This window comes from Mauremys mutica, chromosome 2, assembly GCF_020497125.1.
Source record: "Mauremys mutica isolate MM-2020 ecotype Southern chromosome 2, ASM2049712v1, whole genome shotgun sequence".
NCBI lineage: Eukaryota > Metazoa > Chordata > Testudines > Geoemydidae > Mauremys > Mauremys mutica.
In genome coordinates this window covers 16,802,238-17,090,595 of record NC_059073.1, presented here as the reverse complement: position 1 = coordinate 17,090,595, position 288,358 = coordinate 16,802,238, and the positions used below count along the sequence as shown (strand labels likewise).

General features: G+C 41.1%; 1 protein-coding gene across 2 annotated transcripts; it reads left to right on the top strand.

Moving 5' to 3' along the window:
• Nucleotides 1–72,118: 72,118 nt before the first annotated feature.
• On the top strand, nt 72,119–275,701 carry KHDRBS3 (KH RNA binding domain containing, signal transduction associated 3). 2 transcript variants are annotated; one of them, XR_006577443.1, is made up of 11 exons: nt 72,119–72,596; nt 131,183–131,301; nt 156,506–156,622; nt 161,377–161,523; nt 183,355–183,494; nt 212,194–212,386; nt 235,252–235,334; nt 268,522–268,580; nt 270,817–270,966; nt 272,360–272,418; nt 274,592–275,701. XR_006577443.1 is itself a non-coding variant. In XM_045007790.1 (9 exons), the coding sequence occupies exons 1-9, from the start codon at nt 72,509–72,511 to the stop codon at nt 270,906–270,908; spliced, it is 1,038 nt and encodes a 345-aa protein (XP_044863725.1). In that variant the 5' UTR covers nt 72,120–72,508; the 3' UTR covers nt 270,909–271,803. The 2 variants fall into 2 exon arrangements, 1 of the variants encoding a protein (XP_044863725.1); XM_045007790.1 differs by lacking the exons at nt 272,360–272,418; nt 274,592–275,701 and having other exon boundaries at nt 72,120–72,596; nt 270,817–271,803.
• Nucleotides 275,702–288,358: the final 12,657 nt, after the last annotated feature.

Below are 288,358 nucleotides of genomic sequence, written 5' to 3'. Positions count from 1 at the left end.
TTGGCCCCTAATCTACACTTTTCTTCTGGGGCTGTGAGCAATGGATACCAGATAGCTTCTTCAAATCAGATTGCATGTGTACATATAATTCCTTAAATAAAACACAGTATATACCTCATAAAATATAATTATATGTAAATATGAGAGAGATGGTTCTCGGGGTACCTAGGACTGAAAGTCACCCCTCCAGCATGAGGACTCTTGCCTGTGCCTGGCTGGGTGTCAGCTCCCTATTACCCCAAACCTTCCAGCCACTCAAACATTGTCCTCTGAGCTATGCCAGTGCTGTTTTCGCCTTGCAAGTTACCAATAGGTGCACCCCAGTCCCTGAGTCCCTTTGAATTGTTCCCCTGCCATGTCCAGCCCCTGACACTAGCTACTCACAGAAATCCTCTGCCCCCAAAAGAGCAGTGTGCCCCAGTTCACTAGTGTTACGTTAAATCCCTACTCCTGTAAACCACACAGCACTCGAGAGCACTTGTAATAAAACAAAAGGAAGAATAAAGATTTAACTAAAAACGAGAATATGATGGAAACAAGTTACAAGTTATAATACAAAAGGAAATCATAAAATGCAAACTTGGGTCTATACATATTAACAGTTACCTTTCCTGTCTAATGAAAGAAGTTTTCCCCACAAATTTCAGTCTCTTACAGAGCTGGCAGCCTTCACAGGAACCAGGATCCAATTTTTCATGAGAACATCTTGCTCCTCAACATGGCTCCTCAAGATGACTCCTCAGAGAAAGGATTCAAAGGCCCTCTCCCTCCTCTGTGTTATACTGAAACAGTCTTTTGTTTCTATTCATAAAGAGGACAAACCCTTGTCTTTTACTTTCAAATGGTTTTGACTGTTTGCAGTTGCTTCTGCTGGTTTTCCATTGAAAGCCTTGGGACTGAGCAAGACTAAATAATCAAGCCTTGCACTGCAACACCGACCAACAGGGCAGGGTGACAACTCCCTCCTACCTGACTGGCCCATCACTGAGACATACTGTCCCCTGGTGAATAATTTTTACTCCGCGTCCATAAAGAATACTTTCAATATAAATACATTAGTCCCTAAGTGTTTTCTGTCTACATCTCACAATGATTATCAATCTTGACAAATTACAAACTTTCTGTAGATACCTTACAGGTTACTCTTTATGGATAAATATCCTATAAAACATGTTTTGTGTGAATTTGCACTGAGGTGAGAGTTGTTTGCAAAGAACAGGGGACACTTTGCTTAGCAGCTTTAGTGTCAAAAAGGGTCATACTCAAATGACTAAAATAAAAAACTCAAAAGAAGCTACATTATAACAGTCACATTTAGAAATCATTTATAGCAAATGTAAGATGAACTTTGGATACCGTATCAACTTAAATGTCTCTAGATGTCTTCTGAGTTGATAAGTAATATATTTGAGTGGGATACATGCAGTCAGATCCTTCATCCATTCTGACACTGAAAGCACAGATTCCTTTGTCCAATGTCTCATTATACATGTTCTTGCTACACATTATGCTAGTCCCATAAGTTTTCTTTGATAGCTATTTATAATGTAGTTCTACTCTGAAAAGTGACTGTGACGATGGCATCGTGGGGTGCCAGGCATCTTCCATCTCAGTGATTTCCATATCAGATGTGCTCATCTTAAAAGTTAAATGATATTTTTTTCCTAGCTGCCAGCCCTGCAAACTCAGACTCTCAGTCAAGATGTGTTCTTTCCTTCTTCTATACCACCACTGCAAAGAGTGACTCTGGAGCTCAAAATCTACCCTCATTTCAATCTGTGCCACCTTCCCATTTTCAGATTTTGTCCTCAATTACACTTGTGTATCCCCATTATCTTCAAAATTGTGCTCATTTACACAAGTTAAACCCTATTATCAACAATACACCATTTGCTCACATGTAATGAGGAGGATAAGCATAAGACAATATGGTTGCACAGGTGTCCCAGAGGGTATAACTTGTCTCGCAAAATTGTTGTTACTGGCAATGAAGTGCAAGTAGGACAGAGCACAGCTTGATTGTCAGAGACGAGGTTGTGTTTGCAGGGCTGGTTGTTAGGAAAAAAAGAAACAGCTTTTTACTTGTAAAGTAAGTGCATTTGACTAGAAGCCACTGAAGCCCAAAGATAAGGAATCCCATGATAAAGCTTTTACAGCCACCATTCAGAACAGAAGTGCACTTTAATATAACTTAATTATTTAAAATGCCAATGTCTGCATGAAATAAACTAATTGTGCCCACAAATTCTTGCATTCACTCAATTGCTGCCCAAAATTTAGCAGTATTTAACATTCCTAAGCCACTTGCATTAACTCCCTCATCTCTATTGTTCATTTAATATACTGCTGTGATTTGGCATTATACGTTATATTTATTTGATCTGCTGTGCTGAAAAATTAAATTCAACCTCTCTTTAGATTTGATGTAAATTTAACCTGTTTATACATCAGCCTCCAATCTTCCCCTGGATAATTCTGCATTCCATTTCTCTCTTGACCTTTGTAAATATCCCTCATGACTACCAATCAAAACACTGTATAAAATTAGAAATTCTTTAAGATCTTGTTGGAGGACTAATCATTCTAGGTTTCAAAATATTCAGCTGAGGCTCTTTCAGTTAGTTAATTTCCCAAAATCACATTGAATTAGGGCTTGAGCAATAAAATTCAGCAGAAATGATTGGTTGGAATATCCTACATTTGCCATTGAAAAAGATGTTAATATTCCCTCTCTTAATGGAAAGAGAGCCATTCACTTTATGGTGCCTTTTTCTTCCCAAAGTTTAAAAAAGGAAAACCTAAATATGCTAAGCAATCTAGCATTATTATTCAATGGCCATAAGGGAGATACTTCAAAATGTATTTTTTATATGTTAACACATTTTCATGCCTAGAATAAAGTTTTATGACTGGATCATTTGTGAAGGTCTTAATTTCAAATAAATTAAACAAACCAATTATAAGGTGCGGTTTGAATATGCCCAAGGCTGGGGAAGAAATTGAGTGGTAGCATCTCCCAAACAACATCTACTTATGCCACCAAAATGAGAGGTCACTCCCTATAAATAGTGCAGATCTGTGACCCCCCTTTTTTTTTATTTACAGGATGAATGAAATTGTTTACAGTGTTGACATTTAAATTATCACAGGGCTAGTGCTATGCCCAGGGTTTCCAGGCCCGGCTTTAAGACTCAAATCTGGGGCCCCCTATCTCCCTATCACAAAAAACTGCAATCATCACTAAGTACTTTTACAAAAGAACTTTCCCTTCTTAGGCCTGGTCTACACAAGGACTTTAATTCGAATTTAGCAGCGTTAATTCGAATGAACCGCGCACCCGTCCACACCAGGAAGCCATTTAATTCGACATAGAGGGCTCTTTAGTTCGAATTCTGTACTCCTCCCCGACGAGGGGAGTAGCGCTGAATTCGACATGGCTATGTCGAATTAGGCTAGGTGTAGATGCAAATCGAACTTAGTAGCTCCGGGAGCTATCCCACAGTGCACCACTCTGTTGATGCTCTGGACAGCAGTCCAAGCTTCGATGTTCTGACCAGCCACACAGGAAAAGCCCCGGGAAAATTTGAATTCCTTTTCCTGTCTGGACAGTTTGAATCTCATTTCGTGGTTGGACATCGGGGCGAACTCAGCAGCACCGGCAGCAATGCAGAGCTCTACAGCAGAGGAGTTCATGTAATCTCTGAATAGAAAGAGGGACCCAGCATAGACTGACCGGGAAGTCTTGGATCTGATCGGTGTGTGGGGCGAGGAGTCTGTGCTTTCGGAGCTGCGCTCCAAAAAACGGAATGCAAAGACCTACGAGAAGGTCTCCAAAGCCATGAGAGACAGAGGATACAGGCGGGATGCAACGCAGCGCTGCGTGAAAATCAAGGACCCCAGACAAGGCTACCAAAAAATCAAAGCGGCAAACGGACGCTACGGAGCCTGCCACCACTGCCCCACCAGTGACCATGGACTCTGACGATGGGACAGTGTCGACGGCCAGTTCCTCGGCGATGTTCGCGGACGGGGAAGATGAGGAAGGGTTTGTGGTGGACGAGGCAGGCGACAGCGCTTACAACGCTGGTTTCCCTGACAGCCAGGATCTCTTCATCACCGTCACGGAGAACCCCTACCAACCCTCCCCGGCCGTTAACCCGGACCCTGAATCAGGGGAAGGATCACTCGGTAAGTGCTTTAAACATGTAAACTTTTATTCTTAATATAACAGGAATCTGAAGTATGTGAAAAGGAGGTCTCTATATATATGGGGATAAAACAGAAATCCTCCTGGGAGATCTCCACGAAGCTCTCCTGGAGGTAATCAAAAAGCCTCCACAGGAGGTTCCTGGGGAGAGCTGCCTTATTGGGTGCTCCGTGGGAGCACACTTTTCCACGCCAGGCTTTCATGAGGTACTCAGGGAGCATTGCCTCCCCGAGCACGGCTGCATAGGCCCCTGGTTTGTGCTAGCTTTCACGCAGCATGCGCTCTCTATCTCCTTCAGTGACCCTCCTCAGGGCGATCTCGCTCGGCGACTCCTGCATCTAATTAGGAAAATTACCATAATGTTACGCCTGGTCCAAAGTATTTAAAAAAATTCTCCGGACAGACAGCGTAGCAGAGAGTCAGCACGCTGCTGCGTGACAAGCGTAACGGGAAGCCAAAGAATCAAATGGACGCTCATGGAGGGAAGGGGGGGGGCTGAGGACGCAAGCTATCCCACAGTTCCCGCTGTGTCCGAAAATCATTTGCATTCTTGGCTGAGCTCCAAATGCTTCTAGGGTCAAACACAGGGTCCGCGGTGGTTCAGGGCATAGCTCGTCAATGTACAGCCACCCCCCACCCCCAGAAGGAAAAGGGAAAAATCGTCTCTTGACTCTTGTAAATGTCACCCTATGTGTACTGAATGCTGCTGGTAGACGCGATGCTGCGGCACGCTACGGTAGCATCCTCGCCCCCCTCCCCTGCCTCATGGGTGACTGATGGTGCAAAATGACTGGTACCCGTCCTCATCATCAGCCTTGTGGTAGATGGTGTAGTGCAATAGGACTGCTACCTGTACTCATCATCAGCCCATAAGTAGATGGCCTGCTAACCGTCTTCATCATAGCAACAGGGGGCTGAGCTCCATCAGCCCCCACCCTTCATGTGTAAAGAAAAGATTCTGTACTGCCTGGACTATCATAGCAGCTGGAGGCTGCCTTACCCTCATTTCATTTCCCTAACAAGTCACTGTTTCTTATTCGTGCATTCCTTATTACTTCAGCATACAAATGGGGGGACACTACAACGGTAGCCCAGGAAGGCTGGAGGAGGAGGGAAGCAACAGGTAGGGTTGTTGCAGGGGCACCCCCTGTGAATGGCACGCAGCTCGTCATTCCTGTGGGAATGTGCTCTGTAGTTCTCTGATACACTAAAACCCTAGTACAGTTGCCCCATATTCTAGGCGGGACTGTTTCTATTTTTAGATACCATAAAGGAGGGATTGACTCGGGGAGTCATTCCCAGTTTTGTCTTTTGCACCCCCGGCCGATCTCGGCCAGGGGCACCTATGACAGCAGCAGAAGGTGTAGTGCAATAGGACAGCTACCCGTCATCACCTTGCCAATTTACATTGGCGTGGTTGATGGTGCAATATGGCTGATAACCATCTCTGCTGTCATGCAAAAGCAAATGAATGCTGCTGTGTAGCGCTGCTGAATCGCCTCTGTCCGCAGCATCTAGTACACATACGGTGACAGTGACAAAAGGCAAAACAGGCTCCTTGGTTGCCACGCTATGGCGTATGCCAGGGCAATCCAGGGAAAATGGGCTCGAAATGATTGTCTGGCATTGCTTTCCCAGAGGAAGGAATGACTGACTACATTTACCCAGAACCACCCGCGACAATGAAATTTGCACCATCAGGCACTGGGATCTCAACCTGGAATTCCAAGGGTCGGGGGACACTGCGATGGGGTGGAACAGGGGCAGAGTTTATGCTTTCCAGATTGCCTGCTGCAGGAGTGCGGACGAGATAGGTGCTGTGCATGGTGTTGTTCACAGACACAGACTAGACTGTGTTCATTGTTCGCAGAAATGTATCTTTGCAAGGAATTCACTCCCTCTTTCCCATCACACAGCTTCGACTGTCTCCAGACCTGCCACAGCATCCCCCTCACAGAGGCTGGCAAAGATTAAGCAGCGAAAGAGAAAGACATGGGACGAGATGATCGCTGAAGTTATGGGGTGCTCCCGAGCCGAGGCGGACCAGCAGAGCCAGTGGAGGGAGACCCTCTCTCTGTACCAGCGCTCACACAGCGAACGGGAGGAGAGGTGGCGTGAGGAAGACAAGCAGGCGACTCAAACGCTGCTTGGACTAATGAGGGAGCAAACGGACACGCTCCGGCGCCTTGTGGATGTTCTGCAGGACCGCAGCCAGGAGGACAGAGCCCCCCCGCAGTGTATCTGCAACCGCCCTCCCCCGCCACAAAGTCCCATACCTCCCGTCACCCAAAGTAACCAGAAGGAGTGGCGCCAGGGGCCGTGAAAACTGTCACTGCACCCCAGCAGAGTGCTCAAGTACACAAAAGCTCTCATACCCTAATTTTTGAGAATTCCTTCCCTTCCTGACTCACCCTAGCCCCAATCCCAGTTTCATCCCCTGACTGTCTGGTTAATTATTAAAAATAGTTTGCTGTTACTGTTTCCGTCATACTTTTTTACACAACGCTGCGTTTGAAAGGGTGGGTGGGGAAGGGGGTAGGGTATTGCATAGGACAGTCACCTTTAGCAGGGTACAGAGACGGGGGCAGGATCAGCAGCAGGTCACACACACAGTGCAGTCAGTAGGCACCCTGGTCGGTATGGGAGGTGGTTTGCAGGTTCTGTGTGGGTGGGGGGGTACGTGACTTTGTAGCGGGGGAGGGGAGTTACAGATCTCATGCAACGGTCCCTGTCCTGGACCACAGAGCCACGCAGCAGAGGAATCTGTATCCGTCCTCCCCCGCCACAAGGCCACACAGCCCCCGCACACAGAGTCCCAAAAAGGAGGGATGGCAGGCTCCATTGAAACAACCAGTCCGGCACTGCAGACCACTCTGGGAGCAGGAGCCTGTCATTCCTCGAGTTTAGAGGTGGTCTTTACATCACCACACACCCTACCCAGCACAGTCTGCGTCCCAGTTTCAACCCTTTAATGCAAAGTCATCAATAAAGAAACCTTTGTAAAGTTACAGTGGAACATGTATTTTATTTTTAAACGTGTGTTGGAAGTGGGGGAAGTGGGGTGGACGGGGTATGTAACTGCAGATGCTAGTCAACAGTAACTTGGTAAAGAAACAGGGGCAGGTTCAGCTTCTCTGTAAAGAAACTGAACAGTCACAGGTCACGCTGCTCGCTGGTACTTGAAGAGTTCCTTGTCGCTGTGCAAGGTGCCTGCATAGGGCTTCATGAGGCAGGGCATTAGCGGGTAGGCTGGGTCCCCAAGGATCACTATAGGCATCTGCACATCCCCAAGAGTTATTTTGTGGTCCGGGAAGAAACTACCTTCCTGCAGGCGTCTAAACAGAGCAGAGTTCCTGAAAACATGCGCGTCATGAACTTTGCCTGGCCACCCGACGTTGATGTTGGTAAAACGTCCCCCATGGTCCACCAGTGCTCGCAGCACCATTGAAAAGTAGCCCGATTTCTCAGCAGCTGACTGTGGAAGAGGTGGACGATAAAGTGCGAGGAGTTGACAACGGCCATAACTGCCGCGGGCTCCGTGCTCGCAGTGCTGTGGTGCCTGTGCTGTCACTGAGCAGAAAAGTGCATGAACAGATTGCCCACAGGCGCTTTCGGGGAGGGAGGGAGGGCGTGATTGACGGTTCAATGATGACAGTTACCCAAAACCACCCTCGACACATTTTTTCCCCCAGCAGGCATTGGGGGGAAATCCCAGAATTCCAATGGGCAGCGGGGAGTGCGGGAACTGTGGGATAGCTTCCCACAGTGCACCGCTTCCAAATTCGACGCTAGCCCCGTTACTGTGGACTCACAGAGTCGAATTAGTGTTTTTAGTGTGGATACACAAATTTGACTTCATAAGGTCGATTCCACAAATTCGACTTAACTTGATTCGAAATAGTCTTGTAGTGTAGACATACCCTTAGTCTCCTCTGAAGAAATTTCATTAATTAGCTCACCCCAGTCCATTCACCTTGGTTCTGAATCCTCTTTCTTGCCCCATGGATATTCCTATATAGGTCTTGATTCATTTTAGCTTGCTGAAACTCCTTTCATTAGTGGCCACAGTTACAGGAAGACAGCAAAAAATACACTGATTTTAGGTAAACTTGCATCTAAAGACTTATCGTGAATGTAAATCAATAGGCACCTTTGTTGCCAAAGTCATGCTTAAAGATTCACTTGTAAAAACTGGCAAAGAGCTCAATCTTGTTCTCAAAACTCCAAGTTTAAAACCTCAGGGTAGGTGCTTGCTAAGTTTCGAGCGTGCCTCTTTAGATCCTTGCTACTGATACTTTTCAGTTTCCAGCCCATCAGAAAAGAAAACCTTTGTCTGACTCTATTGTATTTACACATCCTGTCATCCAATTGTGTTAATGTTGTGTCTAAGATGGGATTAAAAACGTCACGTTCAAAAACTTATAGTATCTGATGACTTTTCATCCTTTGCAAGTTTTACTGGCATTACTTTCCTCCTTTGACATCATTCGTCTTTGAGCTGTGTGGATATTTCTAACATTTCAGCCCGTGAAGCAGCAATTTCCTTAGATGTAGTGAACCCAGAAGACCATAATACCATTAAAGCATCTCAAAAGCCATGCAGTAAACTGTGAGCCATTTGAACATCAAGATCCGAACTCTAATTTTTTGCTCACAACTTTAATTTTTGATAAGATAGTATATCACATCTCGGCCAAAACAAGAAACAAAAAATCGGAAGTGTTCCTTTGCAAGCTATCACCTTCTGAACTAAGTTCTGGTGTAAGATTGTGTGAAGCCTTGATCTCATCTAAAGCAGCAAGAACATTCTCAACCTGATTTTGTAGTGGACAGATTGCCTCTACCTTTGCTGACCATCCTGCGGTGCTCTGACATTTTAATATAATGCTAATATGCTTTTTCAACACATCCCAACAACTAGCAAAAGCAGAAAAATGGGATATACAATCTCTCAACAATTCCAAAAAACAGCACGACTTGAACGATTGCCGGAGTTTCTCCAACGTGATTCAGTGAATGGGCAGCACATGGGACAAAAGACACATACTGACTTAACTGCTGAATTTGATTATGAACATCTTTGTCTGATGCAGCCATGTTAGCTCCATTGTCATAGCTTTGTCCCCTTCAGTCGGCCGTATCTAAACTGTCTTTTTTCAGCTTCTCTAACATAACCTCCACCATACCGCCTCTGTTTTGGTGTGCATATCAATGAAATCTACAAGGTATGAAATGGGGCCCTGAATGGTCCATCTGGGGCCATAAGCAGAGAAGACTAAGACCTCCACAATGGTAGAAAACAATAAGAAATAAAAAACTCACAGCCCTTTACATAACCCTGATGGGCCCAGGCCCAGTGCCACTGGACCCCCTTTGCACCGTCTTGCATTGGGGAACTGAGTGAACACTTCATTGAGAGAGCTGGGCAGTTCAGTTAGCAGTGACTCTCTGCTAACTCTCATCTATGCATCGGTTACAGCAGGGATGGGCAACCTTTGGCACATGGCCCATCAGGGAAATCCACTTGCAGGCTAGGATGGTTTGTTTACCTGCAGCGTCTGCAGGTTTGGCCGATCGCAGCTCCCACTGGCCGCGGTTCGCCATTCCAGGCCAATGGGGCTGTGGGAAGTGGCGGCCAGCACATCTCTTGGCCCATGCTGCTTCCCACAGCCCCGTTGGCCTGGAATGGCGAACCACGGCCAGTGGGAGCTGTGATCAGCCAAACCTGAGGATGCTGCAGGTAAACAAACCGTCCCGGCCCACCAGCAAATTTCCATGACTGGCTGCATGTCAAAGGTTGCCAATCCCTGGGTTACAGTGTTAACATTTTCTCCACAGCCATAACAGCTAGAAACTTTTTTTTTTACAGAAATAAAATCTAAGATTCTGGAAAACAAAATAGCAGCTAAAAAGAAGTGCTGGTATGTCATCCCCACACATCCTGCTGTCAAAGGGCAGCCCGCCCTGTAGCATTCCCTTCTGGCCAAAAGTGGCTCTGCTGATGCCAGCTTCAGTTTCTCTTTAACTCAGGCTCCCTTAAAAAGTTCACACACTTCCGATATTCAAAACATCTCCCCCCTTCTGTAGTCCAGTTTACTGAGCCCTGCAGAAAGTCTTTCAAAATACAACTCAAACTTACAATAATCTTCCTCCCTCTTTCATCTGGGCTCAGCCCACCCTCTCTGAGGGTCTGTTTGCCCCTCACAATTCAAACACTCTTCTGCTCCAGCTCCAAGCTGGACCCAGCCCATCCTCCCTGAGGGTCTGTCTTCCTGGTCTCTCAGCACCTCTTGCCATTCCCTGCTGCTGTCTTCTTTCTGCTAACTCAGGGCTCTACAGGAGCCTTCTTACCCCCTGCTATGTCTGCAGGCATCTAGCACCTCACTTATAGCTGTCTCCCCCACAGTAAGGCCCATCTGCCTGCCATTAAGACCAGCTAGACAGCAGGCAATCAGTCCATGTGCACTGGACCCTGCTCCCTTTCTTGCAAGGCCAGTCTCCCTGTGACACATGCCTAAACCCAAGCCCTGTCATAACCAGGATGACTGAATGAGGGATGTGCTTGTTTTTGTGGAGAGTTGCAGTATCTACATTAGCCTACAAAAAGCTAAACAGGTAAGTAAGCAGGCATGCCATGGAGCAGATGTCAAATCCTGCTGCAGGAGCTCAGCAAACGTGGGCATCCTTCCAGAGGAAACAGTCATCCAGACTTCCCCTTCCACCTGATGTATACATTGAGATGCACAAGAGTCCAGAAGGAAGGAAAGATCATCAGTATTTAAGTCTTTCACTTATTTGAAAGGCAGCACACCTTTGTACCTATTACTTGCTAATTTGCCCATAAAGTTCTACTTTTTATGGCTGTGTAAGTCAAAGACCCATCGTTCAATTATATTTACAAGTCAGCCTGACAAAGTGCTAAGGGGACTGTAAGATAAAAGGCACTTTATAAACATACAAGTTATTGCTGCTGTAACTAGTTTTATCATCATTTGTAAACTGTACAAAGAACATCACCTTTGCAACTATTCATTAATTTATGTTTGTGCTACCACTAATTGGTGTCCCCCTAGGGATTTTTCAAAACCAGCTGGGTGACCATATGGATAGGTATGCTTGTTTACAAATCCTATTATTTATGCACATACAGACCTGCCTGGGGAAATAACATTTTGACTGGATTCTGTTAGGGAAAACAAACAAGAAATGTATTGTCACTGCAAATGCAGGATTATGTTTTCCCATGCCCTTTTGAAAGGAAGTTATAGGAAACCCCAATACTTATGTAGTTCCTTAAGAAAACCCATGATGTAAGTCACAGGCAGGGTTAAAAAATAACTGGAAAATTACATTGGGATCACCAGTCTTTTCTCTGAGGAAAAAATAAAGAAATGCAAAACAAAGCACATTTATTATATAGATCATATTTATGAAAGAATTGGTGGGTTTTGCTATTGTTGAATAGTCTAAAATTGCCTATGGGAGAGCTAATAAATGGAAGTGAAATGAAAACTGCAGTTTAGATGCTAATAAGTGGAGTAATGGTAATGGACCCATATTTTAATGTGAGTTATACCAGTAGAGTTCATTGTAATTCCAATGACTTAAATCAATGGAGTTACTCTGGATTTACATCAGTGTAACCAAGATCAGAACCTGGCCCAATGTATATAGTTAAACTAATAGCAGTTAAGTAAAGTGGCATTTTAATGATAACTTACATTTATGTACTGAGTTTTAACCAAAAGTACTTAATCTACCTCAAAAATGCATTTACTATTTAAAGGGCTAACATATTCCATTGACTTCTATGGACTTTGGATAAAGCTCCCAAGTGGTCACAGCATCCTTACTCAGCAGGTTTGGACAGGAAATTAAGAATAGTGAGCAGATTTAATAGTGAATCACTGAGACACAATAAGTAAGATATCTTATGATACCATTTGTATACTATAGAGTATCAGAGGGGTAGCCGTGTTAGTCTGGATCTGTAAAAGCAGCAAAGAATCCTGTAGCACCTTATAGACTAACAGACGTTTGGGAGCATGAGCTTTCGTGGGTAAATATCCCAGGTATCCATCATCTCAGGATTAAACAAAAACTGTGAATGGCTTGCCAACTACAAAACCAGTTTCTCCTCCCTTGGTTTTCACACCTCAACTGCTAGAACAGGGCCTCATCCTCCCTGATGGAACTAACCTCGTTATCTCTAGCTTGCTTCTTGCTTGCATATATAAACCTGCCCCTGGAAATTTCCACTACTTGCATCCGACGAAGTGGGTATTCACCCACGAAAGCTCATGCTCCCAAACGTCTGTTAGTCTATAAGGTGCCACAGGATTCTTTGCTGCATTTGTATAGAGTCAGTTATATATCTCATCTAAAAGACAGCATTTCCACCACAGTATTTTCTGGGAAATATGTTAATAATAAATAAATACTATTCCATCAGATGGCACCTTGTATCTGGAAGAATTCCAAAAAGTTGTACATGCTGCATATTATATTGGTTCGTTACTAGCAGACCATGAAGAGTGCATCTTACATAGTCGCCAGCACCTGCAACACCATTTCTATTAGTATTTCAACATATATGTCAGAAATTAAATATAAATAAATATCTTAAAACAAACAGCCTCAAAACTGAACTGGCTGAAACACAGTTAAATGTGGTAAAGAATTAAACATAGCCTCTATCCATTCAAAAAAAAAGTAAGGCTGTGGTGAAACAAGTCCATTGCATCTCGTTCCAGCATCAGACCAAGAGGCTAAACAAATATCAAGTGGTCTACAGAGCCATTTAAAATACATGATATTTTTCAGATTCTTGGTTTCAGCTCCAGAGCACTGCAGGGAGATTACCCAAAAGCAGCTTCTCTGCTAAACTTAATTCACATGAATATTTTCCCCTCTTCGGTAAGCCATGGGAAGAAAATAACTAAACTCTGACTTAGAGGTACTCCAGTGTGGGTGGACGAGCTACTTCACACAACTGTTAGCTGGAAGTATAAAACTTCACATGTTATAATTTAAATAAAACTAGCCTCCTACCATGAGGGATTTTTTTTTTATACATCTAGTGCTAAAGGCTGTAATTCTGGACTACATTTCTACCTCTTGGCTCATCTGGGCCTGTGCATCTTACAACTAATACGATAGTAAATATTTACATATGTCATAGGGTCAAATTCTGCTAGGTGCATTGCATGGGCAGCTGCTAGGAAAAAAAACACCCAGCAGCAGGTGTGTAAGGCATATGCTGACCACTCCATCACTCACTTCCCACAGCTCCATGGAGAGACAACACAGTAGGCCTCCAATGATGGAGCTGCACAGCAGGGGAACAAGAGTCAAGGGGCCTTGCTCCTCATGTTTATATACATACACACCCTGACCTGACCCTGTGCATCATACAACTGTGCAGATTATTTATGCTTTTACCAGGCGTAATCTGCATGAGGGACTGGTGCCAGCAACATTACAAGCACATATTAATGCTGCTTTTGCAAAGTATCTGCATCTGTTTAGTGGGCAATTGCATGTTGATCAAGAAGTTAGAGCTAAGCATTCATGAGCCAATAGAGAAGTGTGTGTGTGTGTGTGTGTGTGTGTGTGTGTGTGTGTGTGTGTGTGTGTGTGTGTGTGTGTGTGTGTGTGTGTGTGTGTGTGTGAAGAGGCATGCCTACAGCAATCATTGTATTTTCATTTTGGTAGCCATTAGTACAAGATATGAAGGACGCCATTGAAAGCAGTTGACCATGCACAGAGGAACACAGTCTAAAGTCCTGACACTAAATCTCATCTGATCAAGCAGACCCTTCTGCCCACACAAAATCCCATTGAATTTTATGAAGCTGTATGTGAGCATAGTGGTTCACCTGCATGAATCAGATGGCAGGACTGTAGCTGGTAGTCACCTGTGACCCCTGAGACTACCCATGTATGCAAACCTACCCATCTTTACTGTGAACTTATTCACTCACTTGACCCATTTTTCTCTCCAATAGTGGGACTGCATAAAGCCAGACCAGTATGTGGCCATTGAATTGAACAACTACAATTATTTTTACTTCTTAAAAGTTAGGAGGAACTCCATTGAGTTCAGTAGCATAATACCAGTGCAAAGGTGGGAAAATATCAAAATTGAGCCCTTAATACATTTCCACTAAAATAGGTATATTTAAAAAAGCTAAATAAAAATTTTTGAAACATCCTATACATAAAAAGGTGAAACAAATTGAGTACCCAAATCCTGGACTAATTTGTATGCCATGTCATTTGGTTCCCTTAGTGGGGTTTCAGGGGGTTTGAGCTAGCATAGAATCTGATCCAGTAAGGGTGCAGTGCTATTGAAAATGTAGTTGTACTATTGCATATAGAGGGAATGGGAAGTAAGATGACTAAAGGGATGGAGGAAGAGAAAGTCTAAAATGTTTCAAAAATACTCAAGGATAAAAACCAGTAGAACAAACCAGTAGAACAGCAGAACATTTCTTCTCCTGTTCCCCTTCTGTTGATTAAAATGCCAGATGCTGTCATTGAATAACTAAGGCCATATTATAACTTTTTAAAAAACTGAATTTATTTCTCTTGAAAGGTGCTGGCTTGGCATTCCTGGAAATTGAAGTCCACAGTTTATCCACAGATCAGACAAAGCACAGGTATAGTCAATGCAAACGACTTCACACTGCTCTGTAAATATGCCTCCACCTTTTAAGGTTAGAGAGATTAATTCCTTCTCCTTGCCAAGTCAATCCTTGCCTTGTCTGCTGAAACTGAGCCAAGGAGAGGGGCAATTAGGACCAACCGTTGTAGTTACTTTTTATAAGTGGACACTTGTCCACTAGAAACTGGTCTGAGACTACCAAACTCATCTCTGACCGGAGCAGTGTTATAACCACTGACTGTAAGGTGAAAGGCTCCATATACTATCACTTGCCCCTTAACTCATCAGGTCCTTCAAGCCATATATGCTTAATATGACCCATTTACTGTATAAGACTGAGCATTAAACGGATGATGGGTCAACCTTTAGGTAAAGTCAACATGAGAAATTTGACTTGTTCCTTTAAGATTTCTCAACTTGAAGAATATTAGTGCTGCTCTGTTGCTCCATAACCTCTCCCTTCACTGAGTGTTGAGAAATTTGAAGTCTATACATACTACCTCCTCCTCATGTTAACTGCACCACGTTATTCCCCTCTAAATAACTCACACGCTGTATTAGATCTACAACATTGTATTAATAAGGTAAGAAGGAAAATTTCAAACATATTAGTATAACAAAAGCTATGGACAAGACAGGGGTCAAAGTGTCCACAAAATACCAAGTTTACAGAGCTGTTGTGTGGCCTTTTCTTCTCACTCATTAGGGACATGTCCCCTTTATTGTTGCCATATTCAAAAACTTTATTGTCTGATATAACGCCACCTACCTGCACAGCATAATGAGAATCAAATGGTCTGACAAAATCACCAACAATGGAATACTACAGCTGGCAGCCATGCTGAGACAGGAAGCCATGTTAGTGCAGAGGCAAATGACCTGGATCAGCCATGTTATATATATGGATAACAATCGACTGCCTAAGTGAACTTGAAAAAGGCAGTAGGAAGGTTGGCCATCCCAAACTCCATTACGAGGATTGCATCAAGCGGCATATACAGTCTGGTGGGCTGGACTTAATGACCTGGGAGGATAGAGCCCATGACTGGTGAGCTTGGCACTCTGCTATGAAGGAAGCAGAACAAGCAAAACAGAACATTGTTGTGCCACCTTGGCCTACAGTAGGAAGAAATGTAGAAACCAACTTGCCCTGGCACATCTCCTGAACCCTACAGGTGGAAACTTATTTCCAGTCATAATCTAAGTACCCTCTAAGCTGCAAAGCCATGCAGCAGGCTATCAAGGACTGCGCAGATGGGGAGAGGCACCCCTCCCACAGCTCCGGCCTCAGAGCTGTGGCAGCCAGAGAGAGGGGCCCCTCCCTTGGCTCCAGCCCCGCCCCAGAGCCTGCACCCCCAGCCAGAGCCATCACCCCACCACACCTCAACCCTCTGGCCCTTAGCCCCCTTCCATACAGCAAACCCCTCATCAGGGGCGGCTCTAGTAATTTCACCGCCCCAAGCAGGGCGGCGCACCGCGCGGGGAGCTCTGGCGGTCGCCGGTCCCGCGGCTCCAGTGGACCTCCTGCAGACGTGTCTGCGGAGGGTCCGCTGGTCCCGCGGCTCTGGTAGACCTCCCGCAGGCATGACTGCGGAAGGTCCGCCGGAGCCCCCTGCCGCCCTGCCGGCAAAATGCCGCCCCAAGCGTGCGCTTGGCACGCTGGGGTCTGGAGCCGGCCCTGCCCCTCATCCACAGCTCCACCTCAGGGCCTGCATCCCCAGCCAGAGCCATCAGCCCCCCGTACCTCAACCCTCTGGCCCTTAGCCCCCTTCCATACAGCAAACCCCTCATCTCCAGCCCCACCTCAGAGCCTGCACCCCCAGCCAAAGTCCTCACCTCCTCTTCCGCAACTCAACCCTCTGCCCCAGCCCTGAGCCCCCTCCCACACTCCAAACCCCTCAGTCTCACCCCGCCACACATCACCTCCATATTGGTGCATATAACAAAATTCATTCACACATGGATGGAAAAGATTAGAGGGAACATTGACCCGTAGTCATATTTGAATATGAGTGACAGTCATTATAATAAAAGGTATATTTCATCATTCTGATGTAAGCAGAGTCAGGATGAGCCCCACCCTGACATCTGGTGGTAAATTATGGGGAGTGCGGAAAGAAGTTTCGGTTATTTGCATTGGCACTCCCACCCCACTTAGCATACCGCAAAGCAGCATGGGATGATTATTTTCACAGCTGTGGGACCCCCAATTTCATTGTTATTGGGGCAGGAGCAATGAAATGTTGTCACCCTGATTGGGTAAATGGGGAACTACAAAATTGTCTTGTGATGGGGGGTTTCATTGTCAGCAGGATAGCGCTTGCTAGACGGGGGACATGGGTTCCAAAACCCATTGGAGAGAGAGGCTGGGGACAGGTATCTGTACTTGGTGGTGCAGGCTCCTTGTGTGAGCCAGAAGCACCAGTTCCACCCATGCTTCTCTCCACTGTGGAATGTCAGAGTTAATTTTTGATTCCCTTAAGAATCTAGATGCAGGTTACTGAGCTGAATTCACTGGTATTGGGGCTCCCCTACTATGAGCTGAAATCACTGAAGAGCTGGACTTGCTGAGCTGGACTTGCTGAGCTGAGAGCACTGTGCTAATGAGTGGAGCTGAAATCACTGAAGAGCTGGACTTGCTGAGCTGAGAGCACTGTGCTGATGAGTGGGGGAGCCTGAAGCAATACTGGCAGAGCGGAGTGGAGCAGTTTGTGCAGCCCTGGGTGAGTGGAGCCAAGCAGCTCGCGAGGACGGCTGGAGCGGATCACAGGGCAGCTGGTGGACCAGAGCAGCTGGCAGAGCGGAGCAGCCCACAGAGTAAGCGGAGCTGAGCTGTTTGCGGGGACGACTAGTGGGAGCAGAACCCCACGAAGAGGCAGGGCAGTTGGCCCCGAACCACGTAAGGTGCCCCTTTCTACCTAGGCTGGGGAGGGGGACCTCTGCAAAGAGACTCTTGAACTCTGGGCTGCCTGACCCGGGACAGAGACTTTTGAATTGTGGGACTTTTGGGACTGTGGGTGATTTGGGGGGTTGCTGGACTCAAGGGCCCAGAGAGAAGGACACGGCCCAAGTTGCTGGGGTGGGTCTTTGCTCACGGTTTGACCTATGAACTCCAGTTGAGGTATTTTCCAAATTTCATGCTTGTTGTTGTTTATCTTATGTAATTAAACCTTTTCTGCTACACCAAGACTCTGTGCTTGCGAGAGGGGAAGTATTGCCTCCTTGAGGCGCCCAGGGGTGTGTGTAAGATTTTCCCAGGTCACTGGGTGGGGGCTCGAGCTGGTTTGCATTACGTTGTGGGGAAGGGACCCCTAGGTATTGAACCTGGCTCTTGCTGCTATCGTTTCAGCCTGGCAGAGGGGTTACACTAAGTAATCCACGTGAATAGGATTTAAGTAAATGGTTGGACATCTATCATTGTGTCACCCCCACCCTGAACTTTAGAGTACAGATGTGGGAACCTGCATGAGATAACCCCTAAGCTTATTTACTAGCTTAGATTTAGTAGCTGCCACCACTAAATAGTTTAAACAAACATTTATGGGAGAGTTATTTGGAAACTCTGTCTTCCCCCCAAATATTTCCCCTGTCTTTATCCCCCTTTTTCTGGCAGGATTGAGACTGATTCACCTCCCACCAATTCCTGGTGAGCCCAGATCCAAAAACCCTTGGATTTTAAAACAAGGAAAAATTAATTAGGTTTTTAAAAGAAGACTTTTAATTAAAGAAAAAGGGTGAAAGGAATACCTCTGTGAGATTAGCATGCAAGCTACTCTCACAGACAACAGATTTAAAACACAGGGGATGTCCCTCTGGGCAAAAACCTTAGTTACACAAAGATACCCAATTTGATTTTTTTCTCTATGCAAAATGAAGTTACAAAAGAAAATAAACATAATCTAATACATTTATTTTTTAAACACTTACTACTTTTAAGAAATGTTAGATGGTGATTTTTGGATTCTTTCCTTCGGCACAAACTTTTTTGAACAGACAAAGATTGATTTCCCTCCTCCTTTTTGAAAACATCTTGTCCCCCCATTGGTTTCTTTGGTCAGGTGTTAGCTAGGCTATGTGAACTTTTTAACCCTTTACAGGTAAAAGAGGAATTAACCCTGCACTGTTTGTTTATAACAACATCAGTGATATCTCAGGGTAAAAGTGATTATTTGTTGAAAAGTGACAATGAGCTTGGTGATATACAGTATTAGATAGTTCCCAATGTGTTTACAGTCTAAGGCCCCCAATCCTGCAAAGACTACTCACATGCTTACCTTTAAGCACCATGAGTAGTCCCACTGAAATAAATGGACTACTCACAGTACATAAAGTTAAGCATATGCTTAAGTCTTAGCAAGATCCAGGCCTTATTCAGACACAAATGGTCTTAAAGGTACAAATGGAATTAGATACTTAACCATAGTGATTTGTGGTTTGCCAGGTGTTAATTGGATAACCAGTTTGGGACTGGGAAGGAAATTTTATATACGTCATATTGTCAAGGATTTGGATTTTTTCCTTTGTCTCTAGTAGACTGAATGTGGGAGTTTGTCTGTTAAAATCAGATCCAACACAATGAATTTCCTGTGATTACAAGGTGGGCATCAGAAGATTCCAGTCTTTCCCTTTAAAGTCAATAGAGTTACGCTGGCATCACTGAAAGCAGAATCTGGCCCAAATGCACCCACAATAAACTTAATACTGTTGGATTTTCTTGCCTGTAACATGTATTATAGGTTACATTGACCTGGGAAACCCACTATAATTTGCTGTTCTTGTAAAAGGAGGCTTTGAAGGATGCATTCATGCAGCTAATTATTTGGCTTTCAGAGGGTAAATCCAAGGTGAATGCCATATCAGGTAAAAAAAAAGTGTGATGCTGTTTTCCATCCTGTCGCTTGGAGTAATACAAAAGGTTCCCTCCTCATAGGCCTATGATCTATTGCAAAATAAGACTAGTAATATGAAGACAAGGACTCCTACTAACATCCTGACATAAAGAAATTAGCATAGTAACATTTGACTGGCCTGATATTTCAAAAGTGACATTGCTTGATGGTATGTAAGAGATTGTCAGTCAAGGGACCTGGGATCTTTTCTCCACTCTGTCAATTACTTATTGTATGACTTCAGGCAAGCCACTTCAACTGTCTATATTTCCATTTCCTAGTCTGTAATGTGGAGAGAATGATACTTACTGGCCTTTGTACAGTGCTTCAAGAACCTTGGATGAAAGGTGCTGTGTAAGTAAAAGGTATTATTGTCATCAGCTTAAAAACAGGAGCTTGCAAGGTTTGGAATAAATAAACAGTGCCAGAACCTGCAAAGGTAAACCTTGGAATCAATGATTAAATGTGCGGCTTGCTTTTTAGAGCACTTCACATTTTTACCATTGGTATTTCAAATTAACAACACCAATATAGTGCAAAATTACTTATTGACGTTTTATATTCTGAAAGTGCACAGAGGTCTCAGGGCAATTGGAATCCCATTGTGCTAAGTGCTATATAAATATATAGTAAAGGAGAGTCCCTGGTCTCACAAACTTACAGTGTAAATGACAAGACATAACAGCTGGATGAGGCAAACAAGTGGGTAGCAAAAACAATAGAGTATTTTAGTACAAATGAGTTGAGTGTACAATTTTTAGCTAGTCAATAGATAGAATTACAACTCCTTACCTGCCTAACCATATTTTTGCAATGGATTTTCATTCTTATTCAGAACTGTAGTAACTTTTATATGGAGGTAATAGGCAAAACAGTCAACACCCCAGTATGCTACATTAAAAATATAGAGTGTACAAAAGAGATCTTGCTTCATCAGTCTTAGCTCAGTTGAACTGCTAATTGATTTTTTGAGCATTTGATCCTACAGCAATATTTTTGCTGAACTACCATTTGCTCTCCATACAGGACACAAGTTCACACCTCAGGATGATATTTCACGATATTGGGACACTCCTGAGAGGTTCTGAGCATTTATAATTCCCATGGAATTCAATAGAAGTTGCAGGCACTCAACACATTTCAGGTCTTGACCCAAAGTTCACATCTCCAGCTACTGATGATGGCTGACATAACTACTGATTGGTGAGAACTATGAACTTGACCCTGCAGCACTGAGGTTAATGGGAGTTTGGCCACCTGTCAGCAACTGGCTCATGGGTGGTCTTACCTAATGGTTGGTACAAGAGTCCACACTACCAGTTAGGGCTGGATCCAGACCAGGTGGGTCTGAGAGCAAAGCCAGGAAGAAGCTGGAAGAATGGGAATGAGTACAGACTGGGGCAAGGCTAGAGACAGCAGCAGCAAGGACAGGACCCAAGCACAGCTGCAGGCTAAAAATGCATTGAACATCCACAGGACTGTTGCTGCTACTGAGCTTACGTATCAGCCTGCTGACTCCTGCAACCAATCAGGTGGTGCAGTGAAACAGACAGTTTCTATGAGGACCAGCCACGCTCATTAGGTTGCCAGGAGACTGGCACTACTGCAAGTGGGCCCCTGACCCCACTGAACTCAATGGGAGCAAGAATGGATCACAAATAAGAAATAATGGAGAGAGAGTTATTTTTCAAAATTGCATTGAATATGTGACCTTCTTATACTAAAGGGAATTTAATAATACATAATAATAACAATACAGCATTTATATAGGATTTTATTCAGAGGTCTTAAAATATTATACAGACATCAATGGAGCATCACAATATTCTTGTGAAATAAGTATTATACCAACTTTACAGGAGGAAATGGAGTCACAGAGGGATTACATGAATAACCAGCTGCACACACAGTTCTAAAAATTCAGCCTAAATTTCTTGGCCAAGATTTGACAAGTCAGGGACAGATTTGGGAAAATGGCTTGTTAACCTTGACTCCCAGATGAATGCCCGAAACACTGGACCACATTTGCTTCTCTTATTGGTTCTTTCTAAAAGTATTCACTGAAATAACTACTATATTTATCTATTTATAGAAAAAATATCTTGTAAATATCAAATTGTGCTTTTATTTACCATACATATTTGATCAAATTTCACTATATATTAAAATACATGGGTAGGATTAAAATTTGAAAGTAGATATATTGTATAACAAATAGGAAGGCTATTTATTCATTAAAATTTGTAAACTGAATTTGTAGACATTATTTATGTGCATGCTTTGGGATTTGATGGGAGTTCTGGAGAGATTCACAGCTGTTTGAAACATGTACCACCTTGTATTGGTAGGTTGATATGTGAAGCATAAGAAGAAGAAAACAAAATGTTTAGAGGAAAAAAAAACCAACATGAAAACTTATCTTCTTGATAAATCCATCCTTTCAGAAGTCACACTAACTAGGTGACAATTATATTGCACCACTGTCCAGATCTCAGCAAATTTCAAAATTCCCCCTATTTATTGTACTTTTTGAAGTACTTTGATGTTGAGAGATCTTTATAATTTATAAATGAACCAGTCATTAATGGTCTCTTATGAATCTCCAGAGAGCTATCACAGTTCTCATTAATCACTAAGCCTAAACGACTGAAGCAAACCTCTTGTTCCAAATCTATGTATTTTTAGCTCTGTTACCATGGCCTTGGTGTCTTAAATAGCCAGAAAGATACCACAGTACAAGCCACAAAACATCTGCCAAAAGACTGCCTCAGTTGCTGTCTATGATCCATATGAAAAAGAAAACCATACTGAACTTCACATTTCCAATTGCCGATCAGATATCTGCACTGCAGCCTCAAAACCACCCACTATAATTTTCTCAGAAGAGATAAAAAGGAAGTTTATTGTTGCAAAGCCCTTTCTTGTGTAATTCTACAGTCTTGTAACATGCTGACAATCCACTGCATTCATTTATCAGTTCTGAATAAATCCATTTAGGCCAGAAGGGAAACCTGGAACCATTCAAGTTCCCAAAGGATTGGACATTAAAAATCTGTGTGCAATTAACGAATCCCATTGAGAAGAGTAATTGATTACAATCCCTTGCCTCTTCCATCACAGCTTTCCAGAGAAGAAATCTGACACAGTTCTCTTCTCTTCCTAAGCATCTACTTTGCCCTGTCTGTTGTTCTTGATCTAGAATGACATGTAGAAGCCCCTTATGTATTGGAATAATGAGATTGTTTTGCTGTTTTCGATCCTGCTAGTCACCTTTATTTTAGCTAACATAATGTAGGTTGCTTTGTACCAGTCTTGTGACCTAATTTCCTTCCCTCCATCTAACTTGAAGGATTTTATGAAGGACTGTAACTACACAATCACCATCCTCTTTTATGAGCATAGACAACATACCCCCTCTGCTCCCCGTCCTTTTATTACATTTGCAGTCTGCCTGCCAAGGTACTTTTATGACTGTGAAAATGATTGCCTCACCCTTGATAAAGTCTGGAATATCCCTTGGTGCTTCATATAACTTGTCACAATATTCTTAACAGCAGTTCTTCATGTATTCCTGTGCGAGTGGCACTTGCTCCCTACTCCCCTGATGATGCTTTAAAAAGGCAGCAAGCATTCTGACATTGGTAAAGGGGAAAAAAAAGTCCTTCTTTGTAAGATCTCTCACACAGTGCCGTGTGCTAATTCTTCCAAGTTTCTGCTCTGGGTTTCTTCACTTCTCATAACTCACTGACTTTCCCCTTTGGAGACAATAAAAATGTATGCCTTTGTTTTGTACAGTAAAGTGAACAAAATTTGGAAGTGACACATTTGCTTCTTTCTAGAATGCTTCTGTACAGAGTGTGTGTGTTATTCTAAGGTGTACATTCCCCGCCCCCCCCGCCCCCCCACACACATCCCCAACACATTTCAATGTGACTGGAAGCCAGACACATTTACCTCAAATAATCTCATATTAAAGAAAGCTTACTGGAAATTTATGTTGCTACAGAATATCAGCATTCCATTCAGCTCTGCTTCACTAGCTTGTCTGCATTTCTGGTTTACAACAGATTACATTATTTCTTACTTCACTGAAATGTGTGACCTAAACGGAATACAAGACCAGGCTACAGTGTAGATCTGGGTTCTCCTTCAGAGAACTTAATGGAGAAAGGAATTACTGAAGATCCTGTTAGAACTCCTATCTGCTGAATCATCAAATTTATTTGCAATGGTAATTGAGACAGCATATAAATATTGCATGGAGATCTCTTTGCGCTCTATTCATAAAACAGTTATGTTCCATTAAAGTGCTTTTCTTGTACAAGATAATCTCTCTCTCTTAAAAAAAAAATGGAAAAGACAGCAACCAATCAAGACCATATTTTCACTGCTCGATAAACCTCTCTTCACTTGTCTGCAAATAAATGTTTCACTGTAGGCATTCTCTTCAGACGCCCTGTCGACTAAAAAGGGCAGAGAAAGGAATTCAAAATTGCCATTGCCTTCTCAGATGCATGAATAATAAAAACATGGTATTAAAACAAGTAAACAATGGACCAAATGCTGTCCTGATTTACACTCCAAGAGATCCTATTGATTTGAACAGAGTGCAAGTCTGATGAGATTTTGGCCCAATATGTTTAAAACAGAAACACCTTCTTACTGTCTGATTGTTTTGCATTTTTATCTCTCACACTAAATTCCTAGTTTATGAAGTAAGTTAGGAAGGGGGCTTACTGCAACTGAGAATCGCACATGGGGGAGCAACTAGTTTGGAATAGCAGAACACATGCAAAGCATGAAGGAAGGAGGAGGTACTGGACAGAAAACACTGTCAAATCCACTTCTGGTTACTGCCATAAAAGCACATCAAATAGTTTTCCTTGTGCATCCATCCTATTCCCATGGCTTTTGTTGTGTCTGTTTAGACTGTGAATTCCTTGGGGCCAAGAGAGTGCCTCCCTGTAGAGTCTGTACAGCACCTCGTATTTTGGGTGATTCTGGAATATAAGTGATAAAAACTTATATTCCTTTCACCCACATGCACACACTTAAATATTTCCAAGGAAACTGAAACCACAGCAATCCTCTCCTGACCACATTCAACCCTTCTTCGTGACATTGTTTTTGGATAGGAGACCTCTCAGGAAACCCCAAGGTGCAGTAAGAAGTGGTATTGTATGCTTCTCTCCAATGTCTCGATTCTTCAAGCTGTTCTACACGGACGGAGTCCTGTACTCATGAAGAGCACCACTGCAGTAGGGCTGCATGCAGACACAAAGGTCCACCCACACAAAACAGCTTGCAGGATAAGGGGCTAAGACAGCATTGAAACTATGTTCCAATGAAGTAGTGAGGGACACTCTGCTCATTTCAAATGAGACTTTAAAAAAAAAAAGATTTTTTTGCTAGTGGAGATGTATTGTATGCTGTACACTGGCCACATTCCAACTCCAGTAGTTAGATTTAATTATATTCTATCTAACCAAATTCCACCTACAATTTTAATTTGATATACTTTCTTTCTTCACTTCCTGTCCTAAACTGTTGTGTAGTGATATTAAGCAACTGTTGCTTTTTGCCCCAGAAGTGGTTGCATTTTCTTCATGAGTCAAGCATTTCCTTTATGTACACAGTAGTTGGTTGAGTTAATAAAATGCTTCAGGATCTTTGGGGATGAAAGACACTCCATATATCTAAGTTATTACTATTAAGAGAACACTGAATGTGTTGTCCCTGCCTAGAGGCAATTCCAATATGTGGTCTGGTTGTTTATCTATAAATCATAGAAACCTAAATTACTGGTTTACTTTACTGTCTATGAAACAGGTGCTTGGATGTCATCCTCTGCATCACTGAATGCTTCCCCACAGTTTCACAAAGATAGGCAATATATTGTGTGACTATCTATTGTGAGAACACTGGAAATTCCAGGAAAGGGGAAAGGTGTTTGAGCACACTTACTTTCTTAACTTCCTTCGCTGATTTGTTCTATATTTTCTATACTTTCTTTAGAAAAGTCATCCAATTGTGCACTGAACACAACTGTTCTTGCTTTACCACCCATTTGTTGTACCCATATATTTGCTAAGAAAAATAGGTTTTGCCTTAACTCCCTGTTTCATGCCATACATGTTTAACTTAGGTCTCCTTATTGGCTCAATCAGTCCATTATCACCAGTAAGCACAAATGTAGCTCTCCTAATGAGCCTAAGGAAAGAGTTAATCTTGCATCCCTTATTCATGCAACTAGTCCCATAGACATTTGTGGAACTTATGAGAGTAGAGGGATGAAGGACTGGACTCTAAAGCAGAGATTTTCAAAGGCATTTAAGTGTTCCTTCACTCGGCTGACCTGGCTTATTGGCCTAACTCCCAGAGAGGGTTCATGGCTGAAGATCCTCAGTGGAGGGAAGTGACTATTTCTGGCCTCTCAGCCAGGAGCATGAAGTCAGTTTCTTATGGTATGTCTAAACTGCAATGGAAATCTACACACAAATTGGGCTAACTCAGGGCTTGGACCCACAGTCCCAGGATCCCACAAGAGTGGAGGGTCCAGCTTGAGTCAAGCTGTGACCTACTGTTCAAGCCCTGTTGCTTTGCAGCATAGGATGCAGCACCACTGGGATCTAGCAAAGGTATTCCACACTCCGATGGGCCGACTTTCTTTGTTCTCTGGACAGTCAAATTTGGTGGGAAATCAAGTTTTCCCACACTGCACCATGAATAAAGGCCTAGCATGGCCAGCTAGGAAGTCTGGGATATGGGTGGCTGGTCTGAGACCTGCATAATGCAGTGTAGGCAGTGGAACCCAGCATTCAACAATCCTAACCTGAACTGTAGACAAGTGACTGTAGACATTCAAACCCTAGATTAACAAATCCGGGGTCTGTTAACTCAAGTGCTACTAACCCTGGGCTTACATTGAAGTGTAGACAGACCATTAGGTGCCTAAGCAATGCTCCTCTCCCCACCCTTCTCCTCGACATTTCAGTCCTGGCTTGCTCAGGTAGCTCCCTGCTCAGCTGGCCAGCTTCTGGAAATCCCTTTCTTAGGTGCTTAACTATCCCCACACCTTCCACAGGGAGCCTGGGCAGCACAGAGACACCTAACTCAGGGCTGAACGTTCCATTTTGAGGCAAGTTGCCTAAGGGTTAGACGTCGCTCTGCTCACTTAAATCCCTTTAAAAATCTGGGCCGTAGAAAGAAAAATCCCACCAGGTTACATTAACATGAATTAGGTGTCTTTTAGTTTGTGACAGCATTGTCCACACAGGGCAATCAGATCACAACATTTTGGTGCACTCTGCAATTCACTTCTCCCCTCCGCCACACCATAATCTGCACTGTAGAGCAACATAGACAAGACCTTAGACTCCTCAGTGGTTTGAGCATTGGCCTACTAAACCCAGGGTTGTGAGATCAATCCTTGAGGGGGGTGAAAATCTGTCTGGGGATTGGCCCTGCTTTAAGCAGGAGGTTGGACTAAATGATCTCCTGAGGTCCCTTCCAACCCTGACATTCTATGATTCTAAGTCAGTTAGGCATTGCAATGCAGCAGTGCCTAAATACCTATACAAATCTGGGCCTAACAGTATATGCTGCTGCCTTCTAATAAGTTATACTTTTCTTCACAATATTATACATATAGAATTCAATTTTGCACCTTATGCAGTACCACTTTTCCTAAAAGTATCTCAGAGAGATTTATAAATATTAATAAATTCTCACAACATCCTTGAGGGGTATTATAACTAGGGCTCCGTGTCTGTTCCACAGGTCACAGGAGTCATGGATTCTGTGACTTTCCGTGACCTCTCTGACTTCTGCAGGGGTCAGTGTGGCAGCAGTCCCTGAATGGATGGAGCAGCTGCAGTCCACAGCCCTGGGCAGTGGTCCCTAGCTGGCTGGCCGGCTGGAGAAGCCACAGTACACGGCCCCGGTAGCAGTCCCTAGACAGCTGGAGCAGCCATAGGCTGCTGGCCCCGCAGCAGTCCCTGGCCGGCCAGAGCTGTTGTGGTCTGCGGCGGTGGTGGCCAGCCAGCCAGAGCAGCCGCAGTCTGTGGCCCCTGACAGCTGGTGCACAGGCACCCCCCCACAGTAGCAGCCACCCCAGTGTGCCCCCCCAGCAGCCTGTTGCCCCCCACCCCCGACCCAAGATTTAATCACAGGTATTTTTAGTATAAGTCAGGGACAGGTCACGAGACATGAATTTTTGTTTATTGACCGTAACCTGTCCATAACTTTTACAAAAAATACCCATGACTAAATCGTAGCCTTAGTTATAACTGTAACAGGTAAACTGAGGCAGAACATAGTTAATTTTTCTAAGGACATATATGAAATAAGTAGCAGAGCCAGGAAAAAAAAACCAGGAGTTCCTGTTGCCCATTTCCTGCTGTAATCATTAGACTACACTCCCTTCCTGACATAAGTACTACATTGTACAACCACAGAGCCACCCCTTTTGATTTATATTGTAATCGTCTAGAACTGTAAGTCAGCAACTAACAGGTGCATCATGGAATGAGAGCTTTAGGAATGGGTCTGTAGTGACTTTGGAAACACGTTCTTGGGTAGTGCGGTGCAGCACTGTTCTATTTATCCAAGATTGTTTGTTGTAATTATTAAGAGCTATTATGCTAACTATGTACTATATTCCAGTGGTCCCCAGTGGTCCCCAACACGGTGCCCGTGGCACCATGGCACCCGTGGGGGCATCTTAATGCGCCTGCGTCCTGGCCCCTGGGAGAGCACCCGCCGAAATGCCGCAGCGGGGACACCTCTCGATGACGTCGCTTGTTGGCGACAAGCGTTGTCATCGAGAGGCATCGCCCTCGAATTTCGGCGGGGACGCCTCTCAATGATGCCGCTTGCCGTCGACAAGTGACGTCATCGAGAGGCGTCACCGCTGCAGCATTTCGGCAGGTGCTGCACCGCCGCTGTGGTCCTTCGGCTGGCGCCCGCCAGCCAAAAAGGTTGGAGACCACTGCTATATTCTAACTGCCATTTATCAAATCCCATACTTGAATGATCCAAGGCTGTATACCCAACTTCAAAGAATTACAGAAATACTGGAATTCAACAATAATATCAAGATGCTTCAGAGTTTTTATTCTGCTCAGAAGTGAATGAAGCCTTCTACATCCTATAATTAAGGGATTCACAAAATGGTTTTCAGAGAGCACACCACATTTCAGACATTCTCACAGACCACCCCCTAGGGCACCTTCAGCAATTGCTCACATGGAAAATATTGCAAAAAGATTTGTATGTATTTAATTGTCTTTAATGCAATAAGAGTACAACCACTTTGTCCATTTTTGTTTAGTACATTATCTCTTTCTTCTAATTCTCCCTCCCCCTGAACATACATCTCTACTACCTGATCCTTTTTTCCTCCCCAAGTCCTGCACATGCTTGCCTGTTGCCTGGTTCTCCTTTCCCCTGCACATGCTTCAATGCCCTTTGGTTTCTTTCTCATTGGACACACTGTCCATCCACCTGGATCTCTTCTCCCCCTGCTCCTCTAGACATACTGCCTGGCTGCTTTGTTCCATTCCCTGCAGTGACTGACCGCTCCAGTTCCTGAGAGTAACTTCTCTTGTTCCTATGTAGTAGCTGTTCATAGCAGAGGCAGCTAGTTTGGCTTCTCTTCCTTCTATCCAAGTGCTTTTACAGGCCTCCATGCTCTCATTTGTGATGAAAACAGAGACACATAAAAGCAGATGAAAACCCTTCAGATGCAGCACCATGTGACCAGCCGGCTCTTTACAAACCACTAGTAAGTTTCCACAGACCAACAGTAGTCTATGAGTTACCCTGTGGGAACTGCTAACCTGGTGGAATTCTTTAGTGTTCAGTTGGTAACTAATTACTCAGTGTGTCCCTTCAGTACACTATAGCTTGCTTTTATATAAGTATTTTCTTACAAACAGCATTTCAATATGCTTAACAGAATTACAAATGACAAGCCCCTCCAGACAACATATAAGCTTGTTATGGGTTGGGTTAACCCACATTTAAGCTGGTGGGTGTAACAGCTGCCTCTCATTTAGGATAAATGTAAGAAGCAGTTAAGGTCTGTAATACAGCCAGCTGCTTTCTGAACACTCCCTGATGGCCAGCAGCAGCTCTGCAGCACCCTGTTTTTGTGTTCTCTCCTCAGGGTTCTGTAATGAGCCCCACAACACCCTGGTTCTTATGGTCTAGGAACCTCTTGCTCACTGTTGCTGTTCTGCAGTCTCTGCCACAGCTTTTTCTCTATTTCTTCTTTTCTTCTGGCTTTTTTATTTTAAGAAACCAGCTGCCCTCTACCAGGCCCCATAGCAAGGCAGTTAACAAGGCACAAGTAGGCTGGACCAGCTCTGTGTAAAAGAGTCCAGTCCACTCTGTAACAAGCTCATTTATGGAACAGATAGTTAATACAATAGGGGCCTCTGCCCAAAACACAAGCATATGCAAAGCTGGAATATGAGTTGGGCCATACAGCCTGAGGGGTTCCACTATGATCTGGTAACATACTCAGGGGCAGGGGATGCATTTCCTTATACGTGTGTGTATGTGAGAGAGAAACTCAGAAGCAGCAGAAATCCAAGGAGACAGCTAGAATGAGCACTGGGTGCAGGGAGCTGTGAAAAAACCCCAAGAGAGCCTTTTTTTTTTCAGAATACTGGCTGGAAAGAGGCTTGGAATTGTGAGCAAAGAAAAACAGTCTTATTTGATTCTACTGTGTTCAGGGAAACAAGACTTTGTGCATTCTTTGTAAATAGTATATGCTGCGAACAATGATCATATAATGACACTGTATGGTGAAAAACTTTTAGCAACTCTGGAGTGCAATATAGAAGTTGTTTTTTCTTCCTTTAAAAAAATAAATAAGAACAGATGACCATGAAAATTCTATATAACTACTGAGAGCAGGAATTGAATAAGGAGTTCTCCTCCTATAACCCTCTTGGAAACAGGATTCAGGTGCTATGGAGCACAAACCAGAGAGATTCATACCTTACATGGACTTCTCACTCTTGCCACTGCTGTTGAACACACTGAGGTCATTTGCTCTGATCTATAGGCTTACCTTTATAAGCTAATAGAATGGAGTTGGAGTACTAGGTGACACTGAATAAATTCCTAAATCTGTAAGTGGCACTTTGTAATTACATCTGTGCAATGTCCTCCTTAGAGTGAGCTGTTGCCTGCCAGCAAAACACAAAGCCAGCTTTGTCCTTCAAGTAGCACTGGAGGTGCTATAACATATTAAGTCTTCATAACATGTCTGTAATTGAAGGCTTTTGATTTCCCCCCCAAAAGCTAAGTTAGCAGGAGTGTACAAAAAAGCAGCACTTACCAAAGAGAGCTGTCTTGTTAGGAAATATGTACTTACCTGCAGGGGACTAGCGAATTGAATGTGTGAGAGATGATCTCCAGGGTAAGGAAAAAGAAGTGGTTACATAAAAGGGATCACTTGTCCTCTCCCTACATATTTGAGAATTATAAGGGAGCTTCTCGTATGAGGCAGACGATAAACAAAATAAACTCTATGACATAAGAATCTAGCGTTAGAAAACAGTGAGTAGACCGATGATGTTCAAAGAGAGACCAGTCAACATGACAACTTATCTCTTTATTAAGTCTTGTCTTAATAGTGACCTGAAGACACAGGGCCTGACTCTCAACGGCCTCACACACTGTGTACTTATGTCCCTTTGTGCAAAGGGAGTATGAAATGCTAACGTGGGTTTAAAGGAAAGGGGACTTCTGACATACATATTTTACACCCAGCTTTGCACTCACTTTGCACAGATGTAAATGAGTGAACAAGGCTGTGGAGAATCAGGACCACTAACTGCACTCCTGTGTTTGTGGTACTTACATACCTATATATGTAATTAATAAATATAGGTATTACATGCAAATATGTTAATACAGCATAAAAATTAAAGGTAGAAATCACAATTCCAGGAACAGGAAAAAAATAATTTTCCTATAGCATTAACTCATCTTTGTTACATACATGTTTCACATTCTTTTCCTGCTTTTCCATGTTATTGTAAATCTTTAGCTATTGCTTAATATATCATAATCAAAGGCCTACATTTTCAGAAGTCACTACTGATTATGGGTGACTCACTTTTGGGTGCCCAACATGAGACACCCGACAGACTTGATTTGCAGAAAGTGCCTCTGCCCTTGACAATCATAGCTCTTTTAGATGCCTAAAGTTGGATACTCAAAAATCACTAGCTAACTTTTGAAAATGTAAACCTAAATGTTTACAGGTTCTAGAGTTTATAGGGCCTGGATAATGTGGACAGTTTAACACTGTGGTAAGAAAAATTTAGGCCAAATCCTGTTATGAAAGAAATCAAGAAAAAAAGACAGACATTGGCTTCAATGGGAACGTTAACTTTTGCATTTCTCAAGGGATATTTAACTGTGCAACATAAATATGACATTAGTATAGTTTCTGCATCTAGTTTCCTTGTTAGTTTTATTTTTTAAGAAAAAGTGAAAATATAAATTATTTTTTTAATAATGTTGACATTTAATTGATCCCAATGAGGCTTTGAAGTTCAGAAGCCATTGAAGAAAAATAGGTGGAAGAGAGGTAAATTTCTCCCTCTACAAGCTTTTGGCAAAGTTGTGTTAATTAATAAAGCAGAAGCACATCTGTTTATCTATATAATAGGATTCCAGGATTGTCACAGTGTCAATTTGAAGCCTAGAATGTCTGTTGAGTCAGTGTGGAGTGATGAAAACAGCTACAACTATGGTTGACATCTCTTATTGTTCAGAATATCACCAGATTGAATCATCCCTGGGATTCAAGGTCTGATACTGTCCAATGTTTAAGTTCTCAGCCATTTTGCCTTTACGAATTATACCCATGAGGTCTAAAAATTCAGTAAAGCATGTATTTATGCCAGGCCAAGAATCCTAAATCATTGTGAGATCAGATGTAACTGTCAGTCAACACCCTTACTCTACAGCTAGTTTGCATGCAACACTTTCATTGGTTGTATGAAGCAGACTGCACAGAAGATTAATTACTTGGTCCAACTGCCACCATTCTTCAAAACCAGTCACACAACACAACCAACATACATCATAATCCTAAACATACATAGTCCCCTCATTTGCCACCTACACAAATCAACACAACATTCCCAGTCCAAAATAACAAGCACACAAAACAAACCCAGCACCATCCTGAAGCCTAGAGTATCTGTTGAGTCCATGTGAAGTGATGGAAATAACTGCAAGCATGGTTGAGAGCTTAGAATATCAGCAGGTTCAACCATCACTAGGATTTGCAGTCTGTTACCATCCAGTTTTTAAGTACTCAATCATTTTTGGCTTTTTTTATACACAATTTTACAAATTACACCAGTGCGACAGTATGGCCCTTCAGCTACTACTATTGTAATACTGTCTGTACCTTGACAAAATATAGAAACTTATTTTAAAATGAAATCTTAAAAACATAAAGTCTACTATGCATTATTACAAATTTAATTTTTTCTCCATGTTCTTGATATTAAGAGTATTTTGGACAGATTTCAGTGTGTGTGCCAAAGAGACATTCTTGCCTATGTTGTCCAAGGTGTAGCTCCTATTCTTTCCTAAGCTCTCTCAATCAAGTTTCTGGGAGGCCCACTTGAAACACCGTGAGTGAGTTTTAGATTGCAAGATCTCACTGTATGCTAGCCTCTATGTTTTATTGTACAAACTAACAGTTTCAGCTCCATTCATGTTGTGCCACCTGTATATTCACAGATACAGATAACACCCCCATGCCAGCACACATTCACTTTTAATGACAGATTTTAAAGCGCTTGTCACCTCAATCAGGGTCAAATTTTTAAAAGTGTTCAGAACATTGAGTGCTCTTTGAAAATCTGGCCATAAACACCCCAGGGGGAGCTTCTAGGTGCCAAACACTTTTGACAAGCTGGCCTTGCTTTTGGTGTCTTAATGAGAGCTGACCTGTTTTGAAAATTTGGTCTCATTTGTGGGTGTCAAGTGCTTAAAATTCTAGCCCTCAACCTCCCTTATGCATATATCCCAAATGGATCCAGGTGTTCAGATATAGCCTTAAAGAATGCAGACAGACACTGATAGCACATAACTGATCAGTAGAAGGTTGCTGACGTCCTACCTGAACACCAGGTAGTGTTTGCATTCTTCAAAATAGCAGACAAATTTTTAAGGCGGTCAATTAATTGCAATTAATTCGCGCAATTAATACAAAACAAATTAACTAGATTAAATTAATTAGTCACAATTAATTGCAGCTTTAATGGCACTATTAAACAATAATAGAATACCAATTTTAATTTATTATAAATATTTTGGATGTTTTTCTACATTTTCAGATACAAGCTCTGGGAGGGATTTTGGGTGCAGGAGGAGGCTCTGCACGTTGCCCCCGCCCTGCCCCGAGTGCTAGCTCCACAGCTCCCATTGGCTGGGAACCGTAGCCAATGGGAGCTGCAGGGGTGGTGCCTGCTGTGCCTCCACCGAACAGCCAGGACAGGTTGCACTTTCAGGGAACCGCACGAAGTGAGCATCCCCCAGATCCGGTACTCCGCACTCCCTCCCATGCCCTAATCCACTGCCCCGAGCCCCTTCCCACACCCAAACTCTCTCCCAGAGCCTAGGTCCTGCCCCCGCTCCTTCACCCAAACTCCCTCCCTCTTAGTTCACTGGCATTTTTCACTTACCAGCATTCCCCATTCCCTCAACATGCCAGATAAAACAGCTTTTACTGTATATTGATTTCAATTACAATACAGAATACAAAGTGTACAGTGCTCACTTTATATTATTGTTATTACAAATATTTGCACTGTAAAAAAGAAACAAAATAAATAGTATATTTCAATTCACCTCATATAAGAACTGTGGTAAAATCTCCTTATTGAGACTTACAAATATAGAGATATTTTTAACATAACTTCATGCTTCGATCACCATTCCAGAGGACAAAGTTCTGCTCTATAATGTTCCAAAGCAGTGTGGACCAATGCTCATTCATTTTCATCATCTGAGTCAGATGCCACCAACAGAAGGTTCATTTTCTTTTTTGGTGTTTAAGTTCTGTAGTTTCTGCATTGGAGTATTGCTCTTTTAAGACTATTGACAGCATGTTCCACACCTTGTCCTTCCCAGATTTTGGAAGGCACTTCAGATTCTTAAACCTTGGATTGAGTGCTGTCACTATCTTTAGAAATCTCATATTTAGCTATCTCGTATTGATACCTTTTGTGTTTTGTCAAATCTGCAGTGAAACTGTTCTTAAATTGAACAACATTTCCTGGGTCATCAGAGACTCAGATAACATAAAATATATGGCAGAATATGAGTATAACCAAGGAGCAGGAGACATACAATTTTCTCCTAGGACATGGGTTCTAAAGTGGGGGTTGTGCCCCCTCAGAGGGTTGTGAGGTTATTACATGGGGGTTGTGAGCTGTCAGCCTCCATCCCCAAACCCTCCTTTGCCTCCAGCATTTATAATACTGTTAAATATAAAAAATGTGTTTTCAATTTATAAGAGGGGTTGCTCTCAGAGGCTTGCTGTGTGAAAGGGGTCATCAATGCAAAAGTTTGAAAACTATTGCCCTAGGACTTCAGTTACAAATGTAATTAACATGTTATTTTAATGAGTCTCATCAGCATGGAAGCATGTCCTCTGGAATAGTGTTCAAAGCATGAAGGGTCATAAAAATGTTTAACATATCTGGCATGTAAATACCTTGCAATGCCAGCTACAACAGTGCCATGCGAATGCATCTTCTCATTTCCGGGTGACATTGTAAATAAGAAGCAGGCAGCATTATCTCCCATGAATGTAAACAAACTTGTTTAGCCAATTGCTAAGACAAACAAGAAGTAGAACTGAGTGGACTTGTAGGCCCTAAACTTTTACATTGTTTTGCTTTTGAGTACAATTATGTAAAAAAATAATTCTACATTTGCAAGCTGCACTTTCACAATAAAGAGATTGCATTAGAGTACTTGTATGAGGCAAAATGAAAAATACTATTTCTTTTGTTTATCTTTTTACAGTGAACATATTTGTAATAAAAAATAATATAAAGTGAGCACTGTACACTTTGTATTCTGTATTGTAATTGAAATCAATATATTTGAAAATGTAGAAAACATCCAAAAATATTGAAATAAATGGGATTCTATTGTTTAACTGTGCCATTAAAACCACAATTAATTGTGAATTAATATTTTTTAATCATTTGACACCCCTACAAATTTTGCACTACATATTGGCAAGGGAATTATTTTGTGCCCACATTTGACTGCTTAAAGACATATTTATGTGCTCTCTTCAAATGTTTCCAGCTCAACAGGCAGAAAAAATCATGTAGCAAGAGTTTCTGTGTGAGAATTCTGTGATTTAAAGACATAACAACATTAATGTATAAAAATACTTACTATTTTTCCTATGGGTTGTCTACGCCAGGCCAGTTCACTTAAATAATTTAAAATCTCCATTACTTTATTATTATACAAATCAAAGAATGCGGCTGAAAATATATTTGTATTTATTTAGCTCTTAAAGAAAAAGGAAAAATGATTCAGTACAGTCAAAGTTTTAAATTTCAATAAGTCAGTAATGAAGGACACACGAAGCCACTGGGAGGCAGTATTGTCACTTTACAAGTAGGGCTGTCAGAGCTCCAATCTCCTTCTGTCCTATGTCCTCAGAACACTGAAAAGCAGCGTGTAGTAGTACTGTATGCAGCTCAACTTCCAAATAAGCACATCAAAGTGCAGAAAATATATCACATACAGATCTTTAGAGGCTGATGTATTTGAACCTATCTTGAATGGTATTGAAAACATTGTCCAATAAAAGTGATGAACCACTTCTGCAAGTGACCCAAGACTAAAACTTCTTTTTTTTCTTTTTGGTACAGCATCCCCTTCATCTGTCTTATATCTAATCAGATACAACCTTGATATAATGAAAGCAGAGGTCATACTGTACAAACTGGCACTTTACGTGCTCAGAAAAGGACTCCTCTGTAAGGGAGAAATTATGGCGTTTCTATAGAGTGATTATTCTTCCTCTAAGAGCACAAACTGCTGTGTAAAAAATAAACTGAGTTAAGTGATTTAATGTGATTCTTCTTTTGGATGACCTAACTATTTAAATTTGTGTTTTCTTATGGTTTCAAGGCTTTACCCATCATCCCTGTTGACTACTGGCTCCTATTAAACGATAAAGAGATGTGTGCGGTGAATTTTTTAAAGACCAAAGTCAGAAGTCCAAAATGCATTGTCTAGCTAATAGAACATGCCTTTATTATCAAACATTTCATTAGTATTCTAAGTCTTGTATAAATAAGGGGAAATTGTAGCAGACATACAGAGCTAGATTCAGTTTTGGAGCACAGTAAATAATCCTTCACGGGCAGGAAGATGGATTAGATGATCTCACAGGTCTTTTCCATCTCTAACATCTATAATTCTGAAGCCATTCACTCAAAATAATTGTGACCCTCAATCTCAGTGCAGCACTCAGAGCAGGCTCCCATTTACCAGTGAAATTTTACATCTTTCTGCCAAGGTTTACCCAGTCACTGTGAATTTGGTAAAATGCAGGAACAGCTGATACACGTAAAAATGGCAAAATGCTTTTCTAATGATGGCTTCAAATCTCTATTAACCCATATGGTCACATGAACATTTTGCTCCTCAAATTGGCCATGCCAACAGCACTTTTCCTTTTCCTCTGTTGCCCACATGACAGCCTGCATTCAGACCCTTCTGCCAGTTGGAGTCAGCAGCTACAAGGGCAGAGTTCAATATCTAGGGGTTCCTTTAAACAATACAAAACAGAACTCACTCCAGCCACCACCCCATAATCTGGGAAAATTAAACACTACCCCAGGTGCCTTTAAGAGGGAATACTTCCCCACTCACAATCACTGAGTCTGTGTATAACAGAAGAAAACTTTTATTAGAAGGGAAAGGGAAACCAGCACTAATTTGGGAAAACATCATTACCATGATTCAAAAGTATGTAACCATAAGCAAACACCCACCCAACAGCATATTGGGCAGTGTCCTTTGCCTCAGTTTCACACCTTGCAGTGTGAAAGTCCAATGAAGGAATGGCCCTTTAACATGCAACTCCCCTCTCCTGCTGCTGCATCCCACTCACAGTGGTTATTGCTGGTTAGCAAAAACCCAGAATTCAGAGGTTCATTCATGCAGGTTCACCAACCATCCCTGAAAATGGGGCTGGGGGGTTGGGAGAGTCCTGAGCAATGTCTCTGCTGCTGCCTCTGTGACTGGCTCTCTGCCACCATTACCTCTGCTGCCACTGGCCACTTGCAGCCACCTGGGCCACAGCTGCTTGCCACTCACTGCCACTTCTGCAATGCTGTATTCTGAGGTTCCACCACTTAGCCCCGCTCATAATGATTTCAGTTCTCACTGACTTCACTAGGTAGTGGGGAACCTCACTGCTGCTCCCTCTTTATGTCACTGCACACTGTCTCTCTCCCAGTCTAAGGCTTATCCTATAGACCTGCTCATCAGAGATTTTAGCTCTAGTAATCCCTGAACAGAAACAAGGACTTTCAAGTGAGTCCAATCAGCTCTGTCTGGAGAGGGGAGGGTTAAATGGTGTCTAGGGCTTTTTAGGCAGAATCCACACCATACAGTAAAGACATCTTTTCCCACCCCCTCTCATTTACAGTGGGATTTGGCATCCCTACCACCTGCTTAGCAAGTGAGACTCAGTTTAGGGTGACCCCCTCAGTCAGGGTGTGCTAAGTTCTGCTACCCCTTACTCATACTCAAGATAACATTTCATTACCCTTGCATTCAATACGAATGTAAATTGTAACTCAAAACCAGCCCAAACTGATCATTCTGGCATAGCTGCTTTGTCTGCTGAACACCTAGAAAGAGTCGGTGCCATGCAAATACTGTCTGCTCCTGAAGTCTTTTCCCCCAGGTCATCAATAGATGTCAGGGGACAGCTCATTCAGACTCTGCTTATATCCACATAATGCATGCCTTCGTCACATAGAGAAAGGTTCATGCACCTCCAATTATTGTTACTGGAACTTGTGCATGCAACTCCCCACAGCACTCAAAGAAAATTAACCCATCCAGTTTTGCTGATATTATGAGAAATCAGTAAAGAACCATAATTGGACTATTTAAGGCACATCCTAGTTTTTGTATTATTTTATTTCTACATTCAGTAGAATAATTGGGGGGAGGAACACGGCACACACCCCAAAACAAATATCCCTTTAGAGTTTTTAAAGTTAAAGCAATTTGATGTATACAAAAGGTTAGTTCTTTGGTGACATGTGGAAGATGGTTGGCACTGGAATCATCCAGCGAGACTCATTAGTGCTGGAACAAGTAGTGCTGGGGGTGCTGCTTCACCCCCTGACTTCAAGTGGTTTCCATAAAGGGTTGACAGTTTGGTTCAATGGCTCTCAGTACCCCCACTATACATATTGTTCCAGCACCCCGGGCGAGACTACCAGAGAAGTATGGTCCAGTGGTTAGGGAGACCTAGATTCAATTGCTCGCTCTATAACGGACTGTCTGTGTGACCTTGGGCGAGTCATTCTGTGTTTCTGAGCCAAAGTCCCACATTTGGAAAAGTACTTCTCTACTCTCCAGGGGAGTTATAAGGCTATATACTTTAAAGGGTGTGAGGTGCTCAGATACTATGGTAATGGGGTACATACAATTACCTAAGAGGGGTCTTAAAAAATCAGCTGAATGATCAGAATAAAAGAAGGCCATTCAAAGCTCTAGGTCAGTGTTTTCCAAACTTGGGACGCTGCATGTGTAGGGACAGCCCCTGGTGGGCCGGGCCAGTTTGTTTACCTGCCGCGTCCACAGGTCCGGCTGATCGCGGCTCCCACAGGCCACGGTTCGCTGCTCTGTGCCAATGGGAGTTGCTGGAAGCGGCAGCCAGTACGTCCCTCAGCCCGCACCGCTTCCAGCAGCTCCTATTGGCCTGGAGCAGTGAACCGCAGCCAGTGGGAGCCGCGATCGGTCAGACCTGCGGACGCGGCAGGTAAACAAACTGGCCCAGCCCGCCAGGGGCTTTTCCTACACAAGCGGCATCCAAAGTTTGGGAAACACTGCTCTAGGTCCTTTAGTGGCCTTTTGTATCCTTAAATGCAACCCACAGCTTCAGGGAGAGGGGAAAAAGCAGATTACTTGCTTTATTTGTTTATGACAGCTGGTAAACACAAACAAGGAATAATCATTTAGTTCTATACCAGAGAGACAATATGCAATAAAAGGTACAAGCAAATATTGTGGTTGTTTGCATTTATCTGTATTAAACATAATTTGTGTAAATGTGAATCCTAGTTACATGTGCCATTCAAAACTTGCTATAGGCAAGTCATGTGGTCAGCACTTACAAGACACGTCTACAGACTGTCCCTGCCCCAAGGAGCTTATGATCTAAAAGACTAACACAGATAAGACAAGATGGACTGAAAGGTTCTCTTAGAAAGTTGTGATAGTGCATGCATGTTTTCATTCCTTAATGTATGAGCCTTGTGGAAGAAGTCCGTTGTTAGGAGGGAAAAGAATGAGGAAAAAGTGGGGTCCTCCTGAAAAGTTCCCAAAGCAGTCCTTGATGTCACAAAGTTTAAGTAGCCTTGAGGTGCATTAGTTACAAGTGCATTATAAAACTTTTTTTTTCCTTTACTGCCTGACATTTGTGATCAAAGACAGGTTCTTGGTCCAGCTCCACCAAGTACATCTATCTGCAGCTTATCAGACTGAGGTGGGAGGACATTTTTTTCTAAGTGTATCTTTCTGTAGCTGAAACCACTGATAGAGACAATCTGTGTCAATTCTTGGGAACTGCCAGGTTTGACCAAATGAAACTAATCTATTATCAGCACTGGGAACCTGGAATAGCTCAAGTCTGGAGTACCGATGACTCTTCCTCTACACCAAGCCTGATCCTGTTTCCACTGAAGTCAATGGGAGTGGGATACAGCTTTTAATGAGCTACAGCTCAGTCTGGAGTAGATAAACTAGACTTGTATCAGTCATTGAGAACAGTACTTCACCATGGCATTAGGGGGCACTGTGCTGCTGCAAGCCCCATCTTTCAAGTGTACCCATCATACACTTCACCTGTTGATTTACCAGACGTAATTCCATTGCAGTTCTGAAAGGCCAGAAAGGGTGCTCTGACCTCTTGGCAGCTTTCCCCTATTAATTATTATTATTATTATACTTCATACTAAGTATCTGGATAAAGTATTTCAAGAAAAAAAGCAGATTGATCCTTGTCCTCATCTACTTTATTTACACCAATGAAATGTTATTCATTGAAATAAAGTTGCTTCTGATTCACACCAGTGTGACAGCACAATCACATGCACCATTTCTAACTACCATGTTCAGTTAGCTAAAGTTCCTTGCATTCTTATAAAAGTACAGAACCACAATTGTTTTTGTATTAAATAAGAAAGAGGGGAAAATGGGCATTTACCATTATTGTTTGGGGGCCTCATTTTGTTTAAAACAGAACTTAGGGTACTGCTGTGTGTAGTCAGTCTCTCTTTCTCATATTCACACCTTCAAATAAAAGAAATTATAATACAGAGATTGTGCACAGCATGCAAACTGGAAAATATACAAACATACAAATATACAAACAAGCTAAGGGGACTTCCTGTAAGGTTCATTTTTTTTGTACAAATATATATCTAAGCCCCACCATTTTAATTATCCTTTGTTCCCAAGAAGTGTTGTCTGGTGGCAAGATATGTGGACTCACTGTGTGTATCACTTAATCTCTTTGGGCCTCAATTTACTCATCTGTAAAGTGGGTCTGACAGTATTAGCTTAGATTCAGAGGGGGTTGCAAAAATTGCTATTTGTAAAGTACTTTACATTCTAGTACAGAAAATGCTATATAATTGTTATGGCTTTTAATATTATTAGTTCCTAGTTTTAGGAATGAGCATACCATTATTTTCCTATAGCAACATCTTATTGGAAAATAATTTGAGAGCATAAGTGTTATGTCAACTCTTTTCTCTAAACTAAGCAACTTACTTTGGATGCAGGCTGCTTTGTTGTCAAAAATATGGCCACAAGTATCTTCCCAACTAGATCCAATTTCAGGATTGGGACCTACAATTATAATACACTGTATTTAAAAAAACAGTAGTAATGGGAGGACACTGGGGGGTACTCATGTGAGTAAAGGCCATAAAATCAGACCCAATATTTTCAGTAATACTGATGTGGGCGGATGAAATTATTTTAGTCAAAATAAACATACACCTCTTAAATCCAGTTCACTCAGCGCCTCAGACTTTCAGGCATTGTTACAAGCATTCTCCTGCTTCCTCATCATACTCTGTCATTTCCTACAATGTGCTCTACTACCCAGGAGACCTGGGCTTAGTGAATATATGAGTTTATTCTTCCTGCCCCTTCCTACTTTACATACTGAAAAAAAATGTCTATGGCTCAGTAGTGAACTAGATCAAGTATTCTGATGGCCAGATGTGGACTAAGGGTATATTTGTCCCTAGTGTTGTCACAATTGGTAGAGTCATATTTGATAGTTTTGCCAATTAAGTGCCGCAAAGGACAGGTGAAGAAGCTGGATTTGCAATAAATAAAATAAATAAATAATGGAGTGGATTAAAGTACTCTCCACACTGCAATATAGGAATCAAGAAGTGGTACTGGACAGAGAGCTAATTTAGGCTAACACTGAACACTCTGTCTTTGAATCCATTATAAATGAGAGGATTAGAGGCCATCATAATGGGACTCCATATGTCTCATATTAAGCACCTGCATAAATCTTTGCAGGATGGGGATCATAGCAATCAGTTTCATTCGTGGAAATTTTTTTTTCAAGTGACTACATGAAAACTTGTTTTTCCACACTCCAAGGCAATACAATCCCACTAAATATCTCTGGGAGATCAGAACTTTGTCTGAAAAACTATAGAACCTCAGAGTACTGAACATGTATGAATGTATTCTTATTTTAACATTTCTATAAACACTAGCCCTATAAAGTGGACATTTTGTGATAGAAATAACCTAACCTAAAGATATTCTTCTTTAGGAGATAATGTCAATGGAACAGAATGTTTTCACTGGATAGTTGTGTCTGCTGCTAGATTAATAACAAGGCAAACATGAGGCATTTCTCAAAAATAAATACTGAGGTGAAACCAAGACATTCATTTTCCAAGGGGGCTATATTTATATTATGACAACACATTGTTCCAATAACTTTGTTTCTCTCATAGAACAGCATGTTTTCATATAGCCACTTTACATACTCAGGTTATGCCAAAGAACCCCCACCACGTCCCTCTCCCCAGTGAGATGCAGTAGCACAGTTACTTTGTAAGAGAGCGGATCAATCACTCCACAGTTATCATTAACTCACAGAGAGCAGCATTACTACAATACTAGCAATCAGATTTTAAACTCTGAAGCCTAAAAATTCAAGTTACGGTTGAACAGCAATTATAACTGTTCCCCCTGGCATCTAGAACTGGTATTATTAAAGTCTTGTTATTTATTCATTGTGAGTATTTGATATACAACTAATAAACTATACTAGTTAGTTTGGCATAGACACAGGTTACCTAGCATGTTTCCTTCCACAGACTGAATGAGCATAACCCTTGAAATGATGGTTTTGGTATGTATTTCCATTCACAATTTCAAATTTAACTTTGTACCAATGTCTTCCCAAATCATATAAAATGTGCTGCCTTTGTGAATATTTCAGCCAGTAACAAGAATAGTCATATAAAGCAAAAACAAAAGGGATGACCACAAAGTCAAAATGAATTTGCTAAAAGATTCTATAATTGGAGATATACCAATCTCCTAGAACTAGAAGGGACCTTGAAAGGTCATTAAGTCCAGCCCCCTGCCTTCACTAGCAGGACCAATTTTTGCCCCAGATCCCTAAGTGGCCCCCTCAAGGATGGAACTCACAACCCTGGGTTTAGCAGGCCAATGCTCAAACCACTGAGCTCTCTTGTTTCATAGTATCTGACCAGCCCTAATAGCTCCATTTAATGGACGAGAGTACCTCTGAGCACTTTTCTGAAAGAGCCTTAGGATCATTCACTCTTACAGGCACACGATGGGGTAAAGGGTCCTCCACCAGTGCAGTAACTCCTAGTGCACTACGATGTCCATGTGCATGTTTCGGATGAAGACAACTCAACCTGCTATTGCAGAGGTCAAAGAGCTACCAGCTAAGCTATACTGATTTAAAAAAAAGGAGCCACAGTATAAACAGACACCACTCATCACTTTGTCAGGATGTTGCTGAGTGCAGCATCATTCACTCATTCAATTACTGTTAGCAAATTGTATCCTGACAGTTTTAGACAGATTCTGTGCTCTGTGCTCTTCAAAGAGCCCCTTTATTACAACAAATGGCATTTAAAAAAAAAATCACCTCTGTACTATACTCAAACAGCAAGCCTCTCTGCCCCTAAATAAAACACTTGTAAATCCTACAAACCCTAAACAGAGCTAAAAGGAATATTAACATACATTATTTCATCAGCCTCACTCATTCTTGGTAACACATCCTCTTTTTTGCTGTTAAGAGGTCCTTTTTATAAAGGGCCCCAGGTTCCTCCCCATTTCCCAGGATGCTACTGCAGAATGGTCAGTCTTCCAAAATTGCCACCTATTGGAGGAACTACATTTCCCAGTCTGCTTCACAAAACCTCATTGTTAAATAGAGGCAGTGGGAAACCACTAGCTTCCCCCATTTCCAATTGACTATCATCAAGCCCCATGCAGTAGTATTTTAATTACAAGTGAATTCTTTTGGTTAATTTGATTTACTCTTTTCCTTAACCTTTCTGGGGAACTGGATTCTAGGATTGAATAGAGCCAACTACAACACAAACAGATACTGTTTAACTGTTCCCAACTCCTGGTTATGCGCCAACAGATAAATAAAGAGAAATTGTTACGGTGGTGCTTTGTTTATAGATAACTGTCTACCATAGTGGCACAGATGCCTTTACGTGCATTTATGTACTCCAACAATAGCTTCTTTTAACTATGAAGAAAAGCAGAAGACTTTGGAAAGTCCACTAGGGACCTCTTGTAAAGACCTAATTTGCGTGGGAAATGTTTAGATAGCTAAATGATAAGTGTTATAAGAAATCCTAAAATACACTGATGGAGCTCCAATTTCAGGGCTTGGGAAAAATATATCTGAGAAAACAAATGGGCTTGTTAATGAGTGACTCTGTTTCCCTAAAACTATTTTTCTTCCCTATCCTTTCCTTCTATCCCTATTAGTCTTCCCTATTGTGTTAATACATATGCAAATGAACTGCTATTTTTAAATGTTTGGCTAAGTTTAACACATCTACTAAAGCTTGTAGTTTAGCATCTAAAATTTTAGATCCATTCTGAACTGTCTAAAAATCAAGCTAGAAATCTCACTAGACTAGTATGTTTTTCGTGGTTTGAGTTAGACTTGAACTGACTCCAGAGTAGGCTGTTGTGGTGTCATCACTTTAGCTTGTGGATGAAAGTGGGCCATGCAGAATTGTGTGGAAATGTAAAACAAACAAACAAAAAACTTGAATAGTTTAGGGCCCTGTTCAAGTTTTAAATGAGAAGAAGATGGCTCATAAACAGGTTAGTTAAATACCAAATTAGTATACAATTTAGTTCATCTCTTTTCCTCTCTCTCACAGGGTTGCTGTGAAACTTCACAATTTTAAAGTGATTTTGTATCCTTGGTGTTATTGCCCCAAACGGCCCAAGGTACTTTGCAAGGACGAGACCGACTTTACACTGAGAGTAATTGGTTTTTAATGAAGGATACCATGACACACCCGCAACGGGGACTCCGCTCGTTGCTGTCACTAAAACGGGGAACCCAGCGCCTTACAAGTCGGCCTGGGTCGAAGTCCTAAAGCTAATATAAAACAAGCTTTTATTTATTTCACTAGCAGCAAAACAGCATAGACATAATAAAGGCAAAACTATTCACCCTCTACATTTGGTTCCCATGGCCCACCGCCAGGGACTCTCCACATAGCGGTCTAGACCGGTCATATTTGGCTAAGATTAATACATTGTGACCGATAATAACCGGAGCTGAGAAAGCGAAAACAAAAACATGCCTAGCTAATCCGTAACAATTTCTTTCGCAGCTCCCTGCTCTCCTACACTTGGGTAAGGCACTATATAAATGCATCTTATTGTTCCTGAAAAAGTTGAGATGATATTTTCCTTCCAGAAAAAAACCACCACTTTTTTTTTCTTTTGTCAGCAAAATAATCTTGGAAAGAAAGTGCCTGGGGTCAAGATCTTGTACACTGTTCCATATGGACAAACCAGCTTGCAAGATCAGGGCCAAAGATAGTGGATAGATTTGATTTTCTCACTATTAAAAAGAAAACAAATGCTTGTTCCTCAAATTATAGCTTTCTCTTTTCTCCCATGGCACCAACTTCTATAAAGCTTACAAAGGGCGCTTTTGTTTTTAAAAATCTATCTTTCAATGAATGAGCCTCTTGTTTTCATTTATTATTACCACTTTATGCATCTAATTTTGGATTATATATTTTTGCAAACAGATTTCCTAAACTCTGTCCAGCTGAGGGACTTTGAGAGCAAATACCCTTTTACCTCAATATAACGCTGTCCTTGGGAGTCAAAGAATCTTACCGCGTTATAGGTGAAACCGTGTTATATTGAACTTGCTTTGATCCACTGGCGTATGCAGCCCCGCCTCCCCCCGGAGCACTGCTTTACCGCGTTATATCCAAAATCGTGTTATATTGGGTGGCATTATATTGAGGTAGCGGTGTATTATTTCTGAACCTCTTGTGTCCCATAATGCAGTGCACAGGAATATGATGAGATTGACATAAACATGATGGTCTTAATTATAAAGAATGTAACAATGCTTATCTCAGAGCATTTGCTTGACTCAGCTTTCTCCGAAAGCCCATAATTTTTATGGTAACTTTTCCAAAAATACCTTCATTTGACCTTGACATTTACCCAGAAGTAGAAAAGACCATTAGTCTGCAACAACATTGTTACAGTGGCTCTTAAGTAAGAAATCAGATATCTACCAATCACATAGGCTGAAACCAATTTAATTGGGTGATAGTGGTGCTATTAGCACCATCATAACTGATACTGTTTCAGTGTTTATATTATAGTGCCTTATAAAATTCAGCTGCAAAAATTAGGTTTGGGGTAAAACTTGCCATATTACAAGGTCAAGGCCTGAAAGTTTTTTCTGAAAAAGGTTTAGTCAATTTTAAGTGAATGTGAGAAGTGTTTTTAGAGTTTCCTTGTTTTCCATTCTTATAACATTTGACTCAAGCTACTTCTATAGTTCACTAATCAGAAGGCGGCACCAAGTTGTAGAAAACGGGGAGCACAAAGCTCTAATATTACAGCCTGGGCTCCCTGATCTTAAAAAGATACACCATGCTAGCACCACTGATTTGAACACCACATATGGAAAACCAAACCAAACCAAACAAACAAAAAGCCTAAACCAGAACTCTGTTAAAGATCATGCTCCTTTTTGGGTTTTCCAGTTTAGTTTGAACTAATATTTTTCTGATCCCGATTGAAAACATCTTTATGGATTTCAGTGTAAAAAAAAATTCTTTCACATCTCATTCTGGGACAAGACTCTTAAAAGCTGCTTCTAGAAAGTTACCTCTTAATACCTGCCCCTCTTTGTGGAATAAATGAACTTATATGTTTTAAGTGGTGAAGTGGGGGTTTTCCTGCAAAAATAAGTCAAAATGGAGATGAAGCTTTTAACAGAGGTCAACAATTTTCCTATAATTTTAGGTGGAACCATTTCCAGCACTTTAGTTAGGCTTCTTTGGTTAAAGGCTGGTCACCATGCTAGAACCATCCCTCTTTGAGTCTTCCCCACTCCCAGGTGTTTACCCCACCTAAGTAGAAATTGTTTAACATGGAAAGGGAACCACAACTGATGGCTCCCCCTTGTCTAAGAGAGAAGAAAGTGCAAAAGGAACAGGAGGACTTTATTGACTAGCAAGAAATAATGGAAGAGGGGCCATTTGCAACCAAGCAGGTCTGCACATGACTCTTATTTACCTCTGCTCTTTTGGGGGCATAATGCTGTGTCTGTTACTATAACTTGTCACCTTTCTGCAGGTGACTCTCTCAGTGGCCCCGAACAATAAAATAAATACCTTTTCAAGCATGCACCCTGCACAGGGAATGACTGGCAATTGCCTTGCATTCTCTGTAAACATTTTTCCTATCCTTCTTTTCTCAGCTAATATCAATTAAAATATAGTTTGTGAATGGCCAAGCCTACCTGATGCATCATTTATTATTTGTATTTATTTCTGGTAGTGCTTGTGCCAGACTTTTTCCAAACATAGAAGAAACACTATCCCCACTCCAAGGAACTTGCAATCTAGAGACAGATAAATAAGCAATAGGTAGGGAGAAGTGGAGGAACACTATTGTGTTATATATATTTATATAACTATATGTGTGTGTGTGTGCGTGTGTGTGTCTAAGACATTAACTTAGGTATGGTTAACTCAAGTGTGAATGTAAGTTTCATATAAATACTCAGATTCTCATAGGTTAAAGTAACACAAAATATTAAAATAAATGAAACTGCAAAGCCTTCTGTTCAAGTACCATTAAGGTTTTGATTTAGAAACAAAAAGAAAGAGAAAGTTCATAGATGAAGCTCTGTCCTTAATGTGTCTCATAATTACACCTAAGAATTGTGCTGTATAGTGTATGCAAAATTACACTATTACCAGGTTTGTGCAGTAGCTTGGCTGCATAGTATATGTAAAATCACACTGTTAAAAGGTTCCTGCAGTACTTTAGCTGAGTGGTATAAAATTAAGGTATATTGTCATCCTGTATTGTTAGCCACAATTTTGAATTTTCCTACTCTAGCTGGTTTAGACCAAAGCTTTAGTTGTATATAGGGGAATGGATTGATCAGATCATGCAATCTTAGAACTCAATGGAGAATTTAGGGATGAATTTATCCTGTTGAGTGTTGAGGAATGGCATTGCAGGGGCTTTCATTTCTAGCATCCTACTCCAACAAACAACACTGTGGATAGACCTCTGTGCCTATATGCCATTCCAATAAACTCAGTGGGGCTCCCTGTGGGTATAGGGCTCTACCCACATGGAGCATATTGCAGTCTGTGACTGAAATGAAAATCAGCGGACAGTGAAAACTCCTGTGATCTTATAGACAGATACATTTGTTTCCTATGCAACACTATCTTATTTTTAATTCTATAGACACCCCTCCTCCCCCCAAAAAAGTGCTTATCCAAAAAGCTCTGGTATTCTCATACCCTTTTCTACTGGGACAGGTGTGCATATCACGACTTGCATTCTTGTGGGCAGTCTGAGTGCAACAATTAAATGGACTTGAACATAGATCTTCCCCTACTGATGGTGGTTCCATTTCAGGGTTGAAGCATATTGAAGGATCAGCATGAGACAATCATGTACTTTTTCTGCCTGTGGTGTATATGTTCTGTGGATAGATAGAACTTCAATTTAGTGATGGCATTAAATTAGCCTTAAAAAGGTTTTTAACTTGCTCTGTTGTAAACAGATTTGTGTTTAATTAATGGAAGGCAAAGTTGAGGCACACAATTAACTTGCTCAATTTAAAAAATAATAATAATTAGCACTTTTATAGAGCCTTACATGTTCAAAGCACTTTACAAACTTTACCTAATCCTTAACACTCCTCTGGGGATAGATAAATATTAATAAGGATCAGACACTACATTAATAAGAATAGCCTCTGTAATTAAAACAGCCAGGATAAAAAATTACAAGGATTATCAATCCTCATGCTTTAGGGTAAGAACTGATCATGCTAGACATCAATCCTGAAGTGAGCTCCAGGCAGACCTCTTCTTCCCACCACCGCTGCCCCCTTGGGGCTCTTTTTGGGTCCTGGAGTCTGCTGATGTGGAGTTAATTTGCAGGATTGGGGCCTAAATGAAGTCAAGAAATTTCACTCTGTGGTGTATTTCTGCATAAAGTGAGACTTATGCCTTCTACTTAAACTTTCATTTATAGGGGTACAGTTGACCACTGGAGCCTTATAAATATCTTCTGATACAGAAACTTTCATGTTCTTATTTGTCACTATATGAAAAACAGCATGGTTTTAGTGTTGCAATATTTAGATACTGCAAAATGAAATCAGCACATTTGTTTCACACTTTGCCACCTTTATTCTTAGCTCTTAGATGTTTGTTACTACAGTTGAACCCGGTTATGTTGCCGGCCTAGGGGTTTGCCAAAAAGCGTCGAGATAACCGATGATCGAGATAAACGAAAACCAATATGGCGGCAATATATTAACATGTGCTTGAAATTTCTTTATGTACATGATGTGCGTTAATAAATGAGATGAAGCGATCGGCATGCTATAAAAATGTACATACATGTTTGCTAACAACAAAAGGCATATGTGCACCAACTAACAGCAGAGATTTACCAGTATACAATACAAACCACCGTCGATTCTCGATACAAACCTTTATTATATTCTCCAACATTGCAAACACAAAGATCGCTCACAAAATCACAAAAAACGTGCGGGGTGTAGTTCGTTTTTACAAAAAGCTAACCAGTGTCAAAATTAAATTCGCGAGTCATTTCACTCTGACACAGCTCTGAAAAGTATCGTACACGCGGTTACTATGGTTTCTTTACAAAGTCTAAAATGCTTTGTTGCTTTTTGCCTTTAACAGTCTGCTTGAAAACAAATGCTTCAATATTATTTATGCTGTCTAAAACAGTTTCATCTCCTACAAAAGAACCATACCGTCGAATTTTCTGTAGCATTTCTACCACCTCACCAGCTGAGGGAATTGGTTCCAAATCTTCGTCCGCATCTTCTTCATCTTCTTTGTCATTGCCGCATGCAGATGTGCTGACTGCACACTTGATACAATGTCTTCATCGGTGATCACGCCATCAGTAACGACGTCTTTGTCGATTTCTATGTAATCTCGGAATTCCTGGACAGTGATGGCTAACTCCTGTGCCTCCTCTTCCAAGATAGCATCTGTAAGGCTTGATTTTCCCGCCACTTCCGCGAGTTCTTCTGCGACTGCACGGCACTGTGCCTGAAACTCATCATCGGAAATATCCTGAATGACGCAGTGCATCCAGCAGTTTGAGATTGTTTCCTTCTTCACGTCATTCCAGGCTGATCTCAGGAAGTTCATTGCATCCAGAAGGGAAGGGGTGTACTGTGCCTTCTTTTCATCATGGAGCAGGTATTGGCGCATCAACATTTTCCTGTAGTACACCTTAAGCACTTGGATTATCCCCTGGTCCATTGGTTGGAGCTTACTCGTTGTGTTAGGTGGGAGGTAAAAGATCTTAATGGCCTTGAGACCAGGAACATCCGGATGAGCTCTACAGTTGTCCACGATCAGTGCCACCTTCCTTTTCTCTGCTTGGAACTTCCTGTCCCACTTTTTCACCCATGCACTGAATAGATCTCCTGTGATCCAGGCGCTTGGCTGGCCATCGTAATCACATTGGAGAACTTTGGTCTGCTTAAAGCATCTGGGATTCTTGGACTTTCCTATAACGTAGAGCGGGAGTTTTTGGCTTCCATCCATGTTAGCAGCAACTAGCACTGTAAGTCGGTCCTTCGACTTTTTTCCACCGTGACAAGCCTCCCCACGAAATGCCATAGTCTTGTCTGGAAGGCATTTCCAAAACACCCCAGTTTCATCAGCATTAAAAATGTTCCGAGTCTCATAGGTATCCAAAATTGTGCGCATTTGAGTCTTCAGCCATGAATCCACTTGTTCCTGTTGAACCGCAGCGCTCTCTCCACAAATTGCTTTGAAGACAATGTTGTGCCTCTTTTTGAAACGATCCAGCCACCCCTGACTTGCTTTAAAGTCAGGGTGTCCTAGCTTTGCAGCAAGGATGTCCGCCTTCTCCATCAGCAAGGGACCATTGACGGGAAGGTTTGTTGCTCGCGTATTTGTGAACCATTGAAACAGTGCATTGTCGACATCTTTGTGCTCAGCCACTCTAAGTTTTTTTCTTGCTGGATCAAAGACAGACTTCTCATACATTTGCTTTATCACGTCGGCCTTCTTTTTCCATCCTGAAATGGTGTTTGCTGGAATGCCATGCTGACGACTAAGGTCTGCCGGTTTTGTTCCTTTTTCTAGCTGCAGTATGATTTCATACTTTTTCTCTATTGACTGATTGTCCAGTTTTCTCTTAAAACCTCCAGACATTTTTAGAAGGGAAAAAATAAACAGAATAGCTACAGCATGTTATCCTTCAGACAAGATCAACAAGAGTGAGTGAACTGGCATGGGAGTGAACGACCATACGGACCATGATCATGTGCTACGTGAACTCAGCACATGCGCAGTGAACCAAGTACGATCATTTTTATTTATATACTAATATATAAGACGCACGATTGGTCATGGGGATCGAGATAACGGACGTTAAGTGGCAAATTTGGCCCTCTTTCGTGCTCGAAATATTAGGGTACAACGACATAAAAGAACCGACATAACCGATGAGAAAATGCTAAGACAAAGAGAGAATTTGGCGGTTCCACTTCTAAAACGTCGACTTAATACGATTGGCAAGTTAACCGAGGTCGAGATAAATGGGTTCGACTGTACTATAAAATTATGTTTGTGCTATTTATACAGTGTAAAAATAAAGCAGAAATGTATTTAGATATTTTTAGAATTGTGTTTCACAAGCTGCTGTGGAAATTTTTATCATACAGTGTAGAAGAAAATAGAACATAAAATTGTTATTCTTGCAACCATAATGCAGGGTCTCAAGAAGTAAAATAAGAATTTAAAAATATCATTAAAAAAGCCTAATGAGAGGTGTCATTTATAGCATTTTTATTAGTTTTACATTAGTGCTACACATTCAATTGCTAGAAAAACAAGTATAAAATAAGAGAATTCTAAATGTGTATTGTCATGCGAAAAAAATATCTGTGGCGAAACACCAGACAAAAGTCACAGTAATGAATGAAAAAATAAAAAGCAGAGAAACTTGCAACTAGGGACCCATTTGTTCTTGGGATTGTTATGCTAATTTTTGGGACTTGCTGCAACAGCAAAGCCGGAAATCAGGATGAATGCCTCAATTACTAACTACTAATGCTATAAAGATATCTGTAGTGTCTCAAGATAATTTAAAAGGCTCACTTTTTTCCACTATTTTTCAAGCGTTGCACTTCTGCTTGAACTTCATAAGGGGTAAACTATTCGAAAGTCTATAAAATTTAACAGCTTCTTTAAGAAAACTGCAGTTATTTCATGGGGAAGTATTATGTTCTAATTATCTGACAACTGGCTAGTCAGATTTTTTTTTTAAACGATTGCAAAGAGAATGGGATTTAAGATATTAGCCAATTATTTTACAATTTTTAGGGAAGCTTCTTTATTTAGTGGTACTTGTTGCATACATACAAAAATATTGCTTGGAAGTACTTCAGTAAAACTCAATGTATTGGTTTCAGTAGGTTATTTTTTCTTGTAACACACTAATACTTTTCGTAACTCATTTTACAGGTTTATACTCAGGTGATAGAAAATAAGCTTAGAAATGGTCACTGACTTAATAAAACTTCAGTTAGGACAACAGAAATTTGATTTATTCACAACTAAAAAATAAAAAGGAGACGATCTCATCACCCAACCATAACTATAGTTTGGGCATCTTGTAATTTCATTAAGACAAGCACCAGAATGTTTCTTAAAGCAGTTTCATGATAGTGGGGAAAATTCTCTCGTATGGTATTCAGTGTTAATTTTATCAATATGTAGACAAAAAATTCAACTGCTCCACTTAGGAACAGTATGATAAATTATTTTTAAAAAGACAATACAATGATAAAGTTGCAGAGTTAAAATCATAAAGTCAGGAGCAAAAGGAAAGGTTCCAGCAGCAATGTTAACTTGACCATATTGCATATCATGTATATTACAATACACAATTTAACATTAATACAGTAAATTACACATTCTAATGAGGTAAACAGGAATAAAAAATTCTCCATATGTGCATGTGGATAGGGGAAATAGCTGTTGAAAACTTAGGCTCTGATCTTGAAATTATATCAACAGAGGCAGATCCTTGTGTAATAGATTCCAAGGCCAGAAGAGACCATTGCTATCATCTAATCCAATCTCCTGTATAACACAGCCATAGAACTTCGCCAAAATGATTTGTCTTCAAGGTGCCACACTGAAATTAATGCAGGAGTGCACCTGTGTGCATCTAGTTTCAGGATTGGGGTGTTAACTCTTGCATTTCCTGATCTATTATGATTTTTAATTGCATAACTTTGTCATTCTGTTACCAATTTTTTTGCATTTGCTTTGTTAAACTTTTATTTTTAAATATATTACAGTAGACAAAATACTATATAGAATTTTATCAGCAGTGTGTAGAGCATTTTTCTAGCAATATTACATAGATATGTACCAAAAAAGGTTTATTTTTGTTTAATCTACAGTAGCCCTTAGGCACCATTACATTTTTTTTGCTCCTTTTTGTTTTCTTTTGTATTACCAAACTCTCTCAATCTTGAGTAGACTACATTCACTTTATCTTCAACATTGCACTAATGGGACTTTTCATGTGTATCAATGTTTCCAGGTTTTGGGACAAAGACAGTACTAACTTTCCCACAATCATGTCAACATATATATAAGGCCATGCCCATATTCTCTATATTTTGGACAGTATCAAAAACCATTAATCCATAATCTTAAATTTGGTACAAGGTCAGTGAAGGCTTTACTCATCTCCATATATCCTTATGTTGTGTCTGTTAATAAATGTTTAATTGTTTATTCCAACATTCCATATACATGTGTATTACATGTGATAAGTTAAAACGTTATAACTGGAGTGAGGACCAGATTAAATTTAAACACAGATACTGTTATGTATTACAGTAATGCCTATTGGCCCCAGCCAAAATTAGGGCCTCATTGTCCTAGGTGTTATACAAACACATAGTGGGAGACAATCCCTGACCCAAATTAATTCTGCTGTGAATAGACCATTAAAAATTAATTGATTAATCACAAGATAAAAAATAGTCATGATCAACTGCAGTTTTAATCACACTGTTGAACAATAATAGAATACTATTTAAATATTTTTGGATGTTTTCTACATTTTAAAATTATTTCAATCACAACACAGAATACAAAGTGTACAGTGTTCACTTTATATTATTATTTTTTATTACAAATATTTGCACTGTAAAAAGATAAAAGAAACAGTATTTTTCAATTCACCTCATACAAGCACTATAGTGCTTTGGTGATCCAGATAAACTGATATAGAGCCTCCTAATGCAGATGCAGCATATGCTAACAGGAGGAGTTTTTCTGGGATCGGCAACGTTTGGCATGCAGCCTGCCAGGGTAAGCCCCCTGGTGGGCCTGGCTGGTTTGTTTACTTGCTGCATCCGCAGGTTCGGCCAATTGAGGCTCCCACTGGCCGCGGTTTGCCGCTCCAGGCCAATGGAGGCTGCGGGAAGCGGCGCGGGACGAGGGATGTGCTGGCTGCGGTTTCCCGCAGCCCTCATTGGTCTGCAGCGGTGAACTGCAGCCAGTGGGAGCTGCGATCGGCCGAACCCGCAGACGCAGCAGTTAAACAAACTGGCCCGGCCCGCCAGGGTCTTACCCTGGAGGGCCGCGTGCCAACCGTTGCCGATCCCTGATATAAGATATGCCGATATAATCATTCTTCTGTTGGCATAGCTGCATCCATGCTGGCGGTTTTGCTGGCAATCCTGACTGATATAGCTATGCTGAAAAAACTTTGTAGTGTTGACCTTGTCTTAGCTTGTGGATGCCCCCTGGACTGACAGCTGTGTTTGAACTCGGGACCTTCAGTGCTAAAAGCATGAAAGACAGTTCTTTCAGCTGGCAACAGTAGCAGTCCTAAACCTCCTATGCATTGGTCACTGGAGGGGAACAAAGACTCATACTTTCCTAATGTGGGTTACAGATGCACATATATTTTAAAAATACCAGAATAAATCCTTCAATTATATCATTAATGGTTATATCATAACTATACATTTATATAGCATAAATGATAGTCAATTGTTAATTACAACAATTACAAGAAAATATATCAAAGGTCTTCAGATGAAATTATAAACCATTTTGTTTATAATACCGGTAAAAATGTACTAAACACCATATAGATCTGTAAGAAGAAAAATGTTCCTGCCTTGAAGAGTTTATACAGTAACGCCTCACTTAAAGTCATCCCGGTTAATGTTGTTACGTTGCTGATCAATTAGGGGAACATGCTTGTTTAAAGTTGTGCAATATTCCCTTATAACGTTGTTTGGCAGCTGCCTGCTTTGTTCACTGCTTGCAGGAACAGCAGCCCGTTGGAGCTAGCTGGTGGGGGCTTGGAACCAGGGTGGACTGGCAGTCCCCCATCAGCTCCCCGCTCCACTAAGTTCCCTGTGCGGCAGCCACCCAGCAGGCTATCAATTGCTGGGGAGTTCAGCTGTCCCTCCCCACACTGCCCTGTGCTGCTCCTGCCCTCTGCCTTGGAGTTGCTATGCAACATGGGGGGGGGAGGAGGAAGAAAGGGGCTAACATCAGGGTGCCCCCCTCCCCCCTGCTCCTGCCCCCCTGCTTACCCATCTCCAAAGAGCAGGGTGGGGGGAGGGAAATGGACATGGCAGGGCTCAGGACGGAGGGAGCTTGCTGCCAGCAGCTGCTGTCTCAACTTGCTGATCTACTTAAAAGGCAATGTACTTAGAATGGGGTCAGTGTACTTAAAGGAGGAATGCACATCTCTCTCTCACACACACGGGGTGTGTGTCTCTGTCTGTCATGCTGTCTCCCCTCCCTCCATTTCTGCTGCCTTGTAGAATGTGAGGCTACATTAACAACAATGTGTTAACCCTTGAGGGCTTAGCTGTTCAAGTTCATCATTTAGCAGTAAGGCATTCCCTGAGAAATATCCCACCCTCTGACTTCACCACCTCAACCTAGCTTCACAATCATCATTGCTGTGTACAGTATTAAATTTGTTTAAAACTTATACTCTGTGTGTGTGTGTGCGTGTGTATATATACACATATAGTCTTTTGTCTGGTGAAAAAAAAATTCCCTGGAACCTAACCCCCACTAGTTACATTAATTCTTATGGGGAAATTGGATTCACTTAACATCGTTTTGCTTGAAGTCGCATTTTTCAGGAACAGAACTACAACGTTAAGTGAGGAGTTACTGTAATCTAAAAAGACAGAAAATATGCAAAGAGTGGTGGGAAAGGGAGAGAGAGTAACAATGAGAGCAGAGGACAATCAGATTAATGTTAGAACTGTCCTATTCATTGTATCAAACTTTGGTTGAACGATAACTGCACAAACCTATAATTAAGAAGTAGTATTTGGCTTTGAAAGTGACTTAAAATATGCTGTATATAGAGTAGTTGTAGCTGTGTTGGACACAGGATGTTAGAGAGACAAAGTGGTGAGGTAGTTTGTTTTTTTTTACTGGACCAACTCCTGTTGGTGAGAGAGACAAGCTTTCGAGCTCTTCTTCAGGTCTGGGAAAGGTACTTTGAGCATCACAGCTAAAAGCAAGGTGGAACAGATTGTTTAGCATAAGTAGTTAGCACATATTCTAAGGGACCATTCAAGGTAGAGTGGCCTGCTAATACTTCTGCAGTCATAGGACAAAAAAGAGGGGTTTAGTAGGTTACAGATTGTTGTATAAGCCATAACAACATGTAGCCCTCTAACTCTTTCTTGCACATATTATCATGACTGCTTTAAATCAGTTGAGATTACTTTAAAATATGGACTGGGAGGACAGTCTGCACTATTGCTACATTAATTGGTAACTAGAGGAAAACAGACAGAAATCTCTAACTGCTGTTTTTTAGTATGCCACTAAAACAATTAATTCTTTCTCTTCAACTTTAAGATAACATCTTTGTTTGAATTGTGAATTAATCCATGTTTTCCAGAAATGTTTGGCATTGTCTTTGCATGGGAAATGGAGTTAGAAGAATTGCTTCCTGTTCTGGACTTTTACCATTTCTTTGAAAGGTTGTCTCCAACCATGTCAGTTGTCTGGAAGAGGGGAACCTACTTCTAAGACCCAACCTCAGAAATAGGTAAGTAAAGCAACTGGACTACATTAAAGGATCCTAAATTGGAAGGGAAAAGGTATAAGCCTTATTTTTATTAAAGTTTTGTGCTTGGGTAGCATAAAGGATTATTTGTGCAGGTCTACACTAGAAGCGCTACATCAGCACAGCTGTACCGCTGTAGCACATTTGGCGAAGACACTCTATGCCAATGGGAAAACGCTCTCCTGTTGGCGAGAGACGGAAGCTATGTCGGAGGGAGAGCATATCCTGTTGATATAGCGCCAGTGTGAACAGCGCTTAAGTCACTCTAACTTGCATCATTCGGGGATGTCTTTTTCATACCCCTGAGTGACGTAAGTTACATCAATTTAAATGGTAGTGTAGATCTGCCCTTTGATATCAGTTTGAAATGTCTGGGAGATAACAGTAAAGAAGTTATAATGCACCTCTTCTGCCAGGTGTTGTCAGCATCAACAAGGCCCAGATTCAAACTGGGGGTCCCTTTTAAACACTAACAAACACCATGAGCTCAAGTCCCTATCCAGAATTTCTGAGATCACTGAATATTTTTCTGGGCACTCTTAATAGGCAATACTTTCGCACTCACAAGCACTGAGTCTGTATATGAAACAAGGAAAACTTTAATGAGGGAAAGGGAAAACAGAATTCTATTCAGTTCTATTGGTTCTTATACTATGCTTAGGGTTCTTTGTTTTGATATATAAATATACTTGCTCCTGTGTGTTTCTATTAGAGAAGGCAAGACCAAATAAATGTGCCTTAGACTTGAAGCAGAAATTTGTAAGGTTTGTTATGACCTTGGTTCTTGGAACAGTTCATTCTATAGTCTTTGACTGCCACCAGAGAAAGTTCTATCTCCTGTACACACAAGAAATTCTATGGGAAACACGCGTAGAGAGCAGAGGACAGGTTTGATATGTTCATGGTAGCCCATATTTCTAAGATGATGTATTGTAGTGTTCTGTATTAGTTGGAGTTTCCTAAATGCTGAAGCATTCATACCCAGGTATATTGCATTGCTGTAGTCAAGCTGAAAAGTTTCAAAGACATGAATAACTGAGTCCAGGTCTTTGTCCACTAGGATGGGACAGAATCTGTTAGCTAGTCAGAGATGGTAGAAAGTGTTACTTACAAATGCTGCTATGTGACGGCTTAGTGTCAGTGAGAAATCAAAGAGTATTCCTAGACTACAGACTGAATTGACCAACTGTGGGTGTGTATCTTCAACCAATAGACACTACACCATGTCAGTAAGCTCTTCAGATTACTTTATGTCCACTAACATCAACTCTGTTTTGCTGTGGTTCAGCTTCAGCAGCTATTCATCCAAGCATTGGGCCATCTTGGTGATGGTGGTGTGGTCGTATGTGGCTGCATGTGTATCATCTGCATATTGCTGGCACTTGAGTCCATGTTGTCTGACCAGTTTACCTAGTGTTTGCATGTAGATGTTGAAAAGCACCAGAGAGACATCTGATACTTGTGGAACTCCACAAGTGAGAAGTCTAGTGGTGGACGTGCAATTTCCCCTCACTACTCATTGGGAACATCCTCCCAGGAAGGACTAAAACCATTTTAGTGCATTACCCTGGACTCCTGCCACCTCTCCCAGGTGAGGCAGCAGAATCTCATGGTCAACAGTGGTTGAACATGGCTCTGCAGAGAAGTCCAAGATGATAAAAATGGATATCTATCCTCTATCCATTGACAGGAAGAGATCATCCATCAGTACCACTAAGGCAGTTTTGATTCTGCGTCCAGGCCTGAAACCAAATTGTCCTGGGTCTAAAATTTTATCTTAATTTAGATGACCTTGCTATTGGCTTTTTACTGACTTCTCTAAGAACTTGCTCAGGAATGGGACCTTTGACACAAGGTGATAGTTGGCTGGAACTGAAGAATCCTGTGTTTCTTTAGTGTTGGTCAGACTACAGTATTTTGAAAGAGAGTGGAAAGATTCCTTCTCTGAATCAAACTGGGAAACACAGCAACAATGTAGCTAAATGAATAAGTAAATCACTTCTATTTCTTCCTTCCCTCCTTGATGGTAACTATGGCAATAATCTGTTTACTCTGTTCCCAACTGCTAGTGAGAATGTCCTGTTTGTCAGTGGGTAGTGTAGTCCAGAGTCCTGAGATGCACTCTGGCAGACCTGTCCCAGTATCTTCGGAAGTGCTGCCTGGTCTCATTGGGAGTCTCCACCACATAATCCAGCCAGCTATAGTGATTTCAGCTTTATTCAGTGGTTGGGTGCGAAGGGCCTCACTGAACTTCATTCAAGTCTGTAAGTGTCTTCTGTGGCTTCATTGAAGAGTTCTGTCTGCTTTGCACCCCATCAATGAACTGCCTCTGTGTCTTCTCATGTCAAGGAGTCACTTCTGCAACAGCTCTTGCAGTGAAATTCTCAGTCTGCATCAACTCTTTCCACAGGATCCTCAGGGGAGGGGTATGAAAGGCATATGGGATTTTTGAGCAGAGTCCTTGAGATACAGTAGTACTACCCAACCAAATCTGAGTTGTTGTACAGTTAGGGTGGTTCCCACAATGTCACTGAAGGAATTCTAGGTAAAAAGGTTATGTAAATAAAACTTCCTCTGTAGCTGTACTTCCCTCTGTTAACCCATACATGGGGCAGAGAGCTTCTTCACATCTAGAGCTTCAGGATGCAGGGCTTACAAAAATAATGAATTCAATGGAAATAATCTTAAAAAGATCTGTCTTATAGATATACTTCTAATTGTCACAAGAAAAAAAAACTTTAACAGAATACTACTCAGATTTTAACAGCTCTGTTTGCTGCTTTCATGGAAAAGACACAAACTTAAACTTTACTTGACTGAAATTCTTCTAGGAGAAAAACAGATATTTTTGTTTTAACATTTTTCAGTTTATACAATTCTATATGATTACTACTTTGCTCTTTTTATATCTTCTATCATTTTAAGCAACAAAGAATCCTGTGGCACCTTATAGACTAACAGACGTTTTGCAGCATGAGCTTTCGTGGGTGAATACTATCATTTTAATAAAACTATATGGAGATAAATGCTGTTATGTTTGTGATGATATGGCTAGGACAGAGGAAATGAATGTTGGTTCCTAGTTAAGATCTGAGTCTTAAATTAAAAATTGAAATCAGGTCATCAGTACATACATACAAAACCCAGGTAACAAGTTACCTATCTTAGTTTTTATTTTATATAAGTAGCTGTTGACTCTCATTTCTTCTCTCATAACCAACACTTCCCAACTACAAATTACCAGTTCTCCTCACTCTTCTTACATTGTTCTGACCCTCCTTTGTGTTTTTTTCATCATAGAAAATTAGGGTTGGAAAAGACCTCAGGAGGTCATCTAGTTCAACCCTGTGCTCAAAGCAGGACCAACCCCAATTAAATCATTCCAGCCAGGGCTTTGTCAAGCCATGCCTTAAAAACCTTTAAGGATGGAGATTCCACCACCTCCCTAGATAACCTATTCCAGTGCTTCCCCACCCTCCTATTGAAATAGTTTTTTTCTAATATCCAACCTAGACCTCCCCCACTGCAACTTGAGACCATTGCTCCTTGTTGTGTCATCTGTCACCACTGAGAACAGCACCTAGCTCCATCCTCTTTGGAACCTGCTGCCCCCTTCAGGTAGATGAAGGCTGCTATCAAATCCCCCCTCACTCTTCTCTTCTGTATAACTCCAGTTCCCTCAGCCTCGCCTCGTAAGTCATGTGCCCCAGCCCTCAAATCATTTTTATTGCCCTCCGCTGGCCTCTCTCCAATTTGTCCACATCTTTTTTGTAGTGGGAGGCCCAAAACTTGATAAACTACTTCAGATTTGGCCTCACCAGTGCCGAATAATGGGGAATAATCACTTCCCTTAATCTGCTGGCAATGCTCCTACTAATGCAGCCCAATATGTCGTTAGTCTTCCTGGCAAAAAGGGCACACTGTGATTCATATTCAGCTTCTCGTCCACCATAAACCCCAGGTTTTTTTTCTGCAGAACTGCTGCTTAGCCAGTCAGTATCCAGCCTGTAGTAGTGCATGGGATTCTTTTGTCTTAAGTGCAGGACTCTGCACTTGTCCTTGTTTAACCTCATCAGATTTCTTTTGGCCCAATCCTCCAACTTGTCTAGGTCACTCTGGACCCTATCCCTACCCTCCAGCACATCTACCTCTCCCCCCAGCTTAGTGTCATCCATGAAATTGCTGAGGGTGCAATCCATCCTATCATTCAGAAAATTAATGAAAAAGTTGAACAAAACCGGCCCCAGGACTGACCTCTGGGGCACTCCACTTGATACCGGCTGCCAACTAGACATCGAGCCATTGATCACTACCCATTGAGCCCGACGACCTTGCCAGTTTTTTATCCACCTTATAGTCCATTCATCCAATCCATACCTTTTAAATTTGCTGGCAAGAATACTGTGGGAGACCATATCAAAAACTTTGCTAAAGTCAAGGTATATCATGTCCACTGCTTTCCTCATATTCACAGAGCCAGTTATCTTATCATAGAAGGCAATCAGGTTGGTCAGCCATGATTTGCCCTTGGTGAATCCATGTTGACTGTTCTTGATCACCATCCTCTCCTCCAAGTGCTTCAGAATGGATTCCTTGAGGACCTGCTCAATGATTTTTCCAGGGACTGAGGTGACTGGTTTGTAGTTCCCCGGATTCTTCTTCTTCCCTTTTTTTAAAGATGGGCATTATATTTGCCTTTTCCAGTCATCCAGGACCTCCCCCGATCACCAACAGTTTTCAAAGATAATGGCCAATGGCTCTGCAATCACATCAACAAACTCCCTCAGCATCCTCAGATGCATTACATCTAGACCCATGGACTTGTGCATGTCCAGCTTTTCTAACTAGTCCTTAACCTGTTCTTTCACCACTGAGGGCTGCTCACCTCCTCCTCATACTGTGCTGCCCAGTGCAGCAGTCTGGGAGCTACCCTTGTCTGTGAAGACCGAGGCAAAAAAACCATTGAGTACTTCTGCTTTTTCCACATCATCTGTCACTAGGTTGCCTCCCCCATTCAGTAAGGGTTCCACACTTTCCCTGACCACCTTCTTATTGCTAACACACCTGTAGAAACCCTTCTTGTTACCCTTCATATCCCTTGCTAGCTGCAACACCAATTGTGTTTTGGCCTTCCTGATTACACCTCTGCATGCTCAAGCAACAGTTTTTATACTCCTCCCTAGTCATCTGTCCAAGTTTCCTCTTCTTGTAAGCTTCCTTTTTGTGTTTAAGCTCACCGACGATTTCTTTGTTAAGCTAAGCTGGTTGCCTGCCATATTTACTATTCTTTCTGACATCGGGACGGTTTGTTCCTGCACCCTCAATAAGGCTTCTTTAAAATACAGCCAGCTCCCCTGGACTCTTTTCCCCCTTATATTATCCTCCTAGGGGATCCTGCCCATCCGTTCCCTGAGGGAGTCAAAATCTGCTTTTCTGTATTCTGCTGCTCTCCTTTCTTCCTTTTGTCAGGATCCTGAACTTGATCATGTCATGGTCACTGCTGCCCAGGTTGACACCCACTTCTACTTCCCCTACCAATTCTTCTCTGTTTGTGAGGAACAGGTCAAGAGGAGCATGGCCCCTAGTTGGTTCCTCCAGCACTTGCACCAGGAATTTGTCCTGAATGCTCTCCTGGATTGTCTGTGCACTGCTGTATTGCTCTCCCAGCAGATATCAGGATGACTGAAGTCCCCCATCAGAACGAGGGCCTGTGATCTGGAAACTTTTGTTAATTGTCTGAAGAAAGCCTCGTCTATCTCATCCTCCTGGTCTGGTGGTCTATAGCAGACATCCACCACGACATCACCCTTGTTGCTCTCACCTCTAAACTTAACCCAAAGACTCTCAACAAGCTTTTCTCCAGTTTCATACTGGAGCTCTGAGCAATCATTTTGCTCTCTTACATACAGTGCAACTCCTCCACCTTTTCTCCCTTGCCTGTCCTTCCTGAACAGTTTATACCCATCCATGACAGTGCTCCAGTCATGTGAGTATCCCACCAAGGCCTGGTCCACACTGGGGGGCAGTGTCGAGGTAAGATACGCAACTTCAGCTACGGGAATACTGTAGCTGAAGTCGAAGTATCTTATCCCGACTTACCTCCCGTCCTCACCGCTCGGGATCGACGTCCGCGGCTCCCCCGTCGACTCCGCTACCGCCACTCGCTCCGGTGGAGTTCCGGAGTCGATGGGAGCACATTCGGGGATCGCTATATCGCGTCTAGATGAGACGCGATATAGCGATCCCTGCAAAATCGATGGCTACCCGCCGATTCGGTGGGTAGTCTGGACGTACACCAAGTCTCTGTTATTCTAATCACATCATAGTTCCTTGACTATGCCAGGACTTCCAATTCTTCCTGCTTGTTTCTCAGGCTTCTTGTGCTCGTGTACAGGCACCTAAGATAACTAGCCGATTGCCCTACTTTTTTTCAGTATGAATCAGGAAGCCTTCCCTGTTGCACCCTCCTTCCTGTATTTCCTCCCAGCATCCCAATTCCCCACTTTCCTCCGGGCTTAGGTCATCATCCCCCGGCTAACATAGTTTAAAGCCCTCGTCACTAGTTTAGCAAGCGTGCCTGCAAAGATGCTCTTCCCTTTCTTCATTAGGTGGATCCCATCTCTTCCTAGCAATCCTTCTTCCTGGAACAACATCCCATGGTTAAAGAATCCAAAGCCCTCTCTCCGACACCACCTGCATAACCACACATTTACCTCCACAATTCGATGGTCCCTACCTGGGCCTTTTCCTTCAACAAGGAAGAAGGACGAGAACACAACTTGCACCTCAAACTCCTTTATCTTTCTTCCCAGAGCCATGTAGTCTGCAGTGACCTGCTCAAGATCGTTGTTAGCAGTATCATTGGTGTCCACATGGAGAAGTAGGAAGGGGTAGCGGTCTGAGGGCTTGATCAGTCTCGGCAGACACTCCGTCACATTCTGAATTCTAGCTCCAGGCAAGCAGCACACTTCTCGAGTCTCCTGGTCTGGACGGCAGATGGATGACTCTATCCTCCTTAGGAGGGAGTCCCCGACCACCACCATCCATCTCCTTTTCTTGGGAGTGGTGGTTGTGGAACCCCCATCCCTAGGATAATGCATCATATGCTTTCTGGTCGATGGGATCTCCTTCTGATCTCTTCCCTCAACTGACTCTTCCAAACCATTCTCTGACGTAGTACTGTGCAGAGCGCCTGAAAACCGTTTCTTACCTCTATCTGCATTGGGGATACATGAGTTTTCCTCTTTCTTCTTCTGGAGGTCGCATGCTGCAATTTTCTTCCCCATTCTGCACTGCCCTCTCTGTTTCTTCAGCATGCTGTGCCTATCTAGTTCTTTGGTAGGCTTCATGCGGCACTGCTGTGGGTCCTTGTTATAACCTCTGTCCTTCATGCCCTTGGAGATTTTTTCAAATATTCCAGCATTTCGTCTTTTGGAACGGAGTTCAGATAGCACGGATTCGTCTCCTCATACAGCGATCAGATTCAGTACCTCCCGTTCGGTCCATGATGAAGCTCTTTTGCGATTCTGGGACTCCATGGTCACCTGTGCTGATGAGCTCTGCATGGTCACCTCTGCTGATCAGCTTGCTACGCTGGCCAAACAGGAAATGAAATTCAAAAGTTTGCGGGGCTTTTCCTGTCTACTTGGCCAGTGCATCTGAGTTGAGAGTGCTGTCCAGAGCAGTCACAATGGAGCACTCTGGGATAGCTCCCAGAGGCCAATACCGTCGAATTGCATCCACACTACCCCAAATTCGACCACGCAGGGTCGATTTCAGCGCTAATCCCCTCGTAGGGGAGGAGTACAGAAATTGATTTTAAGAGCCCTTTAAATCGACAAAAATGGCTTCGTCGTGTGGATGGGTGCAGGGTTAAATCGATCTAACGCTGCTAAATTTGACCTAAACTTGTAGTGTAGACCAGGACTAAGACTCAAATCAGAAGGCAGAAGAAAATTAATGATTTTTTTTTTAATCTGACTCGTTTTCTCTGAAGTCTTGGGGACAGTAATACTAATATCTACTGGGCTGCTCTTCCTTTCTCAGCTCTGCTTCTAGAACAGACACTTTCCCATGTCTTCTCTGGACCCCAAGAACACTTTTAGGGGTTGATCTCTTGGCTTTAGCTATCCCAGGTACTATCTGTGTTTGCCTCTCAAACCTTGCTATTTGGTCTTCCTCGACAGCTAGAAACTTCGAACAACTTAAATGTATATGTATTAGAATTTTTCTCGTTCTATTAAAGTATTTTGTTCTAAATCCATTTGCTGACTTCAAATGGTCATAACTATAAAAATGTTATCTTTATAAAACAAGCCATATACGAATAGATCTCATTAAAAGATCTGCCTATTAAGCAAAGTTTAAATAAAACCAGTCTGGTAAACTTAGGTATACATATGGGGACAACTGTCCCAAACTGGAACTACCTTAACAGTATGTTCATAATTTCTCTTTGGCTGGATCAGAGTCCTTACTTAATGATGGATTGCTTTTGGAACTGGTTAGCCAAATATAGATTGGTTCTGGAGTTATTGAACTAAATAGCTTTGAATTGGGATTATTCTGTAAATCATATAAGGAATCTAATCAAGTCAAGTTTGATGATTTTATTATTTATATACAGTAACAGACTGTGAAAAGGTTCATAAGAAATTCCAGTTTGTATTATATGTTGTAATATTTGATGCATATGCTTTAAAACATAATCTCTTTATATTTAGTACAAAAAAGAGCATATGAAATGCTCAGAGCTCAGTCTTAACTCTGTACTTCCTAACTTTTGAGTGCATGGTTTCTCAGCCATAATATTAATATTAGTCTCTCTCTCTTTTTGTATTAATATTATACACACATGTCTGATGTATTTATTTTGCAAAACACTTTTGGATGAAATATACTATATAAATATAAAGTTATCTGATTATCACCATATATTTTGTATTTTCCCACAGATCTTTTAACTGTTGTTGATCACTTGTTAGCCTCTGTATTGATTTTGTTCCAATAAACATAAAATTTGAAATTAAAATATTCCTCTAGCATTATGGCAGTTTCCTGTTAAGGCTTTAGCAAAATGGGTTGTCCGTGTTTCTCATGCCCACTGGGGAGCAGATTTTTTTCTCTCTCCTCTTGGGTTATCAACAAAGATTCATTGGTGAAATTCCTGAAGGCCAAGCAGGAAGCCATACAAAGTCACAAAAAGTCCTGTGACACCTTATAGACTAACAGAAGTATTGGAGCATAAGCTTTCGTGAGTGAATATCCACTTCGTCAGACTCATGACGAAGTGGGTATTCACCCACGAAAGCTTATGCTCCAATACTTCTGTTAGTCTATAAGGTGCCACAGGACTCTTTGTCGCTTTTTACAGATTCAGACTAACACAGCTACCCCTCTGATACTTGAGAACCTCACAAAGTTACACAGATCAAGATAAACAATCTTCTAATATGTTTACCAACAGAAAAAAACGTGGAACATAAGAACATAAGAAAGGCCGTACCGGGTCAGACCAAAGGTCCATCTAGCCCAGTATCTGTCTACCGACAGTGGCCAATGCCAGGTGCCCCTGAGGGAGTGAACCTAACAGGCAATGATCAAGTGATCTCTCTCCTGCCATCCATCTCCATCCTCTGATGAACAGAGGCTAGGGACACCATTCTTACCCATCCTGGCTAATAGCCATTTATGGACTTAGCCACCATGAATTTATCCAGTCCCCTTTTAAACATTGTTATAGTCCTAGCCTTCACAACCTCCTCAGGTAAGGAGTTCCACAAGTTGACTGTGCGCTGCGTGAAGAAGAACTTCCTTTTATTTGTTTTAAACCCGCTGCCTATTAATTTCATTTGGTGACCCCTAGTTCTTGTATTATGGGAATAAGTAAATAACTTTTCCTTATCCACTTTCTCAACATCACTCATGATTTTATATACCTCTATCATGTCCCCCTTAGTCTTCTCTTTTCCAAACTGAAGAGTCCTAGCCTCTTTAATCTTTCCTCATATGGGACCCTCTCTAAACCCCTAATCATTTTAGTTGCTCTTTTCTGAACCTTTTCTAGTGCTAGAATATCTTTTTTGAGGTGAGGAGACCACATCTGTACACAGTATTTGAGATGTGGGCGTACCATGGATTTATATAAGGGCAATAACATATTCTCAGTCTTATTCTCTATCCCCTTTTTAATGATTCCTAACATCCTGTTTGGTTTTTGACCACCTCTGCACACTGCGTGGACATCTTCAGAGAACTATCCACGATAACTCCAAGATCTTTTTCCTGACTCGTTGTAGCTAAATTAGCCCCCATCATGTTGTATGTATAGTTGGGGTTATTTTTTCCAATGTGCATTACTTTACATTTATCCACATTAAATTTCATTTGCCATTTTGTTGCCCAATCACTTAGTTTTGTGAGATCTTTTTGAAGTTCTTCACAATCTGCTTTGGTCTTAACTATCTTGAGTAGTTTAGTATCATCTGCAAACTTTGCCACCTCGCTGTTTACCCCTTTCTCCAGATTATTTATGAATAAATTGAATAGGATTGGTCCTAGGACTGACCCTTGGGGAACACCACTAGTTACCCCTCTCCATTCTGAGAATTTACCATTAATTCCTACCCTTTGTTCCCTGTCCTTTAACCAGTTCTCAATCCATGAAAGGACCTTTCCTTTTATCCCATGACAGCTTAATTTACGTAAGAGCCTTTGGTGAGGGACCTTGTCAAAGGCTTTCTGGAAATCTAAGTACACTATGTCCACCGGATCCCCCTTGTCCACATGTTTGTTGACCCCTTCAAAGAACTCTAATAGATTAGTAAGACATGATTTCCCTTTACAGAAACCATGTTGACTATTGCTCAAGAGTTTATGTTTTTCTATGTGTCTGACAATTTTATTCTTTACTATTGTTTCAACTAATTTGCCCGGTACCGACGTTTGACTTACCGGTCTGTAATTGCCGGGATCACCCCTAGAGCCCTTTTTAAATATTGGCGTTACATTAGCTAACTTCCAGTCATTGGGTACCGAAGCCGATTTAAAGGACAGGTTACAAACCTTAGTTAATAGTTCCGCAACTTCACATTTGAGTTCTTTCAGAACTCTTGGGTGAATGCCATCTGGTCCCGGTGACTTGTTAATGTTGAGTTTATCAATTAATTCCAAAACCTCCTCTAGTGATACTTCAATCTGTGACAGTTCCTCAGATTTGTCACCTACAAAACCAGCTCAGGTTTGGGAATCTCCCTAACATCCTCAGCCGTGAAGACTGAAGCAAAGAATCCATTTAGTTTCTCCGCAATGACTTTATCATCTTTAAGCGCTCCTTTTGTATTTTCATCGTCAAGGGGCCCCACTGGTTGTTTAGCAGGCTTCCTGCTTCTGATGTACTTAAAAAACATTTTGTTATTACCTTTGGAGTTTTTGGCTAGCCGTTCTTCAAACTCCTCTTTGGCTTTTCTTATTACACGCTTGCATTTAAGTTGGCAGTGTTTGTGCTCCTTTCTATTTGCCTCACTAGGATTTGACTTCCACTTTTTAAAGGAAGTCTTTTTATCTCTCACTGCTTCTTTTACATGGTTGTTAAGCCACGGTGGCTCTTTTTTAGTTCTTTTACTGTTTTTCTTAATTTGGGGTATACATTGAAGTTGGGCCTCTATTATGGTGTCTTTAAAAAGGGCCCACGCAACTTGCAGGGATTTCACTTTAGTCTCTGTACCTTTTAACTTTTGTCTAACTAACCCCCTCATTTTTGTATAGTTCCCCCTTTTGAAATTAAAGGCCACAGTGTTGGGCAGTTGAGATGTTCTTCCCACCACAGGGATGTTGAATGCTATTGTATTATGGTCACTATTTCCAAGCGGTCCTGCTATAGTTACCTCTTGGACCAGCTCCTGAGCTCCACTCAGGATTAAATCTAGAGTCGCCTCTCCCCTTGTGGGTTCCCGTACCAGCTGCTCCATGAAGCAGTCATTTAAAGTATCGAGAAATTTTATCTCTGCATTTCGTCCTGAAGTGAAATGTTCCCAGTCAATATGGGGATAATTGAAATCCCCCACTATTATTGGGTTCTTAATTTTGATAGCCTCTCTAATTTCCCTTAGCATTTCATCATCACTATTACTGTCCTGGTCAGGTGGTCGATAATAGATCCCTAATGTTATATTTTTACTAGAGCATGAAATTTCTATCCATAGAGACTCTATGGAACCTGTGGATTCGCTTAAGATTTTTACTTCATTTGAATCTACACTTTCTTTAACATATAGTGCCACTCCTCCCCCTGCACGGCCTGTTCTGTCCTTCCGATATATTTTGTACCCCGGAATGATTGTGTCCCATTGATTGCTCTCAGTCCACCAGGTTTCTGTGATGCCTATTATATCTATATCCTCCTTTATCACAAGGCACTCTAGTTCACCCATCTTATTATTTAGACTTCTGGCATTTGTGTACAAGCACTTTAAAAACTTGTCCCTGTTTATTAGCCTGCCTTTTTCTGATGTGCCAGATTCTTTTTTATGTGACTGTTTATCATCTGATCCGGCCCTTACATTATACTTCTCATTCCTCTGCTCCTGACTATAACCTGGAGATTCTCTATCATCAGACTCTCCCTGAAGAGAAGTCTGTGTCCGATCCACACGCTCCTCTGCAGCAGTCGGCTTTCCCCCATCTCCTAGTTTAAAAACTGCTCTACCTTTTTAATGTTTAGTGCCAGCAGTCTGGTTCCACTTTGGTTTAGGTGTAGCCCATCTCTCCTGTATAGGCTCCTCCCATCCCAGAAGTTTCCCCAGTTCCTAATGAACGTGAACCCCTCCTCTCTACACCATCGTCTCATCCACGCATTGAGACTCTGAAGCTCTGCCTGCCTACCTGGAAAGTGTAACAGGCTTGCTAGGTGATCTTGAACAACTTATTTATCCTATGTTTTCCCATCTGTACAATGATACTAAGCTATCTCCCTACATCATAGGTCCGCTGTGAGAATTATTTAGCAAACCTTTGTAAAGAGCTTTAAATCTCAGTCTGGAGAGACATGTGAGTGCTCAGTATTAAGTACAGCAAGAAAGCAGAATTTTAGTGGGGCATTTCACTATAGCCAACCACAAGTGTTTAAAAAAATATCATAAGTACCCAAAAAATCATGAGATTTTTTTAAAAATTGCTTTTTTAATTGGCATTCTCATTTCTGAGCTTTTAGGGTGCACTCAGGTCATATGTTGAATCTTTTCTTTGCAACCACGAAAGCTAGAAGCATTTTCTAATGGAAAGCTGTGATTCCCACAATTACTTGTCTTCAGCAGCTGGGACTTTAAATGAAATCTCAAATATTATGAGACTCCTGATACCATCAGGATGGTTGGTAACAAGACTGTCCACAGGTGGGGAGGGATGAGTAAGTGGGGATAGCTACAGCTCCCCATTTTTTTTTAAATAATGGGATTTTGGGAAATGTCAGGTGGTGACATTGTGAGGTATAAGTGATGCCATTTCCATATTGGGCTGGGACTTCTGCATCTGGGAGGGAGGGTTAGCTGGAGCCCACCCTCCTAGAGTGGGGTGCGTGCATATGGAGGTGACAGGGGGTGGGGTGGGGGGGAGCTGACGGGTGAAGAAGGATTTTGCTGTGTGTTTCGATGAGGCACTTAAACCCGCCCTCATTTACTCTTTCCCCTCACACTCACCCAGCCCCTGCCTGGAGCCCTGGGTACGGAGGACAGGCTGAGATGCTGTTGCCACCAGCACCGCCTCAGGTGCTCTCAGGGGGCAGGAGAGGCGCCTCTAACGGTTACTCCCGCCCGCCCGCCGGCCGCCTAGAGATCCAACCCAAACAAACCGGCGCTGAAGATAATCGGCCAATCAGAAACCGCAGAATGTAGCTGACTGACAGGCGAGCCTACCCAATGGGAGGCATCTTAAGAGAAGGGCAGGACCATCGTTGAAGAGGCTGAACGGCACCGCCCGCTGGGAGGATCGCGGGGGCGCGGCTAAACCGCACGAGGGCGTGGTTTGAAAGGACGTGGGCGTGGCCTTTGCTTGGCGATGGGCGTGGCCTAGTGGTCGCTATTTAAACCTGCTGCTCCCAGTTTCAGCCGCTGAGTCGGCGCGGAGCCGCTGCAGGTGTTGTGGCTCTGGCGGAGGCCGCTTTGGATAACGGTTGTGCGCGCGGGTTGCTCATCCCGTGGCTGACCCCTTCCCCCGCAGCAGGGGCGGGCTTCTGCGGTTCGGCGGGTGGGGAAGGAGGAGGAGGGGTCCCCCTCTTGCAGGGCGGGCGTGAGGGTCTGTGGTACCCGTTGGATGCGCTCCCGGCGCCCGGGGCAGAAGGGGGCCGGAGGGAAGCGTTGCCTCGCCGCTGCCTAAGAGGATTTACTACGTCTCGGACTCCGCCTGGCGCCGGTGCCGCCGCCGCCCGCTGCCGTGTGTGCAGGTCCCCCCGGCGCGCGGGAAGCGGAGATGGACGAGAAGTACCTGCCCGAGCTGATGGCGGAGAAGGACTCGCTGGACCCCTCCTTCACCCATGCGCTGCGGCTGGTGAACCAAGGTGGGCGACCCCGGGGCACGAGCGCTGGAGGAGGGGGGGACCCCCGAGGCGTGGGACGGGGACCGGGGCTCGCCGGGTCCGTGAGGCGCGGGCCGGGTTCCGGCGGGGCTGCCTGTTCCTGCTCCCGCTGGCTCCTCTCGGCGGCTGGCAGCCAGGTGCGGAGCCTGGCGTCTCCGGCTCCTTCGCTCCCCGCACGGGCCGCCTGCCAGGGGCACCGGCTGCTGCTCCGCGGCTGCCAGGGGAAAGTTACTCCGGGGGCCAAGCGCCCCTCGCTCTCCGGGGTTTGGCGGCTGGGTCGCTGTCGCCCGGCGAGACGCGATCCCCAGCGGGCGTGGCGTGCACCGGAGAGAGGGTGGCTGGTGCCTTGGCACATCGCACCCCGGGGGACGCGCTGGGAGGAGACGTACCTGCCAGGGATGTAAAATCTCCCTCCAGACGCTGCCCAGGCGGGCGGGGGTTGACTTCAGCTTTGGAGCCTTTTGTGATCTCTCTCAATAGGATGCGTCTAGTACTAGGGGTGGGGAGGAAGCCGGGTCTTGTCTCTGCCCGGTGTGCTTGGAAGGTGAAGCGTTGTCCCGGTCTGTGGACACTTGTGGGTTTGCTATTGTCGCTTTCAATTGATCTTAATAGTGATGTACATTTCTGCTAGGAGGGGGAAGCCTGACGACTTTGTGTAAAGTAACCACAAAAAATTGGCCCCAGAGAACAGTGCATATTGTAATTCCTCGCTTTGCATCTGATGCAGTGAAGTTCCCTTAAATACCCAAATTATTTAAAGAGTAGGCTTTTTAGAAGGAAGACGTAACCCTTTTAGTGAGCAGATAATACAGGATTGTCAAACGCACCCACTTTAATTTTAGTTCAAATAAAAGCTATCACCACATTTTCCTGTTTTTACTAATATTGGATTAATGATACAGATAAAGATGTTCATTTAAATTAATTACTGCAGTTTCTATTCTTGATCCATTTCTAATACGTTGTTCTTTTTTTCTGTTTACATTCCTGATTGGGCTTGCTCTTGTGTCTAATGAACTATGTTTTCCATTGTTACCTATTGTGCCGCCTGCTGTGTGAGGATCTGAATTATACAGTGTGATCAGTGGAGTTAAGGAAGACTGGGGTTACAAAGTCAAATAATAATAAAACAAGGTGTAATCTTCTTTTCTCAGCAAAACGAAATCCCATTTAACTAGACGAATGAGAAGAATTGTTTTAAGTTTGTATGCATAAGACAGGTAGTCTTGATTTCAGATTTTTCATGTTGCCACTGCTATGTGAAGTGTTGCTTTGGGATTTTTGGGCATACATGTCTGTCAGTTTATGCTACGAACAGTCCATAGTTAGGTTATATATTCATATATAGTAAGAATAGATTCAACTGCATGTACATTTATCTAAAATAGCCTTAGTTATTCCACAAATAATGGTTCTCCTGTTGAGAATGTTTGTTAATATCTAGGAGCTGTCCAGTATGCCAGCAAAGCTAAAAATTATGTTTATTTGTTCGTTCTTCAAGAAGTGGTCTTCAAACTAAGTTTTCCCACAGGAAGTCATGTACACCTTTGCAAGTAACTTCAGAAATTGAAAATAGCTCTTAAAGTCAATTTTATGCAAAATTATAATTGCATAAGTCTGCTTTAGGCAATCTGTGGTAATTGAAAAAAGTGATTTCTAAGCATCAAATAAAGTCAATTAGCAACAGTAAATTGAAAAATAACTTGTTTAGAATGGTCACTAGTGTTTTCAGAAATGTCTATTGCCTGAATATTAAAGAAGAAAGTAAAGTGTAAACTATGCAGTGTATGTTCAGCTATAATTCTGGGGGAATGTCTGAATGGTAAATTGCTTTATTATGGATAGATGACTTTAAAATATTCATAAAATATGCTGAGGTAATATGGTACAAAATTCATGAATTGTAGTAGTCCAGATTTTATTGCTAAATCAATTCACTAGTTAACTTTTAAAAATGAAAATAGAGTATGCACCTTGACTTCATTGCTGAAATTATTGGAAGGCTATACTGGTATTTGCTTCATTACATTCATTGATATATATCCAAGTTACAAATGTTAGATTGGCATACTTTGATTTGCAGTGTGCTAGGAAATAATTTCTGGTTTTAAATGTAAGTACTAACAAAGTGTTGCTAAAATGGTCTGTATTATAGTTGACTAATGCACATAATCTCAGTTGCAAAATGCACATACCATGGCACTTTCAGTTTGATACTCTAAAACAATGGAAAGTTTTTGTGCCAAAAAAAAGTACGGAATACCAGGCGGTCTTATTTGAAGGAATTTTTTTGTAAAATTTCCTATTAAGGTAAAAATCATTTGAGAAGGAAAATCTTAGTGTAAATCAAGTTTTCTGATCTTGTCAATAAGTATCTTTGTTAAATATGTGCTTAAATTTTATTGTAATGACTGATAGAAGTTGATAAAGCTTCTAACTGTATACTGTCCTCCAACATCATGACAGTTGTTCACTTTTCAGTTAGAGTTCTGAGCAAAGATTGAGAATAGAATATCTTCCAGATTTTATAAGTCTGCATGTGTATATACCTGATCACTTTTCATGAAGTTAAGGATCTTTAACTAATGTTCTTAACTGTGGGTCTGAAGTTTGATGACAAAGTAAATTAACTAGAATTAATACCTAGGGCTTGCCCCTTACATGTTTTTATTGATGACCAGGGTCACATCTACTTCTAATCATGTTTCCTGGTACAGTAGTTTTAGTATCTATATATACCTGGTTCTCTTCTAGCTCATACCAGTAAAACATGGATGGTGTTCTCAGTAGGACGTTTGTTAGTAATGTCTCTTGTATTTATGTAGATTTTGTTTGGGTTCAGATTTAATTTCTGTGCTGTTAAAGTCACAAAGACTTAAAGATAGTTCACCCATTTATCTTTTGAAATGTAAGCTCCTAAAATAAAAGCATAGTAACTACCAATTTAAAATCAGTTTTATGTAACCTTAACTATTTAAAATTACCGAGTTGATGGCCGGCCTTACAGACAGTTGTATAATCTAGTGTTTTGAAGCTGCTGCTGACTAAAAGAAACAGACAAGCAGATACTTTAATAATATGTAGAGTAATAGGATTTTTATATTGCAGTGACTTCAGAAGTTAATAGGTCTTAACTCAGATTCTTAACATAAGTAGTACAAACCACCAAAATTACAAGTTCAGGTAGACAAAAGAAAACATTTAAAAAACCCAAAAATAATATATTCCATTTTGCCAAGGAGATCATAGCCTGGTATGATTGAGAAGAATCGGTTAACTGCCCTTTCTTACAGTTGTTCAGGAATCATAAAATCTAAACATGTCACTATTTTTGCTTATTTGAAAGTAATAGAAGTTTAATTCTTACCCCTTCAGTAACACTGATTTTATTTTTTTTCCAATGGTGCAATCAAAATTGGGATTTGAGTTGCAAAAACGAACAAGGAAATACTTTACAAATAACCAGTTTAATTATTGTAAGTTTTGCCAAATCAACATAAAAGATTGTGTCGTCTTATGAATACGCTCCACATAGTGAAGCGGCAAACATATTTTGATGAATAAAACCAATTTGCCTAAAACTTTTTTGGGATCACTTCTTGAGACTTAGTGAGCAGCATCATTCAATCAGTATTGGGGGAAAATCACCAAACAAAACTCAGAAGGGTTGAAATGGTGCATTTTTTTAGTACATGAGAGCACAATAATCTTCACAAATGTCTTGCCATGTTGAAATTGAGTATTAAGAGGGAATTGAGAAGCTGCCCTATGCCTGTACTTTCAATATCTGCCAATTATGGTCTCCGCATGGTAATGCACAATAGTATACTGAAATTTTTCTAATGGCAGATGAAAAATCATAAACCAAACGTAACATGTATGCTTTCTTGGTCTGAAGGTTTATTTACAGAATTTGATAAACTACAGAACATAATGAACATCAGGAATGGGGTTGGGCGGAGGAAGGAAACTCCTTTACCAGATACTACAGAGAAACAAAGTTTTTAGTATTTCAGAATTAATATGTTTGCTTGGCAAATAGCATTTGCTGGCATTGAGCAAACTGATGGAATTGAAATGAACACCTACATATTTGTTGCCTACCTACATACTCATTAACTTCATTGCTTGCTACTTTCAATTGCTGTAAAGCAGTAATCTTCTCAAATTGTTCCCCCAAAATGTGAGGCCTCCAATGGCTTTAACAAAATTTTCACAAATATAAATGTGGGGCGGGGGGGGGTGGTGGCTGTTGTTGAAGTGCTGTGTTAAACAAGTATTGGAGCAATCCACTACTGCTTAAATTTGGTAGAACAGTAGGGGTCCTTCTCCAGGAGGTAATGAGAATATATTGTCACAGTTCTGCTCTGAATCAGACGTGTATTTACTTTTCTACTTGAGCAAAACACATTAAGCCTGTTTACTGTAAAACAATTAGCTTTCTTACTATAAACGTAGTTAGATTTGTGACAAAAGAAAGCCAGACACATAGGTGAAGTTTTCATATACTTAATAAATTGGCAGCTCTGAAACGATTAATATGTAGCTGTTAAATACCAGGAATAAAATATTCTGGCTAGTTCTAACCTACATATGGTAGCTCTTATTCTCAAGGAAGGCCTCTGGTGCCATTCCCATGGAGGTTAGATCACATGGGGGCAGGGGGAAATCAAGGTGGTGGGCACCCCCACCCCCATGTAAGAGCATGCAATTCAGTTATGCATTTTTTTCCCATGTTTGCAGTGTTTGGGAACTGCTATTTTGGTAGAGAAATAAAATACATTTTTGGATTTAGAAGCTGAAATTTTTTTTAGACGTTTCCTAGTGATTGTTTTTTACAATTGCCATAATCAAAGGCATTAGATAAGCTATGCCATGATAAGGTTAAAGATGAAAGCTATATCACGAAGAGGGAAGTATTATGCTACAGAGATTTTAAATAAGTGAGTTGTCAGTCACTGTACTAAAACTTAGCAGGTAGAACAACTTTAATATGCAATGGTTGCATCTGCTCCTTATCACATATGGAAACAGATTGAGTTGAAGACAGCAGCAGTAATTTGTTCCTGGTTAAAATAAAATCTCTCTATAGCAAAGCAATGCACTTGAAAGTGTGAAGATTTATAGCAATTATTTTCTGAAGTGAGGGTGAACTTTCATAGGCTTCATAGCTTGAATTTATCCCCAGGTTTTTGGAATTAATTTTACATCTGCTACTAGAAATACTTTCTTAAAGCTGAAGCAAATACTCACCAGCAACCGCACACCATACAACATAAACACTAACCCAGGAACCTATCCTTGCAATAAAGCCCGATGCCAGCTCTGTCCACATATCCATTCAAGTGACACCATCACAGGACCTAATCACATCAGACACACCATCAGGGGCTCGTACACCTGCACATCTACCAACGTGATATATGCCATCATGTGCCAGCAATGCCCCTCTGCCATGTACATTGGCCAAACCGGACAGTCTCTACGCAAAAGAATAAATGGACACAAATCTGACATCAGGAATCATAACATTCAAAAACCAGTGGGAGAACACTTCAACCTTCCTAACCACTCAGTGACAGACTTGAAGGTGGCAATTTTGCAACAAAAAAACTTCAAAAACAGACTCCAAAGAGAGACTGCTGAACTTGAATTAATATGCAAACTAGATACCATTAACTGTGGTCTAAATAAAGACTGGGAATGGTTGGGTCATTACACCAATTGAATCTATTTCCCTATGTTAAGTTCTCCTCACACCTTCTATGGGCCATCTTAATTATCACTTCAAAAAGTTTTTTTTCCTCCTGCTAACGATAGCTCAGCTCAATTGATTAGACTCTGCCTGTTGGTATGCATACTTCCACCTTTTCATGTTCTCTGTATGTATAAATATCTCCTGTCTGTGTGTTCCATTCTATGCATCCGAAGAAGTGAGCTTTAGCTCACGAAAGCGCATGCTACAATAAATTTGTTAGTCTTTAAGGTGCCACAAGTACTCCTGTTTTTTTTTCTTAAAGCTGTACAACTTGAATCTAGTGCTTTTGAGATTAGGTTGCTTAACTTGTTTTCTACCTCTGGACATGTCACTGTCAAAAGTTCAACTACTTTCTTGATGTACAATCCAGTGCCCTTTATCGAGCAGAGTATTGTGTTTGCAAGGCTGACTGTTTGTCTTTCAGATTATACATTTTGTGAATGTAAATACTAGAGGGGCTGACATAATACTTATTAAACTGTTTGGTAGTTCAGTAACTAGGGCTTGTCTAAACTACAAAACAAAGCTGACTTTTTATCTAATTCGACCTCAAGCCCCTGAATTAATGAAGTCGATTGTGCGTGGTCACACCATGCTCATTGTCTTGTTGGAGTCCGTCCTCACTATCGGCACCTGCATTGATGCACAAAGCAGTGCATCGTGGGTAGCTATCCCAAAGTGCGACATGCTGCAGTGTGTTTTGGGAAGTTTGTGCAATGCCTCATGGGACCAAAACATTGTCGCAGAGGAGAGTGGGAACATTGCATCAGCATCCCATGATGCACTGTGCTCCCTCCTTCATATCAATGGCAAACAACCCAGTGGTTTTAGTGCTTTAAAACTGCTGCACGTACGCCATAACCCCAGAAGCATGGAGCCTGCTCAGTTGTGTACTCTTACTGTGAGCATCTCAAACACACTGCAGGAGAAGGTGCAAGATTTCCAAAGCTGAAGTAGGGCCCTCCACATGGAACACAGTGATGTCCTGCAAGTAGCGCTGCCTCAAGCCATTTGGAAAAAAAAATTCCCAGTTGCTGCTGGCAGTCCCAGAGCAGCTGCACTCTGAGCACCGTTTCTGGTTCTGTGAAACAAGCACTGACTGCTGGTAGGACTGCATCTTTTGCAGTTATGGTATGACGAGCAGTGGTTGCAGAACTTTTGAATGCAGAAGGTCACCTTCCAGGAACTTTGTGCAGAGTTTTCCCCTGCCCTGCAGCTCAACACAAATGAGCTGCTCTGACAGTGGAGAAATGAGTGGTGATCGCCATTTGGAAGCTTGCAACACCAGACAGTTACCGGTCAGTGAGGAATCAGTTTGGAGTAGGTAAATCCACCGTGGGAGCTACTGTGCTCCAAGTGTGCAGGGCCACTAATCAATTTCTGCTACGAAGGGTAGTGAGTCTGGGAAATGTGAAGGACATAGTGGATGGTTTTGCCACGATGGGGTTCCCTAATTGTGGTGGTCATAAATGGCATGCATATCCCCATATTGGCACCAGACCACCTTGCCAAAGAGTACATAAACCAAAAGGGATACTCTTCAATGGTGTTGCAAGCACTGGTGGATCACAGAGGGTATTTCACCAACCTCTTTAGGAACTTGGGTCTGTTCAAAAAGCTGCAATCCAGGACTTTCTTTCCAAGACCACAGAATTAACATTGATGGCGTTGAGCTGCTTAGTTATCCTGGGAGACCCAGCCTACCCTATGCTCCCATGGCTCATGAAGCCATACACTTACTGTCTGGACAGCAGTAAGCAACAGTTCAACTATAGGCTCAGCAAGTGCAGAATGGTGGCTGAATGTGCCTTTGGTCGTTTGAAAGAGCACTGGAGAAGATCATCAAGGTCCACCCTTGTTAGTAAGGAGAACATCCCCATGGTTATAGCTGCCTGCTGTGTGCTCCATAATATCTGTGGGGGTGGGGGAAAATTTTCTGCAGGGATGGGCAGTTCAGACAGATGGCATGGCAGCCATTTTTGAGCAGCCAGACACCAGCGCAATAAGAGCGCAGCAAGGGGTGCTGCATATCTGAGGCTTTGAAAAGCCGTTTCAGTAATGAGTCAGAGTAATGTGAGCTGCATTGTGCTTTCCCAAACTTTCACTTGGCTTGTATCACTGTACCTGTAAAGCCAACCCCCTACCCAAGCCCACTGCTTCTACTCAATAAAGAACATTTTATTTCTCTAATCCATTTACTTTATTTAACTACCATAAGTAAGGAGGGAGAGAAGCTAACCTGGGGGGGGGGGGAGAAAGAAGGAGTTGCAAAGTTTTCATAGAATAGGAACCTCAGGAGATCATCTAGTCCAACCTCTTGCTCAAAGCAGGACCAATCCCTAAATGGCCCCCTCATGGATTGAACTCACAACTCTGGGTTTAGCAGGCCAATGCTCAAACCCCTGAGCTATCCCTCCTGGAACAGCAAAAACATTTTCAGCTGTGTAACATACCACCACATTCACAGACCTTTGGTCTGGAATGTGCACCTTCTGTTCCTTGTACTCTTCTCTTCCCCATCCCTCCTCCCCCAAGTTAAGTGAAAGGGATAATGGACATTTTGCCTATGCCTCATAGAAAGCTTGGGGAGGGTGATTCTGCATCAGGCAATGCTGCCTGTCCATCAGGGTGTGCAGAGGGACTGTACCCTCCTGCTTCTGTTCCTGGATGCCTCAATGTGTCTGGTCCCTTATAATTCAAAGCATCTTATCCTGCGCGCGCCACACTCTCGCTCATTGGACGCTTTCCTACTCTCCACGTTTAACTTCTCAGACAATGAAATCCTCTATGCTCTCAGCTCAGTTCATTCTCAATGAACGTGTCCTCCTTCCAAAAGCAGACTTTCAGTGATTAGGTGGTGTTATGCCAAAGGACACATTTCCAGGTGTGTTGGGGGGAGGAAGAAATAAAGGAGCCATTGTACATGAATAAAATGTTTCCATAGTAAGGCCATTTTCATTTAAAAAAAAAAAAACCTTATTACATTTGGTGCAAGCCATAATATAATCAGAATCCATAACGGTTCATTGTACTGTTTTTCCCCAGCCATAGGGAATATGGCCCCCTCTTCTCCCCGCCCCCCCCCAGGTCATTCGTGACTGCACTTTTAATGAAGGCAGGCTCATGTCAGGAGCACAGGTAGCTAGTCAAACAATGGTTCTTTCCCATAGAACCATGAGCAGCTGTTTTCAAATGAGGCAGGGACAAACATTTTCACTTCCAAATGGTGGAATCTCTCATGTGGGGCCCTAGTCCTCTATCAGCCACTTTAAATTATTTGCTAATCCATGTCAAGCACAGTAAAGGCACATTAGCGGCTGTGTGGTTTGGTGATCCAGAATGTGGGGGGTGGGGTGGGTCTACATGCCCTTTTTTTCCTGTGTAAGAGCACTTTTGATGAAGATCTCCACTGGTTTCCCCTAGGCAACCTTATGTGATATCAGTCTCCTGAGGGTAACAGAGGCAGAAAGGAAGGAGACGCTACATGCGTCTGTGTATAAACCCGGTCGTTATGCAGTGTACTGCAATGATGCCAGCAGAATTAATTCAGGAGTTGTATCAGAAAGTGTTCTACCATGGTGGAAGAAATGAGACTACTCTGCCCAGAAACCTTCTGCAAAGGATTGCAGAATACCTCCATAAAAAATTTCCTAGAGAGAGCCTGGGAATTCTCCATGGATATCTCAGTTCACATAAGCAGTAGCTGGAGCAGCCTCTTGTAAGCAGAGAACCACAGCACCTCGCTTTTTCTTCACAGTAAACGCACAATACCATCAAATGTGTGCGTCCACTAAAGTTTAATCGGACTTTGAGTATACAATTACAATGAGAGGTGCCTTCCCCAGCATCACGGTCCACCACCGTGACGTCCTGCAACCCACAGGGCTCCTGGGTTAAATATTTTCTGGCTCTCTGGGAGAATGGATCCACCACTCACCTGTCTCCCATTCCCCTCCTCCTCCTCCACCACCATGTCATTCTCCTTGTTATCCCTAGACTCACACCTGTGAGGTGTCCCCATTGCTTGTGGGGGTGCTTGTAGGGTCACTCCTGCCCCCAAGAATTGCATGCAGCTCATTGTAGAACTGGCATGTGTGAGGTTCAGCACAAGAACAACTGTTCACCTCCCTTGCCTTTTGGTATGCCTGGTGAAGTTTTTATTATCATATGGCACTGCTGTGTGTCCCTCATGTAGCCCTTCTCTCCCATTCCACAAGTGATCTTTTAAATGTCATAGATATCAGTGTTTCCTTTGCTGGATCGGGACTTTGCCTGCACAGACTCTTCTGCCCACACAGTGAGATCCACCACCTTGTGTGCAGACCAGGCTGGAGCACGTTTGGGGTGTGTAGTCTCCATGATCAGCTGTGCTTAAGCTGGCATGCTCCCAATGCTGATCAAATGGGAAATCAAAAGTTTCCAGGGCTTTAGCAGGGGAGGGGCTGTAACCTGTGTACCTGCCTGCAGTGCAGCAGAGTTGAGAGTGATCTCCAGAGCAGTCATAGATGAGCATTGTGGGACACCACCTGGAGGCCAGTTAAGTTGAAATACACAATGCTGCATCTCCACTACCTCACAGTCAGCCATGAAAATCAAACTAAGCGCTATGCCTCTCACAGAGATGGATTACAGAAGTCGACATCAGAGGTGACTTAGGTCAACTTAAAGGACCTGGAAATGTATGTGTTTACATTAACAGGTCAACTTAAGGCGGCTTCCTTTGACCTAACTCTATAGTGTAGACCAGGCTATAAACACACAGAATGCTGAAAGGTCAGAAAGAGAAGTATTTCTGTTAAAATAATGGTGAGTAATGAGGATAGGGTCTGCCGTTCTCTAGTTACGTATGTGGTTAGCTCTTGTAAATGCTGGTTGAAATATGTTAAGATCAAATTAAAGAAATTAATAGAAATAAAACCTGTTAATCACATTTCACTTGTAGTTGCTCATTACAAAAGGCATGTGGGAACCTTACACCTCCCCCTCAAAAGAAACAAACTCAACCCATACCACCCACTAAGGCCCATGTACTGTACTTAGGTTAAATGCATGGAATAGGAGGACCATGTAAGTGTAAAAGCATTAGAGATGCAAACATAAACTAAAAGGAAATACAGATTCTGGTTTATTATAGAAAGATGCAATATATTTATATATGTTGAAGGGAAGAGGTCCACAGATGCAAAATCTTGACACAAGACCCTGTCTCTCATCCTACACAGAGTTGTTGAATTAGTTTGCAGTTCCACTCTTGATTTCCATTGACATGGCCAGATATAAAGCAGCAATAGACCTTTCCTCAGGAGAGAAGACTTTTTTTATATATTAACTATCTTTTGATCCATTTTATTGAATGGGCAGCTAGTACTGATCACAGAACCAGCCTGCTGGTTCTTATGTACAAATTCCTTGGAGTAACAATGAAATAAAACTCAACTAAAGATCTTGTGAACTAAACTTTGTCCCTGAAATACTTCAAGGATAAAGTAAGCTACTGACTTCCATTCAATTCATTTCCTCCACAAATTAGTAAGTGGCACTTATTAATTTTATTGTGCTATTAAAGAATTGAGTGTTTGAAACTGTAATGAGGTTTATTTTGTAAACAGTGACTCTGCATTTCTCAAAGCATCTGCATCTTCGGAGTCAGGTTTCCTCAACAAAAGTCTGCAGCATATTTACCAAGAATTTATAACTTTTTTTATACATGGAATATGCCATAATTTTTCAATGGTCAGGGACTCGCTTAAAGGTGTGGTGTTTCTGATTAGAAGACTGTCAAGTGACATTCATATTTTATTTGATGTAAATATCTTTGGTAGTGAATTCCTGTGACTTTATTGTTTGTGTAGAGACTAGGAGTGTGACAAGGTGGAGGGAAAATGATGATTTTCTTTCCTTAAGCCTTCATTCTGTGGCCACCATTTTTATTACTGCATAACCTCTAATCTTTCATCTGCTATCACACCGTCTTTTGTTTCATTGAGGAGGAACAGCACTGATTTGTACAAGTGTTTCTTCTGAGTGGCTATCAAATTGCTTCGTAAGAAGTAGACATTTTGTAATAAAAAATGTAGATAAAGAAAACTGATCAGAGATGAGGACAGTTAATAAGATGTACCAAACCATTCATGGGCTGTATGCTTTGTCTAATCAGTTGAAAATAATTGATCCATAATGAAAGAGGTTTGCTTAAGCCAATGAGTCACTCTGAGCCCTGGTCTACACTACAGGGTTAGGTCGAATTTAGCCGCGTTAGGTTTTGGTGGGGGTTTGTTTTTTATAATGAATGTGTCTACACAAGCAACCTCATTCTGTCAACCTAAAGGGCTCTTAAAATCGACTTCTGTACTCCTCCCTGGTGAGGGGAGTAGCACTAAAATCGACCTTGCTGGGTCAAATTTGGGGTAGTGCGGACACAAATTGTTGTTGGCCTCCAGGAGCTATCCCAGAGTGCTCCAATGTGACTGCTCTGGACAGCACTTTCAACTCTGATGCACTAGCCAGGTACACAGGAAAAGCCTCAGGAACTTTTGAATTTAATTTCCTGTTTGGTCAGCATGGCGCACTCAGCAGCACAGGTGACCATGCAGTCCCCCCAGAATCGCAAACAAGCTCCAGTATGGACTGAACAGGAGACACTGGATCTGATTACTGTATGGGGAGAAGCATCTGTGCAGGCAGAACTCCAATCAAAAAGAAGAAATGCTAATATATATGCCAAAATCACACAGGGCATGATGGACAGAGACTACAACAGGGACACACAGCAGTGCAGCATGGAAGTTCAGGAGCTCAGGCAACTCTACCAAAAGACAAAGGAGGCAAATGGTCACTCTGGGTCAGAGCCCCATACATGCTGCTTCTATGAGCAGCTGCATGGCATTCTAGGGAGGGACCCTGCCACTACCTCACCACTGTCCATGGACACCTGAAGGGGGCGGGGGAGTCTCTCATGCAACAAGGAGGAGGATTTTGCAGATGATGATGAGAACACGCAGCAGGCAAGTGGTGAATCTGTTCTCCCTGGCAGCCAGGACCTTTTCATCACCCTGAAGCCAAACCCTCCCAAGGCGGGATCCCTGACTCTGAAGGTGGAGAAGGCACCTCTGATGAGTGTACACTGTAACTACAGTACAGAGTTTAAAAGCAATAGTCTTTTTAATGTTTGATTTGCCCTGAAGAATTGGGATGCATTTGTGGCTAGTACAGCTACTAGAAAAGCCTGTTAATGTGTCTGGGGATGGAGCGGGAATCCTCCAGGGACATCTCCATGAAGCTGTTAAGGGGCTTATTCCTTCACCCTCTCACTTCCCTGGTCCTTCTCGCATGAACAGAGCAACAATGTCCAAAGGCGCAAACAATGTGATGGTTGTTGGGGTGAACTTCCAGGAAGCATGATTCCAGTTTCCTTCCTCAGTGTCCCCCTTCCCAGCTCTGATACCACAGAGCCTTCCCTGTTCCCATTCCCCCCTTAGCAAAATGATTCCCATTCCCCCCCCTTACTTCCTGATAGACTGCAGACTATATAGTAAAACTTGAGTTCTGCTTAGCTATACCTTAACCCATCATTTTACTGAAATTTAACTAACCAATCCTAACATATTGTAACATGATTATTTAACCAATTATATCCCACCACCTTATTGGTTTACACCCAACAAAATTAATTATACAGCAGACAAACAATCACAGAACCAGACAGATTATACAGACAAACAATAGGGAACTGGAGACTACAGTGATGGAACAATACAGAAATGAGGATTTCACATCCCAGCTATTGATAAGTGAGTTCTTGCCAGACAGGATGCTATCAAACTAAGTTTCCTTTTACATCTTCTAGGCTCTTCTTTCTCTGGAGGTGATAGGAATACAATCCTGTCCTGATATTCCTAACAGCCCAATAGCACCTTATTTCAATGTGACCAGGTTGGGATGTGACCGTACACTTCCCAGTTTATGGCTGGCCTTTGCTGCTTAGCTGAAGGCCTTAGCCTAAGAACCAGGCCTCAGACTGTCACAGTAAGAGAAGGCCATTATACACACAGACGGTGATTTGATTCTTTCTTTTATACCTCTATAACTAGCTAAGTGATAAGAATACACCCACATTCTTAAAGTATAGGCCTTTGCAGACAGGCCTGAATATCTATATCCTAATGAAGCTCTCCTGGAGGTACTCTGAATGCCTTTGCAGAAGGTTTCTGGGGAGGGTTGCCTTATTTTGTCCTCCACGTTAGGAGACTTTACCATGCCAAGCCAGTACCAAGTAGTCTCAGAATCATTGCAGCACAAAGCATGACAGCAAATGGTCCTGGGTTTTCGTCGCATACAAGCAACATTTGGTCTATAACTTTCTGTGTTTAGCCTCAGTGATATCCTTCATGGTCACCTGGTTGAAGTAGGGGAATTTTTGTAAGGGAACAGTAAAAGGACCCTGTTCATTCTGGTCTGTTTGCGCTTGGCTAAAAGGATCATCCCTGAGAAGAGCCATGAGGTGGGAGGAGGAGTGAAGAGATCATCCCAAATAGCCATGCAAAGGGGTGGGGGGAGGTGTGTTCTGCACATTCACCTGAAAACTGCAGCCCCCACCTTTTAAACCGCAAACCCAATTGACATTGCTTGCTATGGGAAAGGAGGGCGCTGCAGTTTGAAAACATTCCCACATGTTATGAAGGCATTAAAGCCAAACCTGTGTACCCTTTGGCTTACCGTGGCTGCCTGGAAACGGAATTCTGTTGCCCAGCTGTGTGAGACGTGTCACCATACCGGCAGGCGCTCAATATAAAAGGCAAAATGTGATCTTGTACCTAAAGCACATGTGTTGTCTGCTGTGAATTGCTTGATTCACTGTGAAAGAGTCTCCCTATTGTTCTCAGAAATGTATCTTCTTAAATTTTACTCTCCCTTTTATCCCCCTGCAGGTGCAAATGTTTCTATGCCCCCCATCTCCATCCCTGAGGTTATTGCAGATTAAAGGTGGAAAAAACGCACTCACGATGACATGTTTTCCGAGCTCATGCAGTGATAGGGCACAGTTGAATGTATGGAGGCATTCAGTGGTGGAGTCCAGGAAAGCATTAAGTGAGTGCATTGAGAAGAGGCAGGATGCAATGCTGAGGCTAATGGGGGAGCAAATGGACATGCTCAGGCGTCTGGAGCTGTAGGAAAGTCAACAAGAGCACAGACCGCTGCTGCATCCACTGTACAACCACCTGCCCTCCTCCCCAATTTCCATATCCTCCTCACCCAGACGCCCAAGAATGTGTTGGGGGTGGAGAGGGAGGGCAGAGGCTCTGGGTAACCAGCCATTCTACTCCAGAGGATGGCCCAAGCAACAGAAGGCTGTCATTCAAACAGTTGTGATTTGTAGTGTGGGTACAATAAGCAATGTGACCTTGTCCTTTCCTCTCCTTCACCCACCCGGGCTACCTTAATAGTATATATAACTGATTTTCTTAATAAAGAGAGAATGCATGGTTTCAAAACAATAGTGACTTTATTTCCTTTGCCAGCTGTGATCGAAGGGGGAATGGTGGTTGGCTTTCAGGGAATTAAAAGCAACAAAGGGAGTGGGTTTGCATCAAGGAGAAAAACACACAATTGTCACACTGTAGCCTGGCCAGTTATGAAACTGTTTTTCGAAGACTCTCTGTTGCACAGCGCGCCTACCTGTGCTCTTCTAATCGCCCTGGTGTCTGGCTGTTCAAAATTTGAAGCCAGGTGACTTGCCTCAACCTCCCACCCCACTGTAAACGTCTTCCCCTTACTCTCACAGATATTATGGAACACACAGCAAGCAGCAATAGCAATGGGAATATTGGTTGTGCTGAGGTCTAACCTAGTCAGCAAACAGCGCCAGTGAGCTTTTAAACATCTAAAGGCACATTCTACCACCATTCTGCACTTGCTCAGCTTATAGTTGAACTACTCCTTATTACTGTCCAGGCTGCCTGTGTAGGCTTTCATGAGCCATAACGCAAGGGGTAGACTGGGTCTCTAAGGATAACTATTGTCATTTCAACATCCCCAACAGTAATTTTCTGGTTTGGGAAGCAAGTCCCTTCTTGCAGCTGCTCAAACAGCCCAGAGTTCCTAAAGATGTGAGCATCCTGCACCTTTCCCAGCCATCCCACGTTGATGTCGGTGAAATGCCCCTTGTGAGCCACCAGTACTTGCAGCACCATTGAGAAGAACCCCTTGTGGTTTATGTACTGGTTGGCAAGGTGGTCCGGTGCCAAGATAGGGATATGCGTTCCATCTATCACCCACCACAGTTAGTGGATGGCTTTGCTGCAATGGTTTCCCTATGACCTGCACATTTTCCGGGGTCACTACCCTTGATAGCAAACATCAGTGATTGCATTGGCTACTTGAATCACAGCAGTCCCCACAGTAGATCTACCCATTCCAAATTGATTCCCAACGGACCAGTATCAGTCCAGGTGTTGCAAGCTTTCCACAGGGCTATCGCTGCTTGCTCCTCAACTGTCAGGGCAGCTCTCATTTTGGTATTCCTGTGCTTCAGGGTGGGGGAACGCAACTCAGAGTTCCAGGAAAGTGGCCTTTCGCATGTGAGAGTTTTTTCTGCCCCTGGGAATTGTCCCATAGCCGCAACACGATGCAGTCCCACTAGTCTGTGCTTGTTGGCCAGGCCCAGAATTGGTGCTCCACTGTTTCAACCAGCCCCACTGCTGCCATGATGTCCCAGTTGCCACATCTCTTGCTTTCACGAGGAACATCTGTGTCTATGTCATCCTCACAATCATCCTCATGCTGCCATCTCTTACCCAGGTTCTGCACATACTGCAGTATAAGGTGTTTACAATACTCGCAACAGCAGCGGTGAGCTGAGCAGGCTCCATGTTTGCCATGCTATGGCATCTGCATGGGTAACCCAGGGAAAAAGACGTGAAATGATTGTCTGCAATTGCTCTCACGGAGGGAGGGGAGACTGACGACATGTACCCAAAACCACCCATGACAATGTTTTTGCCCCATCAGGCATTGAGAGCTTAAGCTAGAATTCCAATGGACAGCGGAGACTGCGGGAACTGTGGGATAGCTTCCCACAATGCATCACTCCATGAGTTGATGCTAGCCACAGTAGTGAGGATGCACTCTGCTGACTTAATGCGCTTAATGGGGACATACACACTTGACTGTATAAAATCAATTTCTAAAAATCAACTTCTATAAAATTGACCTAATTTCTTAGTGTAGACATACCCTGAGTAAATTGTCCTCTCCAGAACTGACCTAGAAAGTAATGTCTATTTATTTGGGAATGGGCAATGATTTTCTTGATTGGATCTTTCTTTTGCCATTATCATTATTCCATGTGTAACCGTGCTTCTGTGGGTCACAACTGAGAATACCAAATTCAGGACAAACTGCTGAGAAATAGGGCAGACACACCCCAAACTGGTGGTTATTTCTCCATAAGATATACCAAATCAACAACAAAAGTAAACTTCTGTCTTACCACGCTGACCAACAAGAAGTTATAAAAGCAGTTTCCTTAGGTATTCTAGTCCTTGTATTATGCCCCAAAACACTGGATTTAAAGATGAGTGGTTCTTTACAACCAGCCTTGTCAAATAAAAGGTTCTTCTGATCCCAAAGGACCAGCCACACACCCAGGTCAATATATAACTCAGATTTTGCCCAGAAATCATACTGTTGCCAATCCTTTAGTGTCTAAAATCTAAAGGTTTATTCATAAAAAGAAAGATGAGTTATAATTAGTTAAAGGAATCAAATACATACAATACATGCAAAGTTCTTAGCTCAAACTTGTAGCAATGATGGAATAAACTGCTGGCTTAGTAAGCCTCGGGTTGCTTCCAAATCTTTAGAAGGACCTCAGTCTCTTGGGTAGAATGTTCCCATTAGTATAAGTCCATAGTCCAGAGGTTTGAGCAGGAGAGAGGCAAAATGAAGGTGTTTCCAGAGCCTTTTATAGCTTCTGCCATGATGAGGGAAACCCATTGTTTCAAACAAAGCCCTCAGCACAGCTAATGGAAAATTACAGGTAAAAGATGGGAGTTTGGAGTCATGTGGGCAGGTCACCTGTCCATGCCTGATTTTGCTTAGTCGTAGCAGGAAGCTATTACCTATACTTCAGATGGAACATCCACAGGAAAGTCCATTCAGTTTAGATGGATGTCTCCTATGGTTCATTGTGAATTAAGTGTCCTTTTGGTGGGCCACTCAATGTGAACAGTCCCTCCAAGGTGTGCTAGCTAATTACCTTGTAGGTGTTACCCCCAAAGGGATTTCAAACATTTGAAATCCAGGTATAGAGCTAATATTCATAACTTAAAATACAAAAATGATATTTGCATACAAATAACATAATCATATTTAGTAAATCATAACCTTTCCGTAGACATCTTACAAGCCACATTTTGTAAAAGATTTGTTGCAAGTATATAACGGTGGTTGAAACAATGATCTATATGGTCATACTTTAATCAGATACTGTCAGACCATGAAAAGGTTTATGCAAAGAGAGATTAGTTAGCAGATTTTATGGAAAATAGAAGTAGCTATATGACTGGACATGGTTTTCTAGTAGCTTCACAAAAAACAACAAATAAGATCTGCTTTGGTTCTTCCTTTCCCCCCCTCTCATTAGTTTATTACTGCAGTAGTAGGCAATGGATTGCAGATACATTAGAAATCATTTAGTGTTTGAATACTGCTTCTCACCCACTCATATGATTTATACCTGCAATAAATAAGACTTCACTGGTTAAAACTTTCAGTAATGGGATTGGTTGGGTAGTTAGACATTTCTTGAAAAGAGTGGTTTTGTGATCCCTCCCCCAATAAAACTGGGTTTTGAATAGCTATATGAAACTTCTAAGAGCCTCAAATGTCAAATTTGTGGACTCTGTAATTGTTCCTCTGACTTTTTTAAAGCTAACATGAGTAGAATACTTTATGTAGCAAGTAGTTAACAGGGATGCTGTAAAATACAGCCTAAGCTAATCACACTGTGCTTCACCCTGGGCTCCTCTGTTCTGAAGCATGACTCCAGCCTGCAGCCACTCACTGATGATCTCATCTAGTCTAAACTGACTTCTAATTCAGTTGCACACTTACTTTGGCAGTCAATGAGAGTGATCGAATATAAAGGTTTCAAATTTAAATTGATACGGTTTGTCACTTACAGTCCTCATTAACACCAGCCGTGCAAATTAAAACTGTAAGCTTCTGAGCACTTTACTGGAGAAGTCAGTACGAAGGTCACAGAGTACTGATTGGCTGCGCTAAGCCTGGTCTTGTTTGACTTGCATATACTCCTAAATTCTACATATGCAACCTTTTCTGTGCCCTCTCTGGAATTCCCCACCTCTACTGTGGTTTTTTGAATTCTCAAACATTTTTGATTGTGTCCCCCTAGTTTATCCTGCCCCCCACCACACAAGTACATATATCTTTTTAAAAAAACAACCCATATAAATCTCACTACATATTAAAAACAGTAAGGCATTGATTCAGACAGAGCAAATGATCCATTGTAATAAGAGCAAAAGCAAAACTGCAATTGTGGTTGATGTTTACAATTAAATATGCACACTGCATTGTAGCAAATGGTTTAATGTACAGATGGCAACAACTTTGTATAAGGCTATGCAAGTTTAACAGAAATCCGTCAAAATACATCGTGCCATCTAGAGTCTAATGCACAGCGCCATCTGAGGACTGGATATATCTGGAGGAATCTGCTTTGCTAATTATTCATTGATGTGCATTAAAATATAGGCAGTAAGTTTCCCCCTGCCCCAAAGGTTCTCATGTCACCTCCCAGAATACACTCTGTGCTCCCTCAGGGGGACCTGCACCCCAGTTTAAGAACCTCTGGTATAGAGTGATCTGGACTGCTTGGTAAGCTGTGCCCATTCAAACAAAATATATTTTAATATAGTCAAGTGCAAAAATTATACATCTAGAGACAGGGTAGATAGCCCAAACCTACAGACTGGGGGATTACATCCTGGAAAGCAGTGACTCTTAAAAGGACTTGGGGGCATTGGGCAATCAACTAAATAGTGTGATGTGACAAAATGGGCTATTGTGATTCTTGGATGAATAAACAAAGGGAGTAGGAGTAGGGAGGTGATTCTCTGTATCTGGCATTGGTGGAAAAAATACTGGAATACTGTGTAAGGTTCTGTTTTTCACATTTTAAGAAGAAGGTTGAAAAATGAGAGAGTGTACAGAAGAGCCACAGAAATGATTCTTGGAAAATGCCCTGTGGTGAGACTTAGAGTTCAATCTCTTTAATTTATCAAAAATAATATTGAGAGATGACTGATACAAAGGTACCTTCACAAGTAGAAAATATTGGGTGCTAAAGAGTCATTTAATCTGTCAGAGAAAGGTAACAGGAATCAGTGTCTGGAAGATGAAGCCAAACAAATTCAAATTAGAAATAAGGCACTGATTTGTAACAGGGAAGGTGATCACCCATTGGCGCAAACTACCAAGGGAAGTGGTGGATTCTCTATCCATTTCTATCAAGACTGCTTTTCTAGAATTTATGCTCTAGTCAGCTAGGTTATCGGGCTCAATACAAGGGTAATTGGGTAAAGTGTGATGGTCTTTGCTATATAGGAGTTCAGACTATATGATCTCCAAGGAAAGGAGCAGGCCATGCAGAGTAGGGAAGGAAGAGGAGGCAGGGAACAAATATCCATGTACTGTAACTTGTAAGAGACTAAAACATAATTTTCTTTCAGCATTGGGGTGTCTTGCTGGTTATGTAATGCTCTGTTTGTTCCTTGCATAGATTCCCCTTTCAGATCCGTCCCTCTAAATAGAACTTCTTTTCATGTATGCTATTCTCCTTTTTGCTCTCTTTCCATTGCTTGTCTTCTGTTTTTCAACTGCCTTCTTTCATCACATTTTTTTATGTCAAGTATAAAATTAATAGGAAACTGGGAAGAGAAGTGAGTTTTGCTTCACCAGTATTATTCTCCACTCCCAGTTGCTGCTATATCGCTGGCTGCTTTCCATCTCTTGCATTTGATGTCTTTATCAGATTTTCAGCTTCAGCTAGCAGCTCACCAGGAGCGAAGCTACAAGGCAGCAAACAAAAGCCGGCCTAACGTTAGTGGTTGGTAAATCTTTTACGCTCTCTTGGTGAGCATATAGGAAGTTTTTATACAACTCTTGGGAGGACTTTTCCTTTCTTGGTTTTCTTTTTATAGAGAAATTCCATCTATGAAACCTTGGGCTAAAAACTTTTCAATAAACTCTTCTTTTTGTGTGTGCATTAATATGAAGCTTTGTATCAATTTTTTTCTGGGTTATCTTTTTTCTCCACAATGGAAGTATTGATATGATGGAATGACAGTGTTGACTTGTGGCTGCCCCTGAATCCTTTAAGTTTCTATATACCCCTCAATTTCAGTGAGAATTTCTCTCATTTTAAGTTATTTGAATCATATAGCAAGAGGAACTGTGAATAGGAAAAAGACCTCTTAGAAAAAATGTGGGATATGTGCATGAGCTACACACAAAGCCCCTTTTTTCTTGTTTGGATGACTGCTGCTACAATTAGTTCAGTACTCATGGGCTTTCTGCATTCATTCTGTGCTTTGGGATGCATCTCTTACCTCTCCCACTCAACAGCAATGCCAGTAACAATTGTCTTGGGTAATTTGGGGAAAGTTTATAGCAGATGCTTTAGATCAGAGGTTCTCAAACTGTGGTCTGCAGACCACCAGTGGTCCACGAGCTCCATTCAGGTCATCCGCGGATAGTTCCCTCTAAAGTGTGCATCTGGGCAGCCGCACACGAGAGAATTAAGGGCCACCCACCTTATTAGTGGAGGCATGCAGGCATGCCACTAACTAGGTGTTTGGACCCTAACTAGGTGCTTGGACCCTGGAGAAGATGCACATGTAAAGTGAGGTGGCCTTGGGGTTGGTGGGGAGGGGGCAGTGGGGTCAGAAGAAGGGGTGGGGGGAAATTTGGGACGTGCAGGGCTGCGGCAGCCAGAGAAAGAGGCGACTTTCCCCAGCTCCAGGGCTGTGGCTGCCGGACAGAGATGGCCTTCCTTCCCAGCCTCAGATCTGTGGCTGCTCTGGCAGGGGAAAGACCTCCCTCCTTCCCAGCCCCATCTCAGGGGATGCCGTGGCAGGGGAGAGAGGGCACAACCATTGCATTAGAAAAGTAAGACTACTGATATTAACATATGAGTTGTGTGCTTTTATTTGTAAAACAAAAAAAAATAATATTAAGGGTTTTTTTTATATAGCACTTTTATCCAAAGCACTTTACAATAGTTAGCTAATGATACAAATAACATTTGGAAAGATCATTAAGTGGTCTGCTGAGACCTCAGCAATTTTCAAGTGGTCCACAAAAACAAAAGTTTGAGAACCACTGCTTTAGATGTTCACAGCCAATTTATCTCCTGTTGCTTCTTCCAGATAATACTGAATCATAGAATCTCAGGGTTGGAAGGAACCTCAGGAGGTCATCTAGTCCACCCCCCTGCTAAAAGCAGGACCTAATCCCCAACTAAATCGTCCCAGCCAGGGCTTTGTGAAGCCTGACCTTAAAAACCTCTAAGGAAGGAGATTCCACCACCTCTCTAGGTAACCTATTCCAGTGCTTCCCCACCCTCCTAGTGAAAAAGTTTTATCTAATATCCAAGCTAAACCTCCCCCACTGCAACTTGAGACCATTACTCCTTGTTCTGTCATCTGGTACCACTGAAAACCGTCTAGATCCATCCTGTTTGGAACCCCCTTTCAGGTACTTGAAAACAGCTATCAAATCTCCCCTCATTCTTGTCTTCTGCAGACTAAACAATCCCAGTTCCCTCAGCTTCTCCTCATAAATCATGTGCTCCAGCCCCCTAATCTTTTGTTGCCTTCCGCTGGACTCTTTCCAATTTTTCCTTATCCTTCTTGTAGTGTGGGGCCAAAAACTGGTCACAGTACTCCAGATGAGGCCTCACCAATATCGAAAAGAGGGGAATGATCACGTCCCTCAATTTGCTGGCAATGCTCCTACTTATACAGCCCAAAATGCCATTAGCCTTCTTGGCAGCAAGGGCACACTGTTGACTCATATCCAGCTTCTCATCCACCATAACTCGTAGGTCCTTTTCTGCAGAACTGCTGCCTAGCCACTTGGTCCCTAGTCTGTAGCAGTGCATGATATTCTTCCTTCCTAAGTGCAGGACTCTGCACTTGTCCTTGTTGAACCTCATCAGATTTAGTTTGGCCCAATCCTCTAATTTGTCTAGGTTCCTCTGTAGCCTATCCCTACCCTCCAGCATATCTACCACCACTCCCAGTTCAGTGTCATCTGCAAACTTGTTGAGGGTGCAATCCACGCCATCCTCCGGATCATTAATGAAGATATTGAACAAAACCAGCTCCAGGACCGACCCTTGGGGCACTTCGCTTGATACCGACTGCCAACTAGACATGGAGCCATTGATCACTACCCGTTGAGTCTGACAATGTAGCCAGCTTTCTATCCAACTTATAGTCTAGGGATTGGCAACCTTTGGCTTGCGGCCCTCCAGGGTAAGCACCCTGGCGGGCCGGGCCAGTTTGTTGACCTCCCGCATCTGCAGTTTCGGCCAATGGTGGCTCCCACTGGCTGCGGTTCACCGCTCCAGGCCAGTGGGGGCTGCATGAAGCAGTGGCCAATGGATCCCTTGTCCCACACCGCTTCCCGCAGTCCCCATTGGCTTGGAGCGGTGAACTGCGACCAGTGGGAGCTGCGATTGGCCAAATCTGTGGACGTGGCAGGTAAACATAGTGGCCTGGCCTGCCAGGGTGCTTACTCTGGCAGGCTGTGTGCCAAAGGTTGCTGATCCATGTTATAGTCCATTCATCCAGCCCATACTTCTTTAACTTGCTGGCAAGAATACTGTGGGAGACCATATCAAAAGCTTTGTTAAAGTCGTGGAATAACACATCCGCTGCTTTCCCCTCCTCCACAGAGCCAGTTATCTCATCATAGAAGGCAATTAGATGTGTCAGGCATGATTTGCACTTGGTGAATCCATGCTGACTGTTCCTGATCACTTTCCTCGCCTTGAAATGCTTCAAAATTGAACATAGCTGCAAGATCAAGAAACATGTCAGAGGTGAAGGAAATATCCCAACTGCAGGAACTTCAGACTGCTTCTCTAACTTTCCTTTTGCCTAAATTGTGCTAGGAGGACCAACATATTGATTAGTGATTCCTCTCCTCATTTGTATCATGATTGCTATTCTTAGGAGTCAACTAGAGGTTCTTATGGTAAGGGGAAGTGAAGCAACCACAGAAATGCAGGAGGATGATTGATATCTGGCAGCAGTATGCCACTTCAAACCCAGTGTTCAGCTGATATCGAGACACAGGATTTGAAGACTGGCTGGCATTTCTCTTTACCTCAGTTTTCCATTGTTCTCGCTCCTCTCCTTTGGTGGTAGTAAGTGTCTCCTAGCAGGACTGAAAGCTTTCATAAATGTCCGTACTCCTGCAGCACTTAGTGTCTGCTGTTTGACACCCATTACAAAACCTCAGAAGTGTAGCTGAGGGGATCACTCAACCTGGCTACGTCAAGGAGAGAGCAGTATGTAATGTCCGCAATGAGATCTTCTTTAGGGCAACTTGATCTCAAGTCAAGTATATACTAATTGCTTTCACAGTTATTTTGGACTTATCCAACATGCTTTGGGATAAAGAATCCTCCAGTTTGCTCTTGGTCTTCTGCAAGAACTGTTCTTGTAATCGCCCCCGCCCCCAAATGGCACCCATTAAGTGTTTTCAGTTTCCCTCACGATCTAGATTTTGGAGGTTGTTTGTTGTTTGCTATTTTCTCTTTGGTTTAATTTTGTTCCTTCCTGGACAGCCTTTTCTGAGATCAGTTTTGGATATTGTCTTTCTTCAGTAGAGGAAGTATGGTAGAGCTGGTATGTAGCTAGAGTACCAGAAGCATGTCAGCTGGGGGAGTTGGCATTAAGCCTGACAAGAGAATCAGAAGGATATTGTCTACCTCCCAATGTGTGCAACAAAGGCAGAAACCCCATCAGTACTGGACAAGAGATGTAGCAAATAGTTAGCAAAGGTAAAATTATAGGAAATTAATTTTGCCTTTAATGAGGAAATCTGGGAGCTATTACTGTGGAAGCTGAAGAAAATTGTTTAGTATACACCTCTACCTCGATATAACATGACCCGATATAACATGAATTCGGATATAACGCGGTAAAGCAGTGCTCCGGGGAGCGGGGAGGGAGTGGGCTGCACACTCCGCTGGATCAAAGCAAGTTCAATATAACGCGGTTTCACCTATAACGCGGTAAGATTTTTTGGCTCTCGAGAACAGCGTTATATTGAGGTAGAGGTGTATTTAGAGCTTCTCTTCATGCTTAACGTGTAATAGTTTAGTGACTTACAGGGTGAGATGTATAAAGAGAGATGATGCCCTTGGAATACTTTTGTATTCCTTCCTTTTGCTCCCCTCCCCCTCCCCCCGAAATGTCCACTGGAGGAACATTTTTTGGTCAACTTTTGAATCTGGGGTCTTAATCTTAAATTAAATCATATGGGAGATGCTTTTCATGTATAGGTGGCTACACTCTGTATGAATGCCAAAGTTAAAACCGTGCAGACTTCATCTATAACTGGCCAATTTGAAATTTAGGAGTGGTTGTGTGGCAAAACAGTTAGTCTGTCTTCTCTACCACCTTATTTCATATAGGCTAGCTAGATATCTATCTCAATTGCTCTCATTAGAGTTGGTATCCTTGGTGGGAAGCTCAGGCTTAAGGATAGAATGAGCATCACAATGGAGACTAGACCATCTTATCTCTAGAGCTCAGGTTTCCAGATATAGTTGAGGCATGTTGGTTGAAGTTTATATTGCTTCTGTTTATGCTTTAGCCCTTCTGCTGATATATGACTTCATTTTCTAATGCAATCAATCCTATTTGATATTCACTGAATGAACTTTTAAACGAGAAACACTGCACCAAACTGTATGTAGTGTTGGTTTTTTTTGTTTTTTGTTTTTTTAAAGATTCTAAGTGTGTGACAGATGTGGCAATTTCCTGCAGTTTCCTTAGGAGACCTTATTGAATTGAGTTTTTCTCTTTGGGGTCCATTGTATTAAATCAGTAGCCTATTTATTTTTGTGGTCCAGGATTGTTCATTTCCCCTGATGTGAGACCTGGAGAGTCAAAGGACTATATTGAACAATGTGCCAGACAAGAATGGACCGTTGGTACAAAAATGTTAAGAGATGGCACCTTAAGTTGCATTTAAAAAAATCAGCAGAATTTGAACCTGCAAGGGAAATGCTTATATTGATGGTGGCACAGATCTTTCTGTGAAGTCTGCTCCTCTACTATCTTTATTTGGAGGGTACACGTTCAGTGTTGCTCTCAAGGCAGATTCCCTCGTTGGCTGTCATTGTGTGATCAGCGAGCATGGTTGGCCATAGAAAACAGGGATATGGTCCCTTTCCTATTCAAGTTCAATGTTGTGGTTTTTCAAAAACATGGCTGCCCATATTGGTTTGTAACTTATGTCAGGTAGTGGCATAATAAAACAAATGTTATTAAAGAGAGGATTATTTTCTCTGCTTCTTTTTATTGGTGGCTAATCAGTTATTTGAGCCACCAGTAAAATCAGTTATTAAAGTTTGGGGAATCAGGTTACTATAGTAAAAACTCTGCCCTACATGATTTGATCCTCAATCAAGCCAGTTATCCTGAAATGGAAGAAATTTTTTACACGTAATTAATTGAAATCAGACCGAATGGTGAATGTAATTTGGAGCTAGGGCATGAAATTAAGAAATAGAAGCAGATGGCCCCTTCAGAAAAATAGATTAAAGAGAATAGACACTCCTGGCCAGCTACAGAGTTAATCCCTTGTCTCTTGTCAAGAGGTACTGCCAATTGCTAGTGATTATGTGAGTAGGATAGAAATGTATAGCAAGCTCTATGACTTTAATGAAAGGCAGAAAAATGACCTAGAGCTTTCCTGCTCTGTCCTTTTCCCTTTCTGTAGAATTGAGGAAGAATCTGATACTTCTCCTTTTAAAAATATATATATATATATATATAAAAAAAAAAATATATATATATATATATAATTTAATTAAAACAATGAATAGCCTTTTAAATACAGAGCAACTCACAAAGTACACTGCAAAATGCATGCTGTTTTGAAAAATGATGTGCCTAGCATTAGAGAAAAGAGAGATTATATGAATACAGCCGTGAATGTGTATTAACTGAGAATCCCTTCCTTTAGAGTTGCCATTACAGCATATTCTTTTAAAATTGCATGTATGCCAAAACAGACACATAGAGCTTTGTATCTTTGAGGAATCTTTAAATTCCCTGTCATATTTCCAATAATTAGAGAGTGGCTATTAAACATTGGCAGCATGCCAGAATGGTACTTCCTGAAGTACATTCTGCGGTTTTATAAGTAATGTTGGGTAATATTAATCCCTGCTGCTTTGAGCTAGTAAAGCATTGACAGTTCAGTTGGGGATTGTTTTCAGTGGCACCTCTGGCTGCTTGATGGAACTAAGTCAGTCACTGGTCCTTGTGAAGAGTGTAGAGTTCTTTCCGTGAGGGTTGTGTATGTGTGTAAATGTTCTAGGTATGAAGCTGTTCAGGGGAGAGTAGAACACCTGTATTTCTCATGTGCTATTTAAATGCATCACCTAGAAGGTCACTAAAGATTTTAGCTTATATTATTTAAGGAAAAATAACAAATCATAAGTGTGGATGAAGTGAGGCATTCTTATACATCAAGTCCTATGGAGCAAGTGGGGGTTAGATGTGGAACAGAGGAAAATCAACATACAACTCCTATTCTTAATTTGTTAACATGGCAACTAATATTAACTATATAGAAACCCTTTCTTTCTTATGAAAAAACAACACTTGTAGTCCTTACACAACTGAGTATATCTTGGGAAGCTTAGTTTCTCGAGGCCTTACATGTCACACAGGCATTTGATGCTAGCTTTCGTTGCTTCTCTCTAGAACTAGTGAACATTAGAACATCTCCTTCCAAGGAGCTGCATATTTCCAAGATACCATTGGAGCTGGAACTAGAGGTGCTAAGCCTCTGGCTTGAAGTGGTTTCCATTATATACAGGGTTTAGTTTGGTTCAATGGCTCTGAGCACCCCAACTATACAAATTTGTTCCAGTACTCGTGCAAGATACCATCTGCTGCATGCACTTGTTGTTTGCCATTGCTATCTTGTCCCCAGTTGAGTGCTGCTTACTACTTTCATACTACTTTGAAGTGCACAAGGGAGCTTTTAATGCGCCCCAGAAGGGTCTACATGAAACAACTAGTGTGCAACATTTTAGTGTGCTTTAGAATTCACAGCCGTGTAGTGCACATTGCTGCACTGTGTAAACAAGACTTAAGGGAAGGAAGAAAAGAATAAAATTTGTTTTTTCAAAGATTAAATTCCCAGCAAGCAGAAGTAATGCTTAGCTGTAAGTCAGAAATGCATAGCTAGGTCGCCAAAGGCTACAGAAATGCAGAAAATTGCATAATTGGAAATTAGATGTATGTTATGGTATGGAGCAAGATGTTGGTTCACATGGTGAAAAGCATTACTTACAGCATATAAACAATGAATTAAAATATCTGTGTGAACGGGTGACCATGAGCCTTCTGTTAGCTGCCTTTGGTCAAAAAAGCGACCTTATTTTTAGGAAAGATATCAGCCATAAACTAGTTCCATGTGAATGCTCTTTTAATAGAAGAGCCTCTTCTCTTGATTTTTAGTGCATCTTCTATTGATTATAATGCCTCCTTTAATTTAAAGTATATTTAGAAATTTTGCAATGTTTCTTGTGTACTTTCAAGATTAAAATAGTGTATTTCTCATCTCTTTGCATCTTTGAAGATCTCTCCCTTAACACAAAGCCTGCTAATAATTATTTTTACAAATACATGTTTAGTGTGCCCACCCACTTGCTGAATAAATGGCATTGAATGGAAGTGGAGCTGGGCTATATAGCAGCATTGCACTGTGCTTACAGTTGCTGCAATTGCAGATTGTTCAGCACCTCATGCCTTTCTGCTTTGATCTCAGAACTTTTATGGGTAGATTTAGTCATCTTGGCACATACTTAGATTAATTTGGTTTGGTGCTGATAAAATTGAAGTTTGAACTTTTTAGGACACAACTGTCATGCCTGTTCTGAGTGGTTTATGACATCCCCATATATGTTGGCGAGTCCCCAGTATTGCCAGACTATGCATTTTCTTGTGCAAGATGCTAAAAACTATTATAGGCAGTGCTTTCAAAAACTGCAAGGGTCATTGTCCTTGTATATTCCCTGATCTTTACTCTGTAAAAATGGGATTTGAGATTTTTAATTGCAAACACTTTTTGGAAGTGGAATGGGAAGATGCAGTTCCTTTAGGGCAGACTTGCCCCCTTTTGATGTCGGAAGAAGCCTGCCACCTTCACAAAGTTGGCAGCAGGAGCAAGGACAGGCATCAGAAAATGTTGTATTGCTAACCCAGAGAGAGAGTAGAGGTCCCTTTAACTAAAAGACTTAACAGAACAAGGGAATCATCACTGCAAGACCTGGAAGAAAAGCTGTGCTCAAACATTGTATGGGGTATTTCTAATGGGATTCTGTGGGAGTTGATATTAGGCCTGACATCTGTATTATCAGTGATCTGGAAGTAAATATAAAATCAGTCTTGGTCACTTGCAGGTGACAACAATTGGTGGAATAATGAGGAGAGGGTAGTTATAGAACAGAGTGGATCACTTGGTAAGATGGGCCCATGCAAGCAAATGTGTTTTAATACAGTCAAATGCAAAATTATATGACTAGGAACCGGGGATGCAGGCCAGTCCTATAGAATAGAGAATTGCATCCTAGAAACTAGTGACTCTGAAAAGGATTTAGGGGTCATAGTGAATAAGCAACTGAACATATGGTCCCAGTGCAAGGGTGTGTGCCTGGATGACTGGCTTGTCCATGCCCCTTTTGTTCTGGAAGCAGAAATAATAGTTTTTATAATAAAACATAGGTTTTAGTTAACATGATGGGGTGGGAACCAAGAAAATATCATTTTTTTAACCACTCTAATTCTCTGAGGGACTTGAGGTTTCTAATCGAGTCTAGCTAGCTGGAATTTCTATCTGGTGCTGTTATATAAACTGGTCTTCCATTTGTGGAACATTCTTGTAACACTTTTCAGTATCTTCCCTGATAGAATGTTTGGGCTAATGCTGGCTTGTCAAGATGTGCACCTGACTATACCTAAAGTATTTGTATCTCAAAAAGAGGCATAGACTGGATTCCCTTTGCCATCTTTTGTTTCTTAAAGGCAGTAATTTTTCCTCAGTCCTCCAGGGACATTCCCATGGCGACTCCATCTCATGATTTTATAAGATCTTCATCTGTTTTAGATCTTGTATCACTTCTTTCATGAAAGAGGGCCGTTTTGGCTCTCGTGATGGGTGGGTGGAAGGGTGGCTGCTCTGTGCTGCTTTAACTTCCTCTGTTTTTTGGCTTTTCGTTAAGAAAAGATGATAATTAAAACCTGGATCCTAGCCTGTATTTGGGTCCTGGAGAACAAGTAATCTTTTTCAGGTGAATAGCTGCACCCATTCTAGTAGGGCTATCACAGCTTCTTGCACAGAAAAAAAAAAGGGGATTCCGTTGAACTCTGCAACATAGACATCTTGTGCTCCTTGTACACATTCATAGTACACACTTTTTTTTTCTTGTGGCAAGAGGGTTTAGATCAGAAGTCCAGTGACATGTTTTCTTTCCTTGTTCCAGCATGCTGTGGGAATTGAGATTCGGGTCACATCAGGCTTACCCCATGCAATGGAACACTATTAAGAATTGCTAGGTACAATGCCAGGTAGCTGGTCAATTTCTTGTATGCTGTTATTCATTCTTGGCTAAGATAAGTTCTTATTACTAATGTCTGAACCTACTTAAAGAACAAATGAGTTCTTTGGTAGTAATAAGAAATATAACACGTCCAGTCTGCTTCTGTAAGTTTTTCAGCTTCCTTTCTTGACTCCAGGATCTGATTTTTGGGAGTAATGCCTTCTTGGAAGGAAGAGAGTCAGGGTGATCCAGTGGATCGATTGCCAGACTTCGATATCCTGACTGAATTCTGTTCCTGTTATCATGCACAAGTCAATTAACCTTCCTACCTTAGTTTCTGTATCTGTGAAATGGAGATGCCCTTTAAGATCTTCAGATGAATTTGTTGTAGTGACAGGTAGAATATTCTCATACTTTCCTAGAACACATTAAAAACCAATTTCTAAGTTCTTATGTTATATTATCATCTTGTTTTATGGATCAAATGAACAAAAAACAAACAAGCAAACCATGCAGAATACTGTTCTTATGTCCTTTTAAAAAAAATCAACATGCATTTCTTAAAGAATTTACAATGGTCATCTTTGGTTTATTGCTCTCCTTGCATACACATTTTGTCTTATCTTACACAGCTTGTGTGCACTTCTGTGGCTTTCACTTTTATAAACTGGAGGTCACATACATAAGGGCTCTGGAGTCTCTGGTGACAGTGACAGACATCAAAGGGCCACAGAACTTGTAAACCTTACAAAATTTGCAAACTGTGTAAGAACACTGTGAACAATAGGTCAAGCCAACACAATTAAAATTAACTACAGGAAGAAGTTAATATCTAGCTTACATTTTATGAATAGAATTAACCTTTTACACTTTCAGGCAGCAAAGCAGTGCTATGTGGTAGCACAGAATTAAGGACAGTTCAGATTATCAGATGTGATTTTAAATTATATAATTTTTCCCAGTTCTGTTACTGTAATTTAAATACACCATTCAGCGTACTCGTTCAGTGTACTGGTATTGTAAAATAAACATTTTTCTTTAAAATACATGCTAAAATAACTATGCTAATGGATGGAGGTAATACCTATACAAACAAAATCAATAGGAAGAAAATTTGCATATAATTCTTCTGCACAAGAGTACTTTTGAGTAACAGGAAGGAAACAAAAATTTTTCCACTATATTTGTCATACCAATTGGGACTTAGCTCCAGCTTTTGGGAAGGCCACAATTTTTCTCAACAGTTGTCCATTAAACATCAGCCTTTCTTTTTAGATTAAAAGTTAATTTTTGTCTTCATCAGGGAAAAATATATGAAACAGTCACAACTTTTTCGATTTGACAATCTGACAGTGTTTGAAATCCAAAAATATGCCATCATTTAAAATATATATTTCATGAACTTCCTTGAGCAGCTTGGAACATGGCTTATGGTGTTAAATGTATAGGATGACTTCAGTCTTTAGGATCACTGATAGTGCAGTTTGTAAAGCTCACTGAAGCATAAATACGCTAATTTAAGGTGTGGGAATCTGGCTGTATGAGATTGTAAACTATTGTCTACCATACAGTTTCCAAGTAGTCTCAGTTTTTTGAGACTTAAACAGCTTTCCTGAACAGTAGTAGGAGGTAGTGGGCATTTTAAAAGAAAGCATCTTACCTGGCAGAAGCTGTAGCATCTGCCCCATTAAGAACAATAGCAGTGGCAGCCATTAAACTGGCAACGGAAAAGCAAACAAAAAATCTAATCTCAAGCAATAAATATTATGTACGTATACTTCCCTTGCTTGTTCAAGAGTATGGAAAAGCTCTCTTCTGGTGCGAGACGTGGAAAAATAGACTTATCTCTATTTTGACATTCTAGAATTCATGTAGCGAAGCTGCTAGAATACCAGTTCCATTACAGAGCGTTCTACTGCTATTACAACTTTTTTTGGTCAATGGATTGGTGTTCCTGAATAGAGTTAGACGTGATTAAAAATGCATGCGTACTGTCTATAGTATAGCATCTACTATTGCAGCTGCTGGAGCATTTAGTCTAATTTTTGTCAATAGAAATGAACTTTGTGTTTTTTTGTGTGCTTTTGGTGACACTTCTGTTTTATTTATATTCTTCATTACTGCAAATAGCTATCACTAATCTGCTTATTTCAGTGTTCTCTCTCTAAAAGAAATGAAGGGATCATTATACAAGATGCAGTGGACATTAATCTCTCTACCAAAAAAACCGAGATCTCTTTTTACAGTTAGTTTGGACAAGAGAGGACTAACTTTCCTCATGATCAGTGGATACTTTCTGCTTCTGCTTGCAAACTGAATACAACACATAAAATCAACATACATTCCTGTCGACAAAAAGAACCCACATTAATCAATGTGTAGGACAACTAGTTAACTGACAATGTTGCTTACAAGAGTGAAAACAGCCCTGTTTGATTTTAAGGATATCAGGCTTAATGCTCTGTTCTGAGACAAATTCTTTAAATTATATATCATTGCATCAAACCAGTTGCACTCGTTAAATATGTTTTCAAAATAGTCAGATTTCTTGTGTAGATAAAATTGCATTTTATGGTAAATGAGGTTGGAATGAAAACATACACAACTACTTTACCACAGAGTTCATCTTACTGATGCCCGTTCCTCCATAATACAAATATTAAAGATTGCAGGAAATCTTCCATAAACAGTAGAAATAACTTTATCTTTCAGGAGAAATATTTTAATCAATACAGTCAATTATGAATAGGAAATAATCAAAATTCATATGGCACTGTTCCCTGAGGACAGGTGAGTTCAGCTTTTCAATACATTATAAATATATTTATATACTTAATATGTTCAGGCAATTTCTGAAACCCTCCCCCCACTATCTTATAAACTGTATTTTTACAAGTTAGAACACCTGTAAACATATATGTTTATGTAAAATAAAATTGCACTGAAGTAATATAGTATTTTCATATACTGATATATTAAGTTACTACACAAAACAATTACTGACAGTGAAAGGAAAGAGACAATCATTGGTGACCATGCTTAGCAAGTTTTTTAGTCTCTTTAAAGAGACTATCTGAACTAAATGTATTTCAGTCTTACACCTCCCCCAATCACTATATAAATACTGTTAGGTTGTAGTAAACCTATTAGGATAGTATCTTAATAGTGTATTTAACAAACACCTCTTAAACAAAAATACTACAAGAAGTGGTGTTGTAAACAGTGTGAGAATATATGGCTAGAGCAAAGGTTGTTATACATTAATTTTCATTTCTGATTTGTGCTTATGCTGAAAGTTTTATTGTGGTAGAACTCCTCCCCCTCCAATACCCCAGTTTTTTGGGCAAAAAGTCTACCAGAAGAACACAAATACACTCTGACAAAACTTAAACAAAAATCTTTCATACACCTCATTTAAACTGTGAAATGTGATTTTTAGATTCCACTTTATGTAAAAAAGACAGTTTTATTGGGAATTGAAGTGCCAAATAAAATACAGTATTCCATAATCTTGTAAATTTGATAATTGAACTTGTTAATGAGAAAGTATGTGCTCTTACTGGATAACTTAAATATTTCTTTTGCAATAGGCAGGTTTTATCTATTTCACCCAGAGGCTCGAATGTTCTCTGTAGTTTACACTTTAGCAATAGTTGTGTAGATAATCATGCCAATGAAATATTGTTGAATTGAGGATTGACACCTGTCTGTGTGAGGATGGAGTGAGTGCCTGGCTGAATGGGAGGTGGAGAGGGGAGTGAATCAAGGTGAAAGCAGGGCTGTGTTATGTGTGTGGCGTGTAGGAGGAGAGGTGCTGTGAATGACTGAACCACAGAATGATGCTGCTTTGACATTTTTAACCTGCTTGCAGACAGTTAGGGCCTTTGGGCCAGTTGTAAAAGACCAAGCAATTTTTGAAATTTTCCACAGTTTTTATGGTATTCTCTGAGCTTACCTCATATACAAGATTTAAAACTATAAATAAAACTATTTAAAACTATATATATATATATATATAAAACTATATAGTTTTATATATATATAAAACTATAAAACTATAAAACTATAAATAAATTAATGGAAATATCCTATCTCCTAGAATTGGAAGGGAACTTGAAAGGTTCATCAAGTCCAGCCCCCTGCCTTCACTAGCAGGACCAAACACTGATTTTGCCCCAGATCCCTAAGTGGCCCTCTCAAGGACTGAACTCACAACCCTGGGTTTAGCAGGGCAATGCTCAAACCACTGAGCTATCCCTCCCCCTAGTAAATAGAGTTTACTAGAGGATAGATATAATGTCTCAAATTTTGGAAGCACCTTTAATATAGTATTTATACAATCATAACTTTCACCAAGGCTTTTGACAATGTATTTATATCATGTAGTAATATGATTAAAATTGGAAAGCTTTTCAGTAGATCTAATGTCACTCCCACACTTGAGCTCTGCACCTGAAACATTCTGTTGTTTTGTAGCTACTTTTGCGGGAATTTTTCTCATTCACAAGTTGAATACTTGTACTGTGGGGAATACTTTACATTTAAAGCTACATTAACAAACAAAAACTACATTTTGTTACACTTTAGGTTGTATCAGAATACCACCCTTGTTCCACAGGTATCAAAAAGCAAGACATGCCTGAAACTTTATCAAACTTAACAAAATCTTAACGTTGACCTCATATGCTTTTATATTAACAGATCAGATCAGCGGTTCTCAAACTGTGGGTCAGGACGACCCCTCTGCCTGGGGCTGAAGCCCTTGGGATTTGGGTTTGGGTGGCAGGACTCAGGCAGGTTCAGGCTTCGATTTTTCCCCTCCTGGGGTCACATAGTAATTTTTGTTGTCAGAAGGGGGTCACGGTGCAATGAAGTTTGAGAACCTCTGGCGATTGCTTCACGTTCCATGCAATTGGAAAGTTTGTCTGCCTTAACGCTGCTGATTCACTGTTATGCTTTGCATTAGAGTGCAATTTGTTTATGTATCCCTTGAAGAAGGAAATGAGACTGTTTAAGGTGTGTTGAAATATCTTATTGACAATTTTGAAGGCAATGTGAAGGTGGAAAGAAGTGAAGAAGTCTTTCCCATTAATTTATTTCCATGTTCTAAGGTTTTGGGTAGACAGAATATGTCCTTGATGCAAACTTAATTGTCACTAGACATAATTTTGTTATTTTCCTGGGTTATTTTTTTAATATAGCTTTGGTGTAACTCAAGAGATAGCTCCCCAATTCAGGGAGGAAGAGAGGTGCATTTGTCTGGAAACCACAGTGCTGAAGCTGCTCCTGACTGTTGTTTGGCCCATTCTGCCTTCTATGCTCTCAACTGGAAGTCAAGTTGAGGGATAACCACTCTCATATCCCATTAACCTCTCTTGCTGACAGACTGCACCCCTTCACAACTAAGAGCCATATATCTCCAACATATACAAAACACAGTACAAATACCACATTCACCACACTTGCACTGGGACACACAACCCCGCTGCAGACTTCACAAGATCAATATTAGATATAAAATTGTTTGACATACTGTAAATCACTCATTCATCTGCTCCTTCTTTAAGTGACTCAGGGAAGGAGTAGGGGAAAGGAGCGTTAATTAGCCACAAAATAAAATATGCTGGATTAGATCAAGGAGGCATAATTTACATGTATAAAAGGAGGACTCTAGCTGAATGTGGTAGCAGTCTCAGAAGAGAAAATGCAATATGTAAGTAATTTAAACACTTGAGCTCTTATTGCAGAATTTAAGGAAAGTTAAAAGGGGCTTCTATTTAATACCACCTTTCAATGCATCACATACACTGTGTACTCCTGAGGGAATTCTGGGCCAAAAAAATAAAAATTCTGCACACAATATTTTAAAATTCTGGAAATTTTATTTGTTAATAAATAAATGTAGAGGCTCCATCATGGCAGTGGGAAGCATGGAGGTGGGGAATCATCCTGCAGCTCCCCCCTCTCCCTGGGATAGGGACTCGGCGGTGAGGTTGCACCTGAGCCTGACACTCAGCAAGGGGGGCTGGGTCTGCCCCAGAAACACCCTGGGGCCCTGCCACTCTGAACCAGGCACACCAGGTGTGGGCAGGCAGGCTCAGCCCAGCAGGGTCCCAAGCGTAGAGGCATCCAGGTCAGAGGGTTTTGTGTGGGGCATTCTGGATGCAGGCGGCTCAGTGCGGGATATGGATGCACAAGTCTCATTGGGGTGGTCCAGGGGCGAGAGGGGGCGGAGCTCATCTAGATGGGCGTTTGATGGGCCTGCTTAATGGGGGAGCCCCTGCTGCTGCTGCTGAGGGAATGCTGCATGCTGGGCTCCTGCTACACCCCACGATTCCCCTATCCCCTTCTCTTCCCCATCCCATCTCCCTGCCTCACTCCCCACTGCCCGCTCTCCACTTCCTCTCCACACTATGTCACTAATGTATAAACTGACTGACTTCATTAAATACATTTTAGAGCCTTTATCAAATCTAATTTAATAAAATGTAAACTTTGTTTGCAGTTTGCTGCTGATATGGAAGATTATTTTGTGTGTTTACATATTATCTGACTAATTAGCTGTATCAATATACATATACCTAGAGCTGACTTGGACATGGGGGGGGGGCGGGGAGGGGAGAGAGACTGTTTTGCTTTAAGAAATACACTATAGTAGGCACACTTTCTTCTTCGAGTGTGGGCCCTCTTGTATTCCACTGAGGGTTTATGCATGTGCACCATGCGTCTGGAGCCAGACAAGCTGAAAATAGTAGTGTCCATTGGTTTGTGCATGCACCGTAACTCGCCCCATGGTTTTGTCCAAGGGCAGGATGGACCAGCAGCATCTCCAGTTCTTTCTCACCCCTGCATGGTCTGGGTCGGAACTATTAGTGTCCTCTTGCATGTGGTGCACCTTTAAAAGAGTATAGTTGTATAGAGTTTTTTAATAACAGTATTTTTGCTGTTTTTACTGTCTTAGATAGGTTTTTAGCGTAGAATTGGAACTTTGGGAGTTTTGTTTCCTTGTTAACTCCCCGCCAGTATCCACATGCAGGTACTGGACTATGCTGAAGGCTCAAGACTTCAAAATATGCACCTCCTGCCTGTGCTCCTTTTTGGTTGGCAACAAATATCAATGCTACCTCCACTGCTTGGGAGAAGCCCACATTGCATTGGAGTGCAGTATCTGCCACTCTTTCCCCCAGATGTACCTGAGAAGGCTGGACTCTCTGCCTCCAGGAGCATCTCATGGAAGTTGCCATGAGATCTTATTCAGACACAGGTTGGGGAATCTCCCCCTCCCCTGCTGTACATTAGCCTGAGACAGCCAAGAGTGCACCTCCGGCTACAGAGTCAGAGTCTGACATCGGCAGTACCACCACTATGTGCCCTACACCGGGGCCCAGCTGGGAGGTAAGGAAACATGAACTCTAGTCATGGGGAGGGAGTACGCTCTAAAGCACCTAAATATGAGAAGAAACCAACTGGAACTGCTGGTACCAGTTACTGAACTGTGCTCAACATCAGACCCCCATAAGGTGCAAGATCTGCCCACTCCGGGGAAGTCCACTGCTCTGGTACCGGTTTCAGGTACGGAAAGAGTACCCTTAACATCAGGAAGGTTGGGAAAAGCCCCAGAGCCCTAGAAAGTGTTTGCCCTGGGAGACCCCAGGTCTCCATGCGTTCTGATACCTTCCACCTCCAGGCAGGCCAGATCTCCCCCTCAGGGCATGCCACAGCCAAGGCACCCTTTACCCCCTGCTCTGATGGTCTATATGCTTCTACTGGCTCCAACGATATTACCAGTGGAACTGGTGTTTGTGTTTTCATCTTCAGAGGAGTCGGATGAAGGGCAGGGACCTCCCAACTACAAATACTCCATTAGGTTGTCTACATCGTGGCAATATCCTCCAGTCCAACTGACAAGGAGCCACTGGGTCTGCATGTTGTGGAGCCTGCCACAACACCCTCCGGATCTGTCATGCTGGCCCTGTGGGGGACCCTGGTCACAATAACTAACCTTGGTACACACCTGTTCTACAAGGGAAACTTTGCCTCTCTCCCTGTCTCAAATTCCCTCTAGTAGATGCTCTGAGCTGATAGAGGAAGAGCCACTCAGTCCGGTTCCACAGTATTGCCAGGGCAGGAGTGATTCCCATCATCCTCACCAAATGCTGTAGTGGCTTCGGCGTCTCCCTTGCCCTCAGATAACTTTGGGCACTTCCAAGGTCTCATGTGTAGGGTAGCAGGTGAATTTCACATCCCCTGGAGGAGATCCAGGACACACAAAATAAGCTCCTGGACATCACTCATTGGCACTGGGTAGAGTTGCTCTGTCAATCAACAATTCCATTCTTGAGCCAGCTAGAACAGTGTGACATACGCTGTCTACCTGTATGCCTACTCCCAAGGGGGCAGAAAAGTGCTTCTATGTATCAGCTATGGAGTCTGAGTTTCTTTTCTCAAGTCTGTCATGTGCCCCCCTCTACCCCCGGTATTCTCTTGTGGTACAGGCCATGAGGGAATGATCCAGACAACAGCACTCATGCTCCACTCCAGCTGATAGAGGGCAAGTGGTTGGACATGTTAGGCCACAAAGTCTTCTCCTCAGCTAGGCTTCAGTTCAGAATTTTGAATTTTCAGGCATCACTTGCCAAATACAATTTCCTGTACAGCAAACTGGAGGAATTTGCTGAAAAACTGCCACAACAAGATCAGATCCGATTCCAGGCAATCTTGGAGAAAGGGAAACTGGTGGCAAGGACAGAGTTTTAATCAGCTGTAGATGCGGCAGGCACTTCATCATTCTCTATGGCTGTGGGCATTGTCATGAAGAGAGAATCATGGCTCCATTTCTCTGGTTTACCCAGGGAGGTACAAAATACTACTGAAGACTTACTTTGCGATGAATCCCATCTTTTTGATCAGAAAGTGGATGATTTCCTCCACATCCTCAAGGATTCACGAGCTACACTTTGTTCCTTGGGTATTTAAATATCTGTGCTGAAGCATAAATTCTGCCACAACACAGCATTACAGGACTTCCCAGTTTTCCCATCAGAGGCCTTATGAACCACCACACAAATGTCAAAAGACCCAAAGTCTCACCCTCCAGGTTCATCGTCACAGCCTTCCTCCTCCCATGTGCAACCTCCACAGAAAAGATATTTCTGAGAGAGCCTAGAGAGGCGTCAACCACCTTGCTTACTGCCATACAACCCCCTCACTCCTTTTGGAGGTCATCTAGCACTCTTTCTACCAGCTTGAGGTATAAAACAATGGACATATGGGTGCTAAATGTCATCCACCATGGCTATACACTTGAGTTAATCACACTATCTTATTCACAGCTTCCCCTATCCCTCTTCGGGGCCACTCTCATGACAGCATCCTCACCCAAGAGGTGAACTCCTTAAGACAAAGAGAAGCGATAGAGCAGGTCCCTCCAGAATACCAGGGGACAGGGTTCTAATCAACTTATTTCCTGATACCCCCAAAGAAGGATGGGTGGAGGCTGATTCCAGACCTACACATTCTCAATGGTCACACTTGCAGCGATCATCCCATCATTTAAAAACAAACAAACGTGATTTATGGCTCTTGACATGCAAGATGTCTACTTTCACATAGACATTTATTTGGCACACAGACTGTTTCTGAGGTTCACAGTCAGTTCGCACCATTTTTAGTACAGGGTTCTCCCATTTGGATTCACCACTGCTCCCAGGGTCTTAACCAAGGTTTTCTCCATGGTAGTGGCTTACATCAGGCATTATGGGGGTCTTTGTATTCCCATATCTCAATGACTGGCTCCTGGTGGCACAATCTAGAGGTGAAGCTCAAGCTTCAACCTCCATGTCACTCAGCCTCCTTTTCTCCCTTGGAGTCAACATTAATGCAAAAAAAACCCCCAAAACAAAAACAAACAAACAAAAAAACCACCTTGGAGCTCACACAATCTCTAGACTTCATAGGATCCTCCATCAACTCAGTCACAGCATGGGCCTACCTACCCTTAGACAGGTTCCAGACTCTGCAAGATCTCAGAACCCTCATCGTCAGCAATCCTTTGGTCCCAGCCAGTACTTGTCTATCTGTCCTTGGCCTTGTGCACATACATCATCACCTTTGTTACCTCCAGAGGTTGCTGCAGATGGTTTACTCTCCCAAACATCACACCATGGACCATATGCTAATAGTCCTCCCCGCCTCCAGAGTGCTCTCTTCCCTCCACTGCTGGACGGACCCACATCAGGTCTGCATTGGGATTCCCTTTTTCCCCTACTCCTCAGACAAAACAATTATCACTGATGCATTCCTCTTAGGTTGGGGCGCACACATGGGAGAGAACATGACATGGAGCATGGGCTCCTCATGAATCTAGGATGCACATAAATATTCTGAAGCACTGGGCTGTAAGGGACCATCTGCCAAGCTTTCCTCCTGTTCACCCGTTCCCATCATATTCTTATTGTGTCAGACACACCACCACTGTTTGCTACATCACATGAAGTCAACTGCTTTATGTACAGAATCAGTCAACCTATGAAATTGGTGCATCACTCACCAGATCCTCTTATTGGCAGCCTATATCCTGGGGATGCAAAACATGGTTGCATATTCTCTCAGCAGGTACTTGGTGATTGGGCACAAATGGGAACTCCACAATACCATGATATACAACATCTGATGGGGGACTCTGACCAGTGACCTCTTTGTTTTCCCCATCAACAACAAATACAGTACATTGTACTCTAGGGATATCTCTCTCTTGGACCTCCACTCATACTGCCTTGGTCAGATCAGATCAACTACACCTTCCTGCCTCTTCCACTCCTACCATGAATATTCCACAAGATCAGATGAGACAGAGCGACGGTCATCCTGATCACCCCTACTGCCCCACACAATTCTGGTCTCCCAAACTGCTAGAGAGGGAGTGTTCATCAGAAGTTCAAAATATCCTCTCCAGTTGTTACCAGGCGAAGTGGAAATGCTTCATCTACTGTACAAGAACTTGCATCTGAAGAAGTGGGTATTCACCCACGAAAGCTCATGCTGCAAAACGTCTGTTAGTCTATAAGGTGCCACAGGATTCTTTGCTGCTTCTACAGAACCAGACTAACACGGCTACCCCTCTGATACTGTACAAGAACAGGGACTTTCCCTGGAACTGGTGGGGATTCCCCTTATCCTGGACTACCTCCATCCTTGAAGGCCTGGGGTCTTGCCCTGTAGGTCCACCTAGTGGAAATTAGTACCTTTCACGCGCTCCCACTCTCAACCCCCGCGTGAATTCTGTCTTCACATCTGTTGACTGCTAGGTTTTGGAAGGGTCTCATCAGAACCTTCCTACCCATACATCTCATTGCTCCACAGTGGGCCCTCAACCTAATTCTATCCATTCTAACAAAACTGCCATTCCAACTGCTGACATCATGCTCTATGTCCCTCCTTTCCATGAAAGTCGCCTTCCTTGTTGATATCATTTCAGCAAGGGGGGTTATTGAGCTTGGGGCCATGATGGTAGACCTTCCTTTCACCTCTTCCCATAAAGATGGTGTCCCTTGTGCCTGCACCCCAAATTTCTGCCAAAAGTCATCTCCCAGTTTCTTGTTAATCAACCCATTCACTTACCTATGTTACCGCTCCCCCGCACCGATTCTACACTTCCCGCCCCGATGCTGCACACCTTGGAAGAGGGCTGACAGCTTCATTCCTTTAATGTCAGTTGGGCCTTGGCCTTTTACCTGCAGAGAATGAGGCTGATAAGGAAATCCCCCAGGCTGTCTGTTGTAATAGCTGAAAGAGTTAAGTGTCAAGCAGTCTCCACACAGAGAATCTCCAAGTGGATTTTGGGATGCGTTACACTCTATCAGTTATCGGGACTGCTTCCACCCTCTGGGGTGAGGGACCATTCCACGAGAGCGCAGGTTTCGACCATGGCCACCCTCCACAACATGCTGCTCCTTGACATATGTAGAGCGGACACGTGGAGTTCAGTACACACGTTTGCTATGCATTACTCCTTGGTGCAAGACTCTGCAACAAATGCCTCCTTCGGTACGGCTGTCCTCCACTCTACCCTTCCATCTTCATCCTTGCACCCTCTTCCGAATTAGGTACTGCTTGGTAATCACCCTCTGTGGACAACAATAGGGACCATCACTCAAAGAAGAAGGTTGGCTACTTGTAACTGGGAGTTCTTCCAGATGTGTGGCCCCTATTATCTGTATTCCACCATGTGTCCAGAGCTGGACAATTTGAAAGTAATAGTGTCTGTTGGTCTGCATGTGTGCCATGGTTTTGTCTCAGGTGATAAAGGGTGGGGTGGACTGACAGCGTCTCCAGTTCCTTCTCCACTGCAAATCCAAACGATCTGCAGCAGAGGAGGAGGAGTAGGTGGGATGTGGAATACAGAAAGGGATCTCGCATATTGAAGTGCCTCCCGTTACAGGTAAGTAACCTCCTCTTATTACATGAGTTTTTTTGTTTCCCACACTTCATATTTATTTAAAGAATAGTTTATAAATAATCCTTTATTCAACTATTCTGTTTTTTTGCCCATACAATTTATCCATAAATCAAAAATGTTTTTCTCTTTTGGAATTTAATTAGAATCTTTCAAATTTAAAATCCATCTGGATTTAAGAGTAACAGTCCCAGGTACATTAATTACCTCTAAAATAATCTTTCTAAGGTATCAGTTTCTCCACACACTTTATCTGTACTGACATGTACATTATAGTGCCTGTTTCATATTTAGCCCCACAGAAACAAAAACCCTCCTCCAAAACCCACAGCCTGTACTGAACTACTAGTTAAAGAAACAAAACCCAAGACCAGAAATGAATAGTTTATTTTTTCCTTAGACTTACCTGCCATATTCATTATGGTTCTTACTGTGGCTTAAGTTTTGTGACATACTTGTACCTAGTCAATAGGGAAAAACACAACTTTGTCTATTTTCACATCTAGTGATAAAATAGAGAGTTAAATGCTCGTATGCCTCTTACAGAATGTATTAGTACAGTCATATTTCTGTCTCATAGTGTGATAACGCCAGCAGGATAAATGTGAGAGACACTGAATCTTCGCACAAAGGAAATAGGTTTTATAATGAGTGCAGTCTGAACAGAACTAATCTCTTTCTTGGATCATTACTTCACCTAATCACAAAGCCTTTTTTAATTCAAATCCTTGCAGGGTTCTAATTGGTGACCTCCAGAGCCTGATAATTGTATAAGATAGCTGATCTTTTGCAGTATATCTAAATGGCCTTTGCAATTAAAAGTGAGAAATGTAGCTTAACCCTTCTGCTGATTTAGCTGAAGAGTTGACTTTGTTTTCATTATTGAGACTTCAATAATCTACACACTTTACTCCCCCCAAAACTTACTAGTTTAGGAAGATATTAACTTAGACTGCTGATTTTTTTTTCAATTTGTAGTTATGTTAAACTTGTCTGATAAACCCTTTGAGTCTTCAAAAATGTACACTGAGCTATTCACTGCATCTAATTTTTCAGGTCTTCAGTAATTTGGTTTGTGGGCAGACTGATACAAAGCTAGTCCTGTTAAAGAAGTATAATTCAGATATTGCATCTTGTCTGTGTACTTTAATTCAAATGTCCTCAAAAATAGTTTTAATAACCTGAAACTAGATTAAAGACCATATCCATTAGTGTTCCTCCACAAATATGTTTTTATACATTGTTATAGCTTCAGTTATCTTTAAATATCCAAATATCTTATTGCTGAGGTGTATACTTGAACAGTACATGCCATCTTACTTATAATAGACTAATTACTTTTATCTGTTTTAGGTTTACCTTTAAGTACGACTTTAAAAGTATAACTATATATATTCCTCTCATGCGACAAACAGGAGTTCACAATGCTGTGTAAAAGTGCTGCAAATAATGTATGTAAGTAGGGGAAATGAATGAGAATACTAAAGTGAGTTTTCTTTTTGGTTCTGTCATGGTTTGCTTCCAGTGTTCATCTTCAACATGGTTCTTGATATTAATTTTATTTGAGTTCTTCAGCTTCAACGTAATTCAGTAATTTTTGTAGAACATGTTTTGTTTTCAGTTTGATCCATATACCAGCCAGTACAAGTCAGGAAGTGCCAACAAAACACGCTTTGCCATTTACATTTAATCCAAGTAGTGTTAAAAGTTCACTTTCCTACCACTTGTGTATTGTAGAGTATTTTTTCCTCTAAAGAGAGCGGTTGCTGGTCTGAAAAGAAACGGTTCAGTCACCAACATAAGTGTTTTGAGTAAGGAATATTTTTAACTAAGATCACAGTAATTAAAGACCTGCTATCTTCATTTCTTCATATCTTCCTTCCCTTAGTATCTGTAGTAACTGCAGTGCTAGTTTTAGTCTTGTGTAGTAGTTCTACACATAGGTATAAGTTTACATTATAACAACTATCTCCTTAGTATGTGATTACCGGTGCTAGGTTGGGTACCGGGATTGGTACCAGATTGATGCCCCATTCTCCTTGCTTCAATGCCTGTCGTTCATGTAGCGGGTCTGTGCTAGTGAACGATCCTCATCCCAGTTGCCTTAAGGCACATTTGAGTGACAAATGTCACATTCATAGGAAGTTCAAACTCTGTTTGAAAAAAGAACAGGGCTGCCAGACTTAAGTATCTGCACAGAGTCTGCACTTGGTCCACCATTGGAACTCACCTGCTCTAAACAGGTACTGAGCACTTCAAAGGTTATAAGAAGTGCTCCTCCTCTTCTAAGAGTCATCAGCCAGATGTGCATCACCAATGCTTAAGAAGAGGTAGTGTAAGTCTCCTAAGGAATCAGTACTGGGACCTTCCAAGCGGAAGGCACCACATCTCAAAATGACTTGCAGGTGCAACCTAAAAAGTTGCACCCTCCGGAGCAATATATGAACCACAAAGGATTGATGACACCAGAACCCAGGAAGGGTCCATTGATATAAATCTCTGAAGCATCGACACACCTCTTGGAACCACAGATTCAAGACCCCTTCTGGTGCCGTTGACACCCAAGGTGTTTGAGGCAGATAGGGAGTAACTTGGCTTTTCCTGCGATGCAAGAGACTCACATGGTACTGACATTGGAACCATGTGCTCCTGCAGTCTCAATTCCAGCCCCAGAGCACCGATCAGTACTGACTGCTTCTACTCTTGTGGCACCTCTGTGGAGGACTGAGTCTAGAGGCAAGCCAGCAATGATTTTGCCAATAACCCCATCTCAAGACCTACAGGTTCAGCTCCTGTTCAGAGGAATCATAGAATCGTAGGGCTGGAATGGACCTTGAGAGGTTTTCTTGTCCAGTCCCTTGCACTCATGACAAGATTATCTAGACCATCCCTGACAGACATTTGTCTAACCTGTTCTTACAAATCTCCAATGATGGAGATACCACAACCACCCTAGGCAATTTATTCCAGTGCTTAACTACCTGAACAGTAAGGAAGTTTTTCCTAATATCTAATCTAAACTGCCCTTGCTGCAATTTAAGCCCATTGCTTCTTGTCCTATCCTCAGAGATTAACGAGAACAATTTTTCTCCCTCATCCTTGTAACACCCTTTTATGTACTTAAACAGTTAGCATGTCCCCCCTCAGTCTGCGCTTCTCCACACTAAACAAACCCAGTTTCTTAAATCTTCCCTCATAGGTCATGTTTTCTAGACCTTTAGTAATTTTTGTTGCTCTTCTCTGGACTTTCTCCAGTTTGTCTTCATTTTTCCTGAAATGTGGCACCCAGAAGTGGACACCAGTACTCCAGTTGAGGCCTAACCAGCATGGAGTAGAGTGGAAGAATTACTTCTTGTATCTTGCTTACAACACTTCTGCTAATACATCCCAGAATTATGTTCACTTTTTTTGCAGCAGTGTTGCACTGTTGACTCATATTTAGCTTGTGATCCACTATGTCTCCCAGATCCCTTTCTGCAGTACTCCTTCCTAGGCAATCATTTCCTATTTTGTATGTGTGCAACTGGTTGTTTCTTACTAAGTGGAGTACTTTGCATTTGTCCTAATTGAATTTCATCCTATTTACTTCAGACCATTTTTCCAGTTTGTCCAGATCGTTTTGAATGTTAAGCCTACTCTCCAAAGCATTCTCAACCCCTGCTAGTTTAGTATCATTGGCAAACTTTTTAAGTATGCTCTCTCTGCCATTATTAAATTATTGATGGAGATATTGAACAGACCTGGAGCCAGAACTGATCCCTGCAGGACCCCTCTTGATATGCCCTTCCAGCTTGACTCGGCCACTGATAACTACTCTGAGTGGTTTTCCAACTGGTTATACACCCATCTTATAGTAGCTCCATCTAGGTTGTATTTCCCTAATTTGTTTATAAGAAGGTCATGTGAGACAGTATCAAAAGCATACCCCCCCAATCCATAAGACTTTTTACCCTGTCAAAGAAAGCTATTAGGTTGCTTTGTCATGATTTGTTCTGACAAATCCATGCTGAACTGTTACTTATCACCTTATTCTCTTCTAGATGTTCGCAAATTGATTGCTTAATTATTTGCTTCATTATCTTTTTGGGTACTGAAGTTAAGCTGACAGGTCTGTAATTCCCCGGGTTGTCCTTATTTCCCTTTTAATAGATTGACATTATATTTTCCCTTTTCCAGTCCTTTGGAATCTCTCCCATCTTCCAGGACTTTTCAGAGATAATCCTAATGGCTCAGATATCTCCTCAGTCAGTTCCTTGATTATTCTAGGATGTATTTCATCAGGCCCTGGTGACTTGAAGACATCTAAATTGTTTAAATAATTTTTAAGTTGTTCTTTCCCTATTTTTAGCCTCTGATCCTACCTCATTTTTATTGGCATTCTTTAAGTTAAATGTCCAATTCCTACTAAATTTTTTGGTGAAAACTGAAACAAAAAAGTAATTTAGCACTTCTGCCATTTTCACGTTTTCTGTTATTCTTTTTCTCCCCTCATTGAGTAACTGGCCTAACCTTTCCTTGGTTTTCCTCTTGCTTCTAATGTATATGTAGAATGTTTTCTTGTTACTTTGTGTCTCTAGCTAGTTGAATCTCATTTTGTGCCTTGGCCTTTCTAATTTTGTCCCTACATACTTCTGTTATTTGTTTATATTAATCTTTTGTAATTTGACCTAGTTTCCACTTTTTGTAGCACTCTTTTGAGTTTCAGATCATTGAAGATCTCCTGTTAAGACAGGTGGTCTCTTGCCATACTTTCTATCTTTCCTACGCAGTGGGATAGTTTCTTTTGTGCCCCATATAATGTCTCTTTTTTGAAAAAACTGCCAACTCTCTTGAACTGTTTTTCTCCTTAGGCTTACTTCCCAAGGGATCTTATTTACCAACTCCCTCAGTTGGTTAAAGTCTGCCTTCTTGAAATCTATTCTCTTTATTGTGCTGTTTTCCTTTCTATCGTTCCTTAGAATCATGAACAACTATATCATTTCATGATTATTTTCCCCAAAGCTGCCTTCCACTTTCAAATTCTCAACCAGTTTGTTCCTATTTGTCAAAATCAAATCTAGAACAGCTTCTCTCCTAGTGTCTTTCTCTACTCTCTGAAATGAAAATTATCTCCAATATATTACAAAAATGTATTGGATAATCTGTGCCTTGCTGTGTTGTTTTCCGAACAGATGTCTGGGTAGTTCAAGTTCCCCTTTACCACCAAGTCTGGTGCTTTGGATGATTTTGTTTATAAAAAGCCTCATCCACCTGCTCTGCCTGTTTAGGTGGTCTGTAGTAGACCCCTACCTTGATATCACCCTTGTTTTTTTTCCCCTTTTATCCTTATCCAGGGACATTCAACAAGTCTGTCTAGTATTTCCATCTGAACTTAAGTCCAAGTGTATACATTTTTTATATATAAGGCAAAACGTCCTCCCTTTTTTCCCTGCCTGTCCTTCCTGAGCAAGCTGTACCTTTTATTCGAGTCCTGTGTATTATCCCATCAATTCTGTGTTGCCAGCTATGTCAGTTGTGTTTATTAACTAGCATTCTGGTTATTCCTGCTTATTCCCTATACTTCTCACATTTAGGATGCAGACATCTAAGATAGTGATTTGATTTTCCCCTATGTTCTCTCTTGTCTCTCTCTTGTCGCTGCTATAACGTCCCATGCTCCCCCCAGATTCTGACCCTTCTCTTTTTGACTGACTTTCCTGGGGACTTTTGTCTTCTGCTCCTATCAAACCTAGTTTAAAGCCCTCCTCACTAAGTTAGCCAGTTTGTATGCAAAGATGTTCTTCCCCTTCCATGATAGCAGTACTTTTTCCCTGAACAATATTCTGTGGTCCAGGAAGCCGAAGTCCTCCAGGTGAAACCATCTTCACTGTCAGGCATTCACCTGCAGGAAACTGACTCCCCCTAGGACTTGGAAATTGGATCCATTGTGTCCTGATCTGAGCTTGCCCTACAGCTCCAGTGGAGTGCTTGTCCGCTGTAGTACAGTTCACAGCCTCAGCATTTTATGAGTCAGTGGCATTTTCAGAATTGGTCCCACATCCTTACTGATGGCTCTTCTGGATCTCTTGGGGCTCCCTTCCACAATCCAGAACCTTTCTGCTCCCTTACTGCACCTCAGTATCAATCAGACACTGGCAGCATTTAAAGGAAGGTCACCATCTTGTTACACTTTGATTTGTCGTAGCAGTTACTTGAATTTCTAGCTATAATCTTTAATAGAGGCATTTTTGTCTTGCCAGCTCTTAGATCCTTTATAGCATCTGGTCTTCTATATAGAGCTTCCATTGAAGTCAATGATGGGTGTATAAAGAATGCAGGATTGGGCTCTTCTTTGTTTACTTCTGTCTGAAATAGAAATAGTTGCATTATTTATATAAATATAAGATGGTTGGCTGGATTTAGCATAGTGTCAAGTGAAAGTTTTCTGATCTTGAAGAATGCAAGTAAAACTGATATTTCCTTTGGTGGCTTCCAGACAAGGATACATATTGTTTGTTGCTGATCCTGCTTCCTTTAAATATTTTCTCTAGTGAATTTGTTTCAGTTCTAAACTGTAATGTAAAAAATGATACGAAACAGTATCTTCCCTGTGGTTATACTAAGGCCACAATCCTGCAAAAATGTAATTATGTGTGTAATTATGTGCACTGTGTGTAGCATGGGTTCTCAAACTGGGGGTTGTGACCCCTCAGGGAGTCACAAGGCTGCCAGCATTTATAATAGTGCTAAATATTTTTAAAGTGTTTAATTTATAAGGGAGGGGGTCACATTCAGAAGCTTGCAGTGTGAAAGGAATCACCAATACAAAAGTTTGACAACCACGGGTGTGTAGGCATATTGCAATCAGTTGTTTAACCTTTCTGCTAAAGTTAAAACTTTGAAAAAGGAGATCTAAGGACTGTCTATCCAGGGAAAACTTTCTAACAGGTTTAAAACTGATTCAGCTAACATGATTTTAAAATTGGTTAGAGCTAATATAGACCCAGTTTAGTTGGCTTTCAGCAGCTTAACCTGTGTTTATGTTTCAAATGATTTTAAGAATAAGGTGATCTTGAATCTGGTGAGGGGGAGAGGGCAAGGAAAGTGGATTTGGATGCCTTAAATCAATGTGGTATCACGAGACCATTATAATGCATAGACTGCGTAGACTGTTGGTCCTTCATCAGTTGAGACTTAGCTGATCACAACATGTCTTCCAATCTTTTCTCGCTCTGGCCATCCTTTGCCATGCTTGTCCTTATCTCCTGTTAGGAAATCATCCCACCTCTTTGGAGGCCAACCGCATGGCCGTTTCTGTTCTTGTGGATACCACTCGGATATAGCTGTGGCCCATCTGTTGTCACTGAGTCGGGCAACATGTCCCGCCCACCACATTTTGCTGAGCCTGCTTTCAACAATGTCTCACACTCCAGACTAATGCCTAATTATCTTGTTGGGGATGTGATCACGGTGAGAAATGCCCAAAATGTTCATTCCATCGCCCTCTGTGTGACAGACACTTGGTCTTCTTCAGTCTTTGTCAGCGACCATGTTTCACTGCCATATAACATTGCTGGAAGCATGGTCAAGTTGAAAAGATTCGCACTAGTTGTTTTGCTGATCTTTCCTTGGAGGATGTCCTTGCTGACATTGATATTGCTGTTTGATACTCCCCTCTGAATCCCCATCAACAAAAGTGTGAAACAAGGAGATACAGTTTCACCAAAATTATTCACAGCCTGTCTTGAATTGGTTTTTAAATGAGCAGACTTGAAAGGTGGGATTAATATCAATGGCGAGCGGCTAAACCATCTCAGGTTCGCAGATGATATAGTGCTGATAGCCGAAAATACACCCCAGCTTGAGAGAATGCTTAAAGAACTGAACGCGAAAAGTAGTCAGATTAAAAATGAATCAGTCGAAAACAAAATACATGAGATCAGATATTCTGCCAAGAACCCAAATAACTCTTGGAGGAGAGCAGATCCAAGAGGTTGATAAATATGTTTATTTGGGTCAGGAAGTCAACATACGCCACGATCAGTAAGGCGAACTGTCGCACCGAAAAAAAGCTGGATGGTGCGCATTCTGTGACATCAAAGACCATTCTAATATCTTTGTTAAAACTAACTTAAATTCCACATTTATATATTATATATATTATCACTTGGATATTAATTGTAAAGTGCTTTGGGGTCAGTGGACAGAAGATATTTTAAAAAGTACTTATTTTGTGTCTGGATCTGATCCTGAAGTGTTGAAATGTGGGACTGGACCAGTTAATAGTTATAATTGTCACTCAAATTACAGTTTTTTTCAGTATTTCCTTAAACTGTTGACTATCTTATTCTCTCTTGTCCATTTTAGAGTGTTCAGTCAGGTCCGTTGCTATAATTTGTTAACAAACTTTCAGTCATTTCCTTTTAGAAGCTCTGAATTCACACTATTTTTTTTTAAAGAGTAGTAGCCCAGCTGACATTTTACATTATCTAAAGTGGTTAGTTTTTCTGCAATAAAAGTTTGTTGAAGAGTCTTGTATTTTATGGCCACTGTACCTGTTGTTTGAAAATAATAGTGATGTGGTTTCTTTTTTCCAGGCTTGTAGATACAAAACTTGTTCTCACAATTATTTTTGTTATTCATAATTGAGCTGTAAGCACAGCACCAGTAGTTTTATGAAAACCTAGAAATAAGTCTCTTGTGAAGCTCACACTCATTCACATCTTACCAAGGTCCAGCAGCAAGTATTGTTATGCCTTTTCATGTAAGAGAGCAGAGTTGGCAATTGCATGTGTTCAGCATCTCATTAAGCCTAAAGGCTCTTTCTGGTAAATAAGATGAATACAGCACATATATATGGTTGTTGAACAAATGTTAGAGAGACTGCATAAAAACTTCAGTTTATTGATGTAAGAACCTCCCTTTTAGATTCGGAGACACATTTTAGCTCTCAGCCTTGCATCTGTCATGTTGAAAAAAATAGTCTTCATGGCACTAGGGGCAGAAACATCTTTTGGATCTTGCTTAGGAGCTATAATATTATAAGTGAGTTGGAAAACATTGCATTGGGAATTCAGTTTTGTGCAGTATTGTTTAACCGAACTGCCCACAAAAGAACAGAGAGTATAGCAATATCTACTTCAGATTTGAGTTTGACATTTTGGCCTCAGACTGAGGATGATGTTGACAATTAAACAGATAAAGGCAGAGCATCATTTTTAATATTGCTTAGACTTTTAAGTATTGCATACCAATTAAATTGGAAATAACATGTCTGACTATTGTAATTCTCTGATAGGAAGATTAATTCTAGTTTGAGATTAAAGTTAAAGAAGTCTACTTCACCATTATCTAATCTATTCAATAATGTTATATTGTGTCATATGGGTTAATCGGCAAGCAATCATTGCTTAGCCTTCTCTGCTGTGGATAAAAAAACACACACATAATTATTCATTCAGCTGAATTCCTAGACTAATGCAAATGCTACATCTATGGCCTGAGAACATGGGATTTTAATCCCTTAGCATTATCAGAAGCCTTAATCACATGTTCATTTATTATTTCTGAACAAGGAGACTGCACTGTCACACAAAGCCGAGTAGTACAGAATGTAATCTTGGGATTAGGGAAAGGCAAATCCTCCTATCTGTTCGACCTTGAAAATCTGATTGGATTTGCTCTTTGGACTGGCATAGTTTTCCCCAATTAAGTTAAGCTTGATATACATGAATGATATTTGTCAAATGAGTCTTGTATATCTTATGAGTGTATACTCTGATGCTAAAACTTTTGGTGTTCATGATTTCCTGAAAGGGGTTGGGAGTGGGAAGAAATGAACAGAGAGAGAAGAAAAGATAGAGGTAAAAATAAAGATAAACTGGCTCTGGCATGCATAATAATTTTTTTTCTATGTTTCTTTAGTGATACAACAGCCAACAGGACATTTTTTTCATGTTCTTTCAGAATCAGATTCAATTTTATGATGTTAACATGAACTAACACAACTCTTGGAACAGCAGTTTATTATTAATATGTTAAAACAGAGCAATAAGAGAAGTCTCGTGGTTTGTTGTTTTTAGTACTAACATGGTGACTATTGGAGGAAGGTTTACTATTACTGGAAGAAGAGTAATTCATTTTAGGAAAAAACCTGACTATGGCAATTTTAAAAGAACCTCTGTTATTTACCATCAAGTTATGAGTGTCCCTTTACGGGTTTACAAAATAGTTTTATTGAGGCTAAGAAAAAGCTTGAAAAACATTGCGAAAGCAGGACAGGTTCGGATAGGTCAAATGGCTGGTCAATAAAATGTACATTGATGTGCCCTGCTCTGGACAGAAATGCTAATATTGAGACGAATCAATGAATTTATTTTCACTTATCTGTGACAGATCATAATTAATTCAAAATATGTGTCATTGGTGAATGAATACATTATCTTAAAACTACCTGTTTTTATAGCATTTTATTTCCCAGATAATACATATTTTTACTCATATCAACTTAAATCTAATTTAGAAATTTAAAATATTTGAAGTAGAACTAATTACAATATAAATTACATGTTAACGAATATTAAGTGGGTTGATTGTCGTTAAAGTGAGGTACTTAAGAATGCTGAGTTCAGATATATTCATTACTCTTCATTTTGTAGAGTACAATCTCATTTTAAGAAAATACCATATTTTACACAGTGCTCATGATGGTAGGGAACTAATCCCAATGTCTATTGAATAGCAAATATAGGTATTGTGGGAGTTTTTATTTTTACCTATCATCCAGTGTACTTTAATCCTGTAAGCAGCTCTTGGTCAGACTGCTGGTTATTTTCAGTTGTATGATTTTTGTTGTTGTTTGCCATCAGTGTACATAAAAGCCTAGAGTGAACCACCATTCATTGCAAAAGTAGATTTTAAAGTTTTAATACAAGTCCTTTCTGATTTGGTTTTGAACTAGTTATATTTGCTTGTTGCTCTGGGAAAAGAGGAATAAATTTCATGTCATCTGTTCAATTGGGTGCAACAGTGCATGACTTCTACTAATTAAAGCTGAAGAAAGCAAACCTCAGTTTTTATTTGTTTATGCTGAGATGAGTAACCTTTTTAATATCAAGAAAAAACATGACTGTTTACAGGTTAGTTCACCTGCAGAAATAAACGTCAGATAAGTTAGGTTTACTAGAAAATAAATTATTCTATGAATTAAAGTATGTCTTTGAATGTGTTTCTTACATATAATCAATTAATACATCAGTTTCATAATCGGAAGTCACTGCAAATTTAACTTACTCCCGCACAGTACATGCTCAGACGTCTCAATTTTGAGTGGCGCTTTTATCTCAGTGAAACAAACAAACAAACAAAAAAAACAAGTAAAAGTGTACATTGAATACCTTTTGTTTTACTTACCACCTCTAAGCAATTTCTAGTAAAAAATTGTTATGCAGAGGAGGGGAAATAATCAAATCTGAGGATTATATATTATTTCTATTATTGTAGTTAATTTGTTTCATTCACAGGCAATAAATGCATAGGCAAAAGATTATATTACAAACAATTAATATACAACATATTGTCATCTCTTTCATGAGATGTTATGTCAGTAAAATGGGACCAGTATTGAATAACTGAAGTCTTTTAAATGATAAGAAAGCTTTGGGTTTGAGTCTACAGTTTATGTATCTTTAGTATGTTGTCTTTGATGTTGCAATTAACACACACATGCCACACATTTCCTCCCACTTTTTCCATATTAAATATTGCAGAATTTATTTTAATTGAGTAAACAACCTCTTAAAAAGTTTTGTAATACACTGACCTTATTAGCTGAGTGATGTATAACATAGCTGATGATAATGAAATTTACCTTGCTTGGAACAAGGGCATTATAGCTAGTTTAGTATTATTTTAGAGAGTACTACACTCGACATGTGACTCTGGAGATCAAAAGCTGTAAAAAGCAAAAGTTTTATAACTTTAAATGGTTCATTAAACTTTAATCTTCCTATAATCTAAATTCCTCATTGTTGTATGTGTGCACTCTTGCCAATTTCACCTGAATGTAAATTTCAAGGAAACTTTACATTTGACTCAGTTGTAAAAATGCACTAGGTCTTTAAAAGTAAAGAGGTGGCCAACAGATATTTGTGACGCCTAAAAATAGGGTTTTTGTTGTTGTTGTTGTTGTTTTCTTTTGATTTATTAACATTTTGGCTACTAAAATAAATTTTAAACTTTGAAGCACACGCTACCAGAAATTTTTGTCTTCATTTGTGAATCATGTTTTTGTTTAATTTGTAAGATCGTGATAAGAAATTAACATAGATAATAAGCATAAGAGTATTTATTTCTTTGTGTGTTTGCTATGAGAAAGTGTATTCTAAAAATAAAAAAGCAGAGTGAAATTTCAGTAGCGAGGAAAAATGTGAGCTGATTAATCTATTTTAGCTGTCCCTCAGATTTTATTGCAGTGATGAACAAGAATGACTCCTTTTAATTTTTTTTCTGTTAGCAGTAAAAGAGACAAATCACTCAAACAAATTAGTCTGTGAGACTGTACCTTGAAGACGCTCTGGTTCTCTAAGTAGTTTTTTAAATAATTCAGAGTTTTGCGTTGACCCAAAGCAAAAATGTGGGGAATAAACAAGACTCTGATTCTGCATGACTGATGTCATTAGAAGCTTTGCTATTTAATTCAGTGGGTGTAGGATCAAGCCTATGTTGAATAAATACTTAACAGGTCTTTCGATACGTTTTGTTCCTGTTGACAAACAAAAGTTATGGTAATGTCCATCAGTTTGCAAAGGGGTTAACTGACAAAGGCCCCTGATCTAATATGACATCCTGGGGAAGGGTGACCCTATGCCTATATGGAGCACTCTAAAATCAGCTGGGCTCTGTGTGGGCACTGGACTCCACATCTGGTTAACGTAGTGCAAGATAAGGGTTTGGGGCTCTAGTACTGCAAAGATTTAAGCACATGCAAAGCTTTACACTTTGTTTTAAAGGAGACTGTGCTAAAGTAACGTGGAAAATGTAATGAGAGACCATAGATGTGGATGCGGAAACAACATCCTCAGGATGTTCAAAAACATGAAGAGTGAATGTGTTTCTAAGGATCATCCACAGGAATGTTACCATCTGTACATTAACTTCAATCCTAGACTTTTGGACTTGGCATGTGGTTATTTGTTTTGGTATTTTGTAGCTTTAAACATTGGAAAGATTGTTTTTACTTCATCTGGAGGCTAACAGTAATGTGTTTAAGTAGATGTCAAACCTATACAGTGGAGGATATAACTCCATTACAACTCTTGTTAAAATGTATGTTGGGAATAGGGAGTGGATTATGGAGGGCGAAGAGAATTAAACTTTAAATATATACAATATTGTAATGGGGCACTCACCTCAAGTATCCCCTAGCAGCTAGGTGTGGTGCTGTAACCATTTCCCCTACTTGTGGAGCCCCCTGTTGGTTGCCAATGTCACTAAGCATGTCTTCAGTGGTTCAGCCCTCTGGCCAAGTCACACCATCAAAGTGGAGCCCTTCTGGGATAGCAAAGCATTGGTCTTCACTGTTGAGGATGTTAAGGAGAGTCCCAAACCTGAGCCATTCTTTTTGGGTGACAGATCTGAGGAACTGTCCCAAATTGAGGTGTCATTAGAGATTTTGGAACAAATTGATAAACTAAAGAGTAATAAGTCTCCAGGACCTGATGGTATTCACCCAAGAGCTCTGAAGGAACTCAAATGTGAAATTGCAAGACTACTAACTGTCATCTGTAACCTATCATTTAAATCAGCTTCTGTACCAAATTACTGGAGGATACCTAATGTGACGCCAATTTTTAAAAAGGGCTCCAGAGGTGACCCTGGCAACTACAGGCCAGTAAGTCTCACTTCAGTACCAGTCAAATTGGTTGAAACTATCATAAGAACAAAATTGTCAGACACATAGATGAACATAATTTGTTGGGAAATAGTCAACATGGTTTTTGTAAAGGGAAATCATGCCTCACCAATCTACTAGAATTCTTTAATGGGGTCAACAAGCATGCGGACAAAGGAGATCCAGTGGATATAGTGCATTTAGATTTTCAGAAAGCCATTGACAAGGTCCCTCACCAAAGGCGTTTAAGAAGGAAGGTTCTCTCATGGATTGGTAACTGGTTAAAAGATAGAAAACAAATGGTAGGAATAAATGCTCAGTTTTCAGAATGGAGAGAGGTAAATAATGGTGTCCCCCAGGGATCTGTACTGGGCCCAGTCCTGTTTAACATATTCATAAACAATCTGGAAAAAGGGGTAACCAGTGAGGTGGCAAAATTTGCAGATGATACAAAATTACTCAAGATAGTTAAGTTCAGAGCAGACTTTAAGAATTACAAGGGATCTCACAAAACTGGGTGACTGGACAACAAACTGGCAGATGAAATTTAATGTTGATAAATGCAAAGTAATGCATATTGGAAAACATAATCCTAACTATACATATACAATGATGTGATCTAAATTAGCTGTTACCACTCAAGAAAGAGATCTTGGAGTCATTGTGGATAGTTCTCTGAAATCAATCACTCAATGTGCAGCGGCAGTCAAAAAAGTGATCAGAATGTTGGGAATCATCAAGAAAGGGATAGATAATACAGAAAATATCATATTGCCTCTATATAAATTCATGGTATGGCCACACCTTGAATACTGCGTGCAGATGTGGTTGCCCCATCTGAAGAAAAGATGTATTGGAATTGGAAAAGATTCAGAAAATTATTAGGGGTATGAAATGGCTTCCGTATGAGGTGAGATTAATATGACTGGGACTTTTCAGCTTGGAAAAGTGGCGACTAAGGGGGAATATGATAGAGATCTATAAAATCATGAGTGGTATAAAGAAAGCAAATAAGGAAGTATTATTTACTCCTTCTCATAATACAAGAACAAGGGGCCACCAAATGAAATTAATAGAGGTAGCAGGATTAAAACAAACACAAGAAAGTATTTTTTTCATGCAATGACTATGATCCTCTAGAACTCCTTGCCAGAGGGTGTTGTGAAGGCCAGTACTAGAACGGGGTTCAAAAGGGAGCTAGATAGATTCATGGAAGATAGATCCATCAATGGCTATTAGCCAGGATGGGCAGGAATGGTGTTCCTAGCCTCTGTTTTCCAGAAGCTGGGATTGGGTGACAAGACATGTATCACTTGATGATAACCTGTCTGTTCATTCCCTTTGGGGCACCTGCTATTGGCCACTGTCAGAGGACAGGATACTGGGCTTGATGGACCTTTGGTCTGACCCAGTATGACCATTCTTATGTTCTTATGGCTCAAATATGTAGTTGTAAATGGCAGCCTAGGAGAGAAAATCAATCTGTTTTACAAGTTACACACTGGTTTTGGAATTTATGCTGATATAAAAATTATTCATTTACTTGAGAACATGATATCAAGTTTAAAAAAAAATCAGTAACAGATTTTTGTACTTTTCTTTACAGAAATTGAGAAATTCCAAAAAGGGGAAGGAAAGGAAGAGGAAAAGTATATTGATGTAGTGATAAATAAAAATATGAAGCTGGGGCAGAAAGTATTAATTCCAGTGAAACAATTTCCTAAGGTAAGTTAATTTGTCAGAAATTTAAAACTGGTTCTTTGTAAGAATGTGATAGCAAAATATATTCAGTTCTTTAAGCAACAGAAGATTGTTCCTAAACCTAAGACAGTATTATCTACTATTGCTCATGTTATTCTATAATTTATTATATATAGTTCTCATACTGGCTTCCTCACCATACTGCTCCAGATACATTTTCTATGAACTTTAGATTTAAAGCTATACCTATGTCTACTTGTGTGAAGGGAAGACTACTTGTAACCCTCATTTCAAGCAGTAGAAAAAGGAAATATTTGTTTGTAGTATATTGAAACAAGCACATAACCAAAACCTCCAGGATATTGCAGCTGTTCTGTAACCTCTAGTAAAAAATAAAGAAAAAAAGAATAAAATAATACTTATAGTGATTTTAATCCATAGACCTCAAAACAATTTTCAAAAGTAGGTAAGCATTATTATACTGTTTTTTTACAGGTGGGGAAACCAAGGGCACAAAAAAAAGTGAAGTGACTTGCCTAAGGTTGCACAATGATTAGGTGGAAGAGCTGGGTTTAGAATTTGGGCCGACTGTCTCCAGGTCCTGTACGCTACCCACTGGATATTATTGCCTAGATGGTTAACAAAATGACACCAATATATTAATATCAAATCACACAAATATAGGGCTGGAAGAGATTTGGATAGGTTAACTAGTCCAGCTCTGTGCTCTGAGGCAGGACCAAGTCTGAGGCTGGTCTAGATTTGATTTTGACAAATATGAAAGAACTGGTTGAGAATTTGAAAATGGAAGGCAACTTGGGTGAAAGTGATCATGAAATGGAAGAGTTCCTGATTCTAAGGAAAGGTATCAGGGAGAACAGCACAATAAAGAGAATGGATTTCAAGAAGGCAGACTTGATCAAACGCAGGGAGTTGTAGGTAACATCCCATGGGAAGCAAGTCTAAGGGGAAAAACAATTGAAGATAGTTGGCAGTTTTTCAAAGAGACATTATTAAGGGCACAAGAGCCTATCTTTCCTATGCAGTGAGATAGTTTGAAGTATAGCTGGAGCCCACCCTGGCTTAACCAGGAGATGTTCAATGATCTAAAACTCCAAAAAGAGTCCTACAAAAAGTGGAAACTTGGTCAAATTACAAAGGATGAATATAAACAAATAACACAAGTATGTAGGGACAAAATTAGAAAAGCGAAGGCACAAAACGAGATCAAACTGGCTAGGGACATAAAAGGAAACCAGAAAACAATCTACAAATATATTAGAAGCAAGAGGAAGACCAAGGACAGAGTAGGCCCATTACACAATGAGGAGGAGAGAGACAATAACAGAAAATGTGGAAATGGCAGAGGTGCTTAATGACTTCTTTGTTTTGGGTTTCACCAAGAAGGTTGATGGTGATTGGACGTCTAACATAATGAATGCCAGTGAAAATGAGGTAGGATAAGAGTCTAAAATATGGAAAGAATAAGTAAAAAACCCAAACAACATACTGGGATGTATTAGCAGGAGTATTGTAAGCAAGAGACGAGAAGTAATTCTTCCGCTCTACTCCGCACTGATTAGGCTTCAACTTGAGTATTGTGTCCAGTTCTGGGCGCCACATTTCAGGAAAGATGTGGAGAAATTGGAGAAAGTCCAAAGAAGAGTGACAAAAATGATTAAAGGTCTAGAAAATATGACCTATGAGGGAAGATTGAATAAAAAATTGGGTTTGTTTGGTCTGTAGAAGAGAAAACTGAGAGGGGACATAACCATTTTCAAGTACGTAAAAGGTTGTTAAACGGAGGAGGAAGAAAAAATGTTCTTCTTAACCTCTGAGGATAGGACAATGGGCTTAAATTGCAGCAAGGGTAGTTTGGATTGGACATTAGGAAAAGCTTCCTAACCGTCAGGGTGGTTAAGCAATGGACTAAATTGCCTAGGGAGGTTGTGGAATCTCCGTCATTGGGGATTTTCAAGGGAAGGTTGGACAAACACCTGACAGGGATGGTCTAGAAAATACTTAGTCCTGCTTTGAGTGTAGGGGACTGGACTAGATGACCTCTTGAGGTCCCTTCCAGTTCTATGACTCTAAGTATACATAGACCATCCCTGACCGGTGTTTGTTTAATCTGTTGTTAAAAACCTTCAGTGACAGGGAAGCCTATTCTGGTGCTTAACTATTTGGATGGTTATGAAAAAATGTCTAACATCTACTTAAATATCCTTTACTGAAGAATAAACTAATTGCTGATTATCCTTCCTTCTGTGGACATGTACAACAATTTTTCACTGGCCTCTTTATAACAGACCTTAACATATTTGAAAACTTATCAGGTTCCCCATCAGTCTTCTTTTTTCAAGACTAAACATGCCCAGCTTTTTAAATCTTTCCTCATAGGTCATATTTTCTAGACCGTTAATCATTTTTGTTGCTCTTGTCTGGACTTTCTCCAGTTTGTCAAAATCTTACTTGAGGTGTGGTGCCCAAAATGAGATACAGTTCTCCAGCTGAGGCCTTAGTGGTGCCGAGTAGAGCGGGACAGTTGCCTCCTGGAATGATATTAGCCTTTTTGCACCTGCATCACGCTTAATTTGTGATCCACTCTAACCCCCAGATCCTTTTCAACTGGCTAGCCAGTTGTTGCTCATTTTGTATTCATGTATTTGATTTTTTTGTTCTGACCTGCATTATGGACAGCATATATTGGTTTTACTTCAAAGATTTGAATTTCCTATTAAGATGTCTATATGTAGTTAAAACCACTAAAATCCTAGGGACTGTCTGCTGATAAAGTAAAGGCATGTCTATACAGAGAGTTAGTACATGGCAAACTGTGGTGTAAATCTACAGTGCTCTAGCATGCTGTGCAGTAACAGGTCATGTGAGCCCTGCTACCGCATGATAAAAGATCTGTAGTGCACTTGGACCTATTGCTGTTTCAGCTTTCTGCGCACTAACATGCCGTATAGAAAAGCCCTAAGTGATTTTGTCCTTAATACATGAAATCCCCTCTCCTCCATTATTATATTTTGCTGATTATACTACATTATTTTTCTTAGACACTCTGTGTTTGTGTTCACGTTGGTATGAAATAGAAAGTTGTCAGTGATTTATATTTAATATGGATTCTGATTTTTTGATGATCAAGTCTTTGTTATGATTGCAGATAAGATACAGAATGCCATTTTGTTACCAGCTTAACATTTTTGAGTAGCCTGCTGAGAGAACCATTACTTGGAGATGGTGTGATTAATGGTTTACAGCAGTGAGTGCCTAAAATAGGGTTGTTTCTGCTCAGAATAATTGAGCATAAAAGTTTTGAGTCAACCCTGGAAAAAAGTTAGTATAGTCATGCCAACAGTTTTAACAAAAAGCTTTCACATTGCTGTCAGTTAATAGACTGAGCAAGAGAAAACTCTAAGTACCTGCCACTGTAGAACTGTAAAGAAAGCAGATTGCATTTTGGGGTACTGATGGTGACTCTGCACTTTGAACCTCTCTGTCTCAGGCAAAAATGCAATTTAAGAACTACACTCTAACAAATTATTTGGTTACTTAAACTATATTTCTACTTCTTAACTAAACCTTTTTCATGCTTTAATCAGTATAATGTTGTTGAAGGGTGTTCTGCCCACTTCATTTAGTAACCCACCCTCTCTCATTATTAAGATGTTCTCTGAACCCCTTCTAAACTATACACTCTGTTCTAGGGAAAGTAGGGGCCAAAAGGATCTCCCATTTATTCCATTTTGAGTAATGTTCTGAGCAACATATCTTAATGTTGCTCAGAACATTACTCAAAATGGAATAAATGGAATACATATTGCCATGACAGTATAGCAATCCAGTGTTAGATTCACAAAGGGACATAGGTGTTGGAATGCCTAACTTCTAGGTGCCTAAAAGATCATTGCGATTCACAAAGCTTGAGTTAGATGCTCAGGCTTTTTATACAATGAATGGAGGAAGTTAGGCACCTAAGAATGGGATTCACAAAAGTCAGCATGCTAATAGCCAATGGAAGATGCTAATGATAAGATTGTGTCCTGATCCCTGCCCCTCTCAGAGGGTTTGATGCCTATATCTGGGCTGCAGGGCGCTGTGAACCCTTACTTGAAGTTAGGTGCTGAAGGTGTTTCTTGCAAGAAGCTATGGGTAGAGGGGGAGAAGGATTTCCCTTGTAACTTTTAGCCCAGTGGTTGGGGTATTTACCTGAGATCTGAGAGATCCTGGTTCAAGTTCCCCCTCCACCTGAGGGGGATAAGAGCTATTGAACAAAGATCTTCTACCTCTTAGCCCAGTGATTAGAGAACTCCCCTATGGGGTATTTTGATGTCTATCTCCCTCAGTCTGGCCTCTTTTTGGAGCAGGGGGATTGGATCCTGTGTTTCACATATACAGCCATTCTCATGCATGCTGTCTGTGTGGCCTAATGATTCATTAATTATTTATCCCAAATGGAACAGCTTCAGCGGGAGAGATTGAGGGAGGGTGGCAGAGCAATGAAGTCCTCCTCTAGAGCTGAGATGTAGGTGTCTATGAAAACAAGACATGAGTCGTCATATATTAGACTTGGTTCAGGCTTGGCTCCCCAGTCAGAGGATAACCTGTGCCATAAGATGGGTCCCCTTAGGGCCTCTGTGTTAACCATAAAACAAGTGCACGTGGTACTGGCTAAATCAACAGATCGCATTTCGTCTAACACAGACTTTTTGATATTGACACACAGAGCAGTATCTGACACTGGTACTGAGCTCCTTGGTATGATTTGTATGGTATGGTACTGAGCTCCATATGTAGGAACTGTGATGTCTGTACCAACGCCTTCCTCCTTCCCAGGTGAAAGAGAGGCAAGGATACTGTAGCACTCCAGAAAAAGTAGCCCCACTGCTGCTGGGCATGTACTCCTTTTCATCTTCTATGTCTTTAGAGATAAATAGTCATCTCCTGTTCATCTCCCTTCTCCTCTGTGGTTAGTAGAGAGGAACTTAGGACACTGTTCTCTGAGCAATAAAAGGCATGGGTGTCTCAAAGAACAGGGCCCCTTGGTATTCTCCCCTAGATCCACCAGTCCAGTATTCATATGGTTATCGGTCATGTCCCTACTAGGTACCCTAAGATATACAATCCTGGTCCTACAAATGAACATTCACTCCTGCCCCCTTATAGGGTTAGATACACTGCCTCTTAGGGTTAGGGCATGTTTTCCCAACTATTTCAGTTGGTACAGTCATAGACCCTAAAGAAAAAGGAGAGAGAGCGATGACGATCACCACATAGTTGTGGAAGAACAATTCATCCTGGCTGCAATTTTGTCATCTTCCCTGGTGAGGTGGCAACTCCCTCTGTGCATTGTTCAGTGGACAACTTTAAGGCATTCCAAGTCTTGATGAAACACGTGGCTCAGATCCTTGACATCCTGCTGGAGGAAGTGCAAGAGAAGTTGCACAAGCTGTTTGGTATTCTTTATCCTTTCATACCTTGTAAACTTTCTCATTAATGAAGGATTGTTAAAACTTGCAAGGAATCGTGGCAGACTCCAGCATCGATACTGGCCACATTCAAAAGAGCAGATAGATGTACAAAGTGCCTTCCAAAAGTTTTGGATATATTTATTCAAATCTGATGCCAGGGTTGCACATCATGATAATGCTTGAGAGGAGCCGATTGCCCAAACTTTCCTGCAAGCAGCTTTGGAAGTGTGTGACACTTGTAGCATCCACCATAGCTACACCTGTGGCAATGCAAAAATTCTTCTGGCTCCATTTAGACTCCAAAACTTTTAAGGCCAGAAGAGAACATTGTGATCATCTAGTCTGACCTCCTGCACATCACAGAATCTCACTCTCCCACTCCTGTCATAGACCCATAATCTCTGACTCAGAATCCACAATTTACTGTAGATCAAACCAGCCATTGATCTGTGCTCTGTGCTTCAGAGGAAGATGAAACCCTCTCAGGGTCTTTGCCTGTCTGACCTGGGGGAAAATTCCTTCTCCAATCCAAATATGATGGTCAGTTAGACCCTGAGCATGTGTGCAAGACCGACCCGGCAGACACTTGGGAAAGAATTCTCTGTAGTAACTCAGATCCCGCCCCATCTAGTGGCCCATCTCCAACAGCTGAAGATCAGATGCATTTGCTACTAGCAGTGGCAGGTGTGACACATGCCATTGTACACAGATTCATCATACCATTCCCCCTCCATAAACTTAACCAGATCAGTCTTGAAACTGGTTAGGTTTTTTGCCCTCACTACTCCCCTTGGGAAGCTGTTCCAGAACTCCACTCCTCTGATTGTTAGAAACTTTCATCTAATTTCAAGCCTAAACTTGTCGATGGCCTCTCTATATCCATTTGGCCCTGTTCTTTGTTCTTGTGCCAACATTGCCCCAAGTTGTCAGAGATACTCAAGGAGGTCTGGCAGTTGCACAGTAGAGGATGGTTGTGATTTCTTCAGCTCCAAGACCAATGAGGCCCTTGATTTGTTACGACTGTAGAGCTATCTTGTTTTCTTTTTTGGTGTATAAGCCCAGAAAGCACAAGTCAGACCTCAGAGTTCCATCAGGCAGAATCCCTCAGCCTCATACACCTGTAGACTGCCAAGGACATCAAAACCACTGAAGAGGAAAAAATTCCAGTGCAGATAATCCTTTGCCTTTTCCTTAGCTGCTATCCAGTCTGTCTTTGTCTTGGCAGAAGGTTTGACACCATAGGTTCTGCCAAGGTCTTAATTATGAGGGATCTAGAACTGCTCTTCCTCCTCTTTATGGCAAATGTTCTATCCTTTTCTGGAAATCCTTGGCTGGCATCACCAAGGATTGGTGCACCTCAATTTGTCAGCAAAGGATATTGCTTTCTTACTCTCCATCCCCATCCCTTCTCAGGGATTTTTCTCGCGAGACACTGTTGAAAGAGGAGTTGAACTCCATTCTGCAATTCAGTGCAATGGAGGTGATGCTTCTAGAGTTCAGGGTCAAGGGATCCTAGTTCCACTATTTTCTAATCCCAAAGAAGGAAGGGAGGATGTGCCCTAGCCTAGAACTATGATGCCTCAACAAGTTCCTCTGACATTTCAAGTTCATGATGGTGACACTGGCCTTTATAATCCCCTCAAGACTGGTTTGGACCTTCAGGTGGCCTGTTTCCACCGGTGCCTTCATGTGGTACACAGGAAATACCTCAGATTTGTGATATGGGAGATTGCCCACCAATACAGGGTCCCCACCCTTTGGTCTTTTCATAGGGCTGAAGGTTTTCACCAAGTGCCTAGCCACTATAACCGCTCACTTGAGATGTAAGGTATTCAGGTCTATCCATTTCTTTGCCATTAACTCATCCAAAGGGAATTACCCTAGCAGCTGACCAGGTTGACCAGTGTAATCCAAAGACTCTGTGCTATTCTGGACCTCCAAATAAACGGAGAAAAAACCACTTTTGTGACAACGCAGAGCATAGAGTTCATAGGGGCTGTATTAGATTCTAGGTCAGCAAAGGTTTATCTATGATAAGAAAGATTCTAAACTACATAGTGACTTTCTCAGCCATCTGTAGACTCATCCAAAGACATTAGTAAGAGTGTGCCTTGCACTTCTGGGTTGTATGACTTCTTGTGTCTATTTATTGCAGTTTGCCACACTTCAGTTTGCTCTGTATAAGGGTACTTGAAATGTATTTGCCAAGCGAATGTTGCATGTACATGCAGATGATGGTCCCGCAAGAGGTCCTTTCCTCATGAAATTGGTGGAAAGATTCACTTCAGGTGTGCAACTTCTCACCTCTTGTTACCAGGATTCTGGTGAGAGATGCTTCAACTCAAGGGTAGGGCACTCATATAGAGTCCCTACAGACTCCACCCAAAGCTTCTCTACATGTAAATGTTCTGGAACTCATAGCCATCTACCTGACATGCATCCTAGTGTCAGCCCAAGTGCTGACAGACCATACAACAGCCATGCACTACATTGACAGACTGAGGGAGCAAACTCATCTTCACTCTTTCAGGAGATCTTGGACTTGGTGTATTTGTCATCAGATAATGTCAGTGGCTCTGTACCCATCAGATGTTCAGAATTCTCTAGCAAAGGGAAAAAAACTCAACTAGATTGACTTAAAAACAGTGGAACAGTGTGTCTATTTGGACATCCAGACGTCATTTGTCTCCCTTGAAAATCCTATTTCTGCTATTTTGATTTTGGTTAGCCCTAAAACAATTGGCACTTTCCATTAATCCAATAGGATATCTAACCAATTTTCACACATCACCCTCCTGTTCAGGGCCACACACCATACACATGATTTCTGAAGTTCAGGAGCCCCAGCCTTTCTGTGACCTCAGTATAGTACTAACAAACTTTAATGCGTCTCCCCCCCACTCCCCTGTACACCCCTCTTGACCTCCTTATCTCATCTGTCTATGAAGACTACGTTCCTTGTAACTTGGAGGTAGAGAAAATTCAGACCCATATGGCTAGTTCATCTTACAGGTGATCTATAAAGATAAAGTGACTCTTAGGCCTCACCCCAAGGTTTTGCCTGAGATTGCTTTATTTGAATCAGTCTGTTCACTTTCTGGTTTACTTCCACAAGCCTCACTCAAATTAAAGGGAAGCTAAGCCATACATGCTTGAAATAATGAAAGCGTTAGTCTTTCAGGAACTCCCCTAGATTGTTTGTGACCTTTACTGACAGAATTAAGGGTTAGACCATACTTTCTGAGACTCTAAATGAATATGTAACTCTTTGGAAGATCCTTCTGCAAATTAGTCTGGTTAGAGCCACCTGTCTAGATTATAACTTAGTCCAGCTGGGTTCGGGCAGCCTCTACTGCTTCCTTAAGATACATCCATTGCAGGATACAAGGAGATCAGTCAACATGTTCTCCGAGCCCTATTCCTTAGTTGAGGTTTCCAGATTGGATTCCACTATGGTAGAGCTGTCCTGCAATCCTATTTTAAATAGGACTCCTAGCATTTACCTCCAAACTAGGGAGTGTAACTGCTTGCTAGTCACCAGAAATGGGATCCCTAGGGACAGTTACTTGAAAGAACTGCTACTTACTTTACAGTAACTGTTGTTCTTTGAGATGTATTGTTCCCATGGAAGCCATGACCTGCCCTCCTTCCCTACTTCTGCAGAGTCTTGTACCTCTGGGTTTTTTATATTGGTGAAGAAGCTGAAGGATGGTTGGGCCCAATCTGTCCTTTATGTCCTATGTCGGGGAGAGGCCCATGAGCATCCAGGGTGCAGGTGTGGCTCCAACAGACATCGCTGGCCAAAAGAATCCAATCTCATGTGCATGGGATGCATACACACCAGAAGTGGAATCCTTGTTAATAGGACATCTTGAGGAACCACAGTTACTGTTAAGTAACTGTTCTTTTCCATTTTATGAGTAAGTAGTTTGTTGAGCCAGTTCATCTTCTCAGAAACCTGACTTTGCTTTGGCATTAGAATGGATATGGGAAAAAATGGTTTCAGTCAATAATAAACCAGTTTTCTGAAGAGATTCATCATAACTTTGGGGGCAGTTACTCCCCTTTTAAGATAAATTAACATTTAAAGACTGTTTCATATTGACTTTTGAGAATGACTGAGTAAATAGATATAAAGCTGTGAGCAATCTACGTATTGTATTCCCTTAAGTATTAGTCTAAATTATGTACCCTCAGCAGTCAGAGCCCGTATTGTGGGTTTATCCCCAAGTTAAATTGCTACTGTTTACTTAAAAATTACATTTCAATCTATAAGCATTTTGTCTACTGTTACAAGTAACACCAAAGATTAGTGTAACCTTTTCCTCTTTCTATCAATGTATTTATTTTGCACATTTGACAGTACTTAATCTTTTCACAAGTCAGTGTCTCCTGCATGGATATTTAACACAGATAAAAAGAGGAAGGAGAAAGAAATGTTTTTAAAAAAAATAAAAAACAGGAAAGGATGGTTATAAAGCGACAAAAATTGGTACAGGGAATCAGGGACAGGTGTAGTACTGGAAACTGCTTTGAAATTTTTTTAATTGATTAAATCTGAAGTTGATAACATTGCTTTCAGATCTGTTCTTGTATTTAAAGCTATGGTTACCTGATACCCCAAGTGAAGGGGGCTAATATTGTGTAATACAAACTGGGTGCTTGAAATGGAGAGACTTTTTTTGCTGTGGAAACCTTGCATATCTTGGAAGAGGCAGAGGAAATTTTCTCAGGGTTTTCTAATATCGGATTGTTTAGGAACAATGACTTCCCAATGCTGAATAAACAAATTACAACCATATTCTGTTTCAAAGGGATCCCAAATGACAGAACCCCCTAGCAGAGGACCTAATATGCCAGAAAGCGTCATGTAGCTTTGAAATTGGCTTGTTAAAGCTTTGCAAATAGACCATTTGGTCAAGTGTTTATACCATACTTTCACTAAGCATTTAAGCTGGATATATAGCATTCTCAGCAGATTTGTCTTGGTGGGGATAAAGAAGGATTACTTGTTTTATTACATATCCCCTCTACCCCGTAATTTATATGTTTAAACTTGATTTAGCATTGATATTAATTCTTTTCTAGCTGAAACTCATACAGCAGATTAAATGCCTATGAAAGGAATGTCCTTTGTAGTCTGAACATAAATCTGGAAAAAAAATTCTGTTTCTATTTCCTAATAAGGTCCACAGATCCAACACATTGGGTACTCTGTTTTAAACAGACTTGGAGGCAGACATACCTGCCAGTCAGGGGAGGTGTGGCTCCACTTGAAAAATCCAACCTCATCTGCCTCTCCAACTGCAAGCAGACTAGCTGCTGCTGCTGCAGGAAAAGGGGGTGAGGAGAGGCTTAATCTCCAGGTTGTCAGGGCCTGCCTTTATTGAAAGAAAGAATTCCCTTTCCCCTCAGTTACTGGAACTCTGTGACAGCAGCTCAGTCATGTAGAGTGCTCATGGATGAGAAATTAAAATGGAGAGGAGAGATCCAGACACTGTTTCCTGCACCTCTCCTGCTGATTAAGTGCCTGCATGAAAGATGTGAGCCTGTTCTCTGGAGGCCCAGCCCCCTTTCAAGTATGCAGGCAGAGGCAAAGGTTGCTGTAGCCTCAGCCCCCAAGCAGCCAGGAGAGCTCCCAGGAAGCTGTGGCAGCACCTAAACAGCAACATCCCCTAGACCTGGGACCAGCAAGTGGTGATTCCCTCATTCCCCCCACATGGGGAGAATATAGTTTGAAGTACCCTATTAAAGGGTCATGGAAGTTTCCCACCCAGCTGCTGGAGCCAAGTCAAGACTATTGACTGCAGAGCAGCTGCCCAGCTCCTCCCCTGCAGCTATGGCAGTGACAGGGAGCTAAGGAAAGGCATCTGGGACAAAACAAGGAGAGTATGCTAAGAGGCAATCAGGCCCAACCCTTTCCTCCATTCTGCAGCATGCCCCCTCCCCAGCCCTGCAGTGTCTCTGGGCTACTCGCTGCCAGCAATGTCAGCCCAGTGCTGTCTCCCAGTGCAGTACGTGGGACAAGGGGGACTCCCTTTGAACCTCCAGGACTGGAGCTTGGTGCTTCTGGGGTGAGGTCAGCCTATGTTCAGGCCATGTCCAGGAATCTCCCTTGAACAAAGCTTGGGAATTTGGGAATCTCTCTTCTGTACCCAGTCTAGCAACACCTTCAGTCTGAATCTTCTATTTCTTGGGACAGGAAGGTTGCTGAAAAGAGTAACCACAAGGTCCTGCCCTGTCCAGGGCACTGTCAGAATGAAATTACACTCTCTCCTTCTGGGGAGGAGGCAAATCAAGGGTAGGTAGAAGAAAAAGGTCTCTAACACTTAGACCCTTCAAGTCTCCCCAACATAAAGCATGGGCACAGAAAAAAGAATCCCTAAGCTCTGTCTTTTGAAGAATCTGATTCAGGGGATTCCTCTAGGAGGCACCCTAAGAGCCACAAAGTAGAATCTGTTTCTCTTCAGCTGCATACACCAGCAGAGTGCAGCAGGACAGGTATTCTCAGCACATGGCACCCCTGCTTACCTCCCCGGAGTGCACCAGGGCAGATATTCCTCAATGCCTGTGTACCCTGTTCATTTTCACGGAGTGCAGCATGAGGGATATAATAGTCAGTGCTGGGGCCACCTGCCCACATTCCCAGAATGCAGCATGGCAAATCAGTGCAGAAAAGATCTGGCCATAAATAGGTGGTGTCTCCTCTAAGTGTGCATATCCTGCACTCCCCTCAGGGAATCTTACTACTTAGAGGAGAAATGCCAATACTGCAGATCAGAACTAGAGTCTCAGATAAAGTATTTTAAACAACAAAAGCCCACCACACACACAGGATAGACTTAGACTTTCAGGGCAGAGTGCACTGAATATTTTGAGAAATGTAAACTACAGTTATGAGGTATACATATGCTTTAGCCAAGCTATAGCTGTATATCCCTCATGTACTCAGTGGGATACCTAATAGCTCTAATTTCCCATTGTATTATTGTCACACCTAATAATCTGGGAAAGCATCAGGCTGTCATCCTCAGCTGCCACTGTAGGTCACCAGGCCCTGCCATCCTGGTTTTCGCTTCCAGCTTCTGTTGCAGGTTGCCACATGCCTTTCTACCACCTCCACCTCCTTCCCCCATCAGCTCTGGAGTGATGAGAGTGATAGCAGCCCATATGTGGAAGTGCTGGCAGGCAGTAAGGAGCGTCTTGCCCACCATTTCTTTCTTTCTTTCTACTCCATGCTTCCTCCCAGGCCTCCATTTTACAAGGCCAGAAGATTCCTTAGTATGCACCAGTCAAAAATGTATCCTATCATCACTGCCATAGATAAATGTGCCCTTTTCTTTGATGGTCAGGGACTCGTTTCTAACGGAGAGAGATTTTTTTCTGAAAGAGTGACTGTGACAGTCTATGCCATTATGTTCACTGCTTTTACAAGACTGTGACATATGTTGTACAAAGTATGCCTTGAGGTATCATTTGAAAAGTCACAATCTGCTGAACATTATTATCCTATTAAAATATGTGTAGTAATACTGTATGTGAGGTTGAGATTCTACTGTATATTGTTACCCAGAATTATAACATATTTCAGTAACACCTACAAACCAGTTTTTCAGAGACAGACACACTGGCCCCAGCCAGGTGTTAAAAAACAGAAGCTTAAATGGCCATTCTCATGTCCTCAGGAGACTGCTTGTCATCTGCACCCCAGCTGGGGGTAATCCTTGAAGGGAGAGGGATATAAAAGTGAGAGACAGTAACCTCTAACTCACCTCTCCTCCCCACATCTCTCTGTTTGTGACATCAGTGAATACTTGAAGGACGCAACTAAAGGAGGGGGGCGGTCCCAGGCTGAAAGGGAAAGTCTGGACTAGGGAACTTGCTGATGTTGCTCTGCAGTTTAATTCATGAGCAAGTGGTCAGAGTGCTCATGTATTTATCTGGAAGTGAATTTGCATGCTGAAGGCTGTGTGAGCAGGTCAGTAGTAGCTGTTCTGACAGCAAAGAAGTGTAAAAAGCACCTCAGGTTATAGAGTTAAGGGGACATTGCTGTTCAGCAGTCCAGATTGTACCCTGGGTAATGTCACATGGCCTCCTCGCTATACAGGCCCTTCACAGGCAGCCATAATCTCAGCCCCCTCTTTGTGGCATGAAATCTATCCGGGACAAAAGGCCAACAAGAATAAATAAATAAAAAAGAACTGTCATCTGACATTCTAAGTGCCTCCGAAGACTTTCACAAGCAATGCTTACCTGGGTGGACAGTATTGCAAGTATGGTCCCCCTCAACCTATAAATAAATTGCAAAGCCTAAGGCCTTCTTCTTGAGGAAGAGGAGGAATCTGGATAAGCAGACAGCCATCCTAGGTCTTCTGCTCCCATTTATAGTAGGACCTGTTCCTCCTTTCCAGAGACATCACTGCATATTGCTCAGTCATGCCAAAAAAACCCACCAAAAACAAAGCTGCAGAGCAGTTATTGACATCAATTATCTCAACAGATCTATGAAGAACTAAAAATTGAAGACAGAGACCTTAAAATCCACACTAGCTGCCATCGGCGAAGGGGACTGCATGACTTCAAGTAGAATTGAAGGGTGCCTATGTCTATATCACAATTAAGAGTCTCATAGATGCTTCCTAAACTTTCCTCTTCTTCCTTGCCCTTTTTCGTTTAGCAACAACACTGCAAGTGTTTATGAAAGTGATGGTATTGTTAATAGCAGCTCTGAGACAGAAAGATGTCTGTCTGTCCCTTCCTGTATAACCTCCTTATTCAAGCCTCATCTAGAATCAGTCATACATTGTATCACCCAATCAGCAAGGATGCTGCTGAGCTATGGTTTTGTGAAAGAATCAGTTAACGGTTTCAACAAATTCTCAGCCTCTCTGAGTGGGAGAACATTATCCTCTACAAAGTTCGTTATTGCAGGAAAGACTGGAGAAGCTGAAAAATCTTACCAAATAGTCAACTTCTCAAGGGGAATACCCACTCATATCCTTCTGTCTCTTCGGGGAATCAGTGGTATCCTGTGTGGATATTCATAGTGTGCCAGTGCTCACATGAAGTCACTACAGAGCTTCCTCTTATTCCTCCATCAACTGTCTTATCTATCCCTCAGTGAAAATGTCTCACCCCAAGAAGATTCTCAGGTCAATCAGGTGGTGGATGAATCCAAGTAGACTCAGGTTAGATTTCTCCAATAGGAGAACCAGTCAGGATAGTCATCTCCACAAATGCAAGCCTGAGAAGAGGTGCTCACCCTGTATCAAGGACTGTCCAGGGGATCTGGTCCAAACAAGAGACCAAGCACAGCATAAACTGGCTAGAGCTCAGAGCAGTCCAGTTGGTCTCAAGGCTTTGCTCTCTCATTTGGACTGCCCTCAATGCTGATCATGATAGATAACTTCTCAGCCATATCATATGTCAGCAAATAAAGGGAACAAGGTCTACAGTCCTTGAAAGAGAAGCTCACCTCCCGATGGCTTGGCCAAAGGACAATTTGCTGCTTTTGCACCCAAGGAAAAGTCAATGTTGTGGCTGACTAGCTCAGTAGGCAAAAGTTAGATCATCAAAAATGGGAACTAGAGCCAGAGGAGTTGCATCCCTTGGTTAAGGAATTTAATCTCACAGCAACAGATCTGTTTGCCTCCCATATGAATCACTAGGTTTCAGTGGTATTCTCTTGACAGTGGAATCAAAGTCAAAGCAACAGATGGCTTGTTGCAAATATGGCAAAAAGAGGGACTCATATGCCTTCCATCCTTTTTCATATCCTCACCAGAATGTTACTGAAGATCAGTAGAGAAACATCATTGATAATGCTGACAGTGCATGATTCTCTGACTGCCTTGACATGGTACAAAGATCTCTCATCTGCTTTCCATCCAGAAGTGATGTGATATATTACAAGGGCCAACCATGCATCAAAATCCAGACAGTATGAACCTGGGTGTATGGTTCTTGAATAGAGCCTCTTAAGCCAAAGAGGTTATTCAGAGTGATACTCTAGAAATAAATCCACAACTCTGCATATTCATGAGCCTGGTTGAGGTTTACCCATTACCATCAGGACAAGTCTCACTCCTCCATTTGCATTGGTACTGCAAATTCTCAAGTTTCTTCAGGATGGACTCCAGGTGATAAGCCTGACTGTTCAAACACTGAGGTCAAGTTGCTGTTTTGTCTAACATCCTTATTGCAATAGACAAGTAGTGAATTTCATCTTACCCAAATATCCAGCATTCTTCTTATGAGAGCAGTATCTCTTCTACATCCTCTTGAGATGCCTAAAGTTCCTTTGTGGGATCTTACCTGGTTCTTCATGCCATTACAGGCCTTCCATTTGAACCTGTCATGAAGGTGGCCTATTACTTTCTAACCATTGAAGTGCCCTTTCTGATTGCAATCGTGGCTATTCAGAGTCTGAGTTGGGAGTTGTTTTTCTGAAAATTCAATATTGTACCTTGCATAAAGCTGAAGTGATGCTCAAGATTCGACCTTGTCTTCTTACCCCTCCACTCTCTAGAGAGTACAGGAAATTATTCTTCCATCCTTCAGCAAATCTCCATCTCACCCCAAAGAGAAACTATGGCTTACCTTAGGATGTCTGCTGAGCTGAACAAGTATATATTCACCACACAACTCATATCAGAAAGGCAAATGTTTTGTTTGTGCTTTATCTTGTGTCAGAGGGAAAGAAGGCTTTGGAATTCTCCATTTCTAGGTGGCTGAGATATTGTACAAAGGAGTCAAAGAAGCATAACCGTGTTTTCTAGTATCAGAGCTCAATCTCTCAGACTTGTGGGAGCTTTATGGGCAGAAAGATCATTCTCATAAGAGGAAATGTGGAGAACAGCCACATGGCCAACTGTTCATGTCACTTCCAAATTCTACAGTCATTATCTGATATAGCCTTCAATAGATGAGTGCCCCTTGCTTTACTATCCCAGTAACTATTAGAAAATGATTATATTTTGCATCTGTACACAACTGTGTAAAGTTCCCCTGAGTGGATGCTGGTATGAAAATCCCAATATCATAGATCTGTGGACCTCATTATGAATAAGAAAATAGGAAAATATATGTTTGTCTTAACTGAAAATTTCCTTACTTGGAGTAATGAGGTCCACAGATCCAACCCAACCTGAATGGGCTGTTAAATAGGAAAAAATATCAAATTATTAAATGGCACTCAAGCTTATCATTCGCTGAATTCCCTACTCTGCAGGAAGATTGTTCTGTTTAGTCTTAATGCCTAATTTTCCTTATTGATAGAGTTCTTAGTTTTTCAAATGCTGTGCAAATGTCTCAGCTGGTGGTTTCTCAGTGGTGGAGTCACTCCTCCCCTGCCTCTGACTGACAGGTTTTGGTTTGCCTTCAAGGCTGCATTGAGCAGTGCACCCAATGTCATGGATATGTGGACCTCATTATTCCAAGAAAGGAAATGTTCAGGGAAGACACTGATACATTTTCCTATTAATGGGATGTTGTGGTAGGATAAAAAGAAATCTTTAATCCTGTGTATATGTAACTAGGCACACTTTAAATTTGGGGGTTGTGTAGGAAGTAAACCTGTACAATGATTAGGTTAAACTGATGCTGAGATTAGTGCTGAGACTTGTTTTTCAAAATACCAGTTATTTAATATATTTAACACAGAACATTTTCAAATGGAAATTTTTCTTTTGAAGTAATGTTGACAGTATATAGGATTATTTTAAACTGTTTTTCATTAATCTAAAATGAACAATCTTCTTATGTTTTTTTACCACTCTACATACATTTTAAATAAAGTTATCCTCCACTTAAAGGTGACCTTCAATGTGCGGTGAAAATGGCTTGTGTTCCTTTTCGTTTCTTTATGATGTGTAGAAGAAAGGTCTGAAAGGTTTAAAAAATAATTGTCCTTATTTTTGGATTTTAATCTTGGAAATATCAGGAAAGGTCAAATCTAGTGCTCTCTGGTTTTGCTGGAAGTCTCGGAGGTCTCAAATTTACGTTGTGATTTTTTTTAATCTCTTAATTGTAGGGACAGGTGTTATGTATCTTTAACCAAGACCTCTTTTTTTCTTGAGTGTTTTTCAGGCATTTAATTGAATAACAACTGAAACCAGAGTCTTTTGCCCAGATCCTCTGCTACACGGGAGCTCTGCTCAGTGTAGCTGGGTATCCGAGCACAAAGGTGGGTTTAAGTCATTTTGTGTTCCCTTGTTTCACAAGGGCTCTTGAGAGGGAATTTAGTCCCCACTATAATTTAGAGTATGGTCAAAGACGGCTTCAGCTTCTCTTACAAGAAGTTTGTACAGCACCATGCATGAGGGGCCCTGACTTTGATTTGGGCCTTTGAAACTACAGCAATATAAATAATTGGTTGATTTATGCCTTGGAATATGTGGGTTCGTATCTTGTATTGAATCTCAAACAAAGAACTCTTTCCAATCAAGTGTTTCTCAGGCGATTAACTTGAATAGGAGCTGAAACAATAGTTTAGTTTGGGAAATTAAATCCCCAATGGGGCAAATATTCTTTTCCCATGCTTTTTATCCATTTTTAGAATCATAGAAGATAAGGGTTGGAAGAGACCTCCGGAGCTCATCTAGTCCAGCCCCTGCTCAAAGCAAACTTTTGTAGGGGGTTTACTTCCTCCTTTTCTAGTTTGTAGATTTTTATTTTTATGAACAGGGCAGCAAACTAGATTTTATATATATATATATATATATATATATATATGTCTATTCTACACTTGGTCTTTGGAGAATGTTGCAGGAAGGGGTCCTTGAGACTGAATCTGGCTTCTGGACACTATGTTAGTCACCCTTGCACTAAACTTCAATGTTTTTTCAGGGTTATAAGCTGGCTCCGGCTGTTATATCTTGAAACCATCAAAACTTTAAAGGTTTGCAGCATGGATATGACAGTTTTGAAACATGAGAGTTATAATGTATTTAGAGCTTCTCAGAGCACAGAGAGCAGTTCTTGATCTGACATAAGGGCATAACTAACACAGTTCCTTGTTCACTAAATGATATGTTGACTGGAAGATGTCATCGACTTAGCTTGCACATGATGACTAGCTTCTATCTTCAGGCATTTTGTAATTGAGTAGTGAAGCTAATTTATTTTTAGTTATGTTCGTTCTGGTTTGTTCTGCTTGTTTTCTCCTATGTGAATATTGCAGAGATTTGAGAGTGGTATTTGAGGTGGATTTTACTTCCCCCTGGATAAAGTGTGTACTGTGTTTTGTTTTTGTTCTTTTGAGTCTAATGCCTGCTAGTTAGGAGAGCCTAGTCTTTAAAATAAATTGGAAAAGCTTTTTGTCTTCAAAGAGAAGTGAAGTTCAGCAACTGTAATTAATTATGCATTAAAATTATTTTAATTTTGTAAATAGTATTTACTGTATAAGGTTATGTGGGAAGACTACAAAAAGCAATATTAAGTTATAATATGTGTTTAGTCCACTGAATACTATTTTGTTTTTATAAACTACTTTTATCAAATGGCATTGAGAGAAGAATTGAAGTTAAATATTTCTAATTGATATTTTGGATAAGTATTAAAGTTCTGTCATCTGATTTATGTAATACAATAAGCACTTGACATTCTGAAATACATTTCAGCATTGCTTACTATAATGAATTATCCTCCTTTAGGTATGCATTGAAGATTTTTTTTTATTACTTCCTCTAATAGCTTACCTGGCTCTGTGTTTCTAGTGGTTCTGTTTCTACAAAAATAGCCTTGTAAACATTGAAATATGGTATGGTTCGAACTATTGACCTGTCATTCCATTAAACTGAAATGGAGATTTTTTTTACATGTTAAATATAAGGTTACTATTTGTAAGCAATGATGATTAACCAAAACCATTAAATCTGTAAGGAGGAGATCAACTAACTAGCAGTCTGTTTAAATATATAATGTGTAGAAGACTGGAAGCTTAAGGCTATTGAAAATTTTGTAACATCTTATAAAGAATTTGTGGAAATCCTAACTAGAGACAGATTAAGCCAGTGGTCCCCAACCTTTTTGTGGCCAGTAGCACATTCATGTTTTCAGAAGAGTGTGACGGACGCCAACAATTTTTCAAGGCTTATTTTTTATTTGTACATTAAATAATACGAAAAACATCATATTTAATATTACATAAAATATGAATCCATAAGATAAAAAGGGTAATTTTACATGTAAAAGGTATTAATTAAATTATTCAGCAATTACTCTTTCACCTTAGCATGTGAATTTGCTCTTTTTTATCTACCTGTAAGAAAAATTAAGGCGTTTTTACAAAATAAATATCATAAACAGTTTTCATCTTTGACACCTTTGAGGCAGCAAAAGACCTCATCGAGCTGTCGGCGGCAAATCCCCTCCCTCGCAAGGAGCAGCCTCCGGTGCCATCACCAAGGGTGCCATCCAGAAGCAAGCCAGCAATGGTGCCCCATTTGAGGTCACCGCCCGGGCACCGCTCCCGGTGCCGGTCCCAGTCGAGCTCAGCCTCTGTGGACTCCCAGCTATCTTTGACTCAGCGGAACTCGATGGCACTGGAACTGAGCCAGCACACGGCACCGGCTCCGTCGACGCACTGCTCCCCATCACGATCACTAAGCCGGCACCGAGGGGATATAAGGCCACAATCCCCAGTAGAAGGCAGTGATCCCGGTCCCGAGAACATCGGTACCGATCCTGGTCCTGGTCGGTGAGGAGCCGTTCTCCAGTCTCCTGATGGCACCGTGTCATGGCACCACATTGACCTTTGAGGTCGGTGTCCTCGGAATCTGAGGAAGTTGGGCCTACAGGGGAGGAAGTGGTGGAGCAGGAAGATACTATGCTGGACATACTAAGCCCTGACGGCCCCTCCAGAATTGCGCTCCCACTCATAAAGATCATTCAGTCTAACTACAAGATGGTCTGGCAAACCCCAGCCTCCAGCGCACCGACGGCAAGCAGGGTGGAGAGGAAGTACTTCGCCCCTTCCAAGGGATACGACTTCCTTTTTTCTCATCCAGCCTCCTGTTTGCTGTTCATCTCAGCCATGAATGAACAGGAGTGTCATGGCCAGCAAGTATTCAGCGTGGCTGCAGGCCTTCCGCCAGAGGTCAAGAACACCATCCAGGACCTCCCGGGAACTAAAGGGGAAGGGGTTTTACTACTCCTGTTTCCTCATCCCAAAGGCAAAGGGGGGCCTTCGGCCCATTTTAGACCTTAGTGGGCTCAACAAGTTCTTAGTCAAGGTCCGCTTCCGCATGGTCTCGCTAGGCACTATTGTCTCGTCCCTGGATCCAGGGGATTGGTACGCTGCCCTCGATATGAAATATGCGTACTTTCACATCGCTTTTCACCCCGCTCACCGGTGGTTCCTGCGATTTGCCATAAACCAACACCATTACCAGTTTACGGTCCTCCCATTCGGTCTGGCGGCAGCCCCCCGCAAGTTCACGAAATGCATATCAGTAGTGGCAGCCTTTCTGTGAAAGAGGAGAATACGGGTATACCATACCTCGACGATTGTCTCCTCACGGGTTGGTCTGAAGAGGAGGTCTGCTCCCATCTGACGGTGGCCCTAGACACATTCCGCAAGCTGGGTCTTCTCGTCAGGGCCGGCTCCAGAGCCCAGCGGGGCAAGCACCCGCCTGGGGTGGCCCTTTCCCGGGGGGGCGGCAGGCTGGGCCGGCGGACCTGCCGCAGTCATGCCTGCGGGAGGTCCACCGGAGCCCCGGGAGCAGCGGACCTGCCGCAGGCATGACTGCGGACGGTTCGCTGGTCCGGCGGCTCGGCTGGACCTCCCGCAGGCATGACTGCGGACGGTTCGCTGGTCCCGCGGCTCGGCTGGACCTCCCGCAGGCATGCCTGCGGCAGCTCAACCGGAGCCGCCGGACCAGCGAACCGCCCGCAGCTGCGGGAGGTCCAGCCGAGCGACCAGCGGACCCTCCGCAGTCATGCCCGCGGGAGGTCCGCTGCTCCCGCGGCTCGGGGGCGCCTCCCGGGCATGACTGCTTGGGGCGGCCAAATTTGTAGAGCCGCCCATGCTTCTCGTCAATATACCCAAGTCTTCCCTGATACCAACCCAAAGGCTGGAGTTCATCGAGGCAGTGCTGGACTTGGTGCAGGCATGAGCGAGGCTTCCGGAATCCAGGTTCCTGGTCATCCAGCGGATCATAGACTTGATGCTAAGATTCCCCACTACCATAGCCAGATGCTGCCTGCAGCTCCTAGGGCACATGGCAGCATGCACTCACATAATCAAATACTCTCGACTACAGCTCAGGACTTTACAAGCATGGCTTGCCCAGTCGTATCGCCTGGGCAGAGATCCCCTAAACCTTATTATGAAAGTTCCGGACCAGGTGTTGGACTCCCTGCGCTGGTGGCTCAATCGGCCGGTAGTGTGCGAGGGTATCCCATTCGCCACACCACAGCCTGCTCTGATGCTTGTGACAGACATGTCAGACCTCGACTGGGGAGCTCACTTAGGGGACCTAAGGACACAGGGTTTGTGGTCCAAAGCCGAGATGTCGCTCCACATCAATGTGAAGGAACTCAGGGCGGTTCGTCTAGCCTGCCAAACCTTTCATGCTACTCTGGAAGGTCAGAGCATGACAGTTCTGGCAGACAACACCACTGACATGTTTTATATAAACAAGCAGGGCAGAGCCCACTCCTCTCCCCTCTGCCAAGAGGCCCTTCTCCTGTGGGACTTTTGTATAGCCTGCTCCCTTGGAGCGGGAGTCTGAAGTACGCCTTCCCTCCGCTTCCGCTCATCCACAGAGTCCTCCTCAAAGTTTGCAGGGACAAGGTGATAATAATTTTGATCTCCCCAGCTTGGCCTTGTCAGCACTGGTTTACAACCCTACTAGAGCTGTCAGTGGCCACCCCGATTGCCCTGCCCCTATACCAGGACCTCATCACACAGGACCACGGGCGCCTGCTCCACCCAGATCTGCAGTCTCTGCATCTCATGGCATGGAAGTACTCTGGTTAAACGCTGTGGAGAGCCAGTGCTCTCGTCTGGTACAGCAGATTCTCCTTGGCAGTAGGAAGCCTTCCAGTAGGGCGGCCTACCTAGCTAAGTGGAAAAGATTTTCCTGCTGGTTTGAGCCTAAGCAGATACAGCCACTCCAGGCCACTATTCCAGTCATCTTAGAATACCTCCTGCACCTCAAGCATCCTCAATCAGAGTACATCTAGCTGCCATTTCAGCGTTCCCCCCGGGAGAATCCGGATGCTCTATGTTCTCTAACTCCATGGTGGTGCGGTTCCTCAAGGGACTGGAGAGAGTTTTCCCCTTGTCACACCCACCGGTCCCTCCCTGGAACCTTAATCTGGTCCTTTCCAAGCTCCTGGGGCCCCCGTTCGAGCCCCTGGCTTCTTGCTCTCTCCTTCACCTCTCCTGGAAGGTGGTGTTCCTGGTGGCTATTATGTCAGTGAGGAGGGTATCCGAGTTGAGAGCCCTAACCTTGGAGCCTCCTTATACAGTTTTCTATAGGGACAGAGTACAACTAAGGCCACACCCAAAATTCCTCCCTAAGATAGTCTCACAATTTCATATGGGACAGGACATTTGTTTGCCAGTGTTCTTTCCTAAACCACACACAGACCTGAGTCACTGTAGCCTGCACACTCTGGATGTCTTGAAGGGCCCTGGCGTTCTATTTGGAGCGAACTAAACCTTTCCGCAAGTCGACACAGTTGTTTGTCGCCATAGCCGATAGAATGAAAGGGCTTCTGGTCTCGGTACAACATATATCATTGTGGATTGCAGACTGCATCCGCACTTGCTACGAGCTTGCCAAGGTTCCAGCCTCGGTGATCACTGCTCACTTGACAAGGGCACAAGCGTCCTCAACAGCTTTCCTGGCGCACATCCTGATCCAGGAGATGTGTAAAGCAGCCACCTGGTCAGTGGTGCACACATTCACAGCCCACTGTGCAGTCAACCAGCAAGCCAGAGATGATGTGGTGGTTGGCAGGGCTGTTCTTCAATCAATTGCTCCATGACTCCTACCCTCCTCCTATGGTAAGGTTGAGAGTCACCTAATGTGGAAGAAACATGAACAAGCACTCGAAGAAGAAAAAATGGTTACCTACCTTTCGTAACTGTTGTTCTTCGAGATGTATTGTTAACGTCCATTACACTTCCCACCCTCCTTTCCCTCTGTCGGAGTCTCCAGCAAGAAGGAACTGAAGAGGGGTTGGGTCGGCAGGGGCATATATGCACCAGCATGGAGGCGCTACTCTGGGGGCTCCCCTGCCGACCTGATGGGAGCCACTAAGGGAAAAAGTTTCCATGGCGTGCATGCACCTAATGTGTAATGGACGTGAACAACACATCTCGAAGAACAACAGTTATGAAAGGTAGGTAACCGTTTTTTCTAATCTTTCTGTTAGAACTGATGTTCTAATTCTTGTTCATCATTGGATCAAAAAGGTATCATGGTTAGTGTCTGAGAAAATAACTCCTGCAATAGATTACCTTTCAGTATTACCTCTCCAGACAGACACTCAGGCATATAAAAAATATAAGAATTTTTATCATTATGCTATTGTATCTCCTTTCTTTTTCTGACAAATCACAGCTGAGATCAACCTAGGTGCTTGAGCTCCTTGGTATCAACAGGTGGGAGCTGCCAATAGGATGTTCTCCATAACACCTCCTTTGTCTTTGGAAATGGCTTCTGACCTTGATCTGATCTTGCTTAAATCTGTTGATCATAAGTAAGGCTACATTTTAGTCAAAGGTATTTGTAGTAAAAGTCACGAACACGTCATGGGCAGTAAACAAAAATTCACCACCTGTGACCTGTCCATGACTTTTACTAAAAATACCCGTGACTAAAACTTGCAGGGGGCTGCCCGGGGGTTGAAGCCAGCACACAAAGCCACCTGGCCACGCTTCCGCCTAGCATCTGAGCGAGGGGGATGTCACTGCTTCTGGGGAGCCCCCCAGGTAAGCTCTGCCCAGAGCCTGCCTCACCCCATCCCGTGCCCCAATCCCCTTCCCCCCTCCTACACCCAGACTCTGCTGCTGGGGAGGAGAGGGTACAGGGGCCCAAGACTGCCCCAGTGGCTGGTGCAACTGGCGCAGGGGCTGCCTGAGCTGCCATGACTTCTGTGACTTCCGTGACAAACTGACAGCCTTAATATAAGTGCTTATCTTCTTAGGGAGGGTGTTTTTTTGGGGGGGGAGTGGCATATTCCTTCACAGATAATTTTTAAGGAGCATGAGCTACGTTTTCTTTTAAGAAATAAAAATACTTGATTGGTTGCTTTTCTATATGGTTGAGCTAGCTTCTTATTTTATTTTTATATTGAACTGGGCTTTTAGACAGTAGCCAGAGGTACTTAGGACCTAAGGGTTAGCATCTTTTTCTGTCCTAAATCTAAAATAATATAGTTGAACTGAATTGAGTTCTCTTTATAGTATTTGAAAGTTGTTGTATATTGATGTTTGTAGGTTTCTGTACTATGGGAGAAGTTGTTGAAGTGGTGGTATCTATTCCACATATGTTTATTTAATGGCTATAAAAGTTATGACCTAATATATTGTTTTGTTTGCAGCTACATCAAAATGCTGCATAAGCAACATCTTTCATACCTTGTTGGAATTTTACATGATGACAGTTCCTCAGTGTTACAATATTTTTATTTCAGAGTGGTAGCCATGTTAGTCCGTATCAGCAAAAAGAAAAAGGAGTACTTGTGGCACCTTAGAGACTAATATTTTTATTGTGTTTTTTGTTGTTTCCTTACAGTTCAACTTTGTGGGAAAACTTTTGGGTCCACGTGGCAATTCACTGAAACGTTTACAGGAAGAAACATTGACAAAAATGTCTATATTGGGAAAAGGCTCCATGAGGGACAAAGCCAAGGTAAACCAAATAGCTGAAACATTTTAGTGCATAGTATACCATGGTACGTGGCTTCCTTTAGTCTTCCCAGCACAGTTTGGGAAAGTGGAAAAAGCCCAGAACCACCAGAAAATGAATATAAAACAAAGCATATGTGAGCCAGATTCAGATGTGGTCTGTTTTTTCCATATGAACCCTCAGATTCTGCAGTGAACTCTATGCAAGCAAACCTCTAAATGTGTGAAGTCAGTGGGGCTCAGCACGGGCTTTTGGTTCTGCCCGCCACAAAACTCATCTCACTATTGGGGCCTAAGTCATGAACTTTCCAGAATGTTAAATGTCTGAGGAAATAATTTAATCACAGAAAGACCTAAAACTTGTAACGTGAATAGCCATTCAGAGACATTTGAAATAAAGACAATTATTTCATGTTAAACAAATGTAACAATAGAAGAGAAAAGGGGGAAGTTATTTAAAATCAAACTGTCTCAAAGAATGCAGGAAGGAAAATTAGACCACTGGCATATTGTGATGGAGTGCCTCCCAAGAAAATCATGAGATACTATGATGATGGCCTTCAGAAGTGCGTAGGTAGATGGTGATGTCAACTACACTTAAGTGTGGTTGTTAGGGTTGCCTGTTAGGAACATTTTTCCTTAATCAAAAAAAAATCAATGTGTAAAATATTAATATTCCCATGCAATATAGTTTGCATAGTCTGTTTAAATACAACTTTTGATGCATTTTATTTGCAGGGGGTTATATTATGTATAGTTTTTATTACAGTAGCACTTTGAGATGTGTGGCTTCTTATTAGTATCTTATTTATTAAACACACTGTGCAAATGGGCAGTAAAAATACATTCTCTAGCTCAAAAAGTTCAAAATTTAGCTATGTCAAAATGTAACAGATGGATGAGACAAATGGGCGTGGGGAGATGAATGAAAGGGTGAGGCCAAGTTTACTAGGAAAATATGTATTAAAATATTGGCTTACTGATTTGGTTCTGACATTTGGCAAATTTTCTTCTCTCTCTCTCTCTCTCTCCATTTTCTCATGGAGCAGATGCCATCTTGGCATTCTTTTTGTTCATTGGTTTGTGCATTTTTTGTTGTGTATCAGTATTATAATATCAACAGATTTCCTGGGGCAAGGTTTAACTGATCTATAATTCCCTCTCCTGGCTTTACATTGTTACAACAAAAATATTGTTGGTCTTATATTTATACAAAGGCCATTTTGGTTAATTTCACAGCAAAAGCAATTTGTTTTTTGTTGTAAAGGGAAAGGCCTAAGCCAAAAGGTTCAGATCCAAAATTATATCTCCGAGTTTGTGGGAAGGATGTCTGAATCAGGCATTTAGTTCAGGCCCATTTCTATTTTAAGAAAAACTGATATTTATAATCTAGATTTCCAGGGTCAGGGCCTATTATATTAATTTAGATGGAATGTATGTGTCAAAAGTGTTCACATAACCCAGTTGCTGTCCAATATTAAACAGTGTTAAATAAGATCAGGAGTTTGGTATACAGAGACCTCAGTCTGCTTAGTATCATGGTAAACACACCATTAAAAATCCATGTAACCTTTATTAAAGATATAGAGAAGAAGGAAAAACAGCTTGAAATATAAAGTTGTACAGTTGTATTTCAAGAGGCCATTATGCTGGTGCAACCCTTATATACATGGATATTGCATTTTGTAATACATTTTATTATTCTTGTGTACTTACATAGCATTCATTTTTATAAGTGTACAATGTGTCTTTTTAGTGATTTAGACTTGCATGATAAATTCTGTTTTTTTTTAAATGGTATGGTTTTAGTGATTTCCTTCCTACAAAAACAATGTTTCCCTTCTTTGGGCATAGGTACAAATCTGATTTTTGTAGTAGGTCAGAAACTGATCCTCAGAGAAATCTAACTGTAGAGGTGGCATTTAGTAAATGAGTGTCACTTAGGGAGTTGCATTCCAAAAATATGAACACAAACACAATATTTCTTCTTCATATTTGATATAGAAATGTCTCTCAAGAGTGCGTTGTCCTATAATTATCTTATGGATTTCACCCTTTCCTTTGAATCATCTGCTGTTGGTTGCTGTCAGATAATCATCATCCAGACATGGTCTGGCGATTCCTGTATAGTAGTATTCCTACTAATGATGCCACTAGCCAGAGGTACTAGATTTTCATTTTCATGATCAGCAAATTCAAATGAAAAAAAATCAGGGATGTGTGTATACTATCACTGATAACAAAGTCCTGGAGGACAAAATTAAGAGTTTTGCTCTCATTTCTTAGACATTCATGATGTTTAGCAATATTACATACATTTAACAAAAGTACATACTTTTTGTTGAGTAGAGTGTTCTGAAAGATCAGCTGGTGGGATGGCAATTTTTACCTAAATGTTCTCTATGGTAGTATATTACCGAAGTCAGAATTTTTGAACCTTTTGCTGCTGATCACAACTTTCCAACCTGTCAAATAATGGTAGATTAAAGATGGAAGATCCTTAAATCTGTTTTTGTGGTTTTTGTTTTTTTTTAAAGGAGGGTAAAATAATATTTACCTTCCTTTGTAAAGTATTTTAAAATCTGTGTATGAAAAGCACTAGAAGTGTTACGTGCTAAACCAGTTTGTATTTATTTATCAATCAGATTAATGAGTTCAATGTTTACAATTTTAAATATTTTCTATATTAAATGTAATACAGTGCTCTCATCCAATAACCAGTGGCCAGTATTGACAACGCTGAAGAGATTAAATAGTAAAGACTGATTATGAAATCTGCACTGAATTTAAGATATCTGCAAGAGGAAGAGCTTAACTTCTGAGATTACATTTTTATTTTTCTGAGGTATAATTTAAAAATACAGATTACATTGTGTGCAAGGAAAAAGCACTTAGCAGTGGGTGAGTGGTTATAGTCCTGATCTGAGCAATGTAGGTTGTTTTATTTCAAGGGTCTAATACATCAATTATGTTTTTCTGAAAGGTCTAATACATCCAAGCACTATGCACACTACTGTTATCAGTTCCAATTATTAAGTTTTTAAATCCTTTAGCCAACAAGTTTCCTAGGGATGAAATTTAGCATATGAGCTCTCTGTATGAGGAAACTTTGCTTACTGTGATTTTAAACAAACTTTGTTGAAATCTACTTAATCACGTTAAAATTAGGCTGATTAAATCCCTTTTGTTTTGTACTTTGAACCTGCTACCACCCAAAGAATCCTAGATATTTTCCATCTTTCTTCTAAGTCAAGTCATATAGTGTTATGCAGGATTATTCACTATCATGTTTTCCAGTGGTATGTTCACTCTTAAATTATTCAAGAGTTTCTGCTGTTTCCCACAGGAGACTATTATACAGTCTAATCATTCTCAGTTAAGTTTGTGATATCCAGCTTAAATTCCTCAATTTTTAATTTAATTCATGGTGCTCTCACCTGTACCCTTTGGACCACGCTAAATGACTCATAAGCAGAAATTTTCTTTAGCATTTTGAGCAGTCTGATTTGTTAAACTAGCTTAAAAGGATCCCACCCCCCCTTTTTTTTTTAAGTTCTTAGCTAGAATGTTGTATTCATTGAGGGAGGTTTTTACTTTCTATTTTTGTGGTCCTTTCATCACTTGTATTGACAAGATGATGGTTAAGGCTGACAAGATTCAGCCAACTAATTATGATGTGTTAATTTTCTTGCTCTGAGTGCTCTATCAATAATCAGATTGCTTTGCTTTTCCAAACAATTTTGCAATATTCATATATTGTGTAAATTTGACAACATAAAGATTACCTACAATAAGCTAGAACTGATTGTCATAACTTTAACTCATAATTATGACACAGAAGGAACAAATAAGAAAGCTTTAATCTGTCATTAAAACTACTATTTGTGGACCTATTAAAAGAGAGATGTTTCAGCGCTATTCATTGCTTGTTTAAATAGAATAAATGTCAGGAATAGCATACTTTTTAGAGCCTCAGATATTTGACAGAAAATTTTTTCAAATCAAATTATATTGAATACTTAGATTAGCAGAATGTTTCACTGCTTGTCTAATAGCACAATGAAACCATACTTAGGCTGTTAGCAGTGCCTTTTGTTTTGGGATTTTAAAACACTCTGTTGTTTTTCCAATGCTTATTAAAAAGTCATCAAAACAAATTTCAGGCATAATTATGATTTTTAAATCGATGACGTCCTTTAAGCCTCTAAGCATTTCCAGAAATTTCTGTTTCCAGAAATTTGAGCATACACAGATTGAACTGAGTGCTCATCCACTTAATGAAGATTATGCACTCTCTGCAGCCAGCCTAGAATTAGGTTGGAGCAAGAGGAATAAATAGAGCAAACCCCCCAATGTTGAAACAGTAAATAGGACAAAGATTTTTTTTTCATGTTGCTCACAAATACTGCTAGTTTATTTCAATCAAGTCAAAACAATGGAAACAATTCTGTCTGTTAGAGGAACCAGTAATTGTCTCAAGGTAGAAATCTTATCTATTAATTTTCTCTTGAGTAATATATACTTCATAAAACATTCTTTGATAGGCAAAATAGCAATATTGTAAAGTTTCATTGACTCTGAGTACAGTAGAGAATATTAATTTATAATTTCCAGTTATGTTTCCATTTAGTATTTGAAGCAAAAAGTGAATGAACTATATGTATATGGCAAACATCTCAAATACAAGTTCATTTTACTTTTTTTTTTCTCTCTTTTTATGATTATATTTGTTACAGTGAAATTTTCTGTCCTTCCCAGGAAGAAGAGTTGAGAAAAAGTGGGGAAGCAAAATACTTCCATCTAAATGATGACCTGCATGTTCTAATTGAAGTATTTGCCCCACCAGCAGAGGCATATGCCAGAATGGGACATGCTTTGGAAGAAATCAAGAAGTTCCTTATCCCTGTTAGTACTGTAATCTTATACTATTATTTACTAATTCCGCCTCTTTAATGTGCAATCTAACCTAAACCTCTCTCTTAGGTTTTAAAGGATGTGTACCATAACTCATTTGAGAGATCATTTGCACTAGATGTGAATGAATAATTGTGATATTCCCATGTAAAATAAAACATTTTGATATGTGTATATTAATAGGAAGGCAGCATGATCATTAGTGGGTAGGACACTGGACTGGGAATCAGGAAACCTGTATTCTATTCCCGGCTCTGACATTTAATGTGCTGTGTGACTTTGGTCAAGTCAGACCAGCTCACTGTGCCTCAGTTTCCCCATATGTAAAATGGGGACTTATACCTTCCTTTGAAAAGCACTTTTAGATGTATGGATGAAAACCGTTATATGTGAGCTAAGTTATTTATTACTGGTGGTATGTCTGTTTCCCAATAAGTCATCCTAATTATATTTTTGATTTAGCTACTTCTGTTTTAAAATTGAATGTAATTTAGAGTCAAAAATACATTGTCAAAACAAATTAGGTAGAAATTGAATTGATTTTAAACTTCAGTTTTATAATCAGGTTTGTCAATATAGCTTTAAAGGTACTTTTGGTTTCTTAGAGTAGTAAAACACAAGGAGATTCAGATGGCCCTGGTAACTTGGGTTTCTTCATGTAGGCTGTTAAGGAAGTCCTTAGAAAGTATGGGAAATATGCAGACACATGATTTTGCTTGCTTTTAGGTGGTGTAAGATGCAGGTGCGAGCAAATTTGCACTTTAATTCAAAAAGTGGAAATCCATAAAAAAAAATGTCCAATTTCAAATGACAACTGGGTGAAGGCAAATTAGACATGGTTACCTTATCTGCAAATAAGGGTACAATATTAACAGTTATAGGTAAAATGCCATAGATGATAATAGCTAGATAATAAAATGGTTATTTATCTAAACATTGTTCTTATTTTGCTAGATCAAATTATGTTTAAGTTAAGTTATAATGGATTTCGGTAAACATATGCATGAACTTTAAGTTTTCAAATAATTACACGACAAAATATTTTGAAAAAATCAGTTCCTCTCCTTTACTTTCCTGATAAGATCTTAATTCAGGTGATGTTTCCTTTGGTACAGATTATTGTGTTATGTGTTTAGAGAGTACCTGAACTGTTGCAGGAAAACACTGAACTCTTATATCAGATCTTAGTAGATAAAGAGCCTTCTTTAGAGATACAACCCACACAGCATTCTTACTCTTGGATTTTTTTTTCCAAGTGTGAGCTATGGGAACTTACTTAATTTATTTGTCATCACTGAGAGTCTTCTTTGAAGTTTCATCACTTGCTATTGTTATGTATTTGATTTTGTTCTTAAGTGCAGGTGAGGCAGAATTTGCTCCCACTTTCAGTCCTCAGCATTGAGGTTTGATACACCTACATGCTGTCTTTTTTTTAATTGAGCCTGTTATGATAGGGATGCTACTAAAACTGTGCATATCTAAAGTGCATAGAGAGTGTTAGTGTTCTGTGATGCATGTAGAAGACAAAATTTACAATGTGAGTGACTCACTGCCACCGCATAGTGGAGATAAGCTCTTTGCCTGTCTAAGGTAATGAGATATTCTGACAAAAGTTGGCTTCTGGTGGATGTTGTTTAATGTTTATGATTATGAAGCTTGAAAGGAGTCACTCAAGCACGTCTATGTAGCTCAGTAGTTCTTCTTCGAGTGATTGCTCCTATCCATTCCATGTAGGTGTGCGCGCCGCGCGTGCACGGTTCTTCGGAACATTTTTAGCCTAGCAACTCCGGCGGGCCGGCTGGCGCCCCCTGGAGTGGCGCCGCCATGGCGGCGGATATATACCCCAGCCGGCCCGTCCGCTCCTCAGTTCCTTCTTTCCGCCCGTGACGGCTAGTAGGAACAGTGGAGTGATCTGCTTTCCTCCACAGCCTTAGCGTTCTCCGATCGTTAGTGTATATAGTTATCATAGTTGTTAAGTTTTGTTAATAGTTCTATAGTTAGTGTTACGATAGTCATTAGGGAATTAGAGGGGTTAGCCCTCTTCTTCCGCCCCGGTGCGGGCTTATGCCCGGACCGGCGGGTTTCAAGCCCTGCGCGGCTTGCCAGCGGTCTATGCCGGTGAGTGACCCGCACGACTCCTGCCTCCGCTGTCTTGGAGAGGCACACCGGTCGGACAAGTGCCCCATTTGCGTCGCTTTCAGGCCTCGCACGAGGAAGGAGCGGGACTCAAGGTTGAAACAACTCCTCATGGAGTCGGCCCTCCAACCTCCGGCACCAGCACCGGCGGCGCCAAAGACTGCCTCAGCTAGCAGCGCGCCGACCACACCCAGCCGCCCCGGTGCCGATGATGCATCTCGGCACCCGGCACCGAAGACCCGGCACCGCTCCATCTCCCCGGGAAAGAAGCGCAAAGTGCCGAAGACGGTCTCGGACAAGCACAAGAGACCGTTAGCCCAGCCGCCTCCGACTGTAACGGTGCAGGCTGAGGCTGTGCACAAAACGTGCACCGTGCTGTCGACTCCGGCGCCGCAAGGCCCGTCGAGTCCGGCACCGCCCGGCTCCCCGGTACCTACCGAGGAGGAGCTGAGGCTGCCGTCCACGCCCGAGGCGTTCGCGACGGCAAGACATTTGATTGACCTTACCGCTGATGCAAGCGCTCAGCTGCCGGTGCCACCGGTGCGGACTCTCAAATCTATTGGGAAGCCACTTATGATGCGCCCCCCGTCCCCGGGCCTCCGAGCTGATCGCAGCACCGCCGCCAGATCTCGGTCCCGATCTCGCTCACGGCACCGCTCTCCACCGCACCGGGCACGACGATCCACGTCGAGACGACGCTCCCTGTCTCCTCGCCGGTCGCAGTCCCGGTACCGCTCCCAGTCGCGGTACCGGTCGCACTCCCGGCGACATTCCAAGTCCCGGTCGCCGACTCGCCGGCACCGCACCAGGTCCGGCTCCAGGCACCGCGAGAGGCGTCGAGACTCTCGCAGTCGCTCCAGGCGCCGCCGCACGCGGTCCAGATCCGCATCCCGGCACCGTCGGTCGAGCTCCCGGCGCCGTCGGTCGAGCTCCCGGCGCCGTCGGTCGAGCTCCCGGCGCCGCCGGTCGAGCTCCCGGCACCGCCCCACGCGCAGGTCCCGTTCGCCGGCTACACCACGTGACGACCGGCACCGTCCGTCGGCACCGCGGGGGCACTTTACTCCGGCACCGGACGTCCGCCCGGCCACCGCTTCGGCCCCCCCCTGGCCATCAAGAGAGCCCTCAGTCGCTTCCCCTAGGGGCAGCGCAATTGACTTCCGGGCGGGGTCCCTCCCACCAGAACATGGACCTCAACAATGGGGATTTTGGGTGCCTTGGGCCGAACATGAACAGGGGCCTCCCCTTCCGCCGCGACAGCCAGGCTCGGTGCGCTCGGTACCGGTAGCCACGGTCAGCAGGCCACCTCCGTCCCCCACTCCACAGGCCGCCGCTCATGGCACGCACTTAGAGCATGAAACGCGGGCACCTATTCCCGCAGACACGGAGCAGGCACCGGAAGAAGTGCTGCCGGGTCCTTCCTCATCCTCCTCCCCCGATGAGGCGGTGGCAGGGGCGTCACCGTCGGAGCCTCCGCCGATCGACCTCAAGGCTCACCAGGACCTTCTCAGAAGGGTAGCTAAGGCCATCAACCTACCCGTGGAAGAAGTCCAGGAGGTCGATGACCCCATCACGGACGTGGTGGGGGCGGAGGCCCCCGTGAGGGTGGCGCTCCCCTTCATCCGGACAATTCAAAAGAACAATGCCGCTATCTGGCAGTCGCCCTCTTCCGTCCCGCCTACAGCGCGCGGGGTTGAGAGGAAGTACTCGGTCCCCCCGAGGGGGTACGAATACCTTTACGTTCACCCGGCCCCGGACTCTCTAGTTGTCCAATCTGTCAATGACCGGGAGCGACACGGACAGCCCGCCGCTGCGCCAAAGTCGAAGGAGTCCAAGCGCATGGACTTGTTAGGCCGGAAAATTTACTCAGCGGGCGGCCTCCAACTCCGCATCGCCAACCAAATGGCCCTGCTCTCGAGATATACATTCAACATCTTGGGCTGCCTAGGGAAATTTGCAGAGCTCACCCCGCAGGATTCCCGCTGAGAATTCTCGGCACTGCTGGAGGAAGGAAAGCTGGCTTCCCGAACCTTAATTAAGGCAGCGGTAGACGCAGCGGACTCGGGGGCCAGGACCATAGCGTCAGGGGTAACCATGCGACGCATTGCATGGCTTCAGTCCTCTACTCTGCCGCCGGAGGTCCAATACACGCTCCAGGACCTTCCTTTTGAGATGCAGGGTCTATTCTCAGAAAAGACTGATACCCGCATTCAGACCCTAAAGGACGGCAGAGTGGCGATCCGCACATTAGGAATGCACATGCTGGCCACCCAAAGGCGTTCCTTCCGGCGTCAACCTTATCGCCCCTTTCAACACAACTGACCTCGCCCGCCTAACAATAGGCGCTCAGCCCCCTTCCGCTGCAGACCATCGGGCGGGTGGCGTAATCAAGCCCAGGGATCGTCCAAGGCCCCTCAAGACCCAAAGACGGCCTTTTGATGGGACGCCCGAGGGCCGCTCACCACTCTCCAATCAGGATCCACCCCTTCTGTTTTCCGATCGCCTTTCCTGCTTCCTCCAGGCGTGGTCATCTATAACATCAGACAGTTGGGTCCTCAGCACTGTCCAATACGGCTACCGCCTACAGTTCATTTCGCCCCCTCCCTCCCACCCACCCTCCCTGTCCCTCTTCAGGGACCCCTCTCACGAGCAAGTCCTCTTACAGGAGGTCCAATCTCTGTTGAGCGTGGGTGCCATCGAGGAGGTGCCTCCCAGCAGGCGAGGCAGGGGATTCTATTCCAGATACTTCCTCATCCCCAAGGCGAAAGGAGGCCTTCGTCCCATCTTAGACCTCCGGGAGCTCAACAGATACCTGTGCAAGCTCAAGTTTCGAATGGTAACCTTGGGGTCCATTATCCCTTCCTTGGATCCTGGAGACTGGTTTGCTGCCCTCGACATGAGGGATGCCTACTTTCATGTGGCAATCTACCCCCCCCACAGACGCTTCCTGCGCTTCATGGTCAACGGAGCTCATTACCAGTTCGCAGTGCTCCCCTTCGGCCTCTCCACCGCGCCGAGGGTATTCACCAAGTGCATGGCGGTCGTCGCCGCAGCCCTCCGCCGTCGTCGCATCCACGTCTACCCATATCTCGACGACTGGCTGATTCGGGGCCGCTCCCAAGAGCTGGTGGCGAATCAGGTGACCGAGATTCTACATCTGTTCCGGTCTCTCGGCCTGCTTGTCAACACCGAGAAGTCCCTCTTAGTTCCAGCGCAAAGAGTGGAGTTCATAGGAGCGGTCCTCGACTCCAATCTGGCCAGAGCTTGCCTCCCTCGCACTCGGCACGAGACGTTGGCCTCCCTCATTCGGGAGCTGCAGGCCTTTCCGACGACAACGGTGCGATCCTGCCTCCGCCTCCTGGGTCACTTGGCAGCGTCCACATTTGTGACCGCACACGCCAGGCTGCGACTTCGCCCATTCCAAATGTGGTTGGCGTCGGTGTACCGCCCTCATCGCGATCCCCTAGACATGGTGGTAACGGTGGCAAAGCCCGCTCTCCAGACGCTCACCTGGTGGCTGGACCCGGAAATGGTCTGCGAGGGAGTTCCGTTCCGCCCGCCTCGCCCGTCAATCACCTTGACGACGGACGCCTCGGCGCTGGGCTGGGGGGCTCACGTAGGAGACCGACACACCCAGGGTCTCTGGTCACCCCAGGAGCTCTCCCTCCATATCAACGTCCGGGAGCTGAGAGCGATCCGCTTAGCTTGTCTCGCCTTTCGGGCTCACCTGCAGAACCGCTGTGTAGCGGTCTACACGGACAACACCACAGCCATGTTTTATGTCAACAAGCAGGGCGGGGCGCGGTCCTCCCCACTTTGCAACGAGGCATTGCTCCTCTGGGATTTCTGCGTAACCCACTCGATTCGCCTCGAAGCGTTTTTTCTGCCAGGAGCGCAGAACACGTTGGCCGACCGCCTCAGCAGGTCCTTCGCCTCTCACGAGTGGTCCCTTCGCCCAGATGTGGCTTATTCCATCTTCCAGAGGTGGGGCTTTCCCCAGATAGACCTCTTTGCTTCCCGGTCCAACCGCAAATGCCACAGGTTCTGCTCCTTCCAAGGTCAAGCTCCAGGCTCCCTCTCAGATGCGTTTCTCCTGTCATGGACAGAGCCTCTTCTCTACGCGTTTCCTCCGTTTCCGCTCGTCCACCGAGTGTTACTCAAGATCCGGAGAGACAGCGCCCGCATCATACTCGTCGCTCCGGCCTGGCCGAGGCAGCACTGGTATACCCTGCTGCTCGAGCTGTCGGTTCGGGAACCCATTCCCCTTCCGCTGTGGCCGGACCTCATAACCCAGGACCTCGGCAGGCTTCGTCACCCGAACCTGCAATCGCTGCATCTTACAGCTTGGTTCCTGAGTGGCTAACCGACGCAGAGAGGGATTGCTCCGCAGCGGTGCAGCAAGTTCTGCTCGAAAGCAGGAAACCTTCAACGCGAACTACTTACCTCGCCAAGTGGAAGCGCTTTGCCCTCTGGTGCGACCAGAGAGGTATCAACCCTTTCTCGGCCCCCATCCAGACTGTCCTCGACTACCTTTGGTACCTCAAAGGTCAAGGTCTTGCAATCTCGTCCCTCAGGGTGCACCTGGCAGCGCTGTCAGCATTTCGACCAGCTATAGGAGGTCGCTCGATCTTCTCCAACCCGATGGTATCACGATTCCTTAAAGGGTTAGACCGTCTCTACCCGCAGGTGCGTCCTCCTGCTCCGACATAGGATCTTAACCTGGTCCTCGCCCAGCTCATGGGCCCACCCTTCGAGCCCCTCGCTACGTGCTCTCTCCTCCATCTTACCTGTAAGACGGCCTTCCTCGTGGCGATCACATCCGCCAGACGGGTCTCAGAGCTCCGCACCCTGACGGCGGGTCCCCCATATACCGTCTTTCACGGGGACAAGGTGCAGCTCCGACCACACCCGGCCTTCCTCCCCAAGGTGGTGTCGGCCTTCCATCTCAACCAGGAGATCTTCCTCCCGGTCTTCTTCCCGAAGCCGCATGCCTCGCCTCGGGAACAGCAGCTGCATACCCTCGACGTCCGCCGAGCACTCGCGTTCTACATCGACCGCACGAAGCCTTTTCGGCGTTCGTCCCAGCTGTTTGTGGCAATAGCTGACCGCATGAAAGGCGAGCCGGTTTCCTCGCAGCGGATTTCTTCCTGGGTGACGTCCTGCATCAGAACGTGTTACGAGCTTGCTCGCGTTCCCCCGTGCCGACTCACCGCACACTCGACGAGGGCACACGCCTCATCGGCCGCGTTCCTGGCCCATGTCCCCATCCAGGACATCTGTAGAGCGGCCACCTGGTCTTCAGTCCATACCTTCGCTTCCCACTACGCGTTGGTGCACCAGTCTTGAGACGACGCAGCCTTCGGCTCTGCGGTATTACACTCCGCCACGTCTCATTCCGACCCCACCGCCTAGGTAAGGCTTGGGAATCACCTACATGGAATGGATAGGAGCAATCACTCAAAGAAGAAAAGACGGTTACTCACCTGTAGTAACTGGTGTTCTTCGAGATGTGTTGCTCCTATCCATTCCAATCCCGCCCTCCTTCCCCACTGTCGGAATAGCCAGCAAGAAGGAACTGAGGAGCGGACGGGCCGGCTGGGGTATATATCCGCCGCCATGGCGGCGCCACTCCAGGGGGCGCCAGCCGGCCCGCCGGAGTTGCTAGGCTAAAAATGTTCCGAAGAACCGTGCACGCGCGGCGCGCACACCTACATGGAATGGATAGGAGCAACACATCTCGAAGAACACCAGTTACTACAGGTGAGTAACCGTCTTTTCTCTCTCTTCTGCACCACTGGGGTACAAGCACAAATTCCACTGCCCTATTGGAACTTAGAGCCACAGCAGAATGCCATTACCTGGAGCAGAGTGAACATCTTAAATGTCAGAGAGACACTGGTGGTGCCTGGAGTTGGGGAGATTGTACTGTTACTCCAGAATGCAGTGGTTTTGTTACCCCAAAATTTGATCAAGCTAATTGCAACCATATTGTGTGCATTCAGCCACAATGAATGAATGAAATATAGAACATTACATAGTTTAAAGTTTAATTTGAATAAGCAGGGCTTCCGGAGGCAAGGTCAAAAGTAGCTGCAGGGTTGCAGTTTTCACTAATCAGAATGGGAGGAGATAGAACAAATTGAGACTGAAATAAAATAAGTGGATGGGGACCTTGAGTTAGGGTGCCTTTGATATAGAAGCTTATTATGACTAAGATTGTTAGGAATGTTTTGTTGATGAGTAGTTTGTTAATGTTAGGAGAACTGATGACCCAGTAGGGGTCACTATAAGGTATGTGTTTTGTAAAAAATAGTTCTCAAAAGTCTAGATAATAGAGTGTGCTTTAGAGTGAGCTCTCTGAAGCTATCTTGAGAGACTTTCCTGACACCATACTCCCCTGTGGGGAAGCTACAACCATCACGGACCTGCTGCTAACTACTCAATACCATCTCAGATTCTGTATAATTGCTTGGGATGTTCTAAACTTAGTGCTTGTGTGTGTGTGTGTGTGCGCTTAAATCTAAGAAATAGTAGTTTTAGATCAGAGCACCCTTGTATCAATTTTTCATCAGCCGGAAGTGCTGTGTTCCCATTGATTTATTCCTGATACCACCTAGAGTGAAATTGTGAAGTTACCACTGCTTTGGGTTCTGAAAACCCTGGGTAACAGTACGTTGGTGACATACCTTGGAGGAGGCACCATGTGCAAAAATAAATGAAAATTCAGTGTCTTTGAAATCGGTGCAACTCAGCAGTGGATGCATACCTTGAAGTGCCTCTGGTGTGGAGGAGATTTGTTTTTTGTCACATAAGGCCTAGATGCAGCATGGATGTTACTGGGTGTATGGAACAGCATATAGTTTCCAGTTTACTTCTGTTGTCTGATCTATTGGTTAAGTATTATTTAGAGTTTGCAATTTAACATGATGTGTTATTGCGCTGGTCAGGTACCTGTACATTAGTCACAATATTAGAGTGAGGGCCCTGGTGTATCAGAGAGAGACTCGCACTTAGGGAAAACAATTTCTGATTTCGTAATACACCTCTACCCCGATATAACGCGACCCGATATAACACAAATTTGGATATAACACGGTAAAGCAGCGCTCGGGGGGGGCCTGTACGCTCCAGCAGATCAAAACAAGTTCGATATAATGCGGTTTCACCTATAACACGGTAAGATTTTTTGGCTCCCGGGGACAGCGTTATATCGGGGTAGAGGTGTAGTTTTATTAGCACAATGAGCAATATCACAAACACTACAACTCAGCAAAATAGATAATGCCGAATTCAGCATTCATGTACTCACATCATTCTTTGGGGGAGCCCAATAGTAGGTGAGATGACCCACAAGTTGTCCTTGGACTTGTAGATTCCCGGAAATATCGCAGGGGTCCACAGGTAGAGTACTAACTTTATAATAGGTTATGACAACACTCCCTATTCCTCATGCATATGCAATAGGGCTTTCAACCTCTTTTCCTTACCTATACTACCTCACCCTACTAAAGTTGGGGTGCTCTTCTCCCATAGGTTACTAGGCCATTTACCTCAAGCTTATTAGCATATATTTTAGTTACGATGGCATTATTATCTGCTGATGCTTCTGATTTAAAATATTAAAAGCTGGTCCAAATAGGTATGTTGTGGTTACCTGTCAGCTGTTTAGGATCAGTTACTTAATGCAGCACTCTATCTTGTGACAACTTATGATATAGGGTCACTTACTGGTTAGTTGGTTATGTCAAATCTTTAGACCTTAGGCCTCAGTTAGTTTAGCTAAGCTATTATTTTTTGCGTTAGTGCATTACTCCATACCTATACCTTGCCTAGCGTATGTCTGCATATCTATAGCAATAACTGGCGACAGTTCAATGCTCTAAATGTGGGGTACTCCTTGGAGCATCTGTTCCTCTTGGTTGGCAGTACCTTCCTGTGCTTGCCCTTCCAAATGTTTCCAAGGTGAGAGACTGTCTTTGAACGTTGGCTGACTTCCAGTATGTTAGAGATTCTGCATCTGGCGACTCTAAAAGTTCAGACTCTGTAAAGGACTGTACCTCAGCAGCGCTACAATAGCATTGTGTATACTTGTGAAATTCTTAGTTGTAATGGCAGCCTGCCTGAATGGTTTCTTTTCTTGATGGCTGGCTGATCAGGCAGACCAGCATGGAAGGAACCACTTGGATTTATCTGTACGTATTTATAAAGTACCTTATCATCACAGTGTCTAAACACTATACTAAATTTGTGTCAAATCTTGGATGAATGGGAGACCACACAGCGGAACTTTGCACTTAGAGAGTTTGCTCTCTCCAAGAACAGTTACTCTTGAATATTCCAGAGATGAGAGCAATCAGTCATGCTGTCCTAAATAGATCTCATGTCTAAATGAACAACCTGAACATCATGTTCTAGATAAATAAGAAGGCACCAGATTATAACCCCCGTGTCAGAAAGTCATACAGATATGCCATACTTGCAAGGTATTTTGGATTGCCACTAATCCAAACATAAGAACATAATTACATTTAGTTAACAGACGATAAACTCTATTTCTTGAATCAGTAGTGATGGATGAAATATTCTTCGAGTGGGAGACAATGGAGGTAGATATTGTTGACTAATCTAATGAACAAGAAACTATTTGCACCTGGCACCAACAGAAGTCTGCTTGATAAGAAACACGATTTCCGTCCACTGGCGATGAAGGTATTTCCCACTGGTACACCTGGAGCAAAGGCATTCATTAACCTCAGTGGAGAAGTTGTTCTATGAGTCTACTAGCACCTTAAGGGATGAGACTGATATGCTTTTCAACTCAGCAGTGGCTGATCCTATCATGCTGAGTATGGAAAGATGAAGACTGAGAACCAGAGCAACCTTTCTCCTTTCATCCCTAATTATGTGGTTTATTTTTTTTCATAGAAGATTGCAAGAGATGGGATTGAACCTTGCCTGTGCTGAGCTCAGGTAGTACAAAATGACCTTTTGTTAGATCTGGGGTCAAGCCCATGTTGTCTTAAGTCCTCTTGGCTTTTCAAAAGGAGTCTAACAGAAGGACTAAAAATCTACATTTTAAAAACTGAGTAGTCATTTTGGGTCGCACACGAGAGAAGCTGTCCACCTCCTAAAATCCAATCAAGTTTGTTTTTGTTCAGAAGCAGTGTTTAACCTAATTGTAGTTTATTTGCTACAAAGCCTAGTGTGGCTTTCTTGGCAAATTGAGCTATCACTTGTCTTTCAGGAAAAATAATTGCCTTCAGATGCTCTGGTTATAACCTGAAGCTTGCAAACATTATTCTTTTTCTTAAAATCAAATCAAACTCTGGCTTGCAACTGCTGTAACTGCTGCTGCTAAGTTAGCAAGGCTCTAGAAGTTGCTAAGTAGACTATTGTGGCTTGGCTGGAAAAGTAAATTGCTTACTTTTCATTCTGGCACAGAGGACTGCCTTTCAAATAACTCACTAGTACCGAAAACCCCAGTACAACCTCTCTGCTCTCAAGTCCTTATACATCCATGATCCAAGCATTAGCAGAGAACATTGGCAGAAATGATGATGATCATCCCTAAGCATAATCAGCAATATTCGTCTCTACAGTTTCAACACTTTCTCCCCAGAAATTGTCTTTGTGGCTGAAATCAAGGCCTAATTCATTCCCCTCTGACTTCAGGTTTTGGACTATTGTACCAATTGTGTCTTCTCCTTCTGCTCTGCTCATGTCTCCTCGTTCCCCTTCTCTTAGCAGCTGAGATCTCTTTTCTTCTTTCCCACTCAACTGCTCTGATCTCCCTCCACCCTGACTGGGAGGGCAGTATCTTTGTGCCTGTTATCACTTATCCCACTCCCAGCATTTCCTCATGTCTTTGTCAGGCAGAAAGGAAACCCGATACTCTTCACTTGCCAAGATAACATTGACTATTTCATTATTTGTATTACTGTAGCTCACAGGAAGTTTCTTCTCAGTCTTTGTTGCATAATGTAAGGTATTGCCCTTCATTCTGTCTCTGCCAGCTGTGCTATTAAACATTATGCTTTATATTTTGAGGTATCATTTGAGATATCTACTCTCCAGGAGTACAATTAATAGTGCAGATGGTATCTTATTTAAAAAAATGAAAATGTATATACCTGTAGTTCTGTTCTTTGAAGATTTCAATTCACCTTTCTTACTGCACTTTCAAGAACTGACTGAAAGCTGTTTAGGAGGCAGTGGCATTGGCACAGGCTACTGCCTCTTCATTATTATTATTTTTTTTTACCTTAAAGGCACTGACATTTGGAAGGATTAATATGGGAGCCTTATGCTCATCTGTCAGTGCCTTGATGGATTAAGAATGTGAATTATAAGCTTCTCTTATGCTGAAAATACAAGAACCAAGAAAGAGAGTCCTGTGAAATATAATTTAAAAAAAACAGATTATAGATTAGTATTTTACCCTTTCAATTTGCCTTTTAAAATAAATGGACTATAGAGAACTTCCTACATACACAAGTATACCCATGATTCTTGTTTTGTTTCCAGAATAAAGTCTCTAAAAAAACAATGATAGATTAACTGAATTAAGGTCAAAAGGGAACATTAGATCATCTAGTGAGTCTGGCCAATCTTCCCTCCCAGTTACACCTGAATGGAGCCCAATAACTTCTTCCTGAAAGGCATCCGGTCTTGATTTGAAGACCTCAAGAGATGGAGAATTCCACCATTTCCCTTGTTAGTTTATTCCAATAATTAATCACCTTAATTGTTTAAAATCTGTGCCTAATTTGAATTTGTCTGGCTTCACTTCCAGTTATGGATTCTTGTTATGCTTTTCTTTGCTACATTAAATAACTCTTTAGAATCCTGTATTTTCTCCCCGTGAAGGTACTTATATGCTGTAATCAAGTCACCTCTCAACCTTCTTTTTGATAGCTAAACAGCTTGAGCTCTTTAAGCCTCTCACTGTAAGGTAATTCTCCAACCCAATCACTTTCTACACCCTCTCCAATTTTTTGATATCCATAAAACCAGAACTGTGTACATAGTATTCCAGTATTGTCTCACCAATCCCATGTACAGAGGTAAAATAATCTCCTTTTTCCTATTCACTACTTCTCTGTTTATACATCCAAGGATCACATTCTCCCTTTTTGCCACAGCATTGCACTGGGAGTGCATGTTGAGTTGCTTGTCCACTATAATCCCTAAATCCTTTCTAGTCACTGCTTTCCAGGATACAGTTCCTCATTCTGTAGCTATGGACTGCATTCCTTGTTCCTAGTTGTACAACTTTGTATTTGGCCATATTAAAATGTGTATTGTTTGAATGGCTCAGTTTACCAAACGATCCAGATCTTTCTGTATGATGGGAGGTCTTTGTGTCCTCTGCAAATTTTATCAGCAGTAGTTTTATATTTACTACTGAAGAAAATTTTGAATAGCATTGGACCTGGTATCAATCCCAACAGAGCCCCACTAGAAACATTCCCATTTGATGATGGTTCTCCATTGACTACTTTGAGATCTGTCACTTCTAAATCTATCTTGAACCATTTTAGTGTGCTTTGTTGATAATGTGTAGTGCTAATATTTTAACCTGAATATTGTGCAGTACTATAAACTGTAGTACAGCTATGCAGTTATCTTCATAAACCAAACATGTAATCTCAAAGAATAAAATTGGGTTTGTTTGATAAGATCTGCTTATTTGCTGGCATTACTTGTAGTCCTATTGTTTATCAACTGAATCCCATATCAGTTTTTCCTTTATTTTGTCCAGGATTTATGTCAGGCTAATCAGCCTACAATTACCCATGTCAGCAGATTATCTGAACACTTGAAATTAAATACTTCTTTCTACCTTTTCTGCATCATTATGAACAATTTTACCATCTCTGTCTAGTAATGAGCCTATACCATTGCTAGGATTTCTTTATTCCCAACATATTTTAAAAGTAGTCCTGATTGTTCTTAGCTCTGCCAGCCGTGAATTTTTCCCTGATGTCTTTAGCGTCCCATATCAATTTTCTAACTGCAGCTTCTAATTGATGTTGATTTTTTTGTTTTCCCCTTTTCACCCACTTGTTACCGTATATAGTATTCTTTTGATTTCTAATTGCTGCCTTCACTTCGTTAATGAACTAGGCTGAACTTTTAGCCAAAGTTGTTCTCATTTTTTATTGTAGAATCATAGCTTTTTGTCCACCTAATAAACTTGTTCGTAAAGAACTTCATATTTTAATTTACACTTCAATTTACACCTTCCTTCCTAATTTGCATAGAATTTTCCTCAGCTTGGGGAATTATCCCTTTTAGAGTACTGTGTGTGCATGAGTGTGTGTATATGTACACACACACACGCGGTGATATTACCCAGGGTACAATCTGGCCAGATTGACAGCTATGTCCCCTCAATTCTCCTACCTGGGGTGCCCTTTACAGGGCTTCGCTGTGAGCGCAACTGCTCCTAGTCTGCCCCCACACAGCTTCCAGCATGTAAATCACCTCCAGCAATACTCTATAAGTACTATAGCCAACCAGCTAGCCAGCCATCAACTACATTACAGAGCAGCACCAGCAAATTCCAGTCCCAGACTTCCCCCAGAAATGTGTGTCTTGTACTGTCCAGTACCCTCCAGGACAATGCAAGCTCATATAAAATCTGTCATTTCATTAATAACAAGTCAGGATTGGATACAAAGAAATAAAAGATAAGAACACACAAAATGCCCAACTTACCAAGCAAGTGAATTCAAATCAAAGATTTCTCTCACCACATGCTAAACAGTCTTATTGGCTGGAATCCTTTCAGCCAGGATCCCTCCTCTGGTTTACTATTGATTTCCTTGTCCTTAGGTTGTGTTGATGCCATGAGTAGAGATGAAGGGAGCAATCATTTGGGGAGGATCATTTTCCTCCTTTTTGAGTGTTAAACTGTTTCATATTAAGATGACAGAAGACATGGGGATAGGGCATCCATTTCTGATGCCTGTTTCCTGTATGTATGTATGTACACACTATGTTAGACCATGTTGTGCAGGTTCTTTTCCCCACTGGAATGAGAGGAAAAAACTCACACAACATTGATTGAACGTAGCTAACACTTTGTCTGATTGGATAACAAAGCCTCTTGTTACGTGTCATCAAGATTCTACAGTAACTTATTTTACTTTTATTCTAATCAGTGAAGCAAAACTCTACTATCATGCTGCTACTGACACATGTAGTATGGAATGGTAATTCAGTAACATTCAAGATAAAGCTCAGTCTGACATGGTGAGGCAAAAACATGGAATACCACCATTTTATTTTTTTTTATTCTGTTTTATCAGTGCATATTCTATTTTCTGTAAAGTCCAGTATGGGTTTTTTGTTAAAAAATGGAAGTCAATTTTTTTTGTAAGATGGGATATTTAACTAAATATTTATCCTAAAACCATATATCCAGTGCATTGTTGTCACTACTTTTTTAATTGTTCTTGGATATACATTTTCATGTTCCTATCATGTTCCTTATTTAAAAAAAAGAAACCCACAGAAACTCAGTTCAGATACATTCAGTGAAATGCCTGATCCTGCATCCATTGATGTTAAGGGCAAAACTCACTGAATTCAATGGCTGTAGGATCAGTATATTAAATTAACTAGAAAACTGTAATAGCATAAATTTGAACAACGGTGGAAAAATAGTGGGAGCTATAGGAAAAACAGCATCCTGAAAACTATGGTTTGAAAATGTATTTCAACAGCTTTTCGTGGGATATTTTCAGATGTTTATAAAGAATGCTACATACTGTATGTTACTGAGGGTTTATAATAATTAGGGCCTGTTCTTAAATTCCTTTTTGAGAGTTTTGCATGATTGGGCCCTTGAGAATAATTTCTTGCAGGGGCTCAAGAAGCCCACCAAACTTCATGAACTCTTTATAAATATTTGGAGAAATGAGAAGTATTTTGACAGATCTTCCTAGGGTTTGGCAACCCATTTTCAGTATACCTGTCTTTTTTGTGACATCCCTGTTAGAATATATATATTTTTAAATGTAATGATCATCTGCAGTAGGGGAAACAAAAGAGAAATTGAGGAGTTAAATAAAAAGGAGAACATTTGGATGCCACTAAGAAAAGGCAGAACCAATTTCATGTAATGTAGATCCGTATTCATAAGCTATGATCAGGAAGTACCATATTAGTAAAAGACCCTAAGAAGGGAAAACTTGTCGTGGTGGGATTAATTGACCTAACATAGTGTGTACATACATACATACATACAGGAAACAGGCATCCGAAATGGATGCCCTATCCCCATGTCTTCTGTCATCTTAATATGAAACAGTTTAACACTATGTTAATCAGACTTTCCAGTGTTCCGTATTTATTCTTTATTACAGCCATCCTTTTCATACAGCTGTTGCTGAAGTACAATTCTGCCTATACACAAATCTAAGGACAGATTTTGGCCCTTACTGTGGAATAGTTACTTTCATAATGTAGGGGAAATACCCCAAACAAGTTAAGTGCAAAACTACAGGTGCTGGGAATTCATTATAAATGCAGTTAGCTTTAGTTCTGTCCTGCTTCTATAATATAGCACTAGTGGATAAGTAACCAAAAAAAAAAAAGGGTGGGGGGTAAATCAAAGGTTCCAGAAACAATGAGAGAAACTAAGACTGAAAATGAGAAACAGTGCCATGTAAGTTGTTGCCATGGCTGCTCCTTGCTATAGATTTGGGCTATAATAGCATACAGAGAGGCAGACATAGGGAGACCTCAAAAAGGTTGCATGAGGCTAAATTCATTGTTTAAGATGCACTCAGATACTGTGTTACTGAGTTGCATACAAGTACTAACGGAGATGTCTGGAAAGAGAATTAAGCCCTGATATTGCAAGGTTCTGAGCAGCTGCTATGAGCTTCTGAGGGCCCTCAACAGCCATTGACTGCAGTGTGAGTTCACAGTACTCGGGACCTTTCAGGACTGGGTTAACTAACTTTAACTGAAGCTGATGGCACTCAGAAATGTTATGTATCCCATGTGTAGTAAATTGTTGTGTGGATATATAGGTAGGTAGATCAATAGATTAAAGCCTGCTATAGCTGTGCATGGGTTTGGTTGGTATCAAAACATCATATGAAATAAAAAGTACCCCCGCTGCATTTTATTGGGCTTGCAATTACTAAAAACTGTTTATAAACTTATTAAATATGGAGGAAATTTTTTTCAATTATGAGTACGTTTTAAAAATAACTACTTTTTACAGGGTCCACAGAAAATCAAAGTTCTGTGATCTGTACAGCAGTAACAGTTCACTAATAAAAACTATGGGCCAGATTGCACCCGGACCCTACATGGATGCTCAGCTGTGTGTGTGGGTGAGAGGGGAAGGTACTAGAAATTCTCCTCTCCTTCCCCACCTTTTGAATCTCTTTTTAGCATCAGACTTTCATTCTCTTTCCAAATATTTCTTTATGGCCCTCATTACTACACAATGGGTTACTATTATCCCTGTGACAGCTGGGGAACTGAGGCCTTACCCAAGGTCACACAGGAAATCAATGGCAGAGGCAATGCCAAGAATACAAACCTGGTCTGTCAGGGACCCCAAAGCACCTTCACTAAGACCATCCTACCATGATGCAGTTCCTGCTCCACTTTCCCACACTCCATGCTTCGCTGACAGTGGGGCCTTAATGAGCTGGGCCTCCTTGGGCACAAAAGGGGCTGAGGAGGAGGCAGGGTCATGGCCTGCCCACTGCTCAGATGCAGGAGGTGAAGAGCGTAGCTACTACCCTGAAGGGATGGGGCTGTGGGTGTTTTAACCCTGTGTTGCTGGGATTATGCTCCCATCAGGTCCAGTGCCTCCTGGTGCTCCTGCTGAGATGGCCCTGTTCTACATACCTACCAACATGCGACAGTGGGTAAAAGCAGATAATTGTGTAGGGACCCATTTCATTACAGAGACCTGCAGTGGCAACAGCTCGAAAGAACCTCTTTCTTCTTCACCTTTTTCCAGGACCTGGGGCAGCTCCTCGTCCCCGCAAGCGGCAACCTGTTCCTGGTATTGCTGGCGGAGGCAAGGTGCGGCCAGGCAACTCTACAGGCACACTGCCTCCATCCACAGGCACCACCCCCTGCAGCTCCCATTGGCCGTGGAGTCGGCATTTGGGCAGGGGTGACAGAGGCATCGTACTCCCTCGCACTATCAGTGGCCGTGAGAGCCTGATGCCATCTCCCAGCCCATTTCCCGCCTTTTTCCCTCACTCCCTCATGCCATCTTGGCTTACCCTGCCCGGTGACTAGTGTTCCTGCCTCCATCCCTCCTCCCTGAGCATTGACTGCGTGGCTCCCAGGGGCACCTGTAGCAGACTGAGCTGTCAGCGTACCGCCCGGCGACTAGTGATACTGCCTTCGTGGCTGACTCTGCTCGGTGACTACTGATGCTGCCTCATCCCTTCCCGCCCACCCCCCCACCCACGGGCAATCTTTTTCTTGGTTTACACTACAGATACAGAGATTAGTTTGAGGGGAAAAAATTGCCCAGTCATTAATTTACTGTATTTACCAGCAGGAAAGAGCAGCACCTATTCTTTCTTTCCTCTTTTGAAAAATAAAACATTGTGGTAGACAAGGTAACTTTTAAATACAACACCACTGAAGAGTTGATAAAACAAGAAGTGAACAGGATTTTTGAAGAAGAAAGCTCCTAAGATAAATTATTTAACCACAAATTGCACAACTAACTGTTCTTCCTACACAAAGCAAACAGGTATTTGGGAGCAGCATGGTTGACAGAGCAGAGAGGTCATTCTTGTTCCATTAGTTTCATTGGAACAAAAATATTACTGATACTTTTTATTCTCTATTTGCAGCATAAATTTAAAGTTCTTCTTTGAGTGATTGTACATGTGCAGTCTGCTGCTGGTGAACGTGTGCCCCCTTCACAGTGGCCGGAAATTTCCCCTCAACAATACCTGTTGGGGGCAGCTAGGCACCTTCTGCTGCTGCATGCCGCATGCCATTGGTATCAGTATAAAAGGCCCATTTGACCCTGAGCCCCCTCAGTTCCTTCTTACTGCCTGTGACGGTCACTGGAACTGCTCTCCTTGCTTTTGCAAGTACTCTCAGTTGACTGTATTCTGGTATTTTATTGTAAATAGTTGAGTGTTTATAATGATCTGGAAGCTCCATGGCTACATCCCAGAGAACAAACTTGGAACAAGTTTGATAGGTCTTACTAAAGAGTAGAAGGACCTCCATCCTCCATCAGGGATGCCTGTCTGTCAAAATGCCTGTCTTCGCAAGGTACACCTTCATGTGTACTGCTTCCTTCATATAAGTCTTTTGTGTTTTATTAGACTTCCATTGAGAGAGATTTTTGAGATGCTATTCCCATGGCTGAAAAATCAAGGCCTGCTAAATAACTTATTTTCCTGCCTGACAATGCTCCACTTTTTTTTATTAAAACTCTGCAGACTAGTCACCTCTGCTTTCTTCAGTGGGGGACTTTGGCCAATGCATCCTACTTACTGTGCTCATCCAGTGCTTCCTTAATGTTCTTCATTGTCCACCTTGTGTATAATTTGGTATTTTGTAGCTGAGGGATTCCTATATACAATTCCCATCCATCATGACTTGGCATACATTAGGTGAAGAAATAGACATGTTATGTTCAAGTTGTCTTTCTGTACTCTGTCAATCAGAATGAAACACCGCTCACCTCATGGAAATAATTGAAATGTGGGTATTAATCTAAGATCTTATTGCAGTAAAATCTTTGCTGCTTACACACGTTTAAAGTATTAACAGTTTACTGAAGCAGTTGCTTTACAAAGAACAAGGTCCTGGAAATAAAACTATCTCACGGAAGGCATCTGTGAAAGGGCACAAAAAGGTTTGTCTTTAACTATGTCTACACTACCACTTACGTTGGCAAAACTTTTGTGTCTCAGGGGTGTGGATATTCTACCCACCTGAGCAGCATATATTACATCGGCATAAGCACTAGAGTCTACCACGCTATAACGGCGGGAGAGCTATGTCGCCGTTCTGTGGGGGTGGATTAATTATGTCGACAGGATTGCTCTCTCCCGTCAGCATAGAGCGACTACGCGAGAGATCTTATTGCATCGGTACAGCTGCGTCGCTGTAAGCTCTCTAGTGTAGACCTAGCCTTACTTACTGATTGGTTGTTGCAGCCTTCGTGCCTGAACGGAGAGTGAAGTGCAACCTATCCTCTCTGAATTAACACCCCAAGGGTATACAAAGATGCTTAACAGGTAACATTGCTGTTTAGTACCTGTGTTTCAACCAAAAGGCTGCCTTCTTGAATGAAGTGTGAGGGAAAATCCAAGCCTTTTGTTTAAAAAAAAAACTTAACAATTGAGGGGAGGCACAAAGTCTGACAGATGAGTGCCAGTGTTCTTAGAGTGTCATGAATCCTTTTGTTCGTTCAATTTCTGTGCTTCATAGTAAAGTGCATGAGGCAACATTTGATATTTCTTTGGTTGCATTCACATTGATAGATGGGATAAAATTCCACTGCCATCATGAGAGAGATTTCCTATCTTCCTTAATTAGAATTGTAACTATTGACAGTGTTTGAATAAAACTCTTCCACTTTGGTGGAAAAGGAATAGACACAATGTAGTTGTTTCTTGAACTAAACAAGAGTGAAATGATGTGAGAACCAGCACTTATTGCTGATACATGGAGGAGCCTGTTAAAAATAGTCTTTTGAATACAATCTTTTTCTTGGTTTACACTAAAACTGCAATCCTTGGCTCATTTATACTAAATGGAATTTGATGATAAAGAAATTCAGCTCTGAGTTCACATCAGCTCACAACATCAGTTTCATTCTATGTAGCATACAGGATTTGGAGGATAGCTTATAGTATTTTAAGGTCTGCATGTGTTTGAGAAATGTTCTACTAACTCTGTATAAATAACTGTTATGAATTCTGCAGTCTTCCTGTGAGTAGCTCTGTTGAGGAGAGCAAATAAATCTAGTGTGTCCTCAGTTTACTTATACAAGTCTAGTTTAGATTTTTCAAAGGAAAATATTTTCAGCACTGACTATGTTTATTATTTGGATAAAATTACTCATATATATGGAAGAAATTCATAGAATCAGCACGTAAGGATGGAAATAAGCTTTTGGGGCAGGTCATTTAATCTACCCTCCACTAGGGCAGGTCATTTAATCTACCCTCCCAGTGGCACATGGGCCTGCAGTCAAAATGCCTTCGGCTGAAAATTCATCAGATCTGAGAAGCTGAAATGAAGTGATGGGATTTTCACCACTTCGTAGTGGAATGTGATTCCACCATCAGATCTTGCCTGATACTCACTCTAAATTGTTAAGAGACATATATAGTGTTTTGGTAATTTGTTTCTGCTAGTCAGTAAACCCTGCACCCTTTTTTTTTTTTTTTGAAAATATGCTGGAGGTAATGGGCAACCTCAGAGAGGAAAACAGGATTTGAGCAAAAATATAATTAAAAACATCATGTTTTATTTGAAGGTTCTAATCATATTTTAGGTTAAATTGGAGTTTCTATTGCCACATTTTTCTGTATTGTTGTTTCTAAAGGATTTTCAACAAAAAATCATCTAGAATATTATGAAAAATACTTTTTTAGAAGCAGTTCTTGTGATAAGTCTTTTCTGTGTTGGTTGAATAGATTTCTCCTCCTCCCTTCTGTCTAGGACTACAATGATGAAATCAGACAGGCACAGCTTCAAGAATTAACATATTTGAATGGTGGTTCAGAAAATGCAGAAGTTCCAGTTGCACGTGGAAAACCACCAATACGAGCACGAGGAGTACCAGTCCCTGCTTTGGCCAGGTAGGTACCTCAAAATGCTGCACCGTTTTATTTAAACGTACATTTCGGCTCAGTCTTGAATCAAGTCTGATTCTCCAGAGCGTATGGCAAGGTATTATGTAAGAAAAACAAGAATGGCAAAGCAACTCTTTACCATATGATTTCTATTTACATGGGTACCAAAATGTGAGGAAATTGTCTCGGTTCTGCAGCAAGATTCACATTGGTTCATAGAATCATAGAAGATTAGGATTGGAAGAAACCTCAGGAGGTCATCTAGTCCAATCCCCTGCTCAAAGCAGGACCAACCCCAACTAAATCATCCTAGCCAGGGGTTTGTCAAGCCAGGCCTTAAAAACATCTAAGGATGGAGATTCCACCATCTCCCTAGGTAACCCATTCCAGTGCTTCACCACCCTCCTAGTGAAATAGTTTTTCCTAATATCCAGCCTAGACTTCTCCCACTACAACTTGAGACCATTGTTCCTTGTTTTGTCATCTGCCACCACTGAGAACAATCTAAATCCATCCTCTTTGGAACCCCCCTTCAGGTAGTTGAAGGCTGCTATCAAATCCCCCCTCACTCTTCTCTTTTGCAGACTAAATAAGCCCAGTTCCCTTAGCCTCTCCTCATAAGTCATGTGTCCCAGCCCATTGATCATTTTCATTACCCTCCACTGGATTCTCTCCAATTTGTCCACATCCTTTCTGTAGAGGTGGGCCCAAAACTGGACACAATACTCCAGATGTGGCCTCACCAGGGCAGGAGGAGGAGGAAAAGGAGAAGGAGGGGTGGGAGATAAGGGGTGCTTGGCTGCTGGTGGGTGTAGAGCACCCACTAATTTTTCTCCATCTGTGCTCCAGCTCCGGAGCACCCACGGAGTTGGCATCTATGATCCCCAGGTCCTTTTCTGCAGAACTGCCGCTTAGCTAGTAGGTCCCCAGCCTGTGGCAGTGCATGGGATTCTTCCGTCCTAAGTGCAGGACTCTGCACTTGTCCTTGCTGAACCTAATCAGATTTCTTTTGGCCCAATCCTCCAACTTGTCTAGGTCCCTCTGGACTGTATCCCTACCTTCCAGCGTATCTTCCTCTCCCCCCAGTTTAGTGTCATCTGTGAACTTGCTGAAGGTGCAATCCATCCCATCATCCACATCATTAATGAAGATGTTGAACAAAACCGGCCCCAGGACTGATCCCTCGGGCACTCCACTTGATACCGGCTGCCAACTAGATATAGAGCCGTTGATCACTACCCACTGAGCCCGACAAATTAGCCAGCTTTCTATCCACTTTAGAGTCCATTCATCCAATCCATACTTTTTTAACTTGCTGGCAAGAATACCGTAGGAGACCATATCAAAAGCTTTGCTAAAGTAAAGATATATCACGTCCACTGCTTTCCCCATATCCACAGAGCCAATTCTTTCATCATAGAAGGCAGTCAGGTTGGTCAGGCATGACTTGTCCTTGGTGAATCCATGTTGTCTGTTCCCGATCACCTTCCTCTCCTCCAAGTGCTTCAAAATGGATTCTTTGAGGACCTGCTCCATGATTTTCCAGGGACTGAGATGAGGCTGACTGGTCTGTAGAATCCTCAGATTCTCCTTCTTCCCTTTTTAAAAGATGGGCACTATATTTGCCTTTTTCCAATTGTCCTGGACCTCCCCCGATCACCACAAGTTTTCAGAGATAATGGCCAATGGCTCTGCAGTCACATAAGCCAACTCCCTCAGCACACTTGGATGCATTAGATCCGGACCCGTGGACTTGTGCATTGCCAGTTTTTCTAAATAGCCCTTAACCTGTTCTTTCACCACTGAGGGCTGCTCACCTCCTCCTTATACTTTGCTGCCCAGTGCAGCAGTCTGGAAGGTGACCTTATCTGTGAAGACTCAGGCAAAAAAATCATTAAGTGCTTCAGCTTTTTCCAAGTAATCTGTCACTAGGTTGCCTCCTCCATTCAGTAAGGGTCCCACACTTTCCCTGATCATCTTGTTGCTAACATACCTGTAGAAACCCTTCTTGTTATCCTTCACATCTCTTGCTAACTGCAACTCCAACTGTGCTTTGGCCTTCCTGATTACACATGTTGATATACACACGTTGTGGTTTGAATTAGCCAGCATATGTCTTGTGAACTCTTAGCAAGGGTGACATGATGCCTGTGTTGAGAAAAGATAACTTTGCAATATGGAGTGTTACCCTGGATGTTCAGTTACATAAGGGACCAATCAAGTTTTGTTTTAGTTATAAATAGGACTTCTGATTTTTCATTTTACTAATAAAATGCCTCTTATCCAAAAAAAAAAGTGTTTAGCCAATGAAGGCCAGTATAGCACTGGAAATGGTTACTTGTAATTTGTGTATACTGAGTTGTACTGCAGAGTGTGGGGGTTTGATTTCTGAACCACACTAATGTGTTACACATTAATTGATCTGAGTAGGCCCTGATGGTGTGCATGAAAGGTTCCCTATCCTGATTCAAAGTAATGTTGTTTGAAACAGTATTATGTTATAGTGCACTAGGAAATTTTACAATGAGATTACTTATTATGGTATATACTACTGTAATAAGTAATGTATATACAAAGAGAGAGCCCCAATTTCTTCCCTCCCCCACCCAATTTTTGGGCACCTACATAAAACTCAAAATTTACTAAAATGCCCCCCTCCCCCAACTAAACTAATAAACCCTGAAAAACAGAAGCCTTAGTTACAATGTGCTTAATAGATAGATATTCAGATAGGAAGGGTTATAAAATGCTAAGGGTTTTGTAATCAGTACATTAATTGATTACGCTGTTAGGTAAGAATAGTGTATGCATTTTCCCCAGTGTACAAATAAGAAACTCTTTGAAGCACAGAAAAGTTAATCTTGCCAAAAGTCGCAAAGGAGCTCATTGGCACATCTAGGCTTAATGTCCAGCCCTCCTGATTTCTCGTCTCATTCATTAGCCCACAACACCACAGTGTGTCATCCTTCCTTCCTTCCTTCCTTCCTTCAGTTTCTTCAGTTACCTTTTAAAGTAACTGCAGTCACTGATACAAGTGGTCTTGCATCTTTACTCCCACAGTGATACTTCTGATGTTTTGGTTGTTTTAGCTGCTATATATTGGCTTTTGGGGACACATGTCTTAGATAAACAATTAATGGTCTGGCTTCCCTTTGTTGAGTCCTGAATTTAAGACTAATTTGCTTTAACTCTTAAACTGGTTTATAAGATGTACTAAATTTTTAATTTTAACATTATTGTGATAACTCGGCATGATCAGAAGCTAAAAATATAAGTTCACATAGGTGTTTTGAAGCTTGAGTTTGGGTTGGGACCCATCTCTCACTTCTAAAAAAGCCACATGTCCAAATCCTTCAGATTGAATTCGAGTATTTAACAAGCATTTTTGTTAGATGGAGAGAAGGGGAGAAATATGCTTCCTCTTCTATAGTGCTCTCCTCTGCTACAAGACCAGTTTTATGCCTTTGTTATCAACCCTCTGCATACCCATTTCTTGAAGTACAGAAGTGACAGCTCAGGATATTTTCCTCCAAGTCCTTTGAAACCCTAGTGTGTGTTGGGTGATGGAGGGGGTAAAAAAAAGTAGTGCCGGGCATTTACATTATAACACAGATCTTAGTTTCTATGGAGAAAACTGTTGCTACTGTGTAAATTAAGTCATTTTCCTTCTACCAGATCTGTCATTTTTATTTACACTAAATCCTAACTCACAGGTTAGCTTCAAAATTAAGTTCAAAATACAGTCCTGAGGCTAACCTAACACACGAAAACAGATTTTTTTTGGAGGAAAAATGTCTGGAGAACTGAGACAATCTGGAAAGATGACCAAATTATTCATCTCATTTAACAATGCAGATTGAGTCTGTCAATTTTTAAGCATTTACATTATCTAGAATGGTGATATTCTGTATCAGAGCCTTTTTCCTTCAAGATTATAGTTTTTTTTGCCGTCCTGGCTTATTGTATTGGAGGAATTATTTGCTTTTGTACAGTTTCCTAAATTATCTGTTGGAAGATACATATGGTCTACTTTGCTTTTCAATTTTAAGATCATTCAAACAGTGATAAAACTGTCATGACGTCCCACTTCCTTAGCATTGTATATGTTATTCACCAAGATTAGGAAGTCCATGGTGCTTAATTCTTTTTTTGGTTGTTTTTTAAAGAAAGGAGCCTCTACATCCCTCCATTTTGCATGCGTAATATTTTCATTACAATATTTTAAGTGTATATCTTAGATAAATCAATCAATGTATTAGCATGAAAATCCTTTGATAAAGGCTTAGATAACCCATGTTTTTGCTGAAGTCTTAACAATGATATTTCTATTTCCATAAAATATATTTGAATTGTTATTATAAAATTAAGGTACCAGTTGCAAACATCTTGGTTATCCTGTAGATCTTTCTTGCAATATTATTCTGGTTATCAGGAATTTTCCCCTGGTTTGGGTTATATCTTTGTTTTTTTTCTCCAGCTAATGTGCTTCTCTAATTTTTCTCCATACGATCTATTGATGGGTGTTCCATAGTGTTCAGATTTAGATCCACTTATATTTGCATCTGAAAGGTTTTTGTGTGCTAATTCCTGCAAACATCATTTTGGTTATTTGTAGAAAACTTAGATTTATACTTCTCAGGGTCTGTCTTTACATTTCTTACTTTCTCAGTGACACCTCTAACAAGTGCACGCTAAACTTAGTTCTCATCACAAAGGCCTGGTCTACACTGAGGGGGGGTTCGATCTAAGGTACGCAACTTCAGCTACGCGAATAGCGTATCTGAAGTCGAAGTACCTTAGTTCGAATTACTTACCTGTCCTCACGGTGCGGGATTGACGTCCGAGGCTCCCCCGTCGACTCCGCCACCGTTGTTCGCAGTGGTGGAGTTCCGGAGTCGACGGGAGCGCGTTCGGAGTTCGATATATCGCGTCTAGATGAGACGCGATATATCGAACTCTGAGAAATCGATTGCTACCCACCGATATGGTGGGTAGTGAAGACGTACCCAAAGACTTTTGGTTCTGTCATGTACTTTTCTACTCTACTAATATTTAGAGAGAAATTTTTCATTTACCTTAGAACACCTTTTTCTGTGATACAGAATTTGATCATTAACTTGGACTAATTTGTTTCTGGTTTTGTATTGAATCTTAAGAGATCTTTAGTTACCATTTTTTCTGTAAGCTTCTATCCTTTCCAATTTGCAATCGCCCAATCTTTTTTAATTCTTATAACAGCCATGCAATTCTGTTTAAATGTCTGCTAGATACCTGTGAGTTTGAGTTCAACTTGAAGGTGATCTGCCAAGGAAAAAAATGGGGTTTGTGTCTTCTGTTCCCTGTTTGATGTATGATATAAAGGAGCCCTGAAATGAGTTCCTTTTTTTTGTTTGTTGTTTTAAAGTTGTGGTTTTTTTATGTTAAAAATTGAAGTCTTGTCTCATCTGATGGCTTGAGAACCAATGAAATGGTAATATATCAGTAATCAAGAGAATGTAAATTGAACAATTGTGAGGGCAAGAGACTTTTACTCAGACTTTCTAAAAACCCTGTGCGTGTGAGAGAGTGTGCCTACCTGTTTAACTTGAAATGGCTAACATTTTGATTTAAGGAAGCCTTTGTTAAAGGCTTTAACATCCAGCCTCATAAATAATGATGCAAACAAACAAGCATCCCTGAGATCTCCCAGAAGCCTTCCAACAAAATCAGAGAAGACAAAAAATTACATTCCTGATATTTCTAAGAAAACATAGAAGCAGAAAAGTTAATGATTTAAAAAAAAAAAAACCTATCAATCGTATACCTCATAAATGACATGAAGATTACAATTCCAATACTTTTAAATCCATTGTGGATATAATGTAAGATCTCAAACCCCAGTAACCTCTTTATGTAATATGATATAACAAACACCTTTCTGCCCAGAATCTTTTTTTCAATTCCTTTGGTTATGTTTATTTTCCTATTTACAGGTTAAAGTATTGGGTTTTCACCTGTTATATTTTCACCACATGGTGGAATTCTCTCTCCTTATTCACTGTTTCATTTTAAGGACATGACAGAATACCTGTCCTTAAAAAGAAGATCTATTTTTTTTCCCTATGGACTTTATAGTCTAAATCTGGCAGACAATATAGCTTGTCAAAAGTGCCTTTTCTTACATATATAAAATTCCAGTATACACTTTATACAGAAGTTTCAGAATATAGAGAACAGTACATTTGTTATCCCTTGTAAATTGCCAAACATTAGATTGTCATAAATATATGTCAGTTAAGTTCCTAGTAACTTTCTTGACAAGAGTACTTTTTTCATAGGGCATTCCTTTGCTTAGAACTAGGACTCTCCCAGTCATATTGCCTCTGTTCTTGTGTATTCTATATAAGTTTTTATACTGTGTGTGTGTGTGTGTGTGTAGACAGACAGATAGATAATATATGAAAGAAGGAGATCCCTCCCTCCCTATTGTGGCTTTGTACAGAAAGTTTGCCTACTCCTGAGGGAGAAAAAGAGGAAATAGAAAATAAGACTTAATTGTCACAGAAGAGTTTTCCTCCCTTCCCAACTTGAGCTTTTAGGTATTCACTTTCCTTCCTTCCGTTGATCTTGAATCTAGTGCTAATTCCTTTTTCTTGTCCCCGTCCCCCCCTTGTTTCTCTGCCTTCCTGGTAATGACAGGAGGAAAGAAGCAGTACTACAAAGTGGTGGGGCTTACATTGCTAAACATCTCTTACCCTTTAGATATTATACATCTATTCTGAGTATGCATCAGAAAGGAAGGGACAAAGGGACTCTGTCATCGTGGGTGTCTCAGCTGTCATTTCTTTGGGGAAGAGGAGGGAGGAAGAATCTTAACGGTTTAACTTTGGCATGCTACTAGCTAGCATGTAGATCCAGCCGTTCTCCTACTGTGATGCTGCTTCAGCTTCTTCCATCTCCCATGCTGCTGTTCCTTCCCTTCCTCTATCCCCACACCTACCCACCTGCAGGAACCCAACAAGCTCTAAAATTTAAAAATTATTCAACAGTGAGTGGGCCAGTGTCACCTCCCTACAGTTGTATTAATTCATGTGATTGTAACTAGAGCCCTGCAAATCCTCAGATGTCTGCTTTATATCTGCAGATATCCACAGATGCAGATATCAGTGGACCATTTTTGCAGATTGCAGATGGATGTGGATCCAAATTTTATATTTAAAGCCCTGTACATCTGCAGATATCCACAGATCATTTTTGCAGCTCAGATGTGAATACAAATTTTCTATCTGCGCAGGCTCTAATTGTAACATCTCCCTTGGAATCAATATGATTTTCGGTATCTTCTTATTTAAAAATGCATGCATTGTCAATGATCATATAAATTGCAGAAACAATTTTTATAAGTGTGTAGTGAGTAATGTTGATAGTCTCATGGACTCTAGCTAGAGTCTCTCTCCAAGGGCCTCTTGCAAACCTGAAAACCACATTTTTTCCCCCCAAGTGTACAGTAATTAGCTTATTTTAAACTTAAAACATGACTCTTCAGTATTAAATAGCTTGCTGATGAATTTCCTACCCCAAAAATATGGGAAAAATATAACTTTACTGGACATTACTTCTCAATTTACCTGAGTGAGTGGAACTCCTTACCTGAGGAGGTTGTGAAGGCTAGGACCATAACAATGTTTAAAAGGGAACTGGATAAATTCATGGTGGCTAAGTCCATAAATGGCTATTAGCCAGGATGGGTAAAGAATGGTGTCCCTAGCCTCTGTTCAGCAGAGGATGGAGATGGATGGCAGGAGAAAGATCATTTGATCATTGCCTGTTAGGTTCATTCCCTCTGCGGCACCTGGCATTGGCCACTGTCGGTAGACAGATACTGGGCTAGATGGACCTTTGGTCTGACCCGGTACGGCCATTCTTATGTTCTTATGTTCTTAATTTACCTGTTGCCGTGATTCTTTTTTTTTAAAGCTCTTGAAATTGTTGCTAAGGGAATTGTTTTTGTGACTCACCTGGTTTTCCGGTGGGGTTGAGTAATTTCACCTATGTTGAATGCTTGTACCCACCAATGCTAATCCATTTAGCCATTTGGTTTCTTTCTACTTATTTTGATCAAATTTGCAGTCAAAATTGTAATACTTCAGGAATTCATGCAAGCAATTGATGGGAGTTACAGTAGAATATTTAATTGGATTTTGAGGATCTCATACAAGACCACAAGAAACTATTCTGACTCATATTCCCCTGGAAAATATAAGTCGTCATTTCAACTACTTGCTTAAAGGTGGACGAGCATACAGTAACTTTTGTGCAATTGTGGTATAGGAAGAAACATTGTGACTTCCAATTTTTATATCTTTTTTCCTCCTTTGGAGTATTAATATCATATAGAAAATCTCCAAAATTATCCACCTACAATTCAGTGGCTCCAATTCCTTGATGGAATTATGTGCTTGCAGGAGTTATGTTGGTCCTACTACAGAAAATTCCTAGAATTGTGGCATCTAAGAATGCAGCTATTATCAAATCTTTTCACCCCATATAATGCCTTTTCTTAGCCCTCCTTATAGTCTCCTTATGTTTTGGGATAGCTTATTTGGGAAAATGACACAAGTTTCCAATTAATATAGATCAGAATCTCTATTCATATATCTTATTAAAACCCTGTTACTTACCTTTGTGTGCAGGCTGGGGTCCTCAAGGCTTCATTATTGCAACTTGGTCTGGGGCTAAATATAACAGTCACACAAATTCTACAGCTAGTTTAGAATGCTGCAGCCTGCCTCAGTCATAATTGACATAGGATCTTGTCACTCCTATAATGTGCTCACAAATTGCTCATTAATTTTCAGACCAAATTTAAACTCCCAATCCTAATCTATAATACTCTGAATTAATTGGAAATTATAAAGACTGCCTTTTTGTCCACAATCCACTGAGGCAGTGTACTCCATAGGGATGTTGAAGCTTGAGAGATAAGATTCAGGAGCTGTAAGACAGTGTGTTCTCTAAGGCTTTATTGCAGTTACCAGAGGATGAGGGATTGAGTATGAGCCTAACTGTGTTCAGCTCAAAATGAAGGCCACCTTTTTGATAGTTTTTATTCCAGCAATGACATGTATTTAAAACAAAACAAAATGGGAAGGCAGAGGTGCTAATTACTTACTTGTTTTTGGCACGTGGATAGCAAGGTGCTAAGATGTCAATGTTGCTGTAGAAATGTGATGAGAGAATTAAATATTAATATATTTACTAAATGCCACCTCTATAGTTACATTTCTCTGAGGTTCAGTTTCTGACCCACTACAAAAATAAGATTTCTATCTGTGCCTATGGAAGGGAAACATTGTTTTTTTTAGAAAGGAAATCACTAAAGCCATACCATTTTTAAAAAAACGGAATCTATCATGTAAGTATAAATCACTAAAGATATATTGTACACTTATAAAAATGAATGTTATTTAGGTATACAAGTTGATAAAAAGTATTACAAAATGCTATATTCATGTATATAAGGGTTGTAGGAAAAGAGTTCTATATTTGAAAATACTATTGTCATGTAATTGTACCATTGGGCTGTGCAGGTATTGGGGGCAGTGATATGGTTCATGGTATTTTTACCATGAATAAGTCACACAATCTTTACTAAGGGAGATGCTTCCACCTATGATTGACAAGGAGATGACCAAAGAAGAAAAGTCTCTTTCCAAAAGGGATTGCTGCTCCTAACGGTAGGAGAACCAGTATCCATTCCACATCAGAAAGGAGCTATTGTATAGCCTTCCTCCAAAGAACCTTCTTTTTAGTTCAGCAGATGGAAGAAACAAAATGTAAAATGTTGAATTAAGAGGGTTTTTGCCAGCTAATTTCTACATTTGCCTGCTTCCAGCTATGGCATATTTTGTGCCTGAATTATGTGAGGCGAGACCTCCAGTTCAACATGCAATCAGCTGCTAAGTCTAGTAAAGTGTGGTACCATCACCTTCAAGTAAACAGAGAACGTCCCCACAAACTGCTGACAGGATCCCCCCATAAAAAGTAAAACCTTTCACATGGAACACTTCTTGCTGTTCCACCTTTTTCCAAGGATGCTCCTGTTCCTGTCACTGGTTTCCTTACCTGCCTGACAGCGTGCTCTCTAAAATTTTACCTTCTAGTACTGGACCAGGGAGCCTACTTACAAGGCCTTCAGGAAAGTCTGAACCTATGCCTCTCCTGTCTCCACCTCACACACTCAGTCTAAGCACAAAGGTCAAAACCATAACATTTTTTTAAATCCAAATGTAAAGTCACTTCTTCAGTCTTCCTTTTCTGCCAAGCAATACCCAGTGTATATATTTAAAACAATTCATGTTTTTAACTTTTCCTGCCAGTGGAAGAAATTGAGAAAGAAACTTAAATGACCAACACTAGTCTTTCTTTATTTTTAATTCTTAACAGCACAGAGATACCAAAGTTAAGAAAATCTATGAGCAAAATTGATTGGATGAGAGACCACAGACAAAAATGTGAATGAAAATTGGGAGCTCTTTAAGAAGAGTTAATTGGATAGCCAAAAGCCATCAAGAAAGAGAACAAAGTTAGCTAAAAGCCCATCCTGGTTCAATAGTGAAACAAAGTCAGCAATTAGAAATATATATGTATTGTAAAACTGGGGGGGAGAGAAATAGAGAGCAATCAGTATAAATTGGAAGTTATGAAATGTAGAAAACTGATAAGGGAAGCTAAAGACAAAAGGGGAAAATCAATGACTAGCAGGGCTAAGTACAATATGGGTTTTTTTAAGTATATCAGGACAAAAGAAATCCTAGGCGTAACATAGGCCCATTATTAGATGGGAGTGGTAAAATTTTGAATATTGCAGAAAAGACATATGGTCAATAAATATGTCTGGTTTCTTTTTGGAAATAAGCAGGATGATGTACGTATGTGAGGATGATGAAATATTTTTCTAGTCCGTTAGTAAGAGCATGTTAAATAATATTTACTAGCAATAAATGTTTTAAAATCCTCAGCAGCAGACCCGTATAACTTGCATCCAAAAGTCCTAAAAGAGTTGGCTGAGGATTTCTGGCCTCCTGAAGTTTTCAATAAATCTTGGAATGCTGGCAATTTTCAGAAGACTGGAAATGTGCTAATGTTGTGTCTATATTCAAAAAAGGCAGGTTGGACGACTCAGATAACTATATGCCTGTTACTGGAGTGGTAAATGATGATAATAGAGAGTGATCTATATTGCTTGGTAAACTGTGGGCCATTCAAACTAAATGCATTTTAATACAAGTAAATACAAAGTAATACATCTGGGAACATGGAATTCAGGCCATAGCTACAAAATGGAATGTCTGTATCCTGAAAAGCAGTGACTTTAAAAAGGATTTAGGGATTATAATGGACAAGCAATTAAACATAAACTTTGGGGAAAGAAGGATAATGTGATCCTTGGATGTATAAACATGAAAGTAGCAAGTAAGAATAAGGAGGTGATTTTACTTCTGTGAATGGCGGTGGTTCTCAACATGTGGCCTGAGGGCTGCTTGTGGCCCAATTAGAGCTCAGCTGTGTGCTTAAAAAAATAATCAAAGTTTGCTGCTTCCAGGTCCTGGTGCGGGTGGAGCCAGCTGAGGAGGGAGACGGCACCATGGAGCCCTGCTGGAGTGCTCACTGCCAGCAGGGAAGGTGAAGCAGCTCACTGTGGTGGGGGAGGAGCTCCCACACTGCAGTGACACACTGTAGGGTTGCCAGGGTGGAGGGAGGCACTGGATCATCAACCCACACCAGCCATGGGGGTAGTTTTGGGGGCATTGCTCCCCACCCTCAATTTCTGCGAGCACTGAGAGGGCTTGCTCTGCTCAGCCTGTCTTGGGGGAGGGATATTCTGTCCTTCCAAAGCTATGCCAGTTCACTCAGTGCCTCCCCCAGACTGAACTGGCAGCTCCAGGATGCTGCCTACTGGGTCCAAGTACCCATCGTCGTCCTCTTCTATGTGTGCTGGGTCCTGTTTCTGTACAGTGGTGAGTGCCCGTGTGAGAAGCTTGTGCTTCTTTGATGTAAATGGGACTAATTTTAAACCATGTTATGATTTTCCCCTGAAAGTTTACATTTATGAGATAGTAAAGTCTTATCTGTCCAGGAAGTCTGTAATGATTGGAGAAAGTCAAACAATGGCATCCATCACCACTCTCAATTTATTCATTTATTTTCACAAAATGCCTGTGAGTTAAGGCTTTTTTATTCCTATTTTGTAGATAGGGAACTGAGGCAGAGAGAAATCAAACCACTTGCCCAAAGGAAGTCTGAAAATTTGTATCAGAACTCATATCCCCCGAGCGCCAGTCTCGTGCCTCACTACCAACCTTCTGCAACAAGGGATGAGATGGAATTTGTGGGGAAGAGATTTTTAATTTCACTAAATGAAACTTTAGCAATTCTTTAACTTCAGTAACTGAGAGTTTCAGTAAAGGAGGCTGCTGAGTATATTGAACACCCCTTCCCTGTAAGATAAGATCAGATAACTTACAGTAAGCTTGCTCTGAGATATATAAGAGTTTATCCAGAAAATATCTGGGAGTATTTCTAATATTTCTTAGGTTAAAAAAACACAGCAGAAGAATGTCTTTAAGAATTATGAAACTTGATAACTGCTACCTTAAATTTTCTTTCATCCGTGTTGGCATTTTTTCATTGGAGTTACCTCTACTAGAAATAGTAGGAGAAATCAACTGTTTATTGCCAATTTCCATTAATTTACTTTCACCTTGACAAAGTGGTCCTGAGATTTCTGCCTAAAGTTTGTTCCAAGGAAAACTTCTAGCCTTCACATTAATCAAGTAGTATCCCTGGCTTTTTCCTGCCTCAAACCAAAATGTGACAAAGAAATGATCCTGCATTCATCTCAGCTGGTCTGAGCCCTTAAATTTTACCTGAAAATGATTGAATAAGTCCGATCAACTAGATTGTTTCAGAAAGAGGGGTGAATCTCCTTCCTTGGTGTAGGTAAACACAAAATGTCTAAGGAGTTTTCACACCATTTTCGTTGCCCAGATTGGCCCTAGGGACCATCCCAGGCCTTTGCCATCACTTGGCCTCTGGTCTCTGACATCTGTCCCCAGGACATAACACTGCTGGAGCAAATGGACTCACTGCCCCCTGACAGTAGTACTGATATTTCAAAGGAGACCCACAAGTCCAAGCAACAATGCAAGACTCCTCAGAAATTAAACAAACGTTGTTAGTAAGTTTAGTTAACAGGCTGGTTATAAGTATTGTCTGTTATATAAATGATGTTTAAGTGTTGTCAACAAACACAAAAAAGGAACTCAAATGAATTGTCCCCTAGGTGTGGTAAGTCTCCCTTTCTTCAGCGGGCTTCTGGTAGGTTGTGGCCCCAGAAGTTTTGGCTACTAACGGTAAGGTGGCTGTGTTTCTTTTTGAAATCTGAGAGCACAGTTGAAAACGACATCTGAAGAATGTGCTGTGCTTCTTGAAGATGATAAATTAGAGATATCCAGGGCTGTGAGAGGACTCTACATATAGATCACAGAGTATGATATCAGAATAGACCATTAGATCATGTAGTCTGACCTTCTGTAAATCCCAAGCCATTACATTTCACCCAGTTACCCCTGTATTGAGCTCAATATTTTATTTGACTAAAGCATATCTTTTTCCAGAAAGGCATTTATTCTTAATGTAAAGATGTCAAGACATGGAGAATTTACCATTTCCATGTATCGGGCGTGAACACCCTTGTAACATGAACATGTAAGACATACTGATTTTCAGCTAGAAACTGCACAAGTGGCAGCAATTCCAGAGTGTGGGCAAGGTAGAATGGCTTTGTAGGTTTGGATGTTTTGAACTATGGGCATTAATTGGATAAGGAACTATTTGAAGAGCCCCTGGGTGCCAGATAATCTTAGACTCATTTGAACTGACATGCATTAGAAATTATGCAGGGAAGGATTTATCCCTCTTAGTGCTCTGGGAGCGAATATGCCTCTTTGAATTAATTAAACAAGGTTTGACTATTATGAATATAATTCATAATATTAAATAGAACACATTGACAAAACTTCTGGCTTAAAGCTGTTTGTAATAATGCCGTGGCAGCTGGTAATAGTTTAACAATGGCTGTCCATATTTTATTCCCATAATGGGATTTCAATGGTTATATTAAAAGTTAGTGCATCTTTGCTATTATTTCTCATGAAAATAGCATCTTGTGATATCAGGAGATGCTGTTCTGAGATCTCAGTTATAAATTTAATCTATAATGGTTTAACCGTACGGTTCAGTAATGCGCAACAGTTTAGGCCTGGAAGTAAATAGTACATAGTAATAGGTGTCAACAATTGAGAACTATTAATAGGGATATTTGAAGGGGGATAAATAGGGTATACTTTTAATTCATTGGAATAAATGGATTTTTTTGTGGTACAGAAGAAGTAAATTGTAAAAATTTGGACTTTCCCTCCTAAGTAGACAGTTTGCATATATTGCAGCCAGTTGAAACAGAAGGGGATGTTTAGGTTGAATTTATTAATTTCATTTCCCTCACTGTATGGGTAGAATATTCTTTATCCAGTCTATATGTTCCTAGTGGCAGATTCTTGCTGAGAACAGTTTCTAAAAAGAGACAGTGCAGATTTAAAAAAGGAAGAGCAATACATATCAGGAATTGATCCTATCAAATAAAGTGTTTCAAGAAAATCAGAGTAGTTACCAAAGCTATCTGCCCCAATTAGAAAAGGGCTAAATTCCTCCAAGAGACTAAATAAAACAGGAGAAAAAGATGAAGGTAATCTTAAATGCATGGAAAAATCTCATTGGTAAGAAGCAAATACTTCAGACAAATCAGTTTATCCTCTAGTGCATAAAGAAGCTGAGAAGAATGGGAACAAAAGAAAAGTGCATCTTTCCCCTTTTTTGCTGCTCCATGGCAATGAAAATACGCTTTTCAGCTGATGAAACATAGACTGAGATGGACCTAATTTTACTTCATCTCTAACCCTAGTAAACAGTGTAACATGGTGCTGAGAGACTATATTTACTCAGAATGTCTTTCAAAGTGTTAGAAATACTCTTCGTACAAACAGTGGGGGAAAAAGCAATAAGTATAAAAATAAGTCTCTATATAGTACTATTCCTTCTTTTTGTGTCCGTATCCGAATAAGGATCTTTTTGCTTTCTATTGTTCGTATAATTAATAGTACTTGAATACTTTGTACTTTGAATACTACTTAGAATCCATATTGTAGCCGTCTTTCAATATTTTGTACAAAAAATCCCACTCTTCCTCTTTAATATGTTTAATGATGATATCAGTTTAAAAAGTTACTGAATTGTATAAATGAGAAGAACTAGTCTGTGACCTTCAAACCAATTTTGAAAGTAATACTTTTCCCCATTTTTTCATTATCCTTCAAATCTAGTAAAAGAAAATAGGAAATATAATCAAGAAATAATATGTAAAGAATAAGGGTCCCGCAAAAATGGTTCCCAGAAGAGGTTTCTTTTCAATTAAGATAATAATGAAGATGCTAGTTTCTTCCTATATGTCACACTTTCACATATGATGCAGTGTGATGGGTGTTAAATGACAATCCTGTATCCAGCTTATATGGTTTTATTTAAGAACATGTTCTTCTTCATGTGATGGTCTTTATTGTATTCCACTGAGGGTTTACACATGCACGCAGAACTGGAGATTTTGAAAGTAGTAGTGACTGTTGATCCATGCATGCACCCTTGGCTCACTTCATGGTTTCACCTGAGGTGATAAAGGGTGGGACGAACCGACCGTGTCTCCAGTTCCTTCTCAGTCCCGCATGGTCCAGGTCATAACTATTAGTGTCCTTTTGGATGTGATGTCATCCTCTTCCACTCCTGCCTTGAGTACTCCACAAGAGCAACAGTCATCCTGATTGCCCCCTGCTGGCCCAGAAAGTTCTGGTTTCCCAAACTCCTCTGTATGTCCCACCCATCCCCCAATTCCCATCCCTACTTTCCAAAAGCTACTGATGCAGCACAATGGCAGGATCTATCCCAAAGCCCAGATGCTTCACTTCAGAGCATGGTATTTGGATGGGCATCTTCTCTAGAACAGGCATGTTTGTCAGAAGTACAAAACAATCTCTTGAGCAGCGGGAAAGAGTCCAAAAGGCGTTCCTACTGGGCCAAATGGAAACACTTAGTCTCCTGGGTCCAACAGAAGGAGTTTTCTCCAGAAGCAATGGAGATTCTCCTCCTTTAAGACTACCTCCTGTCTTTGAAGACATCGGTTCTAGTCCTGTACTCTCTTAAGGTGCAGCTGGCAACAATTAGCACCTTCTACCTCCCTCCTCCCCAGAAGGACATTCTGTCTTTACACATACACTGATTGCTAGGTTTTGGAAAGGCCTCATCAGAACCTTTCCACCCGTTGACCCATCGCTCCCCAGTGAGACCTCTATCTTTTTCTCTCAGCATTAACAAAATCCATCATTCAAGCTTGACTTTGTGCTCTCTGTCCCTCTTTTCAATGAAAGTCACCTTCCTTTTTGTTGTCACTTCGGAGAGAAGGGTAGATGAACCTGGGGCCATGATGGTGGACCTTTCTTTCACCACTTTCCATAAAGATAGTCTCCTTGCACCTGCATCTGAAATTTCTGCCAAAGGTTGTCTCCCAGTATGATCTCAATCAGCCCATTCACTTACCTGCTTTCTTTCCAAAGCCAGATGCCTCGGAATAGGAACGACGACTCCACTCCCTCAATGTCCATCGGGCCTTGTCCTTCTACCTGCGACTGATCAGGAAATCTCCTTGACTGTTTGTTGTAGTAGCTGAAAGAGTTATAGGTTAGGCAACCTCTACACAGAGACTCTCCAAGTGGATTTCAGGATGCATTTTACACTCCATCAGTTATTGGGATTGCTGTAACCCTCTGGGTGTGGACCCATTCTACAAGAGCCTAGGCTTGGACCATCTGGGACATATGTAGAGTGGCCACATGGAGTTCAGTACATACCTTTGCTATGCATTATGTCTCAGTAGTGGGTGCCTCCTTCAGCGCAACAGTCCTCTGCTCAACCATTCCATCTTCATCCTCGTACCCTCTCTCTACTGAGGTACTGCCTGTTAATCACCTTCAGTGGAATACATCACTCAGATAATAAGAGGTGGTTACCCACCTGTAATTGGAGGTTCTTCAAGCTATGTGGTCCCTATCTGTATTCCACTTCCTGCCCTCCTTCCTCTCTGCTGCAGGTCTGTTGGATTTGCAGTGGCGAAGGAACTCGAGACATTGTTGGTCGGTCGAAACCCTGAGGTGAGCCAAGGGCGCATGCGTAGACTAACAGACAGTATTACTTTCAAAATCTCCAACTTCGGATGCATCATGTGCATGCGTAAAACAGTCAGTGGAATATGGATAGGGACCACACATCTCAAAAAACCTCTAGTTACAGGTAAGTAACCTCCTCGTTCCTGAGTGCAAATTAAATAGAGAAGACAAGTATCAGAGGGGTAGCCGTGTTAGTCTGGATCTGTAAAAGCAGCAAAGAGTCCTGTAGCACCTTATAGACGAACTTATGTCTGATAGTCTATAAGGTGCCACAGGACTCTTTGCTGCTTTTATAAAGAAGACAGTGAACTTTAATAAAATTTGCCTTTAAACTTGAGTCAGTAACTAAAAAACATATCCCAAGGAAATAAAACCCCTTAAAAATACAACATTCATCCTAAAATGAGTTTAAGAGGAGTCATTTTTTAGTCAGCCTCTAAAAGTTGTACCACTGGGTCAACCTAATAGTTAAACAACCACAAACATAAAGAAAAACCTTTTAAAAGTAATGTTGAAGGTCTGGTTGAATTTGCAGAACTAAGGAAAATTAGGTAAATCTATTGGACTCATGTTGTGACTAGTAATTACAAGACTCTTAGAACAGTATATGATCAGATGTAAGGTACTGCAATAGCTCGGTACAAAAGCTAAGGATGACATTTCAGCATTAACAGTGGTTTCAGGAGTAATACAGACATGTAATACTAATGTTCTGTAATTTTTATTCAGTGACAAACATACTATGCTGAAATCTGAAATGCCTTTTTGGTAAGACTGTCAAGCAATTAAATACATTAATCGTGATTAATCATGTTGTTAAACAATAATAGAATACCATTGTTTAAATATTTTTGGATGTTTTCTACATTTTCAAATATATAGATTTCAATTACAACACCAAATACTAAGTGTACAGTACTCACTTTATATTTATTTTTATTACAATTATTTGCACTGTAAAAAACAAGAAATAATATTTTTAAATTCACCTTATACAAGTACTGTAATGCAATCACTTTACCATGAAAGTTGAACTTACACATGTAAAATTATGTACAAAAAACAACTGCATTCAAAAATAAAACAATGTAAAACTTTAGAGCCTACCAGCAGAAGGTTCATTTTCTTTTTTGGTGGTTCGGGTTCTGTAGTTTCCACATCGGAGCATTGCTCTTTTTAGACTTCTGAAAGCATGCTCCCCACCTCATCCCTCTCAGATTTTGGAAGGCACTTCAGAGTCTTAAACCTTGGGTCGAGTACTGTAGCTGTCTTTAGAAATCTCACATTGGTACCTTCTTTGCATTTTGTCAAATCTGCAGAGAAAGTATTCTTAAAACAAGCAACATGTGCTGGGTCATCATCCGAGACTGCTATAATATGAAATATGTGGCAGAATGTGGGTAAAACAGAGCAGGAAACATACCATTCTCCCCCAAGGAGTACGGTAAAAAATTTAATTTACACAATTTTTTAACGAGCATCGTCAGCATGGAAGCATGGAAGCACCTCTGAAATGGTGGCCGAAGCATGAAGGGGTATACGAATGTTTAGCATATCTGGCACATGAATACCTTGCAACGCCGGCTACACAAGTGCCATGCAAACGCCTTTTCTCACTTTCTGGTGACGTAAATAAGAAGCGGGCAACATTATCTCCTGTAAATGTAAACAAACTTGTTTGTCTTAGCGATTGGCTGAACAAGAAGCAGGACTAAGTGGACTTGTAGACTCTAAAGTTTTATATTGTTTTGTTTTTGAGTGCAGTTATGTAACAAAAATAATTACATTTGTAAGTTACACTTTCACGATAAAGAGATTGAACTATGGTACTTGTATGAGGTGAACTGAAAAATACTATTTCTTTTTATTTTTTTTGTTATAAATATTTACACTGTAAAAATGATCGTGAGTACTATACACTTTGTATTCTGTGTTGTAATATAAACCAATATACTTGAAAATGTAAAAAAAAATCCAAAAATATTTTATAAATTTCAATTGGTATTCTATAGCACAGTGCGATTAAAACTGTGATTAATATCGATTATTTTTTTTATCTGTATTACTTTTTTTTAGTTAATCGTGTGAGTTGACTGCGGTTAATCAACAGCCCTACTTTTTAGGTTTTTCTTGTCTCTTTAGTTAATAGGAGATGTATTTAAATAAATTCAGGCAAATATCCTCAGCATTAGAGTAAATAACAAATATGTAGAAAACATCTTATATTTCTGGTAAAGTATTCTAATTTTATTTGTGAGAATTTAATTTAGTTTTTTTCTACTGTAATTCATACACTTGAGAGTTGATCAACTATCAGCTTCAGTTAGAGAACAAATAAATAGTTATTGATGATAATTGCAGTTGTTGAAATTAAGTATGTATTTCCAGAGACTCATTAGTGGTATTTGCATACTAATTCCAAATAAAATGTACCTTATTCTAACATGGCTAATTTACCTTCCTGACATTATTTTATGGCTATTTGCAAATGGGATTACCAATATAACATATTTTCTGTTTTTATTTTAAAAAAATAACGGACAAATATTCAGTATATTAGCTTCTAATATTCTTCTTAATGAACATTCAACATTATAGTTTTAAAATGTAACTTTTTATTGAAAACTTTTGGCAACAATCACATAGTCCTTGAATTCAAGAGGCAGCAGGGGTCTTACCCTTTGTGTGCTCCCAGAGGTTGTAGAGCATGACAAAGGGAGTAGGGAGGGAGTGGAGCCTGCAGAGCTAGCTGAGCATACCGAGGAGACAGGCTGCACCTATACTAAAGGAGGTGATTCACTGCTCAGAAATGGAAGAAGTAGAATAATGGAGATCCCAGTAATGGAGAACTTTCCTTGCCGCCGCTGGGAAGTTCTAGAAGAGCAAAAGATGGAATGCTGCTTCTTAGCCACAAGTCTCTAGTGGACTTCTTCAAGTTTATCAAATTCCCGGAGGTTGGTATTAAAGAATGTGCTCATGAGCAGTCTAGGGACAGCACCTTCATAGCAAATACAGCACACTCCCTGTTCTAACGATTGCATTGCCACTGGACTGTGAGGGTTCTCTCGTCATTCATATAAGTCTGTGACTGTTAGGTTTAGTTCTCCTCAGGAGTGGCCCTAGCCATTTTGCAAGCCAGGACAGAAGATGTTTTCACGTTGACCTTGTGTTCCCTCCATTGAATGGCCAAGGGGAGGGGGTAAGCTGGCTAATCAGTATGGCACCAGCCCCCAGAAAACAAAAGAAAAACAGCTGAGCAGTACAGTGCCACTTGGAAGAAGGCACCCAGGGTGACTGCTTTGCTTGCCCATGCCTAGAATTGGTCTTGGCTATTAAGTATCTGGTAAAATGTACAGCCCCAGTGTGTAGGTCCATGAATAGCTATGATCACGTGCAGACTGGAGATGAAGCTAAGAAGAAAGGGCAGGTATAACAAAATCAAAAGAAATGTAATAGGGCTTGTCAAATAATATTCAGCAAAAATGTAAATGATTTTTTCTCTGATATTTGAATAATGTCTGAATTATTTAATTCATAGTTAGATACTATTTGGCAATTATGTTGTTCTACAACTTTTGAAATGCATTGAGTACATTTACCAGATATTTCTCTCTGTTGTTCAGTCAGATCTAGTATTAATTACATTGTCAATCAACTGCTATTTGATAAATTTTCAAAAAACATGCCAATAAAATACAGTTCATATTAAAAAGTACATGGCTGTTTCTCTGTTTAATTGCAGGGAAGAGGTGAAACAGATGTATTTCATTTTAGATATGTCATAAGGCATGCTGGCCCTTTTAAGTGAGGTTCAGGGTTCAGCTTTGCTCTGGCATGAAGGGAGTAGTAGCTGCTTGTGGGCCTTTCTACAGAGAACACATGGAGAACGAAAGGGGTTGCTGGTGGATCTTTCCAGTAAGGGGAAGAGCCAGACCTGTTGTAGGTGCTTATGGAGAATCTGAAACTCAGTGGTTAACCATGCCTGAGGAGAAGGCTTGGACATCAGGGTTGTTCTGTGTAAGTGTCTGATTTTTTTTTTCTGTTTGACATTTTGCTTAAACCAGATATTCCAGGAGTGCTACTTTCTAGGGAGTCAGTAGTTTTGTTGTCATTGAACAAGACCCCAGGGGTAAGCATTGTCTGGAGTGGACTGGGGAAGCAGCTCTAGTTTACAAGTTACCATGTATTGAGTACATTTTTCAAATCCTTCCTAAAGGTAGCTTCTATAATTGCATTCAGTAGGAAGGATGGTTTAATTGACAGGGTGCTGTGCTGAGACTCAAGTCTGGGTTTCCCCCCAACACCTAACGCAAGCTTTGTGTGACTTTGGGCAAGGGAAAAGGACTTCTCTTCTTCCAGTGGGATGTTGTGAAGATAGAAATCCATTAATGATTATGAAGTGCTCAGGTACTAGAATGATGAGGATTATACAAATATTATTATTTGTTGAATTACTAGACAAATAATAATGGGGTCATTGACCAGGACCCCATTGTGCTAAGTGCTGTACAAGCACAGAACAAAAATGATGGTTCCTACCCCAAAGAGTTTACAATCTAAGACAAGAGACAACAGATGGATATAGACAGATAGATGGGAATACAAGGGAACAATGAGACAGTATTGGTCAGTATGATAAGCAGTGATAGCAGCAGTTTAACAGTTGTACAAATTTTTGTAGGCCTCATGGCAAAGGAGAATTTGAAGGAGGATAATGAGGTATCTCTGCAGGTGTTAACTAGGACAGTGATTCTCAACCAGGGGTATGTGAACCCCTGGGGGTACACAGAGGTCTTCCAAGGAGTACATCAACTCATCTAGATATTTGCCTAGTTTTACAACAGGCTACATAAAAAGCACTAGCGAAGTCAGTACAAACTAAAATTTCATACAGATAGTGATTTGTTTATACTGCTCTATATACTATACACTGAAATGTAAATGAAATATTTATATTCCAATTGATGTATTTTACAATTATAAAGTAAAAATGAGAAAGTAAGCAATTTTTCAGTAATAGTGTTCTGTGACACTTTTGTATTTTTATGTCTGATTTTGTAAGCGAGTCCTTTTTAAGTGAGGTGAAATTTGGGGGTTCACAAGACAAATCAGACTCCTGAAAGGGGTACGGTAGTCTGGAAAGGTTGAGAGTCACTGGACTAGGAGTTCTTCCCAAAGGTGTGGGGTGGAATCAGAGAAAGCACAACTCAGCTTTTTTGAAAAATTAATAAGGAGGCAGTGGAAACCTATGTCATAGGCTGATCAGAGGTAAGAGTCAAGGTTTTGATAAAAGCAGCAAAGAGTCCTGTTGCACCTTATAGACTAACAGACATTTTGGAGCATGAGCTTTCGTGGGTGAAAACCCACTTCGTCGGATGCAAGGTTTTGATAGTGAATGAGACATGATAGATACGGTTGGATTAGGCCTTGAAGGGCCTTGAAAGTGAAGACAAGCAGTTTGTTTAAAGAGAGAAAGAAGAGGAAGCTGATGAAGGGATGCAAAGAGAGGTTTGCCCATGGTCAAAGAGATGGATAGGAGAATGATCTCTGCAGCAGGATACTGAATTGATGTGAGTGCAGCAAGATTACATTTGTCACAGCCAGAGAAAATGATGTTAAAGTAATCAAGATTTGAGATGATGAGAGCCTGGACAAGAATTTAAAAGTGTGTGGGTGGATAAGAAAATTTGTATCTTAGAGATGTTATGCAGAAGCCATCTGCAAAATTGAGATATAGTCTAGATGTGAAGAACAGAAGAACAGTCATACTTGGTCAGACCAAAGGTCCCTCTAGCCCAGTATCCTGTCTTCTGACAGTGGCCAATGCCAGGTGCCCCAGAGGGAATGAACAGAACAGGTAATCACTGAGTGGTCCATCCCCCATTGCCCATTCCCAATGCTCCTCTGCCATGTACATTGGCCAAACTGGACAGTCTCTATGCTAAAGAATAAATGAACACAAATCTGACATCAGGAATTATAACATTCAGTATCCAGTTGGAGAACACTTCAGTCTCTCTGGACACTCAATAACCAACTTAAAAGTGGCAATTCTTCAACAACAAAAACTTCAAAAACAGACTCCAGTGAGAAACTGCAGATCTGTAATTAATTTAAAACTAGACACCATCAAATTAGGCCTGAATGAAGACTGAGAGTGGATTGGTCACTACAAAAACTAATTTCCCCCTGCTGATACTGACACCTTCTTGTCAACTGTTTGAAATGGTCCAACTTGTTTACATTGGCCTCATTAGCACTACCGTGATTTCCATCCCTTCTTGTCAACTGTTGAGAATAACCCACTTCCACCTTAAATGAATTGGCTCATTAGCACTGACACCCCCCCACTTGGTAAGGCAACTCCCATCTTTTCATATGCTGTGTATTTATACCTCCCTGCTATATTTTCCACTTCATGCATCTGATGAAGTGGGTTTTAGCCCGTGGAAACTTATGCCCAGATAAATTTGTTAATCTTTAAGGTGCCACAAGGACTTCTCGTTATAGAGGCTAGAGACACCATCCCTGCCCATCCTGGCCAACAGCCATTGATGGGACTATCCTCCATGAATTTATCTAGTTCTTTTTTGAACCCTGTTATAGTCTTGGCCTTCACAACATCCTCAGGAAAAGAGTTCCACAGGTTGGCTGACCTAGAGAGAGGTCTGAGTCAAAGATGATATTCAGATTACGTGCCTGACTGACAGGCACGATGGTAGTATTTCAACAGTGATCAAGAAAGGAAACAGAGGGGAAAAGAGAGGGAAGATTAAGAGCTCTGTTTTAGCCATATTGAACTTGAACTGATGGCTAGGCCTCTGCAAGAAGATAACAGAGAGACAGGCCAAGATTTTAGTTTTCAGAGAATCATAGAAGATTAGGTTTGGAAGAGACCACAGGAGGTCATCTAATCCAACCCCTGCTCAAAGCAGGACCAACCCCAACTAAATCATTCCAGCAAGGGCTTTGTCAAGACGGGCCTTAAAAACCTCTAAGGAGGTTTTTCCACCACCTCCCTAGGTAACCCATTCCAGTGCTTCACTACCCTGCTAGTGAAATAGTTTTTCCGAATATTCAACCCAGACCTCCCCTACTGAAACTTGAGACCATTGCTCCTTGTTCTGTCATCTGCCACCACTAAGAACAGCCTAGCTCCATCCTCTTTGGAACCTCCCTTCAAGTAGTTGAAGGTTGCTATCAAATCTCCCCTCACTCATCTCTTCTACAGACTAAGTAAGCCAAGTTCCCTTAACTTCTCCTCGTAAGTCATGTGCCCCAGTCCCCTAATCATTTTCATTGCCCTCTGCTGGACTCTCTCCAGTTTATCCACATTCTTTCTTATCCACATCCACATCCTTCCCAAAACTGGACTCAATACTCCAGGTGTGGCCTCACCAGTGCTGAATAGAGGGGAATAATCACTTCCCTCGATTTGCTAACAGTGCTCCTACTAATGCAGCCTGATATGCTGTTAGCCTTCTCGGCAACAAGGGCATACTGTTGACTCATGTCCAGCTTCTCATCCACTGTAATCCCCAGGTCCTTTTCTTGCTAAGTGACAATTCTGCAGAAAAGGAGGGGATTACAGTGGACAAGAAACTGGATATGAGTCAACAATGTTTTTAGAGTTATAGTTTTTAGAGACAGGCTTGGAGTAGAGAATTAGATCTGTGAGTCATCAGCATAGCGATGGTAGTTGAATTTGTGTTTGCGGATGAGATTACCCAAGAAAAAGGTGTAGAGGGAGAGTTGGAGGAAGGGGACAAAGACCTGTAGAACCCCCATTAAAAATTGGTAGGGAGGATGGAGAGAATCCTCCAAAGGGCATGCTGACATGCTTCTTCGACCATGGGATGCCGTTCTGTGAAGAAGTTCTGCTGGGAAGAGATTGGGCCCACCTCACCAAGAAGAGGAAGAACATTTTTGCGCACCAGCTAGCCAACATAATGAAGAGGGCTTTAAACTAGGTTCAGTTGGGGTAGGTGACAAAAGCCTGCAGATTAGTATAAAAAATTATCTTAAGAGGGTTAGATGCGGGGGTGGGGATTACAATAGGGTTGAAGGGAGAACAAGAAGGCAATGAGTGGGAGAATCTGATTAATGTTTTAGATGCCTATATACAAATGCAAGGAGTATGGGGAATAAACAGGAAGAACTTGATGGATTAGTACATAAGCTAAATTATGATTTAATTGTCATTGCAGAGACTTGGGCTATGGCTACATTAGCGCTTCAAAGCGCTGCCGCGGCAGCGCTCCCACGGCAGCGCTTTGAAGCGCTAAGTGTAGTCAAAGCCCCAGCGCTGGGAGAAAGCTCTCCCAGCGCTGTCCGTACTCCAGCTCCCTGTGGGGAATAACGGACAGCGCTGGGAGCCGCGCTCCCAGCGCTGGGGCTTTGACTACACTGGCGCTTTGTAGCGCCGCAATTTGCAGCGCTGCAGAGGGTGTTTTTTCACACCCTGCTGCAGCGCTGCAAATTTGCAAGTGTAGCCATACCCTTGGTGAGATAAGTCTCATGACTGGAGTATTTATATAGAGGGGTATGGCTAGTTCAGAAAGGACAGTCAGGGGAAAAAGGGAGGAGTGGTTGCATTATACATAAAGAATAGATACACTTCTCCAGAGGTCCACAAGGGGATGAGTGACAGACCAGTTGAGAGTCTCTGGGTAAAGATAAAAGGGTTAAAAATAGGAGTGAAGTCATGGTTTGGGGGTCTGCTCTAGACCACCAGATCAGGAAGGCAAGTGGATGAGGCATTTGTAACAACTGTAGAATTTGGTCAGTTAATAAACTTTTTAAATAGTTTACTTTCTCATCAAAGAATCCTGTAGGGGTTTTTTTTCCTCTCCCCATCCACCACCTCCACTTCCCTGCATGTATCTGCCTGGTCTCTTGCACTCCTGAGTACTTCTCTCTCCTGAACTACATCATTAAGGAAACTTCTGGCTCTGGCACTGCAGCTGGCTCTTGGTCTATATCTGCTGATATCTCCTGGCACTGACCCTGCTGGTGAGCTCAAGCTCTTCTCCCTTTCTTTGCATCCTTTAGTGGAAAGTGCTAGGTTTGCTTTTTCTCCTTTAATGCCACTTCTGCAGGTAGTCAGACACATCACTGCAAACCCTGTAGAAGCAGCTATAAAGCAGGAGCTTCAGCTAGCAGCTTGTGACCAGTAAGTACTCAGTAGGCCACACAAGTTACTCATACTGTTCATTGTATTGTTCAAAATGTTTTGCCCTTTGCTATCCTGATGAATTATTATTATGAGTAATTTCATATGTATCTACTCTGATTATGATCAAACTTTGCACTATGATCAAACAGCCAGTGCCACAATTTTTCATACATTAATATATTCAGCAGTGATGTAAGGCAATATTAAAACAATTGTACAGATAAGAAACGTGAGGTGCAGAGTGGTTCTGTTGTTTAATCAAGGTTACACATGAAGTGTGTATAGATCCCAGATCACCAATATGTTATCCACAAGACAAGCCTGGCCCTCCTTATTTTATATCATATCAGATGAGTCTAAACCTTTCTGCCCAAGTCAGGCTTGTCTAGAATCTATTCTCTCTAATAGCCAGGTTGTAATTGCAAGGGTCACTCTTGCTTCTCTACTTCTTTTGGATGAATTACAGAGTATATTTATCTCTCTGATAGAGAATGGAGTGTATTGTTTTGTTGATGTTACTCTAGATGTATTACAAGATGTGGGCAGTAGAGTGAATCAGAATACCAAGTGCACATTTTAAATCCTTTCTGTGGAAGAAATAAGATGTTTGTCTAGGTCTTTCTGCTAGCATTTCAAAGGTCATCCATCAGCGATTTTAATACACAAACTAAGCAAAGAAGGTAATAGTTTGTAAGCTAACCGCTATCTTTTTTTTTTTTTACATTTAAGAGACATACAGATTTTTATATAGGTTTTTCCTCATTTTTTTTTTGCTCTTGTATCATATCCTCAAATATAAATCCTATAGAGTAAGAAAAGGAGTTTGACTAAAGCTTTGTGTGTAGACTAAGTACTTCTGAAGAATTGACTTGCTATCTGTATTTCACACCTATTGATTGTTTATCCAGCACATCATAACATCTTTACCTTCAGCAACTACGCTTTTCTGTTGGATTTTATCCTACAATGGAGAAGGGTTTATTTGCCACAGAAGTGCAGCTTCTGTGTCAGCAGCTACACTTCTGTGACAAAGATCTGGGTAACTTCTCCCCACCCTCATTCACTCCACTTGAACAATTAAAAACATGCCAGACACTAAATCACAAAAGCAAGGAAATGAAAAGATAAGTCACCAAGCAATACAAAGCTGTACTCCTCCACACATCAGCAAACATCTTACCACTACCATAAACCACATACGTGGGTAAGTGTATTCTCTAATGTAACCACTTCTTACCCCAAAGGCTTTATAGGTTAAAACCAGCACCTTGAATACCACCTGAATTTTATATAGCAATCTTATAAAACTCTTGAAGTAGGGATGTTATATGCTCCCTGCTTGAAGCACTGATAATCAAGTAGGTGGCTGTGTTTTGCAAGTTTAATGTGTTTCTATAGCTCTCATCACAGAACAAGTGTACAGCTATGGCTACATCTTTTTAATGTAGTTTCCATAGGGCCAGAAAGGGAAGAAAATCAACTGCTGTCCCCACCTAGTCTCTTCTTTCAACATGTTCCATGAACCATGCAGAGAAGTGGATATTAGAAAACACTATTCCACTAGGAGGGTGGTGAAGCACTGGAATGGGTTACCTAGGTAGGTGCTGGAATCTCCATCCTTAGAGGTTTTTAAGGCCATGCTTGACAAAGCCTTGGCTGGGATGATTTAGTTGGGTTTGGTCCTGCTTTGAGCAAGGGATTGGACTAGATGACCTCCTGAGGTCTCTTCCAACCCTAATATTCTATGATTCTAAGTCTTTACGGGGTCTGAAGGGAGATGGGTCTGATTTCTCTGTGCATGGATCTAAGGGACATGATGTAATCAATAATAGCTTCAAGATAATCCTTTATTTCTTGGGATGGTATTTCCACATCTCAAGTTAAATTTGTTGTGCAATTGACTGATTATTATAATTTCACTAGGAGGCTTCCACGTACACTATCAGCAGAAACCTTCACAAGACATTAGTGAAAAATCACCTACATGCAACTTGTGCCTTTGGTAGTACTGTCATACTAAGCGTAACTGAATCAAAATGTGAAATACAAATGCCAAACTCTAAATCGCTCTTTTGTAAAGAAACATTCTTTAAACATTCTTCTTAGCGAGCTGTAGCAGTGATCACTGGAGCAAAATTGACAAGTTACTGGGAAAAACCTTGCAGAGGGAAGACCAAGAGTAAGAATACAGTATTTAATAATAATATCTTCTTGTTCATAGGGGCCGTGGAGGAGTGCCACCCCCACCAGCAGGTGTACCAAGAGGGGCACCAGCTCCCAGGGGAGTACCTTCCAGTAGAGGTCCAGTCAGTCGTGGTCGTGGACTTCTAGCCCCCCGAGCAAGAGGAGTACCTCTACCTGCAGGCTACCGGCCTCTGCCACCACCTCCAGCGCAGGAGACATATGGAGAATATGTAAGTGAAACCTTTCACCTACTTGTTGGTACTACCAAGCATAATCTTCATTATTCTAGTAACAGAAGATTGTGACTGTCATTTTAGAATTCAGTAGAACGTCTTTAATCTGCACTTTACTGAACCCCACACCTGAAATGTGCATCAGATTTGGTGGTCTCTCAGCACTTTTACAAAGATTTAACAGTATACTGGATATCATATTCTTAAATTTTAGTATCTTTACAAAATACTGTATTACACTTTTCTATCATACCTTAAGATATAAATAAATCTAACCTGCAGTTGACAAATGAATAAAGTTATTCTTTTAATGAATTATCCATTTTTTTCTTGTTTTACTAACCTATAACACTCAAAACTATGTAATGGGTCAGTTGTCTAGTTGTGAGTGTGAATTAATGAAGTTCTACTTAATAAGTTTAAGAAAAATGTTAAATTTTAGGTTCCAATGCAAGTGGTTTAAAAACCATGCAGTCAGCCATATACTTCTTTTTCCTTATTTATAGGAATCAGGTTGTGTTATGTTTAAGCAGTTGAAAAAACTTCCATATGTTGAAAATATAATATAAAAGTCTTATGAGAGATTTAAAAGAATTCTGGCTCTTGAAAGCTGAGTTATAAGTCTCACATGTTCTATGAGAAAATAATGTTTTAATTTGTTTAGAGTATAGGCATTAAACATTTTAAATAAAAGATAGATGTTTGAGTTCAGGCATATTCTAAATTAGTTTATTTTTAATGTAGTATTCAACAGGTGCATGGCAAAGACTGTTAAAGAACAAACTTAATTTTGACTAAATACACAAAGCTAATGGTTTGAAAAAAATAGCTCATTAATTCATTAATTGTACAAATAAAAATGGGTTCAGTATTAAAGACATTAGAGAAATTTGCAGGTAGATAGGTCAAGGGATTTTTGTTTGTTTGTTTATGAAAAGCTTTGGCACTCTGATGATATATTAGGTGATATCTGAGTTCAGGCCTACAGACTGGTCTGAGGATGTGAGTGTTTTATATCTCACAAGTGACCGCTCTGTAGTGGGAGTCTCATGTGGTCTTCCTTTGCCAGAAACAGCATATCTGATGGATTAGATCTTCAGTCTATATCACCCTTGCCCCTCTTTTCCTCCATCCCCCACCAAAAAGAAACCCACTTTCCTTTATATCATATAATCATAAATATGTGCCTGTAGTTTCTTGTAATTTTCTTAGGCCTGTGTAAAGAAAGAGAGTTGAATGTAGGCATTGGTTTAGTATCAATTGAGTGATCAACAAAAAGGATTCTTAATAGGTTAATATAGTTAATTAGCCCATATGACAAAGTATGTCCTGTTGCCATACCTGATAACACCTAACTGAAGATCGATTGTGTCAAGGTGAGCAATGCATCCAGTAACTTATAATGTCTTTTAAATGTTCCTCATTAAATCTGTTCTCACAAACTATTCCCAAGGCATACTCTTCATTGCTGTTGGGCAATATATGTTAAAAAATAAATTGGTGTTTGTTAATTAATACATACCTATTGCCTTTATCTGTAGCTGCATGTAGTATGGTAATGATTGGTAGGCTTGTCAGTATACTGAGGTACACCTAGCTTTGAAAAGAGAATTCTTAGAAAACAATAACAAAGAAAATGAATAAGACACAAAGTAACTTTTAAATGAAATGTTCTCCAATACTATATCATTTGTCTTACAATAGAAAATGTTTGCGCTAGAATGGAAACACCATTTAAAACCATATTTTATACAATAGAGCCTGCTGTTTCATTTTTAACATTACAATATATCCCCAGACATAAACTGTGCTGTGATGAAGTTACAGTTGATTACATATCTGTAGCTCCAGGGTAAAAACATTAGAGAACTGTTCTGTTATGCCAAAACCACGATTTACACACCCAGGAACTTCAGCATTAAAAATAAACTTAAAAGAAATGAAAACATATTAAGGAATAGAAATGCACAGTTAAGGCGCTCAAACAGCCTTAACTCTGTCATGTAGTGACACCATGCAATATAGTTGCAATTATGATTAGTACATTTTAGTGTTTGTAGTCCAATATTAGGTTAAATTGAAGATGCATCACTTTTTTTTCCTCTCGGTGTTAGAGCAGATAGAAGTAAAGGTTGGTGTTCCTTAACTGTGCATTTTACACCTGACTTTAAATTGCTAATGTTTCTTTTTGAGATAATTACAACATCCCTGTAATTTATTAACTGTTATATACTTAACCTTAACTCCATCATCTTCAAGTAATAGTCCACGTGGATTCTGCTTCTGGGTGCATATGCCCCATGTGTGAGATTAGATTCTTTAGACCAGTGATATCTGTTGGGACTGTGCCTAGGGCCTAGGTGCCCCACCATAGGACATAAAAAACAGCAGGCCCAGTCATCCCTTGGTTCCTTCTTATTGCCTGTGGCAATGAGATATAACTCCTGCAATGTCTGATTGTCCTCAGTCCACCAGGTTTCTGTGATGACTATTATATCAATATCCTCCTTTGTCATGAGGCACTCTAGTTCACCCATCTTAATTATTTAGACTTCTAGCATTTATGTACAAGCACTTTAAAAACTTGTCACTGTTTATTTGTCTGCCCTTTTCTGACGTGTCCAATTCTTTTTTATGTGAATGTTTCTCCTCTGATCTGGCCCTTACATTATCCTCTTCCATCCTCTCCTCCTGACTAAAGCCTAGATAATCTCTATCAACAGACTCTCTTCTAAGAGAAGTCTCTGTCTGATCCACATGCTCCTCTGCGGCAGTCGGCTTTCCCCCATCTGCTAGTTTAAAAACTGCTCTGCAACCTTTTTAATGTTAAGTGCTAGCATCTGAATAGTGGGTGGGGAAAGTCAGATATGTTCCCCTATCAGGAATAGTATAGATTTGGAGCAGCATAAGGGTGAGAAATCGGATGTCCTCATTTATATTGAAAGTTAGTAACACCCTAGAGTAGGCTGAACTGGATGGCCCCAACCCCTTATAGTGAAGATATGAACAGTCTACTGCTACAGATGATTGTGAATATTATACTAGCTGTGCTGGGAAGGGAGGATGGCTGTGCTCTTGCAGTCCTTACAAGATTTTTTGTAATACACACACACCATCACCTGGGGTTGGAGATCTACAAGATGTGGATGGGAAGAAGGTCATTTCTTTTGGATGTTCAAGGAGCTTCTAGGAACTGGGACAGTGCGTAACTGCCACTATCTCAAGGATGTGTTATATAAAGGGTCAGTTTTTAAGGGAAGGAGCTTGTGTATGTTACCAGAGGATAAGAGATCAGTTACTCAAAGCAGTTATGTAACTTGCAAAGAATTTTTTTTTAAGTGCATTATGTCCTTTTTCTTCTTGATGCAGAAAGAGGCCTAATAGGTTTGATTGAGTTTTAGGATTTTTCTGTTTGCTTTCTTTCTGAGAAATATCAAGGATGACAATTCTGGTATCTCTTGGTTTTGCGACAAGGCCTCGGGGTATGGCTCTCCTATGATTAAAAAAAAACATGGCACCGAGTGACAGGACCCAGGTCAGCTGACTCAGGCTTGCGAGGTCCAGGGTGTAGAGCTATAAAATTGCAGTGTATATGTTCAGGCTTGGGCTGGACCCCATCCTCTAAGACCCTCCCTTCTGAATCTCAGAGCCCGGGCTCCAGCCCAAGCCCAAACGTCTGCACTGCAATTTTTAGACCCGCAGCCCAAGCCCTGCTAGCCCAAGTCAGCTGACCCTGGGCTCTGAGATATGGTGCTACATTTTTTTTTAAATTCAGTGTAGATGTACTCTGAGACTTTCTCACCCTGCTACAATTTTGTTACACTTTAGCCTGAGCCGTGCAAGCCTGAGTCAGATAACCCAGGCTAACTGTGGCCATGCCTGTGGGTCTTCTATTGCAGTGTAGACATACCCAGGGAGGACAAAAGACAGGTTATTCGTGAGTTTTTGAACAGCTTATGAGAAGGGGTGAAAGAGATGGATTTTGAAGTAAAAGCTTATTTTATCCAGAATACTACGCCATTCTAGGTACACTTGGTGCTAGGGGGCTGGACTAGATGGTCTCTTGAGATTCCTTCCAACCTTACATTTCTGTGATTCTATAAACTCCTCTAGATAGTTGTTTTTTCTCAAAAAAGGAAATTTACAATGAAATAGTGTGTATGAGCAAATTCCAGGCAAAGATTGTTTTCAGCCCAGTGAGGGCCTTGTAGCACACAATGTAGGGCAGCTGGTTGTGGATGAGGATTTCATTTCTAATCTTAGTTGTTTGTGATTGTCTGCTGTTTCTTCACATACAATTCAGTCATAGAGAAGTGGTATTCTGTTAAGTGTACTTAATATGCAACTGATTGACAAGCTTAAAAGTGGATTCGATTTGGATTCCTTACCAGGTGGTATAAACCTCAGTGCGACCTCTCTACTGGCTCAGTCAGAGAGTAATAATTTCAATTTACCTGTCAAATAGGTGGCCTTGAATATTGCGTTTTAAGTGCTGGCTTAGTGGTTGTACATGGTTTCATACTACTAAATTGATTTATTGATGTATATGGCCTCCAGTCTGTTTAAGACTTGCATCTTTAGGAGGTACAGTGTTACAGAAAAGCAATCTGTGCACTTTCCTATAACTACAATCAAAACATGTCCTGTTCATGATTTCTTAACTGGAGGATGGCAAAAGACTTTTTCTGGAACACTGCTTCAATTAGTAAGTTAGAGTAGCCTCTTTCCAAGCCAGTTAATAATGATGTTTATGCTTGTTTACTGAGGAAAAGAATATTCTCCTGAACATTGAGCCAAATTAGGCTGACAAAAAAACAAGACATTATGTGTGTGTGCATGTGTTTGTGTGCACACGTGATTTAGTAAACTGACTTTATTCCATTATAATAAGAAACAGTAATTATTTCTAATAAGTAGCTAATGGAATGGAGATGATTTCATATTTTTCTAGACTTCTCTCAATAAGCAGAAGATAGATATTTTGTAGCAATATACCTATAACTCGTTGTTTTCATACCGTTTAGTTTTCTCTGAAACAATGACTGCGGTTACAGAAATAAACTTCCATGTTTACCATAATTTATTTTCTTATAAATATTCAGAGTTTTACTACCTTTTTTGCCATTATCCCCTTACCACAATATTTAAAGATTTTCTAAACTTCTTCACTAATAATTTGCAAGGGACTATACCCAAGTGCCATTGTTTTGAGAATAGATTTTAAATGTTACTGATGTTCTGATTGATAGAATTTTGTAAATGATTTATTCCAAATGAAATATTTGACTTCAAGAATTATATAAAGACTTTATATAATGATTGCATGGCAAGTGACTATTTTAATCACTGCTCATATGTGTTGAAATGGGCAGGATATACATTCAAGATAATGTTTTGTTTTTAGATAAGTGGTAATTACGGATTGGGTTTTGAATTTAAACTTAGAACCAGTGGTTCATGAGCGTAGGGAAATTCTGCACTGTAAACCAGAGAATCCCAGAAGTCCTGCCATCCACAGTCAGAGTGTTGTAATTTTATCTGAAATGTAGTCTTTCTTTGGGAAGCCAATGATTAGTTCTAAGGGTTCCTTCCAATCTGTGAGAATTAGTGACAGAGCTTTAATTATGTGTCTGGCTATTTTATTGATGCTTTTTGTGTTAGCCTTCAGACAAGGTTTGCGCTGATGGCAGATTTTCCTAATGCAGTGCCTAATTGCATAATTTCTGACAGTTAACTAATCTCTAAGATGCTTCAATTAGCTTGGTTTCCTAATAGGAAATTTAATTAAGATGGAGAGTATACTAGATAGAGGTTTAGGGATCCTTTCTAATTTTAAATAAAAGGTAATATTTCTACAAATCCTTTGAACTATTTTACAATTCTGGGCCAAGGTGTTTTTTTTTTTTAAGTGCCTGAAGTTAGGTTCCTATGTCCATATTTAGGCACCTAAATAAGTGACCTGATTTTCAGAATTGCTGACTCTTCAGCAGTTTCCATTAATGTAAATGTAAGCATTCCCCATTTTAAAGTAACTTGCATTAAAATTATTATAAGAACATTGTTTTCATGCAGTTTTGTTTAGCCTCATTCTCATTGGCCAGCCGAACATTGGTAGTTTTCTGATTCAATCACAACAGAGTTCTAACCAGGTTTTTATTGTACAGGATTTTCAAATTTAGTCTCCTGGAAAAGACGTTGACCTGCCTGTGTTTCCATGAGGAGGAGGTTATCTCAATCACATTGATTTTTTGTTCCTCCAGTTCTGCCTCTTTCCACGTGAATGAACACTGTAACCCCCAGTCTTCTTCCTGTCTTATTACAGCATGTAGTGTGGCAAGAAGTTAGTTCAGCAACTGCAATTATTTTTAGGCCTACATTTTTGCTTCTCAGCTCAAAATGAGTTTAGACCAATGAAAAAAGGCTTACCAATTACTAGCTCCATACTTCACTGTTCACAGTATGAGCAGCCCCCACTCCCACAGCAGTAGTTCTCAGCAAATCCCTTAATGTCAGCTCCTACAATAGTACTGTAGACTCGGTGCTCTGGGATTGCAGCATACAGAGTAGCCCATGAGACCTAGCGGCAGACCTCAGAGAAGGAGATATAGATTCAGTGAATGGTATGAGAAACTAGACCTTGGGACTGGTAAAGGATTTCAGACTCCCTCTCTCTTGTATGTCATACTCTGTTAGTTCTAAATGTGCTATCTGGCTGCCTACAGAATGCTGGAGGCCCTACTCTGCCAAATATCATCTCCTCAGATCACCCGTTGAGCAGGAGATTCCCACTTCTTCAATAGACCATTTTTTCTGTGGCATCCAATGTACTTTTTGCCATGGTCCCCCAGTAGACATCGCAGATGTGTAGGCTGTGGTTCTGATACCTTTGGCCTGTCTCTCCTCTCTTGACCTTTCTCAGAGTGTAAACTAAATTCATATTTGGGCCAGGAAAATAGGATTTTTAAAACCTCCCCATACAGTTTCTCAGGAGGACTTAGGCTACCTTATTAAACTCTTATTTTTGGCCATGAAGTTGAGTAAGCCCAAAGAAAAGTTGGATTTTTAAGGACGGGAACATGTCTGTGTGAGTAAAGTCCAAGGAAAAGCTTTACTTCTTCATCTGTTTGTATAGAAACTCATGACTGCCAGTGCTATTTTGCATTTTTTAAATTGATTCACCTAAAAAACAATAACAACCACCTTCAAACCATATTAACTTCTCATCCAGCTTTTCCAGCAAATGGCTTGGTGTTCTCCGCCCCCAAAAAAGTACATTCTGTATTTATGGTATGGACACACATCCTTCTCTTTAGTCTAATATTTCCCTCAGTGTCCAAATGAATAGAGAAGTAATGGGTGTTCTTTGACCTCAAGATGGCTCAGTTTACAATGCTTGCCCACTGCTATATTTCTCAATAAGCCATTTTTTGGCTTACAGAGGTAAAGCTGGAGAAAAAACACTTTATGTTTCTCTCCCTAAGTCAGTCAAGAAAAGTTTTATTTATTACCTACATTCCAATCAAAAGTGTACTAGACTAGAGGTGGAAAAAAGAGACATGAAATCTGCAATAAAGAGCCTACGATCTAAGTGTATTTTGGCCACTAATACCCTTAATGATGTGACTCAAGTTCACCTTAGATTCTGGCCAACATCCTTAATAGTTTTGCAGTTGCATGAAGTGCTCTCTGGGTTAAACTTTAAAAATCATAGAAATATAGGGCTGGAAGGGACCTCAAGAGGTCATCAAGTGCAGCCCCCTGCACTGAGGCAGCACCAAGTTAACCTAGACTACCCATCCCTGACAAGTGTTTGTCCAAATTGTTCTTAAAAACCCTGAATGATGGACATTCCATGACCTTCCTTGGAAGCCTGTTCCACAACTAATATACCTTTATATTTAGAAAGATTTTCCCAATATCTAACCTCAATTTCCCTTGCTGCAGATTAATCCCACTACTTCTTATTCTGTCTTCAGTGGACATGGAAACAATTAATCACCATTTTCTTTATAACAGCCCTTAACATTTTTGAAGAATGTTATCAGCTCCCCCCTCAGTCTTCTTTTCTGAAGACTAAACTTACCCAGTTTTTTTCAACCTTTCCTTACTGGTCAGGTTTTCTAAACCTTTTATCATTTTTGTTGCTCTCCTCTAGACTCTTTCCAATTTGTCCACGTCCTTCCTAAATTGTGATGCCCAAAATTGGACACAGTACTCCAGCTGAGGCCTCACCAGTGCTGAAGTAGAGCAGGACAGTTGCTTCCCATGTCTTACATACGACACTCCTGTTAATACACCCTGGGATAATATTAGCCTTTTTCACAGCTGCATCACTCTGTTGACTTATATTCAGTTTGTGATCCATTGTAACTCCCACTTCCTTTTCAGCAATACTACAGCCTAGCCAGTTATCCCCCATTTTGTTGTTGTGCATTTGAGTTTTCCTTCCTAAAAGTGAAGCACTTTGCACTAGAATTTTATATTGTTGATTTAAGACCAATTCTCTAATTTTCAAGGTTGTTTTGAATTCTAATCCTCGCCTCCAAAGTGTATACAACCCCTGCTAGCTTGGTGTCATCCACTAGTTTTATAAGCATACTCTCTACTCCACTATCCAAGTCATTAATGAAAATATTGAGTAGTATCAGACCCATGACTGACGCCTGCAGGACCCTACTAGTTACGCCCTCTCAGTTTGACAGTGTGCCATTGGTAACTCCTCTTTCAACTATTAGTGACCCACCTTATAGTAATTACATCTAGACCACATTCCCCTACTTTGCTTATGAGAAAATGTTCATTTCTTCCCTTCAAGGCTCCTACATTTCCAAGGGTGTGCTTAATTCTACCCACAGATTTGTCTGTGAAGTCCTCTCTCCATTTACAAGATTTCCAATCTGTGCACCTCAAGTTATCTCAACCACAATGTCTTATCTAAAAGAAGGCATAGTTCTCAGCATTTCATGGTAAAGCACTGGCTGAAGTATTCATTTCAGGAGAACACCCATTCCTTTAATAAACCAGGCAACAACCTCAGATCTGTCTAGCTGTAATGCTTTCTGACATCCTGGGGTTGGCCCTTACATAATTTGTGGAGTTGGATTGGAAAGGAATTGATTCCTTACACACCCCAGGAACTTTCATCACTCCAAAACAAAACAAAAGTTCTTTTGCGGAAAGCGAGCAGCTGCTTTTGCATTCTTTCTCCCTTCTCTTTTCCCTGTGCTCCTGTATTCATTCTCTCCCAAACACTTGTGCCCCCTCCTTAAGAAAAGAGCCAGTTATTGATCTACCATTGCCCACATTTCAAAAGTTAAGGCTATCATTTCTTTTCCCCAAGATCAGCAGGGTCACAGAGTGCACTGAAATTACTTCATCATAAGGAAGAAGTTGAGGAGCGCTACTCTCTTCTGGATTTAAAATGGTGCAGCTAGTTTGTGAAACAACAGAAGTTTTGGATGAGATTCCCTCCACCACACTATTAGCCACTGACTCAGAGGAATCACTTGATGTTTATAGAGTTGAATGGTGCTTATTTATACATCTTTGTTGCTTGAACCCATTAGAAAAAATTATTCTTTGCAATGGACAGTTGCTGTTACCAATACCACTTCCTGACCTTTGTTCTTGCCTCAACTACAAGTACATTGGCCAACTGGCTAATATAAGTCAGTTCCAAAGAAATGGATATTAAGTATGCTTCAGAGATGTCTTATGTGAGAAGAGCTGCCTGGTCTCATCTCAGAAAATCTCCCATCTTGGAATTCTAAGATACTCTGCATGGAGAAGTGATTCTTTTACAGGAAATTATTCTAAAGATTGAAATTTACAGAAAACTAGCCAATAATCATTCTGTTACTTTTCCAGTTCATGGTTTGACATCCAAAATACACAAAAGTTTTTTAAGATGTTTGTACTACTTACAGATTAGTATTTACTTGTTTTGGGGATGTATGCAGTGCAGTACACTTTAAAATGATCTTCTGTTTATAGGAATAAAATTGGTGAAAGTAGATTTTCTAGGCTGGCCTGATAGACTAATGACAATTAGTGTGTGCACCACAGGTTAAGAACCACTGACTTAGAGGGTACAAGATGAGAGACTGTGATTCTTTGCCTCTGATATGGTGGGAGTAACTAGTGATTCTGAAGCAAACTCTCTGGCCGTTTCTGGAGTACCATTGATTGGCTCCAGAAGGAAACGTAACACCTTCCTTGGCTAGACAGAAAGGTATTGCATCTAGAGGGAGGCAAATGTAAGTTGGGAATATCATCTTCTTTGGGGCTCAGAGGGAACTCAAAACCACTTACTACTCAAAAATGGTTTCCATGCACCAAGTAAAAAAATATGGACTACGCTGAAGTTTCCTTAAGCAAATGCTTAAATTGTATGTATAAATAAACTCAATACAAAATTAACATGAAAGATAACATCTGTTATGAATATATTTTCTGTATATTATAATAAATGATTTAATATAACAACCCTCGTAAATAATACCTTCTTACAAAGAGAACTTTAAAGTATACAGATCTCTTGCAGCAAAGTTATCGCTTCAGTAGTTTTTTATTGTATAATGCAGCAAAATGGTGCTTACATATCTTTTATTTAAATTATTATGAAATTTTACAATAATGCAGGTTGCCAAATGGCAATGGGTGTTGCTCACTGATGTTATAAATATGATTAAAGGAGACTCTGTTTTGGAAACAAATGGTGGTCTAATTTTTCTATATATTCAAATTTGTGGAGATTTATCTAAAATTAAAACTATAAATTTACTTGCCAGATGGCCCAAGATATATATTCAGCATTTAAAAGCTCTCCTAACACAAAATACTAACACGAAGAAGTTAAATCTAATTAAGGGCAAGCTTTAAAACATACTTGAACCACCCATGCCAGATTGCTGTTTAAAGGGAATCATGGGTTGTAAGAGAATTTGTAGGATTTGAATATCTTACCTGCTGTTTTGGTGCTATAATCAATTCTGAGTAGTTCTTAGACATCTTCTATTTTTGTAGAATGAGTTATCTTGTTAGTTGGTTTTCAAGGTAATTTATTTGATAAATTTAAATACTAGGCTGTAAATGAAGAACTGGTGACACATTATCTAAATAGATTATGGAGAATGCAATGAAACAGGTTGTATGCTGTTAAACCAGAGAGGGGCTACCAATATGAAATGGGAAAAGCAATATTGATATTTCCATTAAGAAAGGAGGGTGTACTACTAACAATATAAAAGAGCTAAGAAACGCAGTATTACTGGTGTGAATGGAAGAACTGATAAGCAATAAGAAGTGACTGCTTCAATGAAAATATAGCCTGTAAGAAATCATGATACTGTAAAGCAGTAAAATTAAACTCTGCTCCAGACAACCTGGAAACGGTGAAGTGTTAAAACACAGGTTTATGGTGTGATTAAAATGTTCCATAGTGTTAAAAAGATTTGAATATTCAAGGTTCCAATAAGTAAGCATGATGAAGGTAGCATGAAGGCATTGGATGATTGTTCTGAAAACTATATTTCATTGATGGCATAATGGACAAAGCAGTACATAAAGGGATATTACTATCCGCAACTATTCCTTTAGAGAATAAACCTTAAGACAATTTTTCAACAAGAAATAATCCAAAGTACACAAAAAGTTAGAAATTTGAAGAACATTAATTATTTTGTGCTTTGGCCATCAGTCACCTGATCTGAATCCATTAGAAGGATATCCGACAACAACAAGGAACTGAGGCAGCTTTTTATGGACATATGGAAGGCACTGTTTTCTATTTGCAACTATCGTATGCAAAATAGTCCAAAGAAACTTTTGTGCATGATAAAATCATTTGGTGGACACAATATTTTGGAAAGAGAAAAAAACAATAGATTTTTTTCCCCCTAAGACTTTTTGTACACTTTTCAAAGTGACTGAAATCAGGTACCCAGTTTCATGACTTGAAAATTCTATTTAAACTATTAATTTTGTCATCCTGATATCACTACTGCATATTTAAATATTAGCAATACATCAGACGGCAGTCACAGTACAGCAGCTGTTTATAATTTTCATCTCACTGTAAGTACATAGTCCACTGTATTTCTACCTTTGAATTACATCACAAAGTCAAAGAATCATACTTTTACTTTGCAGAGGATAGATTTGTTTTTTGCAAGTGTAATAGCATTCCAGTGAAGCGGCAGTTCTTCGAGGGGCTCTGCATATTCCCGCTTATGGGTATAGGGCCTACTGGTGGAGCCTAACAATAGAACCTTCTGCAGGCAGTGCCCATTAGAGTACATGTGCACCACCCTCGTACTGTCCCTCAGTGTTTCTGAATGTTTTGGGGGCAAATCTGTGCCCTCTACTGCCTAAATTCTTTCGAACTGTTGCACCAGGGTTCTTGTCTTCCTGGCATTGGACGAAAACATTAGGTGTTATAAGTGCCTGGGATAAGCAGGGCCGGCACCAGCACAGCAAGCAGGTGCTTGGGGCAGCCAACGGAAAGGGCCTCTCGGAGCGAAAGCCCCGCTGCTGAATTGCTGCCGAAGAATGAAGTGGTGGCGGTAGAGCTGCTGCCAAAGTGCTGCCAATCGTGGCTTTTTTTTTTCCACTGCTTGGGGCGGCAAAAACACTGGAGCCAGCCCTGGGGACAAGGCCACTCTCCTTCTGGACGTTCTGCTTGCTGGACTTTCATGCCCAGAACATACAAAGCCAGGCAGAACCAGACCTCTGTGCATTTGCTTAAAGAAGTTCTTGCCACTAAACTATCCAGATCTGGAGGGTCATTGGATCCGAAGACTAAATGTTTCTAATCTGGTGGCTTTCTCCAGCAAGGTTAAGTTGTCTAAGTGTTCTCACTCTTTGGTATCTTTGCCAGTGCCAGCTCTCAATCCTTCAAAAAAAGCTGTCAAGTCTCTGAAGGCATCATTGGTAGAAAAGGGCTGACCGCTTAGGAACCTAGAGCCATTTCGGTTCCAACTGTATTGTTTCAAAAGAAGCAGTTGAGGGAGAAGGCGGTCACTGTTAGCAGTGCCAGATCCTGTATGAGAGACTTATTGGATCTGTCCACTTCTGCCATAGCTTCTATGGTTCCAACTTCGAAATCCAAATTGGGCTCTGCTTCAAAGTCCAGTGCTGTGAAGCTGAGTATTTCTCCAGATCTGGTGCCTTTCAGGCCTGTGATGCCAGTTCCATCCTCCACTCTTGTTCTGGGACAGTCCTTAGATCCAAAGAGGATGTTAACAATGGTTGCTGATGTGCATCTTCCTGCATCTGTGCATTCCTCAGATCCAACTGACAGGAAGTTTGTAATGAGGAAGAGGCAGTCATCTTCAGTTCTGTGGTCTGCTTCTTCACCTGCAAAGAGGAGAAGAGCAGAGAAAGTTGTTAGTTTTTCTCTGGGATCCATCTGTGCCGCTGCCGCCTCCTCCTCCTCCTCCAATTCCAACAGGATCTTCAGGCAGATCTTTCTCACCTTATGTCTGTCTTCACCCTGTGGTTACATAGCTGTGTCAGGTGTGATACATAGCAGATCTGAGGTCAGATCCCATTTTAGAGGAGACTACAGGAAGGAAACTTGTTTTGTCCCAGGTTATGCCTCCTTATGCTTTTGCTTCTCCTTCTGTGGAAATGTTTCCAGATCCTAGCTACTAAAGAGACCTGTTGGGTTCCACCACAAGAATTTTTGGGTTATCCTCCTTATAGATAGAGGATTGATGTTTCATCCAATAAGGATACGGTGGCTCAACAGTCTTTGGATCTATTTCCTCCAGATCCATCAGCAGCTCAGATAGTCGTACCTGATATGCTTTCTGAAGAAGAGGATGAGAAGATACAAATGGATACTGACTGTAGTAAGTGCAGGCCCTGATAAAGGCCCAGTATGAGGCCTGAGGCCTGAACTAAAGTAATGAACAAGACTTAGCTAAAAAGCAAAGTGAGGCTGTGAGCTGAAGGCCGGCTCAGTTCACAGAAGCTGGCAGGAAAAGGGCTGATGCTGCATAAACATATATTCACCTAGCATACCGAAGTATAAACACAGCATTAGAACACACTATACTGAAACATTCCATAGATAATAAAAGGACAGGCCGACCCATCCCAATGACAGGGGCAAAAGGGTAAAATGATGGGTAGAGTTGTTTTGATCAAACCAACATGTACAAGGTAGAAGGCGGCACCTAAATACGTAGAAAGGTGGAACCTTGCTGCGTAGAGGGGTGGCCCCTCAATACGTCAGGTGTGATGTGTAACTTGTTTGTATCTGTGTATAAGAATGCATTCCTGGGGCGGTGTCTTTGTCCAGACTAGGGGGCAGTGGAAAGTCCCGCCACTGACTGAGCTAAGTCCATTGCCAAGAGGCACTTTCTCGTAGTATGCCCTGAGTTAGGCTAAGAAACCTACAGGGAACTGCAATTGTGTCCGAGGTCGCAATAAACCTAGCCGACGTGGCTTTGCATCTTACTGGACACTGTGGTTATTGGGGGTTCTTGTCGGGTCTGCTGTGTCAGCTATCTTCGAAGAGCTGGGGCAGCACACAAAGGGAACACACGCACGCAGCCGAGTGATATCAACATTGGAGAAAGCAGAGCACCACACCGGTACCACTCTGACAACACTGACTTTAATCCTGATTTGTCACCAGATGAGCATGTTAGGTGTAGCTTCTGCTTCTTCCCCTTCTGAGGATGCTTTGCAATTCCATGACCTCATAGATCACATGGTAGCCACATTAAACTTACTTTTAGTGACTGTGGAGGCAGCCTTTCATCCAGTGTTTGATTTTCTTGGGGCTACCTCCACCAATAGGCTGTCACTTCCTATCCTGGATGTTTTTTTGCAGCCTCCTAAGACTGTTTGGTCAACTCCTGCTTGCTGTCAGCCTATTTCCAAGAAAGCAGACACTGCATCGGCTTCCTCATGAAGGGTTTTCTTTCTTTTATATGCATGCTCTGCCAAATTTGTTGGTTGTGGCTGCTTCCAGTAATAGGCTTAGGTCTGGCCAAACTCACTCCACTCCTGCTGATAGGCAAAAGAGAAATATTGATGCACTGTGAATCAGTGACTTGTTCTCTTTGTTATTTACCACTCTCCCAGTTTTTGTGTCATCTGCAAACCTTATCAGTGATGATTTTGTTTGTTCTACCAGCTCATTGATAAAGATGTTAAACAGCATAGGGCCAAGAACTGACCCCACTGGAAATAGACCCGCTTGATGACAATTCACCATTTACATTTTTTTAATTCATTTAATGTGTGCCATGCTAATTTTATATTCTAGTTTCTTAATCAAAATGTCATACGGGACCAAGTCAAACCCCTTAAAGACATCTAAGTGTATTTTGTCAACATATTACCTTTATTAACCAAACTTGTAATCACATCAAAAAAATACCAAGTTAGTTTGACAGGATCTATTTTCCATAAACCCATGTTGACTTGCATTAACTACATTACTCTCCTTTAATTCTTTATTAATCAAGTCCCATATCAGCTGCTGCATTATTTTGCTCAGGATCAATGTCAGGCTCACAGGCTGATAATTACCTGTGTCATCCCATTTATCTTTTTACAAATTGGCACAGCAATAGTTTTCTTCCAGTCTTCTGGAACTTCCAGAAGTGCTCCAAGATGTGTTGAAAATCAATATTAACAGCCCAGCAAGCTCCTTAGCCAGCTTTTTGAAACTCTTGGATGCAAGTTGTTTGGACTTGCTGATTTTAAAATGTCTAACTTTAGTAACTTCTGTTTAACATCCTCCTGAGATTTTAGTAGAATGCTATTTTTGACCTAGAGTGCCATGCCCCCTCCCTTTCCCTCACTCAGTCATTCCTAAATAGCTTATAATCATTGATTTTAACATTCCACTCGTGCAAATCATCCCACCAGCTTTCAGTAATATGACTAAATCAACTTTATGGTCATAAATGAGTACTTCCAGTTCCTCATGTTTGTTGCCCGGGCTCCTAGTATTAATGTACAAGCAATTTAAGAATTTCTTCTCGTCGTGTCCTTTGGTTCCTTGATTAATTTTGTTCTCAGCATCTCAAATTAGAGTGGCTAATTACCAGGCACTGATGGCCCATTATGAATTCTACCTGTGGAAAAGGATGGTTTTCTTTGTTCAAGATAAAAAAAGGCTTGTCTGATGCCATTTTGACAGAAGGACAGAACATGTCAAAGCATGTCTTTAAAGCATTGTTTGATGCATTACACTCTTCTGACAGAGCCTTGGTGTCTGTAGCTACCTTGAGGAGGCATGCTTGGCTCGATTCCTCTTCTCTGGCAGCAGACACTAGAATTAAAGTGTCAAGTATCAGAGTGGTAGCCGTGTTAGTCTGGATCTGTAAAAGCAACAAAGAGTCTTTTGGCACCTTATAGACTAACAGGCGTATTGGAGCATGAGCTTTCGTGGGTGAATACCCACTTCATCGGATGACATGCATCCGACGAAGTGGGTATTCACCCACGAAAGCTTATGCTCCAATACGTCTGTTAGTCTATAAGGTGCCACAGGACTCTTTGCTGCTTTTATAGAATGAAAGTGGAAGATGTCCCCTTCAAAGGGAATTGTCTTTTCTGCAATAAGACTGATGTATTGTTGTTTAAAGGACTCTAGAGCCACTGCTTGTTTGCTAGGTCTTTAGCCCTCTTCTTTTTTTTCAATATCAGTAGAAATATTACTCTCCGTCATCTGTTTATTTTTCTACAAATCTGATGTCGGCAACTGCACCAGCAACCTCCATCTTCATTTGAGACCAAGCATAAAATGAGGCCTTTCAGATGTAGACCTATGAGACAATCTGTTCCCTCTTCATCTTCCTTTAAAACCAGGTCTCACATTTGATGTGAGGCTTGACAGTCATGGTCCTATCAGCAAGTATCCATCTCTTCTTTTATTTGGGGACAGACTAGCCCAATTCATCCGCAGTTCATCAGAGACTGATTTCATAGGATGTATGGGTACTAAAATTACAGACAGAGGCTATGCTGTTCAGTTTGCATGGCTGTCCCTATCCTTCCCTTTTCAGGTAACCTTCTCACAACGTTATTCTACATATGGAAGTTCAAAAGCTGCTCTAGACAGGAGCTGTTAAAGAGGTACCCAAACATCTGTGCGGTTAGGGTTCCATTCAAGATATTTCCTGGTATAGAAAAAAAAAGGTGGGGGTTTCTGCCTAATTTTAGATTTAAGAAAACTTAACAGATCCTCCCAGACATTCTGATTACATATGTTAAACCTGGCCTCCATAATTCCTTCATTTACAATTAGGGATTGGTTTATCACTCTCTGTTTAAAGGATGCTTATTTTCATCTCTGTCCAGCATAGTCATTGACAATACCTGCATTTCATGGTGTTGGGGTGCCATTTCCAATACAAAGTGTTCCTGCTTGGCCTCTCCACAGCACCAAGAATCTTTTCAAAGTGCCTTTCTATGGTAGTGGTACATCTGAGAAAATAGGGTATTTTTTTTTACCCATATTTGGATGATTGGTGGCTAAAAGCTGCTACATCACATTTACAATCTCCCTCTTTTCACATCTGGGTCTGCTTTTCAATGTCATCCTATCATATCTCTGTTCAACTCAGAGAATTATTTTTATAGGTTCTAAACTTGTGTCAGTAGCAGGGAAGGCTTTTCTTCCAGAGGACAGGTTTCTACAAATAGAACAAGTGGTTTTCCAAATTTGAGCCTGCCAATCCCAGAAAGTGATCGCCTTCCAAAGTCTTATGGATTCTGAATTCACTGAATTGGTAAACAGACAAATCATGTTCTTTGAGGTGTTCTGTTCAGTCCCACTTCATCGGTCACCACAATGTCAGATGTATCCAACAGTGGATTGGGAGCCCATTTTGAGGCTGGATTACAATCCAGAGTCACTGGTATTTTCATTAAAGAGCTTGTTCATAATGTGTTGGTATTAAGAACTATTTGTTTGGCCTTCAGATCTTTCCTTCATATAAAAGAAAAGGTTGTTCACGTATCAACAGACAATACAATCGCTACAACAGACAATACAATCAACAGACAATACATGAACAAACCAAAGGAGTCCTCATTCTTTCCAGTTATGTGGTGAAACAGTCAGATTATGAGATTTATGCATGCTTTGAGATCTATCTGGTTGTCCTGAATTTAGAAGGGGAAAGCAGTGTGCTAGCAGATTGTCAGCAGGAACAGTTCTGAAATTCATGAGTGGTCCCCGAAGGATTGAGTAACATGAGACATCTTTTCCTGTTGGGATCGTCCTGAGGTAGACCTGTTTGTAAAAAGATCAATAAAAAGTGTCCTCTCCTCTGTTCAAGAGCAGAGAGGGAGAGTCCTTCTACACTGGGTAAGAGTATGCCCTTCCCCCCTTTCCATTGATTCAGAAAGTGGTGAAGGGGAAACATCAGGACAGGGCAAAAATTATATTTGATTGCCACAGCTTAGCCGAGACAGCAGTAGCATAAGCTTTTTCTTCAGCTATTAGTCAGACTGTACCTGTGTCTTCCTCTGGCTCCAGATCTCTTATCATAGTAACTGGGCAGGATCCTTCATCCAGATCCTCAGTTGCTTCATCTTACTACCTGGTATTGGACCTTGGCTAGTCTTGAACAGTAATATTCCTCTTTGGTTCAAAATGTACTGCTTAATTCTAGAAAATTGTCTACTAGAAATATTACTATTTAGAATGGGCTACATTTTGTTGCATGAATGCAGGAAAATTTGATTGTCTAGTTTCATCTTCAGACCCTGTATTTTGGAATATTTAATGCACTTAAAATCTGAAGGATTATCTGATTCTTTCTTAAAGGTTCACCTGGCAGCTGTTTCATTTTACCATGCTTTGATTGATGGTAGATCACTCTTTGCATGTTATTCTGTTAAATGGTTTATGAAGGGATATTTAATGTGTATCGTCCTTTAAAGTATCCAGTCCCATGCTGAGATCTTAATCTGGTTTTATCTATGCTTATGAGGGTACCTTTTTAACCTCTGGTAGAGTATTCTTTATTTTGTGTATCTATTAAAGAGATCTTCATTATTGTTATAACACCAGCCAGAAGGGTGAGCAAACTCTATCCCTGACGGCTGACTTGCCAGTTATAGTTTTTCGTAAAGATAAGATAGCTATTTGACCTGATCCCTATGTTTTGCCAAAAGTGGAGTCCAAGTTTCCTATCAACCAGACAATTTTACCAGTGTTTTTTCCCCAGAACCTCACACTAATAAAGGGAAATCTGTGTTATGTACTTTATATGCTAGAAGTGTTCTTCCGTGTTATTTAAATATAACAGAGTTTTCAAAGTTCTTCTAGGTTTTTTGTTTGTTATGCTAAGAAAAATAGGGATCAGTGTGTCTGCTCAGACTATTTCCAGATGGATTAAACTATATGTCATTTAGTGCTACAAATTAGCAGAAAATCCTGTGCTTTCTGTGTTGTATGGTCTCACTCTGCATGGCTGTAGAGGCATCTTTTGCTTGTCTTAAACATGTTCCAGATAGGAACTGCTACCTGGAAGTCAGTGCATGCATTCACTCAATGTTATGCTCTAGATCTGGCTTCAAGAGTGAATGCCAAATTTGGTAGAGCAGTGCTTCAGTCATTATTTAATTTTGACTTTGTTCCCACCTCCTGGGTTTTCAGCACTGCTTCTCAAACTGCCCATAGCAGATAATATGCAGAGCCACTCGAAGAAGAAATGAAGGTTACTTTGTTGTAACACAAGTTCTTCAATGTGACCACATATTCACACTTCCCTCCTATTTCCCCCTCTTTCTCAGAGTCCTATTATGGTCACTCTGAGTTAGCAATGGAAGGAATTGAGAGTGTAGAGGGCCAGCGTCCCCTTGTAAAGCTTTTGGAAATGTCAAGGGAAAGAGGCAAGGCATGTGCTCTTTAAAGCACACTGCTTGGAGGAGGTTCTCCGGTTAGGCGCCACCCGGTGGCACAATACCTGTAAGTGTGAATATGTAATCATCTCAAGGAACTGTGAGTTATAGGGAAGTAACCTTCGTTTATCATTCTTTGCGTTCTGTAAAGTGAACACATCAAAACAGAATAGTCCAATACCTGTTCAGAGACTGGAAGGTTCAATGAAACCCAAAGCTAGTAAATAATATACTAACTTTTTGGAAGAAGATTATATTTAAAGAGAAGTGTCCAGATACTAAATATAGTAACACACAGAGCTGCCAACCAGGATGGGATAGGAAACGGTAGTATTGGCCATGCCAGTTACACCCTATTAAGGCAATTGGGCTAGCAACTTATGGAACCAAGCCTCTCTCTGCACTCTAAGTTGAACCTGCCATACTTAGCCAGCATTCTGTCTTCCTTGTGGTGAAGTCAGTTTGCTAGCACTGTTTCGTACTTGGAGCACATTTTGGCATTGTTCCTTTTAAGAAGGTTTAGATATGCTGGGTCTCAAGCAAAAGCCACTTTTCTTTTCTTTGTCTTATGACCCTTCTCTTACCCCACACCCCTCTGGGCCAACTGTTCAGCAAAACATTCCCTCCTAATGTAGCCAATATGTAACTAATGAGTCGATTTCCAAAATTCCCTAGGACTCTCCTTTGGTGGAAGCTCCCAACCAATATAATATAGGAAGTTCATTTGATCCTCTATCCCCAGCCATTGTGATCATCACAGATACATCCAGTTTGAGTTGGAGAGCTTATCTCTGAAGCTGAGAGTTCAAAATTGGTAGAATCTGGGGGAGGAGACCAAGTGCCATATACATGTAGTGTATATTAGGTTGCCTCAAATCCTTTCTGGCATTGAATAAGGGCTATGTTGTTAACATGATGGCTAAATATTACATTAATAAATAATGAGGTGCTAGTTAACAATAATGCCAGGAAGCAATGGCTGTGTCAGATGGGAGTCTGGCTCATCAAATGCAACTCAGCAGATCTGACTGACAGAGAATATGGCAACAGACTCTCAGTTGCTGGCTGCAGGAACAGTGTGAGTGTTCCTTGAAACAGACAGTGATGGATAGACTATCACAGACACATTCTTGCTGAACTGGAGTAAGAGATTCTTTGATGCCTTTCCAACAGTTCCAATGGTAATAAAAAGATGCAAGACATTCTCCAAAATCATACTAGTTGCCCTAGTTGAGCTAGACAGTATTGGTACATGAAGTTCCTAGGTCTTCTACATTCATCATCAGACCTGCTATCACAGGAAGACTATTTTCTCTATTTTACAAATTTGGAGTCACTTCATCTCCATTGCTTTGATCATAAGACATTGACTACTTCTGATGTGGAATGCTCTGTGGAAATAGAGGAGGCTCTGCTACATTCTAGAAAGGCATCTGTGTTGAATTGTTCATCTCAGAAGATGTTTTCTCAAAGATAATCAGATAATGTCTCCATGACCCATGCCCTTACAATTGATTTTGAAATATTTATTGTACTTGGTGTTTGTCTCCCCTTGTATTAGATGCACCTTGGTAGAATACATCTATAATCTTACTATATTATCTCCCAGTGGATGTTTCTATTGTTTTCAGTCATCAAAAGATTCCTAAAAGGATCTGGTGTTTTCCTATCAGAGTTGAGAACCTCTTCCATCAAGGAACCTTAGTGTTGTGCTGACAAGATTGTACAGTTGGAGATCTTATGACAGTGTTCTTTATTCCACTTGGCACTAAAAGCTCCATTTTTAGTCACAATTACATCTACAAGAGAGTTACCCTGTATTTTTATCTCAAATTTATTCCAAATCTGATGTCTTAATTTCATCTGAATCAGATCATCAGTCTCCCAAGTATCTTTTCAAAGCTTACCTGGGGGAACTAGGCTTATATATCTTCTATGGCAAGAGAGGGCTTTGAGTTATTTGGGTAAAATTGAGGCCTTTAGAATATCAACAGTTTTGTAACCTCGGGGGATCAATGTGAAGGGAATGTCATTTCCAGTCAGCATCTGTTTAAATGGATTAGGCTTTGCATTGAGTCATGTTGTAAATTATCTAAGGTGTCAGATCTTTACAGTTCTAGATTTCACTCTACCAGGCATAAGCCAATATCATGGGGTTACCTCTGTATTCTTTTCATTATAAACATCTGGAAGGGTCCTGCCTGGACTTCTGTATAAACTTTCATACAACACTGCTCTCTCAATCTGGGATCTAGGTCTGATGCTGGTTTTGGGAGGGCAGTTCTACAATTCTTGTTTAATTAGATCTCTGCCCTCCTTCATGGGGTTATGCCATTTACTAAACTCCCACAAGTGGGACTATGCAGAGGCTACTTCAAGAAGTACAAATGGTTACTTACATTAGTAACTCTGGTTCTTAAGGGTGTTGTCTCTGCATAATTGCACTGCCTGTCAGCCTCTCTCTTCTTCAGAATTATACTCTTACAGGATTCTTGAGTTTAGGGAAAAGAACTAAGGCAACTGGATTTGCATAGCCTTTTTATAACCTTGGGTCCAAAGTTTGTTGCCACAAAAGGTCCCGAACTGACACTGCTTTCTTGAAGGTCTGTGGCTCCAGACATACCACAGGTGTGAATATGCAGAGGCAGCACCCTTGAAGAACCACAGTTACTTTGTGGTAAGTAGCCATTTTTATTCAACATGCTAATATCTCTTAAAAGTGCAAAATTGGTTGCCACCAAGATCTCAAACTTAAATCCAAAGTAACTACATAAATCTTAGATCTTAGATTTATGTTGCCTCTTAGATAGAATTGGTGTGTATATTAAGTGTATTAAGATTTTATAGTTCCATGGTTTACATCTTGTTGCATGAATTTAGATTTCAGTGGATAGTGTTGTTCACATTTATAATTAACATATTTCTTTCAGGTTCTGAAGTGTGTTCTTTACATTTTAACATTACTTTTCTATTATATTTTTCAGGAGTATGATGATGGATATGGCACTGCTTATGATGAGCAGGGCTACGACTCCTATGATAACAGCTATAGCACCCAGGCACAAAGGTAAATATCAAGTCCCACTGTATTTATAGGAGAAAACTCCTACAATCAAAGAGTCCTGTGGCACCTTATAGACTAACAGACGTATTGGAGCATGAGCTTTCGTGGGTGAATACCCACTGCATCCGACGAAGTGGGTATTCACCCACGAAAGCTCATGCTCCAATATGTCTGTTAGTCTATAAGGTGCCACAGGACTCTTTGCTGCTTTTACAGATCCATACTAACACGGCTACCCCTCTGATATCCTACAATCAAGTAGCTAGTTTTACTTTCAGTACCAATGAATTCCTTTTATATCTAATCTTAAACAGCATAAATATTATGCAAGAGGATTGTTAGCAACAATCTGCAGTCTTATATTGTTCTTTGCTATCAAGTATGTACAAAAGACAAATTGCCACCAAAAGGGGTCGAATGGAACCCAGTAAACAAGGAGAAGAGATATTGAAAAAATGGCAAATTTTACTAGATTACATTATTCACAAACTTGGTTGACAGTGGCATTATAAAGTGCATGAACAGTATATACTTGAAAGAAAAGGAATTTTTACTCACTTTTTAGCTTGTTGGAACTTGGCTTCGAAAAATTTCAAGAATCAAAGGATAACATGTGTAACTTGTTCAGTACAAATAGATTTTGATAAAACAATTTTAGGGAACTTTTTATTTGATTGATTTGGTTTATTTGGTTGAGCTCATTGTGCTGACCATGCTGAGTATGCAGATATTCTGGTTTTATGTTCCTGCATTCATTATCTATGGTGATTGACTTTAAAAGATTTTTCTCATGGGTAAGATGTCCTGTACAATATTTCTAAGGATAGGGAGTGTGCTGCTCAAACTGACAATATATCTCACCCACCAGTAAACAAGTTAAAGACAACTTTTACTTAAATGCATTATAACAGTGCAGCAAAATCTAAAAAACTAAAGAACCCTGATTTCACAACACAGTTGAGGAGGAAAAACACTTTCCCAGCTGGCAACTGAGGAATATTTTGCCATTCTGTTTGTCAGGAATGATTTAAGTCTTTGTGAGGGAAGAAAGCTCTCAAAACCAGGCAAACTGCTCAAAGTGAAAAATTGATGGAAAGTTTTAATTTCACTGTTTTCACTTAGATTGGTTTTTTTATGATGTTTTTGACAACCAGAAAAGAGTAGTCTTTATTCATGGTGTCTCCCACCTGAAAAGGTTTTGTAAATTTCTAAAAACTGATGTGCATACCAGAAGCATTAAGAACTCTGGAGGATGTGTCTACCTTGCATACTACCTTTAGAAAATAGCAGCAGTTAACATGATTTTTTTAGTAAATATACTGGTCAAAAAAGTCTTCAAATTTTTACTTTTAATATTGGCAGTTCTATTTTGCTTTGTTGCTTTTAATGTTAGTAGTAGGTTTTATTTGCTGTTGCAGCCTATGCTTTCAGATAGCACAATGAAAATACTGGACTAGACTAAAACTTAAAAAATGATTATTTGAATTTGTTTTCCTTTTTGTCAGGTTTTAAACAAGATCTTTTATGAACTTTTTTTTTTATCTTTTACAAATTTTGGTGGTCCTCTGAATGATGATGAGCAAAAATCAAATGAAACACAACATGTAATTCATATGTAAAGTACTGATTATTAGCCATAATGTGTTATTATTGAGTGTCACCAGAGTAGAACTACTTTATTAGGTAGTTGTTTTATGTTGCATCTGGGATATTGTTCCAGTTATGTTCACTAGACTCCAAATTTGATAAACTTTTAAAAAGAATTACTTATTCACTTTCTTATTTTGCTGTTTTTATAAACAATAGGGGTAGTTCATGGTGAAAGGGAAGGGGGTATGAATTTGCTTGATGAAATATTGCTCATACAATCCCGGCTCACATTTTTTGCAAAGATATTTCAGAATTTCATTAGCCAAACCATCTGAGCAACACAAAACAATTTTTAATCTTCTGATCAAAGAACAGAACATATTGTAATGTCATTTGTAACTACTAAGAGATGCTTGTAACACTGGAATATATCTAAATGTCGTTGGTGTTACACACATTATGTGAAACAAAAGAGAATTGTGATGCTATAGTATCATAAAGATTGTTTTTGATACTTCCCCTCATTATAAGGGAAAAAAATCTTGACATATTTGAATGAAGAATAGGTCCACATGTTTAAAATGGGTCACTTTTTGATTAGCATGTAAAAGCAAGGTTTGCTTGTTTTAAGTACCCCTAAAATAATGTTAAAACAAATATTAGGTTAATCGGCCTCTTTAAACTCAGTCAACAGTTAGGACTACATTTTCCTTTTTTCTAGTACTATGGGTACGTGGCATGCTTAAAAAGTTCATACTGATTTTAAAATATTGCAGATTTCAGAGATATTCTGTATCAGAGGGGTAGCCGTGTTAGTCTGGTTCTGTAGAAGCAGCAAAGAATCCTGTGGCACCTTATAGACTAACAGACGTTTTGCAGCATGAGCTTTCGTGGGTGAATACCCACTTCTTCGGATGCAAGTAGTGGAAATTTCCAGGGGCAGGTGTAAATATAAGCAAGCAAGAAGCAAGCTAGAGATAACGAGGTTAAATCAATCAGGGAGGATGAGGCCCTGTTCCAGCAGCTGAGATGGCCATCCTACAGCAAAAAAACTTTAGGACCAGACTTCAAAGAGAAACTGCTGAGCTCCAGGTCATCTGCAAATTTAACACCATCAGCTCAGGACTAAACAAAGACTGTGAATGGCTTGCCAATTACAGAACCAGTTTCTCATACCTTGGTTTTGACACCTCAGCTGCTGGAACAGGGCCTCATCCTCCCTGATTGATCTAACCTCGTTATCTCTAGCTTGCTTCTTGCTTGCTTATATATACACCTGCCCCTGGAAATTTCCACTACTTGCATCCGAAGAAGTGGGTATTCACCCACGAAAGCTCATGCTGCAAAACGTCTGTTAGTCTATAAGGTGCCACAGGATTCTTTGCTGCTTCTACAGAGATATTCTGTGTACTTAAAATGAGGAATGCCACTAGAACTGGAAATATCTCTAGAAACAGACTAAAGTTTTGAAATGTACCCCACTGTATGTGTGCTTCTACTACTCAGGGGAAATTAAAGATGCTTCATCTATTTGCTGTTGTTCAGTCTTCGGATTCCTGATTTGCAAAATAATGACTTTTTAGTTTATTTGTTGTACATCTCAGAGTAGTGGTATTTTTGGTATTCTAGGTTGTCAGATAGTTTTCTTATGTGAAACAAAATAGTACAGTGCTAGTTAAAGAGAATGTTCTTGCAGTGGAATGAATAGCTCACTGTCCCACCCAAGTCCATCTCAAATGTGAAGTGCAGTAATAAATTTTTGTAGTTTGTTCTCCATTTTGGGGCATCCAGTGCAACTGGATAGAGCTCTCCCCTAGCACGGCACCATTTGATACTTTCACATCCTTCTTACTGTCTCCCCAGGATATCTGTAGCTGATAGGGGTTGAAGGGAATGATATGACATTCAGATACCATGGTCTAAATATTGTGGGTGGATGGGTAGTTGAATCTTCACTTGCCTTCATGAAAAGCTGCTCTTCCTCTCTATACAACCTAACCTTCCCTTCTCTCTAGCCACCAATACTGTTGTATAGTAGCCAACCTCCAACTAGGAGACTGAAAGTGATGCCCATTTTAAGTTTTATTAATGGCATTTTGTTTGGTAGTCAGACGTCATCACTGAGAATCACTTTTGTATGACTGCTGGTAGCTATCAACCTTGGGTTTTATTTAAAAACCTTTCACTCTAATACCAGAGAGAAGATTAAATCTGAGATTTCTCTCCAATTCTTACACATAGTAATGTCCCAGCAACCAAGTACAATATCTGTGGGGAGTGTTTCCATTTTGGATACTAAAATGTTGCATTGTCTACAAATAATTTGTTTATAGAGTAAATCCACAAATAATTGAGTGCATTTTGGTGGGCTTTCAAAGGAACTATCTTTGGCAATTATGATAGTCTTCAAATAGATAACTCTGAAGTGTGCTGGATTTAGCCAGCCAGCTCCATTGACTTCTATGGGAGATATGTGATGAAATTCCCATGCAGCACTTAACATTTAGGGGATAATATTAGATAGAAATTATACCCATACAAATTAGTAAGGCTAATTGAACAAATAATGCTAAAGCAGTCCAGTCGTAGTAAGAAAGATAAAATGAGTTTATGAAACATTGTTGCTTAGCTTTTGAAAATTGAGAATAGTAAACATTTGTGAAATTGTCAGTCAGCCAGCTCTACCTAAAGACCAGAGTATAATGGAAACTGTCAAAAGCTATGAATGTTCATGGTAGATTTTCAATGCCAAGCTAAGGAAAGCAAAAAGACTAAAATTAATGTTGCCATATGCCATGCAATATAGCTTTTCTGCAGGCAGCTTTTACATTATGCATTTAGTAATTTCTTCATGAAAGCTGCACTACATAGATACATAATAATTTAACATATACTGCTGAATATAGCACAAATGATCTGTTTAAATATAAATTGAACTGCAGAAGTTAAATACTGCTAAAACAATAACCCCCCATATTATTGTATTCATTTGTGCTTGGCACACAAGTGTCTTTTTTACCAGCTTCACACTTGTGTGTGTGTGTGTGTGTATGTGTATGTATATGATATTTATGAAACAAAGTTGAATTACAAATAATACTTCTCAAAACCATACATCAGGCAATAATCTTTTACTTGGATTTATGGTCAAAAGAAGTTGCTGTTTTAATGGCCTAATGTTAATACTAGAACATTTTATCATGAAAATCCACAGTTTAGAATATAATAGAGAAAAAAGGAGAATTTTAACAGGGAATTATTTCAGATCTATAGACCAGAGTTTAAACATGTTCACTCTGAAGACAAATTACATTAAAATATTAAATCTCTAAAACATTAAAGAAAAAATTAGTTCAATGGCCTTTATGCCTTGGAAGCTTCATACATGATCTACACAAGTGTTTGCAAAGACAATAATAGGGCAAAGGCAAACTACTGGTAATAAATCAATTGCCACTGTCAGCTCACTATTTAATGTTCTCTAGAATACATAAGATTTATCACTGAGGAATTGTAGAGTAATGGTAGTATATGGAAACAAAGTCCACTAGGGAGATGTACTACATCATTCAGATTTAGCACTGCCATCTGCTTAATAGCATTGAGATGACTACAGAGGTACTTATGATCAACCATTCATAGCAGTGACAGATGCTGCAGAGAATTAACATGCCTGAGAATGAGGATTGTTACTAAAATTCAGATTATGTGACAAGATTGCTGAAAAAGGGTATATGTTTGTTACCTGTCCAATAGCACTAAAGGTTTACTATCTACTTTACAGTATTCTGTCAGGAGAGAATGATTAATGCTTGTAAACAAAAGAAAATGCTTAATTTTTCTCAGATTTCAAAGCTCTTAAAATTTATAGAACTATTTCAATTTTCCCCATGTCTCCTAGAAACTTCAAAAAAATATTTGTAGAATTGTTTGTTGATATATGTGATACGGATACAATGATTTCTTCCTTTTAAAAGGTTCTTCTTGGGTCCCATATACATAATATTCCAACCTGCGGTGGAAGTTTGTCAAGAAAAGAATTAATAATTTAAACTGTGAAAGCCATAGAGAGTAAACTAGTTTGCATAAACCTACATGGTAGAAGTCTAAATAATAAGATGGGTGAACTTGAGTGCCTTGTGATAAAGAAGGATATTGATATAATAGGCATCACAGAAACCTGGTGGACTGAGAGCAATCAATGGGACACAATCATTCCGGGTTACAAAATATATCGGAAGGACAGAACAGGTCGTGCAGGGGGAGGTGTGGCACTATATGTGAAAGAAAATGTAGATTCAAATGAAGTAAAAATCTTAAGCGAATCCACATGTTCCATAGAATCTCTAAGGATAGAAATTTCATGCTCTAATAAAAATATAACATTAGGGGTCTATTATCAACCACCTGACCAGGACAGTAATAGTGATGATGAAATGCTAAGGGAAATTAGAGAGGCTATCAAAATTAAGAACCCAATAATAGTGGGGGATTACAATTATCCCCATACTGACTGGGAACATTTCTCTTCAGGATGAAATGCAGAGATAAAATTTCTCGATACTTTAAATGACTGCTTCATGGAGCAGCTGGTATGGGAACCCACAAGGGAAGAGGCAACTCTAGATTTAATCCTGAGTGGAGCGCAGGAGCTGGTCCAAGAGGTAACTATAGCAGGACTGCTTGGAAATAGTGACCATAATACAATAGCATTCAACATCCCTGTGGTGGGAAGAACACCTCAACAGCCCAACACTGTGGCATTTAATTTCAAAAAGGGGAACTATACAAAAATGAGGGGGTTAGTTAAACAAAAGTTAAACGGTATAGTGACTAGTGCCAGCAAGTTAAAGAAGTCTGGGCTGGATGAATGGACGGTAAGGTGGATAGAAAACTGGCTAGATGGTCGGGCTCAATGGGTAGTGATCAATGGTTCCATGTCTAGTTGGCAGCCGGTATCAAGTGGAGTGCCCCAAGGGTCGGTGCTGGGGCCGGTTATATTCAATATCTTCATTAACGATCTGGCGGATGGTGTGGACTGCAGCCTTAGCAAGTTTGCAGATGACACTAAACTGGGAGGAGTGGTTGATACGCTGGAGGATAGGGCTAGGATACAGAGGGAGCTAGACAAATTAGAGGATTGGGCCAAAAGAAATATGATGAGGTTCAACAAGGACAAGTGCAGAGTCCTGCACTTAGGACGGAAGAATCCCATGCACTGCTACAGACTAGGGACCGAATGGCTGGGCAGCAGTTCTGCAGAAAAGGACCTAGGGGTTACGGTGGATGAAAAGCTGAATATGAGTCAACAGTGTGCCCTTGTTGCCAAGAAGGCTAATGGCATTTTGGGTTGTATAAGTAGGGGCATTTCCAGCAGATCGAGGGATGTGATCATTCCCCTCTACTCAGCACTGGTGAGGCCTCATTTGGAGTACTGTGTCCAGTTTTGGGCCCCACACTACAAGAAGGATGTGGATAAATTGGAGAGAGTCCAGCGGAGGGTAACAAAAATGATTAGGGGGCTGGAGCACATGACTTATGAGGAGAGGCTGAGGGAACTTGGATTGTTTAGTCTGCAGAAGAGAAGGGGGGATTTGATAGCTGCTTTCAACTACCTGAAAGGGGGTTCCAAAGAGGATGGATCTAGACTGTTCTCAGTGGTAGAAGATGACAGAACAAGGAGTAATGGTCTCAAGTTGCAGAGGGGGAGGTTTAGGTTGGATATTAGGAAAAACTTTTTCACTAGTAGGGTGGTGAAGAACTGGAATGGGTTACCTAGGGAGGTGGTGGAATCTCCTTCCTTCGAGGTTTTTAAGGTCAGGCTTGACAAAGCCCTGGCTGGGATGATTTAGTTGGGTTTGGTCCTGCTTTGAGCAGGGGGTTGGACTAGATGACCTCCTGAGGTCCCTTCCAACCCTGAGATTCTTTGATTCTATGATTCTATGACTAAAGTGAAATCCCTGCAAGTTGCATGGGCCCTTTTTAAAGACACCATAATAGAGGCCCAACTTCGATGTATACTGCAAATTAAGAAACACAGTAAAAAAACTAAAAAAGATCCACCGTGGCTTAACAACCATGTAAAAGAAGCAGTGAGAGATAAAAAGACTTCCTTTAAAAAGTGGAAGTCAAATCCTAGTGAGGCAAATAGAAAGGAGCACAAACACTGCCAACTTAAGTGCAAGAATGTAATAAGAAAAGCCAAAGAGGAGTTTGAAGAACGGCTAGCCAAAAACTCCAAAGGTAATAACAAAATGTTTTTTAAGTACATCAGAAGCAGGAAGCCTGCTAAACAACCAGTGGGGCCCCTTGACGATCGAAATACAAAAGGAGCACTTAAAGATGATAAAGTCATTGCGGAGAAACTAAATGGATTCTTTGCTTCAGTCTTCACGGCTGAGGATGTTAGGGAGATTCCCAAACCTGAGCCGGCTTTTGTAGGTGACAAATCTGAGGAACTGTCACAGATTGAAGTGTCACTAGAGGAGGTTTTGGAATTAATTGATAAACTCAACATTAACAAGTCACCAGGACCAGATGGCATTCACCCAAGAGTTCTGAAAGAATTCAAATGTGAAGTTGCGGAACTATTAACTAAGATTTGTAACCTGTCCTTTAAATGGGCTTCGGTACCCAATGACTGGAAGTTAGCTAATGTAACACCAATCTTTAAAAAGGGCTCTAGAGGTGATCCCGGTAATTACAGAGCGGTAAATCTAACGTCGGTACCGGGCAAATTAGTCGAAACAATAGTTAAAAATAAAATTGTCAGACACATAGAAAAACATAAACTCTTGAGCAATAGTCAACATGGTTTCTGTAAAGGGAAATCGTGTCTTACTAATCTATTAGAGTTCTTTGAAGGGGTCAACAAACGTGAACGAGGGGGAATCCAGTGGACATAGTGTACTTAGATTTCCAGAAAACCTTTGCAAGGTCCCTCACCAAAGGCTCTTACGTAAATTAAGTTGTCATGGTGTAAGAGGGAAGATCCTTTCATGGATTGAGAACTGGTTAAAAGATAGGGAACAAAGGGTTGGGATAAATGGTAAATTTTCAGAATGGAGAGGGGTATCTGGTAGTGTTCCCCAAGGGCCAATCCTAGGACCAATCCTATTCAACTTATTCATAAATGATCTGGAGAAAGGGGTAAACAGTGAGGTGGCAAAGTTTGCAGATAATACTAAGCTGCTCAAGATAGTTAAGACCAAAGCAGACTGTGAAGAACTTCAAAAAGATCTCACAAAACTATGTGATTGGGCAACAAAATGGCAAATGAAATTTAATGTGGATAAATGCACACTGGAAAAAATAATCCCAACTATACATACAATATGATGGAGGCTAATTTAGCTACAACTAATCAGGAAAGAGATCTTGGAGTCATCGTGGATAATTCTCTGAAGATGTCCAAGCAGTGTGCAGCGGCAGTCAAAAAAGCAAACAGGATGTTAGGAATCATTCAAAAAGGGATAGAGAATAAGACGGAGAATATCTTATTGCCCTTATATAAATCCACGATATGCCCACATCTTGAATACTGCATACAGATGTAGTCTCCTTATCTCAAAAAAGATATACTGGCATTAGAAAAGGTTTAGAGAAGGGCAACTAAAATGATTAGGGGTTTGGAAAAGGTCCCATATGAGGAGAGATTAAAGAGGTTAGGACTTTTCATCTTGGAAAAGAGGACACTAAGGGGGGATATGATAGAGGTATATAAAATCATGAGTGGTGTGGAAAAAGTGAATAAGGAAAAGTTATTTGCTTGTTCCCATAATATAAGAACTAGGGGCCACCAAATGAAATTAATGGGCAGCAGGTTTAAAACAAATAAAAGGAAGTTCTTCTTTACACAGCACATAGTGAACCTGTGGAACTCCATGCCTGAGGAGATTGTGAAGGCTAGGACTATAACAGGGTTTAAAAGAGAACTAGATAAATTCATAATGGTTAAGTCCATTAATGGCTATTAGCTAGGATGGGTATGGAATGGTGTCCCTAGCCTCTGTTTGTCAGAGGGTGGAGATGGATGGCAGGAGAGTGATCACTTGATCATTAGCTATTAGGTTCACTTCCTCTGGGACACCTGGCATTGGTCACTGTTGGTAGACAAGATGCTGGGCTAGATGGACCTTTGGTCTGACCCGGTACGGCCATTCTTATGTTCTTATTATGTTCTTATGTTCATATTGCTTTTTCATAGAATCATGGGATTGGAAGGGATCTTGAGAGGTCATCTAGTCCAGTCCCCTGCACTCATGGGAAGAATAAATATTATCTAGACCATCCCTTACAGGTGTTTGTCTAACATGCTCTTAAAAATCTCCAGTGATGGAGATTCCACAACTTCCCTAAGCAATTTATTCCAGTGCTTAACTCCCTGGACAGTTAGGAAGTTTTTCAGCCAAAACCTCCCTTGCTTCAATTGAAGCCCATTGCTTCTTCTGTTATCCTCAATGGTTAAGAAGAACAATTTTTCTCTCTCCTTGTAACAACCTTTTATGTACTTGAAAACTGTTATGTCCCCTCTGTCTTCTCTTTTCCAGACTAAACAAACCCAATTTTTTTCAATCTTCCCTCATAGGTCATGTTTTCTAGACTTTTAGTCATTTTTGTTGCTCTGCTCTGGACTTTCTCCAATTTGTCCACATCTTTCCTGTAATGTGGTGCCCAGAACTGGACACAATGCTCCAGTTGAGGCCTAATCAGCACGGAGTAGAGCGGAAGAATTACTTCTCGTGTCTTGCTTACATCACTCCAGCTAATACATCCCAGAATGATGTTCATTTTTTTTGCAACGGTGTTACACTGTTGACTCACATTTAACTTGTGATTCACTATGACCCCCAGATCCTTTTCCTCAGTACTCCTTCCTAGGCAGTCATTTCCTATTTTGTATGTGTGCAACTGATTGTTCTTCCTAAGTGGAGTACTTTGCATTTGTCCTTAATTAATTTCATCCTATTTACTTCAGACCATTTCTCCAGTTTGTCCAGATCATTTTGAACTATGCAAGTGCATGCAGGCACTGAAACGTTTAGAAAATACAACTAAAATGTATTCAATGAGAAAAAATGTTAATGAATTTTAAATTTCAAATCCTTGGATTTTGTTGCCTTAAAAGGAGATAAGATGGCCAGGCATGATATTTTACCAGTTTTACAAATTTTGTAAATGTAGTAGATCTTAGATCCTAGATTCCCAGTAAATGTTAATGTCTTTAAATGAGTCCTTCAAGTCACAAGGACATTTTAAAGAAAGAATGTATCATATTTTGTGTTTCACCATAATGCTTTGTTTCATTCTGATGGTAGATACTACACAGATAGTAACTACTGCTGTGTCTATACAGCATTGCATTTTGGAGAATGGACCAGTGTTGATAAGTGAAAGTAGTACACTTTGGAAAACATAATCTCAACTATACATACAAAATGATGGGGCCTACTTGGCTGTTACCACTCAAGAAAGAGATCTTGGAGTCATCGTGGATAGATCTCTGAAAACATCCACTTAATGTGCAGCAGCAGTAAAAAAACAAACAAACAAAACCCTAACAGAATGTTAGGAAATATTAGGAAAGGGTTAGAAAATAGAGAAAAAAATCATAATTCCACTATGCAAATCCATGGTATGCCCACGCCTTGAATAGTGCGCACAGTTTTGGTCGCCCCATCTCAAGAAAGATATATTAGAAGTAGAAAAAGTACAGAGAAGGGCAACAAAAATTATTAGGGGTATGGAACAGCTTGTGTATGAAAAGAGATTTAAAAGACTGGGACTATTCACATTAGAGAAAAGAAGACTAAGGGGGTATGATAGAGGTCTGTAAAATGGTGAATGGTGTGGAGAAGGTGAATAAGAAAGTATTTTTTACTCCTTCCATAGCACAAGATCCAGGGGTCACCCAATGAAATTAATAGGCAGTAGGTTTAAAACAAACATAAGAAAGCACTTATTCAGACAGCCCAAATCAACCTGTGGAACTCATTGACATGGGATGTTGTGAAGGTCAAAAGTATAAATGGGTTAAAAAAAGAATTAGGTGAGTTCATGGAGGATAGGTCCATCAATGGCTATTAGCCAAGATAATCAGGGATGCATCCCATGCTTTGGGTGTCCCTAAACCTCTGGCTGGCAGACCATGTGACTGGATTACAGGGGATGGATCACTTCAATTGCCCTATTCTGTTAATGCCCTCTGAAGAACCTGGCTCCAGCCACTTTTGGAAGACAGGATACTGGGCTAGATGGACCACTTGCCATTCTTACATTCTTATTTTAAACAGATTGAGTTCTTTGAATCTGTCACTATAAGGTTTGTTTTCTAATCCTTTAAGTATTCCAGGAGCAGTCTTACCAGTGCCAAATACAGAGGTAAAACAACCTCTCTACTCTTCTGCCAAGATTCCCCTGTTAATGCATCCCAGGATAGCATTAGCCCTTTTGGCCACCGTGTTGCACTGGGAGCTTGTGTGTGGCTCATTATCTACCATGACCCCTAAATCTTTTTCAGAGTCACTGCTTCCCAGGATAGAGTCCCCCCATCCTGTAAGTATGACTGTCATAATAATTATAATGCATATTGCTTGCTTCAGCCCAGTTTACCAAGCAATGCATATCGCTCTGAATCATTATTTCTTCTTCTTCATTCTTTACCACTCCCCTAATTTTTGTGTTCCCCGCAAACTTTATCAGTGATGATTGTATAGTGTGGTCCACATCTTTATAGAGAGAGTCTGTCAGACCACATTCCCACCACCACCAAATCACAGCCATGAAGACCTCCTTCCATTCAGTTTGTGACCGCTTAGCATGCATATAGCAACTACAGCATTTGCTTAAATTGAAAAGTAAAGTAATACAGTCCATGCAATGAAAATGTTTCAGCATCCTTGCCTTAAGCAGTAGCCTCTTCCCACCCACCCCCCCTTCATCTAGTAGATTTAGATATTAGAAATATAAATCATCCTTTTCATTCCCCTGCTGATATAGGATCGTACCATCCGGTATGTTTACTACCGTACTTTTCAGTCTACTTTTAAATGTCCATACTTCATGAACTGCGCAGAGGGTGAACGTTCCATTTCACTAAGGTTTATAAGATTTAAAAATTTGTTTCATTTCAGATTGGAATGAAACCTGAAAATTTTGAAATTCCCCTCTAAGGACAACTCAAAAAATGTTTAAGAATGATGGGAACATTTTTATTTGATTCTGACTTTTTAAAATGTGTTATAATATACAATGCAAAATATAAAAAAAATTAAATGAAAAGTCATTTCAAAATGAAAAATCTAAATGTTTCATTTAGACAGTGATTGTTATAAATTTCTTTTTTATTTTTCCTAAATGAAATTTTAGTAAAATCAGCATGACTTTCCAAGGCATTTTTATTTCAAAGGAATTGCATTTTACCTCAGAAAACAATTCCATCAAAGTTTTTCCTGACCAGCTATAGTTTTCACCTCAACCATTTGAATGTCCTTGGAAACAATTTTGCAACTTAATATACGTCAGGAAGATTGTTCCTGATAATCTGTAATTGAATCCATAGCTGCCACTAAGCATAAAATCAGAAAAATGTTTCTTAGGCTGGTAAGCAGCAGTGTCTTTGTGTTTTGGGAATTTTAATTTTAAAGTTTCATTAATGCATTGATTTGCAGATGATGGTATTTCAAAGTTGTACTAAAATTTAATTGCTGACATTTTGTTTGTGGGGCTCAGTGTTTTAAATTTACATTGTTAGGCGTCAGCAATCATGCATTTTCAGGGTGTATAAATATGGATTATATGCAAAACAGTGTCTGTTATAGCTTTTCAACGTGTAATTTTCTGCATCTTACTGCTGGTAGCAGAATATGTTTCAGTCTCTGATGTATTCAGAAATCGATCGATCCTATCTATAACAGTTTGATTTCCTGTGATAGGTTAAATGGCTAGTATCTTGCAATTTGTTGATTACAGAGCACCTGGGGCACATTTATGTATTGAAAGTATATAATTTATTACAAAGCAACCCTCTAAAAGAATTATCACAAGCATACCGCATACGGCCTTTGGAGGCCAGGGTAGCAGAACTGGAGGAGCAACAGGAGGCAGAGAGGTATGTTGATGAGGCTTTCCGGGACACTGTAGAATTGTCCCACCTCCGGTCAGACAGCCCCTGCGCTGTTGAGAAGGATGAAAGGCCCAGGGAAGCAGAGCAGTCAACGGGAGCAGAGAGAAACCTTCCCATAGTTGGGATCCTCCTTCCAGATGATGTTGGGGTATCCTCTCACACTGAGGTTACCTTTCTGGGGGAGGGAACTCCAGTCATTAGGAAAAGGCAGGTGTTAGTAATGGGAGATTCGATCATTAGAAACATAGATAGCTGGGTTTGTGATGACCGGGAGAACCGTATGGTGACTTGCCTGCCTGGTGTGAAGGTTGCGGATCTCTCGAGGCATCTAGATAGACTTATGTGTAGTGCTGGGGAGGAGCCGGTGGTCGTCATACATGTAGGTACCAATAACATACGGAAGGGTAGGAGAGACATCCTGGATGCCAAATTTAGGCTGCTAGGAAAGAGACTGGAATCTAGGACCTCTAGGGTGGCATTCTCAAAAATCATTCCTGTTCCACGCACAGGGCCAGGTAGGCAGGCAGAGCTTCAGAGTCTCAATGTGTGGATGAGACTATGGTGTAGAGAGGAGGGGTTTAGATTTATTAGGAACTGGGGAAACTTTTGGGATAGGGGAAGCCAATGCAGGAAGGATGGGCTCCACCTAAACCAAAGTGGATCCAGACTGCTGGCACTTAACATTAAAAAGGTTGTAGAGCAGTTTTTAAATTAGGAGTTGGGGGAAAGCCGATTGCTGCAGAAGAGCACGTGGATTGGACAGAGACTTCTCTTAGAGGAGAGTATATTGATAGAGATTCTCTAGGTTTTAGTCAGGAGGAGAGGATGGAAGAGGATAAAGTTTGGGCCAGACCAGACGAGAAACATTCACATAAAAAAGAATCTGGCACATCAGAAAAGGGCAGACAAATAAACAGGGACAAGTTTTTAAAGTGCTTGTACACAAATGCTAGAAGTCTAAATAATAAGATGGGTGAACTTGAGTGCCTGGTGATAAAGGAGGATATTGATATACTAGGCATCACAGAAACCTGGTGGACTGAGAGCAATCAATGGGACACAATGATTCCGGGTTACAAAATATATCGGAAGGACAGAACAGGTCGTGCATGGGGGGGAGTGGCACTATATGTGAAAGAAAATGTAGATTCAAATGAACTAAAAATCTTAAGCGAATCCGCATGTTCCATAGAATCTCTATGGATAGAAATTTCATGCTCTAATAAAAATATAACATTAGGGATCTATTATTGACCACCTGACCAGGATAGTAATAGTGATGATGAAATGCTAAGGGAAATTAGAGAGGCTATCAAAATTAAGAACCCAATAATAGTGGGGGATTTCAATTATCTCCATATTGAATGGGAACATTTCACTTCAAGATGAAATGCAGAGATAAAATTACTCGATACTTTGAATGACTGCTTCATGGAGCAGCTGGTATGGGAACCCACAAGGGGAGAGGCAACTCTAGATTTAATTCTGAGTGGAGCACAGGAGCTGGTCCAAGAGGTAACTATAGCAGGACTGCTTGGAAATAGTGACCATAATACAATAGCATTCAACATCCCTGTGGTGGGAAGAACATCTCAACAGCCCAACACTGTGGCATTTAATTTCAAAAGGGGGAACTATGCAAAAATGAGGGGGTTAGTTAAACAGAAGTTAAAAGGTACAGTGACTAAAGTGAAATCCCTGTAAGTTGCATGGGCCCTTTTTAAAGACACCATAATAGACGCCCAACTTCAATGTATACCTCAAATTAAGAAACGCAGTAAAAGAACTAAAAAAGATCCACCGTGGCTTAACAACCATGTAAAAGAAGCAATGAGAGATAAAAAGAATTCCTTTAAAAAGTGGAAGTCAAATCCTAGTGAGGCAAATAGAAAGGAGCATAAACACTGCCAAATTAAGTGCAAGAGTATTATAAGAAAAGCCAAAGAGGAATTTGAAGAATGGCTAGCCAAAAACTCCAAAGGTAATAACAAAATGTTTTTAAGTACATCAGAAGCAGGAAGCCTCCTAAACAACCAGTGGGGCCTCTGGACGATGAAGATACAAAAGGAGCACTTAAAGATGATAAAATAATTGCGGAGAAACTAAATGAATTCTTTGCTTCAGTCTTCACAGCTGAGGATGTTAGGGAGATTCCCAAACCTGAGCCATCCTTTGCAGGTGACAAATCTGAGGAATTGTCACAGATTGAAGTGTCACTAGAGGAGGTTTTGGAATTAATTGATAAACTTAACAGTAACAAGTCACCTGGACCAGATGACATTCATCCAGGACTTCTGAAAGAACTCAAATGTGAAATTGCGGAATTATTAACTATGGTTTGTAACCTGTCCTTTAAATCGGCTTCTGTACCCAGTGACTGGAAGTTAGCTAATGTAATGCCAATATGTAAAAAGGGTTCTAGAGGTGATCCCAGCAATTACAGACCAGTGAGTCTAACATCAGTACTGGGCAAATTAGTTGAAACAATAGTAAAGAATAAAATTGTCAGACACATAGAAAAACATAAACTGTTGAGCAATAGTCAACATGGTTTCTGTAAAGGGAAATCGTGTCTTACTAATCTATTAGAGTTCTTTGAAGGGGTCAACAAATGTGAACAAGTGGGAATCCAGTGGACATAGTGTACTTAGATTTCCAGAAAACCTTTGCAAGATCCCTCACCAAAGGCTCTTATGTAATTAAGTTGTCATGGTGTAAGAGGGAAGATCCTTTCATGGATTGAGAACTAGTTAAAAGACAGGGAACAAAGGGTTGGGATAAATGGTAAATTTTCAGAACAGAGAGGGGTATCTGGTAGTGTTCCCCAAGGGCCAATCCTAGGACCAATCCTATTCAATTTATTCATAAATGATCTGGAGAAAGGGGTAAACAGTGAGGTGGCAAAGTTTGCAGATAATACTAAACTGCTCAAGATAGTTAAGACCAAAGCAGACTGTGAAGAACTTCAAAAAGATCTCACAAAACTAAGTGATTGGGCAACAAAATGGCAAATGAAATTTAATGTGCATAAATGTAAAGTAATAGACATTGGAAAAAATAATCCCAACTATACATACAATATGATGGGGGCTAATTTAGCTACAGCTAATCAGGAAAGAGATCTTGGAGTCATCGTGGATAGTTCTCTGAAGATGTCCACGCAGTGTGCAGCGGCAGGCAAAAAAGCAAAGAGGATGTTAGGAATCATTCAAAAAGGGATAGAGAATAAGATGGAGAATATCTTATTGCCCTTATATAAATCCACGATACACCCACATCTTGAATACTGCGTACAGATGTAGTCTCCTCAGTTCAAAAAAGATATACTGGCATTAGAAAAGGTTTAGAGAAGGGCAACTAAAATGATTAGGGGTTTGGAACAGGTCCCATATGAGGAGAGATTAAAGAGGTTAGGACTTTTCATCTTGGAAAAGAGGACACTAAGGCTATGGCTACATTAGCGCTTCAAAGCGCTGCCGCGGCAGCGCTTAGAAGCGCTAAGTGTAGTCAAAGCACCAGCGCTGGGAGAGAGCTCTCCCAGCGCTGTCCGTACTCCAGCTCCCTGTGGGGAATAACAGGGAGGATATGATAGAGGTATATAAAATCATGAGTGGTGTGGAAAAAGTGAATAAGGAAAAGTTATTTGCTTGTTCCCTTAATATAAGAACTAGGGACCACCAAATGAAATTAATGGGCAGCAGGTTTAAAACAAATAAAAGGAAGTTCTTCTTTACACAGCACATAGTGAACCTGTGGAACTCCTTGCCTGAGGAAGTTGTGAAGGCTAGGACTATAACAGGGTTTAAAAGAGAACTAGATAAATTCATAATGGTTAAGTCCATTAATGGCTATTAGCTAAGATGGGTATGGAATGGTGTCCCTAGCCTCTGTTTGTCAGAGGGTGGAGATGGATGGCAGGAGAGTGATCACTTGATCATTACCTATTAGGTTCACTGCTTCTGGGACACCTGGCATTGGTCAATGTTGGTAGACAGGATGCTGGACTGGATGGACCTTTGGTCTGACCCAGAATGGCCATTCTTATGTTCATGGATAGTACTGTAGCTTCTAATTGAAAATGAGTCTGCTGTATCTTGTGACTTGCTTTTAAGGCAGCAAAGAGTCTTGTGACACCTTATAGACTAACAGACGTTTTGGAGCATGAGCTTTCGTGGGTGAATACCCACTTCGTCGGATGCTTTTAAGGGTGTGTATTCACCTTGAACTCAAGGACAAATACTTGCTTTGGCTCTCGTTGAGCTAATAGCCGAAAGACATACTAGTCACCCTAAGTTGTGTCCACCTGACACCAGAGGCACTTACTCAAGAGCATTGCTGTGGTTATAATATATTTTTAGCTGACTAGCTCAATGAGAGCTAGCACAAATATGTCTCCTCAGCCTTGGTATCACACCCCTAACTTGAACTTTAAGTTCTGTTGACTTTCAATTGGACTTAGGGCCTAGATCCCCAAAGGTAGTTAGGTGTAGCATCACCTAATCCCTAGGCTGCCACCTAGAGGAATCCTCAACCCTACGTTAGGCACCCATGCTCCACATACAATGCATGAGGAGAGTTAGGCACTGAAGGACAGGATCCTTACAGACTAAGCAGGGAGCTTTCCAAGCTAGCTAGTAGTGAAATGCAGAGGAAGGAAATCACTTTCCTGGTGTTAAGCACCTAAGCCAGGTGAGTTGCTTAGAAAACTCATGCCTTAGCAGACAAAACCCAGACTTTTCTTGCAAAGAAACGTCCTCCTCCTCACCCCATTTTCATTATAACCTAGTGGTTAGGACTGTCATCTCAGATGTGCAAGACCTAGTTTCAAACCCTTGCTGTGCCAGATTTGGAACAGGGCCTTGAATCCCCATTTCTGCTGAACACCCTAACCACTAGGCTATAGTGTTAGTCTCTCTTTAGTCCAGTGAATAGTTAATGATTTATGTAAAGTGGAGCAGTTTCAACAGGGGGAATTGAGAACCCACCTTCCAGAATACTCAATAACCTGATGGTTAGGGCATTCACCTGGATGTTTGAGAGCTGGGTTCCAAGACCCTGTTGTAAATTAAGGAGAGCAGGGATTTGAACTTGGGTTTCCCACTTCCCAGGTGCATGTCCTAACTCAGGGATAGGCAACCTATGGCACGCGAGCTGATTTTCAGTGACACTCACACTGCCTGGGCCCTGGCCACCGGTCTGGGGGGGGTCTGCATTTTAATTTAATTTTAAACGGAGCTTCTTAAACATTTTAAAAACCTTATTTTCTTTACATACAACAATAGTTTAGTTATATATTATAGACTTATAGAAAGAGACCGTCTAAAAACTTTAAAATCTATTACAGGCACGCAAAACCTTAAATTAGAGTGAATAAATGAAGACTCAGCACACCACATCTGACCCCTGCCCTAACTCCTAGGCTGCGACACACCCTCTCCCTCCCAACCTGCTCACCCCTAGCTGTCTTTTGAAACAGGTGTGGAGTCTTAAGCATGGTTGAGGAATGTCTGCAAGATAGGCAGGGGAATGCCTACTTTGAGAATCCCACTTTAGGGCCACTGGGCTTTGGCTTCAGAGAGGGCTTCAAGCAGGTTGTTAGATGTGGGGTAACAGGTCTGACCGCAGAATCGGAAGCATCTGTGAGGTGCAGTGGCAGCTGGACTGTGGTTTTGAGAATGGCAGTGGTGCCCAGATGATGGACTAGGGCACCTAAATACCTTTTGGGGATCTAGCCATAGATTCCTAAATAATTTATGTGCTTTTGAAAATTTTGCCCCAAATCTAGCAAATTATATGAGGTTAAGAAAAGTGTTTGATGCTTTGCAAAATGATTAGTCTGCAAATTTAGTGAACATTATAAAATGTAGAGCAGTTGGAATGCTACAAAGGGATAAACTTCCAAATTATTGCATAGGAAGTTAGCAGAGACTAATGATGATGGAAGTCATGAGGCTAACATACCATATGATATTTCAGAAAATAGGGGAAAGAGGATGACGGGTAATCAAACAAATGGTAGTCCAAGGTGCAAATCAGGGAGCTACTAAATAAAATAAATACTAGGAGTATTTTTAGTTAGCATTAGTGATACTGAATAGACAGTTTCATAAGCCTGAAAATTCAACTGTTGGAAAAAAACAAAATCTAGCCGGTATGCTTTAAAGGATTTAAGTAATACTCCCTGAACTTTGTTTTAGGATCTTTCTAAAAATAAATAAAATAAATCAATTTGGAGAACTGCTATAGATGTTTTTTATTTGCTGTAATTATAATACAAATACAAGAACATTAAGGTCATATTTTAAGTATTCAGGAAATGCAAAAAAAAGTTCTGATTGCAAACTTAACTCATTCATATTGCACAAATTCTTCAGTTTTGCCCAGATACAGTTTTTTGAACCTCTGTCTGAATTATCACCATGCAGGTAAGGTGGAAGAGAATCAATAGGACATAGGAATTTCTCCTTTGCTTACTGGAGAGCTGAAATCATTAGGAAAGGATAGGTGAAGTGTGACCTCTACTTTAGAAAGATGTTAATAAGCTAGTAATCTTAAAATGTGAGATCTTCAGGAGTTATACATTGCAGATATTTATAATAGTAACTAATTAAAAAAGCACTGTGGATTAAAAATATCTTTTTAGTTACACTAACAACTTGAACTAACTGCAAAACATTTTGACACAAAAGATAAGATAGCTGAAGTTTAGAAAACTGCCAGAGATGAATCTAGAGCAAGTAATTTTCAGTTCAACAAGTAACAGGACACTTTTGCGAAGAGAGAAATCTTGGAGTATAGCTTTTCTTTAAGCACATGGGCCCGGAACCACAAAAGATCTTAAGTGCCTAGAAAATCACTGGAACAATAATGGGACCCACAAAGGCTAGATTAGGTGCCTACGCTCCCTATACATTGAAAAGAAGAAATAGGCACATAAGGGTGGGATCCACAGAAGCCAGCACACTAGGCAGGGTGCTCCTTACACTAGCCAATAGGAGATGCTGACCAGAAGGGTGTGTTCTAAGACACACCCCTATCAAGGAGTTATGTGCCTGAGTCGGGGCTGCATACTTAGTCATTGGGCCAGGGAGGGAGAGAGAGAGAGAATGAATGACTGTATAGACTGGGGTTAGGATACCCATGTGGGAGATCCGGTGTCTCTGCTCCTGTGACTCTAATTCTTTGTCCAAAATGGAATATCTTCAACAGGAGAAACTGAGCATTTCCACAGCAGAATATGGCATTGCCCAGTGGTTTGGGCACTCGCCTGAGAGCTGAGATCCCCATGTTCAAAACCTTTCTCCCTATCTGGCAGAAGTGAGAATTGAACCTCTCTCTCCCACAGCCTGGGTGAGTGACGTAAGCACAGGGCTAAAAATTATAAGAGAGGCGCAATTACCTGCATTTCCACCTGGATTTTGAATGGGGCTGTGAGCATGCCTACCAAATTGGGCCTCTCAGGCAAGATACTTGGGTGAATGTCTGTCTTTACCTGATTTGTAGATCGTGCTGAGGCTTAGGTGTGAGAGAGGCATCCAGACACGTAGAGTGAGGCAGCAGCATGCACGCCCAGAAGCAGAAACTTGAGTGACTAGGGAACTTTTACAATGACAATTTAGACACAAGTGAATTTGCGTGTCTACTGGGCTACACAGCAGCCAAGCAGTTTTCTGGATTGCAATGGTGCCTAAAACTGGGGCTTAAAAGTCTAAGTCCATTTGTGGATCTGGACTTTGGATACTATGGTTGTGATCGCCTAGTCAGTTGTTTGTGGGTAAGTTTTCAAACCATTGTGCAGAGATTGAGCTATACAGCTCCCACTATCAGAGGGAATTATTTGGCTAAATCTCTCTCTGCACATCTCTTCAAAAATGTACTGTTTGATGTTAAAATGATTGGTTGACTTGTTATAGAAAAACAAATAATGGTTATAAGAACGGGCTTTAATGAGCCATCTGCCTATTCCTGTTCTTTGAAAGTTCATGTGTTCCCAATAAAGTGATACTATATTAAAAGTAAAGTGTACAATTTAACTTTCTCAGCTTCAAGCACCAGATGCTGCCCTGAGGAAGAAAAAAGTGCTGAATCTAAAAGTTCAGTTCAATCTCTAAATGCTACAAAAATGCACCAGAATTTCTACCAAGACCACATTTTTTCAAAGATAAAGTGGTTTGCATATTTGCATTCAACATGTTGATGGTTTTCACTAGAGCTGGATGAAATTTTGCAGTTTTACTTTCTGTCCCTTTTGAACACTTTCTTTTCGGAAATAGTCGAGTCTCTTTTTAGATGCAGTGATTCAAATAAACTTTCATTTGGGAGGAAAAAAACCCAGCAAATTGGAAAGGGCTAGAGGAGTTGCCAAAGCTATAAAAAAAAATTATGCAACTTCACTTATGAGCAGAGGCAGAGCTGGTTTATGTCATCTTTGGGAAGTTGCCTTTTATGGGTTGTTAGGCAAGTGGGTGAAAGTCTGGGAGTTGAGAGAGTTGAAAAAATTATATAGTTTATACACACACAATTTACACTCTCTTGATTTGAGATCAGAGGGTGCAGAGAAGCAGGGCCGGCTCCAGACCCCAGCGCGTCAAGCGCGCGCTTGGGGCGGCGTCCCGCGGGAGGGCGGCAGGCGGCTCCGGCGGACCTCCCACAGGCATGCCTGCGGAAGGTCCGCTGGTCCCGCGGCGCGGTGGACTTCCCGCAGACGTGCCTGCGGAGGGGCCGCTGGTCCCGCGCCTCCGGTGGAGCATCTGCAGGCATGCCTGCGGGAGGTCCACCGGAGCCGTGGGACCAGTGGACCCTCCGCAGGCACGTCTGCGAGAGGTCCACCAGCGCCGCGGGACTGGCGTCCGGCAGAGCACCTCCCCGTGGCGTGCCGCCCTGCTTGGGGCGGCGGAAATCCTAGAGCTGCCCCTGCAGAGAAGACCCTTATATTCATCTAATAGGGGAAGTGTGGCATAGTGCCCTCAAGGGGTTTATTCGCTTTACAATGGATGGATCATGCGAGATGACAGTGTGACTCATTGCAAAAATGCATGTTCGGTCCCTCTGTAATGGCAGGCTCACTAAAGAATAACAGGCTACTGAGTTTCTCCTCAAGTTAGCTCCAGTAGTAGAGGTCTGTGTTGTGGTGCTGTATGTCCAAGGTTCAGACCTTGGTTTATCACTCATGCAATGTACATTAGGTACAGCTAACTGGTGTCCAAAACTTGGCATTTCCTTTCTTTTATGAATTTGTATTGGGTACGTGTTATGCTTAACCAAGTTTGATTCCATAGTTTCTGTTTATGGAATATTTTAATGGAGGGAAGCCTCACCAATAGCTGCAACTGCAACTTTTAGACCGTGTACAATGCCAAATAGGGATAGCGAGGGGGCTAAAGTGGCCACAGCTCCTATTGCCCTGGTCAGTATTCTATTCAAAATGGATGCTGTGCAAGTGGGAATAACCTCACAATCAATTTTAGATAACATGCAAAGATGGGTAAATGGCAAAACCCACTATCCTGCACTGCCCATATAACACATGTATTATCAGAAGCTATGTGTGGACAACAGAGCAGTGTCGGCCATTATTACCCTTTAGAACAAATGACCTATTTTAGTTGTGTCCCTTCAGAGTCTAAGGAACCAGAATGGCAGATTGCTATAAGCAAAAATATTGATACCTTGGTAGGCCTTTACAATGATCTTGTATGCTTAGCTGTCGATTCAGTAGCTCCTCATTACCTTCTTCCTGGTTTAGCTTTCTCAGATCACCAGCATGTACGGATGTCCTGTGACTGAGTAGGAGAGAAGGCTGCTATTGAGGGAGGAATTTGGTCATGGTATGTCTTCCTCTGCAGCATGGGGCACGTATAAAGCCAGTTGCCTACTGACAGTCTGATAGGGACTAGTGTCAATCACCTCTACTTCATATGTCCTTTCTGCTGCCCTTCTCAACATTTTGTACAGCATTAATATTTTGAAGTGAGAAATAAGACTCCCAAGTAGGAACACCTTGTCTACAGCCGCTGAAGAAAAAAATGAAAGCCTTTTAATGTTCACTTTGTAATATTTGTGGGCATCATTGTAGGGCAGCGGTTATGTGGTTCTAGTCAGAAACCAAGGGAGAGCACAAATTTTATTGCTATATTCAAAAATTTCTAAAATAGTTGCATCCGATAACAATATAGCAGTTCTTCAAGATCTAACAGCCTACACTGGTAGGTGTGTTTTGTGTGTATTTTGACTCTCAAAAATTTTAATAGCAGCATCTGACGACTGTAATTAATACTCGAGTATTAAAAATCCTGGACTTCATATACTATGCTGAGCAATAAATTAAGGCCACAATGGTTATTAAAGGCAGGACTGGTGGCACCGCCTATCACCGAGATTGTCTGACACTTCGCATTATAAGACCCTGTTTTCAGTTCCTTATGACACTGCCAAACTTTAACAGTTTGGGTTGAAATTTTCCATGCTGAGGGTGTGTCAGGCTGAATTATTTTGAAAAATTTCAGATAAAAGTTCAGCTGTTTTCAAGAATGAGAGTGACGAAAAATAAATTTCCACCGCAAGACTCCGATTCAGCCCCAGAGCAGGTCTATCGTCAGCACTGAAGAAAGCAAGCTGGGGTCCTGTGGTAAAAATAGTATGTGAGCATGTAATTCAAGAGTGTGACAATGCATATGGACATGGGCCTGAACTAAGTTTTCCAGAAGCAACCTTAATTGTCACATTTCCTAAATTTTTGAGTGCTTGACTTGCAACCTTAATGTTCTTTTAACATGGCGGGGGGGAGGGGGAGAGGGATTGAGAGGGTGTTAATAATATCTAAACTTTATTTTTAGTGAGTAATGAACCAGCAGCTATCTTTGATCATCTGTACCGGTCCATATGCTTGGCTAAAGTTCATCTCTGTCAACAGAGTAAGACAATATGCTGAAACATTTTCAATGATGTCATCTTGTTTGTATGACAGGCGTGTTGGTTTAACCTGGGCAGTCATTTCTCACTCCAGCAGATGGAAAACATTGTATCTTTAACACAGAAGACATAAGAAACTGGTACCTCCCATCCGCCTGATCCTACCTTTATGACGGAACACAGTACCACATACATGTCTGGTTGCAGTGTCCATAAGAGGCACTGATGATCCAGAAGAGCACAAGAAGCTCAGAAGGAGCTCCAACCCTAGGATGTTCAAGGCAATAAACCAGATGTGAGGATTCCCCCACAGGAAAATCCAGGGCACATTTCCCACAATTCACTGATGGGAAAATATCTTAATATAAGAACCAGTCACACAGGAAGATCTAACTCATTTTAGGTTTATGACATAACTATTGACAGGGAAAGACATGGGAAGAGGGTTTGTCAGGCATCGTCATAACAGTGGTGGCAGACCAAATAAAACAATTGTTTTGACAGGCCATTTGTTCCCTAGTTCGCTTGTTCTGTGCTGTCAGTCTGTAGCAGGCCAAACAAGAGAGTCCACATACATAGAGTGTGTCTACACTCCAGCATAGAGGTATACATTTCAGCTCAAGGAGACATATCTATGATCAATACCCGCTCTGATCAAGCTAAAGTGCTAAAAATTGAGTGTAACCACAGTGGTGCAAGTGGCAGTGGTAGCCTCCCAGATACCTGTCCAAGATGCTAGGCCCATACTTAGGTGGTTAGCTCTTCCAGCCACTTGCGCTGCTGTGGCTACACTCTATTTTCAGCAAGTTAGCTCATCAGCGCTAGTGTGGTATGTCTCCTTGAGCAGGAATTTACTGGACATAAGCTCTTTTAAAAAACAAATTAAAATTTTCCTGCCCCTGGCTTTCCTCAACTACTCTTTCTAAAGCTATCCTGACCTTACCCCATAGGGTTCAGCCTCAAAGCCTCTAAACAAACAAACACAGTATTGATATTGCAAATAACAAGCAAAAAACAATGGATTACTTGTCACTTTTTCCACCATGCCTTGTACTAGCCCAGAACTACCAACTGGCTTCCTATGAACTACACTTCAAAGCAACCTCTAGGCACTGACTAGGAAAAAGGGCTTCCAGAATATTTTTCTCTTTGCACTCCAGTGACCAGCCCTATCAGAGTTAACAGTCTGGGTTTCTCCCCAAAGTATGAACTGCCATTCTGAGACTACTTCCTCTCCCTCAGCAATCATGCCCCTGTAATATGGTCTGTTAGAGAATACCTTGATATGTGGTAGTACTGACCCTGGAGGATTCTTTCATCAGCCTTACAGGGTCATTATATCCCTATTCATCAACAATAATATATTTTTAGAGTACACCCATGTATACTATGCAAAAGTATGGAATATGTTCACTGTCTGGTGTTGATGTAGCGGTACTGATCCTCTGTTTGTCCACATACCAAATATCCTTACAAGATGGGCTGGACTTGGGAATGAATGCCAGCCCTTCACAAGTCCACTCTTCTGGAGATAACTGTCACTTAGGGAACATCCAGCCATCTCCAGCAATAACAGGCTGTAGTTAAGGCCAGCAATCAAGCTGCCATTTCTCTTTGAGGCATGAGCTTGGTCCTGAAAGCCCTTACTAAACTGTTGTTTGTATCTGAATGAAAAATCACTCTGTAGCTATAGTCTACCATCATTTTATTTTTAGAAGCAGTCTGCACAGCAAAAAGAATTGGAGAACTTAGGCCCTGTTCTACACAATCATCTACACTTATAAATTCAGTTTATTAGAGAGACATTCTTCACACTGCACCTTGAAAGGACAGGCTGTTGCAGGTCCACGTTATGTACCATGTTGTTTAATTGGCTAAAACAGTTCATCCATGTGGCTTACTTGTGTGGTGATAAGGAAGTGACAGAATCTCTCAAAGCTCACTCTGCTTGATCAGTGGTGACTTCTTAAACAGAGAAATTAGACACTATCCTCTTGGCAATATGTAAACTACTTACTTGGGCCTCACTTCACACTCTCTCTAAGCATTATCGGATTAATGTCCAGACCTCAGCAATTAGGAGCAGCATACTGAGGTCTATTGTTGGATGCTAATCCCTGCATACTGTTGTGTACATACTGCTTTGTGAGGTTCCAAGTTTTTAGGTTGGCACAGAAAATCAAAGAGAATGGGAATTTTTTCTTACCTGATAATTTAATTTTCTTTATTTTATTTCAGGCTCTCCCTTCCCTTCAGCTCTAAGATACTACACTTGTGCTATTGAAATCCTGGTAGTTACATACACACAAACAGATGTAGATATTAGATATATTAATGTACAGAAGTGTCTGGTAGATAGTTAAAATTCCAGTGGCAGTCAGACTAGATTCAGAATTAAAGTTCATAGAATATCAGGGTTGGAAGGGACCTCAGGAGGGCATCTAGTCCAACCCCCTGCTCAGAACAGGACTAATCCCCAGACAGATTTTTGCCCCAGATCCCTAAATGGCCCCCTCGAGGATTGAATTCATAACCCTGAGTTTAGCAGGCCAATGCTCAAACCACTGAGCTATCCCTCCCCCAATTACATGAAGTTACATATTGTTGAGAAAATATGGCCTTAGTGCTTTCAAAGCTTCAGCCAACATGGGTGAGCAATACACTTATAATTAGGGCCCTATCAAATTCACAATCCATTTTGGTCAATTTCACAGTCCTAGGATTTTAAAAAATCATAAATTCCATGATTTCAGCTATTTAAATCTGAAATTTCACAGTCTTGTAATTTTACAAAGAGTCTGCTCTATTAGAACTTAAGCTTCCTTTCAAATTAAATGTTTTAATTCATCAACTGAAACAATCAAGTAATTTCTATTTTTATGGCCATCACATTCCTCACAACGGGTATAATTTACACCTATGCAGAGGGCCCATGATAAGCCTGTTATCATGGGCCCTCTGCATAGGGGTCCCGACCGAAAAAGGAGTTATGTAAGGGTTGCAAGTTTATTGTAGGGGGGGTTGCAGAACTGCTACCCTTACTTCTGTGCTGCTGCTGGCAGTAGCACTGGCTTCAGAGCTGGAGAGCAGCAGCTGCTGGCTTGGATCCCAGCTCTGAAGGCAGAGCCGCCTTCAGCAGCAGTGCAGAAGTAAGGATGGCATGGTATGGTATTGCCACCCTTACTTCTGCACTGTTGCCTGCAGAGCTGGGCCCTGAGTCAGCAGCTGCCACTCTCCAGCTGCCCAGCTGTGAAGACAGCAGCGCAGAAGTAAGGGTGGCATGGTATGATATTACCACCCTTAGTTCTGCACTTCTGTTGGCGGGGAGCTGCCTTCAGAGCTGGGTACCCGGCTCTGAAGGCAGTGCAGAAATAAGGGTAGCAATACCATCCCCCTTCCCCCCTAAAATAACCTTGCAACCCCCCTGCAGCACCATTTTAGGTCAGCAAAGAATTTTAGGTCAGGAATCCCAATTTGAGAAACACTGGTCTCCCCCACGAAGTCTGTACAGTATAGGGTAAAAGCACACAAAAGACCAGATTTCAGGGGAGGAGACCAGATTTCACAGTCTGTGACGTTTTTCGTGGCCGAGAATTTGGCAGGGCCCTATTTATAATCAGAGCAGACATTACCAAAAAAGTTTCAGAGTATGGTCTGTCTCCATCTGCTGGTAGGAAGGAGCTATTCTCAGACATCTGGGCAAGCGTAGAAAATCTCAGAAAGAGAAAATTGTCAGGAAAGAAAATGTTCTTATTTTTAAAAATTTCAGCAATACTGAAATATTGACAAAGCGGGTTTCAGATTTCCCCCTCCCACTCCAATGCTCTTGATTTAGACCACTTAAAAACAAATACGAACTTTAGGCAATCTTTGACCAGCATCTTTAAATGCTGAAGCACTTGTTGCTCTAACATATGTGAAAAAGACGTGCATCCAGGTTGTTTACAAATTCAGAGAATTAAACTTTTTTATTTAGTTAATTATTTTATATTTTAATGCTTTTGAAAGTGTTTGAGAGTTTTGGAAACCAAAGATCCCTTTATTTGCATAACAGGCTTATCATGGGCCCTCTGCATAGGTGTAAATTATACCCGTTGTGAGGAATGTGATGGCCATAAAAATAGAAATTACTTGATTGTTTCAGTTGATGAATTAAAACATTTAATTTGAAAGGAAGCTTAAGTTCTAATAGAGCAGACTCTTTGTAAAATGCGCTCAGCTTTGTCAGTAGTAAATATCTATAAGTAAATATCTATAAAAGGAAAGTTATCAAAAACTAAATGTTTTGCTCCTGGATGAGACAGTTCTTCTGTAGGTGATTTTAGCACCTTCATATTTTATATGAGATGCTTCCAAAGAGGATGGATATATACTAATATATCCAGGAAAATACGGGGTGTTAGCTTTTGAATTCAAGCATTGCTTAGACTCTGCAGTTATAGGCACTAGAGGTAGAGCCCCATATTTTTTCTCAAATACACAATAACCAGAAATAAAACAAAAAAACTATATATAAAATGAAAACAAAAAACAAAAAGACGAAGCTTCTCACCAGCCATGGGAGATTCAGTGGCCAGCGTCAGCACCCATAGGTGCAAGCAGTGAACTAATAGGATCACTTCCACCATACGAAGTGCACCAGCCTAGGGAAGGGCCTGCCAGGGTCACATGCATTCATGGTGCATGGATACTGTGCGTCCTGAGGTAGGGCTGGCAAGAGGATTTAGCAGCCTCACGAAGAGTGCAGGAGAGAGACAGATACCTGAGTGAGGCAGCCATTGTGGTGAGGGAGCTAGGGAGAGCGGGTGCTAAACCTCTCCTGAGCACGACCATCAAGGGAGTCGTGGCACTGCAGTTTTCCCCTCCTTTCATGGGATGGAGTGATGAGTCCTGGCTGGGCACTAGGCATCACTGCAGAGGAGTCTGCGCACGGGTTGAGTATTGAGATGATGGTGCCTGGACCTTAGGCAGAGGTTGGAGGAGTCGAGGCAAGTGGGGGATGGGGGGTCTAAGGCTCAGAGGGGCAAGGGTTGCGGGGGCAGGTGGAGTCAGGGTTGTTGGGGGGAGAGGTGTTATATTAATGCAGATGTTATAAAGAGGCCCAAGGAGTCCAAGGTGTTACTGTGGCCCTAGCAATGTCCAACATTAACAGTGTTAAGATTCAGGATTTTGTATACAGAGCCCTCAGCCTGCTTAGAACCATTGACAAACACATCATTAAAATTCCTTTTAATCTTTAATTAAAATACAGAAAAGAGAGAAATCAGTTAAAGCATTTAACATATAAAGTATTAAGTAAATTTTATTCTAACAACCACCCGTGTTCCCTTTCCCTTTAGCTGGAAAGAGTTTTTAAAAGGAAACCCTCCCCTCACCCTACCCCATATTACAGTCTTTTCGGTGGTATTTAAAATGGTAATAACTGTCCTTTCTAGGGAAATGAGGAAAAGTTAGTTGAAATGGGCTGGAGCTATTATTGTTGCTGTTGTTATTTGAAGTCCAGTCCTGTTTTCTAGAAGACAAAGCAAGCCAAACACACACAAGAGGGGAAAGAAGAGAACAGCAAAGATAGAAAATGCAGCCTCTGTCTCTGGTGCTGACTCACTTGCAGCCTCACTGCTGGAGAAACACGGGCACAGCATGTGATCTTATTAGCCATATTGAGACCTGGCAAACTTGTACCAGTGTTGGGCTGTTCAGGGAATTGCATTTAGCTGCCTTTTTCTGGTCAAAGGCTCACAGCAGTGTTGCAAAATATACAGTCTTGGCCAGCTAAGCCAGACTCCTCTTAGATACAAGAAAAATGAGAGAGAGGAAAGAAAAGAAATAAGGTGGGGAAGGAAAAGGACACATGGAGAGGGGGATGGCAAAGTCTCACTTCCCAGGTGGTGTTTGGAGACTTAGCCGGAGCCAGGGGAGTGGCAATGAAATTTGGCTCCCTCTCTCTGGACCAACCTGGTCAGGACATTTCTCAGGATTAGGTCAAAGAAGGTCAGGGGTCCAATGAAACTGTGGGAGTGACAGTTGTCATGGTGAAGCTCCCTTCTTCCCCCTTTCTAGTTCTTCAGTCAGCCAGTATTTGCTTCTGTTCTTCCCCAAAAAGGATTTTTCTTTAAAAAAACAAAAAACGGAGTGATAGATGGAATAGCCCATTCTCTCATTATTTTGTTCATTAATTAGACCTCATATTGAACACACCAATTTTTGTTCCTTGATTTCTGGTCCAACACTTCTCTTGTTTACCAGACATGATGTTAACTCAGTCCTTGAGTTATATCAATAGGCCTTTTTGGTTTGGACTAATTTAGTCTTTTTATGTCCCTTTTGCACCTTTTTTCCATTAATATTTGTCCTTATAAGTTAACATGACATTTTATAAACTGTCATGTCTTACAATTAAGTTTACAATGCATATACATTTGTAGGCCCAGTTATTACAACGAAGGGCAAGAGGGGCGGATTGTGAGGGTTTGGGGATAAAACAAAGTAACGTGAAATTCCCAAAAAATAAAATGAAAAAAATATAAAAATAAAAGAATTTCACATGGCTCCAATTATAGGAAGGCCTGCGATAGATAGGTAGTCTTACCGTTTTTCTGTTTTCTGCTTTCCTCAGTCCTGCCTACAACCATTTACACAAAATATGTTCACTGTGTTACAAACATATTGCCCTCTTGTGTAAAATTTCATATTTGTTTATAGACTCTCAAGTTCAGACAGAAGTCAGTCATGCAAGGGTTTAGCAGCATTACTTTGTTATAGAGCCTGAGAGGAGAGGGTGCAGGGAAGAGAGAGCGCATTGCATTTCATTGAGCAACTTTGAGCACTTTACAATATTATTTGACCTGATTATTAATGCTGAACAGTCTGTCAGGTAATAAAGTTAAATTTTGATGTACTTATAATGCAAATAAGTGATTTTCTCCCTTCCAGTGTTTATTGGTTTTGCAGTTTACATGCCATAAAATGTGAGTCATTTTTTGTTTAATAGACATTTTAGGTCTGTGAAATGAAACACTGCAAAAGTAATTCTGACAGGATTGACAGGCACAGGGATGGGGCTCAGCTGCTATAGACCTCTAGACTTGATGACAGTCTTACAATAAATAATCGGATGCTGTGTGAAATGATAGAGAATGTCAATTTAAAGTTCTTGATTGTCAAAACTAAGATTGTTTTATCACTGAACTGTTGCAGGACAAGTTTATGCTACTTTGTATGCTTCACATTTTTGTCCTTAATATACAGGTCTGTGTCATGTGGGCTGACAAACCATAGATGAGAATTTTAGCTCTTATATAGGTCTTCAGAATTTCACAGTGCAGACACTACTAGAATTTTTAGTTCAGGAAGCTTTAGACAAGCAATAATAGAGACTCATTCACTGCTCTTATTGTTTTGTATTTGCATATTTTTACACTTTTGGCCCAGGTATTTTCCAAAATTTGACAACTCTATTTCATTACCTGTCTCAGCTCTGTAGTTCTCTCTGCGAGTTAAATGCACCTGCAATACATGTATTGTTTACTCTGTACATAAAAAGATTATGTGAGAGCCTGGCATTTACCTCTACCTGCGAACTCCTGTTAAAACTACAAATTGTTTTGTCTTGACTTGGATTTTATTTTGTGTTAGTTAGCACTTGTTAGCCAACATAAGATAAGAACACAGCTTTTTTTCCTAGTGAAGACAAGACTTTGGTTGTAGCAGTTTGTAATTTAGCTACTTTCCAAATAGCCATGTATTCCATACTGGCTCTGGATTTATCTGGCTACTAGGTACCAAACTATCACAATCACCCATTTTGTATTTTAAATGGTGTTTCTTATTTGTTGCTTAGTGTCCTGCAAACATCCCATAGGCCAGGTGTCGGTCAGCAACCTTTTAGAAGTGGTGTGCCGAGTCTTCATTTATTCACTCTGATTTAAGGTTTCGTGTGCCAGTAATACATTTTGACATTTTTAGGCCCCTCTCTATAAGTCTGTAACATATAACTAAACTATTTGTGTATGTAAAGTAAATAAGGTTTTTAAAATGTTTAAGAAGCTTCATTTAAAATTAAATTAAAATGCAGAGCCCTCCAGACTGGTGGCCAGGACCTGGGCAATGTGAGTGCCACTGAAAATCAGCTCATGTGCTGCCTTCGACACGTGTGCCATAGGTTGCCTATCCCTGCCGTAGACATTTGATCACATGTAAAATATTTTTTTAAAGCAATAATCAAGCAAAAGGTTATACATAGTTACAAATGTATGGACCATAAAACCATGGTGGGATGTTGTCCCTGTAAAATAAGCTAGGGCACGAAGCAGCTGCGCAGCGCAGTGTCAAGATTTAGATGATTTTGGATGCCTTCTGGCAGAAACGTAGGCACCGACAGCGCCAGGTGACAGCTAAACAATGGTTTTTTGAATGTCACTGCCACCTCAATGTAGGACTTTGGCACCTAAAAAGGCAAAGTGCCTAAGTCCCTTGTGAATCTAGTCCATCATGTTTTAAGACATGTTGCTTAACACTACATCTCTAATGGCATTACTTATGTTGTCTGTGTTTTTTTTCATACAGTGGAACAGATTACTATGATTATGGACATGGACTTAGTGAGGAAACATATGATTCATATGGTGAGTAGCTTTGTAAGTGGAATTATCAGTGTATTTTAAAGAATTTTGAAAAAAAATCAATTTAACCCAAAAAGAATTTTCATGAAGAATGCTGCAATCCTGCATCAGGATGCACTTGCATCGACTGTTGTGCTGGTCTTGAGTCCCATTGTTACAGATGTTGAAGATTTATGGTTACTGAGACATATTTGTTGGGAGGTTCTTTTGTTTTGTTTGTTTTTTGTAATTTTGTTTGCTTATCTTTGCCATATAACAGTAAAAATAAGCACTAAGAGCTAGATTTTCCACCCTTACTCCTACTTACTACATTCCCCCAAATCAATGGGATTATTTTCAGCGTATAATAATATTTAGTGTGAGTGAGGGTGGCAAAGAATTGGGTCATAAGGCCTCAGTTCAGCAGAGTACCTAAGCATATGCTTAATGTAAAACATGTGCTTAAGACTCATTGAAGTCAGTGGGACTTGAGCATATGCTTAAGTTCTTTGCTGAATCAGGGTTGAATTGAGCACATTTCACACTTAGTTTGTGGTCTTTTGGTATATAAATTCATTTCCAAGCTCCTGTTCTGTAAACTCAAGCAGGTAGTAATTATATAAAAGTTATGAAGTATTTTAGGTATGTAATAAACACAAGGGTACTGGAATATTTGTCTGAAGGCAAGACAACGCATAATAAAGCAAAAAGCATATGCCACAATGATAGGATTCATTTTTTCAAATCAGAAGTGCAGTGGTGATAGGTTTAATTAAAGGAATCTGTTATGGATTAGAAGCATAAAGCATGTTAAAAGGCACCTTTACTTCATACCTCTGGCTAGAGATCAGAGAAAGGCAGTTTTCAATCAGTCAGGAAGCTCAAAAACTCATGAATTGCCAGTGACTGGTGCAAGTGAATCATGACTGTGGTTAATGGATGTTATGACATTTTTTAGAACATAACTGAAAACCATTTCCTGGTGTATCTTTTGAAGTGCATTTTACGATGTCTCCTCCCTGAAGCAATGATGACCTCAGCTAAGATTTGTTTGTCATAACAAACACTTTGAACATATAGGTTTGCCACATGTCATCTACTGGAATTGATGCAAGTAACTTGAGGGAAAGTAATTGATTAGATGAGTGCATCAAAAGAGGAGGTCACTTCAAGCAATTTTTGCCCCTCACAGTTCTTTAAATTGGTCTCTGTGGACTGCATTGCTTAAATCATTGTATATTTCAGCATTAAAGTTAACTGTTTGACAGTAGGGGTCTGATTTCTCCGAGTATCTCACTAAGGGAAAAACCAATAGTGATAAAGCTTACAACCTGCCTAATGCAGGACACAAGATGTAACATTTTGTAGCATTACAATATTTAAGGTAAAAAAATTAAAATTTTCTCATTAAATCTTGTGTTACTTAAAACTGAGAGCTTGTTATTAGTCAGGGCAAACTTGTTTACCAGAAGTTTAGTACAAAATATTAAGTGTACACCATCATATTTCGAGATTTGCAGAAAGATTGTTAGCACCTTGGGGAGGGACCGTGTCTTCCTATGTGTTTCTATGTCTAACACATTAGAACTCTGATTCAGTCCATTATTATTGTTAATAATACAGTTCAGTGTGTGTTGTGTGTTTATTCATTTTGTTGTTACAAGCGAGGCAAGCAATTTCCTTTGCTCTTTGAAGATTATTAAAAAAAAATCCAGCTCTCTAGATCTTGCACTTTACAGGAAATGTATTTGTTTCTGTGAAATCCACTGTTATCTGAAATGCCGTGTTAGGTTGTATTTTCAAAAGGGAAGCCACAAGTGTTCATAGTGGAATTATGAAACTTTTCACTTGTAGCTTTCTAATTCAAAGAAATCCTAAATTAGTAGTGACCAAAAGAAGTTGGGTGGGGGAGGAGAGATTTATAGCTGTTCCGTAGCCTACATAGATGGTCATGTTCTTACACCAGGTCCTGTTAGTATAAGTACTTCTTTGTAGCCTCATTACAGGCCATACTGAATATCATAGGTGCCTAAACACATTCTCACCCCCAGCTAATCCCAGTCAGAACTGAGGCATGGTGGAAGAGCAGTATGGGGAAGTTCACCAGTTCTTTTGCTAAATATTAGACTTCATTCTCTACAACTGTCAGTGCAAAAGCACTGAACTCCAAAATTAAACTAAAAAAATTATAAGTAAAAACAAACACTGCCACAATGATCATTAGGAAAGATCTAATTATGATTGCTTTTCCTTGTTTCAGGGCAAGAAGAATGGACCAACTCAAGACACAAGGCACCTTCAGCACGGACAACAAAGGGAATCTACAGAGACCAGCCATATGCCAGATACTGATTGTACTGTCTGATGTTGTGAAATATCCAATCTCCACCAGTCCTGTATACTGTTCCAAGTAATTTTTTTCTATAAACAATCCCTTTTTAGTAAATCAAAGTGCTTAAAAATTGAACGGCTGGACTGAACTTAAACTATTTTGTTGAAAGAACAACCTGGACAGAAAGATATGTAAAACAAGGAACTTTGTTATTTCCAGACTGTATTTGAAAAATAGGTGATCAAAAAAAAATAACCTCTGATTAACTAGTGTTAAACAAAAACTAGGTTTACTAAATATGTTAATCCATTCTTTTAACATAAGCGTAACCTTTTATTTTAAAGGTTTTCAGCAATTTAGTTCTTTTAGTTTTATTTTTCAACCATTTTGTTAGTTTTTTCTCTTGCAAACATGCGTAAAAAGGGAAGCAAATTACAAATGCAAATAATGTGGTATTTTGTAACTCGAGTCTTGAAATGTTCTGTAGTGTTAAGCAAAGTTTACTCTTGCTTGATACTAAATAAACTTTTGAAAGAAAATCAGTGTGTGTGAGAGTAATTTTATGCTTTAGTTTATTTTATAATAAACCTTCATAAATAGTAGTAAACAGGGAGAAATTCATCTAACAATGATCAACATAAAATGCTCATACTAAACACTGTACAGCTTTTTTTTTTTAAAAATGGTATAAACCTAAATGTACATTTATATACTCACAATAGATTTAAATGCTGTTTAAATATCCAAATGGTATGGATCTGCTTGAATGCCACATATAAAAAAATAATCTTGGTTAAAAATGGTTTAAAATAGCTAATGAATTTTCTGAAAAAGATGTGACTAGTTTTCATCTTGTTGAGCATTTTTTCACTAGTGCAACTTTGGAATTTTTATGAGAATTTTGGTACCTTAATGACCACCTCGCTCCGTGCTGGAAGCAATAAACACAAAGCTTTTAAAGACTTTCTGACTTGACTAATTGAGGTCGCTTTCGTCAGAGGCAGAGGATGTGTAACCCTTAAAACGGTCTTCATTTGCAAAGGTAAATAAATCAAATAAGATTTTAATCTCACTTAATTTATCTTAATATAACCAATAAAATCAGGGAGGATACAAATTAGAAAGTTTCATTTTAGATTTTAGAAAGGCTTTAAGCTCACCTAAATTCTCATTTTAAAAAGTTTAATTTGTTTTAGTAATCTAAAAAGCCTTAGCTCAGTCAGTTTAATTTGGACAAATTATTCCCTATTAAACAAATGTAAAACCTCATAACTAGTAGTTTGTAATACCTTATTTTTCCATAAATTCTAGTAACTGAGAACAGTGCTTAAACATTACAAATATTTTCAAAAGCTTTTCCTTGAAGATTCAGTTTGTCTTTTTAATTATAGTTTAATTTGAATTGTTTGTTTGTAGTTTATATTTTAAAGTCTTCTTCTGTATTTAGTAAACAGATCTTTTCTCTTCTCAGGAAACACTAAACGTCTTGGGGAGCCAAGAGAACAAAAACCTACATATGTTGATGCTTTGGTATGTACCTATTCATATACTTTAAACTCTCTGATCAATGATGTACCAGAGAAAAGAATTTTAAGCGCCTAAGTCAAAACCCATAGAAACCAATGGAAAGACTGCCAATGACTTAGCGAGGCTCTGGGCTAATCTTTAAATAATCACTAAGGGCAGTGATTGTTTTGAATTCTGAAGTTACTTTAAGAGTCTGCCAAAAAGAAAAATACCTTTTTTTTCAGGCAGTCTGACATGTAAAGCTCAATATTGAACTGTCCCATTGTGCCCCTAGCTGTTGTTGGATTCTTTCTATTCTTCAGATTAAGAATTAACTTTGAAATATGAATTTCAGCTAACTAGGTGAAGGAGTTGCTGACCTAATAGAGGAATGTAGAAGGAAATTAGTATAATTTTATGACATCAGTCCCCCACAGAGAACTTCAATCCTGATAGAAAGTCATGTTGACAGTTTCTATCAGAGAGGTCCCAATCTATAATTTTTCTGAGAATAACTTTGTGGGGAATAGTTTGATAGGAAAAATAAAATTGGTACAGGATGACTTGGTGAACCAAAATGAACATTTCTGCACAAGAAACATGTTGAATCTGGTGAAAGAGAAAGTCAAATCCCTTAAAAGTGTATTTACAGAGCTGTGAATCTAGTGCTGTGCATGTTTGCTGTGGATTACTGTTTCTAATGAGGTTAGTCAGATACTAGGTTAAAAAATAATTCACACATAATTTTTGTGCTGTGCTAAAAAAAAAATGACTGAAACTAGGACAGAAACTTTTAACCTTTGAGGGGGTTATTTCCTACTTTGAATGGTAATTCTAGATACTAATCCCATAAGAAATGTTTAAATTCCAGGTTAATTGATTAATAAATGGCTCCTCGAGCTTTCGGCAACTTAGTGCCTTTAATTTGTAGTATAAATGGAGCTATATATTTTTAAATAATGCATACATAGTTACTGTTTAACACAGTAACATTAGGAGGTCTCTTCATTTGCATATACAAAATCTGCATTTGCACATGCAAAGTTTGCTGGAACAAATTCAAGACTTAGTTTAAGATTTAGCCAAAAGGCCCCATAAGGCTTGTAAAAGTTAAAAAGTTCAGCTGAGACTTCTATCTGCCTTGGCCAGAATAATTGCAGAGATCCAAAATTTGTGAGCAAGGCTGACTCTTAGAGCTGCTGCCATACCTAGGCGCAATAGAGTGGGGGTATGTTGAAGCTGTCTTCTCTGAATGTTCATAGCTTTCTGGGTCAAACACTTAATTACTACGTTAACATGATTTTGTCCATACCCTCAAAATGGCTTTTAAAAAAATAGTTTCAGTGTAAGAGTTAAGGTTGCATAAAAAGTCTGATGTTAATCTATATGCAATTTTTGAACCAATCAAATGAAAACTGTAGCCCTTACACTCTTTGGCCCAATTTTAGTTAATGGCTCTTATTATGACCTTATCGAAATCTACACAGACTTCTACACAGAAGAACCGTTGTGAATAGTGACCATAGCAGCACTGTATTTTAAAAATATTTGGACAGGGAATATTTTTATAATTTATATCCATATTTTTTATCTTTCTCCAAGGATTTGATTGCACATCTTTTTTTGTCAAAAACAAAAAATTGAAACTACATTGAAGCAGAATTTTAGACACTTTTATAGGTTCAGTATTTGCAGTATAAATCTTTTCTCAACACTTTCTAAAATAGCACACTTTGACCTTCTGTTCCTCTATTATATCTCCAGCTTTCTTTGGAATAATGGAATAACCTACCAAGGAAGGTAGTTTAGATATTAGATAATCCTGTTTCAGTGTGACAAACTTAATTACTAAGGAGAACTAGTTCATTCAGTGTAGAATTTCATGTTCTCACATCTCTTGGTCAATCACTACATATCGCCAGAGTCAAATCCAATAGCATAAGTGAATAATATCTTAACAATTGATTAATCATATAATTATTAATTGTTCCATATTGCACGCAGGCTTTATTGTCATCTTTGTACTAAATTTAAACCATTAGCTCCTTTTTTGCATTCTTTTCCATAAATCTACATACATTTATTGTATTTCCAATTGCCTGTTTCCACTGCCTGTAATCTGATGGTCTCCAGAGAGTCAGTAATAATTATTTGTTTCCAGATGTACATAAACGTATTTTGTTTTCCTCTTTTCCAGGGACTTCTGTCATGATTATTATGGACTTCTTAGACTATTATGTTCACCAATGTGCCTAGTCAACGATGAAATCAGCTTTGGAATTTGAAAATGCAGTTCTGTTTCCCTTCAGTATTTTACGTACTGTAGTACTAAAGTGTATCATATTATATCCTTTATTTTTAACAACTGCTATAAAAGCCCTTAATTGTTTAATGACTTAACAATGTTATTTATGTAGAAGTCAATAAAGAATCTCCATTTAAATCTCCAGTACAAAGCAATAATGCATCCTTATGTTCCTTCAGTGGCTTTGTAATTCCTACACAGCAGCTATGAGCGAACCTTGTGTGGAGTTTTATGACTAGACCCACAGTTCACTTTTGGACGTGCTTTATCTACTGCATGGACAAGTAAACATAAAAACAAGTGTGCTACACAGAAGCTATTGTATTGCTCATAGGCTAAGTGTAAACAGAGGTGCCTGAAGTAAGACTGATTAATAGAGAGAGAACAAACCCAATTTCAATTTCCTTCAATAATTTGTTTATAGAACATGAAGGTCATAATCACTGTGGACAGTATTATATTGGTTTCAGAGTGGTAGCCATGTTAGTCTGTATTAGCAAAAACAACCAGGAATCCTTGTGGCACCTTAGAGACTAAAAAAATTTATCTGGGCATAAACTTTCGTGGTCTAGAACCCACTTCATCAGATGCATCAGTGTTTTTGTATTATATTGTTCATTCTCTTTCACTTACTCCATGGTATATTGTGATTATAATTTTACATCTACAGAAGTATCTTCTCTACTCTTATAATATAAGGTCACATCTTTTCCAGTGAAAGGAATTTCAATCTAGTTTTTATGTCTTGATAAATTTGCACTCTTGTTCCTGGTAGACCTGTTTCCTCAATGCTTTTTCATTTTTATATTAGACCTTATTGTGATAATTTGTAACACAAATATACTTCTGGTAATTTAACCTGTTCTTACTGCAAATCCAACTGCTTTCCACCCATGCTTCAGAAATTTACTTCCATCAGATGCATTTTCCTTTCTGATAGTTATTGAAACTCAACAAATTCAGCCAGTGTGCATGCTGGTTAATCCATTTCGATACTGAGGCCAGACTTTTCTTTTTTAGCTAAGTGTATATTTTCAAGGCAAACGTACTTTTTTTTGCAAAATAAAGGAATATCACTATGCATAAGTGTCTTCTGTTCAAACTCCTCATCTCCATCAACGCACATTGAGATGTTTTATTACCATTTAGTGGCTGTTGAAGACTGTCTTTAAGGGTTTTTATATGGAGGTGGAAAAATTGATTTCAGATCTTAGAGTATTCTTCACATTGATTTCTCAAAGCTACCTTAAGCAAAAGGAGTATCATTTAGTTTTTTTTCTTCCTTTGGTTGTTTGGAAGGAGCTTCAGGTGTAGTAAAAAAGGATAGTCTTCCTGTTTCTTCTTTACCACTTAGCTATATCACCTTAAAGTTTCAGTTATTTAAAATTATATTTTACATCCAAGAATTTTCCCTTTTACTCTGTTTCACTCTACTACAACTGCACTGCTGTAGCTCCTTCCAGAAGACCTGCAAGTGATTTAAAAATAAACAAGCCTCCAGCCCTTCAAATGAAGTAGGTAATCACTGCATAGGGATGAGTTCACATCACACCAAAATGCAGGCATCTCTGGTGTGAGATAGCAACTGTTTAACTTTTCATAGCAAATTCTACCCAGGTATGTAAGACTGGAAAATGAATACATTTATCTGACTCTGGAGAGGGAATTTAGAGAGCAGAGGGCAATTTCTTTAATTGTAATTTGGTCAGGAGGACACTGGGATTAGTCACACCGTGATCTCTTACAAATAAGGTATCAGAATTTCAGTTCTGAGTCTTATCTAATTAAAGTGCATCTCTATCAGCACAGCTTCCAAATATCATGGTGGGAAATGACGTTAGCACTGACTCAGAGGGAAAAGTGTCCAGTACTAAATTACCAAAGCTATTTTCAGCATCTCTGGTATTTTCTTAGTATTTCCTACATAAGTACTGGCCTGGCCTAACTCTGATTGCCTTGAGGAATCTGATCACAGCACAAGATGGTCTGACTGCAGGCTATGTAATTCAGATGCACACAGGCAACTTGGTTAAGATTGTCCTAAATTTAATACCTATATCTACATACCAAGTAGACTTCCAGATTTGTGTGACAAACTACTAGTGTTAAATTCTGGCCCCAGAGATGGCAATGAGCATTTTGCCATTGATGTCAGTGGGGCCAGGATTTCATCCTTGGGGCTAGACCCAGACATGGGATTTAGGCTCACCCTTGGAATGCCTAACTTTAGATTCCCTGCTGCCTACTGGACTCCACAGCCCCACGTTAGGGGCCCAGTCTCCTTACGCAATGCACGGGGAAAGCAGGGGCCTGAGAATGGGATCCACAGAACGCCAGCCTGCTGAGCTCAGAGCAGTCCAAGATTAGCCAATAGGAAGTTGAAGAGAGGAGGGTAGCCTAAACCGCCCCTTCCTCCCCTGGGACTTAGTTGCCTATCCCCAGCTGGGATTCACCGCAGTGGACCCTCTCCTGGAGTTAGGTGTGTCAGCCAATTCTTACAAATCAAAAGGAGCAGCCACCACCGCTCCTCCTCCTCCTCCATTAGTGCCTAGGGTACTCATGTGGGAGAGCTTGAGTCAAGTCCATGTGCTATATCAGGTAGTGGGGGGGATTTGAACCTGGGTCTCTTGTCTTTAGTGCAAGTGGTCTTACCACTGGGCAAAGGGGAGCACCACCTCCTCTAGCTACAGTTTATGTCAAGCCTCATCCAGTTGCTCTGCTCTAGGGCAGCCTCTGAGCATGTTTACCAGATTGGGGTTTGTTGGGCAATGCCGATTTTGAGGATCCCACTGGGGCTTAGATGTGAGCTGGGTATCGGGACATAGGCCACTCGCCGATTTTAGGCACCGACAGGGTTAGGTGGCAGCTGTACAAGGGAGTTGAGATTCTAAATTTTGGATTTAGGCACCTTAATCCCTTTGTAGATCTGGCCCTTGGTCCCAATGTGCATTTCACAAGAGGTTATACATGTGTATGGGCAGCAGCAGTGTGCCTGGGACTGTGCTTCAACTCTCACCAAGAGACAGTGGGCCTGATTTGCTGTCCTGTTAACCAGCTTTATACCACATCTCAGTGGGAAAACATAAAGGTGGTATAAGAGAGTGGGGAACCTGACCACCTCTAGCAGTGGATGTTTCACTCTCCATTTTGTCTTGCCAGTAATTATGCTGGTGGTTTTTCTGAGGCGAGCAACTCCCCATTAGGGGCTGATGCTCATGATGTTTATAACTGAGCCACAAGAAACAATTCCTGGAAATTTGAGCGTCATTAATAGATGTAATACTAATTTCCAATGGCAATGTGAATTGGGATAAGCCTGAAGTCATAGCTATTACTGCTTTTCAATTTGGAGCTCTTAATCTGTACAGCTGAAGCAATTATATATTCAGAAAAAAAGGGATAAAATGAATCTATATGCAATAATAAATCAGATCAAATTTGAGGTTGATAGTTGGGAGTAGATTAAACTCTTTACAGGGGGACATAAATTTAGTAAAATGAAAAATTCTTTGCCCTCCTATTTTCCCCCCTCATCCTTTTTTCCCCCTCTCTTTCTGTTCTGCTTAGGATCTTATACCATGCTCACCATTATTTTGTACTAAGCTGGCTATCTTAAAATAGAAGCACCCAGGACAATGATCATCCAAGAAATCTGGCCATGTGCTCAGGCAGACTTTTTGCAAACGGGGAGTTGAGAGGATGTTGCAGACAAACCCTTATTTTAAAAATGCTTAGAAACCTTAGCCCACAGCAAACAGAAAGCTGACTCAATATGTAGTTTTACTCTGAACTACCAAATTGTTCATTGGAAAACATTAAGAATGTATGGCACAGTGACAAAGCGTTAATAAAAATGGCAAATTATGGAACACATTTAACAGACACCTCAAATCTTCTGCCAAACTCCTTGTAGGATCAAAATAATTTAGCTTAATGAAGGCTTATGCCAAAAAATTTTCAGAACTCTCTTTTAGTATATTAAACAGTGAAAATTACTCTTGTCCTTTCAAGATAGAAAGTTACCCTAGACTCCTTATGCTAGATAAACAAGCTTCTGGTTTTATTTCTGCCAGTCAGAGACAAAAATCAGGTCAGTTTGTGCTGTTGCAAACCTGAACATTTTTTTTCACAGATCGTTTTTATTATATTAATAGTATTATATAGATGTGTGGAACACAAATATAGGCTAGTAATTTTAACGGACAGTGAGATGTACTTTACGCAAATAAGATATTTAAGGTGAAATCCTGGCCCCAATTAAGTCAATGGAAGTTTTACCATTAACTTCAATGGAGCCAGCATCTCACTCTTGAACTTAAATTACTAACTACTATACAGAATAGCCCACTTAAGAGAACCTACTGACTTATTAGTAATTTGCTTCCATCTCCTGCAAAGTCCTGAGTGGTCTGGTTGATAGCAGTTTGTCTTATTAGTGATGATTTGTTTGTTGAAAGACCCCCAAGTCGGTGTCTTCATTCCCAAATCTTCCTTGGGATAATTAATTTCACATTTTTCCCTTCTGTGTTTTCCCAGTTGTTATATTGCCTCATTATATGTTGTATTAAGAATTATAGTGGTGGTATCCTGTCCTGTGTTAGTAGGAGACAAGATATACAAGGCATCTCCTTGAGAACCATATTGGCTTCTTATGAATGATTAATAGAATGGTTCCTGGTTTAGTTAAGTATTTCCCCATGGCATGACCATATGTGGCCTGCTCAACAATCCTTTTCTTATGTAAAATAGCTATTCTTGCTTAAGATCGCTCATTTCTGTCTCCCATGCATGCAGCTGCTAGGGCATCAAAATATTACCTGAATCCAGATTACCCTTTGGGTTTTTTGCTCAGCTGTGCTGCCGTGTTTGTATGGCAATATTTTGCTCTATTTGTTTAAGAATTCCATTCAGAGTGCCTAAATATAGAGTTCAAAGCAAATGACAAGTCTAAAATGAGCTGAATGCTACCTTGCTGTATGCATTTTGAGAATGGTCATTTGTACGTACATTCTGAGATGATGCGCCAGATTGTCAGCTTGTGAAAATTAATTTGGCTCCTCTGATGTTTCAGCTTTTTACACCTACTGAGAATTTGGCCTGAAGTATATCAAAAAGCTAATATGTTTTCAGCAATGGTATTCCCTTGGACACTACATTTTTTCTACTGGGGGACCTCAGAAGTATTCTACCCATTAGTAAATTACAGGACAACATCTACTGATTCAGCTGACTAGCAAAAGATTGCTACTTAATAAACGGAAAGCATCTGAAGGTTGATGAAAGAGTATATTGAGGGAGAAGAGTACATGAGCCTGAGTGAGTTATTCCATTTCAGTGACCAACAAGATGCATGTCAGGGACTGTGGGGAAGTTTCTTGTTGTTTTTTGTGATTGTAATTTGGACCTTAATTTTTAATTGATCATGACTGGCATTGTAACACTGGTTTTGTAAAAAAAAAAAAAAAAAGATGGTGTCTTTGAAGAAATTAAAGGAGGAGAAAAACACGGTTATATCCTTTTCATAGGACACTCCCCCTCCCCAAATCATTAGGTTCTAACAACCCTTATTTACCATGGGTCTGCTCTGCAGTGGAAATTAAGATTTGGGAAGTGAAAGGCACTGCATCACAATACAAATTCCTGAGCTCTCTAGTCCCTGTAGACAATGATTTTATATATTTATTTTATTTAAATTATCAGATTTTATTGGGAAACCACATGATAGCTGCTCATTTTCAAAGTGTCAGCCCTCTTGTTACCATCTGTCTAGTAAGATCATTTGTCAGCATTATGTGTTGGTATCTATCTTAGGTACTTATAGGGCACCTGTTATCATGGTATCTGAGCACCTCACATTCTTTATTTATCATCACAACACCCCAGTGAGGTTGGGAAGTGCTATTATCCCCATTTTGCACATGGAGGATTGAGAGGCTCAGTGACTTGCCTGAAGTCAAGGGGAGGTTTGTAGCAGTGCAGGGGACGTGAACTGAGGTCTTCTAAGTTGTAGGTTGGCGTTTTAATCTCCTTTTCCGTAGCTCAGGGCTACATGTCATCAGGGTCACTTGCATTAGAACAATAACTCATTCAGTATGGTGTAAGGCATAAACTGAAAGATTTATAAGTGCCACAATTGAAAAATCGTGGTATGAACTTCTGACTAACGTTTATCTACTTTTTAAAAAAAATATTTTGATAGGTACCTTTCGGAAGTGCCAAAAAAAAAGTATTTGGGTGATTTGCTGTTTCGGATTATACCACTGGTCCATCAGGTCTGGCAGCCTGCCCCCAACAGTGCCCAATACTTGTCACTTCAGACAAAAGGGAAACCCCCTCAATATACCTAGCCAATCGTGCAGTTCTGTATAGCTGAGTAAGTAATAGCCCATTTTTGGTATGCCATTATCCCAGAGTCAGTCCTTTGAGGGAAAGCCCCGTTATCTAGGCACTAGCTGGATGCACTGCCTACTTGGTGTCCAGATTAAATTCAGTGCTAGCATGACGTAATGCTATCGTTCCAATGGGAACCGGAGACTTCACACTTACGCAGGACTTATCATTTGAGGATCTCACTAACCTTCACAAAACACTTTTGAAGTAAATCAGTGGTAATACATTTCGACCATTTCACTCCCTACTGGAAGGCAGCCAGCTCCAGGTTGGAAGTTAGCAGCTGTATTACAGTGCCCAGCAACACTGCACAAGTTCAGGACAGGAAAAGTAATTGAAACCGCAGAGGGTATTTAGGCAGGCATGATGTAATTACCTTTAATTGGATCTGGGCAACGTCCCAGCATCAACACCCTATTTGGAGAGAGTGCCATGGGCTCTCTAATGAATACAAGTTGTCAGGATCTTGGTTTCATCACAGACAGAGAAGGGCTGATTCCCAGTTACTCTAAGGCTCGTTTATACCATTCTAGCAGCATTAAAGTAGGCAGAAATGTCTTCCTGAGATGAGCTGTTGTACAGAGGCTATTCCTGGCCAGTGTTCAGCTGGTACAAAGGCTCTATACCAGTCCTTCTCATGGTCCCATGCATACATGATGTACCAAGGCCATGGGATAGTGTGGCCTGAATGTGCTACACTCCAGCTATTCTTTGCTTCCCTAACGACTTATAGAACAAAGTGTATGTTAGAATAGCCTTGAGGCTGCTCTAACTTACACTGACTGCCAAGCCAGTGTCTACATGGCCCTGTAATTTGGAGAGTGCAAAGGAAGCTTAAATCTACCTTTGCTCCCACCAAACCAAATCCCCAATCTCAGGAATGGAGTAACTAAGAAACAGGCCCAGAGTTCAGATGACGCATTTGCAGTGCAAATCCATAATTAGCCCATGTTGTTAAATAGGCCACTTAACAGGATGTGTGTCCATGTGTCCTATCAAGAGATTACTCAAAAGACATACAAGTCCCTTGCATGATGTAAATTTTTCAGATCCAAATTTAGGGTTTTGGAGTTGTTGTTTTTTAGAAATTCCATTAGATTGAAGAGAATATGGGAGGGATATAATACTCTGGTATAAAAACCTGAGTCTGTTATTTTCCAAAGCAGTTGAGAAGAGAGCGCAGAAAACTCAGCTCAACTTTCAAGGCAATCGAAACAGCCAAGGTCTTTCAACTAAAGCTGCTGCAACCACTCTGAAGACTTGCCTTTTCAGTATTTGAAAGGATCAGCTCATTTGCATTGTTCAACTGTTTATAAACTACTCAAAAGGGATTTAAAAGGCAATGGGAAAAAATTCTGACATTAGAACCTCAGGATCTTTGCATAGCCTGCAGTTTTCTGTACTGCCATTGTAATGGGACAAGTGGCTAGCACAAACGATGACTGCTGAGTTACATAAGTCCAGGAACTGCTGTAGTATGCCATAAAGACGGTCAGGAGGTTAGGGCTCTGTAGTTCAACCCCAGAAATTTAAAGCTTAGTTGTCTAGTTTTGTGCAGCACATTAACAGGAATGTGTATAGTGATTATGAGCTTTATGCCTTGGGAAGGAGAGTGCGAAAGTCCTGTAAGTGTAATAGGTCATTACTATGAATGACCTAATCAAGCTCCATAGTACTCAGCAGTTCAGTAGCCATAGGATCAAGACTCAACCAAAGAATGGGAAGTAATGAATAGGGCCCTACCAAATTCATGGTCCATATTGGTCCCTTTCATGGTCATAGTATTTTAAAAATCATAAATGTCATGATTTCAGCTATTTAAATCTGAAATGCCACAGTATTGTAATTGTAGGAATCCTGCCCAAAAAGGGAGTTGGGGGAGGGGGCAAAGTTATTGTGGTGGGAGTTGCAGTACTGCTGCTCTTCTGCAGTGGTAGCGCTGCCTACAGAGCTAGGCAGCTGGAAAGTGTTGGCTGCTGGCCGGGAGCCCAGCTCTGAAGGCAGAGTCACTGCCAGCAGCAGAGCAGAAGTAAGGACGGCATGATATGGTATTGCCACCTTTACTTCTGCACTGCTGCCTGCAGAGCTGGGCCCTTGGTTGGCAGCCGACACTCTCCGGCCACCCAGCTCTGAAGGTGGCAGCGCAGAAGTAAGGGTGGCAATACCGTGGCCCCCATAAAATAACCTGGCAACTCCCTTTTGGGTCAGGACTCACAATCTGAGAAACCCTGGTCTCCCCCATGAAATCAGTATAGTACAGGGTAAGAGCTCACAAAAGACCAGATTTCACAGGGCGGGAGACCAGATTTCACGGTCCATGAAGTGTTTTTCATGGCAGTGAATCAGGGAGGGCCCTAGAAATGAATGACAATGTGGTACCAGCAGCTACGGGATGTGGCTTCCATTGGAACCCCGGGTGGGAGTGGGTGTGCAGCTGTGTAGAAAGCTGCAGACACTGAATTTGGTACAATGACATTGTTGCTTAAGATGAAAAGCAAGCTCAGCCAACAGGGCTACCTCCTGTGCAATCCCACTGAATTTAGTGGTGTGACTGTGGGCCAGTATCTGCCCCAGAATTGAATTCTGTTACCTGAAAGCTCATCGTCTGCTTTTGCATCACTCAGTGTTTCTTCCGAGAGTTTCTTTCGTATTACGAAGTGCCGCCAGACCATGCAAATGACATTGGTTGCATGGTTCTTTACAGCTATACGGAAGGTCCCTGCCTTAGAGCTGACACTCCAAATAGTTGGTGGTCCCCATGTAATTCTTAGAGGACAGGAACCACCACCCAAATAGCTGCAATCTTAGAAGCAAAGGAATAGGATACAGAAGGTCTGTGTAGGAGATTATTGAAGCCCACTGGCGAGTAAGTACCCGCTACCCAGGCTGTAATTATTCCAAGGCTAGCGGATTGTAATAATATGATGCTGTCACCTTTAACTAGGATAAAGGATACTCTTCAGGGGCAAGGCTGCTGTTGCTTGGTTATGTTGGCAAACTCTCTGCTACTTGTTAAGATCAGCATTGGGAAGGGAGTCAGACTGTAAGGCACAAAAGCAGAATGGCACCACAAGGTGACAAGGTGGGGTACTCAGTTGTAGGGATTTGTCATGGGATTATTACACCTCTCCAAGGTAAGTCTGTCTAGCAATATTAGAATACTGGGTGCCATTGCCTGACTATTGATCTTAGGCTACCAAGATGAGCTATAAGTGTGATAAGAATAGTTCATATTCCTAAAGCACTTTGTAAAGGAGTTCCCTGAACTGCAGCCAGCTCTGGGGTGGAACACAGCAGCTGTTTACAAGCACAAAGCAACAGTACACTGGAATCGAGGGAGAGTACAGAATACTGTATCTAATCAAAATATAATGCAAGGGATCAGAACTTCAGTCTGTAATCTTATCTATTAGCTGCCCCCTCCAACACAAGCCTGTAGAACCATGGTTGGGTGCTGGATCGATGCTGAGAAGGGGATGAGGATCACCTCCTTATTCACCGCCTGTTTCCTTCAGCCTACTGGGTCCTGAGCACTGATTTTGTGATGGGATGTGATCACAGCCCAAGGTGGCATGGTGGCACAGCAATATCACTCAGGCAGAGGACAGCACTCCACTGACACCACATCAGATGGCCCCTGGCCCACTAGGGCTCTATAAACGAGTGGTCGAGTCGATACGGTGTCACACGGTGCAAGTTAAACACTGAAGAGACGTGCCCCGAGACCTTGTCTCAGGTAAATATTCTGCCAAGAAGGCCCTGCAGTAAGTAACGAGAGTCGCTAAATCAGACAATAGTCCAAGTGGGATCCACAGGCTTTTAATGTAACAGTCTGTGACCTGAAGAGACAGTTCAGGTCGCAGCCTGGGAAAGGCTCCAAGAAGCTTCTAACAAGATTCTTCAGGTTATAAAGTGCCAGCTGGAAGAGCCTGATTAATATGCTCCTCAGTCAGCTTAGCATTGAGCAGAACTCCAGAGTTCTGGCTTTCAGCAGTGGCCTGCTCCTCGCATCTAGAGACTGATCACTCCCGGGCAAGGCTGATGGCAGCCCGGAGGATCTGCACCTTGCAGCTCAGCTGACAAGCTGCTTAAACTGTGACTATAGAAAGGCATTTGGTTTCTCCCCCTCCCCACACAGCTGTGAGGCACATCGCTTACACATGATCTCACTTTATGGGAGAAAAACCCAAATCCGTGGCCCTGACCCTTGCAGTGAAACGCGCGTCTCAGACCCTGTCTGCTCTGTAATAGCTTTTCTATCTTTACTTCGCAGCTCTGCGTGTCTGACCTGGTTTGTAAATAGATGTTCTACAGCAATAGACATCACCAGGTGAGGGGGAGTGGACACAATTGCTTAAGCATCTCAATTTTCTCTCCTAGCAACATGTATGTACTTGAGTTTCCATCTGCATTCACATACAGAGACACCTTGCTCCGCACAGCATCCGTGTTCAGCAAGAGCACTTAAGCACGTGCTTAACTTCAAGCCAGAATTGGGGTTTCAGAAGTGCCCAGGTGACTTAGAGGCACAAGCCCCATAGATTTTTTTCAATAAGACTTGTGCTCCTCAGTCACTTAGATGCTTTCAAAAACCCCACCCGGCATACCTATGTTCCAGGGAAATCAATGGGACTTAAACATGGGCTTAAAGTTAAGCACATGCCTAAGTGCTTTCCTCAGTCGGGACTTTCCTTTTTAGCCTGCACGAATTAACGTCCACTTCATTCCCTCCCTCTGCTTACATTTTACTAAATAAAAAACAACCCCTTCCCCAACAACACCCCCCCCACACACACACACATGATAACAAATATACAGCTTATATGCAATAAATTTTAATAGGAGAGAGATGATCCCTCTGTGTCCATCCCCCTGCCCAGCATCACTGGCATTCACTGACTATAACACAAGAGTTCTCTTTTGAGATGCCAAATGGAGCACAGGGTATGTGGTCATGCTGCTAATCAAATGGCTCCTCAATAAACGGTGGTGCTTATTAATCTGCAGCTCTTTTGGTCTATTACAGATACGTCATAGAGAGCAGGCAGCATTTTCAATTACACCCAGGCATTTATTTTTCAATGAGTTTTTTACTATTAAAACTCCCAGCCAACTGCAATATATTATTTACTCTCTTTTGAGTTCCTGCAACATTTCACATTCTCTGGGCAGAACAGAGCGCCACCTTATTTCATGTATCTTTAAACGTATTGTTCCCATTAGCTCTATGTAATAGGCTTTAAAATTTAAAAAGCCTCAGCTGTATTTTAAGACAGGCCTCCTGAGCCATCTGTATCTTTCAACAATGGTCAGAATTGTAAGTACCTGACTGTATGTAGTGTGGGCTGATTAGGGTAAAAGAAGCGGTTAGAGGCAAAAAGGCATCCTTTAAAACCTGGAAGTCAAATCCTAGTGAGAAAAATAGACAGGAACACAAACTAAGTCAAGGGTAAAAGTATAAATAGCCAGGCCAAAAAAGAAATTGAAGAGCAACTACTTAAAGAAAAAGACAAAAACTAACAGCCAAAAGGGAGGGGGGGAAAGTACATCAAAAGCAGGAAGCCTGCCAAACTGCAAACATCAAAAGCAGGAAACATGCCACTGGATGATTGAGGTACCAAAGGAGTATTCAAGGAAGATAAAGCCGTTGCAGAGAAACTAAATGAATTCTTTGCATTAGTCGTCACTGAAAAGAGTGTTAGGGAGATTCCCACACCTGAGCATTCTTTTTAAGTGACAAATCTGAGGAACTGTCCCAGATTGAGGTGTCCATAGAAGAGGTTTTGGAAGAAATTCGTAAATTAAACAGTAATAAGTTACCAGGACTAGATGGTATTCACCCAAAAGTTTTGAAGGAACTCAAATATAAAATTGCAGAACTACTAACTGTGGCATGTAATCAATCACTTAAATCAACTTCTGTACCAGATGATTGGAGGATAGCTAATGTGATGCCAATTTTTTAAAAAGGCTCCAGAGGTGATTCTGGCAATTACAGGCCCGTAAGCCTAACTTTAATACCAGTCAAATTGGTTGAAACTATAATAAAGGACAGAATTATCAGGCACGAAGATTAACATGATTTGTTGGGGAAAAGTCAATACGGCTTCTGTAAAGGGAAATCATGCCACACCAATCTATTAGAATTCATTGACGGGGAGTCAGCAAACATGCACAATGGGGATCCGGTGGATATAGTGTACTTGGACTTTCAGAAAGTCTTTGACAAGCTTCCTCACCAAAGGCTCTTAGGCAAAGTAAGCTGTCACGGTATAAGAGGAAATGACCTCTCATGGATCAGTAACTAGTTAAAAGACAAGAAACAAAGAGTAGAATAAATGGTCAGTTTTCAGAATGAGGAGAGGTAAACAGTGGTGTCCCCAGGGTGGACAGTGGGATGGCAAGTTTGCAGACAATACAAAATTATTCAAGATAGTTAAGTTCAAAGCAGACAGTGAAGAGTTACAAAGGGATCTCACAAAACTGGACGACGAGGCAACAAAATGGCAGATGAAATTCATATTGATAAATGCAAAGTAACGTACACTGGAAAATGTATTCCCAACTCTACATAAAAATAATGGGGTCTAAATTTGGGCAATTTGGGGAAAATTCGCAAATGGGAGTGGGTTGGAGTCACTTGACTTGTAGTAACCAAGGCTGGTGGATACCAGAGTCTGGCTGAGGTGTAACAAGCAAGCGACTGAAATCTGAGCACTGAGCCAGAGCTGCTTAAGGTACAGACACTCAGTATATTCTTGCCTGCTGGCTCCAGGCTGTGAGCCACAGCGACAGAACATTTAAGGCACCTGGGGTTACAGGGCAGGTGGCGGCACAACCCCTCACTGGTCTGGATTGCACCCCAGAACATGCCCATCCCAGGACTTTCAATAGTTCTTGAGTTTGTAACTCACCTAGGCGTGATTGAAAATCCCACCCAATCACCTATTATTTTGCAGCCCTTCCCAAAAATCAGGTAAATGCTTTCAGATTATAGATTCATTAGGAGAGTTGACAATGCCTTTTAGTGTCATTTGTACATGCCTTGTATTCTGGCATTAGTTGTAATTAGGGCCTCTGATTTTAGGTTTTAACCGATTGACACTAATAAAACACGCCTGATACAGAAAACATAATCTGTTGTTTATCTAATAAATGCAGGGAAAACATTGGGAATAGTTATGCAGGTCGTGCAAGCTTCACCTCTTTCCCAGTGCAGTTTGTTTACAGAAGCAATGTCCCTGCCCCCTGGCTTGTATCTAAAGTAGC

Coding starts and splice junctions, on each gene's coding strand:
- KHDRBS3 (XM_045007790.1), top strand. CDS start 72,509: ATGGACGAGAAGTACCTGCCCGAGCTGATGGCGGAGAAGGACTCGCTG. Junction 161,524..183,354: donor TCAAGAAGTTCCTTATCCCT/GTTAGTACTGTA, acceptor CCTTCTGTCTAG/GACTACAATGATGAAATCAG. Junction 183,495..212,193: donor CCAGTCCCTGCTTTGGCCAG/GTAGGTACCTCA, acceptor TCTTGTTCATAG/GGGCCGTGGAGGAGTGCCAC.